The sequence below is a fragment of the Anoplolepis gracilipes genome, chromosome 1, assembly GCF_047496725.1.
Source record: "Anoplolepis gracilipes chromosome 1, ASM4749672v1, whole genome shotgun sequence".
Taxonomy (NCBI): Eukaryota; Metazoa; Arthropoda; class Insecta; order Hymenoptera; family Formicidae; genus Anoplolepis; species Anoplolepis gracilipes.
The window spans coordinates 21480701-21724493 of NC_132970.1; the positions used below are offsets into that span (position 1 = coordinate 21480701).

The 243793-nt window shown below is 31.4% G+C and overlaps 2 protein-coding genes and 1 pseudogene across 8 annotated transcripts; 2 read left to right on the forward strand and 1 right to left on the reverse strand.

Annotated features, from left to right (window-relative positions):
* The first annotated feature begins 24518 nt into the window (after nt 1–24518).
* Nucleotides 24519–242748, forward strand: LOC140671816 (protein amalgam). Of its 4 annotated transcripts, none has more exons than XM_072903441.1 (8): nt 24519–27893; nt 47588–47709; nt 118911–119062; nt 227140–227350; nt 228761–228820; nt 230638–230788; nt 231577–231737; nt 237352–242748. In XM_072903441.1, exons 2-8 carry the CDS (start codon nt 47613–47615, stop codon nt 237450–237452), a joined length of 933 nt encoding a protein of 310 aa, XP_072759542.1. In that variant the 5' UTR covers nt 24519–27893; nt 47588–47612; the 3' UTR covers nt 237453–242748. The 4 variants fall into 4 exon arrangements, with proteins under 4 accessions (XP_072759542.1, XP_072759552.1, XP_072759562.1 ...); XM_072903451.1 differs by having other exon boundaries at nt 231589–231737; nt 237352–242747; XM_072903461.1 differs by lacking the exon at nt 228761–228820.
* Nucleotides 69409–77528, reverse strand: LOC140666503 (uncharacterized). 4 transcript variants are annotated; one of them, XM_072893763.1, is made up of 7 exons: nt 74925–75272; nt 74201–74286; nt 73491–73747; nt 72827–73096; nt 71352–71482; nt 70894–71059; nt 69409–70097 (listed from the first exon to the last, which is right to left on the reverse strand). In XM_072893763.1, the coding sequence occupies exons 2-7, from the start codon at nt 74223–74225 to the stop codon at nt 69699–69701; spliced, it is 1248 nt and encodes a 415-aa protein (XP_072749864.1). In that variant the 5' UTR covers nt 74226–74286; nt 74925–75272; the 3' UTR covers nt 69409–69698. The 4 variants fall into 4 exon arrangements, with proteins under 4 accessions (XP_072749864.1, XP_072749872.1, XP_072749887.1 ...); XM_072893771.1 differs by lacking the exon at nt 74925–75272 and having other exon boundaries at nt 74201–74291; XM_072893786.1 differs by lacking the exons at nt 74201–74286; nt 74925–75272 and adding an exon at nt 77180–77528 and having other exon boundaries at nt 69410–70097.
* Nucleotides 194523–198610, forward strand: LOC140668452 (uncharacterized; annotated as a pseudogene).
* Nucleotides 242749–243793: the final 1045 nt, after the last annotated feature.

A 243793-nucleotide genomic window follows, 5' to 3' on the forward strand; every position in this document is an offset into this window, starting at 1 on the left:
TATCTCTTCTTATGAGATTCCAAAAGCAGCTGTGTGAATGAACCAATCGTTAATTTACAATATGACAAGTAGTTTATACATTGCTGTAGAAATTTGCTAATTAATTAAATACCATACATGTTTTTTTAATACAAGCCTTAATTTTGTATAGATAACTACAATTTTTTATTATCTAACATATTAAATCAAATAACATATTAAAATGCAGATTTTTACTGTTTTTATTTTATATTTCAAATATTTGCTACAAATTTATCGTCTAAGCTTAAGATTTATAAGAATATTAGTGTCCTTTTTTCTTTAGATTTATAAAGAACTTGTTAACTTACTTTTAATTAAATAAAATTTTACATTTAAAAATATAAAAAATTGTTTTTATTAATACACGCAAGTTTGCCGTCACACATGACATTTTATAATACTTTTTTATAAATACATTTTAAATATCACATTGAGAAAGATACTATTGATTATTCTCTCTGATATTAAAGTCCTTAAAAATAAATATATATACTACCCTTTGCCCTTTTCATAACATAAAACTAATGGGTTACTTAATATGCGTGAAGATTACTTGCTATGTTGTAATCCAAGGATATTTTTATAGTGTGGTATTTGTTAACACGATATATTGTGACATATAATCTTAGCATCATGTATTAATATCATATACTTTACAATCTTGTTACTTCAACTTGTTCACGTTGCAGTAAAATTAATATTTCGAGATAAGTTTTATTATAAAACAAAGATATATTACGTAATAACGAGCTTTATATATTTTTTAACAAAGTTAATTTATAGGAATATTTATCCAAGAAATAAAAAAGGATCAACAAATAATAAAATATTGTATTGAGAATTCTTAATATTTCTACAGTTGATTTTTCAAAATTAACTATACTATGTAACTTACAAATGTAACAAGTTATTTTTTTCTAATGTATATATGAAATAACTTTTCGCGTAATAATGTATTTGTCCAAGTGTGCATTCAACGTATAGATTACAAATAGCAATTAATTGACAATTACAAAAATTTGAAACACATAGCACATTACGACTGAGATATTGCAAATTGCTTTATGAAACTAACATATTTAAGGATGTTTAGCACCTACAATCGGAGCAAAAAATAGTCGAAATTGACGAATACATACTTTTCTCATATATCTTAATATATGATTATTATAAAGATTGCATAAAATCTTATTATTTATTCATAATTAGAGTGTAGAAATGTATTTTCAAACTTCTGTTGCTTTTTTTCGGAGAATTTTCGTGTTTCTTAAATTATAATGAGAACCTTTTATCATTGATGGTATCTCGATTTCAACATTACAGCACAAAATTTGAATTATAAAAATAAAAGAATTTACTCGTACAGAGTAATTTAAAATGTCAGAATAAAAATTATAATAGTAAATAATGACAAAATATAGAAGATTTTTAACTATTTTTTTGATAAATTTAATAATTTGTCATTTCTCCGAGAAAAAAAAATGTAGCAACATGGTAATTTTTCATAATTTGGTCAAATTGCAAATTGACATATGAGGCCTAGTCACTTTTCGCTTACACGTTTGTATATAGAGGCTTCTTCAGATGAAAAGATTATTTAAAATGTCAAAAGAAGGCTCAACTGAATACTATGTTGCTACGTTTTCACAATAAACAATATGTCATCTCGGATAATAGAACGAAATTGAGAAAATTATATTCAATATCTTTTGAACTAGTCAGTACTTGATCAAAATTATGTGATCAAATATTTCCTCTATATTTAAACTATACTTTTGCAAATTTTGAATAAATTCCTATTATTATTTCTATCTATTTTAGCTCTTAAATCAACACAATCATAGATTTTTTATAAGATAGAAAATCTGTAATCGCATCAATTTAAGGGTTAAAAAGGACAGAAATAATTATATTTATACTTATTTATATATATAATTATATTTATAATTATATTAATACTTTTACTTATAATTAGATCCATAAAATAATTATATTTATAATAATATCGACGAGTAAATTCATTGCAAATTAAAATCCTTATAACTTTTGATTGCTTCAGTGAATCAACTCTAGGTTTTTTATAAGTCTCTGAACATGTATCAGAACAATCTGTGCAAATTTTATAAAATTCCTATATTTTTAAAAATAGGTACTAAACATCCTTAAATAATGAGAAATATAGATTATTCGACGAGAAAATATATAGGTTACAATGTTCTGCGATATCAACAGATAAAAACTCGAGATGTTGCACCGTGAACTTTCACGTAGTTCTGGTATAAACAAACAATTTGACAAGACAGACATGCTTTTAACCCGGGTTTCAATTTCACATTTGTGCCATAGTATCGTAGTAGATAGCGCAGAAATAAAAATTGAGCAGAACCGTTTTAAATCGAGAATACTTGTCACATTTGTGCGCGGCATAACAACATTTTTCACACTTTTCACGTTTGAGTGGAGACACATATTTGTCTCGCGTTTCTAAAAAATTTTTTGTATGCCACTTTTGTATTGGCGTGATAAAGAATAATATGTGTCGAAATGGTTATCAAATAAACTCAGCGCGATATTGACCCGCAGATGAGGGCGCATGCCCAGTCGTACCTGTAACATAAATCACATTTTCGATAAAGCGTTCTACTGTCGCCCATGATCGATTTAGAGTAAGAATCTTCATCGGTTCGTTGATGTGTCTGTGTATCCGCCAAGAGCTTATCGTAGACAACGATATTGTCGCTCTTTCCCGGTTATCGATCCACGACGAAGTCCAACACAGGCGCGAACGACCGTCTTTTATGCTTTGGAAAGTGTCGTCCAATCAGGAACTCCTCCAGGACGTCGTTCCTGATAAAAAGCGTGTATCTTTACGTTCGTATAAAGTAACGAGAAGCCGGTGGAGTCATGGAGCCGCGGACTCGTTTACGTCGGAAACTCGTTTGGGGACCGCCTGACAAAGATTATATCGAATAAAGATTCATCTGTGTTAAAAAAATCGTACCATTATGACTGTTGTCTCTTAAGCTGTTACTTTCTTCAAGTTATTTTCTCTTAAAGTTTTAAAAAATAAGTTGTCATCTTATACACACGTAATAGATGTTATCCCTTAAATTTTATAAAGCTGAATAAATTATTGATAAATATAACGGATAAAAATTTTACGTGTCAATTAAATTATGAAGCCAAAACAATAACTTTTTATTTTCGTATTTCTATATATACATAAAAAAAAAGGTATATGGTATTTTTTTATCATTTTCATCGAGCTTATTTTTGGTCTCCGTTCACGAATTTGGAGTTGCGCGTATCAAAATCTGTGGGAATTTATCATAGAAGAAGAAGAACGTGCGATATCTCAAGCGATTCGGATGCGCCGTTTACGGCACAGTCGAACGAATTTATCACGCGACGAGAGATCTGCGAGAAACGAGACTTTTCCCGTAATCCGCGTTAAAGAGAAAGAGGTATCCGCGCGCATGAGGATGCGCATAGATAGGGGAAGGGACGCGATGGAGGGAGACAGAATGAAGGACGCGAACTCGGGGGATGAGGGAGGATTCGAGAGAAATTCGGTCGCGGGTGCGTAAAGTATTGACAAAGGGAAACGGCGATATTTACAGGGAACGCGCCAGATACAAAGGCGGGACTCTTGTATATGGTAATGGTTTTGGGTTTACGAGAGATTATGTGCCTTCTCTCTTGCATTCGTGGACGTTACGTGACATTTAATGGACGACGCGAACTTCGGACAATCTCGACGCGAATGCAATATAAACATTGTGCAGATATTGTGTAATATCGATTTTGTTATAAATCATTCTCAAATACGTCTTTACTGCGATATCTATCTCTTTGTGAAATTGAATTCTAGTTTAATAATATTAAAAATCATTTTATATTTTTATCAAATAGATTTCTTTTATCAAATTTTATCAAACATATTTAATTAAATATAATATTAATGTTGTTAATAATATTAAATATCTAACATGATATATAATATTAATATATTAAACTAATTATATATATAACTGACCGTAAAATAACTAACCGGTATAAAAAATAAAATTTCTTTTCTTTATTTATTAAATTAGTCAATTTATACTAAAAATGGGATGAGAAAAAAAACAAAGTCATATTCATTTTTATTAGCTCTACATTAAAAAAAAAATAATATACAACTCTTTTAATACAAAACAAAATAATTAATTTAGTAAACAAGTTTTGCGGGAGAATTTAATAGAAAATCCTTATTTATTGTAGTCAATATATTGAAAAACAAATATAGAATATTATGTCTAGAGTAAGTTGTGAAATTGTGTTTTTTTTTTTTTTTTTTTGACAAAGCAAGTACATAAATATTTTGACCTATTTACTTATACTTGAGCGTTTTTTCTTTTTGTTCTATTTCTGGGACATCTCTTGTCACATTCAGAGTAAGTATGAGAAATTTAATATTTTTTTAAAACCTAAAAGAAATTATATTATATATAAAAATAAGAGTTAAATAGTTTTAAGAGTTTTAAAAATATCATATTTTTTTTATATCAAAATTAATAAGAATTGGCTATTTTATAAGAGAAAATATTTTTGTCGTTTATCAATGTTATCCAATATCTTGTTGGAGAATGATTTTGTTTAAGCAATATGGATGCAACGATTTTCAATAGTTTAGCGTATTATACGGTTTATGTAACTGCGATTTTGCTCATAAACTTGTTATTACATAACTTATTATTATTACATAACTAACTAAATATTACATAACCAACTAGATTGTTAATCAGTTTTGTTGAGCTGCTTATTGTATTATCTTACAAAGTTTTAGCGAAAGAGTGAGCTTTATGTTATGCTTTACCGCATAATCGTTCAAATGAATATAGAAAATTGCAAACTTATACATATTTTACGTATAATAATATGCATGTCAAAAGCATACAAATATTCAATGACATTTGAAAATTACGTTAGTTACGAATACTCGATATCGTTCAACTTATGCCGTAATGTAACACTGTGATCTTTTCCAACGGTCATTTTTCAGAAGGATCAGATGAAAACGAATTTCAAGTAACCCAACCAAGATCCTTCGAAGTGTCCACTTACTCCGATGTCCAAGTACCAGAGGAGCTGTCTTCCCGCTAGGGAAGTAAACTCAATAAGAGCGTAAATCCATGAGGATCTACCGCTGTCGCCAACAGGATCTGATCATTCGCCTTAAGAATATATATATATATATATATATATATATATATATAAATATATATATATAAATATATCCATGGTTGTTTCATTTTAAATAAATAAACGTACACACAAGGGTGAAGTTCTGAGGACCTCTATCAAGAATATCTCACCCTCAGATCGAAAAGGGTGAATGGGACGAGTTTACATTTCCATTTCTCTCTTTGTCGCGTCGTTAGTCGTGATACCGTGACACATGACGAACCCCGACCGAATCATTAATCCTGACTCGGCGACGACTGGAGATCTTTTGTCCCCTTGGACGGTATTCGTAAAAATAGCAGTCACGCTGGCATACGCTTAGACTTTGGCGCAGCATCAGAACGACCTGTCCGCAGAAAACGGTCGAATTTTTATACGGTTGGCATTGAAGAGCGCCGAAGCGGTCGAAACGTATTTCCTGGCTTTCTGGAGAGGCACCATGAGAGAAAATAGTCCTTACGTATTTTTGGGGATATTTTCCCGTAGAATATAGAAGACGAGAAGTTGGTGATAAATCGTTAACCGGGGCCTGCATTCATAGGACTTTTTCTCGAGACAGTCTCAACTTTATCTTCGCTCTGCTGTCGTTGAACTTTGATAAGGATTAAGAGTCAGCCCGGATAATAGGAACTTTATAGTATTTTTTTTTTTTTTTTTATATTGAACGTGAAACGTTTCATTATTTTTTCAGACTACTGCGACCAATGAATAGGCTCCATCGTCCGAGTCTTATTAATTTTACGTTCATTTAACTCGTCGATTGATGTATAAGATATTAACGATAAAACACTTTTTCTCATTTATAATAAAAAAGATTTTTAAAATACATAATAATAAATAATCTTATTTTAAATAATAAGTCATTTTTTACAGAAAAATCTAAGAAATCATTTTTGTTAAAATAATAAATAATCTCATTTTTTTGTAATATTATGTTTTTAAATTAAAGAATTTTTAATATTTAAACGAAAAAATTTGTGTAATAAGTTAAAAAATTAAAAAAAGTAGATACGTTTGATATTAGTAAGATAATATGAGATATTGTATGACAACTGTGTTTATGTTTCGTTTTAATTAATCATTATATTTTATGTTAAACTATTACTTTAACACTTTAGTTATTATTATCGAGAATTGAATCTATTACAATTAAAAAAATTTAATATAAAACTTTTATCGACATAGTTAATATTAAAATTATTAGAAATATTGGAATTATTAAGAAATGTGTTATCGTTAATGTCTCTCTTTATTCATTTATTATTTTCTCACTTTTAAGACTCTTGAGACTGCAAAGTTTCTTAGACACTTTCGACCGAGACTAATTTTCACTTACTCTCACTTGAACGTAGTATTGATTCGTGCTGTGGAGAAAATCGACGTAGTTGCTGTCGTAATAGTAAGTAAATAATTAGCTAGCCCTCTCTTGAACACTACCTGAAGAAATTAATTGATAAGTTAGTTTCTGAAAATGAAGCAGGCGCTTTGTCTGCAAGAAACTGCGAAGTACGAGGCAGCGGAGGCGGGGAATTGCATCTCGATTAAATTGAATTAAAGAGACCGGAAGTTATTAGCAGTACCCTAGATATCGTGAGGTAGCTTCGCGATCTGGGCATCGATAATAAAGGGTCTCTTGCTCTAAAGAAAAATCGGGAGAGGAGCTGAGAACGATACTCCCGAAAAGTTTGTTTCTGTAGTGGCTTATCTGATCTCGACCAACGTGAAAGTCTGAAATGGGTCCGTAACGGAGTGACGTAAACTGCTTTCTCGAAAATCCTCGATCGCTCGACACCTGATTTCTTTCTTGTGATACCGTAGTCTACGTATCGCGTTTCCGATCGTCCGTACTTTAAATCCTCGTATTTCCATGTGAACATCCTCGCCTGCTGGTACATAGATCTTTTGAAAAAGTAATCTGTGCAGCGCGCGTTTAATGCTATCCATTCAATCCACTTTAACAACGTGTCTGTTGTGAAACTAACTGTGTGACTTGATTTTGCATCCGCCAAATATATCTAATTAAAATAGAACAGAAAATTTAATATTAACTAATATTTTAAATTGTATAACATTTATATATATATAAAAAGAAAATACATATTTTTCTTCTTCTCTCTACAATTCTCTATATTTGTATATAGATTATGATGACAATTCAGGCATTAATGTATTAACAAATGATATTTTAATTTCTTATTCCGACTATTATTATCCGACACTTATCGACAAACGAACTTGCTCGCGTTTGCATAATCCGGAAAATCCGGAAGACGCAATCGTCCGTAGACTGATCGACTTCGCGAAGACGATACCCTGAGGGCGCAATTTCCTGGGGTTTATGCCATTCCCGATCGACGCAGGTGCGCGAACGTGTGCGCCGTATATTCATCCACGTGTAAAGATTACTTACGGATATTGGCACGCAACGAATGGAAATTACTGACGAGCGTTGCTGTGTTTTACGTGAGAGTAAAAGTTTAAAAATGCAATTAAATCGAAAACATAAAAAGTTACACAAATATTTTTATACTTACAATTTGTAATTATTATGTTTTTAATCGAGGTTTTATGATATAAAATTTTAAACTTATACTAAATATAAAAATTTCTTGTTAAATTATTATTTAATTGCAATTTTAGAATTAATTATTTTAATATTATATTATGATTTATTAATTAACTAAATAATAAAAATTTTGTTTTATACAAAAACAATTGCTAGGAAGATAGATTAAAGCGTGTGTAATTGTTACTTTCCATATATATTCTCTAAAATCAGCTATATACAAGAGAGAATACGTAATTGCTGGTAATTACGAGGTGTTATCTATTTAACTGTGCTCTTTCAAGATCGTGTATAATCACTCTGTATTTACTAGATTGCAATCTTACAAACAGAATATTCAATTTCTTTTCAAACTATTATGCATTATATCTTTATATGATGTAATGTTTCACAAATAATATTTATTGCGTAATTATACTATCTATAATATTCGTTATATAATTCAACACAGAATTAAAATTTTGTAAACATAATATTTATGATAAACGATTATAAATTTTGTTTCAGATTATGATAAACAATCTAAATTAACAAAAAGATTTTAAAAGAGAGTTTATCAAAATTTAACTTATTGTTAATAGATAACATTAATGTAATTAATATACAATTATTAGAAAGTAAAACCTATATTATATTATATAATAATTTAAGTTATTTATAAAAATTATAGATAAAATTGTGTCTTTTGTCTTTCGAAATAACATCAACTTTTAACATTTCGCACACATTGCCGACTCTAAATTTAACAATAAAATCATCAGTTAAAGCTGACTGATAAAAGTACACTAGAAGAAAAATTAATGAAAAGCCTGACAAATTAAAAGGAATAAAACAAGTAATTGTGTAGGAAGCGTGCTAGTAGTCCCTCTAAAATGACTGCTTCAATTGGTTTGCATCTCCGGGGATGGTCACGGCCCGATGTCACGATTGGCCCCTTTAACCCCCCTCTGGAACGTCCCCTTCGTATGGTAACTACGGGTAGCAGCCGACCGCAATCTGCATTCCGCTACCTAATTGTCGTAACACGACGATGTATGTAGATATATGTACATATACGTATAGTGCATACATCCAGAGCCGCAGGACACCTTCTCGTATACACGGGATATATGGGGTGTATTCTGTATATGTGTAGGTGAACTGAGGCAAGTATTTCTCATAGAATACCAAATGGAGTTTCCTTTTTTTTTCAGAAAATGTTGATCGCGCGTCTATTGTGCGGCAGGTCGATATTTAAGCCCGAGGTTATAGACGGGTTAAAAGCCGTGGTATTTATTACATGAATATCTAAAGAATATGCTACAGAATCTCATAAGCAAAATATTCTTTAAGTTTATGAATCCGTAAATTTAAGAATTTAAATATCTTGGAAGAAGAAAAGTCGATAATTAAAAGCGAAAATAAACAGGTTCGAGAAATTCGTTCGTGGATGCAAGAATTTTATAACACATGTATTACGATATATTTTTTTCCATAAAATTATAAAATTAATTTCAATAAAATTCAAGAGAATTTTACGTTTTTAGAGAAACGTTCAGATATAAATATATATAATACCTTATAACATATCTTTGGCCGAGAGTCTGGAGACTGGAATAATTCAACCGGAAGACGTGACCGTGATTTTTCGCTGCCTGTTGCAACGAATGAATTCCCCGATTGTCGGCAGACAATTAACGAGAATTTTCGTTAATTGCCCTTTTTATTGGCCGTTCGTGCATCACGAAAATGCGATTCTCCGTCCGGAAGTGCAAAGATGCATCACGCAAGTCGCGCGTAATTCGCGCTGGCGCGTGTTGCAAGCTGGCGCCTCTAAATCGTCGAATCCGTCTCTAATACCGTAATGGATTCGAGCAAATTGATAGTTGCCGCTGTACAAATAGCAATATACCCGCGGGTTCTGCGAAACGACGGTGACCAGCGGTCGAAGTGTCCGGATAGGCACGCGGAGAGTTAAAGGGGTTAAATTGATAGCGGGAAGGCGGCGGTGGCGCGGGAATGGTCTCCAATTCAGAGTGGCGATGTTCCACAATATGTACCGAGCCCCGCGCCCTCGTGGCTTGATTGTTGTTTGAACACTTTAGAAGCTCGCGTCCCTGCATCGCCCGCCGTCCGTGCAGTTCACGTAATGAACAGTGAGCCGACCTCGAAACACGCGAGGTAGATCCGTAGTTACTATTTTTGCGCAACAGCGTCTTAACACCCCCTTCGTGCATCGCGGTCTAGATCGAGAATATTTTTATAAGCGTGGGACATTACAAAACTTTTTTTATAGATATTACACAACGATATCTATATCAGTCAACTCGAATCGTAACGTTAGAAGCGAGAAAATATATATACACGAACGATCGATCGCAACTCACTTTCAGATAAATGACTTTTTGTCAGCGAAGTAGCTTTCGTCCCGGGTTTATGAAATGTGTCACAGATTCTGCAGTCGATATATCACATCGAAACACATGGAAACTGTAATCTAGGCTTTCCTAGGATTTGCAACATTTTTTTGTCTACTGCTACCACATTAAATCGTTCATGTCTATGTGATTGATCGCAGAATTTATAGTATATTTTATAAACAACTTTTATCAAATTAAACTTTCAGAAAATTTTGTCGAGATAAATACTTTCAATTTAATATCAGTATTAATAATTTTTTGACAATAAAATAATAAAATTTATTATGCTTTATTATTGCATTTTAGAATACAGAGAATTATCGCGTACCATTTTTTTCAAGTAGATGAATAAGCTCTTATTCTGAACGCTCCCGAGATATTTCTAGGCAAGTACTGCGCAGCGTTCTAAATGTCCTCAGGAAATGATTAAACGCTGCGTTGTAAATTGTGGTAGTAATTTTTTATAGTCAACATGTACAGTCATAATTAATTCGAGATTTGCGGTCTCTAAGCACTACCAAGCAGAGTTTATGTTTTGTACAGTTGCCTGAGTTTCAACTAATTAGATTTTAAATGCCTGAGCCGACTAATTGGTTACTTTGCCTGTTACTGCACGAACGCGAAGTAATCCCCTAGTGTTGCCTCCGCAACTTTATTAGTTTTCGTCGCTCTAACATTTATTAAGAGTTAGCTCTAGAAATTACGCATCTTTTCTGAAAGTTTGTCATCGCCAACATTTGGCAAGAATACATAATATACTTTGCCGGTTTGTTTTAATATTTCCTAATATATTGCTCTCGAATTAAAAATTTAATTTCTTCATTCGTGATAACAAACATTTTGGCCGTGTATAAAACAGCGTTTTATTAATAATTATTGCCTTTTATTAATGTTTTATGCTTAAGAAAGTTCCTGTTTAATGTGCACTTGGAAAAAATGGAAGGGAAAATCTCGTTTTAGAAAAGAAGTCGACTTTAAACATTCGAGATTGCCATGGTACGCTATTACGTCACTCAATTAAGCGACAAATGCGTCGCGAAAGTTACAGTATACTTTTAAAACACTTAAAAAGTTCAACAACATCGATGAAATATTCAAGAATGTTATCTTATACGTAGATACAGCTACTTTCACATAACACTCGAGAACGTGATCGGCGCCAAAACATTGATGGGCATTGCATGGCTCTCGAAAACTCTGCGAACTATTGAGGATCGGTATCGCGTATTCGGGAAGTACGGCGGATAATGAAGCTATTCTTTGAGATCTTCACACGTCGAACATTCATGTTTCATGCACAGAAAAGATGAGCATATTCTGCTTAGGTGAAAGCTGTAAGGAAAAGGTCAAGGGATGCAAGTCGCTGCAGGCGGCCAGGACGGTAGCGCAACATTGGCTTTTACGAGTGAAGCTACCATCATCGTAAAGCGCTGCTGTTCAACTATTCCGCACCCTTCCACCATTTTATCCTCAAATTCTCCTTTATTCCCCTCCACCCACAAAGTTCCTCTGCTTCCCGCCGTCGATGACGATCTCGCGCACTTTGCTGGACCTCACGGACCGATCTGACCTTCCATCCCGATTGCACTCCTTTAAAGTGAATTCCAATACATTGGCATGCGATCAAAATAGCATGGGGACAAGCCGATCAGGCGGAGAGAGATTTGAATGTCATGCTCGATGGGAATTGCAAGGGAATGAAAAGGGGCTTGCAATTGTTGAGACCTTACTAGCCAATGTTGTCCTCAGTTTCTCACTCTCATAACCCATTCTCTTTCGAATCTTGTGTATTTTTTTGTTTTGTTTCGACGAAAAGTATGTAGTATCGAAATTTTTTCTCCATGTTCTACGGACACATTTCAATCTAGCATTTTGCAATTTTTTTTTATCTATAATCTTTCTTTTATTGCATTGTAAACTTTTATCTTTAGTATTGCTAGTAAGAAAAAAAATACAAATTAAAGATAATTTGACTATAAAATTATTATTCGATTTAGAACCTTGAAATATTTTTTTCCATATATATCTAATATAATAATATAATAATATAATAAATATAATTATAAAATTATAAAGCACGTATATATTTAGCATGATATTTTACAGAAATATTAAATATGTACTCTTTAGTATTAAGTAATTAATTCAATATTATTTAGTTAATTAATGCTAATTTTATTTATAATAATATGTACATATGATTAATAATATTCAGCGGTCATATTTTTAAAATTTTTTATTTAGGAAAAGAATATTATACAATCTAAAAAAAAGTCTTATAGATGATAGGATTTTTTCATAAAGCTTTATTCGTTTAATTTTTTTTATAGTCGCATTCAATCTAGGGAGACATGATTTATTATTGTGGTTTTGAAAATTTTAATTTCAAGATTTTGTTATACAGATGGAAACGTTATTCAAATTTATGTATGTCAGAGATACATAAATCATAAGATATAATATATATGTGAAATCAATGTTGCATTTATTTACTTAAATGAAATATGGCATAAGAAATAATTCTAGTTTTGATAAATGGTGATAAATAAACCTTTTCCGCGAGTCTATTGAACATATTTACAATATTTCTCTACTGTGTTTGAATATCTTTATCGCTTCTTGTCCTTGACTCTGCACACGCAGAGCTATCCCAGCATGCGGCTACAGACGGATTTAATATTTTGCGCCAACATAAATCTTTCTCTCCACGCGAAATAGAGAGAAATCCGGAGAAAGAGATTGTGAGAAATCGAATAAATGTCTCATGTTTATTAAATGCACGTTGCACATTGCAATTGTAAACAAAAAAGCTTTCTACATTTATTCCTATAATACATTATTACTACGTTATAACAGGATAAACAAACATTTGAACAAGCGATGCATGTATAAAGAAATAACAAATCGAGTTTATGTTAGAATGAAATTAACAGATTAACATATTAGAAATTACAAACATTAAAAATTACAAATAAATGACGATTAAAAGGTACCGGGATAAAATTTATTCAAAATTATGTATTACGCATTATTATATATGATAGATAAAAATATTACATATGATCAGTTTGATTATAATGCTTTTTTAAATAAGCCGCTTCGCTATTGAAATGCAGCGTTGAAGATAAGTTTTCGGGGAGAAAAGTGCGAGTTCACGCTGAAAATGTATAGAAGAAACTTAGTTCTCGGTTCCTTCGGGTCATATAAAACTTCAACCACGCCCTTGAGTCTTTCGCGAGATATAAATATTGCACGGGAAGGACGCGAAGTTTTGATTGTTCGAAAGTAGTGATTTTGAAACTCTCGCGACACTATATTTTGAGATTCGAGGTATTTCACTTTGTCCGTAATTTTTTCACAAAAGCATTCTTTGAAAGCCGCTCGGTATGTCCTGTATGTTTTATTATGACAAAAGTTCTTTTATTTTTGTGCTCAGCGCTTTTCACTCATATGTATTATAAAATTATTATTTATTTAGTAAATAAGCTTGACACTAAAAAATGTTTAAATACTGACATATATTTATTTTATTTTTCTTACTTTAATATTTGACAAACTGTATTAAATGCGCAATTATTTCATGTTCTTATTCGTCAAAATTTTATTTTATTCTCTCATCAGTTGAACAGTACATTCCGTATCTACTTCCTATCTATGATTTAATAAAAATTTTATCAGTTCGGTAAATAATCTCATCTCTTTCAACTCGGATAAATCTTTTCTTCGTCAAATAGATATATATATATATATATATAATTGACTATTTGACAAGCGATAAGTTTTATATCATTCCGCGTCCTTTTTTTTCTCTTCTTCCCGATACCAAATCTTATAAACCATCTCTTTTATTCCTACCTGTCGTCAGGATGGCAATATCGCGCGCCGTTGAAAAATCCAGCACAGCGAAGATCGAAAGTGTCGCCTTGAGCGAAACTTACTCCCCCGTTACGAGATTTAAGGTATCCAAAGTCCGCTCAAAGTGGGATGAGCCACCGGGCTCAAGGCTACCGAGTTTACCTGTCGGTATAAATCCCGGCACGTTAGGAGACACAGTAACTTCCGGTTCCAGGCTGGCGCTCCCGCAAAGCAATTTGGACCGGTCTACCATGCATAAGTGATCCAACGATCCGCGAGCAGTACACAAACTTGTCACTTATTCTGTAACTACGCTGTCAGGGACCTTGGGTGCGATTCCTCTTCGTGTTGCCGTGCACGCTTCCCTCCGACTCTCTTACCATCCCCCCCCTCCCTTACCCGCGTTTCTCTTTTCACCCCTCTTTCACTCCCCGAAGCGGGAGATGTATCGCGCAGTTACACTGCCGCCTCTAAATCCTTCCGAGTGAGCGGTGCCACCGTGAAGAACATACAGAACCAACTTTGCCCCCGTCCACGATACGGCGCGTTCGCTAAAGGGGATGAAAGCGGTATCTAGGTATATACGTGCAGTCGGCAGCCGACTCTGTCGGTGCAGCTTTCGAGATTTATTTATCGCGTTGCACGGGGTAGAACTCGTGTCCCATTCGACTATTCCTTATGGACCGTCTCACGAGCTCTCCTTCCTTTCGTTGGCTTTTGGAAGACGGAGGGAGAGAGAAATTGCGGAAATACCGGGGTCTGTGACGAATTATCTTAATGATCGCTCTCGAACATCCGATCTTCGTCTAATCTCTGAAGCGTTATTTGATGATCGCACTAGGGCTGAAAGTGGCTGAGACACTCTCGTTTCGCGGTGAGCCGGATTAAAGGAATTGCTCCTTCGTTAGATTTCGAAGGATTAATCCAGAGCGACGGTTTGAAACATCAATTTAGATTTCATCAATTGCTCCAGAGAATGTTAGTGAACATATAAAAACTAAAAAAATATATATATTTATATATACACATAAATAATAATTTTTATTTTTTTTACATTATAAAATATTTTTAAGATTGCATCGATAAATGTTGATATAAAGAAATGATATAATTTATTAATTGTTGTTTATCATTTCGTATATTTCTCTTGTAATATGACGTTATTTATAAAATATTTTTATAAATTATTCGATTCTTGTTTTTTTGTAGTATTCGTCGCTCGAATAATATAATACAATTAAAATATGTAAATTATACTTTCTAAATGTGCTTTTAAAGTCCTAATTACTGTGATATTTAACATTCATTCAATTTTTCGTCGGTTTGACGAAATCGATAAAGCATTTTTTTGATTTCCCAAGAAAACTGTTATAAATTACAAACGGCGTCTGTCTAAAGACGCGAGAAGTAAGATATTTTTCCTTTTTCCCCAAAGCCTCCGAGCGAGAGATCGGAGAGTACAATACGTATGAGCCTTGGTATAATACATCGAATCGGGACGAAATGCCTTTTCACAAGTTCTTTTGAGCTTTCAAAGCTCGGAACAATATCTGACTTGAGATTGGGGTCGCGGGAAGTCCCTTGGGTAAGAAGTGTTATCTACGTTTCCCCAAGCCCGAAACGAGATCCCCACCGACGACCATTCAGACTACCTTCAAACCCTTTTTGCAGACCAAGCACTTACTTCCCATTTTAATCACTACTCCTGATAGCCTCCTCGATTGGATCAGGGACCTCTCGATAAGAGTTGTGCATGTACTATCAATTTTTACTTGGTTTATATTATTAAAATTTAAATCTTTTTTCTTTAAATACTTATAAATCTTCTAAATACAAATTTTATTTTTATGATCCACATGATGTTATTTCATTCTATTATCTCTTTTTAGATATACATGTATCTTTTTAGATACACAAAATAAATTATTATACTTCCATCTATTGATTATGAATGTATGTTATTGTTAGTCAAGTCATTTACGATAACGCAACGTTTATGATATGGGATAAAGAATGGCCTTTAACTCGAAACTTAATTATAGTTACATACTTTAAACAATAGGCTTATTATACAGTTATACAACTGTTATATTTCTCTTTGGTGAGCATTCAGCGCGTAACAGCATAGCAATGCACGCAGTTACAGTAAGACGTTTCTTAGTCTGAGGAACGTTGCTCTCTCTTTCTCTCTCTCTCTCTCTCTCTCTCTCTCTCTCTCTCTCTCTCTGATGTATATTGCTTCATCTATACAGAAGTTAGAACAATGGTACAAGTTGCGAATTGTCTTGATTCTATTATATTATAATTCATTGTTTCGATATAAAAAAAACACTTTGGATAAATAATTATAAAATAATGTGTTAAATAATTATAAAATAAATTTAATAAATTCAAATGACAGAAAATTATATGACACAAAAGTTTTTGCGCCACTTATATCCATATTTCTTTTTTACTTATATAAAAGTATTTTAGAAAACTTTATACAAAGGCAAATGTTATAAACTATGGATAAATAATTTATTGTTAACAGATATTTCAACTGTAGCTGGATATTTATATTTTAGTTTTATGTTTTTCTCAATTATGAAAATTTTATGTTAATATATAATAATATAACCCGAAAAAAATAGCTAACATTTTTACATGATTTACGTAGACATTTTTAACTCCAGCCGGCCATGTCGCATTTACGAGCAAGTTAAACGGCAATTAACAGGATTAAAAGTTTGTCATTTGCGCAAAGGCGCCAAGGGCGCAGCTATCCACGAAAGTGTTCTATAATTCTGCCTCGAGTTGTGAAAAGACCATATTCCCGGCTCGCCATTAAGCCCTCGATCGTTCGAGTCCTAATTATTCGCGCCGGTCTAATTATGCCAATTAAAATCTTCTACGATCGGGGCCTACCCCCGTCGGGAATTCCATCTTACCAATTTTCTTCGCTTTTTTTCTTCTTTTTCTTTCTTCTCGTTTACACATTTTCTGACTATTCACTCTCGTGCGTGGAATGGGTTTTATACATTTACGAATGTAATTACATCCACGTTATCGTATCGCAGTATTTCGGCCTATTTTGCAATTAGTACTAATAATGCATATTCAGTAAATTTAGATAAAGTTGATATAATTTAGGATCGGGAAATTGGATAAAGCTGCATTAATTATGAGTAATTATATATCATTTATAAATAAGAAATATAACATTTCCCCCTAGGAATTTTGCAACGAAAGCTACTACATTATAAATTCGGTAATCAGTTTCCAAACTCATTAAACCATACGGTAAATGAAATCGTATGATGGAATCGAATTTGAAACCGAATATCGATGCGCTTTATAAAGCATAATGATTTACAACACAATTTTTTGCAGATTTTATTTATATAGTTTTATGTTTATTTAAATAGTTTATATTTACTTTTATTAAAAATCAAATTATATATATATATATATATATATATACATATATATGTAATATTATTATATTATTATTATTTATTGTACATATATATATATATATATACAGTTTTTTTCCAAGACAGGAAATAATAGAAATAATTTTTAAATCTAAATTAATGTGAGTTAATTCTTCTTAGTGATCAAATTAATTACATTCATGAAATAAAACAAACAGTAACGTTTTATTATATTCCCGACATCCTATTGCGTTCTTTATCTTGAAACTTTAATCTTGTTTTGACATCCCAAAGTCAAGCTTTGGTTTGCCCGTCTTCGTAGGATGTTACGGGCGCGTGACGAAAATACCCGTGTCCGAGTGAAATAAATGGAAGCCTTTTCGCGTCATTGCCAACGGTGAGATTTGGTCCAATTTCCCAACTTAATCTCAAAGAGAACAAAGAGCCGAAGGTTGTAGGATCTCGGAAAAAAGAATGGGTGCTTCTCTATTATTGTCATTGAAATATGTAGCTGGTGCGTTTGGTGACGATATGGTGCATCTATACGTAGATATATGTACACACATCTGTAGAAGAGAAGAGAGAGAGAGAGAGAGAGAGAGAGAGAGAGAGAGAGAGAGAGGGGCATAGAACGGATATATTGTTTATAACATCCGGTACCACGAGGGAATAGTTGACTAGGGGTCGCTAAAGGATACAAGGTGGTGTACGGTACGGATTTGGTGATGTAGCTGTCTGAGATGTAGCCGCAAGCTATGCATGGAATGCTCCCGTAGGAGACCCGGTGGTTCGGGGTGCGAAAAGGGGTGGTTTGATCTAGGACAGTACTATCTTAATTAATTTGCTCTCAATCCAAAATCGCCCTCTCCTCCTTAAGAGCTTTGATACGATAGGGAGTTGATCACGTTGTATAAATTCGTAATTCTTGTGGTTTGTGTGTGTCATTTATAATCGTAACATCTATTAATAAAACTGTGATTACGATAATAATAAATTATGTAAATTGTACTGTTTATGAAAAATAATATGATAATATATACATAACTTTTTGCTGAAATAATTTAATTTTTTAATTTCTATTGCTATAAAATATAACTTACAAATATATCTATAATATTGGATTTATTAATTATCTTTAGTAATGTTTTATAGTAATAAATAAAAAGTACACAGGAATTATACATATTATTTACTGCAATAGTAGATATTTTATCTTGCCAATTATTTTATTCTTATCAAGTTGTCAAAAGCCTAATTTTTTTTATAATACTAAAACATTGATATTATATTCATCATAGGTATTTTTATATTAAACTTTGATTATGCAGTTTAGAAATTATATTAATTGGAATTAAACAATGGGTATATTGTGAAAAAAATAGATTTACTGTTGTATATATTGCTACATGTTATTTATATACAAAATGTGAAAACCATTTATTGCAGTTTTATCAAGCCGTGTATTATAAACCATGAATAATAAAGGGTAAAATGTTTTTTTTTTTTTTCATTTAAATAAGTATAATACAAACATGTATATTTGTGAAAAGCCAGAATATACATATAATGATTACATGTATAACATTAAGATGACGGAATAAAAATATGAAAAAATTATAATTATACAACATTAATTTCAATTTCTTTTAAATTTAATAAAATTTGAAATGACAAGCTAACAAACTAGACGATTAAAGTTCCATCGCTTTCAGGCTTGTTTGATTTTTTTTTTTTTTTTGCTACGAAAAAGCAAATCGAGCACTTGTTCTAACGATCGCTTTGTACGAAAATGGTCAGATTGCAGCAGTGGTCAAAGCGGACGTCTAGTCAGCCACAGTCCCTTTCAAGTGGGACCGCTGATAGCCAGACTTCCAATAGTCACTGACCAGACGTTCGCTCGGACATGTTATATTTTTCGCCGGAACTGCCTGACCCTGACAATAAGAATTAATCGATGTCTCAGCACTTTCTTGGAATGTTCCTTTTTCACGTTGGTAGAAGAGCGACGGGATAGTAGTAGAGCCTCTCACCGCAGATAATTTCTGTTCGTCCCGGGAACCGTCATAAAGTTTCCTTAGGAGCGTGCCATAACATACAGAAAGTCATAAACTACTGATCGTAGGATAGAGTTTTGATTGCTACTGGAAAAGTCTGCACATCTGTTCGTAAAAAGGAGACGCATTTTACAATTTAACGCATTAGTGTAACTGGACTTTATCCAGATATCTCGGTAACGGACCGAAGGAACTTGATTATTGCCTTGGAAGCTTATAACTTTCGGTTATTCGTGTAAAAATACCGTTACTGTCTTATTACGTTACTATTCAGTTTTGTACGAGAAATGGCGTAGGACCCATAGAAAATTAATCGTTTCTTAAATTATTTTTATTTTTGTAGTAATAATTAAATATGTTAAACATGGTAAATATGTTAAGAAAATTATAAATTAACACAATTATAATTAATAATTAATAATAAAAAATTTATCGTAAATTATGCTTTCTAAAAAGACAGTTATTTCCTATTATATTCTTGTTAAAAAATATTAACATCAAATTTGTTAAACAACTTATAATAGCTGAAAGAAAGTCCACAAAACTTCAGATATGATATACAATGCAGAACTTGTTGCATTTTACCTACTTAAGAACATGAGTTTCAACTGTGTTTTCAAATATTATACATATTTATATTTTTTAACTTTTAGTTTCATACATTTCTCAATTTTACTATGAAATTTTGACAATATATTCCCAATTGTCTTCAATTTATTATTATTAAGAGTTGATTCTTAAAAATATTTTAATAATCAATTTTAATCATACATATGTATATAATCTGTATATAATAATATCTGTATGTGTGAGAGTAAATATTCTTGATAAAGTGTAAATTGCTGAGCAATCAATTCAGACTTTTTTGTGGGGATACGGACAAACGACATGTCGACGTAATAAAAGCTGAAGGCGTGGAAATATGAGAATTAATAACCCTTAACATTATCAGAAGATATAATCCTTTGCTATGAATAAAAAGAGAAAGACGGAGATAAATGGATATCGGTATATGTCGCGGTTATTGTTGGTGAACGTTTTTATCTGAGAGAACGATAACTACACACTATTGTACGGGTGGCATCTGTTTTGTTTCCTCACACAGTTATTTCAGAATTTAGATGCCGATTGTATTCTTTTTTAGTTTATGATTGATATTTACTTCTAACTTTGTGTGCGCGCGCGAGTGTGTGTGTGTGTGTGTGTGTGTGTGTGTATATGTGTGAGTCGATATTTATTATATAATTGATATTCTTTAAATGAAATGTAATAGAGAATAAAATATATAATTAATTTTTTAAGTTAGGCTATGTAATAAAAAAAACGAATTTTAAATAATATTAATTTAAATAAATTTAAATAAAGTTTATATTAGAGTTATATAATTATAGAGTATTACATTATAATATTAATTAATAAGTATATGCATATTGCACAATTTATTCATTATTATTTTATTATCAGTTATTATTGTTCTTATTATAAATTATTTATTACATACATGTTTTGTGTTTTGCATAAATAGAGATGTATTTTTTTGCAAATTAATAATTTAAATAAATATATTTCTAAATTTTTATTACATTGGCAACACTTTTACAGTAATTAAAAAGATGTCTGTTACTTATTTTTATAATACTTTATAAAAAAACCATGACAAATAAATTTTAAATATTAGTAAAATAAACTTTCTTGGTATATCGATTTTATATAAATGCGTATATGCAATAAAAAATCCAGAAAAAAATATATAAATAAAAAATGTAAGCTAAAAATAAAAATAAATTGTACAGGCAATTGTACATACATACGATAGTGTAGAGTGGCGAAATAAGTTTTCCAAAATAAAAGCCTGCGGTGGGCTATTTAGTGCACTGAGTGTAGTGCATGAATTGTTTTTCATAAATATGACTTTTATTTTTCCATGTGAACTACATTTTCATATGTTACATATAAAATTCTGTAGTTCTTGTTATTGTTTTTCTCTCTAAGCTATATATATATATATATATATATATATTTGTATTTGCTGCGTACAGTTGTATTAATACTTTCGATTCATCAGTTACATAAACTTTGCGACAAATTGTTTTGATTTTGTATCTTGTGAGAAAACAAGTAACAGTTCGGAAAACTTCTTAACATTGTAAATTATTTTTAAAACTAAAAATTTATCGCTCTCTTGTATGGAAAAATAAATAAAAAGATTATACTATTATATAATAAAGTATAAGATGTAATTATGTTTCCATTCTGATTTACGATTTTATCGATTTTGTGAAAGCATTTTAATCGCGGATAAAAACTTAAACAAGTTTAATACATTCATTTAATGAATTTATTTGATTAAATATTAAAATTTTAATTTTGAATTGATTTAAAATCGTATGAAAGGTGTCTTACGTTACAAGATTCTTAAGTTCGCTATTTGATCATGAGTTAAGGTCGCGTGGCGAGAAATTAAAGAAGACACGAAAGTTTTAAGAGTATTATGCAAGCGTCGTGTCAAAACTGAGCTCGAAAGTATCATAGTTATTGAAAATGCTAACGCTTAAGCGTTTGCATGTGTGCATGCATAGGTGTGTTGTATGCGTGTGTATGGAAGATGAGACCTATTGAGTTAACTATCCTCGTTCCCGAGATCAGGGAGCAGCACGTTAGGAAGTTATAAGTCTTTAAACTTTAATTTTAACTTGAACTCGACGGCGCTAAAGTTGGTTTAGTTTTACCTTACTTATACTTTTGCGGTCAGGACCTGGAGTCTTAAGAAGCTTCAAGACTCCACGATAAACCCCGAATGCTTTACATTATAAAACGGTAAACTAGGAGAACTTTTGATGCGCATTTCGTTTTTGTCACTTGCAAAATTTGTGCGATAATCTGGTTGATTTTACGTATATTTATTGTAATTGCGTATAAATTGATTTTATGACAAGTAGTTTAACGCTGTATTTGAAGTGAGATTGGAAGCAAGCATTTATTTTCACAACGGCGTTGTTGTTATGCGTTCAAATAATTCCTGCGCTACTGTTTGCATATAATATTATCTATTTATGTTTCAATTTGCCAGAATAATTTTGTATTACTTATTTATATTTTATGTGCTATAAATTTAATTGAGATATTATAAAATACGTAAATAAAAACAAAATATATTAATAGTATTCTAAATTTTAATCCAAAAAAAGTTAAAGTACTTGTAAATTATACATATTTGGTAAGAAAAAATTAATTTTATAATTTAATATTGTATTATATATGTTTTCTTGTCAAAAAAATACAGATTTTATTAATCTAATTTTAATATTATTATATCTCGATATAATTATTAAAAATATTATTGAAACAAACATTGAATTTTTTTACATTTGTATCTTTCAAAAAGTTTACTTATTACATTCTTCTAAAATTTTATTTTGCGAAATCGATCTGATTGAAAATAAATGTTATCGAGAATTTCAGTTCAATTGTGTTTGTAATTAAATTATATTCTTATTGTATAAATGCATATGATATATTAAATTATATTTTACATGATGTATTTTTGCAAAGTAACCATACTTTACATACTAAATACGTCATTTGAATATCTTGAATGTAAATTTTAGTGGCGGTGGCGTCACGCATGAAAAAAAGTGGCCATCATAATTTACTGGAGATGAAAAAAATGGGATTTCATATGACAAGCGTATGCTACGTTTCACGAAAGAAACGGAAGGATGCCGCTCGCTTCCGTTTTAAACATTGTACAGGAAAGACGTGATGCAAAACGATCGTGCTCTTTTTATCTTTTCGTACGCAAGCATTATATCTGTTGCCTGCCATGGCATGAGGTCGATTGAATTCTCCGTTTGTTTCGTGCAATTCGAAAATTCGTCTACCGCAGAATAAGCGGAAGTTCCGGTGGCGTGCGCGTCGCTTCTTTTTTGCCCTCTTTTTTTTTTTTTTTTTTTTTTTTTTTGCGCAAAATCGAGTTTTCCAGTCATTCGCGCATCAGTCAACGTCGGTTGCCGTTTTTGCAAATCGCGGCGCCGCGATATCGAATAGGTAATTTCCGAAATCTCAGCTGCCCGTCGGATGATCTATTGCCGGCGCATCGACCATTCGATACGGTTAACGCATTAGACCGTTCTATGCATTCGACATCACTGAGATCAATAGACACTTCTGACACGTTACATCGCGATGTGTAACAAACGGAGGTGGATCAGGAGTGTACGTTACCATTCATAGTGAGCACTGTATTCCGTGCATTATATCGTATATAAGCATAATTGACATACCACGTCGAGAGTGAGTCATTATGTCGATACAAATATCACAATCGAAACTGGCTCGCTTCATAAACGCTCAATAACAAGTATGACAAAAGATATTCCTGGCGAGATAATTAGAATATGCAAATGATTACAATTGGTTTTGTAGATATCTATTTTTCTTACAAATTTTCACACACACACATTTAATCATTAATATTGTTTTGACTATATTTTCTGGAAATTATACAAAGTACAGTTCTACATTTATGGATATGTTTAATAATATATTATTTAAATGTATTTCATCTTTATCGATATTAGGGTTGTATATTTTATACAATGTAATAAACGTCTTTTCTTTCCTTTTTGGAGAGAAAAAAAGTTCTACTTTATATTTATGTGATATGTCCTTTCAAATGTATTAGTTTTTCCTCATTACAGTCTTCTAGTTGCCTAAAAGAAAAATATTATTGCAGTTAAAGATAAACAGGACTAACAAGCCATGTGACAATCGTATTACAATTTTATTTTTTCAAGAAAGAATCTCCCATTTTCCCACGCGATTCACACTTCAAACTCCGGGCGACTTAGCTTTTCCTCCGCCACTGCTACCACCTTCCTTCTCGGGGGGTGGACGTCGCGGCACGGAGGAGGGTGGTTTTGGTTTGCCCTTCGCTCGTAGCGACGCTAGCGCCACGTCGGAGGCTCCAGTTCGACCTCAGCATCACTCGTGGTGGTTTCGCGCGCGCATCCGCCGCTAAGGTGAGACCACTTTTCGAGGAAAAAAAATCGGGATTATGTTTTATTTTTGACGAAACTCATCGATACCATCCCCATTGTCGCGATAAAACATTCGACCGGCGCGACCGAAAATCTCGAAACTGTGATCCCCGAGGAACGTCGATCGATCAAAGTTCTCGAAGACAATTGTGAGAGTGTCTTAATGAAAAGAAAACAAAGTTATGCACGTGGGAACAAATCATGGGCGAGTGACCTGTCAATCGCGAACATATCGATCGCTGACAGATCCTGCGCTCTCAACGAATAATCTGCGTGTGTAAATAAAATCGGAAAATAAATTTTCTTCAAACTCGCTTTAGATGCAGTCTATTTAACTCAAGACAAGGACAAGACGATTTATTTATCGAGTTTGTGGAGTTTTAGAGAATTTATTTTCTTTCCGCGCGCTTTGTGTGAGTTTCGTGAACCTCGGTGCTTTCCAAAACGGAATGTACTTGCGGGAATGCGGAGATTTTCGACGGAATTGCAGGTGATCTGGTCCACGTACCAGAGAGAAAACGCTTTCCGAAAACTGCAAGTGCATAACAGCGTTTCTCTCAGTGAGAAGACAAAAAAGTCACGCGACTCTCGTAGAAATCGTGGAGAATTTTACATAAAATTTGTTTCACGTGGATAACGTGGATAACGATTTAAAACGTGCCCGAGATGCTTGAATGATTTAAAATAAATCCTGGGATTCTGCGGCAGTGAGATGATACTTGCAGTGAGTGTGTCATAAAACGCGTTCAGTGAAATCCGGATTAAAACGGTCCCGCGCGTTGCAATTCTCTTGTTTGTATATATAAAAAAATAATTATACAAAGTATGATGAGCGCAACATTGTAGTGCCATTTGTATTTACAAAGTTTGATCAAAACTCGAGAGTGAGAATGTATTTGATATATCCGAAGTAATCGAGTGATCCCGCATTTCGAATGTGATAAAACTTACGCGATCTTGCGGACAAATACGTTTTGGATGGCTTGCTGTGTTCGAGAGAGAATCTTAAATTTTAAATTAAATATGGAATCGACAGTGTGACAAGAGCTATGTTCAATGCAACATTCAACAGAAATATTTCTACGGCAGTGCGTAAATGTATCGGCAAAAATTTCTATTAAAGCTTCGGCTTCGGGCTCTTTCTAATAGCCATAAGCTTAACGCGAGCACAAATCTTTTGATTCTAAGCGGCACTTGAATGTAAAGAGTTATCAACAAATTTATCTAAAAAAAAAAGTAGCACGCTGTAACTCTATAGAATTAGATTTTTATTTTTTTGTAGTGATACAGTCGCTTGTCGACAAAATTAAATAAAATTTTATTAAAGTTTTATTAAAAAAAGAAAAAGCTACAAATAAATCGCAATTTTTCTCTCATAAGATTTCAATAATTAGCGGGAGAAAAGAGAAACGTCTATAATTTTTTTATAAAAAAGAAAAAAAAGTAAGATTTGCGAAAGTGACAAAATTTACGTTAGAGAAACATACATAATCAGATAAAATTCGATATTAATGTCAATATTTGTGGTTAACGAGTTACAAATATTTCGGAGTAACCAATCTATTTCCAAAAAAAATGAAAGTCTTTGGACACCGCTATATTATTCCGCGTGCGAATTCTTGAGGACCTTTCGGAGCGGACATAATTCGTCCCACGGAAAGTTATAGGAAAGGGCGCTGGAGCAAAGGGAAATAAGATCGGTTGATAACGTCGTCGGGATGCTAATAATTTACGAGAAAAGAAAAAAAATCATTTTCGAATGACGGGTAATATAAATTGTGGACGCGTGTCGCGCGAATGACTGGGAATAAAATTCGTGAGAGGCGTTTTGTGACGTGCGTAAAAACTTACATGTAAATTACTTGCAAGTATCCTCTTGAAACCTTTTGAAGTGTTTGGAAAACCTTGGGAATAACACTGTTATTTGCAATCGCAAATGCATGGTGAGCCTTATAAAAAGAAGAAACACATGAACTATAAAAACACGATTGCAATAATAGTAACGTCGCGTTCCTTTACGTGACCAGACGAGGCGTGCTCTCGAAAACGATTACGCGAAGTGCCGGCGAAAAGTACGGATAAAGCTCCGACTGACCATTTGATCAGCCTTCCACTGTGTACAACCGCAATTTTCGAGTGGTTAAAGTGTTATGTGAAACGCGAAAAATATTAACAGTAATAGTGTTAATGCTATTATCTTGCTGAAATGTTGTTTAGAGACACGAAATTTTCCCATAAAGTGTATTCGTGATTGCCTGTTGTTCGAAGTACATATTCCATCGAATTTTTATCGCACGTTTTATCAACGTAATTAGAGATCACTTCTTGAGATTGGAATATATCGAGATAAAATTACGTGATATACTTAAATCATTATTATAATGCGAAACGTATATGAGGTACGTCACGGAGTTAGTAATTAGATGAAGAGTATCGAGAATTTAACATTAAAACAGAGATTACGTCGTCCTTATGTAATTAGAGTTGAAGCGCGAGAAAAAAAAATTAAAAAAAAAAAAAATCATAACGAATCGTCCAAAAGACTGAACGAGCACTACGCATCTTGAAATCAAATTGTGCGTGCGATGAATAAGAAAATATTGATAATAAATACATACAATTTTTTTCGCGATCGACAGATAAAATCATAATAAACGATATCCGCGACTAACTGTAACAATATTGACAATATTCTACCGGCAAACGAAACTCTTTTCCTCATCGCAGTTTACACGCCTTTCGGCAATCGCGAAAGAAAAGTGCTGCGGCGGAAAAGTGTTGACGGTGCGTTTTATTAATTTTCCATCGTGGCACAAAGTTTCTCCGCGAGTTGAGATCGAAATTGGATCAACGCGACAGCTGTGCGTCGTAATAGGAGATCGTACGCGACATCGTTGGTGAAAATAAAATATGCATGAGGATAAAAGTACCCGCTGTACGCTCGGCGCAGCGAAATTCCTTTAATAAATCGCTATCGTCTTTGCGAAACGTCGTATCATGTGTTCTTGCGCGAAGAACTGTTAAACATTCTCGAGTGCAGCTTGAGGGTTGTTGCGATTCGAGATCGTAACCGCAGTCTCAAGGATCGATCGCTCTCGTGAGATCTAAGAGTGTCGAGCAAAAGCTGTGCCGAAAGTGGTCGGATATTTCGTAGCAAGTGTTTCAAAAGAGTTTATTTTTTTTTCGTTGCGTTCTCATTCGTCCGACTCACTTGATTTTGTGCCATTCTCTTCCGATCGTTCGGTTCGGTGTTCTACGTGAAAGGCGATTTCCTCAATCTTGTGTACCTCAAAAGAAGGAGCATCACTTGCTTGGACGTAAGTTTTACATTTCTACTAGTTTAATAGTGATTAGCTTTGTAAGAGGAAATGGAAAGGAACATCTTAAACTAAATAAAATAATAAATATTTTTCTAAGAATAGTTTAAGTTTAAGTTTGATTTTTTAGAAAAATATGCACCGACTCACATAAGAATTTAATATAATTCTTCAAAAAATAAAAAACATTGTTATAAAAAGTGTTGAACTAATTGTATACAATTTTTTAAGACGAATAATTCGCAATTAGTAAGCTTTAATTTTAAACTGGAAAAGTTACAAGAAAAGAAAATCGCATTATTAAATCATAAACTAAACTAAACTAAATTAACTATGCTCAAGTTGTAATGAGCATACATGATATTAACATGTGAAATAGGTTACTTAGGTACATAAGTACCTTCAGGCACATACGTTAATAAGGTTGCGAGGTTACATTGCTCTTTAAGGGAATATTATACTTTTCCAAATAATTAATTTCCGATTTCTGCGTAAGATTGCATAGATGCTTATACATATATTAATAAACTGTAAAATATACATATTATCTAACATACTTAAGAATTAATGGAAGTGACAATTTAAAAATTAACAGAGATATTATTTTCGGAATATTATTTTAAAAAATTTTAAATTGTTTGTAACAATTTAATATTTTTTTTTTTTTTTTAATTTATTGTAAAATTTCTTTTAAAGATCAAAAAGTATTATCTTTTGTACATTTTTACTTAATTTTTTATATAATATTTTGTAAGATAAATAAACAATAATATATAAATTTTTATTCTATCTCTTGTCTTATGAATAATATCCAAAGGTACAGAATAGACTTTACACGTAAAAACAATATGTATGTATGTAGCTTATTATTTTTACACAAACAAAATATTGTATAAATATTTTTTATTATCTGCATTACTTGAAACGTGTAAATGTTATATATTAATAAAAATTATTAAAGCTACTAATTTCTCTTATAATCGAGATTTGTCTCGTTTTCTAATGATTTATTGGACCTGCATTGTCAAAGCGCGATAATTAAAAGAGCTGTCGTAGTTTCTGGGCGAGCAGTTAGTTCTCATTTATAAATGAGATTATAATGAATCGCGGGCGCAAACTCAATTTCTTCGAAGTCCCTAATGGATTTGTCACAAAAGAATGTTGGCTCCAGGAATGGGAAGAGTTTGGGGATCTCTTAATCTGTCTTTACTGCTTTCTCATTACGTAGAACTCCTAGAGTGAAGGCTCATTGAAATAAACGTGAGGGCTAAATTAAACGGACGAAAATCTGATATTGCCTATTTACGTGGTAGATTTTTTAATCAACACTAGTCTTCTTGATCCAATTATGTATATAAAATGATCTTACAAATAACAATAAATAGTAATAGGAGTTTCTATTAGTCTATTACGGTGAATAGCAATATTTAAACAAAGAAAAGTAATTATTATTATTAAAAGTTGTGTTACAATTTTTTTTTATTACATTTAATTATTTATTTAAATCCCATAATAAAATAATTATTTTAAAAAGTGAATTTTAACCAATTCCATATTGATTCTTCTGCTTGTTTTTATGTTGTACATGGTCTATTTATTCAGAAATATTTCTATTTGAAATAATAGGAACAAAATTGAAGATATAGGGCTTTACGGTTTTGAATTGCACGTTGTGACAACAATAGTTTTGTTGTGAATAGAGGGATAAAGGAAAATTAAACTCAACTTTATTTTTTAAATAAAACGACAATTTTTTTATAGAATTCTATAGAGGGGCAAATTCTGAAAAAAGTCTAGCTTCAATTTTTTCTATTATTTAAAATAACAAACGTATTTCGGATTGATAAAGTTACGGGACTTGCATATATATAATAATTAATAAATAATGATAAAATAAAGTTGTTTCAATTAAATTTCAGAAGTTAAGCAAGTTTTCGCCTGTTCGAAAATTCATAAAGCGCTATCGCAGACTCCAAATTAAATCTAAAGTTTATTAACCTAATTAATGGCTAAATTATGGGTTTCTTTAACTTTATATGGCCAAGATATTTATAACAGAAATTTGTTGTACATATTTGTTATACGTATGAAAAAATATAGCTATCTAATTGTTAATCTCTAATTTTAGTTATTATCTATAATCTTAGATAGAATATTAATAGTAGGATTATCTTCCTTTCTTTGCGGGAATATCGATGCAATATTTTTTGCAGTTTTCGCGGTCTGGTAAACTACGATGAAATTTTCAACTCTTCGCGGTTAGCGTATATGTGTATCGCCGCTGCGGGCAATCGCGGTTGTAGAAAAAAAGAACACATCATTCCATTTTTCATAATACACCGCTAAAAATAATCTCAGCTGCATTAAATTACAGTAACTTTAATACATTGCCGCCAGCTTCGCGATAGGGCATTGTTTTTTAAATATCAATTTTTTAATGGCCGAAAATGTGTATTTGCTTGTGTATAATTTATTACATTTGACCGTATATTGACAATTATTCTACCGTTTTTTATTTAGCTTGATAATATAGTACGTTGTTTGATAATATAAACTATGTTGCTTTACAATATACCAATGTCGATTTATCGTACATCGTGTTTTGCAATTTTTAATTTGCATAGAGATTAATTGTATTTTCATTTCGTAAAAATATTCCGCAATGCATACTTCCGTTATACATGCAGTTTCACGTAATAAAAACATTGCAAAGCATAAATTATGAAAACAAAAAACTTTCTCGTGTTATTTTAAATGATACAAGTTGAAGATATTGAACGTTCGATTTCGCGAAATAGTGGAAAAGATTTGACTGAACGGAAGGTGCAAGCAGTGAAAGAAGACGGAGGAAAGGGATTCGCATAATGGGCGAATCTTGCGCAAAACTGAAATGATTGATGGAAACGCGGGCGGAGGTTGCCCCGGGAGCGGAAATACCCAGGAAACAAAAGAAGGGGAGGAAATAGTTAAGCTTGCGACTAGGTCGACACCTAGAATGCTCGAATGCAGTTAACTCGAATGCTCTCGATAATAATGATACTATAGAGACTCGCTAACCACCAGGCCCATTTAATGAGTTTTCCAACCCTTTCTCGAGAACTGACATTTGTCATCGTTCGACTTTGACGGAGCAATTTCTATTTGTTTTCTTCATTGTTCTATGAATAAAAGTCAGGCTCGGTTAGAACTAGAACTATCGACGGCTTTTATCAAACATATTAAGATTAATTTACTTTAAACTACAAAAAAACTGATATTTTAACTTTGTATTTTAAATTTCTAATTTGTTTTAATCATTTTGGAATATGTAGATATTGATGATATTTTGATTTCAAACAAATCTATATGTAAAAGTTTTTGTTAGCAATTTTTTTAAAAATATAATTATTAATATCCTTATAAACACCAAATAAATCTAATAAAACAATTGTGAATTAAAAGAAAATGTTACTTGCAATCTAATTTAAAAAGAAAGTGTTCAATTGATTATCAATTATAATGAATTAATATGTTTAGTGAATAAATTTCTATTATTACTAAATTTAATTCTAAACGAAATTTACATAGAAATTCGATCTAATGTTTTTCCATTGTCTCCATGTATCTAATGTTTTTCCATTAAATACATGCATTCATTGTAAATAAATACATTCATTAAATAAATTAACACACAGTCGTATTTAACACAGAAATATGTGCGTGAAAACTTAAGAAAATCATTGCACAATTTTTTTTTATTAATTTTTTCTGATTTTGTAGACATAAAAAATCAATATAATGTACTATGAAAATATTGAAAGATAAGTATTAAAATATTAAAGATAAATATTAAAATATTATTTACACTTACGCAAATATGGTTAGGTAATTTATTAATAAAAGTTTTATTTTATTTTGGAAGTATAACTAAATGCGTAACTAAATATAACTTGTAACTAAAATGGTGTAATTACATAAAAAGTATAAAAATTAGCATTAATAAGATCACATGACATAGATTAGTTTATTATATATCAGACAGTTTATAAGATAAAAACAATGTATAAAAAAACTAATAATGAGAAACAAAAGAAGCTAAAATAAATTTTAAATTTTAAAAAGAAATAATATAGAAAATATCTCTTAATAATGGTAATAAAACTAATAGAATGCATGAAATATTTTTTTAAATTTTAATAATCTCTTATTTTTATTAGGATTAATAAAAATTTTAATTTTTCTCACAATAAGATAAACAGAAAAAAGGGAATGAATTTTTACATAATATTTTCCGAATCATATATGTGGTAAAAGATATATGTATTTAAAAGAGATATCTAACTAGAAATAATCTAAAGTGTGAGCTTGCTCTCTAAAATATTTATCAGATGTAATTGATTTTACTCTTCATGTTTTTATAGAATAAAAATATTACATTTTTATATATTTATTTAACAATTCAAAGCCTACACACACGCGGGTACATTTAATAAATGTGCGAATATTTCGAAAATAAATCGCCCTCGAAATTTTTCCGTATTCTTGAAGCCTAGTTTTAAAAACTTTTTCAAAAGCTACTTTGGCGCCACGGCACATTACCTCGTTTGATTTAAGCCAAAGGATTTTACTATTCTCTCATACCTCGGATTTTACGATCGGTGTTCCCATATCGCAATCTCGTCGGATAAACTTATCTGTTCTCCCAATGTTTCTCCCCTCCCCTCCCCCACTTCCTCTTCAACAGTGATTTAGTGGACCAATAATATCGGTGTCGCAATAATTTTCTCGGTGTGACAAATATGTACTAAAATGTATCCGCGGCAATTTGTATCAATAACCATATTTCATTATACGTATCAGAGCGTTGCCGGTCTTGATGCGATTTCGATTTCATATTGGTGCAGTAACGTTACCTAATCACGTTCGCATCTCGCTTGTGCGGACTGATATGAACGTATACCAATCTTCCGCAAGAAACAGGGTTATGCGCAAATAATGCTCGTATGAAGAAAAATAGCATTTTATAAGAGCACGGAGATTCTGATAAATTTTTAACATCACGTAAGATAGATTAACATAAAAAGAGAGTGGAGAGGGACAGAAAGAGAGATTAAAAAAATGCGAAAATCTATGGAACTGACTAGGATGTAGAAAATATTTTATGCACAAATAATAAAACAAAATTAGGAAAGTTGGAGAAAAATATCTACTTTCGCGTTTTGCATTGTTTATAACATTGATTTAAACCGGACGATTAAACAAAAAACTTGTTTCTTCACATCTTACAAGTTTTTCAAACTTTTTTTTATCAAGAGAGAAAAATAGCAATTCATATATTTCATGTTTTGTTTTTTACTTTTCAATTAAAGCGTAACGCATGGAACATGTATGAAAATCCGAACTTTAACCAAGTTCTTACTTTTCCTCATCACTGTAAAATGACGGTAACGTTTATGGAATATGTAATCGGTCTTTCGTTCAATATTCATCGAAACGGTGCCATCGTCGGGTCAAAGTAATCACTCATAGCTTTGCGCGGGCATAACGATTCTGTACTGAAGGCCGATTAGTGCATTTGTCATGCAGCCGGGGTATCTGGGGTCTTGCATACCCCCATTAGTGACGTACGGGCCTCAAGCCAGACAATGCCTCTGTGCGAAGACGGCGAATCTGAATTCTACTAAGTGAACGCTGGCTGATCAATGGAAATGCTATATTTCGAGGAAACGGTTCGTCATCCTGTGAAACTCTGCGCGTGACATCAGTCCTTCTATTTCGAAGAAGATTAATGTACGACTCATATGAGTGATATACTATCGCGCTCGCAACAAGCTAGATATCTCTTTTGAAGTGCGCGATTATACAAATTTATATTACTACTTTATATCTAATAAAAGTCAGATTAATAAAATTAAAATTTTTAACGTTGCATGACTTTTCTCTGTTAATATTTCAGCTTTTGTGTTAATTAAAGCCAACAATTGGTTTTTTGCGTGAATAAAATATAATACAATTCCAATTTTAAATTTTTAATGATATCTTAATAATATTGTATACATAATAATGTAAATTTGGTAACTTAATGGAAAAATATCTCCTCATATAAATAATTAAAATTTTATATGGAATTATATAAAAATTGATTAAAACAAAAAACGTATTATCATGCGAATAAAAAGGAAAAACTGAAAATATTTCCTGCAGATAAATAAGCAAAAAATATAAAAGTTTTACAAGAAATGAGATCACTTATTTATGATAAATAATGCATTGTTTAACGTCGTGTCTTTTTTTAAATATATACTTTAATATTTATAATTATTAACATTACTCTAAAATTTCTAAAGAAGCGTTTTCGTAAAAAAGATTTTAAATCGCATACGCTTTACAATTTTAATAATAAATTGATTGAACGTCATGATAGTCAATAAAGATAGTTAAGAAATGCCGCACAATAGAAAAAAATAAAGTACAAATCTATATAAAATATATTTTGGAAAAAGAAAACGTTGAATAATTGGTGTATACACGTCTCAGAATCCTTTCTGGGACGTAACACGTAGATGGATTGTACCGGATGAGTCTTGTGCACGAGAGTCAGTTTTAACCAGGATTTATTCACGCATGCCTCGTTAAAGATGTACAAACACGTACTCCGTAGCATTCATTAAAATAACAGATACTTGGTGCCATACGGATAAATGTCGGCAACCAAGTCTGCGGGTCTCCCTGTCCGCCACTATTCATTTTAAACGAGCACGAGATGATGATTCGTGTTGACTATCACGCTTGATACTCTACAAAGACTGACTTTAATTGAGTATCACGGAAACTTTAAATGATATACAGCGCGATGTATAATAATATACTGCGCGTATCCCCTCCCCCCCCCCCCCCCGATGGAGATGTTGTTGTAAGAAAATAGAGTGGAAAGATGTTTTGAGATGCTTTGAGATGTGAAACAAACCAGTATAATATGGGCGTGTCCTTTGCTCAAGAAAAGACTTTGCTCTAGGTCAGATCTGATCGATTTATATGCTTTTAAAATATAAATTATTCCTTCGACAAGAGTTGCGTATGCTCGTATAATTAAAAATACTTAAGCAGCTGTGTTCCACAAGACGATAATAAATATAACACTTTTACCCTTATATACGTGAAAAATAGTTTCTAATCTAATTTAGATTTAATTATTTTTAACACATATTGCGAATATAAAAAGAAAATATTTCTATCGCAGAGGGTTTATCATCACGTATATACTATTATTCGGAAAGAAAAGTGGGGCGAATAATTCTTTCTTAACTCTTTGAATCACGAATTTTTCTAATTGTCAGTATTTTATAAAATTTGGTATATAAGGGTTTTTGGGATCGCTGATTACGAATCCGTTGTCAGATTTTCAAAATTCAAAATGGCGGATCCAATATGGCAGACGAGATTTTCAAAATTTTACTTCCGCCATATTGCATCCCTATATTAAATTTTGGAAATTAAATTTTTTTTTCCTTTAGATTCAGATTCTGCGATTTAAAAAAACCTTCAGAGAAAAAATTGAAAAAAGAATATAACTGTTACTTTCAATTTAAAACAGAAAATATTTGTTAAATCTATATTGTTTTTTATATATTTTTTTGTCAATAAAGGAGGATTTAACAAAAACAACTCGGTGGAAAATTCTAAAAAAATTCTGAAAAATACTTTAGAGTATACTAAGATTATAAAAAAATTATCGTATTTATTGTCATAATAGATTAGTAGAAAATGCATTTTTTCGTAAAAAAGTACTAATTTTGACTGTTTGTTTATATATGATATTTTTGCAATTAACAATTAATGACTGTTCATATTTCTTTACACTTATTGATGTTCTAGAGACTCTGTAGAAACAAAAATTCCGGTATTTGTTGATAAAAAAAGTAGTTAAAACAATAAAAAACCTATGAAAAAAAGGTGGGTCTCTGGGTGACCCGCCGTGACTCAAAGGGTTAATGGCAATATCATGTTGCGAGCATTATTTTATGCGAACGTGACATGGGCATGAGAGAGTGAACAGACTGACAGCTCATTGTCCGGTCAACAACACTTTACAACTGCGCGCGTAATCATACAGGATGGTAGACAAGCAACCGACAACAGATAGATGGATACGCGTGGACGAAACGGCGCATCGTGCTAGCAGTGTTGATTTTCACTCGTGCATCGCGAATCAGTGTGTTTGTTCGACCGCAAGCATGGATGCACGTATCATCGAGTGCTGCAGTATCCTTTACGTACATTTGCTCTGGGTTTTACATCTACGACACAAAGCGAGAAAGCAAATAAGGTTGTTAGTATAATTTCGCAGTAAAATAATACATTAAAATAATAAAATAATATGTTGACAATAAAATAATATGTTATAATTACGAAATACTCTTATTATATGAAAATTTATCACTGACTTAGTGATTAATTACTTATTTTGAGTACTTAAATTACTAATATATATCAATAATTTATCAAATAAATATTTATGCAAAGCTGAAAATTTAATTACTGAGATAAAACACTGACATTAATATTTCAATATTTAATTTCTACGTCAAATGCTTGAGGTTATAGCTTATTCGTTTATCGCTACGCGACGCGCTATTTATACTAGTATTCAAGTTTTCGTCATTAGCGTTTAAAACCTGCAAAATGCGATTAATCAGATTATAATAACTATTTTCATCAGTTTAATACAACGCGCTATTCACTAGCTATACTCGTATTCAAGTTTTGTCACGAGCTTACTATGAAGCCTGCAAATGCAGCTAATAAGATTGTAATAACTATTTCCATCAGTTTAATGCGACACGCTATTCGCTACATTCATATTCAAGTTTTTGTTATGAGCGACTATAAAGCCTGCAAAATGCGGCTAATAAGATTGTAATCGAGACGTTACGACGATCTTTAGACGCCTTTAGGTGTTGGAATTCGTTCGCGCGCTTCAACGCGAAGCTGCAAAGGCTAATAAAAAATAGTCTTAAATTTCTGATTTTAGCGCTAGCCAAAACCACGACGAGGACGATAATGGTTCTGGATTTTTTACTTACTTATTTTAATTTTTTTATTTTCTATATTTTAAGTTTTCGTACATATTTTTTATTTATTTTTGTATTTTGTGTAATACTATCAAGGGTATTAATATATTTTATATCTTATATGTTTTGCTTTATAGTCACTGAAGAAGGCTCAAAAAGGAGTCCGAAACATATGGATTTGAATAAATAATTAATTTAATCATCGGTTGGAAAGAAATTTTTTTCTCACGCTTTACATCCGCGTTGGCTCTTCATGGCTTTATTATTTTAATTTTATTACTTTATAACTTATTTTTTAATAAAATACATTTTTAAAGATGAAATAAAAAAGGCAATTTAGAAATTGTTATAAATAATTATTAAATCGAGTCAGTGGAACGAGTTATCCCACGGATCAAGCGGTCAATTTTCATATTTTTGGACACTTAAAAATTATTGGCACCTATCAAAAAATTTTGCGCTTTACGCTGAAACGTATATTGAGTTACTATATTCCAACGTCTCCGATTGTAAAACTATTCCTACCTATATTTAGTTTAATTTCTAATTCTCATAAAAGGAAATTCAGATACTGAATTGATTTTTGATAAATTGACCGAGAACTGTTCAAGAGGAATTCAAATCAATAATTTTCAGTATTTGATTAACACCAGTAATTTTATAAGGTACTTTCAGTGGTTGCACTAAGCACTAGTCAAAAAATTACTGAAATATTGCTAGTATTTAATTACTATATTTTTCTCAATGATTTGCAGTATTAAATTTCGTAAGGATATGGCATTAATTTTATGATAAGAGTGATCACAACTTGTTTTCGGGTTTTTGTTTTAAACTTGATTGTATTAAAATGCAATATTTTTGTAAATTTTATTAAGGCATTATTATATTTAAAATTATTGAATTCAAGGTAAAAAATCTCTCAAACTATAGTTCGGTTATCAAGCACAAGCACAAATTTGCAGCTATTAGAACAATTATGCGTTGATCAAATTTTTCTTTTTTATAATATAAGATAAAAAGAGTTGGAAGATGCAAACATAAAAAAATTGAGGCCATTGTTGCTAAAAGATTTTAAATGACATTTGGTTTATTCTACTTGTATTTAATACAAGTAGAATAAAAAAATTGAGGCCATTGTTGCTAAAAGATTTTAAATGACATTTGGTTTATTCTACTTGTATTTAATACAAGTAGAATAAACCAAATGACATTTAAAATCTTTTAGCAACAATGGCCTCAATTTTTTTATGTTTGCATCTTCCATTCTTCTTGTATTTAATACAAGTATTATAGAATAAACCAAATGACACTTAAAATCTTTTAGCGTAATAAAACGTATAGGTTTTTTCTACTGAAATGCAAAATATATAAAAAAATATACTAAATGTTTTTAGTTAATTGGATTGAATATACGTTATACATACATACATTTCTCGTTGGAGATAGAAAATAAAGGAAAATAGAAAAATAAAATATAATTAGATACCAAATACAATAAAGTATTTATTTGTTCTGTGTAACAAACATAATGAATGCAGCTAAGCTACAATACATACTATGTAAGTAATAAATAAAATAATAGCTATTTTATTAAATTCTGTTATGTATTTTAATTTGAAGAATTTTAAAAAAGAATAATTCAAATATTCATTTATTTTAAAACAACGTTTCATATTTTCTTTAATGGAGATACATTAATATTTGAAAACAAGTAGAATGTTACCGAATGAAAATCAGAAAAAAAGAAAAGAAAATATTACAAGTGTAGATATAGAATGATTTCTCCTTTATCTCCACATTAAATAAACATATAATAGATTGTTTTCTTATTATTAAAAATGTTGATATTTTGATAAGAAAGTTTCGATACCTATTGAATATTTGTGTGCAGTAAATCGATTTCCAGCAAAAAAAGATAAAAAGGGTTCGTAAAAAAGCAAGTAAATCGGACAACACGATCAATTTATAAGATTAAATAATCTTTATAAATTGCATAATTCTTGCGATCATCGCACATCACATTCTTTTTTTCATGTATCGTTTCGTGAGTAATGCGAACGGTTGCTGTGATTCTCTTTTACATAATAATGAGCGCTTGTATTTGTAAATAACAAGAACTAAAGTTCGAGTAGCATAAATTTGCGCTCGTATAATTAAAAAAACGATCCGACATATATATATTCTCGGCGAATCTTCACCGTATATCACCTTCATTTAACGCGCTTATGCACGAAAATGAAGTTAATTGCAGGGAGACGCGGTCAACTTTACGAGAAACAAGCCGTCCGAGCCATTCTTCCTCTCCGGGGCGTGCTCTTGATTCTTTTATTCGTCCGACAACGATCCCTGCAGCAGTTTACTATCGCGTTTTAACGTCATAGGTGACGCGAGAGGTTCCAGGATGTCTGGCGCGCCAGGGGTCTGGAGAAGGATTTTGTCTCCGATCTCCCGTTCCTCTGCGCGCCAGCAGTCTTGAAGCTACCAGCGGTCGGTCCTGCTGTCAGGTGACACCGAGAACCTGTCCCGTTACCTTCTTGATTTTCGTTATACGCGAATGTCGTAATACGAGGATGGTTATGGCGCGCATAGAATATTTTACAAAAATGCATATTTCGAAAGATTCCGCGGCATTTCTTATTCATGACTCGAATTGCACAGCGTGTGCACACGCTATGTGCATGTACCTATATACCGCTCATATCAACCACAATCCCACCACTATTGTGCCGCCACAAGTATACACAGTATATACAGTAGTACAACTCTTTGTCGGAACCTTTGATGTTAGACAAAAATAAACTGCACATGCGCTTGGTAGGTAACTAATTACAGCAGTAATCCTGCTCGGTCTCATTTTTACTTTCTTTTTTTATAATTCTCTCTCTTTCTAACATATACACGCTATACAGGATAAAGCATTTCACATCGGAACATACACTGTGCAGGTGACGCATCTGAAATATCTCTGTTATTTTTGAGAATAAAACAAAATTTCTAAAAGGAACTGTTTGCTCAAAATGGATAAATAATACAATAATAAACTTTTTTTCTAGGATATTTAGTTTATTTTAATTAAATTATAATTCTATTGTATAATAATTTTTCAGAGATTATCTGAAATTATCTGAAGATGAATACATATAATAAAACGACTGAATTTCTTCTTTTGACATCTATAATTTTATAATAACAATAATATATGATTTTATTTAAAAAACACTGATAATCTTGGTATTTTAGGCAATATATAAATATGATCTTAAGAAAAAAATATTATAAAATATGTTATTGTTATTTATCCGTTTAAAGCAGACTTTTTTTATAGAAATGTTTTGCATTCTCAAAAGTAACAAACATACTTTAAATTCTAATATTAGATATCTCACTCTATACATAACTTATAAAAAAATATAAGTAAAAAAAAATGAAAATAAAATTAAGTAAAATTATAGAAAAGTTGGATGATAAAAATTGAACAATAATTTCTGAAACGAAAACATCAACAATAACAAATCATTAATAGCAATAAATTATAATAAAAAAAGACATACAATGAGAAGCACACACAAAATTATATAAAAATTAATGAAGTAATATGTATACACACATATTATATGCAAATATTTTGGAAAAAATAATGGAATATAAAACAATAGAAAAAAGTAAAAAATAACAAATTTATAATATATAATATTTAATATGTCTAAAAGACTTAAAAAAATTTTTTTAATTTAAAAGAAAAATAAAAAAATATATAATATAATAAAAATTTTTTTTAAATATTAAAACCTCTACAACGATCACAACTTTAACGCGGTGTCTTAAGAGGCTTAAGTCTGTACGCAACTAATAAGTGATCACCTATTTGTTATTTTTGAAATATTAATATTTAATTCTACAAAAAATTGTTTTTTGAAAATCCTGTGAATATAGAAAAACGCTCTTACTGACCTTTCTCTTTTATCAGGTTGGTCAGAAAGTCTTTTCATATTTTGAGTCGCTCTTTTTGCATAAAATACGAAAACACTTTCTGACCAACCTAATAATTTTCTCAGAAACTAATGCTTGGTTATCCGGTTATCCTCGCGCACACGTTGGGTTAGGAGAGACCACTCTACAATATATATATATATATGTGTGTGTGTGTGTGTATGCATATATAAAATTCATATAATATTCATTCTTAACAGGTCTGATGATTCTCTTGTGAATGCACTATTGATATACATTGTGGTTTCGTCGTCCGGAGTATGTTATGTTCGCATGGTTCGTTTGGGACGGGTGGGTGTCAGCACGACTGAAAAAAAGTGATTGGCGGTGATTTCGCGCGGATTAAACAGAGTGGAAAGTGAATATTGTTTAGGACGAGGGACTGACGCGTGAAATTGTTGGTCGCCGTGCGTTTTAATGTTTTTAACACAGAACAAAATCTGCATGATTGAATGTGTGCTCTGTCAAGTATTAATCAAATGTTTTGCTAATTTACTATTTTCAATTTTTTTGTAAACATATATTGTTTTCTTTATACATAAAAATATATAATTATATGAATAGAATTGTAAAAAAATTATTAGTACTTTTGACATAATTTTAACCCACAACCTCTGTTCTAAGCCAGTCTAATCTTAATCTAAAACAATCTGACCCTAACCGGGTTAGTGTTAGGGACGGTTTATCCGAACCTTAATCTAAACTGCAAAGTAAAACTTTGCAGTGAATGAACAGTCTAGAGCAGTTTTCCTGTTCGCAGTATCATTTTTGTAATATTTATTTTTAATTTAAATTTTAAAATAGTGAATTTTATAAAAATTTTAGCACAATATAATTATTAAATAATTAGTTGAATTATTTTTTTAGACTTCTCGTCTTTCCAATCTCGTAAATTCACTTTCTGAAAGTTGCACAGAAAACGAGATTGAAGATAAAGTTCACTTTAGACACTTGGATGTGTCCGAAAATATTAAATTTAAAGTTCGATTTGTAAGAAGAGAGCAACGAATCTACTCCCTAGTTATCCGACACTTTCGTATACACTACCACTCACCATCGATCAAGTAACTTGTAAATGAAGATCGATAAGTATAACCTATACGAAACAAAAGAAATTTTCCTCTAAAACACTGATAAAGTTTCCGGACTTTCGGAACCACCAGAAACTTTTTCTCGATATAAACCGATAACATAGTACTTGGCAAAAGCTGGACCGACTTGTCTGCCGTTGGCACGGTTAAACGTTGCTCAGAACTTTCGGCTCAAAATTAAATAAACTAGAACACAAAGATTGTGTTAAATGCTGCCTGAGATTCAGTTTATGTATTGCGTTATGAATTCCACGCATGAATGCCAAAAAGTTAGAGTCGCTACATCTTATAGTATGCCTTAAGATATTTTGCCAAATCTCGGAAACCTTATAATATATGTTAGAAAGCGGGAAAAATAATAAATGAAATTTTAATAACATAAAGAGACAGAAAAAGTATTTAAGAAATGAAAAATTATTTAAATAAATGTATGTAAGTTTTATAAGATCGCTGTTACGTAACTTGATTGAAAAGCAATCATTATTTACGCATTAGCATAATGCAATACGGTAATAACTAATAAGACAATATTCTTTAGCCACAGTATTGAAATGTTTTCGCTTTTGCGAGGTAAGTAGGGAGAAAATGCAAATTTCTCTGTTCAGAGGTGCTCTTCTTTCTAGTAAAACGAAAGTACTTTACCGCATAATTTTTTACCCATCTTGTTGATTTATAGTCTCGGGACGACTTTATTGCTCGACGATCTTCCTCCAGGCCGGTACATACATAAATGAAGCCCGGTTATACCCATTACTCACAAACCTTTCATCGTCAATCGACTTTTATCATCTTTAATGTTACAATCGAGATAATAATAAGAAAAGTTGAAGAATTATATATTACAAAAGAATACATCGTACATTTATATATCTACTAAATAATTTTGCATTAGATATGATTATTCCGATAAGTTTTTTACATAATTAAATAAAAAAAGAATATTTATAACTATAATCTTTTATATATCATAAATCTTGGATGTGTATTAGTTCTCTTTCACTTAGCGCTTAGTATGTATATTTATTGCATCTCCAAACACACCTCTTTAGAAATAGTTAATTCGTATTCCAGATGCGAACAATAATAGCAAACACAATCAACAATTTGGAGCTAATATACCAAAAAGATCTTTGATATGCGACCGGGGTTTCGATGACGAGTGAGTGATAACGCTCGAAGTGATTTCGTGCACTCCTCTATTTACTGCAGGTGTATTCGCTTTCCTACGACAGCACTCCCACACCACAAACACACACACACACACACACACACACATATACACATACATACAATGGTACGTGTGTGAATGCGATAAATCGCCGACACTCGTTCGTCAGCCGTGTGTGAAACTCTGCTCGGATTGCTCGTCGAGTAGATCCGTCACGAATGCAAGCGCCCACAGCGATGCACCCGAAGTGCATCGCGCGGTGCCGGTTGCACTCGTATTTTACAAAGTTCACCGGTGCTTCGTCTACGTCATTTTTTTCTCGGGGTTTCGGTGCACCGGAAGAGTGGGAAATCGTCTCTTTGCGGAATGAGTTCCTGATACGGCCGAGCGGTCGGTAGATTTAGATGATCCTGCGATTTCTAAAAGACAGGAAAAGATAAAAGGCAAGGTTTGACGGTGGTTATTTATTGATTTTTTACTATTCGGTATGACGCGGCATATGTAGCCATTAAAGGTTCAATTTTCTTATTAAGATAATGAAATTTGAATGCAATAGCTCGTCCAAGTAATAAATCATTCCGCTAATGGAGGATATCGCGTGAATAATCGATCAGCGAATTAATCGCGAATATATAACTTTATGGCGTTAATACTCATTTTTAGCGAATTAATACCCGATTTCGTGTGAAAGAATTTCATCATGCATATATGTGCTAGAACGTAATATTACTCATCGATATTCCCGTAACTGAAGAATAATGTATTGTAAAATCTGCATAACTTTTTGAAATATTATACAATTGAGCTGCCAAGTACATTACATATACTGCGAAAAATTTCTAAATCAAATTATTATTTAAAAATACGCCTAGTTATATATCAAAATACACACACATTCATATATATATATTAAAATATTTATACTTATTTCTCTCTCAACGATATTTTTCTTATTTCTAAAATCGTAATCAAGTTCTTACATCTAATATTTACATCTAATAGATTTTATTGTGTTTTATTCTTGATTGCTTATTATTAATTGTAATTGTCATGCAAGTGACATCTTAATTTTTTAAAAAGTTTATTTTTAATATTTTTGATTGAGTAATTTTTATATTTGATATTCTAACAATGATAAAAAAACAATACGCCAAAAATGGATTTAATCACCGTGGTCTCCCAACATTTGAAAAAACTGACAAAAAAAATAATCTCTACAATAATAATATTTCAATATATTGCCGCAAATTTGAGATATTTATATATTACAGAGCGTTTTTCAAGAACAATAGTATTATATTTTTATTGAACGAATAAATTAAATGTACATATATAGATATACATATAATATATATATATATATATATATATATATATATATATATATATATATTTATATTTAGAACATATATGTTAAAAAACAAACCAAAAACCTGCGATAAAGATGTTTTTCAATAAACTTGACAATTTTATTGAAAGGCAGCTTTACCGCAGCCGTGCGATTCGTTTTCTAACACACCCGATATGCGAGACCACATTTCCTAGCACATTAATTCACGCTCGAAGTCGCACTACTCGACTTCTGTCGTTTTAAGCCGGGTCGGGCCGACGTTACTGAACTGAGAGAAACAAGATCGCTACTTATCTGCGATCTATCCATTCTGTGGATCAGCTCGTGCGGATCCAAAAGTCGATAGTAGTCGGCGTTGTATGTCAGTGATTGCGGGATATACAATGCTCGATCTCCCACCGGTCCTTGGTAAGAAGATCCATCCAGCCACCCTTGCTGCGAGTTTCTGGCTCCATCCTCTTAACGGCGACCATCAATGTGCCTTAGTCGCTTTTGTACGGCCCATCCCACAAACTCGTCGTTATCTTAACGGTGATAAGCCCCGCAGTAGAACAGACGATGACGACGAGTATTTTTTCGCCCGAGCAAATCTATTTTAAATTCTCTTCCTATCCTCCTCCCGCGCATTCCATAAACGACGCGAAGGTATTTCTCGCCCCATGCTTCGTAGCATATTAATTTCCGATAAATCTTAGCGCGCTCACGCGTTTCATACTCGTTTTCGCGTTTACTGCTCGATTCACATCCTTATTACGCTCCCGCAGCGACAACACGTAGCGATCGAATTGCGGTATCAGAATCTCATTTCACGATGGGACGATGCTATCGTTGTTTCACTTTTTTCCCCCTTGTAGTGATGTCGTATCCAAAAAAAAAAAAAAAAAAACAAACGATACGTGATACGCGATGGTATTTTCATTTGGTACTAAACGTTATAATGAAATCGATTTATCTCGGATGGATTGCATCATTACGAATAAATAAGTATATGATTATCTATTTTTGGCTATAAGAATAATTAAAAAGATATTTTTAAAAATACATAGAATGTAATATAAAAGTATATCTTCTAAAAAAAATACTCTACAGTCAATTACACGAAAATTATTATTGCTTTTTTTGTGATAAATTAATTGAATTATATGTAATATTATATTAATATTTTAACATGCTTTATTTCGTTTAGGTAAGAATCTATTATTAAGTGAAAATCACATAATTTTAGTTTGATCAAGATATTGAAGAAATTAATAGTTATGAGAAAACATGAAAGGCATGTAGAGCCAAGCGCCAGATGAAGGAGGGCAAATAAAAAACAACGTTTTGTAGTAAAACAATCAAACTTTATTTTCAAACGTTTCGATTCATTGTTGGATCATCTTCAGTGATAAAAAAAAAGAAAAATTATTTTAGATTATTACAAAGGCGCCCATGCTTTCGCAATAACATCGAATTATAACGCTGAGTCCCTCCAATGGTTCACACTATATAATTAAAAGTAATGGTGTCTGCTCAAATGAACTCTCAAAATTAATGCCATAATGGCGAGAACAAAGAAAAAGAAAAAAAGAAGAAAAAACCAAAAGAAGACTCATCACAAACTGAGCAACGCGAGACAAAACGCCCTCGACCGTCTCACACCGTGTCAGACGCACAAGTAAACGTACAATGATCCGAGAACTGTTCATCAGTCGTCAATAATGACTCAACCCTCAAAGAAGAAACTCAATAACAAATGAATGAAGGTCTAGATTCTAAAGTTGAGGCATCTGTTCTAAAATAGATATGTATGCTGGTTCAAAAACTCCGTATCTTCTTGTCGATTCAAACCATTTCTTTGACGTCTAATAAACAGCATCTCTGATACAAGTATCTTTTTCAGATAGGGCTCCTCATCCAAGATTTCAACGTTAGCCCAATGAAATTCATGGTTATTCAGTCTGTGATTCGTAATAACAGATTTTTGCGTGGTATTTCTATTAATGTGGTTTTTATGCTCTTTAATTCGCGTTCTTGTTTGACTCACGTATTAATAGTTTATGAATACATATATGTAATATCAATTTGATTCGTTCAATGTAAGTTTAATATTATTGCTCTTGAAAAACACTGTAATACATAAATTTCTAAAATTTGCAACAAAATATTGAAAAATTGTTATTGCAGAGATTATATATTTTGACAGTTTTTTCAATGTTGGGAGACCGCAGTGGTTAAGTCCATTCAGGACGTATTGCTTTTACCGTTGTTGAAATATCAATCATGAAAATTTTTTGCAATCAAAAGTATTAAAAATAAATTTTTTTTAAAATTAAGATGCCACTTGCATAAAAATTAAAATTGATAACAAGCAATCAAAGATAAAATATAATAAAATTTATTAAAGACATAGATAAGAATAAAGGTTTCTCTTATAAAGGTTTAATGATTAAGAAAAATATTACAGAATATTACATTTTATATATTTATTTGAAGATTTAAAAATTATATTAAAAAATATTTATATAAATAATTGTTATAATAAATCTTTTAATATATTTATTATATTTATGTATATAAATATAATAATAATAACAATAAAAGTAATTAAGATTTAAAATAACAAAAACTGTTAAAATAAATGATTCGTGTTATGTGCTAATAATAGAGAGCTAATTATAAAAATATATAAATTAAAACAAAACAAATACATGAAAAAATAAAATAAAATAGTTTAATTAAATGACATTATTTTATTTTTTATTTATATAATTACTTATATTATATAATTACTAATAGAGACTTAAATTGTATCGCAAATATTTTTATAAAAATAATTCTTATATTTTATAATTATATAAGCATTGAATAGATATATGTAATCTTATTTTCAACCAAATTACAATAATTATAAGAGATAAATAGATAACTAAATTATTTATTAATACATCATTCTTTAATCCATCAATATTCATCTTTTTTAATTATAACAATACATTTTTCTTTTTTATTATTTATTAATTAAGCATGACAATTATAAAAAGTTATTACTTTGTGCATTTCAGGATTTTGATGAAATAGCCACTCACGATGACCAGTATGAAGTTTTTTCGCGTCATTCTGGCGCTCTTAGGGAGCACGCATGCCCTGTGTGCACAACCATCGGCGTCTCCAACTGTGAAGACCGGTGAGCAACTATCTTGACAATGTAGTTGATTATTATTGGGTTGCATACATTTATTAATCATAATGTAGAGATATTTTCTGCTGTTGCGATTGAGCATATCATTATCCTTTTGTCACGTACTGATTCAATGAATGTACCCATTTATGCTTTCATACCTATTATCGGTGATTTTTTGTAACAAGATATCATGTGAGAACAAAATATTACAAATTTTGTTGAAAATATTATTGCGCTGAAAATGACGTTGTTAAAACTAACCACACATATAGTATACTGTATCGGAAATTAAATCTTTTTCATCGAATTGTTGTATGTGACGTTCGTATATTTCCTCGCTATTTTACATGATTATTAATGGATCCAACTCATGCAATGTTACGCGCCTCAGCCTTTATCAATTAAAGTTGCTACATTCAACATCCATGAAATTAATAAACAATTTAACAAACTGTAACAGCAATCTCGATATTTTCAAGGTTTTTCGTAAATAACAAATGTGTGAAACAATCTGCATATCAAATACACGTTTCAACTATTCTGTTATATCGTAAAACTATAAATTTTTAAAATTTAATAATATTGTTTACGTTTAACAAATGTTGCATTTTATTAAAAAAAATATAATACGAAAGATATAATGCAAAGTAAATTATCTATAATACTTATGATTTATAACCGTATCTCAAATCGAAATGTTTTTAATTGTAACGCACAAAGATTACATAACTTCATAAACAATCTTAGTTCTTTTATAAAGATATTAAAGTATTTTTCGCATCAGTTTAGTTTAACATTTCAATAATTATCTTAGAAATATATATGTATAATATAGAAATATATAATTATATTAGAAAGAAATAATCAAGCAAATAAAATAAGTATATAGTATAATAGTATTCCAGTAAATAATGTTTTATCTCGATTTCTCGTCTCTGTGATGTCGAGAAATAGCGATAATGAAATATTCTCGAAGGCAGCAAATAGACGAATCAGACAACGAGTGAATGAATCTGTCGAAGAAAACGACGAGTAACGCGTATGCATCGTTTCGAAAGATGGGACGTCCATCTCGTTCGTGCGATTTTTCTCATTGACACGTTAGATTACTTTTCCGATCGACATGGCACAGGAAAGAGAGAGAGAGAGAGAGAGAGAGAGAAAATTACAAGTGTTCGTAAGAAATAGAGTAAATAATTAAAAATACTCTGCGACGCTATAAATATCAGGCTCCTTTTTTCTAGTTTAATTTTAACTACTTAACTACATCTGTTTTAATTATAGATGCGTTTAACTAAATGCAATTAATGGAGAAAATTAGGGTACGTTGGTTAACTAAAACTTCTTTTATTTACATCAAAATTACGAAACTAGTTTTTATAGATTAAATCTGCCATTTCAATGTATAATAATAATAATAATAATAATAATAATAATAATAATAATAATAATAATAATAATAATAACAACGAGAAAATAGCTTTCGTCCCATTTCCTCTCAACCTAGACAGCTTTCCCAATTATTTTCAATTTATTGTTTTAATTATTTGATACAATTTACGCAAACGCTATTTGTAATTGTATGCAATTAATCGGGATTTCGAAATACATGATGATATAAATGATTTAACTTTTCATTAAATTTTATATGTTCATAAAACTAAGCTAAGAGCGATTAATTTACGGATAACTCTCACACAGAATTTAATTCGACTATCAAATCCGCAATACGATGCTCTCATATTTTTCCAGATAGTCCGGGGAACGAGAATCGGTGTGCGTTTAAGCGTAATTTTCATTCATTACTTACGAAACCATTAATTCCACATTGAAAATGGTGTGAATATTCGTTTTATGTGCGTATGTGCATGCGCGCGCGTGCATTTCATTTAAAGCCACGTTTTTATCTCGCTGATATTTATATAGCTGTGTCATACAACATTGTTCAACGTTGCATTCTTTAACCACATATCAATGTGCTCTGGTTGATAAGCGGAGCATTTGTGTTCCTTGATTTCTATCATGCACGCTTCAATTTGTGCTCGCAAACTGTGCGTAATCCGATTGATTCATTACCGCGGGAATCTGCGTACTTTATTTTTCTGAGCGACGTCCGCGCGTATCGGTTTCAATGTGAATGACTTTGCCGTTGAATTCTTTTTTTTTCATACTGACAATGAGAGTTTAATGAAACGATCGATTCTCATTTGTCGTTTCCCAGCGGAGCAATTTTCATGAAGGAGTTGGCCCAGATTTCGCCTGAACTGTTTAGCGTAACTTAGTAACTATGACAAGAGGATTTCTCTTTCTCTCTCTCTCTCTAACATTATTCTGATAATATATTATAATATTCTAGAATTTATGCTTATATCGATTACTTTAGATATTGCTGTTGATAAATTTGATGATTAAAAATGCCTTTATAAAGAATAAAACAATTTCAACAAAAAAGTAGAACTGAAATTTTATAAAACTATAGATTTTGCAAATTGCATTATTAATATTAGCACTAGGAATGTTTTAAAAAATTGCATTATTAATAGTAGTAAAAGGAATGTTTTAAAAAATTGCATTATTAACAGTAGTAAAAGGAATATTTATAAAAAATATGGAATTAATAATAAATTATTTTAAATTAAATTAATTTAAAATAAATTATTTTAAATTAAACATATTGCAATTTTGAATAATGAAAGAAGGTAAAGATATAAAAAAGATTTATAGGATATTTCTGGAAATAAATTATCTTCATTTTTTTATTAATGTGAAATATTTAGTTGCAGAATAAAAAGCGACAGTATCTAATATTGGAAATAAAAGCGTCATATCGATTTATTTGATATATATGATTCGACTTTCCTTGAAATTGTTAGTCCTTATCAGGAAATTTATGGAAAATCTTTGAACATTAGATGTGTTTTAATGACACCTCGATACGTAAGTTTGTCACAGTGTGCATAAATTTCGCGTCATTATGAGACTATTTGCGATAATTACGTCGCATCGCGACCGACACGACTTAAAAGGTCTTTCGGAGTAATTAATTATTACTGGGGTAAAGGGCGAGGAAGGTGATAAATATAGCGTCTGTAGTTCACTAACTAACAGACACGTGAACACTAAGGCTCCAGATATTGTTCTCGGAGAAATTGAAGGGAGTCCTGATGAGAATCGGTAGATCACATGCTACGTTGTTGAATTTGCAGAGTCGTAGCAACGTCGTTATGTGCCGTCAATGCATCGCTGTTCTATTTTGCAATGTAGAAATTTTTTCGATTCAGTAACATTTTGTTATATACCATCCTTCCTAGATTATTAATTAAAACAGTGAATCGCGGTTGTCGATTGATGTGGTCAGTCGATGCAATCCAATTTTTTTTATGGCTTCTCTGTTATCACTTGGGCAAACTATATTTTTCCAATATTTTTTATTCTACAGAATATCAATGTGATATTTGCACGCTGAACTTGTAACACAAATATAGCTACTGTTTTAATATTTCAGAAAATTAATGTTTGCTGTTTAAATAGATAATATGAATAATTCGACAGATAATTGCCATTATTCACGTCAATTATAATTTTTTAACAATATTTAAAAATAATTTTTTAGAATTTATAGCACAAAAACGATATTATATTATACATTAAAATTTTTATGATGAATAGATTTAGTGTAACAAATTTTCACATCATTATTTACGTCTTATTTAGATACGTATATTAAACGATTGATGGTGACGGGTCAAAATAATGTCTCTCTTTTGTCGATTCACACGCGCGTTCTTACTTTTCTTGAGATTACACGTGATGGTGTATATAATGCAGGTCGTCTCACAGTCTGACCTCGATATCCATTTGTGGGATGTACATACATACAATCCACACCTCCACCAATCTCGAGAAGCAATAAAAACTAAGATTGCTATGCAATGTAATCAGCGGCGTACCCGATGTTCTTTCAGATTAAAAAAAACACAGTCCGGGATTACCGGCCGAAACTATTGTTTTGCCAAGAGCAAACTTTGCGACCGAGATTGTGCCCTCGGTTACCGGCTACAAAAACGTGCAGCGACGTTTGAAAATCGAGATTGACTGAGGAAAATCTGTGGCTCTCTCGACTTTCTGTCGCGTGTACTTCAACCGTATCTTCACGCTTGCAAGCTCGTATGCGCGCCACGTATTCTTTTGAGTATCAAAAATTCGACGTATACCGAAAACAGAAGTTTCTTCTGTTTTTTTTTTTTCATTTGTTTTGTCAGCACAAAAGATCTTAAATAAAATTGAAAGAGTAAAATCAAATAAACCCATTAGATCTGATCAGTCAAAATTTATTTTGTATAAATTTGCGTGCAGTATTTATCATTCTATACCTATTCTACATCTATCTTCATCTCAATATCTGTCTATATACAGCCTAAAACTACCGTATAATCTTTTAAAAGCGGATTCTCTAGAAAATTTGGAAATGATTTTTTCCTGAGCGAAAATGTCGAAAGAGGTCATTATTTTTTGCCATTATTATTTTTATAATTAAGCTTTAAATTAAAATTTTATAAAAGTAAACTGCATCTAAAATTAACTAAAGAATGTAATTGTGTTAATCTTTTTTAGCTTCACAAAAAAGTCTAGTTTTTTTTTAAATTCTTCTTTCTCAATCGCGTCTAACTAAAAACTTATTGATGTCTAACATTTTTGTTGAGGATAATTGCCTCCAAAATTAACCAGAAAATCTGCTTTTAAAATATTATACGGTGTGTGATTTCAAAGCACTCTGTACACACACACACACATATCATATGTATATATAATATTGAAATATAAACAAATATTTTTAGTTATATAGATTCTTTTAGTGAAAAATCTACAAAATAGTGTGTATATGGTGTGTGTGTGTGTGTGTGTGTGTGTGTGTGTGTGTATGTGTGTGTAAATATGTATGTATACCTTAAAGGTAATATATATTATTTACCGAAATATGTATTTCCTTGATTTTGCCTCAGGTGTTTGTGGTTTTGCGTTTGTATAGTAGAACATTACAAACAGTTCAATGCAAGTTTAACAACTATTGCGTTTGTTCAAGATTGAATAATGTTAAAATAAAGGGGTCACACATTTTCAATATGAACAAACAATATTTATGTATGGTTGAATAAAATCTATATAGCTTGTTTGTGTAATTTTAAGGTAGACTGAAAAAAGTTTATATAGGTTAGGATTGGTTTAATTTAAAGCTTAATTATAAAAATAATAATGGCAAAAAATAATGACTTCTTTCGACATTTTCGCTCAGGAAAAAATCATCTCCAAATTTCCTAGAGAATCCGCTTTTAAAAGATTATACGGTAGTTTAGGCTGTATATAGACAGATATTGAGATGAAGATAGATGTAGAATAGGTATAGAATGATAAATACTGCACGCAAATTTATACAAAATAAATTTTGACTGATCATATATTGTTTTGTAAAACTTTATTTCAATACTTTTAATTACCGACATTTCAACTCCATCTTAATAAATAAATTTTTAATGTAGATATAAATATTAAATTAATTACTTAGATTACATAAAAATATATTTAAAAGAATTTCAACGTGAATAAGTAGAAATTGATAAGATTTTGGTATCTTTGTATTCAGTAATATATAAGCTGTTAAAATCTACGTTTCTTATTATAAATTATTGTAATTACATTTATTTGTTAAAAATTTTTTTTACAAAAAAGTGTGGTGCTATACATATTTTAAAATAATATAATATCCATTTTATAAATAGTTTGGTTTACTCAGAGATCGGTGTTACGTTTTTAATTTTTTAAAATCATTTTTAGAGCTTTATTAGATATAATTATCCTATTGTTTAATGTGAATATGCTGTATATTTAAACAAACATGAGCAGTATAAAATGAATTAAAATGCGTTCCATGGAATAAGTTTACTTATATGCATTGTAATGGACGATGCATTCGAAAGCAGCTGATATCAAAATATTAAACACAACACAGTGGATGTATGCAAAAACCGAAATACGCATACAATTATGTAAATGTGTGCGGTTCATAACAATGTATGATTAAAAAACAATAGGGTTATATAATTGCGAAAGTACATAATAATTTGATGAAGCAATTCTAGATTTTATTCCTCTCACGATCTTGATATGAATTTTCGGATAAATAAGGAAGCCCAGGCTGTACATAAAAATTAAAGACGGCGTACGTATAAAACAAATTAACATGCTAAAAACAATGTAATATGCTAAAAACTCAACAGTTTAATAAACAGAGTCTACAAAGCAAGGAAAGTAAAAAATTTGCTAATCTAAAAATATACGTTGTATTCGTGTAAGTTTATTTACATATTTTAAGCAGACAATGTTATTATAAAGAAGTAATTACATCTTTTAATAAAAATAAAAATAGAATATATAATATTTTAAGTTTATATAATGAAAGAGAGCTTTTTTCACTTTTTGTTTATATATAAAATTATATAAAGGTAACATTTTTTATATATTTTTTCTCTTAATAAAGTCTTTGAAAAAATTAGAGGAATACCTAATTTTTCTTAAAAAAATAGGCAAAACTTAGTCAGCTGCAACTTATTTAAAAATAAACAAAATTTAAATCCAAAGAAAAAGAATTTTAAAGCTTAAAATTTTTATTTTCGAAAAATCACTATTATTTTTACGTTTCTGTAAGTTAGATAATTTACATATATAGAGAATTATGAGCTAAACAAAATGAGAAATTTTATTAGTTTGTAAGCCTATCAAAAAGTAATTTGCGAGAATTTTTGACTTACTAATGTAAAAAATTAAAGTTTTCTTAATAAAATGACTGTCTTTAAATTGATGAAAATAATTGTTTCTAAGATTTTTTTATTGAGTTATCGAGGATTAAAAATGAATATTTGGACTTTGATTGCTTATAATTCTATTAAAAATTATCGTATTGTAAATAAAGAAACAGATTCTTAAAACTAAAACTATGCGTTATTGAATAATGTATTTGTCAAATTTTTTTAGAAAACATGTAAACATGATGCAAATGCATAAAAATAACATAAAAATGAGTGATTTATAGCCTTTTTTTACATTTCTTTTTTATTTTGACTTAGAAAACAATTGTATACAACAACAAAAGAATTTATTTTTTACGTTTTTGTTTATATTTTTAAGTTCCCTGAATTCGAAAAAAATTTACCGAATAGCTATGAGATTTTTTTCATGATGATTATGGTTTTATGGAACAAAACAACAAGAAATTATAAAATAGCTTAATTTAATAAAAAAAATAAAAGATAAAATTTAATTAATTAAAAAATTAATTTTTAGTACACTGTCAGTCATCATTGACTTTTACTAATTGTAAATGTCATCAAGAATAAAAAAAAATTTTTAATTTTTAATTTTGTTTTATCAAAATTTGAGAAAATATGTAATTCGTAAATCCAACCATGTGACTTTCTCTTTACTTCAATTTGTTGTTGTTTTTTTTAGATAAAAATATAGTGATCATCATGAAAAAATTTCATAATTATTCGACAATTTTTTTCAAATTCAAGATACTTAGAAGTATAAAGAATATAAAGACTAAATTTTTTTATTGTTCTACATTATTTTCTAAGTCAAAAAAAAAAAAATTGTTATTTTTTTCGTTATTTTCATTTCTTTACATACATGTATACATATTTTTTAAAAATATTTTTAAAAAAGTTTAGCAACTACACTATTTGATAGAACTCCTCGATAGTCAATAGTCAGTATGTAATCATTCGCTGTTTGTCACCATTCGATAAAGCAAAATTTTAACTTTAAGAATCTGCATTTTTTAATTGCGGGTCAATTATTTTTAACAAAGTTGTTTGAGCAATTAAAGTCAAAATGCTTTTTTTTTATTTATCCACGATAACTTATTAAAGATATTAGAAATATTTTTAAAAAACAATTTTGTAAAGAAAAGTTTGTTTTTTTTTTTGAATGACAAACTCAAAGTAAAACGAAAATTTTCCATTTTGTTTGTGTCATTCTCTATATGTAAAAATTACGAACCTACAGAAACGCAAAAAGCGTAGTGACTTTCAAAAGAAGGTTTAAACTTTAAAACTCTGTTTTTTTTTTATTTAAATTTTGTTTATTTTTAACAAAATTACAAAAACTTGACTTTTTTTTTTAAAGAAAAATTAAGTATTTTTTAAATTTTACGGAGAAGTTTATTTGTTCGAAAATTATATAGAATATAAATCTTTCCTTCATGAATATGATTAAATTACTTATTACATTTATTTTATATTTTTACTATGTGTCGAATATTTTGTTTGACCTATTTTAAAAAAAAAAATTAGGTATTCTTTTAATTTTTATGGAGGAGTTTATTTATTCGAGAATTACATACAATTTAAATCTTTCTTTCATAAATATGATTAAATTACTTATTACATTTATTTTATATTTTGACTGTTTGTCGAACATTTTATTATTACATTTTCAATATAATTGCACTGTGAGAATAAAGGTATCTTGTTGCAAATTTTATACGGCAGGCTATAGATTCGCGAAAATTAATGGTTATTTTATTCATACAATCTCTCGCTTAGAGATTCCTTTAGTTCCATGGTGCATTTTATATTTGAATTGTCTAGGACAGACCTTCGCCATTAATCATCATACCATACGAACTATTGGAACTTCGATTTAAACCGGTGATAGAGGCACGATCACATTTCCTATCCGTCTATCGCCACACTGCTGCCGAATCGAGGAAGCTGAGCCGGTTTAACGAGGGATTGCTCTTACGAAGCATGTTAGATGTAATCTGTGTAGCAGCATTATAGCGATTTAGACAAAGCCGACTTAGTAAACTCTGAGAAAACTTCATCTCGTACATTTTATATTTCGCATTATGCGTTATTATATCAGTTCTTGGTACATAAAACCACCCTGCTAACTTTCTTACTCGAAGCAACTCTAAAAAATTGTCTAAATTTAAGTAATAATAACAAGATAATCCTGATACAAATTAGAACAAAGTGCCACGTTTATAATTTAATGGAAATTCCGCGTACGCGGGAACAATTAGGTGAGAAAGTTTGATGACGCGGAATGTGGGGAAAAGGCAGAATCAACTCAATGGCCAGATCGAGAGGTTAGGCAGGCAGGCTACAGGCTAATGCATAAACAATGCGCCGTTTATCCGCGTTGGGGATGCAACCTCAATGAATAATAAACTACCCTACGTAGATAGATAGAACCCGGTCTGCTACGGAGAACAGTGAATGTGGATGGAGGATTATCGACGAGAAAGTACAACCGTAGTCGTCGTTCGTGCACGATGGGTCAGGCGAGGTGTGAATATTATTGCTTCCGGGATTCTTTAACGCAAGAATTTAAGGCCAAATGGTTGTGATGACACGTATGCAAATAGTACGACAAGTGTCTTTTTATTAATTCAATAAAGATTTAAGATTTCCTTCTTCAACTTGTTCCTTAAACAGTTAAGCGGATATTCTAATGTAACATTAAAAGAATTATTTTATTTGAAATTATGAATGTTACAATATTGGAGAAGAAGGAAAAATCAATTACGATTAGTATTTTCTAATTGCAATATTGTTTTAATCATATTTTAATAAATTTAGCACGTGGATTAGGTATACTATAATATAGACCAATAATAAAACTACTATAATATTTAATTGGTCTATATTATAACATATTATAATATAGAGCAATAAAAATATAGTAGTTTTTTTTTCATTTAACTCAATGTTATAAGTAAAATATCTTTATCTTATAATATTTATATACCTAATCCACGTACAAAATTTATTAAAACATGATTAAAACAATATTGCAATCAGAAAATACTAATCGTTATTGACTAATTTAATTCACAATAATTAATATTAAGATATGTATTTAGTAAATGTTGTAATAAATATAAAAATAAATTAAATATAGGGGAACGTGGGGTAGAACGGCCAACGTAAGCATTGAGTAAGTTTTCAACATATTAAAAAAAAATAAATCGATTTTTTTTTTACTAAAAATACTCCTTGGAATATCCACTATAAGAAAAAACACAAGTTTATTATAAAATAATAGTTTAAATAGACGAGATTATTGATTTAGTAAAAGCCTAGATTTCCATGATATGCTTTTCGTGCGGGGTATAATGGACTACCTCCAAAACTTGTTTATTTCATTAACATTGATGTCTAAAACTTCTTAAAAGTTGTATATTATAATATGATATATAGAACATAAGAATATAAATTTGTATTTTTAAATGATAATTATAAATTAATAAATAAAAACAATTCTCTTGTTATAATAAATATTTTTCTCTTTAAAACAAATCCTTTAATGTAATAATTTTGAAAGACAGCATCTATGTATACTCTCTTTCTTTCTCTAATATAAAAATAAAAAGTACAACATTTCGTGGGCTAATATTTCATTAAGCCTCAAAACGTATTTATTTACTTTTGATCATATAAAAAATTATAATTAATCAATATTTACATAGACATAGTACGAAATTAATAAGAAAAGATCATTTTAAAACATAAATGTATTTACGGTAATAAAAAATAGAATTTTATCATTGTTTACCTTATGTAAATATATCGAAGAATTACAACTCACAATCAGTCGCGGAGAGCACAGCAAGTGCATTAAATAATTTATAACAACTTTCAACTAAAAATATTGCGACCACTAATAACAGCACGCAGAAAGAGACACCTAATAGCAATAATTGCAACATATTTCATGACATGGTAGCATCTCTGTAAAAAGATATCGGACTCTGCACCATTGTACCCCGCGGTGCCGTTCTACCCCACGTTCCCCTATAATAAAAATATATAATGTTAAATATATTTAAGTTAAGCTTTTATAATCCAAAATAAATGTTAAAATAAAATCAGATTCACAATTGTGCGCCCGTTTCTTCGTTCATCCGACGACTCTTACGAGAAATCGATATGTCGAACGAATTTGAAGATAAATTTATTCAGGCTCCGTTCATTCAAATCTCGGTATCGGCTTATCTGTATTTGTTTATGCGACAGATGGATCTACTGCAACCCCGATTTGTATCCGTCTTGGTATAATACTTCATCCATTGTCACGTTTCTCCACTAAGAGATGATCATGATATAATACTCTTTCAGTTACGTAATGTTACAGATAATTCCGTGAAATATTGAGTATTACGTTGCAAGCGAGCGAGTTATTTTATTTCGTTTCTTTATTCAATGCTACGGATGCATCATTATTTTTATTCGCGGTGTAGTTTCGATCCAACTCTAGATGCGCGCCTCAAAAGAAATTATTCACCATCGCGAATAAACGCCGCCGCAAAGCATTCCTGGAAAAGCCTCTCATTTCCCGCGTCTTACGAAAAGCAACGCTATTTGTGAACTTGTATGGAACTTTAATCCCGCGAAATTGCTTCGTATCCATGTCAGCGAGAAGTTTAATATCATAATTGAGTATGGCGGCGGAGTGGGCAATAGTGCGCAATGAAAGAAGTTTCATCGAAGACTGGCTCCTCCGTAACTTGCGCGCTGAAAATGTTATAAACTCTTAAACGATTGAATTTAACTAGACATTCATTAGGATGAGATTACGGATTATTCTTCTCTCTCTCTCTCTCTCTCTTTCTCTCTCGCTCTCTTTTTTTTCTCTTGCTAAAGAATAATGGCGAATGCATGAATCCCTCTTTTACAGAGACAATTTGTCTCGTGAGCCAGAAGAATATACGATGAATGTAAATTCTGCCTACTCTACATCCAGTACTTCTCGTTAATCCTCGGAATATCTTTTACAATATTGTGTAACCTAACCTTGGCGTTATTTTTTATCTGAAAAACTCCCTTGGGATTTCTCTACAAATTTCATTAATGCAACGAAGACCACAGGTATCAAAATTTTAGATGAAAGCGCCAGTTTAGCAAAACCTCGTCGTTTACAAATTGGAGCGACGCAAGTAGTTGAAGATATTTCTTCTGAATTGTCTATTATCACACGTGAGCGCGCATGCTATAAACGATGGTTGACCAGAATTATTCAGAGAGTAAGCGAGTTTTCACGCGACAAAGTGATAATCACCTGTTTCGCATAACTTTCTTCCTCCCTCCCTCTCTCTCTCTCTCTCTCTCTCTTCTATTTTTTGTTGTACTCTGGTGATAGTACTCTCAACTTAATCGCAACTGTACTGATGGAGTGTGCATTACGTGTGCATCCGATGCACGTACACCGGTTACGCCCGCGGTTGCGACGAAAACGCCAACGGTAAACGAGATAGCAAAGTGCAAAGTGAAATTAAGTGTATATGATTTCTCTGTCTTTCTATTTATGATGCTAGCTCGTTTCTCGATGCGAATTAAAAATTATCATATACTTATATTTACGAATTTAATGAGTAAGACAAATTTTATAATTTGTGGAAGAAAAAAAATTTTCTGCCTTTGTATAAAAATATAAGATAATATAATGTTATTATGTCAGAAATATATATATGGAATATTGTTATTTGTTACGCGCTAAAATATAATACGTACATACGCAATGAATGATTGCGTGAGAAATAAAGATCGGAAGTAGTTGGGAATCAGGTCGCACAAGAGAGAGCGAATGAAGCCGAGCGTGCTCTGATCAGGAGCAGAGAGAAATTAATGATTTCGCAGGCGGACGCGTGCGCGCGCGCCAATACAAGAGAGAGAGAGAGAGAGAGAGAGAGAGAGAGAGAGAGAGAGAGAGAGAGAGAGAGAGAGAGAGAGAGATAGAGAGAGAGAGAGAGAGAGAGAGGGGAAATGGAAGGTTTTCCTTTTAACGCGATAAAATGTGATCCCCGCTTTATCAAGTTAAGGTAATCCACTTATTTTCAACCGGTAGCGAGGGTGAGGAAAAGAAAGGAAGTGTGGATCGGCAATGGAAGTATGCGACGAGATTATGCAGGTGCAAAGCCCGCGGCAGGAAATACTGTCTTTTAAATTAATTATTTTGGAGAAAGCTTACGCTCGATCCGCTAGTGAAATCGAGTTGTTTGCGCTAGTCTCGCGCGCGCGTAATGCATCCCCCTTCTCCATTACCGCGTTCTCAACCCCCTACATCACCCTATGCCATTGGACCAGTTCCAATCGCGAATTGAACCGTTCGTAACTGTTGAACGTGAATTATGGGGTTTATTTATTTTAGCCTGTTCCCTGCGCGTCAGCTTCCACTTCCGTTCACGCGCGGCCCATCGGTCCATATATCTGCTCTCTCAAAATCAACACTCGACCGGTTTGTCTAAGTTAACATAACGGTAATGACTTTCCCTGATTACAAATGATTGAATCAGAAAAGAACAGAGCACGTACAATTGTAAACAAACATTTTATAATATAAGAGATATAGGCTTTTATATATGTATAATATATATACACAATAAATTTATCTTTTCTCGGGTACTTATCTTAATAAATAAATAAATAATTAAATAAATAAATATATATATATATATATATACAGTACCGGCCAAAAATATATCACCTTTAGGATTTTTGAGCATAAGTTTAATTTAATTTACTCACTTATAAAATTAATTTTTTATATTATTAAAATTAAGTTTTTATATTATTTTATGAAAAATATTTTATTCGCTAAGTTGTATTTACTATCAAAACATATATTATGATGTTATAAATATCCATGCACTTTGAATAAAATTATACTCAAAAATGATATATTTACTAAAAAGTGATATATTTTTGGCCGGTACTGTATTATATTTATTAAGATAAGAACCCGCTAGAAAAGATATATTTATTATGATTATATATAATTCAATCCAAAATTTAGCGCGATCTGACCATATGTAATATAATTTGTCCGTATATAATTAAATCTAAAATTTGACGCGATATGATTTGATCATATATAATATCCGAAATTTGGCGTCATATGACCTTATCTTTATACATATAATCATATTTGGTTAGATCTGTTTTCATATACAATCAGATTTAAGCAAATATAATTGAATAAAAATAAAAATTTTAAATATTATTATATATATGATCATATAAAATTACATATGTTATCAAATCTCTTTATAATTATTCTAATTGTGTATATTTACATATGATTATATTATACTCATTTTTTTCTCGGCTATCTAATAATCTCATATTATGAATTTGCCATTTAACTTATTTTATAGATAATTTTTAAATTTATTGTTGACTTTTTGACTTCTGATCCTTCCTAGCATTATCTCTCTTAACGTTACACATTGTCTGCTTTGATATGTTTAACACTCAACTTAATCTGCAATATTATTCATTAGATTACTTTTCTTACATATTAATTTTTTTAGGAAAAGATATGTTTTTGATCTTCTTATGAGACACATTACAGTTTTTAAATATCTAAACAATAAAATCTTATATTTCATGAAGTGCTATTTCATGCTCTGTTATACAGATGAATTCTCACAAACAGTATAGCGGAGAAGAGAGAGAGAGAGAGAGAGAGAAATCCTTTTATATACATATATAGAATCGTAGTACAGGTCAGATTCGTGATCTTCATTACTATGCGGTGGCTATTATTTCGTATCAGAGCATCGTCGGTCCGCGACGCAAAGTTTCCGACATTGTCTGAGTAGTTTATGAATACTGCGACGGTGAGATGATTGCGAGGGAAGACTGTTGGGTCGAGGACGGGCGGTTGCAGGGAGAGACGTTTATCAAACCTCTGTCGCCGACACGCGCATATACGCGCAGATATGCATGCAGTCCGCTTCATATTCTCGCGACGCTCTTCCTGTCGCACTTTCTCTCCCATACCCTTTGGTACCCTCTTTCGACCTTACTCTCGAGCGCATTCGCGCGCGCGTTTAACCTACCCAGGCCTTATAATTCAAAGGTGGGGGATCCCTTTGACTGGTGCTCGCATACCAGATATTACTTTTACACATGTGATACTGCATCAGTTTCTGGAGACAAAGGCAGCGAATGTATGACGGTGAGAATGGAGCATCATGTGTGAGTTGGTCGATGAAGTTCACGCTTCAATTTCGCTGGAACCAGCGAGTAATTTTCTGCTTCTTCCTTTCGTGCCTTTCCCTCTTTTTTGTTAATCTGCCGGCTGGCTAGCTCCAGTGGCTAGCTAGCTCTCTATTGTGAATAAGGTTAAATGTGATGAATCGCTATCGGCTTTATCAAGTCCACGTTCCGCTTTGTATGCGGTTTTTATATTCAAAGTTCTATTATCTAACTCAATTCTTTTCTATTTTTTTTTATTATTTAGTTACTCTATTTTTCAGAATTGCAAATTTGTATTTTTATTTTAACGTTATTAAGCAAAATTTCATACACTGCATTTATTTAATTAAGTACAAATTAATGACATCCAAAATAGTACGCTTGATAAAATAAAAAGTCGCTTTAGTAGTAAATATAATATTCAATTTTTTAAATTAATAGTTTAAAATGTTATATTACAATATAAAAATACATACTTTTAAATTACTTCAATATTAAATTACATTTTCCAATTATATTTCTTAAATTATAACTTATAAATATTATGAATATTACGATACGTACAAGTTTTAAATAATTATAGTAGTTTAAAAATTTTAAAATAATTAAACCTATTATATATATTTATTTAAATAATTTTCTTAAGAGATTAAAATAAATATGATTATAACAAATTACAATATTGTTTTATTAACTAACGTTTTACTAGTAATTTGCTTACAAAGTCGCATTAAATAGACTCTTCATTGGAGTATTCTATTCTCAAGATACTATAGTTAAATACTATATATAGATTGTATTCAAGATGTGAAATATGAGCGGAAAAGGATGTTTTCCCATCTTAGTTTGGTATCACGATTGGAGACTTTGAGTAATGATATTGATATATTAGCTTATTTGATACTGAAATTGCCTATTACCTTCTACATTGAACAATATGTCGATCATCACGATGCTGTTATTGATGTTTCTAGGAAACTACTTGCTATCTTATCGATTATCGTAGGTATTTGTTCGCGTGAAGAAAATTGAATACATGTCACGATAAAACCGCTAATAAATGTTTGCACCTTGACGGTTTGGAGCACTGAGTTATTCGATTTCTTGAGAGATGCAAATCTCGGCAGAGAAATCTTACAACTAAGGAGAAAAAAAGAAACATTAATTATTCGATAATTATTTTCAAGTTAATAAAGAAAAGAATACTTTGCGAAAGAAATAACATAAATCGCGAAATCTATTTTTAAAGCAAACGTTTAATCCATTTGGTCAAGAATTTAAAAGCTTTTCTGCGATGAATGGTAGGAGGGGAAAAAAAACAATCGGCTCGGAGAACATGAAACGAAACAGACTTTTCCAGATATTCCACTTTACCGAGTTATGAGTGCGCGGTTCGAGAGGATCGAAAGAAGAGAAAATTGCGTTAGGGTAGTACGAAGAGTCGTTTTATTCCGAGCCATATCCTATCCTTGACCCGTACACCACCCAACCTTGCCGTCATATTTCACTCTCTGGTGTTCCTATCGTGTACGTACGTTTGACTTTATTCACTCTGACATAGTCTCTAAGACTGGTTTCTTTGACCCGTGTCTCAATGTCGCTGTGAAAAATTATACAATACTCTTGTAGAAGATGCTCCCGTTATATCTCGTATCTTATTGCATTTATGGTATATGCGAATGCAGAAAAGCAAGAAATGTCGCGACTACTTGCAAAGGATTGTTATGAAATCTCTTGAGCTTTTTTTATTAAAATTTTAATCCACAGCATGATTGAAAATTTTTGTATAATTTTCTAAGAAATAATTTTTAATTTATTTAAGAAAAAAGTGTACTTTTCTCAATTATGTGTAATAATTTTTAAAATAGCTTTAAGAAGCTTGTTTTATATATATTTTTATAACATAAATGTGTGGGTAGGGTATCGGATTCAGCGTGACAGTGTACACATCTGCGTGTGATATTAAGATAAGTTATAGGCTGAAATATACATAGGTTAAATTAGCATAAGTTTGGAACAGTTGTAAATATTTTTATTTGGGAAATATCTAACCCTAAGGGACTCAATAAAATAAATAAAATTTTTATAAGAAGAAATTATTCATTCTACTAAATTGAATTGTGTATATATGTGTGCAAAGCTAAATTGGATTTGTATTTTGCAAAGTAAACAGAAAAACCTTTTTTATTGTAAATGATTGTCTACTTTACTGAATTTTATATCAAAAGTAATTATTGCAAAATGTATAGACAGAACAGCATAGAAATTTTTAGAGATCAAAAAAACTATACAATAAAATCTCTCTTGAAATAACAAACAATGAAATATTGAAGCTAGTTCGTTCTTCAAAGATATACATATGTGATTCTCAAGTAATATAACAAAATATAACAATTTTTTTATATATATTTATATATTATAAAAAAAGATTTAGATAAATATGCAATAAATATCTGTCTATTAATTTATATAGGTATAAATTAATATTTATATATTTATCTATTCCAAAAAAAGTAAAAAAATAATGGAGAATAAATATAATAAATCCTAATATACATATTTCTAATATATAATTATATCTTTAACTTATACACTTTAATTATTTGATGTGAACATCGAAGATCCTATTTTTCAGAGATCATAGCAGATATTATTTGGAAATAGCAAAGACACGATAAAGAAACAAAAATTTGTTGAAACTAAAGATAATATAAAAAATATAAGAATAAAAAATATAATTGAACGAGAACGACAATTAGCAGTGAAATTGCAATATGATACGATAGTTAGCAAAAGTAAAATTACAAAGTAAACGACAATTACCTAGCAGAAGTAAAATTTAAACATAAACAACAAACAATTAAAGAAAAAAATGTGCATCATAAAGAATTGATGACGTTAAATGGTTTTAAAGAAAAGCATTTAAAAGATAATAATAAATTAAAAACAAAGATTAAATTAGCTGAATTTTTATTAGAAGAAATGAAAATATTTAAATAAATTGTATATCTATGCCTTAGAAAAAAGAAAAACAATGTTTACTGTAAACATAAAAAACATTATTAATTTTTACAAAGAAACATATATGAATGATAACAGATTGTAAAAATTAAGTTAAAGGATGTTATTAATAGAATTAAGTAAGAATTAATTTATCTCACACGAGGCATAGGCAAGCAAGGTGTAGGCGAACGAAAGGTGTAAACTCAGATTAATAGGGGTCGATTTCAGTATCGGAGATGGCAAATCGCAGTAATTAATATCGCCATTTGTTCCACGTCACGTGCACGTTTACGCGCATACATATACATCTAGACATACATATATATATTTATATACATATATATATATATATATTATATATATATATATATATATATATTATATATATGGTTGAGCCAGAGTGTGCGACATAGACAACGCACGCGTATGTACATGCTAGGAGGATAGGCACACGTTCAATCTAATTGAAAGGCGAAATACATATCCCCGACTTCCCGAAGATATTAATTAGCTTTCGCGGTTCATCGGGCTGCTCTCCAGGTCCCCGGGAATCGGCGCATTTCACACGCAGCCACGCAATTTCGATGAGCGCGTTATGATTGCTCGCGTTATGGCTCGTTGGGATTAAATTGTCGCATTCGAGAATTTGTATGGTTCATTGACGCGTGCGCTATTTGAAACGAGCACGATGTAAATCCAACATATGTGAATGACTTTGAAAGTGGAAGTTGATATATAACATATAAATAAATTTAGTAAGAGAGAGAGAGAGAAAGAGAAAATACTATCTCGTGAATTAAAAAAGAAGGATTAATTGAATTATTAATGTAAAATGAAGAATTAAAAATGGGAAAGTACTTTCGATTTGCGATGCCTAATTTATGTACTAATCGATAAATATTTATATCACGATTACATTTGATCGGGCTCTTAATTGAATCTGCTATTACATTATAATCTAATAATCTGCTGGTATATTGCTGTTCTTGTGAAATCAAAATCGACGTCTCTTGATGCATAATCCCTATTGGTGCATTGAATCGCTGGACAATACAGTTTGCAAATGCTAATTACCTGTTAGTAACAAATAATCAAATATGATGAGAGAGTTTCTCAAGTTTCAATTTATCTTTTATTTATCTATCCTTTAGCTTTGATTCTTTATTTATTTTTTTACGTTGTATTACTTTCAATGAATAAATACAATAAATTGTGCTTTTTATTAACGAAAAGTTTTTTATTTCATGATACAGACATATTTTAGGGACATTTTTCAATTTTGTAATCTTTTTATAAGATGTAAAAAGATAAGTGTGTGAAATATATTTTGTAATAATTTATTAATACTTATTTATTATTATCTTGCTTTGGCTTATGTGTTGGTTAGATGCTAATTAATAATGTTATAATTTACGCATTATGGATAATAAGATAGTAATTTTGTAGCATGTACATACAAGATATGACAAAAAATATTGAAAATATTTTATAAAATTGTTATTTAAAGCTTTTCTTTGATAAACAATTTATTTAATTTACCAATACTCTTCGTTAAATTTTGATGAAACTATATTTACGCCACGTGAGTAATATGTAACCTCTAAATTCTCGCAATTACACACGCAAAATAATGATTCTGTTTGTTGTTTATTCCATAAAATAGTATAAGTAACTGGAATCATTGTCCAACCACAACAAAGGTTAATTATTTGGTAGTATGCTTAATGCATTCCATGAATTGAAATTACTTGGGGCAACGTGGATGTAATGATCATTTATCTATGTATATCTAAAATCGACGAGAATTATACACGAAGGTTCATTAAACATTGATAAATTGGATAGTTATTCAATTTATTTAATTTATATCAATAAGCAATGTTTATATATTATTAACATTATTTTATAATGTTATAATATTTTAATTTTATTCAAAATTTTATAAAATTTTTAAATAATTAATTGATTCGTAATAATCCTTTTTCTATTTTTAAAATTTTTGTTAGCTTTTTCTTTTGTCAGACGCTTTATCTCAAATAATGCAATTAATCTATAAAATTGACATGCGTCATAGGATTATTATAACAATACAGAAAATTAAATTTTCTTCTCTCTTTTTGCATTTTATTATATGCTTTCGTGAAATGCTCACGCAAAATTGTATTACATAGATTTATTTAAAACGTCAGGATTACTCTGTAAAAGATGTTACGAAAATTCAATTTGAGTTTAAATCTATTCAAAATTTATATGAGACAATAACACAATCAAAAGAGGTAAATTGTAATTAGTATATTGGACATTATATTTTTCTTTAATGTAACTATTATCATTATACTATTAATATTTTTATTTTATAATGCTATTTTTAATATTATTGAAAATATGATATACTTGTGTTATTTTAATTTTATTAATTTTTGAAAACTTTAATAACTTGCATGATTTAAATTATAGTTTTCAAAGCATAAATAAATTTTTGTAGGTGTTCAAAAAAAAATTTATTGATTAATATAGATTATTTAACATATATATATATTATATAATTATATTATTATAAAAATAGTATACTACTTATATTATAAATAAATAATAAATAAATGAGAGAAACATATTATATATAAATAAACAAATCCTACAAATAAGAATAAAATGTCGAATGTATGATTCAAAAAATAAATTTTATTTACAGTTTAAATAGAAATAAAAATTAGGCTAGATGTAAAATTAATAAAAATAGAAAAATTTATGCTATTTTAAAATATAAATGTGTAAAGTTATGTATTAAGATTTTATAATTAAAAATTTTTATATAGAAAAGAAAGAAAGAAAGAGAGAGATACAAACACATAAGAAGCTTCAATAAGTCTATCGAGAATATTAAAATGTAGAATTTTTGGTGTTTTTTAATATGACCTAATTAAAGTAATTCATGTTAATCTAAGTCAACGAGGTCAAGCATATTATATAGTCTCTCTTTTTGCATCGTGAAAGGAATTATTTTGTTAATCCCATACAACGAAGTGAAGAGTAAAAGTTAACTAAGTCATTAAAGAACATAATTACAAATTTTCTTATGTAATGTTACAAAATAAAGATTTGTGTTGATAAATAACAAAAATTATAATTTATATTTATTTTATAAATAAGGTTGCAATTATAAAGATAATTATCTTTTGATTTGCATGGTATTTTTATTGAATTATCGACAGTTTGCTTTGCAGCAAAAAATACAATCTTATTACATTAATAACAATATTTCTCTTTTGCATTTATAAGAAAATAGCTTAAAATAGTTATTATTTAGTTAATATATATACTTAATTCATTAGAATGCCTATTAGTATTATTTTTATTATTATTATTTGTTTTTTTACAATAATAATTTTAATGTACATAAAATTTAAAGATCTGACTACTAATATGAAATAATTCATTAATATATAGAAATATACTAATTGAATTGGCTAATATGTAGAAACATACTGGTCTATAATATTATTTCATGGTTTTCGCTGCTTTCAAATTTTATGTACAATTATGTAATCTAATGAACTATTTTTCTTTTTTATGAAAAAAATTATTAACTTATATACCATTCTTGCATTGATAGTGCATTGAGTAATTCTTTATATCGTTTATTTATATTGTTTTTTGTTAGCTCGTTAGTAATTAAATAATTTATAGTAAGAAGTGTGCATTTATACATATTCTATCTTTAATAAATCGTAATAAATAATATAACATTTGTTATGATTTTTAAAAATAATTAAATTAAAAAAAGTTAAATAATTAAAATTAAAGTAGCAAGAGTTAGAATTAAAATTTTAATTTAGAATTAATTTAGAATTAAAATTTTAGGTTCTCTGCGATTAATTTCATTATTTTTGCAGAGAGTACACAACGCTTTTTTATAATTATCATTTATAATAAAATTCATTTTCATCATTATATATCTAACAAACCCCATTCGTCATATATAGGCATTCTTTCCATTAAAGCTTTTTTATAAATCTCATTTTCATAACCTGGATTTGTATAGCCTTCTTTGTTCATTATCTCATCCAAATCTTTTGCTTCTTTCTTATCGACCAGCGCCAGCGGTAATATCGTAAATGTTGCTATCATTCCGTAGACAGCTCTTCGTTTCATGGCAGCCTTCAATTCCTCCAAAGTAGGCGGCTGCGTTTTACAGCCCAGTTGTTTCATAGTCGTCACTAGAGTATCAATGTACTCGTTACACAATAAATTCTTTTGGTTTTCTATGACATTCAAGGAAGGACTGGTACTGAAGAAATAGAGGAGATCGATTACCGGCGACCCGTAGACGCATAGTTGAAAATCCACCTGCAATATCAAACGAACTTTCTTGAGCGATTGATCTCTAAAAAAATGTCCGGCAATTGAATTGGAAATGAAATCCGTGCACGGGGAAAGAAGTGAGATTCCTGTTTAGAAATTCGCGGCGGTCGAGAGTTTGCGCAAGTGACAGGGACAGACAGGTGGCGGATGTATGTACCTGAATTCGATCAAACTAAATTATTGCATTATTCATGACGTGTTGCATTCTGAAGTATCGCTTATTGTCATCAGCTCTTTATTTTGATCGTTAAAGTCGATATCATGGCTTGTATATGTATGTGCATAATTGAAATATACGCGTTAACGCGTATTAATCGTACTTTTTAGAAAACTTTTCGATTTAAGGTATATACAATTTCTTATATTTTATTTTAAATTTCGTTAAATATTGTTATACTCTTTAAAGTAATTATAATAAAAAGTTAAAAATAAGCAGATAAAATAAAAAAAAGGAGAACACAATAATAATATGAAATTGCAGAATATATATAGAAATGAAATTTTATAATATATGCTTAGATATACATATATTATAACTTATTTTTTTCAATTATAAGAAAATATATGTATATACTTACGGTCAAAGCAAATAGCAAGCTATCAATGTTAAAAAATATATTTTTATTGTATATTTAGTATGTATAGATATAAATTTAATTTCATGAATTAATTTACGCAAATTTAAAGGCCTAACCGCATACAAAGAATTATAATAAATAAAACCAATTAATCTTTTTATGTTTAGAGAAACTATGTGACCTTTGATGATATGTGTACTTACAAAAATATGATCAATAGGTTTGCCATCATTGTCATATCTGAACATCATATTGTTCACCCAGCAATCACCATGATTTATAACATTGAAATCATCCTCGCAATACTTGGCTGCATCTATTCCCATTTGATATATGTTGTCGGCTATTTTAGCAATTTTGTCCGCGTATCTAGCAATGAAAATTATATAAATATGAAATTAACATTATTTCGATATATTTTCTAATTGTGTGTGTGTGTGTGTGTGTGTGTGTGTGTGTGTGTGTGTGTATGTGTGTGTGTGTGTGTGTGTGTGTGAACAGCATTATTTATACTTATACATATGTTATTTTGCGTGCGCGCATTAATGTGTATTTGATTTGCTTAATATTTTCTTTCTTCAAACATTATTTTTAATTTACTACGTTTAATATATTATAAAATATTATATAACAAATGCTATTATTTGCATGCAAACTTTACTTTTTCATTCCTGGCCAATTTGCCATTTCTCTTGCTAGATGTGTAGTACTCAAAATGAAATATCCTGACAATTCTGGCGGATGTCCGTGGCAAAACATTCCTCTCAAATATCTTTGTTTTTGCTTTGGTTCCTAAATGTTAAAACATCTTTTTAAAAAATCTTGATAATTATCCACATTTATGATTATAAAATAAATCCATTAAATTTTTATAACCATAATTTTAATAGTACGCGATTAATATGAATTTAGAGTTAATTTTTTTTTTTAGAAATTATAAAAGAGAGTATAGTTATTGCATCTTGTTAATATATAATAAAATATGAACTCAAATTAGGATTTTTTTTAACGATAGAAACTTTCATAGTTTATTTGTCCACACATATAGCTAATATATTAAGAAAATTTTATTTTTGTTTTTTTTAATTTTAATTTTTCTTTTTTCAATTTTTAATAATTTGACAAGTTTATATTAATGAAAGATATATTGATTGAAGAAATATTGACTTCTGATTAATTGAAAAAAAATATTTAAAAAAATCATTAATTGGAAAAATTGGAATAAAGGTTTTAAAAGGAGAAATTTTAGCAATTGTGAAGTTAATGTTTGTTAAACGCATAATTTTATAATTTCTATTTTGAGTAGATTGTAGTTTTTGTGTTGAAAAGATATGCTCAATTTTTGTTTCTTCTATTTTTCTGTTTTCTTGACTAAGCGCCAAGAGAGACACGTGTCGTAATTCGTAATAAAAGTTATAATTAAAGATATTGAATTTCATCATGCCTGTTCTGCCTATATAAAATTGCTCTAGTTTTTATAATTAAAATTAATATGTAGCGAATTTTTAAAATTCTTGGCGATGCTTATTGTATAAAATATCTGTTTATCACTATACATCTATGCAAGTTGCGATAAAGAGTTCGGTTTATCTATACAAAATTCTTGATAAAACAAAATAATAAAGTGGAATAATATTTTTGTTAGCAATTTTATGTAAATCTTAATTAATTAGTAAATATTTTTATATCATTTCTGCAACAACAAAACGAAATAAATTAAATTACATGATTCTATATATATATATATATATATGTGTGTGTATAAAGTAACAGCTTTATTGTTTGAATTATATCTTTATAAATTTATAATTTATTAAAAATAAATTAATAAATTAATATTTATAAATATATATTTTGTATATATGGATTTTGAATTACATTAATGTTCATTATATAAATTTTTAAATTATTCTACATATATATACATTTATTTGTATACATTAAACCAGAAAGAATTTATAATAGTTTTAGAATATGTGTGATTTATGCAATAAAATGAAAGTAAAGTGATTTTCTGTATATCACTTGCATCGCTTTCTATCACTTGCGGAAATGCTATTAACATGAATTATATTATATGGAAGTAAAGTTTTAATTATTGCAATGAAATGTTATAATTGTTTCGTAGTGATTTACCTTCTCGCATATGGCTACAGAAGTTGCATGAAATCTGGCTAATCCGTGCAAAGCTAATATAGAATGAATCAAATCAAGACCAGATTGACGACAGGCCATGCGATAGCCAATAGGCGCAAGATCTTCTAGCACTAAAAGACGTGGATTGTGCTCTTGCACGTCCAAAACTTTCCCGCCCAAACAATACTTGGAATTTAGCAATTTGTTCATTTTATTCAATGTGTCTGTCATCATTGCTATCTCCGTGTCAAAAAGACGTGCTTGCGTGATCTATAAGAGAGATTTATTTTAATAACAAAAAGTTTTAATATATATTTACACTATTAATCATTATAAAGGCTTGAAAACAAAAAAAGAAAGTTTCATCTATAAAAAAATTTCTCACAAATTAAATGTCCGTGCACCTTCCATACAAATAAATGAAATTTTACTTATCAAATTGAAATTTTATTACTTTGCTTTAAAATGATCGAAGAATGTTTTATTTTAATTTTCAGCGCTTGCACACAAAATATATTTATATAAATATATATTTATATTTTGTGTGCGATATTTTCATAGAAAAATTAATTCTAAACTGAATAAAATCTTTACAATTTAATTTACTTATGTTGAATATTTATACTAAATATATATAAATATGTATAAAATTAAGTAAACTCACAAGAGTCGTACGAACGCCTTCAGTTGTAGGCTCGAATTTGACAATGACAGATATATTTTCCTTGATTTTGCAGCCGTTTTGGTTACGTGAATATTCAACACTAACTCTAAGCATGTCACTAGCGTAGTTGTCACCCTTGTTCGTGGCTGGTTTTATGAATATATCGATCACTTGGATCGAATTGTCTTTTTCCGACTTGTGCAAGATCTTCTCCATGAAGCACAGATTCAGCCATGTTGGTGTCTCTAGGGCCATTTCTGAAATTGGAATTGGAATTGGAGAATTTCCTCGACAAATCATTCCCGGCGAGCTCTTCTCGCCGTGTCACGAAACGCGAAAACGATTCTTTACGATAACTTATTGTTCGCGGCAAGATTTATCACGTTTCCTTTCTTTCTAGCCAACTCGTTCCCTTCCCCCTCTTTCTTTCCTCTCTCATTCCACCCAGTTTCCTTTGCCATCCCATCCTCGTCGCTTTTTGCCCGCTTTACCGTTTCTTTCTTCCGTATCCGTCGATATTCAAGACGGGCATTCCCCCGCGTTTCAGATCGCTGTTTCAATTAAGAGCGTAATGGGACGCCGCTTTTCCCTTTTCCTTTTTGGCGAAGGGCATATGTACGTACCGCGTCGAGATCCCGTCGAACGTGATCGAGTTGCGGTATTTGCGAGAAATTTACGACGCGTCTGGCTCGCCGCGATCGCGTACGTACCTTGCGGCCGAGCGACGTTGGCCATATTTCACCCTGATGAGTTTTCTCAGGTATGTTTTCCGCGGTTACCTCAGGATCAAATCCGTCTACCATTAAAGATACTTGATAGTAGAGCTTATATAAAGGGACCCATTTATATCATTTTAATAGTATATAAATAATTTCCAATGAATTGAAAATAGTAAAAATATACATCTATTACAAATTCAGTTTTAGAGAAACATAAATAAATAATAAGAATTTGAGTTCTATAAAGGTATTCTAGCTTAGAGCATGAGATGGTTTATTTTTGAAAATTTTTGTATAGGTAAGTATATATTTTGTATAAAGAATGATTAGAAAAGAGTTGGAAAATATATATTTATCTACACACACTTAAAGAATTTTTATAAATATTTTTAAAAAATTTAAGAATATTTTAAAAGTAGTTGTTTGACATGACTTTAATAATTTAACTCTAAAATAAAAAGCTCAAGAAAATTCTTATTAATTATAATTTCACTTGTTGTCTAAACCCAATATATAAAATCTTACGCAATATATAAGGTATAAAATAAAAAAATATTAAAAATCTTTTTAATAGTACAATTTTAAAGAGTATTAATCAATTTTGTACTAAACGTTGTGACTTTGACAGTTGTAAAAAAAATAGTTAAGCATAATGCAATAATTTGGTTTCTAGTACAGATATAATATAAAAAATGGAAATTTTTGTGGTTCTTACTTTTAATCAGCAGTTGTTATATAATAAATTCTTTTCCAAAATTTAAAATTTTCTTCTAATCTTCTCTAATTTCTCGTTCTGCTTGATTGTTTGCAATTTGATTAAACAATTTTATTAAACAATAGAGTTAGAGATTTTCGATGTATTCAACGTTTTCTGTTCAAATCAATGCACACAACTCAATGAAAATTTTTACTTGTAGTTTAATTATTACACTCGATTTTTATTTTTCCTTTGCCCGTTGAAACGTTTAGTGTACCATCTTCTATATTGATTTTATCAATTTTATAATAAGTACTCAAGCGTTTCAAAACATGTGTTTGGCACAGCAGTCAAAGTTAAACTAAACGTCCGTGAGACTTTCTCTTTCAAAAGAAGCAATTTCAAACTAGATCATGGCATCTGATGATAATGTAAACATACTGAGTTAGACAACAATTTAAAAAAATGTCTGTTGACGCACATGGTTGATAACTGGTCTGAATGTGCAGAATTTTAATTTATATAATACAGTCTATAAATATCTATACATCTGTTATTTATATTGCATTGATTTTACAAATCTGTTAAAAACTATTATTAAAACTTTTATTAAAAGCTTTATAAAATCCTGAACATTAAAAAAATGCGAGAAAAAAATTTAGATTAAAATGTCTCTCATTTTAAGTGAATTTTAACTATAACTTATTCTCAAATAAATTGTACTCTCTTGCCGATATTAATAATTAATAATTATAAAATAAACTATAGACAAGAAATGTATATATATGATAATATATTACATCAATTTTATATTTTAGAATCTAGAATCATATTTTAATAAATCTGATAATGTGTCATTTTCTTAATGATATTATTCTTGATTTATGTTAAAATTATATAAATATAAATATATGTATAGAACGCCCGTTATTCTAAAGAAAAAACAATCTGTTACGACAAAAATAAATTTTGTTGTTGTAATTACTTGAGCATAATAAAATTATACATAAACGTAACATATAATTATTTATATCACGCTGTTAAAGAAAAGAATAAATAACTTCTTGAGTTATTATATAATGTAACAAGAAAAGTTTTGTTTTAGCATTTATAAATCTTTTCTGATTAAATGTTAAAATATTCTGTTATATGAAAACAAGTTTTTTGTTATCATGTGTTATCATATTACTATTATATTAGCTATTAAGTTATTTAGCTTATTATTATATATTACTATATATAGTATATGTATATATATATATAAAATATAATATATAATATATAATACTAGCTATTAAGAAAAGCATTGTGGAAACTATACTTGTAACTACTCACAAAACTCGCACGTATGATTAGTAAATAAATTCTCTTAAATCAAATCAGGTACATTTAGTTTTGAAGAGCCCGAGAAGTTTTATTACAATGACAAATTTAAACTTTATTTGTTATATTTGTTATATCCTATGATTTAAAAAATAAAAGCGAATAATTATACTTGTATACATACTCGATATTTATATTATTAAATTTTAATGTACAAGATTAAGAAATGAAGAAAATCATTTACGTGACTGTAGATTTGTCCGTAAAATCCACAAGTGTCTCGTAAAAACTTACAGCCGTGCGACATGCAATTTTTACAAGTTAAACTCCTTACAAGAACGCAATTTATACAGATTACTCGGCGTTAGCTGAGCTTGAGATTCTCTGTTGATACATTTTTGTAACAAAACTTTTTTTCAAATTACGCCAATTATATTAAATCATATATCACAAAATATACAAAGTATTTTAGAAAGAAATAATCAATCCATGCTAGTATTCTAAATAGAAAAAATATATATGTATATAAATTTTTATAACTAAAAATGCTTTATTAAAAAAGTATTACAAAAATAAGATTAATTTTTCATTTCAAAATGGATAATAATATTCCGTCGTTCTCTTATTGCAATTTGAATAGTCTATTCACATAATCAAATGCGTGTCAGTATATGTTCTGTTAAAAAATAATCACTTTTAATATATGAAGTAGTATTGATAGTTAACGATATTGATATAAGTTACCGATCAAAATTGGACACATTTTCAATGTGATTTCAAATATTAAGCACACTCATAATAAACAAATTAGATAATAAACATCATCAATTTGCTTTTACGCTGTAATATATCAGCAAAACAGTAATTTTCTTTTAATTTAATATTTTTATGATAACTTTTTAATAAAGCATTTTTAGTCCGATGTATGTATATTTTTTTTTAATTTTTACCTGTAAAATATACTTTGACACAGTTTGTTTAATTCTGTATTTATATAATGACTTTTATTTCAATGCTTTACACGCATATAATTGTATCACTGAATATAAATTTAATTTTACTTCTTTCTTTTTAAAACACACTTTTAATTATCCAAAAGCTTATAATTTGCATAATTGTTTTCTCATAATTTTAATTGACAAGCAACAAACTAAACTCATTATTTTTCTCCGATAGAATCTATTTATAGAAACAATATAACTGTCACTTTTAATTTATAAAATACACTTATAAGTTGTTCACGTGTTTCAATTTATTTCAATTAATAGTCACTGTACTCGTCGCGTCACCAAGTCCAAGCGCGAAATGATATACCCAGAATAGAAGTGACAGGTTTTATACTGGGCAGCAGTGTAATTTATTATACTCTCGCAAGAAATTGCAGATTATAAGTCTACTCACTCAACGCTTCACTTAGCGACGACATCAACCCTGACATGTAATAATCTGTTTCGTATTGACAGATTTTTATTCATTTTCAAGTAGCTAAGTCAACATTGACCCTATGATAATATAATTGTTGACAAAACATAATTGTATCATCAGTTAGTTAACAAATGAAGATAACAGAAAGTGACAGTGTGACTCGTGTGGCTAAAGAGATATACTAGATTTGATTGCTGAGATAAGTTTGGGGATTAATTTTATTAAGAATATAATATAAATATCTTATATATATCACAAATTTTATACATGTTTATACACACATACAGTGCGATTTTATGCCCCAAACAGGAAAAATATGGAAGATATGAAAAAACGTTTCAAATAAAAGGTGATTTGGTTGAAGAGATAGATAAGACGATATCATTGATTTGATCTTAAATTCGTTTGTAGGTCACTTTTAATTTCTTAAATAAAAATTTCTATTTTTTTATTGCATATTCTTATAGTTTACTTCAAGAGTTTTTCAAAATACTAATAAAGTATTTTTAATTAAGTATTTTTTGAATTATAAAATTTGAAAGTTGTAATATTATCAGCATTAGCATTACCCAAGGTGTGCCACGTGGAGATTGTACGGTTGAATTTACATTTCTGTTGTCTTTTGATATATGTGTCTATGTGTGCACAAACTTAATTGAAGTGTAAATTTTACAACCTCCACGTGGTACACCTTGAGTAATGCTAATGCCCAAATAATGACGATACTATGACATTTCACAATCTTATAACTCGAGAACTTAATGAAAAAATATTGTATTATAATGTTTTTTAGAAGCTCTTGGAGTAAACTATAAAAATATGCAATATTATTCAATTTATTCAATTTATTAACTTTATTTATGCGATGAAGATGATCAGAAAAATCTGATCGAAACGTCCGCCAGAATTGTTAATACTATATTATAACATTCAATTCAATAATTTTAATTTTATAAATAGATGCGATGTTACTACAATACTCAATCTTATAACAAGTTACCTCTGTATATTCACATATTATTGCTCTAATGCCAAATATTGTACGTTTATTAAAAAATTGGGATTTACTTACAAAATTTGAAAAAGTAAAAATGACTTTTATATTATTTTCAAACAATTATGTAAGATCGAATCAATAACATCGTTTTATGTCCTTCTTCGAGCCAAACAACTTTTATCTGTAATATTTTTCTCTACCATCCATATTTGTCAAAATATTTGCCTGGGGCAAATATTTAAAATGACACACTGAATAATATTAGGTGTTCAAAACTTATTGCACCATATTTGTTATTACGGATTGATAATTACAGATTTCTGAAGTTATTTAGAAGCAAAAATCTCCTATAATATTAAAATGTCGAGGTTGCAGTAATTTTTGAATAGAAAGCATTTAGAGATGATCAATCGGATTATTGAAATCGCGCGTTCAAGATAGTATCGTTATAAATTCTCAATATACATATATATTTTAATTAGACAATGTTAATAATTTTGATAGCGCACGCGAATTTTCAATAATCCGATTGTCTTTAATATGATAATCTTTAAATACTTCCCACTCAAAAACTATTGCAGCCTCGACATTTTAATATTAAGATTTTTGTTATAAAATAACTTTAAGAATCTGTTATTAGCAAGTGATGCGATAGATTTGAGACAGTGTCTCAAATCTATCGCAAATATATATATATATATATATATATATATATATATATATATATATATATATATATAGGGTGTTTCAAACCGTATCACTTGTTTATGACAGATTCCTAAAATTAATATATACATATCATCACATATGAATTTCATGTCCCTGGATAATGGCATGTGATAGATGATCATGAATAATATTTCGTCATACTTTTATCGTTAAAAAAATTATATATTATTTTAAAAATAATGATATAAATAACGATGAATAATGCAATAATTATTGCGATAATTAACTCAACTCTACAATTGTGCATCTTAAGAATTCAAAAGATTCATGTATGTATATAACGCAATAATTATTGCATTATTCATCGTTATTTATATCATTATTTTTAAAATAATATATAATTTTTTTAACGATAAAAGTATGACGAAATATTATTCATGATCATCTATCACATGCCATTATCCAGGGACATGAAATTCATATGTGATATTTTAGATAAAAAATCTTCTCAGTTTCTGCTTTTTTGCTTAAGTCAACGTATGCATTATTCTTGTTGTTAAGAAGATTGACGAGGCCAGAAAAATAACGCTTTATCAATAGAATAATGCATACTTAATGCATTGAATTATGTTTATATAATTTTAGACTGTTTGTAAGATTTACATATATTTATGCATATTTATATATATATATATATATATATATATATATATATATATATATATATATACAGGGTGGATCATTTTAATCCATCCAGTCGAATATCTTGAAAACCAAGCCAGGGAGAGAAAAATGTTTCAGACAAAAGTTGTATGGTTTCGAGGGGGCCATAAGATGGTATCATTGGTTTGACCTTGAAAAGTCATTTGAAGGTCACGTGAAGGTCACTTCAAGTTTTTTAAATGGAACACCCTATATATTTTTACATATTCTGGTAGCTCATCTCGAGAGTTTTCCAAAACACTTATGACAAAGTATTTTTCATTAAGTATTTTTTCAGTTATAAGGCTTCAAAGTTGCAGTATTTTGACATAAAATACAAGATATCTCGTAAAATATTCATTTTTTGATTATCTTACTCTAATACTTTTATGCATAGAATAATGAGACAAATCAATTGGTGTAAAGAAAACACATAATTATGTTAAAGTAAAAATATGTAACTGTTAGTTGCAAATTCAGATTTTTACTTTAACATAATTATGTGTTTTAATTATGCCAATTGATTCGTCTCGTTATTCTGTGCATAAAAGTATTAAAGTAAGATAATCAAAAAATGAATATTTTATGAAATATCTTGTATTTTATGTCAAAATACTGCAACTTTGAAGCCTTATAACAAATACTTAATGAAAAATACTTTGTCATAAGTGTTTTGGAAAGCTCTCGAGATGAACTACCAGAATATGTAAAAATATATAGGGTGTTCCATTTAAAAAACTTGAAGTGACCTTCAAATGACTTTTCAAGGTCAAACCAATGGTACCATCTTATGGCCCCCTCGAAACCATGCTGAAAATTATTTTCCTGTACATTAAGCTTTAAAAAATTTCAAGATTTTGCTTTGAGATCTAAAGATATCGTAATTTTATGAGAGGTTACGCAATTCAGCAGAAAATATTATATATGTTGAAACATCACGATATAAAAAGGTCATTAAAGTGTTAGCTATTTAGAATTTCCGGTCATTCTCAATATATATATAAACACATGTTATGATAAATCATTTTATATACACTTGTAATATAACTAAATTATATCCGCTTAAAGTATGAAAATTAATTTTTTCTGAACCGATTATTTAAATATAATATAAAACATTTTTTCATATAAAATATTGTGTAGACTTTAATATTGGTATTAAAAGATTACACTAACTGATAGCGATAATAATTTTTAATATTAAATCAAAGAGCACATTTTAGTGTGATAAGATTATTTATCAAGTATTATTTATCGAACATTTTCAACTTGCTCCATTATGTCACAATTTATAACACATGGTGAAAGATAAAAAAGAGAACGATACGATTCGACTAATTATCTACACACAAATGATAAGTAAGCAAGCTGTCTGCTTGATATTTTCTCAATCTCGAGAATTTTTACGCAACGATACTTCGCCAAAACATAATTTGTTCAAGTTATTTTTCTTGGGTCAGAAAATAATGAAGACGATCGTAATCATAAAATAAACACAAGGAAAATGCTATAACATTCATACAAGTCATGACATGACTTAAAATATCTATCGGTTATGCAATTTTCTTTAATGTATTTGCGATTTATTTATTACTATACGTATAGTGATAAGATTTTTTTATTTTTAATGCTACGTCAACATATGTTGATACATATATGTTCTTATCACTATACGATAAATAATTTTTTCCTAACAACTTTCTATTAAAAAATATTCTAGAAAGAATAATATTAAATATAAGTAATATTTTATACTACTATTTGACAATACACTGTTGTTCGTGAAAAACATGGCGCATATTGTTTTATTTTTATTAAAAAGATCTAAGGAGTTGTATTATATATATTTGCATTACATATAGTTTTGAAAATATGTTGAGAATAATTATAATATATACTTTTCTAAGAAAAAACATATGGATTGTTAAATATTAAATATCATCTGCTTTTTTGCGACAGAAGAATGATTAATTTCTTAATATATCGGTATATAATTTAAGGAAATTATATATACATTATATATACATTAGAACTAATTTAGAATTATTACATACATATATTGCACATTTCCTTAATTTATACAATGCTTTTGATAATAAATTTCGCAACATGACACTTTGTCAGCAGCTGTTCCAGTGGAAATTTATCGAGCACTTTATAGTATAATATGCAATTGAACGAAATTCCCAAATGCATTCGTAAGTCGAACGATGGCGATGAATTTTTAACGGTTTAATTAATTCTGGAGGAAAGCCGATAAGTATCGCTATTTGATTGAATCGTTAACGACCACGTGACTAAAATTATATACCCATGTTCAATTCTGAAGTATCGGGGCTGTATTCACAGTCCATATGATTTATTTATATGAGCCGATTAAATGAAATGGTCCGCGCGTCGTTAGTTTTCAATTACATTATTCAGCGATCAGCTTGCATCGAGCGAAACGCATCGGCCAACGCATAGCTATCCAAATTCTAATTGCATGCAATATTGCACACATTTTCGTACGCGCGAGGGTATCATGAGAAAATGAAAACGAATTACTCGCGTGCTTGCAGATTAGAAACTTGCATAATATGCAGCTATATTTACCAAGCATTTTTGTTTAATTTTAAGTGTAAAATAGTATTTTTAAAATAACTATAAATTTAATTATAAATTAATCAATCTTTAGTCGATCAAAATTTTTAACTCGGTAATTATATTACATACAAAACTAAAAATTATATAATAGCATTTAGCTTAAATAATATTTTACATGATTATATAATATGAGAAGATATGTGCTTCTGCAAATTATAGAAAAGAAAAAGAAAAAAAGTATAATATAATATTAAATATTTACATATATTAAAATTTAAGTATTAAGATAAAGATGATTATAAATTTAGAAAACTAATACATAAGCAATAAGTTGAAAGTAATTAAATTAATGTAATTAAATGTTAGTAATTAATATAAAAAATAATAATATAAATTATAACATTTTAATTGTGAAAAAGATATTTAATTATCGTCAATCTAAAAGAGACCATGTTTTATTTTTCTTATTGCACATTCTTTGCACGCATCGCTTATCAGCATCGATTATCAACGATTGACATGTTTTTACATTTTATTTTTACATTGTGTGTTTTACACTCCATTAGACAATATTTACATAATTGTTACATGAGTTGCAATCAAGCATAAAAATTTGTCAGATAGTATGTTATATAACGATGAAAAATAACAATTTTTTAAATTCTTTTTTTCATTGTTAGTTTTGCACGATGATATGCATGACGATTACTTAACAACTAAATGATGATAAAATGATAATATTAACTATCATACCAAGGGGAAATAAAAATTGCCTAGGTCACAGTGAAGGGCAATTGTATAAACGCACAAAAGACAGTCTAACAGTCCAAATGTATAAATCTGTACATTTTTCATTGACAATTAAACTACAACAGCAATTGACGGTATTTTAACAGTTTTATCGTTAACGAGCTCAGTTGATGAAAAATAATTAGTTTATAAGGTTGCGAATTTGTATAGCAATAAATAACAACATCCATTTTGATATAATAATTGGTCCCAGTTATGCAAGAGAATATTAATCTCAAAAACACAATTTTCCTCTTGAAATTATTTTATCGAATGTATGTGCGATACGTTGGTATATTCCGAATCCTAAGTTTCGTTTTAGCAATCCTCTAGCAATTAAAATATTGATAACAACTATAAAATTATGACTTGAGGTAAAGAAGATCTGGTAGAATGGAAATTACACGATTAAACGTAATTGTCAACCACGTGCACATGCGCGATGTAGATAAAAATATATCTATACTAATATATTTTATTTGATATATAATTATTGATAGAGAAGATAAGAATGCATTAATGTATAAACATGTGTTACATCATGAAAAATAAATACTAATATCTATATAATTTTAAAAACCGTGATAGATATAGTATAAGACATGTATGTATAAAAAAATGCAATGATTAGATCGGTTTATGTCGATTACTGCTTTAAAAATTTTATAAATAAATCGATTTACCATCAGATGTATGATTTAGAAAAATTTTTCAAATTGTAATCAATCAAATATCATCTATATATGATAGCAGAAATCAAACATTTGTGTATATATTTGTTATATCTTAATTTGATAGATCTTATTGTTAGATAGAAATTGATACATGATTATTGATTAAGCTTTATAACGATTAGTTTGAAAATTATCTAATCTATTATAATTAAACATACGATTAATAAACGTAATATAATATTTTTTAAATTTTTTATTTAGTAATATAGCTAATTTTTATTATCAGGATCAATTGTCATACTGTGTGAATACTGATATAATATATATCTAAAAATAACTATCTTTAAAGGAAAAAATATTTGCGACGTCAAGTGTATAGAATTAAAGAAATCGTTATATAGAATGATAACATTATCATAAATGAGCCATTGAACAATTAATCGTTATCGATCAATTGCTAGCCACAATTGATCGAAAATTTATGCAGATTTCTAATTCTGATTATTTGATTTAAAAAATTGTTTTGAAAATATTGTAGCACATGATTTTCATTTACATAGTAAAGTTTCACGATGGATTTAATGATTCAATAAAAATTGTTCCGTATAAATCTTTACAGACTCTATGAACAAGTTCTAAATTGCTGCACTAGCTCATTCAAGAGAATGTTGCAATTTGTACGCATTTTATTACGTTCTATTTATTATAACGAGTAACGAGCTTACGCGCTATAAAAAATTTATATTACTATGTGTGGATTTACTTTATCATCACATTACTAATGCATATTCGTTTAATGATATAATTTTTTTCTAATGATATGCAAAACTGTATTATCCGGATTATGTAAAATATTATGATGTAAGACTATTGAATAATAGGGTGATAAATATAACAAATATAAAAATATATTTTTTTTAAGTACTAAAGTAATAATAATTTCGAGTGTAGAATTAATTTTATTTAATTTTAATATTTAATAATTTTTAGACAATATATTTAATGCTGAATATTTAAAAATGAAGAAAATTCTCTGCAGATGCATGAAGTTAAATTTCTACTGAAAGTGTATATATATATATATATATATATATATATATATTCTGATTTATAGTAATTAAAGAAATAAATTAAAGAAGTATAATCTTAATAATATTTTTTATTTAGACAGAAAATGTAATATTTTTTAAGATTTCTTATAAGATTAGACATTTTAATTTAAAAGAGACATTTGTTTATTATCAATCGAGAAGAGTAAAGATCACATTTTATTTATTTTTACTGTTTTACTTATTATTATTTTTGACGGAATAACACGTAAATTTTTACATTATACTCTATCAAACAGTGTTTACGATATCTGTACGTGATTGTCTGTGAAAGCTCAATTTGCAAAATGCCGTCCAGCACGTTCAACATTTAAATATAAGTTTCGTTAAGTCTTTACAAAATACGGATCGTTGCGAGACACTCGAGCTGAATGCAGTCGTTACGTTCCCACCGTGCTCGCTTTATCCATCCCCGATGGTGCGCTCTCTCGCAACCCTTCATGAAATACTTGTTTCACAAGTTCTTCTACCATTCGTTCCTCGTTCAAGACAATTGTATAGCGTAGAAGAAGAGAGAACTCAAAGATAGTCGGACACTAGCCTTCCGTAAAATCCTCCTTTTCGAATATAGCGACAACTTCTAATGTTGCTTGAATACCTGGTCCAGAGAGCGACTCCGAGGCGAATCACAGGATAATCTCGAGCAATGCCTTCAGTATCGGTTCTACAAGCAATGGCACTTCTTCTAATGGACCTCGTGTCTGCAATGAATTTATGTTTACGTGCACGACTGCAGCTACCTCTTAAGTTTATTTCCGCTAAGCGCCGATTGAGAGGGTTGCATGATTAATCTTGCGGCGGATTTTCTAAAGCAAAAGTAACCGTAATTTGACCTAAATTTTTAAATATTTTTAAGTTATCTTGATGACATTAACATTTGCATGGGAGATAATTTTTTACGAATGATGTTTACAACGTAACATGATATAATAATTTTCAGTAAAATTTTGTATAATAAGAATAAAATTTCGTTTTGTTTAGTAAGATAAAAAATCACTAACTAAAGTATAGAATTAATAGAAATATATAATAGCTTCTAATGAAACGTTAACAAAGCAACAAAAAGATTTGAAAATTAAATGCTTAAAGTATAAAACTGCAGAGAATTTTATGGCTGTGTAAAATTTTAAAAAATTTATAATTTATCTGCGATAGACGCGTATTGCTTTTCTTGTGAAACTTTATTTAAAAGAACAGTCTGCGGTTTGTTATCGTTGCCAAGCTTCTCTAGGAAGTTAATCCGATCAACCTACGTCATCCCTGTGAAATTTCTAGTCAGCGCGAGGGAATGGCCAAGACGAAAATGAGCTAGCATCTTTGAAGCTAGTCAATTTCACGACCAGTCCTTGCAATTTCCTTGATCTTCCTTATCTGGAATATGTATCTTCCCGAGATAGTCGTAGCCAAATGATATTCTCGAATCAAAGACGTACTTGTACTACATCAAATAGATGATAAATATATACATAGAATTCCATCAAATAGATGAGGTAATGTATTATTGACACAAATGTCTCTTCATGAGAGAAAATAATGTCAACAGAATGTTTTTGATCTACCAAGTCGGGATAAGCGATTCGATTATATCTCTAATGTTAAAAGTTAAATTAATTGAAAAATAAAATGAATAATTGAGTAGTACATTGAAATATATTAAAACGTATTTCATGCTCTCATTAACTGACATTGAATTAATTATTATTAATGATTCTTATTTCCATTGCATATTTTATCAATTTTTTCCCATAAAAGAACAAAAAGTATATACCGCAGATATGTAATAAAAATACATACATTTATAGATTATTTATATTCTGATAAAGTATAATAACACAGGCCTGTAAAAAAGTGATAAAAGTTGTTTGAGAATTGTAGGTGGTTTCCTGTATGTAATTTTGTGCGCTGAATATGAATATGGCCGCAGAAATTGCCCATCACGTCAGGTTTGAGATAAATGGGATAAAATAGTCCAAAAATAACAAAAAATTCTTCCTCTTTAAAATCAATTTTTATTCGCTAACGTGCGATTTTTTTTTCGCCGAGACATACCAGTTAAAAGTTATGAACTTTTAATTTTTGTCAAAATTTTATGAAATCCTTTATTTCCTCCGACATATTGGAACTGCCATTTATAACTTTGCAAATCTGACTACAGCTCTGAAATCAGTGACTTCAAAAACCTTTATATACAGATTGTAAAAAAATATCTAAAATTTAAATTTAAAATCCGTCATATTGGATTCATATTTTGAATTTCGTAAATCTGACATCAGATTTAAAATCAGTGACCCTCAAAATACGTCGAAATATATTCAGTTAACTTGTGTTAGTGTTTAGTTCCTTCAGCCTGTTAAAGGGCTATACTTCTATGTTTTCAAAAGTTCGTAACTTCTAGTATATCTCGATAAGAAAAAGTCGTTAGCAAATTAAAAATTGATTTTGAAAAAAACAGAATAGTACTACATGAAGCCGTCTAGTCAAATTAGGAAATAATTTGCTTTTCCCGTAATACTTTCACGAATATAGTCAAAATTGTCATTTTGGGAATACCTATTTATCTAAAAAATCTGACGTGATCGGCAATTTTTGCAGATTCATATTCAGCGCACAAAATACGTAGAAAACCACCTATAATACTTAAACAATAAAATCTCACGGATCTATATAATAATAAGATATTTCTTTTTCTCTCATTATAAAGTTAATAAATTTCTTATTATCTTCTTCCTCTTAATTTTTGTCGCATTATTTTGAATTTTATTATGATCGCCAAAATATTTGTCTCACTTGCGTTTAATGCGGCGATGTCACTTGAAAGTTATGCGTATTGCGAACGCAGTGTATTGTCGAGACGTCGTCGATTGGAAAACTTGGCTCAACAAGCATCTGCTGCTCCTAAGAGTCTCGTGAGATCGTGTTTATAATGATTCTGCTGGCTCTAGAAGTTGGCAGTAGATGTGTCCCCTGACCCATCCTGATTATTGGAAGGCGATAATGCAGTGATGCTCATCCAATTATTATCAATGAATGTCGCTCCTAAGAGCTGCCCGCATCAGCTGAGTGATTTTTACGTCCTGCTGGAAACGGTCGTTAGGTTCTAGATAATCACTTGATAGCTGGTGATTAATTTCTCGTTAATGTCAAGCTTCAGAAAGAATTCCATAAAAGCTTTCATCGATATTATGAATTTTTGCACTCTTATCTTTGCAGAAAGTTAAGTTTAATGATTGGGTCAGCTTGCTTTTTTTATGCATTAAGCTAGTTTGTTACAACAATATCTATTGCGACAAATAAATTTCATGTACCAAATTTTATACGCTAAATTTAAAATTTACCCTCTATTTAAGAAAATTTATTTCTAAAATTCAATTGGAAAATTGGAGAGTAAGAGCAAAACGCTGTAGTTAATGCGCAATAATTTATTCTAACAATAAGTCACAATTTAATCTCTTCTCCTAACGAACGTTTTGGTCAAATTTATGACCTTCTTCAACGCAAAAATAGAAAAACAGATGAGAAGTACCGGTTTTTTAACCATATAACTGTATAATAATAGCCTATCATTAAATGACGCCAGTACATCGTCATACGCGAGTTTAAGAAAATTTATTTAATTAATTTATCATAAAGTGTAATTTATGGACTCTATTAAGATGTTATGAAGATGGTAAAGAGAATTAAAATGATAACAAGAATTCTTATTTTCACATTTATATAAAAATATTTATTACAACATAAAAATTTATACGAATAATAATAAGGATTTAGAAAAGAAATCCTATACTCCATGTTCACTTTATGTGCCACCAAATTTATCAAAGGGAACCTAAATAAAGCTGGTCCTTCTATGGAGCTGGGAAGTCATATCACGGTCCGACCCTATGAAATCCCAATTTCCAATTCAGGAAATGGCGTTGTTCCTGGTAGAGTTCGATCTGAAATTAAAGCTTTTTATCGCATGCTCGACAGTAATTCTCATAGCTTCCGGAAATGCATTATTGAAAAGCCTTTAACTGCGTACAACATATTTCCGGACATGGTCAATAACGACTCGATATACTGGGATGAAAATGTGAATAATTCAATAGAAATATTGTAACAGTTAACAACGCGATACGCGCATTAACATAAATTAATCATTATCGAGAAGAACATTGTTTTTTAACACACTCTCTCTAGCTAAATAATTTAAATAATTATTTACTCCGCTTAAAAATCTATGTACGTAAGCAGACATAATACATACATCAATGTAACTTTTGTAAATATTTGTGTGTGTGTGTGTGTGTGTGTGTGTGCTGTTATTAAAAAACCATTATATTTAATTCCATATAAAATTATAAAGTGTATCAACTCGTTATGAAATCATAATCAAAAGGAAACAAAATAGCTTTTACGAGCTAGCGCGGTAAGTAGAGCGCATAGTTTATTATAATCAGTAATAACCAGTAATATACCAACCAGTATAAATAGTAATTTAATAATAACACATATAATGCGCGTATACGACTACATGTAGCGCATTTTACCATTAAGCACAAATAGCCAGATAGCGAGAGAGACATTATATTTATTTATTTGACATGTTTGACATTAATGGATAACAGACGTTTCGATCTTTTTAGACTATCTTCAGCGTTAAAATAAACAAACAGATATAATATAAAGACAAATAAAATACGAAAACAGTATCAAATATACACACAAACAGTATCATATCGGTCATTGACGTTAAAATGAACAAATAAATATAATATAAAGACAGATAAAAAATCGCAGTATATCAAATATCGCTTATCGATAGACTTAAGAATTATTTCAGACGAGATAAAGTGAACGGTCATGAAATTAAAAACGGAAATTAATACAAAATGTCAAATTTTTTTTTTAAGTGTAAAAATTAATGATACGTATTTGATCAATTTTAGTTTTTGTCCATTAGAGATGTGAAGATAAATTTCATATCCTTCTAATCCGCGTCATTTTTTTGCTTGACAGGCCCAGAAACGAAGTATTTGCAGGCTAATAATGAATTAAAATTGAAGCCGAAAGAAAAACGGCAGACGTAATCCACTTGTTACAATATAAAAAAATATATAAATACATCTCAATGACTGTTACAACAAACAGATAATTTGAATGTACATACAATGTATTTTATTAAAACTGTCAAAGATGTTGAATCGAACATTATCGGTAAACGGACTAACGTACCGTCTAACCCCGAGAGAAACATTATATTTATTTATTTGACATGTTTGACGTTCAAATTTTTGTTAGTCTATCACTGTTACAGTTGTATCCTTAAACTTTTTATGTGTAACAGCTCAGAGAAAATTAAACGTTTTTGGATGAGTGGTTTCTTTATCTAAAATTTTAACACCATTCTAATTAAAATCATGAAACGTAAAATGCATTGTAATCTTTGTTAATTTTATACATAACACTGTTGTAAACCATCGCAAGAATAATATTCTTATGAGATTTAATAAACTTGCCTAGTTTATTAAGATTGAAATATGTTAAATTAACTTTGAGGTCTTTTGTAATATTTCTAAATTCATAATATTTCTGTTCTTAACTTTTTTTTCAAATACATATCATTAATATTTAAAAATTTCTTAAGAAACTTTGACATTTTAAATTAATTTCCATATTTTTTACTTCTTGATTGTTATATCATCTCCGAATAATTTTTAAGTTTATCTCCACTGATGAGCGATATTTGTAACGTTCTTTATATTACATCATCTTATATTATTATATCTGAATTGAGGAGAATTGCCTCGCGGGATTATTATGCAAGCCGTACAAAAAAAGAGCCGAACAAATTATATCGTTTTATATATATGTAATTTATACAATTAACATGCGATAAATATGTATAGCGGTTCTGAGGCAGTGATCCTTTTAATCATGCAAATACGATCACGGATTTTATGTTCACACATGTCTTACGCCTTTATTATGCGATGTTTTCTCATTAATTTCGTTTTTATTTATATTTCATTTATTTAATTTATATATTATGCTGAAGAGGATTCAAAACATGAATCGAAACGTTCAAATCTTTATTATAATTACCATCATTCTATAGAATGTTACTAATGTACTTAATGTCAATACAATTGCGACACATCATCTATATATAAAAAACTTATAATTTTATATTCACATCTCCTTGCTCCTATTGCCTCTTTCTTACTTACTTATTTATAATTATTATATCTGTTTATTTTAAAGATGAGGCTATCCCAAAAAAAGAATATTAACGAAACATCCGTTAAATCTATTTAAGCTTAACATTATTATGAATGACATGTAATTATCTACGCGCATTATAAATGTATTATTAAAATATTAAAGTTATAATAAAATACGCTCTCTACTTACCGTGCTCATAAAAGCTATTTTGTTTTGTTTTGTTTTGATTATTATATTTAAATTAAAGATTATTATATTATAAAAGAACCTTGTGCGATTATCTCTTTGTGTCAGCATCTCTTTATATTTTTTACATTTCAAAAATATTTAGTTTTACATTGTTAAATTATTTATTTCAATGTTCTTTTATAAAAAAAAATCTCATGGATATATTTAAATAGAAGGAAGAACAATCTACAAAAATGCAGAACCAAATAGAAACAATTTTTTCACAATAAACTCGAGAGTCTAACACAAGTTCAAATTCCATCATCACACATTACTCGCTAGAATTTTGCACCATTAGCGACTGTGATTCGTCGGTTCGAGCGAGGTAGCGGAGTTAAAAAGCTCTCATGCTGAGGGTAAGTTCCAAACTTTCGCGATGAAGAGCATAAAGTTCTAGGAAGCGGGTAGGAAGCGTCGGTGATACCGGGTTACACGGTAACAATGAAATGCAGTGTAACTAAGCCCTTTTAAACCTCCCCTCCTCCCCATCGTGTCCGGCCATCCCTGCGCCTTTCCGTTTGTCCTATCTACGACAACGACTGATACGGTTGCACTTTCTCGAGCTTTCATTTAGGAAAACAATTGTGAAAGCATTGCGCACACTAAAAGAGCAAAGCGGTACGCGGCTTAAAAAGGGGTGAAACCCCCCTTGCGCTTGCGCGCGCGTTGAATATTCGCGCGGTGTAAATTCGCACTCGTAGATTCGGTTCGTTGTAAAGGATACTATCATCATTGTTTTATTTCGCAGTTGCGAGAACATGCGTTGTGTATGGATTTCCTGCGGCGGATTAAAGTGCCCTTTGTTATAAATTTAAGAACGTGAGACTACGGCAAACCAAGCGAAATACACATCTCTGCGATTTATTATTAAAAAAGAATCCTTGAAGAGCAATCAGTAATTTAAAGGAAATGGAGATAAATAGCGTTAACGGATAAATGTTATCCTGTTGCAATGTTACACATGAGTAGTTTTGTGAAGCTTTGTAAATTTAATATTATTAATATTACATTATGCTACCTAAATAGCAATAAACGGGAAAAATACAATATATTTAGGATAAAAAACTCGGATAAGATGGCTACAGTTTTTTAAAATGCAAAAAACATGCTTTTATTTTTGTTATTTTTTGATAGTGCTTGGCATATTATCTTCACTGAAGCTTAAATTACGTAATATTATCAAAATTAAAAGGAAAATATTTAATAGAAATTTTATATTATCAAAATAGCGCAACATAAGCATTGGCTATCTTACCCAACTTTTAAGAAAAAGATGATCATGATAGTGACGGAAAGATAGCCATAATATTTATAAAAAAATAGTGAAAACGAAAATAAAAATTATAGGTCATATAACAATTTACATATCTATAATATGTCGATTATGATAACTTAACTGTAATTTATTCGACGTTATAACAGTTTTTAGTGGACAAATGAAAAACTTCGCAGGTAGTCAAAAGTAAAAATTTGATATGAGATTCACAATATCGTTATTTCGAATAATGTATGCACATAAACTACTGTAAATATCAATTATCTCTGATAATGACTGAAAAAAAAGCGTACTATGTAGCGATTATTGAAAAAATTACAGCCTATGGCCATCTTTTCCGTATGGCCATCATGCCCTAGTTTATCCTATATACACATATTAATTTATAATATATTTTAAATAAGTTATATATATCTCGTAATTTTCTCTTTTAAATTAAAAATTATTTTATGATAGAACCTTTTAATTTACGTGCTTAGTCTTTAAACGCTCTATATTCACATAATATTCAAAAATCAAAGCTTTCATATTGCTTCGTCATATTGCGCTTTTTACTGCAGAATCGATATTCAGAAGTAATTTGTTCTTGCGCTGCCGTTTCATGAAAATTGCGAAAGGTCATTAGAAATACGCAGCATTTAAGTTTCTAATTAATTTATCTGAATGAGGCAAGTGGTTTTGAATTTGATGATATTTAATACTTTGTAAGAGCGAGACATTTCCCGAGTGGCAAAACGAAGCGTAATCAACTAACTCTGAAGAGAAACGCGAAATGCTCCGGATTTTGCCGGATGTGCTTTACGCCGCTTTCATTTGGAAACAATTGCAAAAATGTCAGAAAAAAGAAAAACAAAAAAATAAACGATATACATTATCCACAAAGAGCAAAACGTTTCTGCGCTGCATAATGAGTACTCGTATACGTGACGTTAATTAGCCTTTGATGAATCGTTTATCGCAGAAATGATATTCGTGTGCGATTTTATTTCAATGTCAGAATAACATTACATGCAGATCTCTCGCAGGAGAATCAAACTGTCTCACAGTTGCGAAGAGATAGAAACGAGACTGAATTTATCCCACCTTGGCAAAAGAAATGTGCACCGAGAGGACATTTCCAAAACGTCGATACTGTTGCTGCGCGACAACAAATGGAACATGCGTACGTTTTCTATGATATTTCCTTCGTGAGAGACGATAATGCATTCGAATGTGTCTTTGTGTGAGTGCTTAGTGCACGGCGAAGTGCAATCGATCCTTGCACATGTGTAACAATTTGTAATATTAAGACTTTGATCAATTTATTTATTTGTACAATTTATGACTTGAGAAATTTTTTCAGAGATGGCATTTTTTATTTTCTAATATTTTCAGTGATTATTAATAAATCGCAAGTAATTAAATACATGCAAGATATAGCTTGATTAGTACGTTAACCTTATGTGTTTCTGTCAATTAACTCGACCTAGAACTTAGTTTTATTCGCTAGATTGGTTAGACATTTGATATTTTTCATGTAAACTATAATTGCGTGCATTTAATAAATTAACAAGAATATTCTCTTGGATTTCTACGAGTCAACGTATTTTCATTACGATCTCTGATTGTTTACATTATTGAAGTTTCATTCGTGTTTGAGATTTAAATTAATCAGCTCTCACATACTTAATTCGGAAGACAAAAAACGAAGAAATAAATTATCATTTTATTGTATAGATAATAAGCTCTTTATGTCTTACGTATAAATAAAGTCTGTCGACATTTCTTGCAGTAGTTAAAGATAATTGGCAGATATGCAATAAACACAAAACGTTGGTTATGATAACAATTGAGGATAACATTATCTTAACTTATATCTTTGTACACATGATTAATTGGATTTAAATGAAATCATCTTCAATTATAACTCTGACTATAAATTATTTAAGTAAACACTTAACTGTGACACACAATAAAATAAACTGGGTTAATTATAATATATAATTATAATAAAACGCAGTTTTGATTATGCAATATAAAATGATTCACGACATCGTAAATAATGTCAAGAACAATTGCTTCTACCCAGATGTTAGCACGTTTTTAACAGTGATAATAATACATGGAATAGTTTGAAATATGTAGAATTTTGCAAACATTTGCATTTGGATGCAAAGTTTCTTATCAAAATATTTTATTTATCATAATTATTTAATTTAAATACTTTGATATATAAATAGGTATACATACACACGTATGCACACGGATGAGCGCGCGCGCGTGTTTATGTGGTATATTTTTTGTTATAAATTTTGTGGCTATATTATTGCTAATCAATTCTATATAATACATTATAACTACGAATTAATTGCTTGATTGTTAAATATTGTTACATATTAATATCACATCCTATAATTTTGCAATTATACATTTTGTTGATTAAAATAATGAAAAACAACTATTTATATGTTGAATATATGTTGAATATTCTCTCTATAATTATAAATATCTTAAATACAATAATAAGTATTTTAAGATAATGAATAAATGTACAATAAAATAATTTTGTAAAAATTGACCTACAAAGTACGAAGAAATTGTTTAAATTATATTTGTATATATCACATTATAGAGAATATAACAAATTTCACAATTTAAACACATTTTAATATAATTAAAAAACCTAATCTAAGCTATATATTTTCAAAGTATATACTTAGATCAATGGCTTATTATTTTATTAATTATGTTATTGCTTTGTTATTACTCTTAATTTGTGTTATATAAAAATATTAAATAATAATAATGTAATAATGAAAAACTGCAATAAAAAGTAATTATAACAATATTTCCAAAAAAATTGCAAGTGCAATATTCGAGTGTAGAAGATTTTAATGAAAATCTGTCAAAGAAGAGAGAATAAATACTTATAATTACAGTCAACTGAAAGTTCAACAAAGCGATACGCTTGTGCCGAAAATCTTAGGAACGCGCTGTATGCGATTCTCCGCAAAGCTGGAATTTAAATTGTGCACTAAGCTTGCAAGAGAGCTTTTCCTCGTTGAATGTAATTTGCATATTTCGTTTAAAGGATGGGAGGCTCGATAGCGCGTTAAACCGAGCAAAGAGATAACATTTGAGTGTACTTGGGTGAAGGGAGAAGAGGACGGAGTGGAGGGGGGGGAGAGGGAAGGAGGAAGCATGGACGAGCTAGGTCTTTTGGGATAATAAGGGGCGTATGGACGAAAACGTCCTTTAAACTATACGACGTTGTCGGGCGTTTATCTAACGGCAGATTTCGGTGCCGATGCGATGTGGATGTCGGTGAACATCCTTTAGCATATCGCTTATGAATTCGGCCATCGAGTCCTCCCGATGACGCCAGCCAGAACTTCGCCAGACCAGGTAATTAAGGGACGCTTGACACGTACCGACGGGGATGAAAATCCCATCGCGTTGTTATTTCGTCGCCTCCTGATATCCGCCTCCGACACTACCGTGGCGCAGCTTAACGCTTTAATCTGTACCGCGTCGCGCAACTTCTCGCCCACGGATTTTCGACGAGGGGACGATTACGGAGGGTTCTAAGCGACTGCGTGTTTGGAATAATAATTATTGTTGTTTAGCGAAGTCGTCGAAACGTGCCGCGGCATATAAAGTCTTTACGCCTACGTTTCAGCACTTTCTTCGCGCGTGGAAAATAGCCGCGACATCTCGAATGGCATTCAAAAGATTCAAAAAGTTATTCCTGAATCTGTAATTTTCTTAATTAGAACGATTTGATGTAAAGCAATTCAAATATACATATTAACATATTGATTACTATATAATAAGCTATTAAATTTTTTATATTTCTTGTTACGATCCTTTATCATCTATTTAATAAATAATACTGCGAGATGCAAAATAGTCTGAAGCAAGTATAATATTTAATGAAAGATGAGACCGTCCTTTGATCGTAAATTTCAGTATAGTTATATTACGTAATCACAATAATAAAAATTTAAGTCACAGTATTTCTTTTTGCGTTTTGTGCTTTTAGAAGTCTGTCAGAATTAATGTGTGCAAATGTTAAATGTCAAATATGTACAATATATAATGACTGTATAAAAAAGTTTACGACAAGCTGACACGCATAATTTTTCAAGAATATTCATACTTAAAAATCTGACAGTTTTAATATGAAACTTTATAAAATATATCTCAAGTAATATATTCTCACTAAAATGGGAATTTTATAAGTTGCATTGTTATGTGTTAAAAAATGTATTATATTATTTGTATATAAATACAAGATTATAAATATTTTTAATAAATAAAGATATTTACTATTAATAATAATGCTATTTAAATATCAAATCTGACATTTTTAAATATACATAAATATAATATGTATATAATGATACAATTTACAGAGAAATAAAATTCTTCTTTCACAACGATAAATTTAAATAAGGAAAGATATATATTTATTTTTATACAACTTTACCATATTCATACATATGTATAATACTAATTATTCTGTGCTATATAATACAATAGTGGTTAGAAGTTAGTTTTTAATATAAAAATGTAATTTAAAGGAACCAAGTATAATAGTGCTACTGACATAGCGAGTGTTCAAATATGTGCGAGTATATTATGCAACATGCACGTGGCTTTCGATTAGCCAGTACCCTACTTATCTAAACTTATATGAAATTCAGTTTGGTTTTTGTTTGTTGTAGCTTTATATAATACCAAATATGACGGTTATCTCAGTTGCTCAACACCTTTTATGTGTGTGATACTACGTGAGTGTGTAATAATAGCACGTGTTCCATTTATCGCGAATCAGTCGTCATTTTGCTGTGTAAAAGGATTTTGCTTACAATTAGTTTTGTTTTGCATAGCTAAATGTACATACTAGTTTGCAAATCCGTTACTCGACGAATGTCAAGCAACACGCTGTTACTTGCGTGCCTTCACGTTCACGCAATGAATAATTTTCGCGTGCATTCTCGCGCGCTATTGCTAGAAAAGCCTTGTCTAATAAATATCATTATGAAATAGTATTCTTCGAGTTGTCATCGTGTCTACGAGAAATCTCTGCAAATTCCATTATGCATTTCAACATTCTCTCACGAAGAATTATATAAATGTTAGCATCTTCCAATAACGATGCCAAAGAACTTAACACAGTTCTCAGCACAGCATTCTATTACAACATCAAACTAATCAGATATTTACACGAAACACAAGTAGAAAAAGTTGGCGCTGCAATCAAAATTAGAAAAAGTTTATCTCGGTCAATAAATAAACTTTTCCAATTAACAATGTTCATATTGAAACGTTGATTGCCGAGATAGCATAACATTTATGATCACCATGAAAAGAGGAAAAATTACAATATCAATCGCGAGGGTAGTTTATGAGTGAGCAAGATTACCTTTATATTGGACAGAAATACAAATCGCATATTTAATTAAAATTATATTCAGGAAGCGTAAAAGCCCTTTGGTGATATCCTATGATCCATTGTGCTTGCGCATCTTAAGTTCTTAACGGTTGGGATTTTAATTCTAAATCTTTAGTCTTCTCTGTAACATATGACATGGCTAAACGACGAGCCGGTTTTGCCCAACGATGCGTATACTACACTGTGGTATTTCACGGAAAGTACAGGACTAGTAGGTAATTTGATGATAACCAGCATCGTGGAAACTATTTGCTGTTCTCTTCATGTACGGCAGACATCAACTATGCGACTGAGAGAAATCAGGCTAAATTAAACTAGATGTGCTTTGATACACATTTCGTAGCGGCATGGCACTCTACATGCTCGTGTTTCAATTGCGTACGAAACTATGTATATGTATTAGCATCCCGGTCCGATTTTACTTCGTAGGATTTTGTCGCAAATGTGTGTATTTGTTAGACTTGGGTCGCATCAGAGTGCGCGATGCTTTGACATTGTGGTCAACCGCGGCCCAGTCGCTTCTTGTCAAATGTGGTCGAATATGCAAAACAATTTCATTAAACATATCACGAATAATATACATAATAAATTAAACTTGAAATATTATTAAGATTAATATTTTCAAATGAAGAATAGTTGTGTAAAATCTGAAGAGAAAAATGATAAATTGACGAGAAAATAAACCAAACGTCCGATCGTCCAGAGATGAAATAATTAATTGCCGCGTGAATGCTTTTCTCTCGGAACGCAAAAATCTCGTTAGTCGAGTTCTCCCTGGAAGACCGAGCTCACCCGTGTCGGTCCTCGAAATTCCAGCGCATCATCCCCATCGTTCTCTTTCCCTCCATTTTGAAAGAGATGCTCTTGTGGATCTATGAGGCGCAGATTACCGTACGCGAGGTTAAGCCTTTAGGCGAGGTGAAATAGCTGAGCATTTTTACGCTCGACGACGACTAAGGCGACGTACCCTTTGAGAAACGCTCGAAAGAAAATGAGTAAATATAAGCGCCGGTACAAGTCTCTCCCTTCGCTTTTTCTTGCCCGTGGTTTCGCATTTGCCTTGTGTGTGAAGAGTAAGCATCTTTAGAAAATACCATCTTCTTCCAAGGCCCTTCCTCTGTGCTTCCATCGCGCCTCTGGCGCTCTCACCCTTTTTATGAACGCATCTTCCTTCTCTCGAAACAGCGCTAAAAAGGGGAATTCGTGGCTAACATCGTTCGCTTGCTTGGTTGAAAACCCGATTGGCGTTGAAATAGGGATCCCTCGATGCTCGTTCAAGCACCCTAACCCTTTGAGAATCATGCGATTTTCCTTTACACGCATCGTAAAGGAGCCGATCTTTGCAGTTTACAAAAAGATCGCGAATGAAATAATTTTAATTTGTCTTGCATGATTTCTTTTAGATACATATAAACTATTTAAGAGAAATATATTGAATGCTAACTTTTGTAAGATGCAGAGCATTTACATTTTTATGATTGATTAATAAATCAGTTTCGAGTTGTAATACGCGCTTGGAAGTAGATACTTATTATTAATTCAGCACTTTTTCTTATATATGTATCTAAAGAATACTATTAATTAATATGTAAATTGAAATATCTATTTTTCAAATATGTCAACACTTTACTCATGATTTTGTCCTTTTTCTCTTTGTTGAGGAATCTATTTCCTTTCATATTTCTAAAAATAGAATTTTTTCGGATCTTATTCTTCAAAGCACGAATCGTCGCTAGCACGAGGCGCTTTTGCGATTCGATGATCTCGACAGTTGAGATAGATACTCTGCTCAAGTACTGGAAAAAGATACACGCTGGGCGTGTTCGACGAAAAAGAAACCGCTGCGAGAGGTAAGCGAACGGTTATCGGAAAGTACGAGGAGAATGTCGCAGATGCGTACGCCAACGATAAATAAGGAATCACAGCTGTAAAGCTGTGTTTACCGAAAGCCGCGGAATTTTTCCGGCTCGTAAATAAGGAAATTCAGCCTTGCGTAATCATCGCACCGCGACGGCGGAATCAGATGACGGTAAATTGTCCTGGTCGTCGTCGTCGTTGCTGCGACTGGAAGAGAAGGAGGGTTGGTTTGAGGGCAACCTGCGTCCGTCGTAAAATAGCAGGGATGGTTTATGCGCAAAGCTCCTTTTTTTTCTTTTCTTTTCCCATCGTGTCGTGAAAAAAAAACAGAGAACGGTTGAAGTTACAAGGACACGCCGCGTGCTTTGGGCGCTCGATACGCTCGCTCGTGTCTCCTGCAGCGAGAGCGAAGAAACGCTTCGCGAAATACGGAACAAAGAATTTTTTAGATTCACGAAATACATTTATGCGACTCTCTTTTAGAGCGCGCAGAGACAACTAACTGATAAAAACTAGCGTAGCAAATAACGTCTTTTGTAACTTTTTGTATATTTAAACGCTATAAGCTTTCAAATGATAAATTTATTATAGCACAAAATAATAAATATATTACTTTTAAAAATTTCTATATAAATATAAATTTTAGTATCAAATATGAACTTTAGTATTTTATAATTTTCCCTCTATAATTCATTCGAATTAATGTCAATTTTATTGCTATTCACAATAGCCATTATATTTTAATACAATTAGCATATAAAGTCAGTATTCGTAGTTTGAGATCTTTAGCAAAATCTTAAGATTTTATTCGGCCACTTCATTAGCGGCTACTTCTAAATGGAATCTTAGACGATCTAACAATAATCAAATCAGACTTAAAATGATCTTAAATAGATGTAAGAACTATGGATACCAGCCATAAGATATGACAAAGTTTAATATAAAATTTAAAACAATTTAAGACGCTTAAAAGAAAATTAAAGGGAAACAAATGAAATACAGATGTTATATAATGATGAAAAAAAAATAAAAAATTACGTTTAATAAATGACGATTTTATGATAATGATACAAAGAAATGAATATAAGCAGACTGAAGTACCATGAGACGTGAATTTATCAAAATTTCTTTTGCATTATCTTGTTGAGAAAGAAAATATCATTTTATTCTCAGTGCTTTTTAGAAACGTCTGAAGGACGAGAATTAGGTCCAGTGGACAGAAGCATGTCGCTCGTGACTGAAAGACAATAAGAGGGCGACGACATGGAAGTGTGAAGTTTCTCGCCTGGAAAGGCAAGAAGATCCATCCAAGTTTCACCCTTCTTAAGGTGTAATGATGTCATAGGAAGTTCGTCAAGCTCTGTTGCGTTTCTTAAGTCGTTTTCTTGGTCAACGTTCCATTTTGTTCGGATCTTTTATTTTTATTCTAAAAATCTTTGACGATAATTCTCTTTATATTTCGTCCATAGTAATAAAAGGAGCGAGCAAAAGCAATAAACATGACTTGTATTTTGTTCAATTCTTTCTATGCAAAAAGTCTGCATTGGAATAAAACAAGAGATTTTAATGTTTTCAAGACATTAGATACTCACTATTGTAAATATTGTACTACTTGTAAATGGATATTCTAAGATATGATAGAAAGAGAGAGAGAGAGAGAGAGAGAGAGAGAGAGAGAGAGAGAGACAGAGAGAAAAAGATCTTGTATAGAAATGATAGACATTAACAAACGTGTAAAAAATTGTTCCTTTTTTACTGGCTGCGATATATTTCGTCAATTCCTTAATAAACGGCTTCTTATTCAAACTTAATGATGAAGAATAGCTATGTTAGAGAGACTTCACGTATAAAATATATTTCACATTAACTTGATAACTGCGAACGTATCTTGAATACATCGAATACATGCTCGACAATATATTTCGATCACGTGCACGTCGGCGCAGATGTTGATAGTTTATTCCTTTGACCAGCAATAGAGAAGCTATGCTAGAATGTTTCTTGTAAATATTTACTACAGTTCTCTCGCGCCTTCTACCTTCCTTTTTTATGATTCTTGAGAGCCGCAATGCATAGGAAATGTAATTTCTTATACTAATTCTGGATCTTTATGATGAATAGATGAATAGCTAATGAAAGAAAGCAAAAGGATAACAATACTTTCCTTTTTTTTCTAAACGCAAAACACGTTATAATTCAAAAAATCGTCAATATTAATAGTAATGACATCATGATATTCCTCAATAGCGCTCTCTGTTGCGGATTTCGCAAATCTTATTTGCGATGTATCAGTGAGAAATGAGCGTTAGGGATGCCCCATCGCCGAGAAGAAGTTAATATGAAGAAGCCCCGCAAAATGTAATGGCGCAATTCACACGGTCTTTGCGCAAACGACGATCATTCTTCTTCCGAAAGGCGCGCCTTTCATGCGCAACGACGTGTCCCGGCGATAAGAACCGGCATTCGCAGGAATTCATGAGCCGCGCTTCACGATGAACGAGCCTCGAATATGGGAAACGCGGGATCGAGGTATCAGGAAGAGCTCCCGCGGAATCGTTTGGTAAAACGCGGTCCGAGAACATTTCTCATTCGGAACGGGAAGCTCTTTCTCTCTCTCTCTCTATCTATCTATCTCTGCTCGAGGCAGTCGATTCTCTCTTCTCCTCGGGGAGGAGAGAAAAAAATTATGCGGCTAATCAAGAAGCGCGAGTGTCGCTCCCCGCTCAATGTATCACGTTGAATCTAGTCGCTAGAAATGGCTTTGTTCGTACATGTAGGATGTTCTCACCCAATGGCGTTACGCCTTCTCAATTCGAACGTCTTTGAAATTTTATTGCTTTCTTATATATTTATCTGGGATAAATTTTTATACAGCGACTTTTTTAAGTTGCTTGCAATTTTCTATGATTTTTAGGTAGAATGTAAAGAAAAGAGGAATATTATTACACACAAGTTAATTTCTCTCTTTGATTTGTGAATAAAAGTTCTATGCAATAAATCTTAAAATTGTCTATTTCTATTCTTTTTGGATAAAATTCGATGATAAAAAAAGAAATATTCAGTTTTGCAAAGAGATTATTATAAGATGTTACCTTCAGCTCGCTTTGTATACTTTGAAAATGTCTCATCCTTGATAAGGAGACAAGAATCGGGTGGGGGGAGGGCGAAATATATTTCGCACAAATTTACGTGTAAAGTTCAATATGCTCTGAAACGTTCTCCAATCGATTAGTCAATGAATATTCAATGCAGTTCCCACGCGGGAATTCGTGCGATTGCAGCTTCGTTCTATCAGTTTATCCTCAGATCTACGATCATCGTGTAACTCCGATAGTTACGCCGATGCGGTGATTTTGGCGGTGCAGAGAGATAGAGAGAGATAGAGATAGATAGAGAGAGAGAGAGAGAGAGAGAGAGAGAGAGAGAAGGCAGGCCGCTTCCGGTTTTCGCATGGAGGTCACACCCGCGCGCTGCATTTACGAGCTGCCCTATAGCTCATAGAATCTTCGCCGTGATCTTTGGGGTTATCCCTTGGATGCCCCGCACGAGCGAGAGAAATGTCGAGGTTTTGGTGAATCGATGAGCTTGCATTAAACATTTCGACCCACAGCACAACCGCAGGCCAACGACTGAGAATGCTCATGCGAATCGTTTTTCGGGGATAGCGGTTGATTTCACAGAATCGTGAGCTCTCATTGTGAATCTGAAGGGTATAATCGAGAATTTATGGTAGCTGCGGACCATCAATGAACCGTAAATAATCCGGAAATTCTTTTCACAATCGCAATGTCAGTCGCGGATGTACGGAATCGATTTACTGACCGATGTCAGTCAATATGATAGACATCGCGATTGTTTGAACTTGCTTCAACTCTCTCTCTCTCTCTCCTCTTCTATTCTTTTCAGTACTGTCTTAGACAATTATGGAATATTCTAGGAGATTTTAAAAATACAACGGCTATGTTAAGATTATTATTATTTTTATTTTTAAATCTCATTTTTTTAATTTACATGTCAAACCTCAAGTAATTTGGTCATTATAATTATTTTCATTTTTATTTTCATAATCATAATACATATAATATACTCTCTATATATTTAATAATAAAAAGAATGAGTTCAAAGTAATAACGATTATTAAGCAACAGAAAGGGCGAATAAAAACCAGAGAGCGATAATTAGTTATAATACAAATTCTTCACAAAGTATGCATTAATTGCATACGTTTTTCCATCTCCAGCAAAAATTATATTGAAATTTAAAAAATGTCATATATTAAGCATGTCATGAGTAAAATTGTAAAAAGTTATAAAATGTTGGCAAATGCTTAGTGGAAATTTGACGAGCGCATTCCCTCTGTACTTCTTTAAAATTCAAGCTAAAAATTGAATAAGATAGATAATAGAAGGAACGACTATTCAAAATCTGCGCAGAGTTCCTTTTTGCTACTCTATATATTTCTTAATAAATAAATTATTATAATGGCAACAGATAATTATAATTAGGAATAAGTAATAGATTTTTCTAATTTATTATAAGAAATCACACAAGTGACTTACTGTATCCAGTATATGTACACAACCCTTAAGTCGGGCACGTGCTGGTTGCATTGTTAATAAATGTATTTTGGGTGCTTATGAAAAGTGACTTCGATTACCGTTAAATTGAGTGACATATTTACATTAAGAGAGCGTGTGTGTATTCTGTTGATTTAATTTAGAGTACTTATATTATATACACGCTGAATTAAATTGACAGTGAATGACAATGATATTTAATTATATCTATTAAATGGAGGAAAGTTAATTTCAATGTATTTGGTATAAATTGCATTTATTGACATTATTAAAACTCACGTTGCTAAACAAGCAATATTTTTCGACGATAATAATTTATAAATTTTTTTAATTTTCAAAAAAAATTTTCTATTATTTTAATCAACTTTTAAGAAAAAATAAATGCTGTTTCAATATATGTATGTATAATTTTATTCCCTACTTCTTTTGGCGTATTAATAATGCAATTACTTTGCTATCACCGTTTTACTTGCCGTTTCTTCGCACGTTTAATAATACTCACTATAATAGGATTTCATTTCGTGTTCATGTCGATGCATAGAAGATGCTGCCATTGCGCTTACTAATGAAAGAAATAACATTCAGTTGTCTCACACAATTACAGAATATTCTAGTATATATAATGCCGATATAGATCTTTTTTGAAATACCGAATCTAATTTATACAATACTTTGATTAATTGGTATTGTAAGATTATGTTAAAAAGTATTTTAAAATAAATGCAAAAAAAGGTTTACAAACTTTCATACTTGAGTGCTAAATAAAATAAAAATTAATAAAATTTCTCAATTTCTTATTTTTTAATGTGTGAAATAATATTTATTTACAATATATTGTTAAAAGTAATACAATGTGTAAATCAAAACTCGAATTTAATTTCGAATCTATCTATTAAGGTACGTATCATTTTAATGAAATACAACTGACAATCAAGCTTTCATATATTATATTACCTATTTAAATTTGATATTGAGAAAAATAATTTTATCTGAAATTAAAAAAATAAGTAGTTAAATAAAACAAAATTAATTATTTCGATAAATTGTATATTCTAAATATAATATATAAAAAATGTGTAATAAAAATTTATAAAAATATTTATATATAAATTTCTATTAAATTTTAATATTCTCTTAATAAAAAAATGTTAAACTTAATAAAATTAAGGATTTTTAATCAAAAGGTTTTTTTTATTATTTTTTATCAACAAAAGAGCTCGATTTCTTTATAAAATTTAACATTTTTTTGTCATTTTGTTATTTTTCTTTTTAAGATATTAATTTTTCCTCTGTACTCTAATAGGCTTCTGAATATTCTTTTTGTCTCAAATGAAACTGTATAATCTAATCATTGTCAACGCCACAGGAACGTAGTGCACAATTTGACACTACGTAAGGAAAGGAGATCGATGAATTTGTCTGAAAATTTTTTCTTACACTTTTAAATATATACATTTTCACTACAATAAATAATCAATTTATTTAATTTGAATGCATTGCTTGTTTAAAAACAAATCTCAAAAATACTTATATTTGTCAGGCGATTACACTGATGTCTCCTCTGAATGTTATAAGTACGTAAAATTTAATTAAACGATATTAACAATTAAACATCAAATAAGCCAGCAATATGATATATGAAAATCAATCATCAAAATAAAATAAAATAGAAATGTCAATCAAATAAAATAGAGATGGTATAACAAAGAGACATATTTGTTACTTTTATAGAAAATTTTTTGTAACAATAGACATAATAATAAAATTATATATTTTTCCACATATTTAAATTAGTTAAATAAGATTATTTTTTTAAATTGTTTTTAAATATACTTCTTTAGTCATAATAAATACTTTTTCAAAAATAATTCACAATTAAAAAACATAGCATATACTGTTTATATAAGTGCAATAATTGTTTCTGCTTTTTTCTGTTGTCTATGCTAAACTTTCGAAATATCATTATAAAATTAATATACATTATAAAATTATGCAAAATATTTATTGGATATAGCAAATCATTGAATAAATAAACACATTTTGTATAAATTATTTATTTTATTACGAAGTTACTATTTTATTATTATATTATACAGTTCTTCATTTTTCAATTACAAGATGTACTTGTACAATTAAAGCGGCAGGCAGATAAAATCTTGATTGAAGAAGCACAAACGTCAAATAATTTAAGAGGAGTTGTCTCAGACCGAGATATTTTTCTTTATCCACAAGCTATTTCTTTCGAAAAAATATTGTCTTAAAGAAAGAATTCTCGTTCAACAAGATACTTTACTAATCAATATAATATAAATATAATATACTCACAATCAGATCTGAAAGTGGCATACCTTGAAATAATGATATCAAAGCAAAGAAACATTATGTCTGATTGATGATGGGCACAATAGTAATGACAAAACCAGACGAGAAAGAGAATACAATAATGAAAATAGATTGGCGGTTATGTAATATTTAACTGATTGTGAGTGGAACTGGAAGTGGATCTCGAAGCAACGCTTATTATTTCCGTCGTGGACTCTTATCAAGATTTGAGTGCAATTACGGAGAAAAATACGCTAAATAATGCAAGTACTGTCGCGAGGTAAGATATCGACGAGGCGACTTTTTTTCCGAGAGGGCCACTACGTGTTCCCTCTATCGAAAAGTAAGCGCAAAGTAAAACGAAAAAGGGGTAAAACGAGGACATCGGTGAGGTGCAAGTCGTGCATAGGACAATAATAATATTAGAAAGGTCGGGCTTATACTGTGGTGAGGTTTTATCGATAGTTCGAACGCGAACTTTCTGCTCAAGTTGCAAAGCTTTAAAGCGAAGGCTTTAACGGGGCTTCGCTCTCGGCGCCAACTCTCCCTCTCTCTCTCTCTCTCTCTCTCTCTCTCTCTCTCTCTCTCTCTCTCTCTCTCTCTCTCTCTCTCTCTCTCTCTCTCTCTCTCTCTCTCTCTCTCTCTCTCTCTCTCTCTCTCTGAGATAGAGTTGCCGCGATGGAGAAGGAAGAAAAAAAATGATCTCTACGAGAAGAATGTCCGTATGGTGCGGTAACTTCAGGACTGAATATACTGCTGACCTCTCACATTTTCTTCTCTCTCTCTTTCTCTCTCTCTCTCTCTCTCTCTCTCTCTTTCGCGCCAATATTCTCACGTTCGAAGTTCATCCCAGCCGACGCGATATGCAGTGTATATTTCGAAGAAAACTTCTATTATTTGTGTACTTTGCTATGAAGAAGAGCAGCTTCACACCATTATCGTCCCTTAATTTTTGCGAAGATTGCATCCCGGATCTCGAAAGCAATTTCAAGAGAGAGAGAGAGAGAGAGAGAGAGAGTCACTTTGGTGTATTTTGAAAGAAATAGATTTTACACAATAACATTGATAATGATGTAGATATATGTATACTCATTTCCGTGATATATGTCACAGCAAGACATCGTATTATATAGCTATTATTATTTCTATAAAATATATTTGACGTATAAGTGGTTGGTAATGATTATATGTAGTCACGTGCATTCATGAATAGAACGGAAATTTCCATAAACAAAAATTTTAATAGACAAAAATGTGAAAAACATCTCTTATAAAAATGTAATAATATCTTTATGTACATATATATCTTTATGGTAGATGATTGACGCATAACATTTGGCATAAATTATTCATCTCCGGTTTATAATGAAACAATCGAACGGAACGATGAGATATTAGTAAGCGAGTAAAGAAATCAGAGCACGGAATGATAAAGCATTGTCGTCATCGTCACAAGTCTCCGTCAGAATTCGTCCAACATTTCTGTCACGTCAAAGTATACGATCAATAAATAACAAATGACCACGTTTGGCGGTTGCCCTCATCCTTCATCGAAGGAATAGCCCGAAGCTGTTCAAACTTTTGCGAAGGGAAGCGAGAAAACGCCAGACGTCGATTCCTCTTACTAGCAGCGTACGCGATCGGAAATGTGCGACACCGTACTATTTTTAAGCCTCAGAAACGTGCAACGATATTGGTCGATGTTCGTTTTCTCATGAGTTACATATTTTTCGCGAACAATTCCCGCGGAGTATAAATTTTACAATTCTCTTCCGGACTAAATCCCCTATTTTTCGCGCGCGAACGAAGGTTCGTACTTTATGGTCAAGGAAAAGAAAACAAATTAATTATATAAATAAAACAAAAGCGTTAAATTTCTGTATTTATAAAAAAAAATGTAAACTTAACCACCATTTGCATTTATTTTGTTACAATTTTATTTAATATAAACTCCCTTTGTGTAATATTAAAGTAATATGAAACTTTTATAGAAGTTTTATTAATTAATTCCGTTTTATGTAAATTTTTTAATGTTAAATTTTTAATACTAAAATTTAAAATATTACAAAAAGCAGAATTAATTTGACAGGCAATAAAAAAAATTATTTATTTCTTGCTTTTTGACTTTGAAAGAGGTTTTACATAAATTTTACAGAGTATAATATTATTGTGCATATAAGTTTTATATCAATGCCTTTTAAATTATTTCTAGATTATCTTTGAATTATTTTATCTTTTTAATAATCTATTTTCTAGATTTTCTTTGGTTTTTCTTTTTCCTTTTCCTTCTTATGAGAAACTTATATATTAAAGCATTTATCAGCACGATCAGATTATAATCGATTGTAACACGTTATATACATAAATACAAAGTTATAATTCTTAAAATAAGAACACGGGTCCCTTTTGTCCCTTTTCGTGAATAGAATATTATAATAAATAAAGCAATCTAATGCATATCTGCTATCGAGTTTTCTCTCGCGCTATTGTCATCTATGCGAAATTACTTCCTTCGTTCAGGGACCAGTTCGCTGGCTGCTGTACACAGTTGAAAGAGATGACAATGCATAGTCGTTCCGCGTGTAATTTGCACATTGCACTTGCGGGAAGAATTATGATACTGCAGATGCGAGATATCTTACTTATGTTCTGCTTCAAAACAGCACGCAAGAATGGAATTTCAAGAAGTTGGGGTTGCATTGCGACGTTGGTCGATGACTTGTTTTCTCTCCACGCAATAAGTTTTGCAATCTTCTCAGTTATGTAACTTTTTGTGAGTGGCAATTTTCTGTAATACAAGCGTTCTTGATTCCTTTCAATTCTTTATGGCACAATTTTAAATTTTTTATAGATCAAAACGATTTTAACGCAAGTTTTCGTATCAATGCGTATCTCAAACTTTTACATTTTTACTAAAATTACTTTCAAAATTGTTTTACATTTCACCTTAATAAATATTTAATAATTCAAACATTTATTATTAACTTTTTGAATTATTAATAGCTATCTAACTTGTTGTAATCTAAAAAGAAAAGAAAAAAACATGGATTAACTTGCGGCAAACCAAATTTTCTACAACAATCTCATATTACGTCTTCGCCCTGTACTTCACTACATTCAAGTTATCCAAGGTGGGTGATATTGGACACCCTTTTCGTATGAGGCTCGCGTTGTGGGTCGTAAGAATATAGTATCGCGACTCCGTTCGGCGCCTCCTTTTCTCCCTATACAATAAGTTTTGTAATCCCCTTCAGTTACGTAACTTTCTGAGTGGCAATTTCCTTGAACCAGGCTGCGCCGTGGTCCTGCGCTATCCCAGCCCAATACCCTTCAACCCCTTCGACCGTCTTCTTTTAACAAGCAAAAAAGCATTTTAGACACACTCTTGTCTTGATTCGTCATTATCTCGGATCATGTATCCAGCTCTTGCAATTTACTTTCTTGTCACTTTTATTCAAATAATACAATTTTTATACCTAGTGCTGTGACATATTTAATGTCATGATTTGTTGTCAATAAATCGTGAAGTAACTAGCGTAAGCTTGTACGGATAGCGAAAATAAGTTGCAAAATAGGTTTTTATGAAAATGATTTAATATGTTATATTATGAATTATGCAGTCAGAGTGAAATAAATTGTTGAAAATCTCAGATATGTTAAAACTGCTAAAATAATTAAGACAATTAATATAATTTGAAATATAAATATGTCAAAAGTGTCTTAAATTAAAGCTAAAAAGCTAGAAAATAGAAGTAGTTGGATAAAAAAGAAATTTAAATTCAAAATATAAAAAGACTGGAAATTATAGAATCTTGGTTAAAATTTTTACGATTTTATCATTTTAATTAATATATTGTAAGATATAAAATATCCTTCAAAAAAGTAACATGGATTTAAACTTACTATTCTTGAAATTATGGAACAAAGCTACCATTATTACCTTAATATTCAGAATCATTTATTGCGCAATAAGTATTATCGTATTTGGATGGAACAGATGTACCAAACAAGATTACGCTTCAATACATCATTCTCGACGCATTAAATCTACAGACATCAAATTTTAAAAGTGTTTTAAATATACTTTTTCCATGTTTCTGAACCAATTTATATCTAACATTGATCAAAAGTCAAGTGTCACTACTTTCTTCGTTAGGGTTAATTCTTTTGATTATTCGCGCTGATTTTTGACGCTCGTATGATCTTAAAGCGCATGTATATGTTAAATGCTTTAGAATTGCGCTCTTAAGGACGTGAAGTTAAACGGTCTCATGAGATTGAATATCTGCAAATTTAACTGCTGACTTTGCCCGATAGAACATTCCCTAGTTACTCACTAATGGGTTTCAGAAGCTTGCTATTGAATACATATGACATTTAAGTAAAATCACATTTTATTGTATCATATTAGATAAATCATGTTAGATTAGAATTGCTTGAATATATTTATCTTGTTAAAGCGCTTTCATATTGGGAAAACGACTCGTTTATAATATTTATTTGAATACTCAGAAAACGTTTTAAATTATAATTTTTTTATTTTGTATGATATATAAAAGAATATATTACAACACAAATAATTAAAAAAATATATTATTTGGGACAATAATTATATCTAATAATATTTTTTTTTCAATTATATTTGATACAGACGTACAAATAAATAAATAATATATTTATAGCAAAATACCATGTTATATTTTTTAATCGGAAATAAAAATTGGGACAAATTAAAATCAAATCTTTTATACTTATAATTAAAGTCAACAGTCAAAAATTGTGTTTTCACATGTATTTTGATAGCATTTTATATTTGAATTTTATAATATTAATATTTTCATATGTCATTTTATTTCATCGACCGATATAACAATAACTCGACATTTTTCAAACGCATATTTTGATCTTTGGAATTCTTTTTGTTGTCGAAGACTAAAGCGCTGCTTGCAAACTTTTCGCGGCTGTTGCTCGGATTCCTATATTGTATTCTTTTTCTACTCGATTGTACAAATAGTCGGAGCAAGCCATTTCGGACTTGAATATGTTTCACATGCGTCCACTATCTTTCCGACACACGCGGCATTATTTATCTCGACGTCTCGTCTTCGCAGCTACGTGCATTTAAATTATCTTTACTCGTGAAACGGAAACACGTGCAACGTTATAGCACACGTTTTGATTTATGAGAGCCCCGTAATAAATCCCGTTCTTAATGGATCGTACTGAAAAGATTTACTTCATACTTTCATATCAACCGATACAGTGCGATAATATAATATTATCTTAAAAAATCGATATGATTTCAAATTTTCACGAAACGAAATGTGTTACTGATAAGATATACATATATTGTATAACCTATATTTTTCATTGTACTTGCACCAACCTGATATGACAATTATCGTCTATAATTACCATAAAGAAAAAGATGAAAGAATATTCTACGATTCAAAGTCATCCACTCCAGTGTCATCAGTGTGACATTGGAGCAAACAAAATTTTTAATATTATTTTATATGATATTAAAACGATGACATCTATGACAAACTATATGCTTGCAATACGCGCGTGTCCCATTATTATTATACGCAAGCGGAAAACACATTATTCAATGAAATAATTAAATCGGCACTGAAATGCATAAAATCCAAGCGCTTTGCGGATATTATTTTTTTTCTCACCAGAACGTAAAGATCTATATACAACATTAATATTCCATTTTACTCTGAGAGCTCCTTTACCCGCTGGCGACAAATCCTTTGGAGAGACGAATAGATACGCGCGGCTTGCTCGTCAGAATTACTCTACCGCTCATTGTCTGACCTGAAACGCTTATTAATGTCGCGGCGTTCTGAAAGTGATAAATTGCTCCGGCGCGTATCACAGCGCGCGCGAACATTTTTCCGGAAAATGCCGGAAGGTCTTTGTGCATCCTCGCCTCTCTTCTGCGTCCTCATTTTTCACGGTTTTCAGTTATGCCAGGCGCTGATGAAATTGCCGAACGGCCGCGCGCGGCAAAGCGCGTCGATGGCTGCGAAGCGCGGAGGGGAGGGAATCTGTTTGCTCAGTTCTATTTACGAGAGGTATGCGCAACCGTATAAACCGTCGTGTTAATAGAATATCGTGCCCCATCCCAAAAGAGGCATATGGGAGCGCGGGATCGCAACCCGTTGCCTCGACATATCGTTTTCGTTATCGACCATGTCGCGCTATCCACGTGGGCGGAAGCTTATCTCCGCTCACGAAACATGCGCGTCCGCAAATTCGATCTCGCGCGATGTCTGCCATGAGATGATGTCTTAATCTTTTATGAAATCCCGCGAGAGAGAGAGAGAGAGAGAGACAGAGATAATCTAGCATTTATTTTTGAATATGGAGTGCCAATTGAATTTTCTGCTCTTTTTGACATTGTTCGATATTGTTCCCCTCGGAAATTACCACTGTTCTCGTTCGAGAAATAGGTAAGCATAAATAAATATTTTTCAATTTTAGTCGAAGTTGTTTGCACACATTTCGGTAATAGATATATTTCAATTTTTTTATTTTTCTACATTTTCATGACAAGGCGCGTTTTAGGAAAAAAAAATATTCTTTGAAACTCTTGCAAGATGTTCTGCAAAATAATGAATTGCTAAAACGTTGATTTTTTTCTCTCTTTTTTTTTTTTTTTTTTTTAATTTAAAACAAAGGTATGTAATTTTCCATGTGGAAAAATAAATTCACTCACATATGTGTTTACATATATTTATTACAATAATCTACGATCTACAAATTGTAGATTTTGCCTTATTTGATTTTGTTTTACAAATACAAGTAAGTTACGGAGCAGAGAATAATAAAAACAAATATCATTCCTCGATCTCGACTCGGGCAATTGCCATCGACATCGTTCGCCAGTCGTCGATTTAGCTGAACGGTAAAATCCAGCTTCTCGAACATAGCTAAAAGGGAATACGCGCTCATATTGCTGCGAGCCGATCGAGCGCATACCGCGACGAATTGCGACGAAGCGAGCAATGGAATAAAACGGCAAGAAAAGAACGGACCTTTCGGCAATGCATTTGATACCGAAATCGACGATACAATCCATTTCGAAATATCGCCTGTGCAGTTTCGGCCCAAGTACCACTGGAATAGAAACCGGTCGGAATACTATAGAGTATCGTAACAATGGGACACTCTGTACAGACATTTGCTCCCCTTTTCGCTATCATAACGGGAAATAAATATTGTTTCAGTGCCGGCCAAGATTCGACGCGTCGGCTTAACGCGATGAAATACAGCAAGATTGTGAGTAAAGCGTGAGCAATGTGCTTTGACATTAACTGCATTATCGCGTTCACTTTTCATGGCGCACGATCATTACTTCACATTAACGAGAGAGAGAGAGAGAGAGAGAGAAGAATTTTCGCTTTTCGCGTAATAATTCTCAAAGGGTAGGAAACACGTCGCGTCCTTTTGTGGCAATATATCCTCGCAAGAGGACTTGTAAGCTGACACGTGGTATGTGTTTTTAATGAGATTGTAAATGTTTTTGCGTACATCTATTCTTTCGAAAACTTTACGATTATATATTTTTAAATATTATTCATCTTAATTTAAATCTTACATTGTAGCGTATTAGCTTGCATATGACTTTTAAAAATTGAGAAATTGTTAGGACAATGCTTAGATACGACAAACAGGCGTACAAGGAATAAAGTCAGAAATCAGAACAGACATTGTTCTCGTTGCGACTAAATTTAAAGGCAAAGTAGAAAATTTCACTAGCGCGTTGTTTTCCACCGAGTTCAAAGCTACAGATCAAACAACTCGAATTACGTGCCCCGACTAGAAGGTACAAAGTTTGGAAAATCATCCGGCGAGTGGGCAGTGCCTGTATTGTTCTCGTGACCGGTGTTTACTTAACCCGTACCATGACTATAACAAGAAGTTATTGTTGCCATGGAGTGCAGAGAATGCAGAACCTTATTGAATTCGTGCAAGGTGCAGTGAGGAGGATAGCCTTTGCGTATTGGGAACGGAGCTCGATAGCTTTCATTTCCCGGTGTTCATCGAAAGTTGTGAGAGAATGCTTTATTGAATGGCGAGCAACTCCGAGGAATGTAAAAGTTTGCATAGAAAATGTAGAAATAAGCTATATAAATATACATAGAACATATATTTGAGATATACGTAATATGTAACACATATGTAAAAATTTTTCAATGTAATAACAAAATTATCATGTTAAAATAAATTTAACGCAATTTGTAGAGACATAAAGCAGCTAAATTTTGAAAATTAGATTTGTCAAAGTATCTCTGTCAAAATAGAATCGCGTGTATAACCGTTATTATATGTATTATATAAGACACTTTACACACATCTGTTTTTTTATCATATTCTATTATAATAAAAATTATCGATGTACATTGAGAATTTTACAAATGTTTATAATTTTATACTGGCTTTGTTTAAAATTTTTCATTTACTTCTATACTTTTCATAAAAGAATAGCGCAAACTGACAATATTTGCAGTGAATTAATTTCAACAGCTCATCGTTTCCAAGATACTGAACTTTTTTTGATCTCGTTACATCTTTGTTATACTCCGAACATCGTCATGCTATTTCCGCAATTTTCGCGTGTACCTCGTAACAATTTCAATTTCTACCTGCACCAAAGTCCCATCTTCTCCAGCATACAATGAAAAATTTTATCGGACGCGTTCTATCTCCCCCTTCTTGCTCGTGCACGGCCGTCTATTGGGATTTCCGATGCCACTTTCGTCCTTCCCCTTTCGACCTGCCCGCGTTCTTTTTCATCATATTCAGTTATTCTTCATTATATAATCCTTTGGGATTATGATAATGAAGATTTTCACACGATTGTCGAAATCTCCGTTAATAGCGAGTTGAGCGATTAAATCAAATAAAATCTGTGCAATGAGATGCATCATATAACAAATAAAATGTCATTAATTCTCTCTCTTTCTCTGTCTTTTTCTTAAAAGTTATTAAGTTAAGTTTATTAATTCTTTTTTAAAATTTTTTCGAGAATAACAAACAAATATATTATAGGTTTTAACAAAATGTTTTATTTCTTATACACATAATATTTTTTAATTATTTTTTTATAATGTAATCATATTACAAAGTTTAAAACTATATCTTTTAATTAAATTTTTTATAATATAATCATATCATAAAGTTTAATACACTTTATATATTTCTTCCTATAAGATATATTTTTTCTTATAAATATATTTTTTTCTATAAAGAATGTTATGTTAAAAATTAATTAAATATTAAAAAATGCAGTTATTAATTGTATTATACAAGCTAATGTTTACAATCTAGTTTATAATAGCAAGATATTAGAATTCTGTTAATTGGACGCTGTAGTAAACGTAGTCAGAAATGTATTAAACATACATTAAATAATATATATAGTACTTGATACGACAAAAGAAAACATGTAAAAAGTAGCGAAAAGACTGGAATTCCTTAATCTTGTCATTTTCAATGCTTGGTTTAAAGTCTTTTTTGCGCCAAATATTTTCAGTACGTTTTCTGAGGTCATATTTTTCATGCAAATTGTATGCTTATAATTTGCAAAGAGGTTATAAAGAAAATTCGTCATTTTGATAAACGTAGATTAAAACTCTAAATCGTTATTTTATGAAAAAATTGTATTTTTTTAAGTAAATAAATAAATCTTTAAATTTATATTTCTTATATTTTCAGATTAATAATAAAATAATTTTCTAAGCTTACTATTTATTGTCTAATTTTTAATTCAGACGAAAACGTAAAGTGTGGTCAGACTTGTGTCAAATATTGTATATTAATCTCCCAAATTAGACAAGATATTAATGCTAATTATTAGAGAGAAAGGCTTTATTTACGAGTTACTTTATTTCAAATAATAAAAAAAGTGATAAAACCTGAAATATAATTGTGATGAGGATTTTGAGGTTTACATTGGTCTACGTTTTCAAATCATTAATATTTAATCACTGAGTAGGTGAACTGAAAAGAGTTTGAAACAAAAATACTAGATTTAGCTACATATGTATGCATATATAATTACATATATATATATATATATATATATATACATATATTTTTAATTTATTTTTTAATATTCTAATATTTAAAAAAAATGCTATCCACGTGTTGTCGCGGATAAGCGCGTGATAACTGATATATGCATGCTGCTTTAATTGATATGGACAGTTTAAGAAATATTAAACACAAAGAGTATTTAAATGAAAATATTACAAATAATATTTTTAAAAAATTAAAATACTACTTAATAAAATTAATATTACAATTGATGATTAAAAATAAAAATATAATAAAAATAAAATAAAATCTAATAAAGATGCTTGTAAGCAAAAACTTGGTGAAAAGAAAGATAAAAGAAGTTTTGCTGAAAAATAGTGTTAGATGTCTTTTTATAATTAAATAAAAATGATTAAAAAGATATCATTTATAAAAATTTATAATAAAACTTTTATAAATTTGTTTATACATATAAATGATAATATCTAATAACATAGATTAATTAAACGATTAAAATGTATAACGCGTTTAGCGTACGTGTGCATTATGTGTTACTAACACATAATGCACAAAATGACAAAAGGAAATATAGATATACGCATTAATATATTTCTTTGTTTGCAAATAATTTACATGAATACAATATCAAAGTAGATAGTATTCTTAGCACGAACACCAGCGTGTCGTGTTTCATAAAAGCTAGATAGGATTGTAAATTGTGAACAACGATGTGGTGCTTTATAATTCTCAAAAGTTTGGGCTTAATCAAGTACTTATTACAATTACCTATGGCATGCGCAACTTTCACTCAGGCTGCTTCTGCTGTTTCTGATATTATAAAGTGAGTTCCGCGTCTAATCTCGTTTGAATGTACGTTACACTGTGTTTCCATATTCATCTAACTTCGACTTTGACTTTAGCATAAGTTATATAGCTCGGTCAATGTTTCGTTAGATAAGATTTGTTCACGGATTTACGTGCTTTGCTAAACTTCCTCGACAAAGGGTTACATTCTTTCGACAATATTTCTTCTGATAATTTTTGATAGAACACGTATAATATCTGCATATATTTAGGTGTTAGATATTTGCAAAAAATGTGAGATGAAATATTTAAATTTTTTTATAATTACTCTTTTACATAAATATTTAAGAAAAAAAAATTTTTATTGCAAAATTTTTTTCCAATAAAAATTAAATAGGTAAATTAGATAGAAGAAAAGTATATATTTAAAACATAAAATGTTATTTAAAATGAAATTATTTTAAAATATGTAGATACAAAAGAAAGATTTTATTTGCATGCAGAAAATTTTAATGCTTTTAAAATGTTTTTAATTGAATTATAAGTTTTATCATGCTTTAAAAATATAAATTTTAATTGTTAATTATTTATGAATTAAATAAATTATTATGTGATTTCCCAGATTACTGTCATTAAAATAGTCTTTATATATAAATTAAGTAAGCCGTAGCTTAACGTTTTGAATTTTATAATAAAAAAAATTCATTTTTGTCATAAAGTAGAGGCCACAACAACTCTTAATTTATTATTGATTATCGTATGGGATTATTTACATATAAGATTAAGATTTACGCCCGCAGGGCAAACGTAAAGTACCTACAAACAATTGTTATGTGATTGTAGGTGATATCTAAAAAAATAATTTCAAAGTTTTATTTTTAAAATTTTTTTTCTTAAATGAAAAGATGTTTTCGCAGAATTGCCTTATATGTATTTTCAACATCACCATCTCAAAGTGGACATATTTTGTTTCAGGTTCAAGTATTGCTAGCGTGGTAACAGGAAGCAAGCCGACAAGATCTTGGGACAAGCCTCAGTTCGACGATATTGCACCGCGAAATGTCACTGCTATCGTCGGCCAGACGGCGGAGCTGAATTGTTATGTCAAGCATCCAGGCGATCGTGTGGTGAGTGATATTTTCATGCTACATTTGTTACATATTTACTGTTTTTTCTCTGGATAGGAATGATAAAAATTCTGGGATGAAATACCAGAAGGAGAAAATTTTCGTGGACAATTTTCTTGATTTTTTGCCTAATAACTATTTGTTATTTACTTAACACAAAAATTATCATAACAATTTTGTAGCATATATAAATTAATGGTTTATATGATATAAAAGCGTAAAGATATTTGATTGTATAAAGTCTAATTAAAATCTCATTTAAAAAAAGTAAAATATGTGACGTTCGCGTACATTATATTTCATTCCGTATTACTTCACACATTATCACGTCGAGCTGCTATTTCGTGTTACCATTGATTTAATCACGTTGATTAATGTTGCGAAATTGCTAGTTTGAAAAACGATAGAGCACAATTTCCGCGGTATAGCTCTCATACAACGTTAAGTTTTCGTGTTACTTCAAAATACCTGAAACAGAGATCCGAGATTATGGTATATGAACTTGTGGCTTTATGTACTTGCGGGAATTGTAGAACCGCACGCTACAGAAAAATCGATTAAAAAGATAAAAATTTTTCTGTCAAAGAGCGCTCCTAATGTAAGTAAATTACACACATGGGTCATATATTTGACAAGCTTATACAACGCAATGTAATTGAACTTTAATCGATATGCGATTCAATTAATTACTTCATCAATGACCATATTTGCCTTCGGACAACGTAATTGGAAACATAAAAATTTCTTTGGAATATACTATTCTATATTTATATTACAATAACAAATAATTGATTTCCCCATCTACAATTAATATCGCGTAATTGCAAAGTCGCGTCGCGATTGCGCGGAAACTTGGCGCGCATCGGTATGGAAATCTCTCTCTCAGAAGAACGTTTATCGTTAGGGGATGCAAATGGGACAGCGGAACTCTCAAAGTCTCGACAAGTGAACAATAACACGGTCCCGAGTTCGCCGCTAACTGCAAACAGTTGCAGAGAACTCGCGCGATCCAACGTGTTGTGCAACAACGGCAGCGTTTTCACGGCAGGTCCGCGTGGAGAGTAACAGCGGAATAAAAACACGCGGAGACATTCTTGCATGGGTTGCATTCACAACGGTCGGCAAGAAACGCAGCGAGGAGGTTCCGGCCTGATTAAATGCAAATCTCGCCATTATTATGGCATCCGCGCGCAGAATGCAACGCAGTCTCTTAACGTCGCTATTCAATCAACAGGCGTAAAAAGATTACATTTCGTTCCTTAATTAAATAAAACTGTTCGTACGTTGATTTCGCACGAATTATATTCTCATTAGATTTCAACGTTTTGATTGATGAGTTTCATGTTTTTCTAACAATAAAATTTAATCTTAATCTTTAGGGTAGTGCTTTCATGATCGCCTGTAAAAAGCATTTATCGACGTCGTTACACTTTATCGATTTGCCGCAAATTGTTTTGAGTATTATCTTCGACAGACATTAACGGATCGTTAAACTTTAACGACCACACTAGTGCACTGCAGATACATGGAAAGTCGAATGTTCAATTCTCACTTCGCGAGAGATTCAAGTTGGAAACACTTGCAACGGAATACCGTCATTTAACTTAGTTGCTTGTTTAAGATTATGTTTATTACAATGTTCTTAATAATTAATATTTCAGCTTAACAGTTTAAATATTTTTATTATTATTGTACAGATCTCCTTACGAGACATTATTAATTGTTTTTGAAAAATTATTATTTTTCATAACTCTATGTTTTTCTTTTTTGTAATATCTATCTAAAATAACATTCCAAGTACATTACGAGAATATCATATAAAATATTTAATTGACCAATTGATTTCTACTTATTTTATTTAATCAAACATTCTTTTGAAAGCATCTGTGCAAGTTAGCTTTCTCTTTTTATAATCTGAAATTTCAAGCATTACTTTTAAAACTTTAGATCGGATTTGTATGCAATTTAAATGTAAATTTTAATTTTGCAATAAATTCAGTAAAGCATTTTAAACAAACATATTAGAACAGTAATTTCAGATGATTTGCGTTTAATTAACTTTTTGTTAAGTTTAACAAGAAATGTTTCTTCCTTTATGACTATTTGCAAATACAAACGAGCAGAGTCGGTTATTGTTTGATCTTGGATACTTTGAATGTTGAATGAACTAGATCGTTTGTGTCGTTTGCATTGTCTAAACCTTGTTGCCTGTTTTGTAAAAGAAAGGGCCCTTTAGGTTCATTAACACTTTACACAGCACTGGCGATATATATATTTCTGATAGAATAATTGTTTTGGGACGTAAATGATGTATAAATGTTTGCATATTTGATCAAAAAAATTTATTGTTCTTTGCTTAATATATATATATATATATATATATATATATATATATATATATATATATATATATATATATATATATATATATATATATTCGTATCGGACAATTTTCGCTCGTGTATATATGAATTTATAAAAACGTACAAATGTGCAAAGTTTAAAATAAACAATTATCTGTTAATTACGCAAAACTCTCAATTCTCAGTTAATCTGCGTCAATTACATTATCTGACTTGTGTCAAACCGCACGGTTTCAGGAATATTCGGTACGTCGGACGGCAAATCGGATTCGATTTATACATAAATGCTCGCATAATTATGAGTGTTTATCCGAGTTAGCATACATATCGGCGCGATATCAATATGCACATTAAATTCATTAAAGTTGCGTAATGAACAATTGAGGTTTAATGTTTATTTTGCACTGCATATTCGCGTATTACTGCACCCTAGAGCGTATAATACGTTCATGTGTATGTATATAGGGGAAGCGCGTTATACATTATTAATATCATTCGTTCAATTTTAATAACGCGCAATCACATTCGCGCTAGTTTTATAATATTTAAATAAAATTGTTAACACTCTACTTATTAGCTGACTCCATTTGCAACAAAACATCTTTTATTAATTAATCGATATACAGGGTGTCTCATAACTAATGAGCCAACGCTCGTGAGTGGGTAGAGTACAGTGAACTAAACAAAAAAGTATTAAATCATTTTGCGATTTTCGCAATAATTATTAAAATATTAATTAAAAACGCTTAGCGAACAATATTATACATATCTACAAGATGTCCGGTAATAATCGTCCCAACTCTCTAGAGCAGATAGAGCAAGTCAAACTGAACATAAAAGTCCTGTATGATTTTGCGATTAGCGCAATAATTATTGAACTATTAATTAAATACGCTCAGGGTATGCTGAGCGCTATATGCGGCGCGCGATCATACGCTGAGCGTTTCTAATTATTTTAATAATTATTGCGAAAATCGCAAAATGATACAGGACTTTTATGTTCAGCTTGATCTGCTCTATCAGCCCTAGAGAAGTGCGACAATTATTACCGGACATCTTGTACATATGTATAATATTGTTTGCTAAGCGTTTTTAATTAATATTTTAATAATTATTGCGAAAATCGCAAAATGATCTAATACTTTTTTGTTCAGTTCACTATACTCTACCTGTTCACGAGCGTTGTTCGTTAGTTATGAAACACCCTGTATAAATTAATAATATGTTCTCCATTTTATTATAATAATACATTGAACATTGTCTTGCGGAATTAATGTTATTTAATCGACATTATATCGTCGATAATATGTTTTGTATGGAAATTATGTTTCTGTAAAGTTTCAAATAACAAAGAAGATATCTAATAAAGGTATAATTAACGGCTTAAAAAGATTCTAAAAGAGAGTTGGTTACAGAGTTTTTATTTTCAGCAAGCTTTGTGTTTAACGAGGGCGATCATTTGTGTTCAACGTTTCTTAGATATACGCAACGTCTGCAATCTCGGTAGGACGGCACACAACATCGTTATCAAAGAGTTTTATTATTTTGAAACGGAACAATCGTCCTCTTACTTTAACGCGTCATTGGGCACACCCGACTGTCGTAACAAGAAAGACGGTCGTTAAACCACTTGTCTTCGCTCGCTCCTGAAATTCTCGAGAGTGCACGCGCCACATTGTAGGTTCATTCATCCGCGTCATGTGTGTATGTGTGCGTATATGTATGGGTGTATATACATGGTGTCCACATTTTGTCTCTCGATGAAGAATAATTGGCAAAAATTCTACAACGGCATTATTTGTAATTAAAATAATTTTATTTGTGTTATTTTTCTTCTAAAATTTGACTCTGATACTTTAAAATATAATATCTTAGAAAGAAATAAAAAATTTACTTAAAGCAAAACAAGAAAAATACAAAACTTTAATTACTTTTTTTTTTTATAAAAATCTTTTCGTACGTTTCTCCTTTAGAATTTTTAAGCGCTTTTTAAGCTTTAGAAGATGACTTTTTGGAAATTGAAGTGAAACACCCGATATATACACCGTATGAAAGTGTGTATGTATTTAATGATCATCTTGGTTGCACAAGGGCTGCCTTTAATTGGTAGACGCAAGATCCTAGGTATACTAGAAGAAGCAAGAATGGGGATTGCGAGGGTGGTTATCCCCGGCTGAGCGTCCTCAGTGCTGGCAAATGAACCGATCAAGCATACCCGGCCAAGTGGTTGCTGAGAGTATCGAGTCAGACCGCCCGCCACTACGTCTATGATATGTCGCGTACAGCATACACGTAACTGGCACAAACCTCTCAAAATACGTATGCACGTTGCTGTTATGTTGGTAAGTGTGGATAGCTGGCGAAGATCAAAGGATAAGTGTCGGAAGACAACTACCAAATTGAATAAAGCGACAAATGTAACTTTAATGCTGTAAACGGTTTGTCTTAGCCGATGTAGTTTGAACGTTAAAGTGAATTTCGACGATTGTCCTATGTGTGCTTTTAGATATTATTATTAATTTTTAAATTATTAAAAAGAAAAATAGAAATATGATATCGTCACGATGGTCGAAAAATTGAATAATTTATTTTTAACTAAATTGCTAAAATATTTTAATAACTATAATGGATGAAATATAATATTGAAAAGGCATCGGTTATTAATGTTTCCAATAACATCATAAAACACGATAGTTAATAGATTTAATATATTTGAAACCAATGTTCTCTCTCTCTCTCTCTCTCCCCGCGCGCGCGCTCGAATATAAAATAATATTGAAAAGTGAGCATGTTTCGTTTAATTAACAACAGTTTTAATCGGCGATTTTATAGCAGAAAGAAAGCTAACCAAAGTATACTGTATTTCTCACCGCAACCAAGCTTGTAAGCGGAACAGCCGGCTTGATTGTAAAATGGATCGGAAGTAATCTGTTTAATCGAGCCCTTCCCATCGCATGTACTATCTGAAATAGTTCGAATGGCTTAGGCTTAATCGTGTATCTACGTATCACTTTGACGATACTGTTGAAGGAATTCCGATACATGCTACAAGGGTTAACATTCGATTGTGCGAATCGGCTTTGCATTTTGATTAGGCATAGCGGAAGGCACCAAGTTCTGTCGTTTCTCATCTCATTATGCGACATTAAATCTCTATTGCTGGTAGAATGAAGAGCGAGTACTTGAAACATATAATACTCTGACGTGATATCGGCGAAAAATTTCATTTTAATCGTTAAAAATACGGGCAACCCAAGCTAACGTTTCATCCACTTAACGGGGGTATTAAATAATAAATCAACAACGGGTAGGCGAGCATCGTAAACCGATCCGTTTTCCATTTAACAATTTGCACGTTTTACGCGATACCATATTCCGCTTCTCCAAATCAATAAAGCAGAAATGAGTCACGACGGATATGTGTAAAATTCAGCGGTATAAACTGTTTGCTATTTACAGAGTGTTCCGCCGATATGCATTGTTTATCTCACTATAAAATGCAACGATCATAGCTGTACAAATTTTATGTTTTGCATTTTTATATTTAAAACGCTGAATGCTACGTATAGTAAACGCTGCACAAAAAACTCAACACCGTTGCGATAAACGTTGAATTTTGCATTAGATTGCTATTATATGAAAAAAGTCTTTCTTTGCAACAAAGCTATATTAGTCCAGTTTTCTATTAACGTTATGTTGAATAATGATAGCTGTTGGAAGCCTGTTTTGTACCTATCATCAAATATCAAGCTTCATAACGTAACATTTATGTTGGCACGTTTTCAGGCTATCAAACAAAATGCAAAATTTATACTCACACGTCAATAACCAGCGATTAATAACCATTTCAATTGTTCTTATTAAACGTCAACAATCTCATATCGCATTTCGTTTGAAAAACGCACTCATTCATGCCGCGTAATCTCCGCCATTATCCGCGACCGTACTCTTTTTTTTTTTTGTCAATCTACCGCGGTCTATTTCGAATGTCCGTCATTCGAAAATAAAAGCACAGCGTACAATATGGGAACCGCCCGAAGGTATTTCCCGGCGACACCCTTTCACATCGCGCCGCTAACTCCGATAATTGATTTAGCGGTGGATCAGGAACGTAATACATATAACTGCTCCGCGCGACGGCACCGACGGAGTGGGGGGGAGGGGTTGGAGGGAAGAGGGTACCGTTTAAACTTAGTTTAATTAAACCGTGGATTTATTGGGCACCGCTTGATACACGCACACGAAGGCACCGGCTATAGTAACAGACGACAAGAGGGTACACGGACGTACCCTCTTGTCGGGAGGAAGGGGGCAAAAGCGGAAGACAAAGTGGAGGGGTGAAGCTCAATGTTGAAGGGGTAGGTCAGGGAGAGAAGGAGCGAGGGAAAATGCTACACGTGTCTACGATCCGTCCGGTTATCGTTGTGTGGGTGCATATATATATATATATATATATATAGGCTATACAGACACGGGGGGTAAAGTCCTCCAAATGTCCCCGGGAGAGATATCGCGCGGTATCAATTGGGATAATGGCACCACTAAAGATTCGCGAAGAAATCGGTTTTGTGCCAGTTTCGTGACGAGGTGCAGGCAGCGAGGGAGATATCTCTCTTCTCGAAAATGTCACGGGATCGGCCGCGATGCATATTCAGCGGAATGAATTGCGCTTTAATGAAGGCTGCCGACGGCTCTCGGGACGGGGCCGACGTGAAATGTACATCGCCGAGGGCGAGCTCGCGATTAATTGGGGTCGAGGAGGGACGAGACGAGAAGCATTCGGACGTTGCTCCTCGGTTTACCCAGAAATGATTGCTCGATTATTTTCGATAGTTAGTTTTTGTCCCGAATTGACGTTGTGTTGAGAAATCAATCACGTCGTGCGCGGTTAACGGATATTCCTTTCCGCCTCACTAGGATTTTTAAGAGCAGTGTTTAAGTCGTTTTTTTCGAAGAACTTTACCGACAGTGTAGCAAAACTTTTAACTACATTTGTCGAAAACTAATGTCTTTTAGACGTCTTCTTAATTCGTCCGCATGATTTTTTAATTTGCTAGTGCAAAATATTGATTTGAATAGCTTTAATCGTTGCAATGTTATTAGTTGTAGGTTTGACAAAATGCCGAAAATATTATTATGCAGAAAGAGACATATATATATATATATATATAATATATATATATCAGTAATGTAACGTTTCTAAAACACTGTACATTGTGAAAGCTCGGCTTTCAGACAGAGTTAAAATCACTAATATACGTATTTAAGGAGTTGAAATACATATGTAATTAAGTTGGTTCCCGTTGAAACGTATTCAATTACTAGCAACTCATTACATGAACTACGAATACTGGTTTCTAATTATTCGATGCTTTTACTTTGCAGATTCAATTAGCATATTTCACTTGCAATCTTTAATAATTGATGCAATAGTCTTATAATAATTAATACTAATTTAGTATCGAAAATGATTTCATAATTGTGGAAGAAAATATCTAATTATTTGAAAAGAATCTAATTAAGCTGACAAATTATATCGCTTTAATTAGATTCATTTGCTTCATTATAAATATATTCTTTATTTTTATAAGACAGCTCTTAATTAATATCCTATGTAAAATAATCATTAATATAAAGCAAGACACATCTAATAATAATATAGCAGAAACTATCTGATATATTTTAAATCTATTATTTTTTAATTAATCGTTATTTATATCTATAAACATTAATTTTGTATTTATAATTTAATTAGAATCGTTTTAATGACTCTGTCATAGCGCTTTAATAATTTTTAGCCTTTATTTGTCTCCTCCCATTTTCTTCTCCCTCTCATCTTCGAGAACGTTCTTTCATTTTATCTCTCGATAAAAGGGATTTGACCCTTTGAGTACTTCTACAAGTACCATTATCTTTCATGGAAAATTTTCTTAAGATTATTACCTTGTAACCTACAAAATTTGACGAATACAGAGACATTTTTGACTTTTAATTTACTGCACCCTTGTTTGTAGTTAATTAATCAGCATGCTTAAGATACTTTCGAGAATGAAGAGAAACTATTATGTTTTTCTTATAGAAGGATTTATTAACACGATTGCGAAAGAGTATTTGTATAATAATGATAATAAAAGGGCTGAGTAGACCTTTATTTTGCATTCTTGAGTGAGCACTGACTTGCATTTTTTATTGATTCACGTTGTATAGAGGCCGCATATGGTTAAAGTGGAAATTTTCACGGACTTCTAGAGCAAGAAAACATACGCAATAAATTTAGATCGGAAGTTTCTACCATATACATGTAGAACTTATTACGATTAGATTACGTGAATTTGAGAAAATGAGTTTACAAGTATAATAAGTGTTTGAAAGAAAAACTAAATTTAGCTATATATTTTGTGTAAATATGACAAGTTGTACTGGAAAAGTCAAAGCGAAACATTTTTACTCGCAAAGCCGTAATAAAAGAATAAAAAAAATATCCAATCGTCGGTGCGGATACGAAACTCACTCTAGTAATCCTCGGCAAGATGGAGTGTTTGTGAACGAGAGCATTCTCTAGGATTTCCGCCAAAAGCGTCTTTCGATTACGAACCTCTGTCCTAAAGTTTGCTCAGTGGACGAAGAGTCCTGTCCATTACCCAACTGAACCTCTACTACTACGCTGCTGATTCCCAATATCTCAAACGAAGTGTCAATCGAACGTAGAACAGAAACTATTGCCGCAGTTTTAACACAGGAGATATAAATAATAACACTGCTATGCTGAATGCAGAAAATAAAGAATATTTGACGAAAATTTATAATAATCACATTAAAGAATAAAAAAAATTATTTATGTAATTACATTTCTCTTTAATAATATAAGGAAGCAAACTAAGAGAAAAAAATCTGCAGTTGTTTCCTTGTTTAATTTTAATCAAAACTAAAAGGGATAAATTTTTTGTGAAGAGACTAGGGGATGTTTTTTATAAAGTGTATTGTAAGTATCTAGTTGTTTTATTTATGTGAATAGAACACGCGCGGAATTAACAATAATGGCTAGCAAGAACAAGTAGAGCGGATTCTTTGTTTTCGATTCAACAGAAAGAAGAACAACAGCTCGTAAAAAACGATTTCATTCAATTACCTTTATCTGTATTTATTGTGACCGACGAAAGGCTAATCGGATATAATTGGCACCCGTTCCTTAGAGATTGTCCTCGAAAGACGCCTCTATAGAATTAGCCTCCTCTTGCGACTGCTTCTAAGTCTTCGTTTGTCGCGGAATTTATCGTGACGTTTGCCCCAAATCCAACGAAACGAAGAAGTTCAAAGTTGGCTAAGCTGTCACGATTTCTTTGCAAGCAGATTAATGACAGTGATCTTTGTTATATTGGTTGGTAGTAATTGGCAATGTGCAGAGAAAAGCAACTTTTGTCATAAAGACATGTTCATCAACCTAGTTTTGTCTTTCACGCTTACTTTCTCAGATGAAAAATACAATACAAATGCATATATAGGCTCTTTATTGATTTAGTTTTTGTACAAAAATCTGGACCTTTTTATAAAATTTCATTTTATAATACAAAGCGTCCCATTTTAATTCCGCGCTTAATAAAAAGGTTGATTTTATGAAAAGCGCAACATATATACATGTTATTGACATTTATGAACATATGTTGAGAATTATTCGAGTACTTTAGAGTTTTAAATTTATAAAAATATATATGTAATGTTTTATATCACACACGTAATAAATACTAATTGTAAGTCTCTAGTAATTAACATTATTTATTAATAAATAATAAAATTGTTAAGAAAACATTTTTAAATATACCTATACCGTACTTACATATACGCGATATTTAGAAATTATCTCTATGTATAATCTCTCTGTATTAATCCCTGTAAATAACCTCTAACATGTGGGAGGGAAGCGTGTCAAAATATACAGAAATATATAAATAGATTTATTCGTTCGAAAATAATTATTGAAAAAGATCGTAACTGTGTATTTTAACGCGCTTATATGTAGTTACGTGTTATTTACGTGTTATTGAAAACTGCATTAATGAATGACGATCAATCACCTGTCATATCCTTTCAAACTATGGCAACCATACCAGCATTGCTGACACATCAAGTTCATTATTCACTGACACATTATTCGCATGTAATCTATCATATTTTCCCAAAATAAAGTAACCTATGAAATAAAAATGCAGAAAAAAGCCAGTAAAAAAATTTCTATTTTCGATAAATAATTTGAATCGAATTTGAAGAGGCGAATCCCTGAGGAACGTGTAATTCGCTCGAATATCGCGGAGTAAATTCGACGCGCAAACAAAACATCAAACGGGTCAGTCAAGGGAACATTCCCAAAGCCAATTCCGAGAGCGGCTATTAACCACAACGGACAGGAACGACGCTTGCTGGTATACAATACGAATGAAACACACGAAGTAAACGGCATTATTGAAAGGCGATGCGCGCCGGTGTAACGCCTGTCTGTACCACTGAGAGGACGACGCCACTCAGAGAATTATTGTCCTTAATTAGCTTTACTTACGCTTACGACGACCAATGCGGAGTGAAGTGCCGGAATAATCCTCACGGCTATCCCGTATCGTTCTATCCGCGCAGCGATGCCAAAAGCTCTTATTCGATCGAATGCACTATACACCATTAAGCAATCTTTCCCTTGACGTTTAGAAAGAATAATATAAGCTTGGTAAAATATTTAACGATAATATTACATTTTAATATTAATACTAAAATATATACATATATATCATGTAGATGCAAATAATTTTTACAATTTCTGTGTAATTGCGCGAAGAGCAAATTTATTTTTATTTTTGGTTAAAAATATAGCAACTTTTTGCTGGGAAAACAACATTTTACTGCTATGGTTTTCATAATATAAAAAATTTATTAAAAAATTAAAATGTGTGATGAATAGCTTGTAAATCTGAAAAAATTAGATCTACCATTTACATTTCAAATCTTTTAAAGCAAGAGACATTTTCACTCTCAGTAGCACTTTGAAAGCTTTACAATACGAAATTATTCTCTTCATCCTTTCATCGCTTACGTGTGTCATTAAAATCTTGTCGAGAATTATCTTGTAGATCAATTCAAGGTATGCGACTTTCGATCTCTTACTTTCTTTCTTTCTTCTTATTTTTCTTTATTAATTATTTCGTGTCGTTGTTATCCCAAGCGAAAAGCTCGATCCGTTGCAATGTAATCTATTAAGTCGAGTGCAACGAGCTGCACTCTTCCCGATATTGGAGAAAAGCTGTAGAAAAAGGCTGGGCCGAGAATAAGGGATCGAAGGAGAAAAATGGAGAACAACGAGGAATGCAAGAGAGAGTAGAGTGCCGATGACGGTCGATGGCAAAAATGCCTCTTAGCCTTTTATCAGCCGGGCGCAGGCATAATTTAAGTGAGAGATTATTAAAAGTAAAGGTGTGTGCGCGAGAAAGATTCCGAAATTATCAAAAGTGAAACGCCATTAACGAAAATAAGGGCTTGGGAGTCAGGTGAAAATTCAATATGCTTATGATATCTTTATTAATCGGATCTCCTACAATTAAAGGCATGGTTATTCATTATGAATAAACAGTTGATTAATTGCATACTTCTTTCATAAATTCCTATCCGATTATTTATCTTTCAATTATTTTTTTTTTTTGACATAATTATATTATGATAATTCGTGAATTATAATAATTTATTTTTGCTTTTTTGGTTATTTAAAATTGATTAATTCAGAATGATTTCTTGGAAGAAACGTTCTTTTAAAGCTCTACATATATTATTGTGAAATATATGTTTATAAAGAACTGATCTTGTTAATAAGAAATTTCGTTAATTTTTCCCGCTGTTTTTATTTTTTCCATGTGTCTGATGCAAAAGGCGTTCGTGCGTGTTCTAATAATTGGATGTAATCCAGCGCATTTGAAAACGCATCGAATATTTAGATGTAACGATATTTTATCGATTTGTAAAAAATGCAATTAAGAATTTACAAAATTTAACGCTCGTATCGACGATCTGATAAATATTTTTATGCTCAACATACGTATAATTTGTGCTCGTCATAAATTCCGAGGAAATGCGGCTCTCACATTGAGAAATCACTAATGTTTGTATTTGTATATCCTATAAAGAAAGAACAATAGACGTGCCATAAAACACGGAAATCGTCGCTAAAAAAAAACAAATCAACATGTGGATATTTAGTAAATATCTGAAAGTTGTAAGTTTGTATTTTATGATTAAAAAAAATATACATATATATTTTTAATATATACAATTTAATATGTATTACTTTATATGTATTTAAATTATTAAAACAAAATTTTCTTTCTCTATATTATAAATTACTAATATAAATAATATTTAAAAAATAAGAAACCTTTTGCATTTTATTTTTTCATAAATATAAATTATTATTATTATTGTAATTATTATTTAGTTATACTAGAGAAACTTTTTTACCTTTTCTCTTTTTCTTATTGTATCGTTCTTTTTTCTAATCTTATCTTGTTTGCATTAATTAATAAAAACAAGATACACGATATATTAGTCACTCAAAGTTCATTGCCAGTCGTGATAAGATACCCAATTATTCTTTAAAGTGAGATTTGGTTATTTTTAGACTCTAGATAAAAAAAGAGATTTACGCTTGATCTCCGCTCAAGAGTTTTCTCATTACCGCTTCCTCCAACCGCTTCGTAAGCTCGCGCGGTTTCTCTTCCGAGGGCCTCTAATGTGTTGTAGCTCTCGTAAAGGGACAGAGAGATGTACCGTTAAACCGGATGCGGAGAATGCCGGCCATTGTTGTGAGCATGCTTGTGCAAAATGTTATGCGATACTGGCTGACGAAGTAAGAAGAGGCGGCATCAACGTACCCAGCCTAATAGTACCCACTATCCGCGTCTTTTGTTGTCCGCGTCTTAGTTTAATGACGTGGCATTATCTGGCATCCTCGGGACTCATCTAGGGTATAGGAATTTATCTCTGATGGAAATTCGATGTGAGAACAAAACGGAAAATCTCGACTAATGCACATGAATGTAATATTCATAAACCAATGCGCAATTTTCTTATGGCTACAACAATATCTTCGATCTAGATACTGATGGATTCAATTCAAATCTCATCTATATTCTATAAACTATATTTTATAAAAGAATTCGTCGGCTGACTTTTGTTTATTCATGTCATATTAAATTTTCTATTACATTTTAAATGATTCTGTTGGAGAATAAAAATTTGCTTTTCATTTATTTGAGTTTGTATGAGATTTAAAAAAAAAACATACATATTTTTACTTGTCATATTGAATTTATTGCAAGATTTTTTATTGCATTTCTTCTGTAGCATTTTTCTAATTAGTGATATCATAAAACTATAGACAAAAAATGCATATTGATATTAACTGCAAAATATTTATGAAATGAATTGCGTACTAAAATTACAGATAAATTGCATACTGAAATTTCTAAAATTATATTTAAATCAAAATCTCTCATACCTAACTGTCTCTTATAAAATATGTCAGTAATCTATAAAAAAATTTCTATACATTTATGCATGAATGTGTTAAACTCATCAATGTGTTAACTGTTTTTGTATTACTGTATGAGAAAGTTATTATATTGCACTTTGTGATGCCATTTATTTAGTAAATCTAAATTTCATTATTATGACATGAATATTAAAAGCAAAATAGGACGGTTTTAAATTCGTTGAAAAAGTTTATCAATAAGCTCAATCCGATTATAAATATGAAATCAAAAATTTAATGAAAGCATTCTGTAATAGACAGACTTTCTAATATATATAGGCTCTGCTTATATTTTGATGTAACGTTCTACCCGCTTTAATGACCGCAATCTTATTACAAGTAGTTTAACATTTTGCTATTATACTATAATTTAATATTACACAACATTACCTAATAATTTTACAAAATTTTGATAATATTCCATTAAAAGCTGCAACATTAATGAAAAATCTCTATTATCTAAATATTTATAATATTTTAATTTATATGAATTTTTTTATTTATATATTTATAATATTTAAATTTATATAAACATTACAAAAAAAAAAAAATAATGTTTTATGATTTTTACCAACTTTGAAAATTTCGCAGAGATATTTAATGAATCTGTGTTCTCCCTCTCTCTCTCTCTCTCTCTCATTATCGAACATATTAAGAGATATTTATGGAATATTCTAAATAGTTTACGTTCTTGAATAAAGAGCAATATTTGGTTTCTAGTCTTCAGTCTGCTTTGCAAGGAAAATAATAATTTATGTCTCGGTAATTTACGAGCACAACACGGTACTCTACAGATTTTCCAGATTAACGGTGGGTCGTCCGGCTATAAATAAAACCTTAAGCTCAGGTTTTCCTGCTTGCCTTTTTCGTTGTAAGGCACCACCGAGGGTCTGTATAATCATCCATTGTGGACATTTCTAAGAGGAAGAAGTGTGCAACGTTCAAAATAAAACGGATCCGCCGTCTCGAGATTTCTAATTGCACCCGCTTATGAAATACTCGGACGCTGTAAACATTTGCTGTGAATTACACGCGACCAAGCCTCGAGAGTACAAAGCTTAGTGCGCGGCGTCTGTATTAGACTACTAACACATCAGGTTGTAATTTATGAAACAATTCTCATCCGCGTGTCTTTTCCGTCTCTTCATGTTCCACGGTTTATTTCACGAGTACAACTTTTTAAGATGTGTCGGTTTTCATTTCAATATATTTCGTGCGTCGAATTTTATTTATATAAATTTGATTACGTGTACGTACTTCTCGAACATGTTCATACATACGAGATAAAATTCCCTAGATTTTTTAAAAAAATATTTATTCACAGGCATTATGTTTTTTTGAGATGTTAAATATCGAGATTAACATAATGTGTCACAATATAATTATAATTAATATAAATATAATTTTTCTAGATGCACGATAAAATGAACGATAGATCCTTGTATATCGCGGACTTAATGACCTTTTTTAATTCCAATTTCTATACTTACACTCGATAAGGCACATTAATCACTAGACACGACTCAATAGACCGGATGCAGCGACAAGTTAAGGTACGATTTACGTGCTATAGCTCATATATTAGAGCCAGCGAATTATGCATTAACGTACATCCATCCACGACACCTACCCGTAGAAGACATTAGCGTCACCCAGGACGGTTTCCTCTTAATCGCGTGTCGCGCCTGCAGCTCGAATCGCGTCCACCGAATATTTGCAGGCCCTGCACGCGATATGAATTAAGACACAACCATCAAATTAAAATCTAATTTACTACAGTTAATATCACATGGTTTACGTCGACAGATTTATAAGCTGCTCAATGCAAGTTCCAACAGAAAGCAAGTAAATGAACACTTTCTTGTAATATTCTGAAATGACGTAGTTATCAACTTTAAACTTCAAAACAATAATCAAGAGTCACGTAATGACATTTACATTGCGCAAGAAGTAATATGCATAAGTTACTTTCCACTCTCATTAATTATATATTAGTAAGTATGCAACATGTCATAAAAATTGTACGCGAAATACGTACTTTGTGTTTTATTCTTGATAAATTAAAAATTATACGCTGCAAGTATAATTTGGTCTCCTACAAATGAGTTATTACAAAATTAATGTTTTACTCTGTTTGATTTTTTAATAGTTCTAGTTACGTTGTTTATAAAGGAAAAAGCATTTCTCTCAGTGTTATATAATTTCGCGTAATTTGTGCGCAAATATAGACGTAACGGCAAGGCAAGGATAAATATTTGAATAAGACGCCCACGTACAAACTCCTGGTGTTATACACTCTAAAAATGTAGTAAGCTTTTTCAAATGACTCACTATCGTTTTCGATTTTCGGTGGCTCCGCCAAACTTAAAAATGCCGACAACGTTTCTCAGTGTTTCGCGCGGCTCATTAATCGACAGTAAATTAATAAGTGATTAGTTTGTTTTATGGTTTCATTTAACTTCAAGTTTCTACGACTCGACAGCGGCACGATAAGAGGAAAGTCGAGACTGCATCCGGTAACATTAGTACTTTTCCACACAGACGAGAGTGGAAAAGTACCACTACAACCCAATCAACGTTCTAAAGCCATAAGCCGGAATGCTTTACTCGCTAATTGGACCAATTTGAAGGTCTCCTCGTTTGTCGGAGTCCGAGTTTGTGTGAAAGCAAGAATATAAGAACCTGGCAAACTTTTGAGACATTACAATTTCTATAATTCCCGTGCTATTCCAGAGGGTCAGTTAATTATACGCACGTAATTTGTTGAAAATTGTTATTTAATTAGATGGTTAAATCGAAATAATTTTATGGGGAAACAGAAAGTTTTTAAAGCCGTTGTTATATATTTACATTATAGCAATAATGTGTTTGAAGAAACTTTTATTTAAATTTAAACCTAGAAATTTCTATATATAATATATGTATATATATGTGTAGAAATTTAAATAATTCTTATTATGTGTGTGTATGTGTATCAAATTACAAAGAATGAGAGTCCATAAATATTAATTATTTTTTATTTTTGTTATTATTTAAAATATAATTTTTTTAGCATTTTCTTTTTTTAATACAAATGCAAATAATAAAGGCGCGATCTGACAATTCAGTCCACTTATAACAAAAATGACTTAATTTTTTTTACTCAATTTGAGAGGAAAATTTTTGATGCGAGTAATACGAATTTTATAAATAAAATTTATTATATTGAGTTTCTTTAACTTTTAGCATGGAAAAGAAAACGCATTCTAGGTAGATTTCTAATTTAATACCAATTTTGTATTATGAATTGTTAGTCGCCATTTCTGCGTCGTGAAACACCGCCTACTTTCAAGCGAACACAGCGTAGCGTTGCCAGGAAGGCAAAATAAATCAGACACACTCGGGGCAGCATGAAATATTGGTTTAGACGACGATCTATGGTTTGTAAATATTAATCTGCGTTACACTAGTGCCATATCAAATATTCGCTTGCCAGGAAAAATAACCGGTAGATTGTCGTTGCATTTCAATCATCGCATATGCTTACTTTATTATTGAATTAAATTTGCATTTATTTAATTTTCAAAAGTTTTGCTCCCTAACTATTTTTAAAGTAACATCATCCTATATTTATCAGTTGAATTAATTTTTATGCCGATTATGTAATAATGTTAGCCTTCTTTTCTTCAATATGTTGTAAAATTAATGTATATTTTTATTGTATGTACGAGTTTTTTCTCAATTTTTTTCTTTTACATTTTTACTTCTATATAAAATGTATTTAAAAAAATTTTAATTCTTAAAAAAGAATTTAATATTTTATTCTTACTTAATTATGAATCGCAAGAAGTAGGTATTATTAGTTCTCTTTATACCTATTGATTGATTCGCTTGAGACGTCAGCACAACCTAAATCTTTTCCTATACCATTTATCTTGAAAGAAATGGTTTTATGTTTCGTTCAAGTGTGTGGGAATTCGCTTATCGAAGAAAGAGCGAGAAATAGTTTTGTTCAGATGTCTCTTGTGCGAGCCAATCATGGCGGAAAGATTAAACATATCTCTCTCTCTCTCTCTCTCTCTCTCTTTTTTATGTTGTCGCTGGCATATAGTTTAGTCTTCGTGAAAGAGAAGAAAAACGGATCAGAAGCCCTGAAGTATCTATTGACCCGCAATCGCCGCCACATTTATCGCCATTCGTCGAATCGTGCGTAAGCTCTTCCGCCGATAGCAGGAAGCATTCTTTCGTCCCGATACCAATACTTCCCGTATATCGGTGTTACGCTTCACCAACGTTTCGGTGAAAATAGAAGAAACGCGCCTGAGACCGGCGGATGCGACTGAAAATTTCAAGTTCTCGCGTATATCCGATTCGGTTGGCCGATGTGCCAGCTGCGGTTATACACAAAGAAGTCCTCGAGTGGACAAATGGTAAGATCGGAGTATAAGCTGCCAACCTTTAACATGCAATGAAGGCATCGAGGGAGCAAACTTTGATATTGACTCTCCCGCTTTCTATCTGTACAATCAAATACACGTTTTTATTGTTTTCTCTTATATTAATTTCCTAAATTTGGCGAGATTTTCTCGCAATATTTTCATTAAAAAAACTGTGTGCGTCTAGCAAAAGTAGGATAAACTTAGAGTATGATGGCCATAGGTTGTAATGTTTTTTCAATAATCGCTACATAGAGCGCTTTTTTAGTCATTATCAAAGATAATCGATATTTACAGTAGTTTATGTGCATACATTGTTCGAAATGACGATATTGTGAATCTTACATCATATTTTTACTTTTGACTACTTGCAAAGTTTTTCATTTCTCCACTAAAAACTGTTGTAACGTCGAATAAATGACAGTTAAGCTATCGTAATCGGCGTTAAATATATTATGAAGATATGTAAATTGTTATATAACTTATAATTTTTATTTTTGTTTTCACTATTTTTTTATAAATATTATATGGTCATCTTTTCCTTAAAAGTTGGGTAAGTTGGCCAATGCTTATGTTGTACTATTTTGATAATATAAAATTTCTATTAGATCTTTTCCTTTGAATTACGATAATATTACGTAATTGAAGCTTCAGTGAAGATAACATGCCAAGCACTATTAAAAAATAACAAAAATAAAAGCATGTTTTTTGCATTTTAAAAAAACTATGGCCATCCTACCCGATTCACTATCAATTTCTGTGCAAAACAACTCTCTTCGTTTCTTCGCAAAAATGTATTAATTACTGAGAAATGAAGTTTTTCCAAGAGCGCTCTTCCGCTATACCATAATAAAGCTCATATCCATCATTCCTTCACCTACACTCGCCCACTTCTCTCAATCTTCCTTGATCCTCGCTTTACTTCCCTGTCCGCCCCTATCTCGTGTCGTTGCATCGACGTCGCTTCCACCGCACCGTCGCGGTGGCAAAGGGAAGAAGAAGAGACCATTGCAACCGAGGGAAAATCGGGCGACAAGAGAGGGAGAGGGGGAAAAAGCACACCGAACGCAATCTCACACGCTGTGGAGAAGCGATACTCTCGCGCGTCAGACTTGCCAGGAAATCTCCTCCGGGAATCTTCGCCGCGGGACACCTGCGCGCGCGAGAATCTCTTCCCCTGGGATCGGGAAAACTGGAAACGTTGCCGCTCTGTATGTATATGTATGTATATATGTGCAAACACCATGTGTTCGTTACCTGTATGTGTGAGACACGTCAAGGGATACGGGGATAGGGAGGGATACTTCAGCGTCGGTATTAGCGAAGGAAGCGAGGGAGATCCCGGGGATCGATTGATCGCCCGGACGATCGTCGGGGCGGATCAGCGAGCGAGAGCATCACGGGCGAAAATGCGAGCCATATTCGATATCCGCGGTACGTTTATCGCGGCACTTTTATCGCGCGCGCGGAGCCGAGACGTGTGTTATTGACAAGCGTGTACATTTGTTATCGAGATTGATTAAATTTGGAACACCGGTGGGAGGATGGCTTAAGCGAAACACTAGGAAGAGCGATCGGTCGGATCGACGAGGATAGAAGAGAGATTTCGCTCTAGTTATATCGATTGTTTATGGATCGCTGCGCTTGGAGGCTCAATAATTTTCTCAATAAATGACATTCTTGAAAAAAGAGTTCTTTTTATCTTTTTATGGAAATAACACTTGCAGATGGAACCACATAAAATATGTGCACAATAAATAAACAATAATTACGGCGAAAGAGAACGAGAGAAAGGAAAAGAGAGAGAATATAGGGAGTTTATTACGCGTGAAATATTTTCTCTTAGTTATTATATAAATTATAATATAGCGTGTTATAATTAAAGACTTTAAATTATCTTCATTACGATATAAATCGATATTGTACACGATATCACATATTCGCAATTTGACTTAAATTTACTTTCACGAATTTTCATAATTATCGTATTTTGTTACTCATTAAATGAAATTGAGAGGAAAATGTAATAATATATATTTTACTCTTTTTGCATTCTTAATTAACTAATTAAATCAATTAATATGATCATATGACAAATTATTAACAACAATTATAACATACTTAATATAACACCATTCTGTGAGCTAAATTATTCTGAGAGCTATTTTTCGTGGTCGTAATTTAACTTTAAACTCACATAGTTATGAATTTTGTCTTTCGGGAGAAAAAGTACGCGTTTTGCGAGTCATATACTACTAGACATTATCCCATTACCAGACTTTAATTCGATATTCAATTTTAAAAGTCGAATATCGAATGAGAAGCCAACAGACATATTCGATCGAGGACAATGAGTTTGTACGCGCGAGATTCTGGCGAATATTGAAGATATTATTTCACTTTGCATATGAGTGTTGGATACGTTCCAACATCCTAGAAATGCAAATTTTATCCCGCGTCTCGAATTCTCGTGAAATTCGTTTACGTTTACGTTTCGAAATTCGTATGCATTTGATTGATTCGATCATCATTCTCGTTTTTCGATTCTCGACTCTTGTCAGCGTTAATAATTCTATAGATAATTCGTCGAATACCTATAGGTGATACGCGGACCAAACTGTCGATTGATTACGAAAGTGGTTCATTGAATGGAATAATTGAAAAAAAAAAAATTTATGTTCCTGCAATTTATAAATATTGACTACAAAATAGTTATTTAAAATTTTATGCCAGTAATTTATCAGAGTATACTACAAGATCGAAATCGAAAAGAAAATCTCTTTTTTTTACACATATTAAAAATTCTTATAAATTAAAACCATTTATACAGAGACTTTATATATTCTTCGAATTTTTAAATAAACTCGTGAAAAAAAATATTTTGTCGTCGGGAATAAAAAAATATTGAGAAACTGCGATTTTTCTGAATTTGAGTATAACCTTGTTTATTTTTTATAAGTTGAATTTCTCTACAAAAATAACGAAATATATAGCTACACACATACATATATATTAATTAGATTTTGTCATTTTATTCTAATACATATATATACATATATGTTTATTATTAAATGTATAAAATTCCACATTAAAAGAAATAGAGAAAGTGATTTAATTTATAAGTTTGTCTTTTATAATATATAAAGGAAAATTATAATTTCTATTAGCTTTTTTAAAGATATTTTATGATAAAACGATGATTTAGAAAACGGTATATTGACATTCTCTTTTTACTTTTATACTAATGTTGCTAAAGAAAAATCGCTGTTCAGAATCGAAACATTGATACATCGATTCTATATGGATCAAGGTGCACTAAGGGAATATTCGTTGCATTCTTTTTATGTCGTATTTTTCTGAATTGAAGAAATAAAAAAATATCTTACTTTTTCTTCGACATATCACGAAAATGAGAAAAAGCTGGACCGTCATAAATCGCTTTTTTCCCGAAGGACCGAAAAGAATAGTAGATATCCGGAAGTTTTCCGATAGCTTCATACGTTTTGCTCCTGGCATCCAATTGCCGTAAGTTCACGCCTTCCCTAACCTTTAACTTTGACTGTACCAATCTACTCGCATTTCAACGAAATCGTTATCCGCGAAGCATCGAAAATTCGCGTACCAAAAGTTACCTAGCATTAAACTTTCAAATAATTTTCTCTCTAATTAAAATCACGCTCACGGTAATAAGGGCTCCATAGCAGCACTCGTTATTCGATCGCACCTTCTTTCTCTGTCTTATAAACAGGAATTGTTTTTATTGCCTCATTAAAACTGCAGATTATTTTGTACTACAAAATCAAATTGTTTTTATTTTTTACGACTGCCGTCTAGCAAGTTTCGTTAAAAGTTCATTATATACAGGAGCAATTGAGTTTGTCGTAACAAATTAAATGTAAAATTTTCTCATTTCAATCTTTTTACAATATAATAAAGTATTTGGAGAAGAATCAAAAGAAAATTATTTATATAAATATTTCGTTACTAATTAAATGTAAATTTCTCACTTTAATCTTTTTACAATATAATAAAGTATTTGGATAAGAATCAAATTATTTAGATAAATATTTCGTTACATAATCCTTAGATAATGTATCTCTCTAAAAATTTTACAGCAATATGAAATAACGTAGAAATTATTTAGAAAAGCGAAAGAATATAAAGAAAATTTATGATTCTGCTCTTCGATGTATGGTTACCGTCTAAGAAACAATAAACATGTAATAGCCATGACCGGGATTGTTTCGCCGGAAATATAAGTTTCACGAGTAACGTTTTATCTTGCGAGACACGAACGCATTCGAAGTTTGCAAATTGATTCCACCGTGGGATATACCGTTGCACACCGGTTTCGTTCCCGCCGTGGATCCATAGGGAGAACCATAGGGTAAAAGAGCGGGAGTAAGGGAAATGCGCGGAATGCCAAGAGAAGGAATATATCAACGTAGAAAATATTTCGCACACGGGTCACGAAACGTAAGGTCAGCCCTAAACTACTTGCGCTTTAAAGACGCCAATGCGGGCAGCGGTCTCTCGAATAGAAGATAAAGCGAATAAGTGCCGCAGCATTATGGTGATTCCCGAAACCCAAATTCAGCTTACAATGCAAGATGCACTTTATATTTGTCTTAAGCTTTCGAAAAGCCGAACGCATACGAAGCACGCAGAAAGTATATAGTCTGCCAGCCAATGACCCTGTCTATATATTGCAAAAGACAGATGAAGGAATAGTTTCTTTTTCTCCGAGCAATCGCGTACAAAAGAAGATTTCAACCACAGACTTTAGTATATTAAATCGCAGTCTTGTTAAAAGTAAAGCCAGGCAGATATTTAGAATTGAGCAGAATATAATTACCGCATTAATTAATGGATTAAATATTCATTAATACTTGTACTCTATGAAAATATAGTTTATATTTTAATAACTCCCGGCAAATTGAAATATGACACAGAGTGTTTATTAACTCAACCTATATTTTTTGGTCAATTTTAAATGGCTTCGATGTTAATGATCACATATAATTATATAGAAGTATGATTTAGACAGATTAATTGACGATTTAAAAAAAAATTATTTCCGTAATTTTGCAGACTATTTAATTAATCAACGTTAATTAATTATATTTAGCCATAATATCGACAAGTTAGTACAGCAATGTTTACAAACCCTATTCAATTTGCTCATTTTAATGACTAATATCATTAATGTGACAAAATATATACCTAAGTAATGAAAATCTAAAAAATAAAACCAAAATTTGATTTAAAGAATTCCCGAAATCATCGATTCAAATATATTTACGTATTGAGTATATTTACACCTATTTAATTAGTTTAAAAATATTTAAAATCTTGAGCGCGCGCGCGCCCGTGCGCATACAAATTGGCATTTTTGAAATTGACAGAATTGGGTGTCGACATTTGACAAATCAAAATTTATGATTTTTACGCGACAAACGTAAGGGACCATGAAGAGGGCTAGTGAATTCCGGAAGGAAGCAGAGTTTGAAGAATCTAGTAAAGCTTGGAACTATCGGGAGGAGGAAGCGGAATAGATAGATTGTCAAGGGAGAGGGGGTAAATTCATTGAAGTGGATAACTGCATTGTGCCAGAAACACTGCAGGAACACATCCGATTATTGGGAAGACGGGATTTCGGCATTTCTTTACCGCCTGGCCGGCTGCCAAGGGATGTTGTTTCCTGTCGTCGGAGGCCGCTGGCTTGGAAGAATCGGTTCGGTTATTGAAATAATGCACTTTTATCGCTCCTCTAGGGCTTTCTTCGCGTATTGTTGTCCTGCTGAGTCTGGTAGCGGCAGGTGCTGTCACAAGAGATGGTTTGCTAGTCATTAAAATATATTTTTATTGTTGGAAATGCTTGCTCTTCCAACATGCATGCGTCCAACATTTAATTATAATATGCAGAAGATCTGTGTATATTTTTTCTTTTGTGTGCGTAGGATTTTCATAAAAGGATAGTTGCATAATCGCATATATAATTTATGACTCCTCCAGCCATGATACAACGCATTAATGCTTTTGAAGAGTATTTAATAACAAGTACTTGTTAAGAAATGGCTCGAGGCTGTAAGGTCCGTATTTTAGTATTGAAATTCTCGCGAATGCTTGAGAAATCGTTCGTAAGGAAAGAAGATGAAGAGGAAGGCGGAACGACAGCAGTGGAACGAAAAATCTAAGGAGATAAAGTTGAGCGTACGTAATCCGTCCTCTCAAGCTTCGATAGAACCACCTTGTAGTGTTATTCTTCATCTTTTATTCGATCATCTTCAAGACTATGCTTCGAAGCTACTTTCTACTATATGTTCTAGTGCTAGATATGAATAGTTTGCGCGAAGAGCAAATGTATGTATCGATGAAAGCTTGAATGTACATATTTTAGAAACATTTCACTTTTTGGAATGAAAAATAATCATGTTTTTCATGCGTGACATGTTGAAATGTATATTGATTGTACAGAAAATATAAGTGATTAGTAAAAAAATTTTTTAAATACAGATACCAATGAAAAAGAAAAATATTACCTTTAAAAATGTAAATTTTTTGTAAGAAAATTATTTGTAGACAATTTTTTTAAGATTGATTGATATAAATATAAATATAAATTATTTAAATGTAAGGTATTTTAATTTTTTTAGGTACTATTAATTTCTATATTTATATGCAACATTTATATTCTGTCGTTTTTTGTAATTTCTAGGTATCTTCCACGGTTTTACGTTGCTTTCATATAATAACGAATAAGCTCAAAGGAAAAACGAATTAGCTACACTTAACTTTATTTCCAGAGTTTTTCTTTTCGCTGCTCTTAACTTTATTCTTATCTTCTTTCTGACACTGACTAGCTTCCACTTTCCATTTTCTGTTGTTTCAGGATGCAATTTCCATTTCTTTAACATACTTCTATTTTTATTCTCTTCCTTACAATTTTCTTAACATATTATACAATTAAAAAAGTTTAAAAGGTATATTTGTATGCAAATTGTTGCATGATTGTAATTTATATGCAATGTTAAATTCATTATAAATACATACTGCCTCTCTATTCTCTCTATCCCATTATTTTGTTTACTTCTGACCTGTTTGCATTGCACTTTTTTTTGTCTTTAACGTCTCTTTTAATAGAGAACGGATTAACTGCGTTCAACTTTATCGCCCCGGGTGTCGCAGCGAGCCTTTCTTTACCCTCACATTTCCTGTTACTCTCTTATACATTGAGGGTTGCACAAGAATCTCATTTCCAAGACTGTAGTTTCCGGGAAACGTGCAATACCCTGTAGTCATCTTCTTTACATACATACATATATACACATATATATGTGCAATGTGCATAATACTATGAAGTTACATTTGAAAGAGAGAGGGCTTGGGGGATGAAAGCGTTGCGTGCGATTATTGGCGCGATCGACCATGAAGACCCAGCGTGAAAATGTAGCTGGCGGAAATGATGAAGAGACCGCGGAATTCTCATGTCCATTTGATGGTGCAGCGCATCCTAATTAATGATTAATTTCGAAATTCGTCGATTGCATTCGCAATGCTGGGAAATTAGGTCGCTGCTCATGTTTAATCTAATCTTTGTATGCCGATGGTTTGCCAGTTAAGTATATTAATTTTGTTAATTAATTTTATCAATTGTATTGTATATTTTAGTTGATTGTTGATTTTTTGAAAAGGATGCTAGGTAATAAAAGATACAAAATCTAATTAATTTCTTTTTTATTTACAAGTAAATAATTTGATTTATTGTATAAAATCATATTATATATATTGCCGCGAGGGAACACTAACAAGTATTATCGATATGTGCACAGTCATCACTTTCTATTCCATTTTGTCAAATAAATGATTGCTCGTTTCAGGGGCGACAGAGCGCGCGTGGTGTCGGATGCTAACTTAATTTAGAAACGGGAAATCGACGTAAAAGGGAATATTGCAAGGATCGCAATAGCCGGTACGCTGGTCATCGCTGACGCAATATCTCGCGCACGTAGATTACACGAACAATGTGGGCTTTGCATTTGGTCGAACGGATTAAAGAGAAATTAATGAGTAGCCGCCGCGCGAAAACGAGTAATAATGGATGTATGAATAATCAAGGCAACGAACGACCATCGGCCCTGGTCTCGTACCGCGAATATATTCGCAATATCGTGATTTCATGCTGTAACAACTTGAGGTTTTTTTTTTTTTTTTTTACCTCTGCCGTGTATTTTATATAAATAATGCAGCCTTGTAGCGGGGAACTTTTTTAATTAGGAGTTTGAGAGACAATGAACAAAGATAACGCGAATTTTTCACAGCTGCCGTAGTAAAACGTCTCGTTTTATCGCGGATAATAACGGTCGTAAGTAACTATAGTGGCGGACGTTTGAAGTATTTTACTTCTTCCTTCGTTAACGACTTCCTCGGCGACGGCTTTTTGTTAAATCACATTAAGCAGATTAAATGTCGTCTCCCGTATACCTTGTTAATGTTACTGCTAAGGAAGCTGCGGCTTCTTTCCACTACAGAGGAGTCTTTACATTACTACAAGTTCTTATTTGATATTAACTCGCTAATCGTTGTCCAAAATCGTCTATGCTTTTAGCTTCTTTTATAATACATGCATTCAAAGATATATATATATTTTACATTCATTTTGAAAGAAAAAAAGAAAGCTTTAAAATTAAAAATCTTTATTTTCTACTCCATAAATATGCCTATGATATATATGATCAATCGTTTTACTGTGATGAAATTCGGGTTGAATATTTCTAACGCTTTCGAAAGTCGATACCCAGTCATGTTGTTTTTTTTCGGCTTGACGATGCCCAATCAGAAATCAGAGCAATGCCAGCTCGTACATGAATCTTTCTCAGCATTCCGCCTATTCATGAAAATCGTGACAGGTACGCTCTTTTTTTTTCGGTCGACTGTCCCATGCGCTGCGAAACATCACGGATGAGCTCTTCGCGTTCGTCGTCGGCTCGTTCGCGTTGCGACGATACGTAACTACGAAAGAGGAAAAGCATTTCACACTGGCAATAAATAATAACCAGTCCGTTCGGTCAATGTGCCTCGTGACCGATATTCCCCATTTTCCTCTTTTCATTTTTCTCACTTTTTTCTCTCTCTTCTTCTCGTATTTGTTTGTATCCAGCTAGAAGCAGTGATCGATGTTGAACGTGGATAAATTTACGAAATATCAAGCGTGCAATTGCTATTGAAAAAAAAATTGTCGGTTATAATTCTTTTTTAATACAGTAAATACAGATCGATAATAAAATTTAACAATACTTGAATATACACAATCTTTTTGTTACAAACATTGTTTTCAACAAATTATTATTAATCGCGCATATTTAAGAGGATATTATTCGTGATTAGCGTTTTTCAATCAATACAATGTAATATAATGTATAATTGAATGTTGTTTCTTAATTTAATGATTACATTTTTATAGGCATATGATGGATTTTATATTTTTTCGTTTTAATCTTGGAAAAAGCACAATAACAGTGGCGCGCATGAATATTGCCTGGCAACAAACCATTTTCGCAGGAATGATTTTTTAAATCTCTTCCAAGCTCATCTAAAACTCTTTCTATGACATGCAGCAACGAGAAAGTGTTATAAATAATAACGAGTTGCAGTAGTAAAATAAATAATAATGGATTTACTCGCTCGATATACTCTGTGACCTATTTTCTTTCTCTTTAGTTATCTATTTTCTCGCAGCAACGAATCATAAAATGCTCAGGATCAATACTAAATAGTCCGTACCAATTTTCCCACTGTTAGTATATATTCCATCTAAAATCCTAAAATATACATAATATTGAATATTATAATTAGAAATATTTTTAATAATTTTGCATTATATTATAATAAATATCTTACACAGTTTTCCATATATATATATATATATATATATATATACATATTTTTCATCTATAAAAAAATAAACTACTTGATATTTATGTCAAACATTTTCTCACTGTTAACATACATTTCACGTACATAAAATAATGTTGAACATATTAGATATTTAAAAGAGTTTTGCCGTTTACATTATAATAAATATCTAACATTTTTCAATACATATATTTTCCCTCTATGAAAGAACAAAGTACCGGTTCAACTACTAAAAGCTCTTAAGTATGCTTCTAAAAACTTTTCTCTGCGAGTTTCGAGAAATTTTAGAGGAAGTCGTAACGATCACAACGAATTTTGTCAAAAACGCTCGCAACACGTCGCCTATATTTTCTCGAGATGAGAAGGAGAGAGAAAGAAAAAGAGAGAGAGAGAGAGAGAGAGCTCGCGTTTCGTGCCAGCAATAAATAATAACGCATCCAGCTCCACCAGTCCGATATTCCCCGCGCCCACCGTCATTTTCTTCGCTTCCATAGACATTTCTCTCTTCCTCTTTGAAGCACCATTACATGCAACCAGCGGAACGCAACAACAGCTCCAACCCCTGCACTCTAGAGTAAACGAATTCACGGCGCAATTAGCTATTATTCGAACGAAAATGATACATGGCTCCTATTCTGAGTGCAACAAAGGACGCCGGAGAATGGACGCGAGCACTCGCTCGTACGCGCATGAATCTTCCTCAGCGCTTTTTCGCTGAAATGATTTCGCGTTCGCGATGTACCGCTCGTGTTCTCCTGATTCCATAATAGTGTCAGGATCTATGTAGGACGTAACGCAACGTATAATATATGGAAACATAACATTTAACAAATATATGCTCTTAAATTGAAAAGTGCCTCTGATTAAAGCAATCATAAAGATTTCACTCACTTACTCTTTTACTCCATCATCTTACGTTTTACTGACATGACATATGATAAGATTTCTGAAAAGATGAGATTTTACTCTGTTATTTATAACTGAAATCATTTAATGTATATATGATAATATAATACATTGATAATATATTTTAAACTAATTCTTCAAATAACACATATGTTAAGTTAGTTTTATATTATTTGTTGCAGAATAATAAATTTGACTTATGTAAGCCATCACGATAATGTCATTAGTGTTTTTTAATTATTTGCAGATTTTTAGGATCACTTGATAGATATGAAAATATATTTGATACGAATCGTTAACGATATCTTGTCGATGGCAAAGGAAATGTAAAAGACAAGGGAACGATCAATGAAGGTAACTGCGACGACTTTTACGAGAATTGCAGGTTTTACATCAAAGGAATATCGCATTCGCGCCTTAGTGTAAATTGCCCAAGCGTGAAGAAATTTTCATCTTCAATAAGAAGAAATAAGGAAATGGTGGAATTTTCTGCCATTCTTGCACAGTACAAGCCGCGCGTAGTCGGTGTCTTTCCGGTATTAAAAAAAAAAAAGTATAAGGAAAAAAATGTGAATACAGTAAGCATTCTTTAAAATTGAATTTTATTTTATAAAAATATTATAGTTAAAACAATTTCAATTTTATTGACGAAAATTAATTTTCATATTTAATCTTAAATTATGAACCAATTAGAATGATATAAACGAAAGAGCGCTAAACTACTTGAAAGAATTAATGATTCTTTCTCTCTCTCTCTCTCTCTCTCTCTCTCTCTCTCTCTCTCTCGTACTCAACCTAGTCACAATAAAACTACACATAGTTAAATATTAAATAGTTAGATATTAAAGGAATTTATGGTAATCAAGCACTTAAACTTTTACTTTATTGTTTGAATTTTTGTTACCAATTTCAAGGCAAATAATAAATTAATTAAAAGCGCGGAAACTTCCGCAGGGTACTGCAAAGATATTACTAAAGAGGGTAGATCGTTCCTGCTCTTCTGAGAATAAAAATTTTGCAATAAAGTCAAAACGGTAAAACCATAAAAATCGTAACTCTGTGGTAACGGAAAGTTTAAAATTCAGCACCATTCTGCTTTTTAACTTTTTATCTGACACAAGGTTGAACTAAAAACGCCACATCCGAGGAACTCCTCCTCTCGCAATAACATTTTTTTGTAAGGAGAGCTCGTTCGCTTTTCCCGAACGTTTCCCGCTGTCGTATCCGTTCATGCAACAGTATAACAAAATGACGAGAAAGGAAAAGCACTTCTTGCTAACAATAAATAATAATGGATCTCGCCAGTCAATACGCCTCGTAAACGGGACTGCCATCCCCCGTCTTTTGTAGTTTTCTCTTTACGTGAAACAGCTAAGTATTATCGTCAGCAGAACGTAATGGGCTCTGAACTTTATACTCACATCGTTTTTTCTATCTTCTTTTAATGTAGTGACCCTTCAACTTTAATTAAGCTTGTAATCTTCTCACTGCAAATCCACAGCAAATATATAAAAGGTGCTAGTAACTTTTGTACATACGTATGTAACTTGAATATGTTTTCGAATATTTTTAACGAAAGCGTGTATGTTATTTTTTTTCTATGTATGTATACTTGAGTCTACTTCAAATGGAAACATTTTATTTGATTATTGTTTTCCATTTCTCTTGTTGATTTATATCGACAGACAAAGGTTCATCGAGAAATTCAAAGCAGGTGTAGATTTAATTCGAACGACGAAATGCTTCAGCGATGCTTTTGTTAATAGAAACTGATGCAGAGATGAGAATTAGTACGACTATCGTATTTTGTAAACAATATCGAATTTTCAAAGAAAATGTCTCGTTTTCACTGATTGTTTCTGTTCTCTTGACATACTTGACGATACAATACGAATCAGACAAGAAATTTCTTTAACACCGTTAAATTATAATTTGTTTCATAAATATTTACAGAGAGAAAGAGAGAGAATCAACCTTATCGATTTTCAAAAAAAAACAGACACAGATATGTATTATGTAATTACACATAACAAATTTTTTATATATAACACATTTATATACATATATATAAAATAACATTTTTATATAAAATATAATTTCAATAAATTAATACAAATTGACCGGTTTTTCGATTTTTCTATACAAATCCTATGTAAATTTATGTTACAACAAGAGTAATGCAATCTCTTCATTAAGCTTTAGAAAAACTTTACGATATTATTTCCATCTAAGTCTTGACAAAAATGTTAGAGCATATTTTCCGCGTATCTTTATCCGCGTTAAATCGATGATGCCGGAGAGCATTTTTTTTCCGAATGCAATAAATTCCTGTCTGTCCTTCTTTTTCTCATTATCTCGTTCTGTCGTTGGCTAGTGCACTCGTCGATCAGATAAGGGGATACGTGTCCACTCTTGATCGGAAAATTCGAATCGCGCGACCTCGATCCGCCGTGGATTAAATTTAGAGAGGGGTAACGAGATGCCGTCCATCGCCTCTCATCCGCCTGCTCTTTGGCTCTGCTGCGAAATCCGACGAGGATGTAAATTCGCATCGGTTATGCCGTAAAAGAGATAAAAAAATTTACGTTGGAAAATAATGGTCGTACAATGATATTCTTGTATTTTCAAGATCTATGCTTTTTAATATTAATTTATTTGAACAAAAAATTGCAAGAATCTGATTATATATCACCGCAAAAATAATGCTCGTTATATTATCTTCTCATACAACGTTACAATTTTATTATCTCACATGGAAGAAATTTGTGCAAAAATGTAGAAACATTTACCGACGTATTAATTATAAAATGTTTGCTAAATAAATAAGTATGTGAGAAAATTTTTACGTAACCTATTCTTCTCGCCGTAAATATAAAATACATTAGTTCATATTTAATATACGTTTATTATACGTGGTTTATATATACAAAAACATTTTGAAAATAATTACAATGAATCTAATAACCAAGCGAGCTTTGCAAAATTGTTTTTGGTGTAATTTATCAGTAATAAACTGCAATCATGACAAAGTTTAGAATTTCAAACAGGCTATGACAGTGGAGTTAATAACATTAATGTACTGGCGCGTAAAATCTACGCGTACTTCTCCGCTTATGCGTATTTACCAACAGTAATTAAGCGATAAGCATATTTCGCGTTTCCATGAAGTCACGCCGCAATAGTTGCGACTATTTTCATGCGACACAAACTACGCAATATAGCTTTAGTCGTTTGCTACAATTGAAGATTAAATAAATACAATTGCTTACCCGCGAGAGGACCGCAATAACTCTCACTTTTCGAGAATGTCACATAATAAAATCCCCAAAGTAAATTTTAATTTATTTGCGATATTTCATAATCGAAGAAAAAAATTACAATATTATATGTATAGTAAATAATATAGTTTTATAAAAAATTTATAAAATAATTATTTTCTAAGCATTTACATATAATTACACCGTTTTTTCATTAAATTGAAACGCTATGAATTGATGCATGTAAATACATAGATGTACTTAATATACATATGTATAATTTTTAACGAGAGAGAAGAGAAAAATATTGATAAAATAACATATGTATTTTCCTTACATTCTGTAAATTTTAATTCAAATATATATTTTTTATATTCTATAATTTTTTTTGTATAATATTTAAATATTGACTTTTTGATGCGCGTAATTTATTCTCAAAATACAATGAAAAAATATCATGAAACATATGTAAAACAGCACGAAATTGTATACTTTGCACGAATTGCTTGTCTTTTTAATAATTATCGAAAAATATACATATAAATTTTGTATAATTTTCATTATCATTACGTGATTAATTTGAAGAATATCGAATAGAGAGAGATATTGCGTTTTTAAAGATTGTTTGATTATGCCTTGGATTTTATAAGAAACTCGACATTTTTTAAATATCGTAGAATATTAAGGAATATTGATATACATCTAAATATTATTGATCCGGACAGATTTAATTAGCAACAATTAATTAAAATAAAGAGTACTACGGCTACAAAAAATTTCACAAATATGTTGAGTTAAGAGAAAACGATACAGAAAAATCTGAGAGATTGAGAAAGACAGAATTAAAGACATATCGCGCGTAAATAAATGTTCAAGATACAGGTTATGTTATTAATTAAGAAACTCGAGCCTGTTAGTGCAGATGAATACTTGATTGGAGAGAAGTTCATTCTAGCTCTTTCCGTTCCTTTTCCGTTAGTGAAGAATGTTAAAAAAGTTCATAAATTTGCGTGATCTTTCATAAGAAAGTATCCACTTTTGGAATAAGAAATCTTATACATATATCTTTGCCGTAAAACCGTAGGAATAGATTAAAAGTTTCGTATTTATTATTTCCTTGAGAGCGTTCACGGAAGATTTATAACTCTAAGTAATATATTTAAGCTAAATAAATGTAAATATAAATATATATGTATATACATATATATTATACACTTTATATAAATATATAATATTAAAATTTTTAACTAACATAATTAATATTTTGTCAAGAAGACTATTCAAGAATGTCCATTCGTCTAATTTGTTATAATTATGTTTGCAATAACATTATCGTCTGAAAATATATTTCTATTGTGGAAGACGCAGATATAGCAAAGCTTTAGAAAAGCACGAAGAGAGAAATTATACGAAACTGTTTCCTTCGCTAAGGTCCTGCTTTATTAAAGGTGAAACTTTCAGGAACTTCGAGATTATTTAATTAAGTATTCGTAATGGAAAAGCAGTCATCCGTGAAGCACGGGATATTAGACCTGCTCTCGCATTGTATAAGAATTATTATTATAGCTGTAACAGATATTCTTAAATACATAGCTCACTTTAATTCAATTCCTGCGAAACCACCAAACCGCTTTTGACGTAATTTATTTTCAAAAGATATTGCCAGGTTTTAAGCTCATGAAATTTATTCGCATTTGCATTGAATATGAAACCTTGCAAATTTATTTGAAATTTATTAACAGTTAATTTCTCATTTGCCTATATTCAGTTGATATAACACAAATTTGCACAATAATATTTTCGAATCCTTTATATTGTTGATAGATTTTTTAATATCCAATCGAATGTCATATATTGCTCTACAAATTATTTAAATTCATCCATGTAAAATCACAGTATAATATTATTACTACTACAGAATATTACCTTTGATCCTTGACCGCATCTTATTTCATCATCGTAAACATCATGCGGAAATATTACGTCTAACGATAATGCAATTATATATCCTACAAAAATGTAATTATTTAGAATCAGCATAAAAAATCATATGTTTTCAAGATACATGCACTGCGCGCGCTCTTTCATTACTTACGATTACTTATTACACCCGTCACGATGAACAATATAATGAATTAGAAATAATAGTGCCATACCGTAAACATTCAGCATCACGGTGCCGCTGCGAAAGGATGCATCATAAATGCCCGCGCAAAAGGGGCTTGGAAGAGGGTTGCATAAAATCGCATTATCTCGAAGGCGTTATTCTGTTTCCCGCGGGGTTATACTCGGTTTCACGAATTTTTCCGCGTCCGTGCCTCCGTGCCAGTTTTCGAAGCTCTCTTCCCAAATCGCAAAATATTCAGGGAGTTATGTGTGTCTTTCGCCTGGTTGGGTAGACCGGCTATGAAATCCCACCCCGGCAGGAATTCCCTTAACACGTTTCGAGGGTGAAAACGAGGCGCTTTGGGAAGGAGAGATGGTTGGGTAGAGGAAGGAAACTTACAGAGCGCGCCGTGGAAGCTGCTGCGGCGAGGAGCAATAAACGCCGACACTATCTAGCGTCCCTGGAATGTTATATAAAAGCTCATAAATAAAATTCCCATACGCTCTAAGAGGTAGCGCGGTGGCGCGCGCCCGGGATATCGGCCGCGTTTTTTTCTTAATTGTCTCTACTCTTCTATATATATCGTCCTTTATACGGCGCCAGAAATCGACGTCGTGGAAGCTCCGAAATTCACGCAAGGCGCCTTCCGCACGTGAGATTCGTAAGATTTAAATTTGACATAACGTGTGTCACACATACGCACACACACGCGCGTTGCGTATGTGTGAGATACTTTTGCCGTTATACTACGAGAGAACCGAATGCGTGCGTAATATCTTTGCGGCAAGCGCAACTAACATAACACGCCAAGATAACTTTGTCGTTTAATTTATGAGGCAATTTTTTTTAGGCGTATTTGACGGAATTTTGCAGCCGCGGGGAATATATTGTACGTTTTGCGACGATATTGCCACGAAAAAGAGCAGTTTTGCGCTTCTCACGGTTATAGTATGCGTAATCTACGATGTGATTCTCCATATGTGCAAAGTCACAGTGCAAAATATTTCTTAGCACACATACACACATTTTCTCTTTTACAACAATTTAAGAAAAAAATAGTTGATTCCTTGTTTTGGTTATAATAAATTTTTACTAAATCGTGACTCTAGAAAGTACTTTCTGGTACTTTCTTCTTTGAAAACGTAAAATTTTTTATATAATAATATATGGATAAAATAGATAAAAATGAAGAAAACTGTGAAATTGAGAAAATAATTTATGATTAATCACATATTCTTTAAATACAAATTGATGGAAAATTGAAAAAAATTGATTATTTTATTTTGTAAACATAAAATGTAATATAATTATATATATATATATTTTTTTCAATTATATTATAATCTAGTTTTTAAATATATATTAAATTTCGACAATATTTAATTTTTATGTACATTATTAATAATGTTACAGAATAAATAACTAATATCGACTAATGATCGACATTGATAGCTTTATCAACTGTATTTTAATTTCAAGCAATACTAAACTTATTTGATAAATAGGCGGTAATTAATATGTTGACTACCGTAAGGAATACGAAATTGCAAATGAAAAAAGATAAGGGTCTCGCGTGACTCACCGTTATTTTCCTTTTCTTTATAATATCTTAATGACTGACATTTTTGCACGAAGTCGAGTTTATGTGAGTTCCATTCCGCTCACATATGCGGCGATAGTCGCGCAATACTAAATACTCAGGCAAAAAATTATTTCTTCTCTACAAATTGCGCGTTACATTACGTCTTGCTATACGAATTTTCTCACTCGTAATCGTTCTCATTACAAAGCATGATACACGAACATTTTTGCATTACTTTGCACACGCTAACGCCTTCCTCGGAATACATAATGCTCGCAACCTGTTCGTTTTGCCTCGCAAGAACAGCCTGGTTAGAAATGTCTCTAGTTATATACGTGCATTTTGTGTAAAAATCAATTTAGTACAAACGATGGTTTTACACTTTTCTTACATTTTTATGAACGCATTCCATTGCAAGTTTGCGGAGCATTTGTCGTTAAATATCCCATCGGCGGAAAATTGTATTGTCATATATCGATCGCTTCCCCTCCCCCCCCCCCTCCAGCGAAGGGTCATCCGTTATTCGGTCCCATTTGTGATCTTCCGTTCGTATAAAAAAAGGAGACTCGAAAATAAGCGTACGAAAGTAGAGAAAGAAAGAGAGTGTCGCGGGCTACTCACTAAACGGCGTCTAAAGCTCTGTCCGCAAGCTAAGTAACGAGCTTTCGGCCAAACTTTTTTCCTGAACGACTGCCAAGTGGCCGAAGGGTGTTTGCAAGGGTAGGCGTTGGTGACGAGTAAAAAGGACGAAAGCAGAAAAAAGAAGAATCCACCTCTCTTTCGCGAGCATTTTCACCCTCCGGCCAGCTTTTCTGTTCCTAACTTTTTTGTCCGTGACAAGCTCTCATTAAGCTCATTTGCCGTTCAATACTAAGTTTCTCTCCTTAAGGACGCGTCTCAAGGGGCAAGATAAATACAATTTTAACGTACAAATGTATTAACGACATATTCCATAAGATTTCTAATTTTTTTTTGTACATTCTGGAAAAATTTATATTGTACCGCCAGTCCTTTAAGAGAGATTGAATTTTGTTTTTATAAGTAATTAAAAAACAGCGTTTTATAATTAAATGAAGTGGAATAGATAAATGTAATTAAGACGAATAATGAAATGAAAGTGTAATTGAAAAAGATAAATTCTTTAATTCAATACACAGGATGTATGTACACAAATATTAAAACAAATTATTATTTATTATTAACATAACAATTAATTACAATTTTAAAGAAAAAAATATGTCTAATAATGTTGAGTTGAAAATAGAAAGAAAGAAAGAGAACCGAACGGAGTCTTCTAAATTAAATTTCAACTTTTAAAAATAATAGTAGTTTAATTACCATCTGTACTATAAAATTAAATTTTAATATATATATATATATATATATATATATATATATATATGCATATATAATGCTAAAGAGACATTTACACGTGTGATACAATGTGATACAAAATAATTGATTTAAAATTGCATGGAGATTGTGATAAAGGAATTTAATTAAAAATGTAATAAATTGATGAACTTATAAATTAACACGCGACAAATTAATAATATAACACGCTTTCTTGCGTTTAAAATTAACAAAATTACAACAAAGCTAAAGATCTTTTTTTATAAATTAATTTATAACCTGGTATGTTATATATATTTTGGAAGAAATATTTTACTTCTATATTCATTACATTTTAATACGTTCTAATAATTCTAGGCTATATTCATTAACCAGTGTACTTAGGGATGGTCATGCACCAGCAATTTCTGAGCGTATTGCTAATAAAGGGTTAAGTGCTGGAGCATATGCTGATAACTATAACATCGTAGCTCTAGCTTCGCTTAGAGCATTTCGGAGTATTGCACCGATAGACCGTTGCATTGGACTGCGCATCGATGTACCAGCTCTGTGCCCGTTTGGTACGCATGATTGGTTGGTTTTCGAATCAGCATGGATATACGCAAACCGTGTGCAGCCAGTGTGCGCGATGCATCATTGAACTGCATCGACGGAATATTCGGAAAATACATCGCAAAAGTACGCAACTGTAAAAATATCAAACGGATATATAATGAATGGAATGGCATTTCTTTCAACGAAAAGATTACGCGCGATTTCGTTTTGCAATATGACTTAATATTCAACACATTCAGCATTTTATCTAACGTTTTCGGATAAGCTTTAATTAAATATAAAAAATAAATAATTTGTTATATATATATATATATATTATATATATATATATATATATATATATATATTTACATCATGCGAAAAATAATAAAATTGCAGCTTTTTGGCAATTTTTCTCCCATTTAAATCGCATCCGACTATAACTATTATCCAATTTAGATTACGAGAAAATTGCAACAGACGACGCGCATGAAAGTGCAATTGTAAGCAATATACAGGATGCAAAGCAGCTTTTCATCGGACGTCGCGTAGAACGACGTGTATTACGTGTCGGTGTAACGAGGCAATAGTCGAATTTTGGTGATATTACCAAGGTAAGTGACGACTAACGAGACACATTCATCAGCGAAGATACAAGGAACGAGTTTCGTCCTCCGGTAGGGTGCTCCAATTCACCCAGAATAACGCACTTCAGTCCCGCCGGGCAAGCATGTACACGTTCACATGCACAGCCGTACAATTTATACGACATATACCTGCGTCTAAGGGGTGCCCATAAAGTCCCTACCTACTTCGTCGAAATTATGCGGAAACGTGCCTTCGCACAGCACCTGAGAGTCTAATCTTCGAACACGAGCATGTCGCTAGCGAACATACGTCGCTACTTCAACTAAATACTTTATATAATGATTGCGTTACATTTTTACTTTAAACTCGTACTATAAGTATTATTACTTTGTGTCTTTCCTATGTTTCTATGATAAGTAATGTATTATATATGGCTCATAATAATTACTTGATAATAATTTTTATGAAAGATATTAGGAAGAATAAAAATTGATTAAATTATGAATAATAGTGCGCTAGAGAGATTACTAGGAGGTTTGATCAAAAAATTTTAAATAATTTTTAATTTTCTAACGATTTACATAAATGTAATTTTAGTAATTTTTACGTACAATTGGTTTTTACAATATCTTAATGATATTGATAGAAATTCTGCAGAAAACAACATACTCGAACTCGTGCAGCTGGCAACAGCGGATACGATGGCGCGTCGTTTCGCCGATCGTATCTGTGTCCATTTTCTCCCTTATTGTTAGCGCTCAATCTCCAGTACTGAGTTTTCCAGTGGCTTTTATGTCCGTTCGGAAATACACCAGCACGTGTTTGGGTTATTACCAGCCATTATTATTCATTCGATTCATAAACCCGCTGACGTTCGCCCGTTGTGCGAACAATTTAGTCGGCCAAATAAAAGATCGTCGCAACTTTCGATTAGTACGTGTTTGATGACAGATGATTTTGGAAGATATTATGCAGAAGCGATGGTTTGTACAATTTAATAGATATTAAATTGACTACTATGTTTCATGCTTTAATAGATAAATTAACAAATCTATCCTTTGTAACTCAAAGTGGAGTACGTTTGAGTTAATTAATGTGTGAAATAGGCTTGTAATTTCAGTTTTCTCATGAAAGCACAAGGCTTCAATATAGCGAATATAATTATTAATGTAATGTAAATACATGTCAGAACAGATATTGTAGGCTCCATAATCTATATACATATATTGTGTTATTATTGATAACATTGTTTTGCCTATTAATGCTTGTATTAATTTTTTTTTTAAATTGAATTGGTAAATGTTTTTAATTAAAACACTGACAAGATTTCACTGATTTTAGTAAAAACACTACCACTTTACTTCTTTATCTATATTTTATTAATTATGGCACCGCTATTTTATGTAATTAAAATTTGAATTTAAAATTATATGTATATTGCGCTTTTTTATTTTTAAGATATGATAAAGCCACGATAAATAAATAACATTCTTGATCAAACTCTGGTATATCTTAACTAAATATATTGCTATTAATTTTATCTCATATAATAATAATGTATAATAATATAATATTAAATGTACTTTAACTAAATATATTTTGAAATATATTTTATATTATAATATAATATAAAATGTGTTTTAAAATATCAATAATTGAAACAACTCTGTCATTAATTAATTCTTCTTCAGTGAAATTTCACTGTTTGCAAGCTATACTTATATATAACTGATAATGAAACCAAACCACTGTTTATTAGTAATAATATACTGATTCTATTTAAGAGAGAATATTATTGCGCGAGAAATTATTATTGCGATGCTCTTTGCTAAAAGATATTTATCATTTCCCATTTTGTTTTTTCATATTACATTAAATACAGGTTTTTTTTTTACCAAGTTAAGTTAGTATACTTTACAAATAGAAATAAGAAAACAATTTTATATAAAAATAGGTTTAAATGTTTTATTAAAACGTTATAACAAAAATAAAATGAAAACAGACGCAGATGAAAATCATATCTGTGTATTCTTCATAAATAATAATAAACACGAAAACAACCATGAGAAACATGTTGACACAAAGTGGAACAACTTACTGATAAGTATCAATACTAATAATAACAGAAAATACAATGCTTTTTGACATAGTCAAATAATAAACGCAACGATAACCTTTATCTAATCTGTTTACACTTTACCCTCTGTGTTTATTATTTATATGGTAAATATAGTACCGTATTAATTATTAATAATAAGAACAAATCCGTTATCATTTTATTTCATTTTTGTTATATAACTTTTTTATAAAACATTTGTAAGCTTACATAAAATTTATATAATATTTATTATTATATAAATGTATGTTTATATAACATTTATATTGTATAATAGTTTTTTCTTATTTCAACTTGTGTGTGTAATACATATTGGTACAGTTTGACAGGAAAACTCTGCAACACCCTGTATATTGTTTCAAACGATTTACACAATGAGACATACATATTATGCTAATATTCGCCAATTATCCCTGCACAGCTACGCATCACATAACATTGTTAATATGCACCCTCTCGACTTACATATAAAGCTGTGACGCAATACAATAGCTATATAACAGTTTAACTCTTATGTACAGTTTACTGGCTATATAACAGATTCTCTCGTATGTAGTAATTATTTCCTCGTCGTAGCGAGCATCTAAATCGAGCAGTGAGTATCTTGCAGATTAAAGGCATGTCGCTCGCTGCAAAATCCTCGCGTCGCCAAAAGCTTATAAGTTTGCGAACATAACTGGTGAGAATAAAAAAAGTTGCGTTTGAGTCTAAACTTTATTTGATTATACAACATTGTATACATTTTCATGCTTTTGTCACACAAACTCGTGCAAAAGTTATTAAATTTTTTTATTAATAATTTCTTTTAATCTTTTTGTTTTTTTCATGTAAATCAGCAGATTTATCAATAATAGTGTTAATAATAATTTTTTAATTAATTTTTTCGATTACATCTCTGAGTATAATACAAGTTAAAAATTATACATGTATTCTCTTTTTAAGAGACAAAAATTATTTCAAAGTATATTGATTTTTAATTATCTTTGGGCGTACTTATAAACAAAAACATCTATTATAAAGCACATATAAAATACAACATTAAAATGCAAGTTACTTTCCAAAATTAGAAAACGCAATGCATGATAAGTTTAATCCCACTAAAAAGTAATTATTTTCTTGCTATTTCGTCCCTGGCACATTGTGTAGAGATTTCCGTGCAATTTCCATAGAAATACAATCTAACTTATGCAGATACTGCTACAGATATTACTATCTTCTTATATCGACAGTCCCTGGACTTATTAAACACGGCCACGTCGCTCGCTAAAAATCAGAGGTACACTCACTTCACCGCGGACCCAATTACATTATGCCGGTCTCGTTCTCCTCTGCTGTCATAAAAAAAAGTATCGCGCAACCACCTGCTACGTGGTACCCACAGCACGCAACCTGGTCCTTTTTAACTCGTAAAAAGCACTCATCCCCTCGCGTTATGTACTGGCATAGCGGTGATTTAACGCGACCATGTTCCGCGTCTCGATAGGCAGGTGCGTTTCGCCCTCGCAAATTACACGTCTACCTCTATTCAGAAATCTGTGACAATTCTAGGATGGCTGTGCGAACTACCGCCTCGCGAAAACGTGAGTGACGGCGACGGCGATGGGTGGAGGGCAACCCGAAAATCAATGTAACCGTACGTATGCCCTTCCATGGTACCGCCATTGTGGATTATTACGCAATTGTTACGCGAAAAAAAAGCGGTTTAACGCCTACCATAATTGTAAAATATAAATAGTTTATTAAATTACAAATTAGTTTTACCTATTTTATTGTGCCGTTTATTCAAGAATTTTATTTTCGACCAATACCTTCCATTCAATTATATAAAATGACTGACTATAAATATAAGATAATGTGTGTGTCTGTCTCTCTGTGTGTGTGTGTGTGTGTGTGTGTGTGTGTGTGTGTGTGTGTGTGTGTGAAACTGATATAGGAGTAATTAATTACACTGCATTAAAATTTAATGACGATATATTTTTAAATGTGTGCTATTCATTGTGTTCTTACAATAGTGATCCAAGAAAATTATTATTCATATTAAAAAGTAACATATTAATTGTATTAAGAAAAAGACTTTGGAATAAAAAATACAACGACCTCTTTATTTCCATCTTAGAATACACAATGTAGTTTGCAAAATAATATTTAGGACGCGGCAATTCCCGCAACATCTACTCTTTGTCCATAGCGTTTTATCGTTAATTGGCCAATTAACGATAAAATTGCATCGACAAATTAGTAATTCCATTATTAGTACGGGCGCGCCGGCAGGTACGCTTAATTATTCACAAAGTTCTTAGAACGGACGAGGTGTGACGGGTGGGTCCCTGCGGCACGCTCTATTTTGTCGATAATTAAGCGCTTGCCGGTTGGCGTCTGCGATCTGTGTTAATTCCAAATTAATTCGCGACGGATAACGCAGGATGTGGCTGGCGGATAAAAGCCACCCGGTTTTCCTCGAGTATTTCTTCGACGGGCTGAGCCGCGTAAGTCGCGGCGCAGTTATAGCGCCATCCAAGAGATTTCAAGAAAATGGATATTGGTACGTAAAACGTGTGTAACTTTGGGCTCAAGCGCGTAAGCTCTGTATCTTGATTGCCGGGCTGGCTTTTAAAGTTAAATCCCACGAGAAGAGGCGAAGGAGGTAATGCAATGCGAGACTTACTATATACGCGCCTCTTCCTTGAATATAACCGGAGCCAAAGTATTGAGTCTGTAATTTATTAATTGTAATTGATTATGATATTATTAAAGTATTGAATTTATAACATCAGTAAAATAATTCTTTAAGCATTAAGTATCCTCTTGTAGGATAAACTTGGGTAAGATGGCCATAGTTTTTTAAAATACAAAAAAACATACTTTTATTTTTGTTATTTTTTAATAATGTTTGGCATATTATCTTCACTGAAACTTCAATTACGTAATATTATTGTAAATATCGATTATCTTTGATAATGACTAAAAAAGCGCCCTACGTAGCGATTATTGAAAAAATTACAGCTTATGGCCATCATACCCTAATTTACCCTATATTGAAGTATCGTGGAAAACTTGAATTATAACAAAATCATTCGAGATGCATATCAAATTTTCACTTTCCATTTCATCATACCCGCCTTGAAATAGCGTGAAGCGCAAGATACGATAGAAACGTCATTCATTGATTTTTGTCGGTACCGATATGCCTGGCTTATATCCATTACGAAGGCGACGTAGAGATGGAATTAAATTCACGACGGAGAGTAGAAACGGATCTCTCCCGAAGATCCATTAGATGTCAATTAGACGCAATATCGGAACGATGCCCGACAATTCTCCGACTGTCGTCGGTTCCTACGTTTTCGATAATCCGCTTAATATTGCGGGCCCTCCAATGGAAAGAGCGGACATTAAACCGATGAGAATTGAATTATTCGATTTCCTACCGTTCCACGCGAATCCGTCGAAACTTGCACGAGTGCAGTTACGCATAACTATGACCACGTGAAATTGCGATGCGCTATCCACGCAAAATACACACACACACACACGTCCTCCACTCGGATATTCCATTGTTCAGAAATCGGTCGATAATAACTTAGTCGTCTGTTGTGAAAATTATAGTAGACAATAAACCTGATTTTCTACCGTGTAATTTTATGCTGCGCAATAAACATAATCTTTTACTACTTAAATGATTGAATCAATTATATGGAATCAAAATTTTCCATAAATTTTATACACCAATTAAATGTATAATGATTGTTATATCGCTTTGTATTGCTTTTATAATTGTTTGATTATTTGACGAAGTAGATGATCTCTTTTTAATCATAATAATAAAAATTATAAAATCGTTCTACACATTGTTTTTTACACGAATGGTGTTTAATGTGTTTATTTACAATTTATATACATGTTTTTAACAAAATGTAATTTGTTAAAAACACGTTTCGTTATTTATTGTTTCTGATGCGCACAGCAAAATCAGTTTATAATACTAAAGTTAAAACAAATAACTAAATTACCACTAAACTACTTTACGTATTAATCAAATATGATCGATATTGTTTATTATTATAGATGATAATCGCTGCATTTCCTTTGGACGTTTACGCGCTGAAAGCATCATTTTATATTTGTTGTTTATTATACATCAAAGAAAAATAAAATGACGCATTTAGCACGTGAACATCTAAAGGGAACGCAGTCATATAAACACACTTTATATACGCATATATATATAATGCAAACATATAACTCAAAAAGTTTAAATCCTACTTACAAATTAAAATTCTTAACCACCCATCGCGTATAAAATTTTGTTTTTAATATTTAAAAAATATTTTAAGATACAAGTAGTAGTATTATTAGATATTTTTGCAAAATATATACAAGTTAGGTCCAAAAGATTTTACACATGTGTCAGATTGATTAATATAATTATAATTTAATAAAAAAATTTCTTCCAATTAATTAATCCAACATTACAAATTCTAAAATTGTTATCAATGCTGTGCCTGAAAGCTTATTATATCGTGACAATTTTTGAAAAGGAAAATATTAGTTCTTTTTCATGACGTTGATTAACTTAGATATACATACATACATCAACTGTTGTGTTGTGAAGTGCAGGACTATTGTCAAAGAACACGTATAGCTGTGTAGCAGTTGGTGCACACGCGAGAGAACGCTCAGTTACATCGAAAAAATCTTTTTCCGAGATATTCCCTGACTATGCCGCGCATTCGACCGGAAGTGCACGACGGCGTTTCGGAATCAGTTTTTCGCAGCCGCGGGAATTATTATCGCGAAAAATATTTTTGAATCGATCGCCACGAGATCCCAAAGTGGGTCGGCAGCTCGCGCTGAAAGGAAACTGCGCTGTGAAGCGAGCATGATGAAGATATACGTGACAAAATGCAGGAAGCAAGTGCGAGCGCGGATATTCCGCTTGGATGTCTGCCGCGGATGCAAGGTAAAATGCAATTACTTTCACGCCGAATTGTGGACTGACATTTATGCAACAATCCTATAAAAACTATCTCGATTGTTTTGTTGAATTAAAATAAACTCTTATTTAATTAAAAAGTCATTTACACTTTACACTAGAACCTTATCAGGTGAGATATTAATGCAATATAATATATGTATAATATCACTTCAAAAATATATAAATCGGGTGAAATAATGACTGATATAAGATAAAAAAAAATGATAAATAATTAATTTTTTGCACAGTGCACGAAATTTTAATCACTTAAAATTTTCGAGCACTAATATCATTATTTAATATGGATCAGAATATTTAAAAAAATTAAATAATTTAACATAGCTAACGTAAAATTAATTAAATGTAAAATAATCTAAAGAACAAGAAAAATTCTTTTTCGTGATAAAATATTCCCAAGGCATTTATAGAATTTCACATTATTTTAATATAACTTTGCTTTATAACTAATATAAAACGAATTATCAATCAAAATAAATAAATGTTTATAAAAAATTATAAAATTACATTATACATATATATAAAAAAAAACAAATACGATATACCTAATTATATAATATAATTTACACAATTAAATAATTATAAACGCATTTTTTATCAATTAAATTAGATCAAATAAACTAAATAAATTGATGTACTAAAAAATGCTCCCTGTCCTTTTTTAGAATAAAATTTTTTAAAATATTTGAACGTAATTTTTTTGTTTTAACCCGTCCAAGGCAACGGATCTATCTATAGTCTATATCTACAATATTTTTATTACAAATCCATTCTCTGAAAAATTCTACAAATCCATTACCGCAAAATAAAAGAAAAAAATTTGTCACTCACCAAACGATGTGTAACAGTGAAGTTGATGGTTGTTGAAGCTACCGTTGATCTGTAACATACAAGTATGTAAAAAAAATCTAAATTTTAGTAGTTTAAAACATAATTAATATTTCAAAAGATTATTATTATACACATTTAAAATTTAACTTTATATTTGATGCATTCAATAATAAGCAATATAATAAAATAATTTTATAAATTGTTTTTTTTTCTAAAAAGACTATATTTTTAAAAAATAAAAACATATACATATATATATATATATATATATATATACATATACATATGGAATGTGTAGGATGTTTAGGATTTAATTAAAAAAAATATTTGTAAAAATAAATAAGTTAAAATTGAAACAAGAGGCTCTAACATAATAATATTCACAAAAAAATAGACGATTAAGAACCGTAACGCAGATTTCAGAGCGTGTGGAAAATAGAAATAAGTAAATAAATTGATAAATTCCACGAACAGAAATTTATTCAGACGTTTTGATCCTTCCTTGGGATCTTCTTCAGTAAAGAAAAGAAAGAAAGATTCGTAGTAAAAGAAACTGACAAGTAAAATTTCTGGAATGACAAGGCGTGCGAAGATATACAAATCTCCCATCGGTTCCAACCGTTGAGGATCACAAAATTGAAATGTTATTTGGCCATGTTGGTCATAAGCTGAACATAGAAATTTTTTTAACGAAAGATATTTAATAGTTATTAATTACTATCATACTTAAAATAACACGTAAACAAGTCAATGTCATATACAAAAATTACAATAATAAAACGAAAATAGAAATCAAAAATGACAAAAATAAATCTCTATTTAAATAGTCGGCATATTCTCTAATATCGATTTGTAAGTTAGATCAAGGCATTCTGTATCTTCTTGTTTATTGAGACTGTTTCTTTGTCTCCTAATAAATAACATTTCTGATATGAGTGTTTTCTGCAAGAAGGGCTTTTCATCCAAAATGTCCACCTTATCCCAATCAAATCCATGGCCATTTAGACGGTGTTCAGTAATGACCGATATCTGACTAGTATTACTCTTAATATGGTTCTTATGTTCTTTTATGCGAGTGATTAGTTGTCTTCTCGTTTGTCCAACGTAAGACGCGTCGCAAACTAACTACGAATCTTTCTTTCTTTTCTTTACTGAAGAAGATCCCAAGGAAGGATCGAAACGTCTGAATAAATTTCTGTTCGTGGAATCTATCAATTTATTTACTTATTTCTATTTTCCACACGCTCTGAAATCTGCGCTACGGCTCTTAATCGCCTATTTTGTTGTGAATATTATTGGTAAAAAATATTTCTTTATAATTTTCTCTTATTTAAATTGTTCAAATAAACAAACCAAAATTAATACGATTTATAAGACCCAATATATACATAATAAATATTTATTTCAGAGTTACTTCGCTGGTATCTGATATCCAAATCGATTATTATTGACAATGCAAGATTATATTCGGATACGAGAAATGTATATACAAATTGTTAAGGAAATCACTATTGTTCGTAAATATGTTGCAACGGAATGATAATTTATAATTCTCAACCTTTATTGCTTCGACTTATATTTTGAAGGAAAAAATTGCGAGTAATATTTGGTTTGATAAATAGTCATAGAATAATCACACACATAGAATTAATAGTATTAAACTTTTAGCTATCATATTTAATAAAAATAAAAAGGTTTTTATTTGTATATAAAATAATTATTTAAATTTTGATAACCGTCTATCGATGACCCAATTGTAAGTCACTTATAATCCTTTTGTCCCAATTGCAATACGAAACAACATACCTCTTGTTTTGCAGAGAAATCTAAACTTACTTCATTTACGAAATATGTAGTCTTTCTTACTATTGACATTTACATTGTAGATTAAACAAAAACATCGCCAGTTAAAAATTCTTTTTTTAATTTTTTTGCAATATTATAGTTAAGTTAAAAATGTGATATTTTACTAATAGATGGCATGATAATGTTTCTTTTTAAATATGTTTACTAATTAATTATAATAAATATGTTAAATAATTAATTGTTTAATAAAATGAATTAAAAAGCAAAAGTGACTTAATATTGGGACATGACTTAAAACTAGGACAATTACTTTACATGTGTTTTCATCGTCCTATACATATTAGAGACATAGACAAATAGGAATAGACTGGTTCTTACCATAAGAGACAGCGTTGAAAGATATAAAGGACAGAAATAGCAGTAGAGTGTCTCTCTCTTTGTCTTTTGATCGCGTGGTGAGGACTGATAGGGATGGGTGAAGACGAAGCGAGTATACATCCACGCATTTTTCGTCTTTACTCACCCCTATCAGTCCTCACCACGCAATTGAAAGACAAAGAGAGATATATGTACTATACCGCTATTTCTGTCTTTTATATCTTTCAACGCTGTCTCTTATGGTAGGAACCAGTCTATTCCTATTTGTCTATGATTAGAGATTGTCATATGCTCACCATGTTTGTAAAACTATATAGTAACGTTAACATGTTTCAAAAATATATTGTGACTTAAATCAGTTTGATTAATATAATAAATATGACCCATATATTAATTTCATTATTTGATTTATTTAAAAACTGATCGTTCATCTACAGTTTGGCTCGTAATAGGCTATTGGATATATTGGATATAACTTCTTTAATTTGTAAATTAAATCTTGTATTAAATTTTATCAGACATAAAGACCTTTAATAATTGAAGAGACACTTTGATAATTAAAGGTCTTTTTAAATCTATAATTCGTGACCAAATTTAATATAGAATTTTATTTATGTATCACACATTTTATGTGTCACATGTTTTAATGTTACATACACATGTATACATATATTACATATATTATTATGTAAAATTATATAACATAAATATTGAATGTTTTATAATGCATAATTTTTGCATTTTTGCATTACAATGTATTATAATTTTTATTATCAAAAATTAAGTTAAACAGAATCGTGTAAATATTTTATAAATAAATTAATATATATGTGTAATATTATTTTATCAATATTATTTTACAACTAATTCGAATGCCAAGCTTGAGTAGCTAATAATTTTATCTTAAAAATGTTTATTAACCGGAAAAATTATACGCCAGAAAGAAGGTATGTTTCTTCAATATCGCAAACTAATGTCACTAAATAGTTTACTCGATAATCGGCTGTGAGATACCTTCCAGTCGCATCCGCCACGGGTGTAAAGCGTAAAGCTGTTGACATAAGCTAGTCGTAGGAAGAGACTACCCTATTATACGTGCAATCTGCTTAGTATCATGAGGCTCAGCAGCCACCATAATGGCAACCTGACTCCCCTAGAAATTTGTACGCTACTTCGCACTGCATATAGCCACCCTCAACCGGTAATAAATTATTATGCTCCATTATTGTTTCCCCTCACTTGTCTCTTTTCCCTTCTCTTTATTTTCTAAAACTATCTAATTATAAAACATCTATTCTAAGACCATCTGCTTTATTTATGAATTCAATAATTATAAATCATTCTAATAGTAGTATTAAATTTCTTTACATTTAAATTTTTCTCAAATCTTTTGGAAACTTGTGCGTTTATAATGTACCTGGATTGTAATCACGAAGATCAAGTTATTAACTGGCTAACAAGTAAGAAAGTAAGAATATATGTCTAAAAGACAGAGAGACAGATATCCGATTTCTTAGTTACAAGAAATATAACTCAGCAACGGGGCAAAGCCCGAGTACAAAAGCTGCCTTCTCCAGACGATGGCGACGACGAAGACAGAGGTCGAGAAACGAGGAAAGAGAAGTAGAAAGGGATAGAGGGGCGAGGCGAGAGACGGCCGAGTTGAAACCGGGCACTAACTAGAATCGTCTCTCTAGTGTCCTGACGTGTCTCAACGCATATATATATATATATATATATATATATATATATATATACACCCATCTCGAGGTACCCCCAATGTTAGCTTTGCCTAAGGCAACTTGACACGTTTGCCTGCGACGAGGGCTCGGTGCCACCGGGCCTCGGAGATCCAGAGAACAGTCTCCTTCTCCGGGGTCCTCTCCTCTCGCCCATCCTCTAGTTTGTGTATGCGCATGTATAACGTTTATGTGTCCTAGCCACGCATTGCCGCTCACCTTATGAAGGAGGACCGAGGGGCATTAGCCACAGTAACGCTGCTGGTGTAATTGAAGTCATCCCGAATTATGCTCTTTTTCAGAGAAGTCTGGTGCGAAAATTCGGATGTTTCGCGGATAATTAATTTATTGTGCTCCGAAAGAGAGCAACCTTGCATAGCAAAGTTCAGCCAAAGAATCCGTTTGAAGGAAAAAGCAAGGTGACTATATTTGTTATCAAGCACGGGACCCTAAAATCGGAATCTTGTAACGAACGAATAAGGCGGAATCGTTAAGTTCGTAGTTCGGTTAGCGTTAATTAAATGGAAACTCCGACGCCGCTATGCGCGCGCGTGCTCCTCTCTCCTCAAACTTTCCCGTTGTAAATTTATACGAGTAATTTAACATAGGGAAGGCGAATTACAATTTATTCACGAGTTTATATTTTAATCCGCTCAATACGTCGGAGCTAGGAGTTTCTAGCTTCAGATAGGAGAGCAGCGGCGTTTCTGTGAGCGCGGCTGACTAATGAGGGGCGGCGTGACGCGTCGGAGCGTGCATGCACGACGCGACTCGGCGCGTACATACGCGTGTGATGTTTAACTCATTTACCACCGTCGTCGGCTCCTTCATCGGATAAGCGATAATGCGCCACCGAGGCCGTACATGCGCAGCATTTGCGATAATTGTGCCCCCACGTGCATTCTTACTTCATAATTTTGACATTTATCTATTCACATGACGTTACATCTCTCCAATGTCTTTTTTCGAGTTTATTTTTATGTGTACGCAGAATTTAGAAGCTTAACTTCTAGTTTACTTATTTAGGTCTCTCTTTATTAGTCCTCTCGTTATAGATAAGAAGCTAATTGTAAGTGAAACATTTATTTATAAATATGTATATGGTAAACTTATGGTACAGGAAAGGATTACAAAAAATACTCATTAACCCTTTGAGTCAGGAATTTTTCTAATTATCAGTATTTTATAAAATTTGGTATATAAGGATTTTTGGGGTCGCTGATTACGAATCCGTTGTCAGATTTTCAAAATTCAATATGGCAGACGAAGTTTTACTTTCGTCATATTGGATCCCTATATTAAATTTTGGAAATTAAATTTTTTTTCCTTTAGATTCAGATTCTGCGATCTAATAAAACCTTCAGAGAAAAAATTTAAAAAAGAATACAACTGTTACTTTCAATTTAGAACAGAAAATATTGTTTTTTTATATATTTTTTATCAAAAAAAGGAGGATTTAACAAAAACAAAATACTTTAGAGTGTACTCAGATTATAAAAAAATTGCCGTATTTATTGTCATAATAGATTAGTAGAAAATGCATTTTTTCGTAAAAAAGTATTAATTTTGACTGTTTGTTTATATATGGTATTTTTGCAATTAACAATTAATGACTTTTTATATTTTTTTTACACTTTATTGATGTTCTAGAGACTCTGTAGAAACAAAAAATCCGATATTTGTTGATAAAAAAGTAGTTAAAACAATAAAAAACTACGAAAAAAAAGGCGGGTCTCTGGGTGACCCGCTGTGACTCAAACATATATAACAGAAAATAAATTTAATGAGATCTAACTAGAGCAAATATTGATATTTAAAATATGATCTCTGTGCTCCACATGTATTTTTATGTCTCTTCTTATTTATATTCTCAAGAGATACTTAAATGATCTGGCTAAAAACCATCACCAGGTTAGGTAGCTCGAATATCTCGTGAGTTCACTACAGCTCGTATTCACTAGTATGAGCTTCTGAAAGGTAAAGCGCTTCAATTAATATTATTTCGATAAACGTTATATTATTTATTTGACACCTGTGTAATCCTGATTAAAATTCAGCTTTATTAACTTTCGTACAATCCACTCTAAGCTCATATAAGATCCTTGGCAGCTCGATTTATCTAAATAACTAAATAATCTCGCTTTAGACTTTCATAACACTTGTGGTTCGTAACTGCGCATAGGAGATTACGAGGATTAATATTGTAGATAGTCTAGGCACAGAGAGTATCCAAACAAAAACTTCGACAGAAATTGCAGAACAATGTCGCAGCGGGAGAATATCTTGGAAACTTCAATTCCGACGCACGATCATAATGTAATAATAGTTAATAATCGAGGAGCACGACCGCTTTGTATAATTTACTCGATACGCGCGTCTCTCCTCTGACGTTCTTGCGCCTTCCGGAATACCTCGAACGCGACGCCGGAACGTAATTTCGTGACTAACAACGAGAGAGTTGTCATCGACAGCTGCGGTTTAACACGGCGCGGCGCCGGCGTGTATATGGCACGAGTTACATTATACGCGCAATGTAACGTGAATTACATAGGTACGTCTACACGTGAATGAGCTCGTATCTTTAGGACGGAGGCGCATATATTGACGCCCACGCAAAGTGTGAACGGTCCATGACTGTTTGCATAGTCATCCGAATAGTGGATGATGCTATTCATCTTGAACCGCGGATTTGCATTGCAGATTGTAATGTATAAACCATATTTTGATTGGCCCTACATCTGATTGTTTCAGCTGCTTTAAACAAACCTCGTCCGCAATCATCATTTCTTTTAAACAATCAATCAAAATATAATTATTATATTTTGTGCATAACTATTTTATTATTAAAAATACATAAAATTATGATAATAATTTGTTTTAGGCAAAGAATTAAAATGTGCCTATAGCCGCTACGAAGCGGCTATGGTAGCCATATAATGGAGTTATGGACCCTAAATGTAAACAGGTATACGTAGAAGACGTAGCATTTTTTAAAATATTAATTACGTTATATTCTTAATTATTATTATTATTCCAACTCTCGCTTTAAAAAAATATAAGGGAGTATTTATAATAATAATTTTGGATAAAATGTTTGACATGCATCGTAGACTCATTGAATTATCGTGATTATTTTCACATAAGTACAAAGTTGTCGAATACAGAATATCTTTTCAACAGAAAAACTCTCGCGATGTGTTCGCTTTCATCGAGTTGTCGAGCATTCTTATCTTTCATCGAGTTGTCGAGGAACCGGCATCCTCTGTAGTCAAGCGTAATTTGCACAAGAGTCTCTTCAGATATGCAACGTATACAAAGGATCAAAGTATGGAACGTGTAGCGCCTATAGCCGTGTAATCGAAGCTGCATCCAGTATTCCTGTACACATATACACCAACATAAACCTGTCCTTATCTAGTGCCATAACCCGGGCACGTTAAATTGCTGCTTTCGATTACATCGACACCTCTCGAGATTACGCTTCGCAATTTCGGTATATTGTAGGAACTTAGGATTTTGCGCTCGAGGCAGGGACAATGTTAATTACTCATTTACCTAAATGCTAAAGTGCTTGAAACAACTTTTGTCCATTGCTCCTTGTGCGTTTTGATCTTAATGTAATCTCTTTATAATTAAAAAATACCACTATTATAAGATAACAAACGTTTTCAGAAATATATGTATATATATATATATATATATATATATATATATATATATATATATATATTTAATTTGTATAATATAGCGAGAATTTTAAATCGAATTTGTATATGTATATATAAAAGATCTTTAGATTACGTAAAAAGAATAGACAAAGAGAGCAAAGAACTCTTTTATTATTGTTATAATTTTATTTATTATGTATAAAATGTTACTTATTATTTGAATACGAAAAAACTACCAAGATTTTTTATTAATCAAAAGAAAGAAAATAGATAAATTAATTAGAATGGAAAATTATGGAATTTTTAAGTACATCATTTTCCTGTTTTTTTATTATGACAGGAATTTTGCGTTAGATACAACAACATATGTTGAATAAATGAATAAATGTATTAATCATTTACATATATGAAGGGAAACAAATACGTAGGTGTATGTGTAGTCACAAAAAAAAAAAAAAAAAAAAAAAAGATTAACCAAAGACAAAAAAAGTGAGTATAAAAGAATCGCGAAGAGACACTGATCGAATCTGTCAAGTTGTGAAAAAAATATTAGTATTCAGATAACGAAAAATGAATGCGTAGGAACAATGAGTACCGCCTGTTGTTTTTTTTTCTAGAATGACACCTAATTTTCCGCACTTCAACCTTAATCTAACCGATTCTTCTACTGTCCTCTTCAGATATCTATAGACTTTTGCAACTTTTTTACAACGCTTTCTCTTATTCTCTTAAAAATATAATCTTTGATGTATTATTAATAATTATTAATGATTAAGGCACACAATTTTTTACATACATTTCAATTTTTTACTTAATTTTTACTTACAGTCAACTTTGGGATTTATGTATATATTTATAATAAAAAAATATTTGATAAGAAAAATTGGCCTCTATCATTGCATTATATTTAATAATATAATTTTCTATATCATTAATAGCTATTAATATTATTAATGCTATTTCTATATCATTAATAGCTATTAATATTATTAATGCTATGTCATATTTTATTATTAGTATACATTAAGGTATAAAATAAATAGATTAATTCACATATTATAATATTTTACAATTATTTTAAAAATACAAAACAAATATATATATATATATATATATTCTTATTAGAACTGACTTACTTTCTCTCACTCTCCCTCTCTCTCTCTCTTTCTCTTTCTCTCTCTCTTTGTCTCTATTTAAAAGGACGCGTCAATCTTTCGTGGCTTTTGGCGAGAGGCGACAAGGAATCCGCACTCGACTCTCGTGAAATTATTCAACGTGCGCACATGTCGAATGCACATTCTTCTTTCGTCTTCGGCAAAAGCCTTGAGTTCCGATTGGTAGCACGACTCAATTTCCCGCACCTCAGTAGCCGCAACGCTTCGAGTGGCTAAAGTCTAGAGAGGGGACTTGAAATTTCCAGGAACCAATTTGTCAGAGCTCAAGGCAGTTTTCCGCCTTCTCCTACTCTCTCTTCGTTTCTCTTTCTTCTTCCTCTATTTCTTCTTTTTTTTTTTTTTTCTTTTTATTTACGACTCGCATAAATCGACATGGATTGCCGGTGATTCGCGAAACTTTCACGATACGGCTGTAGACGGCGGGTTTTACTAACCCTCTACTGGCCATCGCACCTCAGTAGTCTCTTGAGAGAGAAAGGGATGTAGGTAGATAAATAGAAAGACGTATAGAGAGAAAGAGGAAGAGAGAAAAGGATGGGGAATGGAGAAAGCGAAAACCCTCGATAAATCATCATGGGGCTCTAATTCTCGCCACAGTTTATATGTTATTGCATTTATCACGAGTACGTGACTCGAGTTCGAGTCGAGCGAGTTCGCGCGGACACGCGTTGCACATACGCGAGATGTGTTATGTGGTACGTGAGGACATATATTACGCCCGGAATACATGTGTGCGCGAGAGCCGCGCAACGCGACGTCCATGAAAACCTATAATGAAATATCTCTGACGTGTCGTAAATTTTCGCCCAACACAGGCCGACTATTTGCAAATTGTCCCACCGACGCGACGGCGACGCGACACTTCGCGTCGCGCGGATTCGACGGTAACCCGCGCGGATTGTCTTCGACGCGTTCGCGTCTAATCTCAGCTTTTCTTTCGTCCCACCCACCCGATGCCCTGCGAAACGACCGTAAAATATGACTGCAACTGGTGCACATCGGTGTTGGATCTCTCAACAGGCCAAACCGTTGTTTGTAGAGATTGGCTTGAATTATAGCGCAGATCGCGCATCTCTGCGTGCTTTTCGCTCCGGGATGTCCAATTTTCTTTTGCTCGCGCATACCGAAATTTGTCTTCCTTGTTTCGTGCCACGGTGTGAACATATTTTAGACTTACAGCGTGAATTACGCAACTGTATTTTGGTTTCAGTTTTTTTTTTTTTTTTTTTTTTTTTACGACTTGAACGAACGTTGATGTCCGTGAGAATTACGAACTACGTTCCAGACAGTTTTATTGCGAGAAGTATAATTGCTTATATTTGCGTATGCACGTAAAACTATAAAATATGTGTCTTTGTAAATTGTAATTATAATTTAAGTTATCTTATTGTATTTATTTTGACTTGTTTCTTTCGTAAATGCTTTGCTATAATTACTCTTTATCGATTAGATCTCTCATATCTTCTCAGCGTGTAATTTATAACTATGATTTATGGAAAAATATAAAATATAAAAATAAGATATATAAGATAAGTATAAAAATAATTTTGATCATGGATTCTAATAAAATATTAGTTACGCTTAATAAGAATTTTTCGCACGATTTATAACTAATAAATTCATCTCTCGTTTCTGCAAACTAAATTGCGGGAACGAGAGCGCAAAAAGATTCTACCATTCAAGAGCTTCATTCTGAGCCATTCGGGAGATTCGTTTGGAATGACGAAGTAGCACCGTAAGTGCTTTCAAAGAATGCTCGAATTCAGGTCTGAAATTTACTTAAATTGCCTCCCTAAAGAGACATTTGAACTTTCCGTTATGACATTTTATATTACAAAATATTTTTACCGCATAAAAAGTACTTATTGACATTTTAACTTACTTTTATGCATTTTTTTTATATGTCAAATAAATTATACTCATTCAATAAAATATTGTTATATTTATAAATATAATTGCGTTCGCGTAAAGCATACAAAGCTTGGCAAAATAATATTTCTTTCTTATTAATTGCATCACACAATGTTGTTTGTTATTATTACACATTTTTCAGAATTTCTACAGATATACTACAGCTGAGTGCATTTTGTTCGAAACGTTTCGTGCAATCTATTGTGAAAGTTTGTAAGAAATGCATTTTTTCAGATTTACACGCGAATTTCACCGGTGAATTTATCCCTTGTAGTTCGCGAATCGAAATAAATTGTGGGAATACCGAGAGGCACGCGGGAATTCTTTCCACCATCCGGTTTTTGCTTAAAGTTTCTGGCACAGAATAAATAATTTATCCAACTGGCCGCAATGAATAGCTCGCAATGTTAGAGGAAGCGAAAACTTCTGTCGCTTATTATTCGCTGTAGCACGGCATAATCATCAGCCCGGTCGCGAGTGAATCAAAAGCGAAAAGAGAGAAAGAAGCTTGGTATTTTCTGCCGAGTACTTTTCCGATTCTTTAATTCCACCTCTGCCCGCACGACTCAGTGGATCAACGTATAATTACAACGATTCGAAACTCGGGAAATGAAAATTAAGATTTTAAATGAATGCAAGAAATAAATTGCGCTCCTGTGAATTTCGTAGATATTACGGCGAAAACTCGGCCAGAGGCGATGGTAAGACATTATTTCAATTAGGGAACATCAATTAGAAGGCACTGGCATTAGTTCACTTTCTCGTTGCATGCTTGAAGTCACTTTGCTGAAGTTACGCCCGCTTATAGTATAGGACCGTCTTTGGAGTTTAAGAGTGTGTGAATTAATGCTGTAGCTCTTTGCGCATCCTTTGGAAGCACAGTAAGATAAGAAACGAATAAACATTCTTTGACTCCGTAAATTAGAAATGCGTAATAATAATATTAAATATTTTACGCATTCTACAAATAAATAATTGAAAGAAAGACAATTGAAACTACATGACCCATTTATTAATTGAAGAAATTATTAGTACGAGTATTTTATTTCCAAAAAATTGTTTAAGAAAAATTATACTTAAAAAAATATTTTTCTTGATAATTTTTCTTAATGAATAGAAACAAAACTTTTTAGTTTACTTTATTAGATTATATTTATATTTTTAAAAAAAGCTTTTATACTTTCTTTATCATTGATAATAATAAAACATTTCAAAATTTAACATGAATCGATTATAATATAACATATAAAAAAGAAATCAACCTTATCTACAATAAAATATTCTGACAGTTGCGAAGTGAAAGGACGAGCGAAATTGAAATTGTAATAAATTATTGAAATCCAATAGAGTTTGCAGACACGGTTGAATGAATATCTAACAATCGATACTAACCAATTTCAGGCATTTATGTTTGATATCAATTTCCCTTGGCCAATATTTTCAAAGTAACACGAGGTTATTTTAATTCCTAGTTTCGTCCTTTATCGTTGACTGTCACAGAATTGCTCGATTATTTTGTATCCTACCTCACTTTTGTCTCTTTATTTGATTTTAATTACCTCGACGAATCGATATATTATAAGAAAGAGTTAATGCAAGGGATTGTCGAGTAATTTACATTTCCAATTTCTTTTCAAAGATCCTTGTCTCTCAATAATATATTTTGCGTGAATAAATTTTCTTTAAAGATATTTGTAAATTTGAAACAAAAGAAAGTCTGCGAAATTGACAAATGTATTTCTCGAGTTATCTGTACTTACCGTTGTAAAGTTTAATTAGTACGACTGTAATTTCCTTGCAATCACATGGCTGTTCCAGCGATGTTTAAAATAAAAAAATATTTGATGAAAGAAATTATTTTGTTACAATTTAAAAATATATTTTAATTATAATTAAAAATATTTTTAAAATAAAAAATGCAAAGTTAATTCTTGCTTAAATATAATATAATATTTTTTATATGTGACCTGTAACTACATTGCATTTAAGAATACAAATGTATCTTACAATTTTCTAGAAATAATCGTACACATGTGTTTTATATTTTCTGATATTTTCGATGTATTTTATTTTATGTTTTTCTTGAACTATGTTTATTTGTATATTGCTAGGAATATTTGCGGTTCTGACGTGTGTAAAGATCTTTGTCAGCTTCATAGAAAACATGTAAACATCAAATATTTCAAGCGAAATCATAAATATGTGTTGTAAAGTACATATGTAGATATTTTTTATTCTAAGTGCTTAGAAACAAAACCTTTATTCTAAGTGATTAGAAACAAAATTAAATTAATTGGAAATTTTTACTGCATCATTTTTAATTAAAAATTTTCATGATATTTATTTATTTAATACAATATATTTAATTTAATATAATTGCATATGTGTATATAATTTAAATATTTGAATATGGATATAAATAATAAATATGTATAGACAAGGGTGTTCTAAAACCACCGTATTTTTAAGGATGGATCCTCTGGTCAATTTGGATTTGGATTCTTAGTAAAAATATCGAAGAAGGTCATCACTTTTTGCAAACTTTCCATTTTTGCCATTATATATCTTTGTAACTAAACTAAATTAAAATTCTATTAAAGGAAATTTCACCTGAAATTAACTGAAAAATGTAATCACATTAACCTTTTAACTCCACAAAATTTAATTTGCAAAAACCCTTTCTTTTCAATCGCTTATGACTTGAAAATTATTGATGCCTCAATATTTTCACTGAGGAAAAATCACTTCTAAATTGATCAGAGAATCTGCCTTTAATAAATTATACGGTAGTTTTAAGAACATTCTGTATAATATATGCTTGAAGCGCTCACTTTATCGTTATTACTTTTCAAATTCTCGATGCGTAAGAATATCGTGTATAAAAAGTATGTAAGGAGAAACTCTGTTGAAACTTCGAGTGTTAGGTGACAAGCACGGAGATTTCCTATACATATATAATATACACGAGATATTTTTCTCTGAAATCTCTCAGAGAAGCTCAGGCGTCCTCATTAAGCCTCCTGGGGATTTCAAACCCCTCGTCAAGGAGAATCTCGCGGAAAAAAAAAGCCTACGGGATTGAAAAATCGCCCGACGTGACGCGGCAAATTGCGTCATCGTCGACGAAATAACTCGCCATAATTATCGCCACCTGAATAATTGCGAACGTCTCGTTATCGTACCCGCGTGACTGCTTGCCAGGACTTGGCGGAAAGCGGAGCCGACCCGTTAAATGGAAATAATTCTCCTAGGACAGCTTTTCCGTGACCCGTTTAATTCTTTCCGCGAATTTTCCAGACAATGTAGAATACGCTAATATCCTGATTCGACCGTGCCTTGCTGAACGTGGGGCTACCGCTATCTTGCTTGGCTTATGTTAATACAAGCCCTACGAAGGAAATTCATGCTATATGGAACGGAATCAGAAGCATAGACGCAAGAGGCGCGTAATAGGAGCGTGGTTGGAGCGCACGAGTTTCATAAAGTTGCATTAGCTGCGCTTAGAAATTTAACTCGAGTTCGATCCGCTTTACTGCTTGATATCAAAATATAGCACGTAGTTCGAATAGTTTCCTTGAGATTGAGGTGCATGCCCTCGCTAACGGTTGTTCCTTAGCTAGAGTTTGTGATAAGATAGAACTTTGTGTACAAAATTTTCAAAAATTCAAGGCAACTCTCAAAATAAATAACATTCTTTGAGAACTTTGATAGATTTGATCAAAATAAAAGTTCTAATAAATATTAAATAATAATTAAAAGATTATACGGTGGTTTTAGGTCACCCTTGTCTCTACATATTTATTATTCATATCCGTATTCAAATATTTAAATTATACACACCTATTCAATTATATTAAATTAAATATATCGTATTAAATAAATAAATATCATGAAAATTTTTGATTAAAAATAATGCAGTAAAAATTTCCAATTAATTTAATTTTGAATTATTAATATATCTTTATCAGTAAGAAAACTTTTATTTTTTTTAAGAAATTTCAAAAACAATGCGATATATGTATGCATTAAATTACATCGTTTATGCGTAATTTTTTAAAATAAAATTATATATTGCTTAACCAATATAAATGCTTTGAATAGAAAAAAAATATTTTTATAAAGAAATCTTTTATATCTCATTGTATCGTTACGCAACATTGCTCTGAAAACGTCTGTCGATGAACAGCTTCCTGCCTCCAAGAGAGGCAAGTGCGATGGAAGATTTTCACGCTCGAAAAAACTCAATAAATGGATGCACGGCTCTTAAGGAACGAGCGTTCAATGGAGATTGAACGTCCACGCGGCACTGAATGGTCTCGGGTGGCAAGTACAAGTGACGATGACCGCAAAAAAATCGACTGTGTACGCATTATGAAAGAAATATCAAATGGAGCGGAAAACACAGGCGATTCTCAGCTTGCGCTTTTCTCATCCCTTTTCTTACGCCCGGTAGAAACGGTCTCATTGTAACTGGACTTCGAAGTTTTGCCACAGCTGTTGGTTCGACACGTTGAGTTAGAGTCACTCCATCAAGTTCGCCGAGGATGGAAAAGTAGAAAGCGCGGCAATTGGTGGCTTTTACCTCTAACTTGCGAAAAATGCGAGAAAATCCTGAAAACTCGCTTCACCAAAATGCGGATGCCGTGGCAAAGAGTACACTCTCGGAACTTTGACTCTTCGATCCGGGAAGAGCTCGCTATGTATTAACAATGGAATCGGAAAAACTGATTTCGTTCTTTCTTTGTGATTGAGTTAGATCTATATTTCAATTAGCAACAATGTTTCTTTTTTGTATCATCTAGTTTTAGAATTCATTTTCAAAGTAAAGAAAGTGTGGGCTAAATAATTTTAATATATTTACAATTTCTAAGTAATGTGTCTTAATACATGTATAACTGAAAGATACATTTTATGCATAATTATAAGATATATAAAATGTATCAAGTTTTTGTGTATGTAAAATTATACGAAAGCAAGTAATGCTGGTATTTTTTGCAGCTCTTCAAGAAAATGTTTTGATATTTAAAACATTTATTTCTTTTATTAAGAACCTTACAGTTTTTTGCTTATCAATATGTATTTATAACATGACTTTTATTTTATTAAATTTATTTAAAGAAAGTATATATATTACATTTGTTCCTTAAAATTTATAAAACAATTTTCTCAGATTTATCCTGCATAAAATGTTGCAAATTTAAGATATGCAATACAAGCTTTATTATTATTATTATTTGATTAATTAATTATAGTATTATAAACATTTTCGAGATACATACAAATATTTATTTAGAGATACAAATTCTATACAGTATTTTTTAACTTCTATTAGGGAGACGTTGCAATGTACAAGAGAAATGATTGAATTAAATCGTTTGAAAAAGTTTGCGGAGCAAAACGTGTTATATTCTATTTTCTATACCAGTCCGAGCGCACTGGTAGAAAGCAGTTCGACGTCCGGAAACGTATGTATAAAATCAGTGATTCGTATCGCCTGGGAGTAACACATTCCATAGTAACGCAAATATGGGATTCAGCATATTGCGTCAGTAAACACCACATTCGTGTGTATTCACATTGAAACGTGGGAACACATAGCGAAGCAATAGAGATGAAGCGCTTGCCTAAATACATACTTATCCGCCTCGTGCATAGAGATGCTGTCGACTTCTTTTTTTATCTAGGATAGGCATAAAATTTTAAGCAATAAAAAAGAATAATCGCAAATTTAGTTGTATATAAATAACTATTCTCAAAATATTGTTAAAAGTTTTAATAAATTTCGAATAATTTGAAATCTCAAAATTAATATTTGATATTATAAAATTTGTTCTTAAAAAAAAAAAAAAAAAAAAACACTAAAAATTCATGAACGGTTTAATATTTTATGTGAGAAATAATTTTCTGGAGGGAAATGCACGGTGTGCCTGTGCAACACGACCTAAACAAATAACTGATGTATTAGTAATAACGCTAACACGCGAGATTGCTTTTTTCGAGTTGGATGAATTGCAGCCGACTAGCCCAAGCGTGATTAATATGAATACTAACAACGCGGAAATTCGTCCCGTCGTGGCGACGGATTTCGCGCGAGCACCGCGGCGGTGGTGCACAACGATTTAATTAGTTCCCAGGTCCGTGATTGCCCCTGTCATCTTATGAATATGCGTTATGGACATTTATTTCAAAGTTCGTTAATTCGAAATTTCTAGCTTAAAATTATAGTAGACTATGTCCCGTAATACTGCACAAAAGATTGCAACTTTTCACGGTAATATCACGTCATCAATATTGTCACATTAATGACAGATAAAAGATTGGACGTAAATAATAACTTTTTTATAAAAAGGTAAAAGAAAAAATTCTAAATTTGCATCAGGAACTATTATACGCATTTAAAAAATAATATGTTATTAATTATAAAAAAAACTACTGTAAAAAACCTTTCAAAGTAATGTTATTTTAAATGTAAAAAATTGTTTTACAAATTATTTGAATATTGTGTAAAAAATATATCCTACAAAACAATCAAAAAATATCATAAACATTATGCTAACTAAAAATTAAAACTTATAATAAATATTTTAACCAAAGAATTGTTTGAAATAATTGTTTTAATTTCCTACAAAAATAATGATAATAAAAATTGCGTCAACTGAATAAAAATTTTTGTTATAAAATATATTTTTCTTTTATTTCCAATATTAAAAAACAGTATATCTAATAAATTGCAATATAACATCTGTTATAAAAAAATCGTTAAAATATGAATAATCGTAGACAATCCAATAACCATATGCATATACCCTGAAAAGTTTAATAAAAAAAAGATACAAAATAAAAATACAAAATTAAAAAATTAGAAATTAATATAAAAAATATTTATACAAAATTAGAAGTAAAATAAAATATAAATAAAAAAATTAGTTAAAAAAAGTATAATTACAGAATCACACAAAAATCTCAGATTCTAATTTTCTCTATAACGATTAATAAACAATCGAGATGTAGAAAATTTTTTAGAAACAATATGATATGTATATACATATATTCACAACTACATAAGTGTGAGATTACTTATTTAAGCATTCTATATGCTAACGTTATAACTGTATAACGTGCAGATATCAGAGGTGATACTCTTTCTAAACGCGTTTTCAAGCTTCTTCGCTCTACTTATTAAAGTTCGTATTTTCGGCACGAAGTTGTAATGAAGCGGTCACACGCGCTACGCGGTACAACGTTTCTAACATTGCGGTCAAACGAAAGCGACTTTTCTCCCGCTGATATCACAGTGACTGCATGTTTCAGCAATGCGGTCGCGCAAACAAGCAGCAAGGGGTAGAATGTTTGTGGCGAGTTCTATAATATGGGCAGAAAGCCGTGGGAAACCTCACCGCGTGGAGTCAGTAGATATACCACCGTATATACGACGCGCACAATGCGGGAGCTTACGAATTTTGCGGAAAACTCATCCATGCGTACGTCGTACGTGACCGTGCATTGCGTTATACAACTCTGGGAGAGTAATTGTGGTCGCTCCGAGTGTGAATAGCGATTACCGAATATAGTTACAGAATTCATGTAACGCGCTCCGTCGCCTCACGCCATAATGTGTACCTCCCTTGAGTAACATACGTTATTGGAAATCTATAGATCTGTTTCGGCAATAAAATACAAATCATTTGCATAATAATAATCGTGGACTAATAAATTTTCTCTGAAATATTAGAATCAACTTAAATTGCTATTCTTATCTTAATTACGGATCTTAACTTAATTAATTTTTCTAATGTTGGACATTTATTTCTCAATTAAAGAAGGGCTCTTGCAGTAATATTCTTTTAATTTTATTCCTTGAAAAAGAACTAATGTAGACTTTTTATAAAATTGTAGCTATTAAGAAAAAAAAAATAAAATAACACGAAAAATTGTATTATCTTTAACTTAAACAATTAAATTATTTTAATAAGCTTTAAATATTTATTTTCCAGATATTACCATAATTAATAGATACTTGAAAAGAAAAATTTCTTTTAATTTTTATTTATATAAATCAATAAACATATTCAACCATATATTCCAGTCATATTTCAACTAATTATATATATATATATATATATATATGTATATGATATAAATTTATCCAAATTGCCTCTAGAATTCTCTGCTTCTCTACAATTGCGGTTAATTACGAAATTCAAAGTACATAGAAGCAATATAACTACTGTATCTTAGTTCGTAGGAAGATAGTCATTGCACCTCTCGATGGACTAATAAATCTTGAGCTGCTGGAGCGCCGTTCAAGTTCCGACCGAAACCGATTCGATCAACGAACTTCTCGAGTTTGTTCCATAACGTGTGGTTTAATCGAGCAAAACCATGCTTGTAGTTGAAAACTTTTCAGCATTATTCGATAATATTCGTTGCAAGTCAAGTGAGATGCGCAGTCATTGCCGTGGGGAAAGTAATTTGAGTCAGTATATACGACGTCGTGACGTGAGATGAAACGATACAGCAAGTCTCAGCAATTAGTTCCAATGTCTGACTTTAACGCCATCGCTACTTCCGGCCAAGTATAACACCATCCGACAGTCCTTTCATCTTCCTTATCCTCCCTTATCCTTCATAGGCCCGTTCCTAAAAGTACAGTCTGCACTGCAATACAAAGTAGGACACGCTAGGATTCAATCCTGAGTGCAAAAATAGAGGTGAGTTTAATCCTGGGGAATTACTAGAAAAAGTAAAAGTAGCGCATCAACTAATGCAAATTATTGCACAGCTTTTTCTTCGTAATATAAATATATGTATTCGATAATTTACGCGAATTTGTATTATTCATTTTATTTCATATCGAGACCAACAAATTCAATCTTGTCGAATGTTATCAGATAAACCGAAATATCGCGATATCGCAGCTGAATCGATTTTTTAATCTGGTTCTTTTCAATCATCAAATGGATATCGCAATATCCATTCTGACCTGTCATTTATTGAATGCGAAATATGTAATGTAATTGTAAACGATCGTTAATGTATCGCGACGTCTCGATCACTCATCGCGGGGAACAAACAGTATCTAATTCAAAGGGAATATTAATTCGAATCGACGTTTGCGCGATGGTATAAACCGGATATGTACAGGTTGTCGGTCCTGACCACTTTGCTTCCGGTTTGCCACATAAGCGCGGCTGCCAACTGTTTGCCCTCGAGTTGTTTACAAACATTGTTTCACATTTGCGTGACCCCCTAACGCACGACTGGGAATTATCGATAGCTTTGCCTACCGCATATAGTTGCGCGCACGCACACACAAAGGTATGTTTTGAATATATCAGGATATCCCTTAAGGACATACATCTTCAATATACAACAGCGTGTACATCCTGAGTGCTGGTAAAATATTGTCGATGCTCTAGAAAGTGCGTTAGCGCGCTGGAAATTTTTTAAAACTACATCGTGAAGACAGTTATTTCCATCATCCCGTTTTCATTTTATCGTGTCGTTTATAGTTTGCCATGTAATTTCAAATATTAAAAATTTTTAACAAATACCGTAAATAGTTTAATACAAAAATGAGAAATGTCTATATTATTTAATTTACAATTTTCGCAGTTGTTTTATATAAACTAATAAAATGACAGTATATTTAAAAAATATTGACTTATTGTAAAAGGTGCACACATATCTATGTAACGGTTGTCTAATTTAATTTAATCGTTAAATCTAATCGTAACGTATTACGTGCACTTTGAATAATATAATGTATAAAGATTTATGCGTGCGTGCGCGCGCTGTTGCGAAGTGCTGATTGACAGCCATGATGCATATTTCGACTCGTGTACATGCTGGTTGAACCATTAACCAAATGTATCCCACAGAACGTATAATGATTTCATGCTCCACGCAATTAATTATGTTTAACGAGGTTAATGACAGAGGCATGGAAGAAGGGATTTCGCGGCGCAAAGGGAATCCGCGTAGTACAATACTCTGTCGATTGTGTGAATTTGAAGCGCGGGTGAGAAAATCGATCGAGTCTCATATTAATCTCGGAACTTGCGAGATTTTAATGTAATGCCCCGAAGGTAATCGGCAACTGAGGTGGAGGAGGATTCGCAGTTGTAATCGCAAACTTTGTAATCTGCGAATTGTCGCGCAATTTGTGGCCTAGTTTTCTGATGAAAATATGGATACCTCGGAAAATAATATGTTCTCTACCTACGTAATTTAAGTTTAGAACTAGATATAAATTATGAAATAAATTGCTGCCTCTTCATTAGCTTAGTGTCGAATTTTGCAAATTAAATCATTAGATTTTCAGCAAGAAATTAAGCTCAGTTTCAAATATTCTGTATCTTCGAGGAGACTTTTAACTTCGGACAAACTTAAATACGAATTGCTTGAAACTTGAATTTATTCCTATCACGGGACATGACGCTTACTAGGAAAAATTGTGAAGAGAAAAGTGGGAAAGATTGGAGAATGGAAAAAAAGAGACATACACACAGAAGCGCCGGACGGTTACTTTGGTTGTCCGGAAATTAAGAGTAAAAAAATTGGACGTTTGCCAGATCGTGTTACGGGAGCAAATCCGGACAACTAATAATGAAACGACCTATATAATATCGCGGTCGGCCGAGCGACTACGGACGTGTCTATAAATTTACGACAATTTACTATAACGGCCAACGGCTATGAGACTTGCACGGCGGTAGCGGAAAAGCTAAATTAAAAATTCGACCCGGCGTATCGGACCGGAACGAAAAAACGGCAACGATTGAAATGACGGCCGAAATTGTAAGCAAAACGAACAATCGCGTGAAAGTTTGCTGTGTATTTGCAGTCGAAGAAGCTTTTTTTTGTAATTGCCGGCGCTGAGATTTTTAAAATCGTTTCACTCTCGTTTTTATGCAATTTCTAGCATCTGTAGCATTCTTTTTTTTTAAATTCAAATTAAACACTTAACATTATAGTAGCTATTATATTTATCTTGCATTTTCAAAAAAAAACTTTAAAGTATATAGTATTAAATATATTAAAAATAAATAGAAATAGGTTGCATAGCATATAGATAATATAAAATAGCAATATTAAAAATTTCCTTTTTTAATCACAAAATATATAAAATCGAAAAAATATTATTTCAGTACAATATAACTCGTAATACAATATAACTCGTAAAAAGGAAAAAAAAACAAAATTTGATTTTTCATAACGTGATAGATTTAATCAATTTTTTTTTGTCATCCCAATGTATAAAAACCAATTTGATCCGATTCGTTTTTCTTGTATAAGTAATTGTTAAAAACTTGACACCATGTCAACAATTTGAAATTGAGCGAAAAAGTATTTATTAACGTTTGTTTCCACAATATATTGAAAAAAATTGTATATAAATTCTATTATTAATTTACGTTACAAATCATTATATTTCTCTTTACATAAGTTCTTTTACTAGGAAATGTTGTAATGTAATATTCTTATTTATTAAAATAAAAATAAATAAAAATTGAAATAAGAATAAAAATTCTATGTAAGGATAATATATGTTACATTTTTTTCTTTTTTATTACATCACATAAATGATCAATAAATCTTATCACTACTTTGAACCGGCCAAGATTCACTCTTATCGCACTGTCAAGCTCAGACTGTCAGACGATCTTAGCAATTGTCAATAGAGATCTTCGGTCTTGTGTGTGTTTTTTTCAGTCGTTCACGAGAAAATGGACGACATTTTTACTTTCTTGTTCCTTTTGAAATTTGAAAAGAAGCGATCGAAATGCTAAAGTTCGGCTTTCGGTCGCTATTGGATACTGCGAAGATGATAAAGAGACGCCCAGCGATATATTGGAAATATCTCGGCGATAGTATAAAGATTCTACAAAGAATAACGCAGAGAGACTTCATAGCTCTTTTATGCATAGTTCCATCGGAATGTGATGCATAGGGAGGTTATGCATAAACTTGTCGACAATGGCGTAGTGAAATTATAAAGGTCTAACGATAAGTTTGTTTATTACAGCTACACTTCTCTATTTGTTCTACTTTAATTTTGTAGTTAAGTGAAAATTTTCATCTACTCAATTTTCCACATTCTACGATATTCTGTTGCAAAATCACAATTCTCTTAATCCTGTAATGAAAGCCCTAACAATAAGTTATCTTCTTTTACGATTCAATAGTTACTATGTTATTCATATGCACGATATGTGAAATTCCATTGTTTTCTAGTCTGCAGTTGTAATGCAATCTTGGCACAACGTTGCAATCATCTTTTTGACAAATGTAAATTCTATTTTAGTTCTAGTAACGAAACCAAAAAATAATTTGTTGTTCACGATATTAAAATCGAAAGAATATATAATTTGTAATTTTACTTTCCCACGTGCTACTTTGTACTATTTTTACACATGACACATTAAATGTAAATTGATTAAATATTCTTTTATCAAAAAGTATAATTTTAAAAATTCCAATTTTTTAGGCCAGGTTAATAAATAAACCATGAATATATTAAAATTAAAGCCTACAAGTCCATAATACACGTTTTGATAAATTGTTTTTCATGTATTAATAAATGACGATGCAAATATTTTCCGATTTGAATGGATTATTTTATATCTTATGTCACTAAATTCATTTCACAACCATCATCTTTAATCATAAAATAAGATATGCACATTTTAGATAATTTTGGAAGCACGTGGAGATCGTTGAGTTTATTCTTCATTTAAAATGTTAGTGAATTTGTAGAAATAAGCTTATTATTAAAAGCATAGTAAAAATATTTCTCAGTTTGAAAAAAATATTTTCCTATTTGCAATTTCAAGCAGGGAAATATTTTTTCAAACAAGGAAATATTTTTTACTAGACTTCTGAACTCATTTCTGCAAGTTTATTAATATTTTTTCATTCCTAATATGGAAGCATCTTATTTCGTTTGTATAAACTGCACAATTTTTATATTAGGCAAATATATTGTAACGTTAAGTTAGATTTTGATCGGTTATGTATGTAGAACAGCTTTAAAATCTTCATAAATAACAAATGAGTGCAAAAACATGTTCACAAGAAGTGACAGTTCTGGCAGCCGTGTTACACTGACAGTAATAATGCTTCATAGTTTCAAGTTCTTCTTCATCAAGGTTTAATAGAATATAGATGAGATATTGTTTACGAGCAATGTGACGAAACCGCATTTTACTCTTACTATATGTCTAATAAGGGTGTCTGCACAAATATATTAAAAACTTGATAATAGGGATGAAATTCTTCATTTATCATCTCGTATTCATAGTCATTGTTAAACAAATAATCTCTTATGTAGGATTTTGTTAATAAAAGTTGATACAATCCATTTAAACTAAAATGAAATCTCGTCACATTGTTCATGGGTGTCAGAACTGTCACTTCTTGTGCACATGTTCTTGTACTTATTTGCTATATATTTATTTTGAAACACAAATATACACACGCAATTTTTGAATTATTACTTTCCATCGAGCATACCTGTTGAAAATAATAAATATGAAGATGATATTGACGAAATATTAAATGAATGTGTGAAAATATCAAACATGTAATGCGTATGCAACGTAAATATTCAAATAAATGTAAATATGTAACTATTATTAAGGTAACTCCACTATGGCAGGTTCTAAGTCCTGAAAAAGATGACGGCTTAGGTAATATTAAGACATAAAAACATAAAGTTTAATAAAATACTATACGACTTCAAAATCACATCCGTAATCTCATAAGATTATAAGAAATATTAATTTTATAAACTCCTTCATTCCGGTCTATTTTATTTCAGATTACATTTACATAGATCTACAATAATAGCCTTCATTAAAATCTTCATTAAAATCTTATTTTTTCTTTACAATTAGTGCAAGTAAAAGCCACGATTTACATTGTTTTAATAAAAAATTAAACCATAATAAGAGGATATTTGTTGAGATAACTCGAAAATCAATCATTGCTTTCTTATATTTAAAATGTGTTTTAAAACTTTTCTCAAATATTACGAACACTATAACTATAATTTTTGAGTACAGCAAGAAAAATTAAATGAAAAAGAAAAATAAATAAAAATAAATTCAATGATTTCCGCTCCCCAAATTGCCTAATGTATACCCTTCTTTATTCTAATGATACAATTTCCTAATAAAATAATTTTTTCTTTAATATATTTGTAGAAGCAGTGTTATAAAAATTACAAGTAGATAATCAAAATTAATATATTATATATATATATATATATATATATATATATTAATAAAACAAAATAATTTTTACAATTGAAGAATAAAGATTATTTTTATTTATTTTAAATGATAATAGGGATGAAATTCTTCATTTATCATCTCGTATTCATAGTCATCGTTAAACAAATAATCTCTTATATAGGATTTTGTTAATGAAAGTTGATCCATTTAAACTAAAATGAAATCTTGTCACATTGTTCATGGGTGTCAGATCCTTCAACTATCAAATGAGATAATAATTTTGATTACATTTTTTCTGGTATTGCCATATTTGTAATTGTTATATTTATAATTTGTTTGAGTAAAATCATATGTGCGTGTATGTGTGGGAGAAAAAATTGAAACCATGTTTATTTTATTCATTGATTCTTCAAAGTATCACGGAAGTTCTGTAAATCTTTTCGTCAAAGACTTGCGAACAAAATGACGCGAATCGACATTGTTTTCGCAAATCCTCACACTCTATGGAGAGCGGTCGCTTTCATCAGTGGGGAAACCATTCATCGAGTACACGCATTCGTTATTTTTACGCTGCCACGTCGCAGTGGCGCGACGTCTTTTTGGCATTCAATTCGTCAGCATTCTAAAAGACGGGGTGAAAGAGAGAAGGCAAGCCAATTCCAACCCTAAAACGAGCGACGCAGTCATAACGAGACGAACAAATGACCACCGAGTGCGAGGAATGCGTAAAAACAAAGTGCTGAAAACAAAAGACAATCGGTGATGATTCGCACCTCCTTTTCATCTTTTATACTCCCTCGCATCCATTTCCCTCCCTTCGTATCTACGCGTATCTCACGACGCCGATGTTGCTGAAAGACGTAAACATTTCTCTCTCTTTTGTCGCGCGCTCAATCTCTCTCTCTCTCTCTCTCTCTCTCTCTCTCTCTCTCTCTCTCTCTCTCTCTCTCTCTCTCTCTCTTTTCCCCCAGATACAACATTTCGTAGCGTTTCTCATGTCTTATCTCTCTCTCAACTTACCCTGCGAAATACGCATTGCTGGTTTTGTTCGAACCTCGCGCTCGTGATTTACGACGATCCTTGTCTCAGTCGGTCTTTGTATCGCGCTGTTTCCGCGCTGATAATGCGCGTTTCTGTCGGGAGATGCTATTTGAAATAATTGCACTCTTCCGTATCTGTGCGTGATCCGCGGTTGTATTTTCGACTGAGAAAAATCCTGCTTGTTCCGTTTTGTGACAGAAATGAAATATGCTTAGCGCGTTTGTAATATATATAATTGCGCGCTGCCAAAGAGCGCCGCTGCTGACGTATGCAACCGTATGTAACGATGGAATTGTTTGTTCGTGTGAAAAATATTTCTCGATATGGACGATTTGCCGATGATGAAAACTTTCGAGTTTGCAAATTTTTCTTTGCGGGCCCGTATATACGTACGTGTATTTGGCATAGGTAATATCCTCTGTCGGAGATTCTCTCTCTCGTGATTTCATCCCTTTTCCAATATTTTCATATCTGCGCGCTCTAATATTTGTTTAATTCGCGGACGACGACAAAGCGTTACAATTTTACGAGGAAAATCGAAATGGCGTTTCGCGCGGCAAATATACCGAATGAACGATGCGAAAATAGCGGCATCCGCATAACAAGCTTTACGCGCGTGCAATTTTCACACGGCGCGTTAAAGTCAACAAAATAATTTAGGCGCGCAAAGCGGGTAGCCCGCGGTCAAGGGATTAAATATTGATTTATTCGGGGAAGTGACACAATATATAGCGGAGAAAAATTTAAATGAAATATCTCGCAGTATTTCGATTTCGCGTCACAAGTTTTTTCGACAATAGGCTGATGGCGAATATCGATTTGCTTTTGACTCTGCCAGCAGTTTCAAAAACAATTTAAAATATAGTACGTATATAAAGTATTAAAACGCCAATAAATCAGGCAGCATTAACTTTTTATATTACAGTATAAAATCACAGGAGTATTTTTTTTTATAAAAGCATTCAATGTTTAAAAAAGCATTCTTAAATACTTTATTCAAATGTGCTCGTTTATCGTGGATGATTTATTTTATGAATTATGCTTACGGTTTTATCATGATAAGCCTCAATCACAAAGTTAAAAAGGTATGAAATATAGCATAATATTATGCTTTGCTTGAGTATAGCTATACTATGCGTTAGGGAATAAAAAAGTTTTATGGCTCAATCGAGTTTCATATAAAGTTATAACTTAGTACATTATTATAAAAGATTATTAGCGATGCTCTTATGCGTTTAACGCATGCATTTAGCGTTGAAACTATCAAACTTTCTAATTATAATCGCGTCTTAATTTATATATTCTGAGTTCATTTATTCAACGTTATTTATTATACACAACGATGGAGGATATATAAATAATATCAAGTTTGTGTGAGTTATTATTGTTGATCGCAAGTAGTGAATATGTATTTTATCATAAATTACCCTCGGTAATATAATGTGAAGCTTATTTAAATCATTATGAATTATTATGTCATTTATAAACGATAAAATAAATTATAGCGCATTTACATTTTTAGTCGCACACGTTACCTTCTAATATGTTCTAATGTAAAAAAAAAATATATATATATATACAATTTTGCAAATAATCTAAATATTATCTTATTGAATAGGATGTAATATCAACTAATATTTAATTAGAACGGATCTTGTAGTAAATGGCAGGCATCATCGAGAAACAATAGCGAGCAAACATTGCAATTACTCTATAACTTCTACGTAACACATTCACTGCCGTTCGAGCCAATAGCGATCGGTCAAAATCTCCGGCGTAACCATAAACGGGAAAGGAACCGGTCGGTCGAGAGGAGAAACTCGAGAATCGCTCGACAGGAAGTCCGAACGGCAACCCGCTCGACCTCGTTTATCCGTCGACGACGAGAGGCGCCCGCCGTCGAACCACGAGAATTTAATAGAGGGACTTCCAGGGAGAGACAATTTTCTTGGTATCTCTCGTGGAGCGGCGGATAACTCGCCGGGAGAGATGGACGGAGGGGTGGTTGTCGGGTGAATCTGGAGGGCATCGTAGATTGGAGCGCTTCAACTTTGATTCTGAAAGTTACTCGTTAGTTTCCGGAAACGATGTCGCGTTTGTTACAGTGCCTGCAATGCTTGTTGTAGAGAGATACCGTACAAATCTGTTACGATCTGTAGAAAAATGACATTGGGATTTTTTTCGGAAAAATCTCTCGTTAAGTGTAAAAATTGTAAATATAAAAAATAATAAAATCGCGCGTGATGTGTTATATCATAGATCAACGGAATTGGAATTAAAAGAAGGGATTACGAAAAGATATAAAAATCTATCCTCATACACATGTAATACTACTGATTAGATGTAATACATACACATAATTTTTAATCAATCCACGCTTATGCTTCTTATTCACAATCCTGTCATAAAATATTTGACGTCAAGTTTATTATATGTATGTATGTTTTGTTAGCCGTTTGTACAGTAATAAAAGCACACTCACATTTCGCACTTTTAACTGTGCAAACGTTACTCTACAAATGGATGGCTTTACGATATTTCAAATTTATTTTAAAACGTTATTTTACGAATGCGATGTGATCACATGATTTTCGTCGTTGGATGGAACGTGTGTAAGAAGCTTGCTGGAGTTCTCGGGCTCGAGTAAAAGGCAAGATGACATCAAGAGCCGCTTTCTCTCTATATATATGTATATGTAGCAATAATTCCTGTGATATGAAGCTTATTGGAGATCCGACTTATGGTTTATGATGTTTCAATTACGCATGCAATTATGCCGATATTACAATTGTTCTAATGCTCGATCTACTATATCTTTCAAATACTCCCATAGTCTCGAGCAGAGAGAAAGAGAGAGCGAAAGGTAAAGAGAGAGAGAGAGAGAGAGAGAGAGAGAGAGAGAGAGAGAGAGAGAGAGAGAGAGAGAGAGAGAGAGAGAGAGAGAGAGAGAGAGAGAGAGAGAGAGAGAGAGAACACCAAGTGCCAATGAGAGATAGTACAAGAGAGAAATGGGGGATCGAGAGGGCGATTTCGGATGAGCTACAGGGTTGTCCCAAACCGCACGTCTCCACCGCTATTGGTACCAATTCGACCACCGTACCCGGAGCGCAGTTCCGCTGGATTCGTCGCTATTGCCGGTGGCATTGTAATTGGCTGCCAAATGAGAACCCAATCTCTCCTAAATCTTCCAAAGTTACGCCATGTGGAATCGGTTACGGCGTCTCCTTGGGTTTGAGAAAACGAAGATGCTCAGGATGTCCTCGGCGAAGAGGAAAATAATTGATAAATGAATCGGGACGCTAATGGTGATAACTAGTGATAATAATGATAAAACTATATACACATACCCCGAAGGCTAATATTATTAAATGCTAACCACCAATATTGATATTCCTCTAATTAATGCTGATATTCTTCTAATCAATGCTAGTGTTCTTATAGTTGTATACATATACACGCATTTCAACGTTTTATTTACTTTCTATAAATTTTTGAAAAGATGCTTTGTGTGTGCAGCAGTAAGAAGTTCATGATTACAAAGGGTTCGTAGCATCCTTTTAGCGGCAGAGAAACCTGTATGGCCAACGAGAGGAATATAATGAAGCGCTTTCAAGAAAAGAGTCTGTCGGGGTTCGACAGAGTTCTGTAGATCATTCTCGGGTCTCGTTTTTCGTTTAATCCAAAACAATGGCTGAGGCAGCACGAAAAAAAAGGATGAAACGAATCTGTAAAGAGTGGAAAATTATTTGCCGGGAGTGAAGCTACAATAAAACTGCGGAGAGAAGACACACAAAATTGATTAAAGACTCCAACTCTTTTCACGCATACACGTGCCTCTGACTTGCACTCATTTTGCAGACAGTCATTAAGAAAGATGATGGTTAGGCAGCACTGTTTGCGACGTAGAAATGATTTCCACGGCACATACATATATGGCAAGATTGCGAGAATATTACGAATTCTGTTTCCTCTCTTTTTTTTCTATCTTACATTCTAATTAATAATATTTTCTATTATTACTTGTAATTGTTGTTACATTTATTTTATATAAAAAGTATTTTATCTTTTTTAAGCATTTATATTTATATGCAATTTTGTATATAAGTATTCCTAAATACGTTTCCTGCAAATTTAAACATACTACTTTACACAACGTTAATATATTTTTGATAATTATCTTTTCTCAATGTTCATTTGCTTCCGTATCTTTCGCTCTTATAATACTTGAAGCAAATATAGTCGGTCGTATATTGCCTCAGGCTTTGTGTATAGACAATATAGAGACAGTCTATTACGGCGAAGAGATTGAAAGCGCGAAGTCTAATATTGATTCATTATCGTCTAAGCAATTGAGAGAATACATTGATCGTTTGCAATTTCTGAGTGAAAAAGGTCTTTAGATTTTATTTATCGATTTGATTATAAAACACACACATGTACACAAAGATGCAATGTATATGTTTTTAAAATTACATAAATGTTTTCTTTCTAATTTTAGTAGTTTTATATTTGCTTTAATTTCTTCTTATATATAATTTTTTTCTATTTTGATTTTTTAGTTAATTTAAATTACAATCTAATTGTACTTTATATATTTCAACAGGTTTTTAATTATTTATTTTATAAAGTAGATAGTTGTGTACATATCTTTATTATAATTTAAAAAACTGCCAATATTAATAAATCAAATATTCTATATTTTAATGTATTTCGAAAAATTTATAATACGAAATCATTTAATATATTTTAAATCAATACAATAAAAAAATAATGGGAAAAAATAATTATTTATTATTATAATATACAGGCAAAAATAATTAGTATAATACATGTAATAATTATTACAATACTTTAATACGTTTATTTTCAATTTTTATTGCGACAATTTACTGTTGCTACCATTTCCATAATTGGAATATAAGCGAAAATTACCAAGAAATTGTGGACCAATCAGAATCTTGCTATCAGTTGGCCAGATTCTTTTTTGAAAGTCTCTAATTTTACCTCTCATTAGGCCCTCTATCTTCATATTGTTTCATTGTGACAAAGCATGAGACTTTTTTGCATTACTTTCATAAATTTTTCCAATAAAGTGATTATTTATAACTAATAGAATGTCAGAACGCAAGAAAAAGAATCGAGATCATGATCATGAGAGGATCATTATTCGAAATATAAAAGTGATGTAAAATTCTATCAACTAGAAAAACAAGTAGTTATCTTAACAAAGGTTGTAGAGATGATAAATATTCAAAAAGAACAGATTTCATCAAATCCATCTTCAAAAGAAATATCAGTTGATACCATAATAACCCAGTAAATGCTAGATATTCCTGAAATATTTGTAAAATGTTCCTAAAATCCAAAATTAACATCCCAAGAATATTCTAAAACATCCCGGAATATTTAAAGAATATACAGAGAATATTCAAAATGTTCTAATTTTTTATCATTTTGTATACTGTTTTATTCTATTTTTTATTTCATTTTTTATGTTCCATACATGTATCAAAATTTACACTTGAATGTTCCTTATTACATACAGGTAATGTTCATAGAATATTCTGAATATTTCACAATTATTTGAACGTTCTATATGAAGATTTCTCTACTATTCCAGGATATACAGAACTTTTGGAATACAAATAGAATATTTCAGGAATATCTAGCGTTTACTGAAAATGAGTAAGTAAAAGCACTAACGTAATTGTAATTACTCAGTAAAAAAAAATCTCATTCTTTTCACACAAAAGTTGGAAGGTAATGCCCACATGGCCTTATCAAAGTACGATTTCCATAGAATATCATTGTGATTGAGTTCAACAAGAACAAAAATATTATAAACTGTACAACAAATAACACACCTAATTCTTTCATTCCTTATTCTTGCTAGATGATGAGAAAAATAAGGAGAATAATCTGAATATGGAAGAGATCTTAGATATTGAAAATGAAGAGAAAAAATTAACAAAAAATCTTTCTAAGCAAAAGATGGGAAAATAGTGCCTTAAAAATACTGAAAATGGATCCCAATGATTGTAAATTCAAAAAAAGAGATCAAATATCACCCGGAGCTAATGAATACATGGCTAAAATGGAAAAATGAAGGCCTTCCAAAAGAGAATAAAAAGGAGATTCTAAAATCATACAACAGGAAAGACGATTTCTACCCCTGATTTTAGTTCCACTACTTTTAGAAATTGCAAAAAAGAAAGATCAACATTTTATGGACACATAGAATTTTGTTGGTACAACCATATTAATAGACCCTCCAGATAGTTTGGACGAGGATATATTTACGGACTATAAAAGTCATGCTAGCCAGATTCTGACTGATGTCTTTCATCAACAGTCAGTAGCGAGGAAATTGTCCATCACACCACAATTAAATAAAAATATTAAACCAGTGGTGGAAACGATGATTTTTAATGAATAGCTTTATGGAGATAAAGCCAAAGATGTTAAAGAAATCCAAAAGAAGATTGTACAAAACATTTCTGAACTCGACCAAGACAAACGACGAACAAGTCATCGTTCAAGAAATAACTCGAGTATAAAATCATTCAGAACGTCATTTTGTAGAAAGATGGAAAAATATTACGATTCAGATAGGTATATTTTAAATTACTTAAATGAATATAGAATTCCATTTATGAAAATACCAATTCAAAAAGTTCCTCCTAAGGAACAAATCTATTCTATAGAAAGAACTGAAAAAATACAATTAAAAATTAATGAACTCCTAAAAGAAGATGCTAGACCTTTGTAAGAAATGCGAAAGACAATTTATTTCTTTCTACTTCCTTGTTCCAAAACCTGATGGTATAAATCATTTTATTTTTAATCTTGAAAAATTAAATAAATTTATTAATTCTCTACATTTCAAATTAGAGAATATTCGATCTGCGCTAAGTTTAGTATTGCGAGGAGATTTTCTGGATTTCTTAGATCTTAAAGATACATTTCTAGTTTCCATCTGCAAAGCCATAGGAAGTTTCTTAGATTTAAGTTCAAAGAAAAAAGTTTTCAGTTTTTGTGTGTTTACCCTTTGATTTATCCACACACAACACACACATACACACACACACACACACACACACACACACACACACACACACACACACACACACACTAGTCTATATGTCTTCATTAAAATAATAAAACATATTATTAATAAATTAAAACTTCAGGAAGTAGTAGGTACTGATATTATGATTAGATAATTTCCTCTTATCCATATTAAGTTAAAAGTCGTATAAGGAAAATATGAAAAAAGCAGTCATTTTTCTAGAACATTTAGAATTTATTTAAACTACGAAAAGAGTTTTCTAATTGCCAAATAAAAATGCAAATATTTAGGTTTTATTATTGACTCAGTTAAATTTGCCTTAAATTTGACGGATAGAAAAAAAAATCAAATAGTAAGAGTGGTAAATAAGTTTAAAATTAAAAAGGTATATAAAATTAGTCATTGTAGGCGATTAGAAAGACAGAAATTTTTAGCATTAAATTTCAATGAAGCAAATATGTTTATAATTGAATCTATGTTAGGTTTTAATTGATGAAAATTAAATGTTGTCATTGGATCAAATTCAATTAGAACTCAAGTTTATACTATTGAAATCTTTTCTGATTCTTTCCTATCAGGTTGGGGTTGCTACTGTAATAGTTCGAAAACTTTTGGGGTTTGGAATAGACAAGAAAGGAAAAAACATATTAGAAAGAAAGGAAGAATCATATTAATTATCTCAACTAGCTGCCTTTTTTGCGATGAAATGTTTCGCATCAAAATTATCTCAATGTAAAATATTTAATATACTAATAATAATATTACTTCTGTTAGACTAGATACTACTGCTATCTCATATATGAATAAAGCTGGTGGTGTACAATTCCCACATCTTGGTGAACTTTCGAGGAAAATTTGGAAATTGTGCAAAGAAAGGAAAATATGGTTAAGAGCATCGTATATTCCTTCGATAGAAAACATAAAGGCCGACGTTAGAGCATTACGTAATATTAATGCATATTCTGAATGAGAACTTTCTTAGACTGCTTTCAAACAAATTGAGAAGCAATTTGGTCTTTTTTCAATAGATCTATTGCATCTAGATAAAATGCAAAATGTAAAAGAAATTTTATTCTGGATTCCTAAATCCAAAAGCTGCTGACGCTTTTACTGTATCATAGAAAAACAAAAATTTCTATGCCTTTCCTCCCTTCGTACTCATTCTGCGAACATTAAGAAAAATAATTAATGATAAAGTAATAGATATTATTGTATAGTACCATTGTGGCTCACTCAACCATGGTACCCTCTTTTTACATCACTCCTCACTGAATCTACATTCAAGCTTGATAGCACCCTATTAACATCTCCTTACAGGGAAAGGACCCATCCACTAGCATCCCACCTTTCATTGGTGACAGACAGGTTATCAGGTGGCAGTCTTGAAAAAAGAATTAACAGAAAAAGTCATGGATGTAACGGTCGGTTCTATTACAAAAACGACGTTGAGACAATATGAATGTCTAAAACATTGGTGGGGGTTTACTTATTTAAAAAAAGTAGATATGTTTAATGCAAAAATAACAGATATTATTAGTTTCTTGAATAATCTTATTTAAAAAAGTGCAAATTATAGTTCATTAAATACTGATCATTCCACAATTTCTTTGATTTCAGTATATGATACTAATAAAATTAATTTCAGTATATGATATTAATAAAAATGGTTTACTTTCACGCTTTTTAAAAGGAATATTTAAGCAAAAACAAATCTATCCAAAATACTCTACAACATGGGATGTTTATTTCGGTATTTAAATATCTTAAATATATTAAGATTACGAAACAAATCAAAACATTAAAGCTCGGAGTTTGTCAACCAGACTTAATATTATCATGTCTTAAAGAGAATTCAGGTCTGTATGTAACAACTGCAGATTATATAGATTACACGGAAGATTTGAGGGATAACGATACAAAGACAAAATGGCAGAGGAGTAGCCACCTGCTACCTTTTCAAAAAATTACTAGGCATTAAACGTTGAAGTTAGGCATGACAAGCATAACTACAATACTATCGTCTTTAAACAAGACATTTCGTATAATTTCGATCAAACGAGCTCGCCGAAGGCGGGAGGGATCGTACAATTATAGTAAATAATTTTCTTTTATTGTGTACAGAGAAGAGAAAATCTCATTTTGATCTTATTTTCTTTTACGTCATAAGTTACTATTTTGTTAATCAATCAAATCCGAGATTGTTGGTCAAACCTTGCTCATTCTATGTTGCAACGTGAAGATCATAAAATAACTTTATCTCCTGCAAAGAAAGAGAAATCGCACATTCGTGACATGCACAAGTGATCAGACCTCAACATTTTTCTGCAATCCTTTATAGAACTGTCATGCTAGTATTGAGTGACTTCTGAAACTAAGTCCTTTCATTGTACGTACATCAAAAGCAAAAGAAAGTTGAGTATTTCGAGAAATCTTGATTACACACAAAAGTGTCAAAAATCTATTAAAGAAACGTAAAGGCACTTATCTTTAGTTATGACATTAAAATCAGTAGATATATTTGTTGCCTGATTTATTTACTATATTAAATTCTTATAAATTCTTATACATAATAATATAAAATAATAATCTTTTGTCTAGAAAAATGGTCAGCGTCGATTTTTTGTTAGCTAATACTAAATCAAATCTGACTTTGATTAATTCATCAATATCTGCATGACCCAATTTTTTTTTTTTTTTACTAATCGATGATCTCCCGGCTGAACATTTCCTGAATATAACTGTCGTAACATACGGCAATACACAGATTGTATCAAGCGCGACATCTAATATTTTCCAATACGCCTCTCTTTTTTCGCTTTGATCTTTGAGAGCCGTCGCAACCGAACACTCGATTCAATCGCTCGAAGAGGAAATGCGAGGAATACGATGTTATAAAAGTCACGATGAAATGTATGTGGATATTATTGACTGGTATTGAATAAACGCTGTATCATACGTGCTATTGCTATTATTTGTCCCGGTATTTATTTGTTTAAGAAGCATGCACACATTATTACTAAGTAGATAAAAGATACATTATATTGTAAAAGCTTAAAGATAATGGTGATGAAAAAAACTCTTTTTCTTTTTGTCACGCATATAATTATCTTTTTTTTTTATTTTAAAATCTCTTTACAAGTTGTGTAGAGTTTTTTAAGCTTTTAACTTCAAGTTTTTCGGACAAGATATAAAATTTAAGATCCTCGGTGTTTATAACGCAAAATTCGATATTGGTTATATAACTGTATGATAAAGAACAGTGTATTTAATAGATTACGTCTTTATCGCGCGAGAAAAGATGAAAGTTTACATACTAAAGTTGTAAATTGGGAAAACATAATTTTCCAGAACGTATACTAAAGGAAAAAATTACGAGTCGAGTTTGCAATAATATTTGCATAATATTTTGAACATGAGACATATGTATAAGCATACGTATATTCTTTCTGTCAAACTACATATGAGAATAATTTCACAGTCTGGCTTTTCACGTGCAGCTTGCCAGTTTTTACATTATTTATAAAAGATAATTATTCTTTTTCAGAACTTTGAATACATGCGTTCTCTCATTCCAACATATATTTCCACGTTTAATTAGAATAGAAATTCCAATATTACATGTTTTATTAATCCCGAGACGAATATTTTAAAAAATAAATTTTTAAATTATTTTTAAGATTATTTTACATAACTTTTATGTTAAGTTTATTTCAATATTACACTATATTTTATATTGGCAATATTGTTACAGAAAAATATTGCAATACATTTTTCATTGAGAGAAGTAAAACGTGAAGCAAGATTGTATGTAGCATACAGAATAGCATAGAAATATTAGTTAAAAATTGTATTAAATAATTTAAGATAAAAGATACAACGGTATTCGCATCATAGATATATTAAATAGAGATCAGGCTTTATTTATCTACTGCGCGTCAAGATAAGTGGGTTAAAGGAGGAAAATTTTCCTCCTTCGCGCATGTGCAATAACGCATTTCTCCCGGCGGCTCATTTTGACAGCGCGAAAATAACCCATTTTAAAAGGTAAATGTCAATTGTTATGTATCATATATCTATCGTTCACTGAGAGAATTATACAAATGCGCATGCGCAAGGGAGGAAAATTTGTTATCTATCGACAGTTATCTTGACGCGCGGGGATCTAAGGCAGAAATGCCGACAAAGCCCGATCTATATCTAATATATCTATGATCCGCATGCATAAATAAAAAATTTACTACAAAAAGTTATAATTATAAATGATAACTTATGATATAAATATAAAATACAAATTTTTGTACTAAAACTCATATAAATTATTCGTCACTTTAATTTTTTCTTTATGTCATGCGATAAACATGATCGATTTCTATGTTCATCATGTCGTGTGTGGTATCTCATAAACTAAAGTAAAAAAGAAGAAAGTGAAATGTGCAAAATTCCAGCGAAAATCATTCCGACTACGTCGCACCCTTCGACATGAGAAACCCTCATGCATAACAATCGTGACGAGCGGTGCGACGCGGCAGTTGTTTTCAATAGGAGCGTCGTAATTGCTGGCAGACAAAAGAAGAAACCATGACGAGAACCCTGCCCTGCGTCTTTCCATAAGCTTTGCGGAATGCGAGACGTCGACTGCGACTTCGACGAATGTATACCTCGTCAGTGGTGGTGTCATCGTCGTCGTCGTCGTCGTCGCCACCGCCGCCGCCGCCGCCGTCGTCGCTGTCGTCGTCTCGGCTGACTGAAAGGGGTTGAAAGCCGCGGCAGGGGTTACCCGTTACATAAAGGGCGCATTCGCACAATAATGCGCGTCATACCGTGTGCGTATCCGTGTGTGCGGTTACGTGCGGAAATTACACGCTCTGGTAGACGTCTACTCTGAGTCGCGCGGTTGGATTATTGAGAAGACGAGTCCGCAAACTACCTTGACTTTAGCTTTTACGCGATCTTGGATGTGGGAACTGGGATTCGTCGTGAATATAAGGAGAGGAAACAAATTAAGAAGCGTAAGGTATTGCAAACTCAGAAATCGCGGAAGATTAATTTGCGTAAAATGTAAAAATTGGGGACATTGATATAATTACGTGAGACATGCTCGGGGCTTACAAAAGTCGGTTCTTACGAATAATCCCTGGCTCTGAGTTCAAAGGGAGGTCTTTGTAGTAACGAAAAGTCGGATTAATTCCAATTTCGCGGTCATTTTTTTACAGTCTCCGCGCGTAAGGGGTTAAATTAATTTCTTTCATCGTCGGCGTTTTCTACCGCCATTCGCCGCTTCTCGACGCGGACATCGTAGAAATTATTCGAATTTTACGGCACGTATCTGTGATTCTTAACCCAGATCGATGCTGATGTCATCAAGGACCAATTAGATTTTTTTGCACGACTATCGTTTCATCCACTGTCCTTGGCTTTCTAGCTCAACAGTCTCAAACAGATTACGCCAGACTAATGGTTTTCTACGAAATTTACAATAACAAGCTAGTAAATTATATTTTTGGAAATTTCAATTAAATATTACCTGAATTATTAATGGTATTTGTTAGAAATTATACTTTTTAAATATTTTGTGATCTATTTAATAAATACAATTTCTGTCAGAGTTTAATTGTATTGTTTTGTAAACAATTTCTATCTTATATGTATTATTTTTTTATAAAAAATATTTCTATATTTATTGCTATCAGTTATACACAGGGTGTTTCAGACCACCCCTTTTATTTTGAAAAGGGATGATGCTAAAGAGGGAAAGATATATTTATCATGAAAACCTATCTCAAGTTTTCGATGGGGGTACTTTCAGTTTTGAAAACCTCTCCCTCCCCCCCCCTCAAAAAAAATACCGGAAACGGAAGACAACTCAAAAATTTTTAAAAATATTATAACACATTTTTCATTGTGAAAAGTAAAACGTGAAACAAGATTGTATTTAGCATACAGAATAGCATAGAAAAATTAGTTAAAAATTGTATTAGGTAGTTTAAGATAAAAGATACAACGGTACCGCATGAACAAATAAAAAATTTACTACAAAAAGTTATAATTATAAATGATAATTTATGATATAAAATAAAAATTTTACCGGGGGGGTCCTCAAAACTGAAAATAGCACTATCAGAAACTTTAGATACGCTTTTACGATAAATATGTCTTTCCCAACTTCTTAGCATCATCCCTTTTCAAAATAAAAGGGATGGTTGGGTGGTCTTGAAATACCCTATATAATTATCTATTGTTAAAAAATAATTTTATTATTATTAAGTTTTACTTATTACCAATCTCTTTCTCCTATTATCATTCTGATATATGTTTAATAAAATACTTTTCATCACATTTTTCTTAGTTATTTTTATTATATTAGTATTTTTTAATAAAAATGATCAAAAAATGCATTATTACATAAGTTTGTTATCATTAATAGCTTTACATATAATCCTGTCGTTACATTTGCAGTGCGTCATAATATCGTTACTAATCTCACTAAAACAGGATCGATGCCTGCAGTGAAATCTTCAACATGATTAGAGGAGTAGCATTAGATCGCTGAAATCCTCATTTCGTCGATTGATTGTCGTGCAGTTCAGGGAAGACGTAGATTCGGGGATTCTAGAAATCCGGAATAAAGGTGACGGAGTACAGAGGATGAAGGATAAATCGAGTTCGCTGTTAGGGCTTTCCAGGATTCCTGCTCGTTCCTGCTCTTGAAGGCCTATTAGTGAATCCCTGTCTTCTGACCATTCGAGCGTAGTACAGCTGGGCACAAAGCTTTTCAAAGTGAAGCTCGAGTAAACGTGCTGACCTGGAACTATTATTATCTGACCGGATAATTATACTCGACCCTCTATTATTACTATAACCATGTTTGGCGACGTTGTTCTCCCATTCATCATAGAACTCTAGGAATATTACAGTTTCAATCGCTTGATTGCATTCACTTTTGGATCAAATTTCAACCAGCGCTTTGCAAATCGCAACAATTGCCGATTATTATTTCTTCTTTCTTTCATTGTATAAAATGAATTTAACAGCAATTGAAATACCAACGAGAAATGAATTTATTATATAAATAATCAAAGAGGATGTTAATAGTTGTATATTTTTTACTTGCAATATTCTCGTACAATTGAAGATACGAATCGATTCCTTGTCAAGAAGATGTCAATCACTGCTGCTTCTTCTGACCTCATTTTCTTGGCGGCCTCACACTCCAAGTTTTTCATTTGTTACTCACAGGTCGATAATCTCCAAAAGAAAACCGCCGCAATAATTATTATAGGCAATCTTAGACTTGCAAAGACGTCATTTCTCCGTTAGGACAAAAAGCATCTCTGTGACTTGTAAGGTTGATGACCGAGATGGTGATGTAGAGAAGTAATTCAAGGGCTGACCAAAGAATGAGAGAAGCCTTATCATTTCTATGGCATCTGTATTTTCGTCGTTCGTTCATTTTTCTCATAACGTACTTTTTATTAGCTTCTCTGATTTTCGATTCGAAGCTATTATACTATCGGCACAATGCTAAGGGAGTAGAAGTGATCGTCGAAATCATTAGTCCCGTTGCAATAGAGAGGAATTATTCCATTCTTGTAATCTTCATACAAAATTTAACGTCAATCTAAAAACTTTTTATAATCTAATTTATAAACAAAATTAGTCATATGGTTCCAACGATGATAGAGATAACCCTACGATATCGTTTTTGTATTACATTTTGTATTCAAAAATACTTGATAATAATTAGTATGATTTTTGTTTTACTCAAATACATCAGGGTGAAAATTTGTGAAAAACTTAAAAAATTTTTAAATTCCAAATTTACGTTTTAAATTTAAGATTTATATTATCATGCAACTGTTCTAAAAACCCTATTTATTAATCAATACATTTTTACTATTTTAACATCATTTAAAAAGTTATTATTATTATACATTATCGATATTATTAATATTGTACTATTAATAGCTTGTGTTCAAGTAACTTTAAAAAAAACATTCAATAGTTTAAATGTTGTTGTTGTTTATCTTAACTTTCATATGAATTATATCGGACGGTGCATTTGCGATGAAATGCATTGTCGGGCATAATTTACATAAAATATCAGCCAGCGGGAGCATAGCTGGCGATGCTATTCGAGACAGAAAAATATAATCAGCGGTTGCTTGGCTCGGCACAGAGACCGGGAGGTAGAGAAATTTTACTGGCGATTGATTTGTTTGGGCCGTAGGGTGATTATAAAAGCCACCGTTTATAATAGACGATTGTTTGTTGGTCAAAGAATTTCTTTCCTGTGATTGTCCAGCGTTCATAAAAGAGATTCAATTTTTATCGAATAATTGCGAATAAGCAAGTTTTCTCATTCTTTTAAAAAGAATTTTCCGTAATGAGTTCTATTGTTCAAAAACATAAGCAATAAAGGAATAGAATTAAGATGTATATACTTGAAAATAGTCTCCGCCTGTTACTAGTTGTAAAGATAATTATGTTCAAGCAAGAAATTTTTTCGAGAAAAAAATACTAAAAATATTAATATTCTATTTTGTTATATATTTATATTATATTTCCTGAGATATCTAATAAATACATTAATGAAAATCAGTATGCAACTAATATAATATCAAAATATTTTGTTTCATGTAAACTCGTTTATATAAAAACAATATGCATGAGGAAGAGGGGAGAGAGAGAGAGAGAGAGAGAGAGAGGAGATAGAGATTTTATATTTATATTAAATTTTTCTACGTTACCTTATACATATAAGTTGATTTTACTTTTGATAAAACAAAATAAACAAAGTAAAATTGCGAAATAATATAGAGAAAAAATCTTTTTCAAATAATATAAAAGAAATAAATAATAGAAAAGAAAAATCTTTCAAAATTTTTAGCAGTTTGTGTTAAAAAGATTTATATAACAAACTTATAATAATTAATCGTTTTGAGAAGAAACAAAGTAGAGTTAATACAATATCTAAGATAGCGTACGTCATAAAATCGTCTCCAACTTATTTGATCAGACGTGGAGGTTTAGGAAGTAATTTCTCAACCAATGAAAGAACAACCTTTCGGTTTTCCAGTTCGAAATTACTTCATTTTAACTTCGCTACGTAAGGAAGAGCGACTTCGAGTAGAGAACGATAGAGAGATTTTCAAGCCGCCGTCGTGAGAAAAGTGAGCGCAACATCCGGTGGTTAGTCGCCGACGACGACATGTTTGCGAACTGGTGTTTATTTTTAGAAGATACTTTTGCGAGACGTACTTTCGCGAAACACCCGCTCGCCCATAGCGGCCGAGTATCATATCATACGACACTCGACCCCGCTGGCTCTGCTGCGTTAACCAAACCCAACATCCCTGAACCAAATCCAACCCCCGGAACCGCCACCTTCTCCGCCACCGGGCAAGGGTATACTTTGTTTGTCTTGTGCCCGACCATTACTAACCCCGCTATATAGCCGAGAACCATGTAACGTACAGTGGCGTACGGATGAGCTACAAGCTACTTCCACCGTTGCTGTGGAGATCGTGTATTTGCTTACTGTATTTCGACCGTTTCCGGTGGCATTATATCCGGAATTCATCCGCGCGGAAGAACGCGGCGTTTGTTCGTACCAAATGCGCATTTCCAAACGTCCGAGAAATACGCAACTCTCTAAATAGTTATCCGCGATTGTAATAATGAAATGTTATCATCTTATTCTAATCAGTTATTTTAATATATATATATACAGTCGGACCTCTTATCCTACGACAAAAAATCCTCTCATGCTACGACCGCGAAAGGGGAATTATACCCCACTCTCAAATTTTTGTCGTAGGATCAGAGATTTAAGGGGAAGATTCCGGACCGAAAATGTCGTAGGATAAGAGGTCCGACTGTATATATATATAACATATTTAAAAAATTATGTGGCTAAAATTTCGAGGATGTAAAATTTTCTATAGGATTGATGTTAATCTTTTCTCCATCTCTCTTCTATCGCTTTTTTTCTCGCTTTCTTTTTCTCTCTATCTCTTTGAAAGGATTACTTTTTAATTCTGTAAAAGCCCATTTTGATATCTGTACTAAAAGATTTATCAACAAAATAAATATATTTTATTAAAATTTATATAAACAGATTTAATTTGTGTTTAAATTAAATTAGTTGACAAAAGTGTGTTTAATTAATATAAATTGATTTATATATTTTATTTTAATAAACAAAAGCTTAAAAAAATATATAGTTAATTGATATAGAATTTAAAAAATAAATAATGTATGTACTTATTTTGTTTCTTTCTGATACCGTAATATAACGTTATATAATCACGTCTTTTTATTATCAATCGTCACAATTTCAAACTGTGGGTGCTCTTATCGCGCCTCTGTTTAAATATTCATAGCACATTACGATTATGAATATTTTCTCTCTTTTGAGATCCCATGAATACGTGAGCCGCTTTTCTATCCCTTATAAAAGAGAACACGGCGATAACATCTGGACATTGCGTCAGAAATGCTCGTTTTATATGAAGTCCAGTCTATTCCTCCAAAAACTCCATAATCTTCTACACTATTAAATATTAATGCACATGTGTGCCTCTATAAAGGTCTTGGAAAATAGACAGGAAGAAGTAGAGAAGAAGATTAGTATATGACTAATTAATTATAAATATTTTCTCTCTCTCTCTCTCTCTTTCTCTCTTCTTCTTTTTCTTTTCTGAAACGCCGTTCATATACGAATATGACGTATTCACTGTAACAAGAGGAAATGTAACAAATATGTTGTCTCGCATAAAATTTTCTTTTTAATACAAATATAAATTTTAATAAGTTAAATAAGGATTTTATATTATAAAAAAATGTAATTGCACAGAAAAATATGTAACCTACATTGCTATATTAAAGAAACATCATATAAATTAATTAATTAATAAAAAAAGTTGTAAAAAAAAAAAATAAAAAATACATGCCAAGAATATAAAAAATATGTACGTATACTTGGTGTTTTTTATCTTCTTTTAAAAAATGCTTTTTTTATATTTTTTATAAAAATATATTTTTTTTTTTGCGATAAGATATTTAAAAGACAAAAAGTCTTAATCATATTGAATTTAATTCAATTTATAATTAGAAATCTAGGAAAAAGATTCTTTCACTGCCAATTGATTGTCATCACCGCCTTATCAGATGATATTTCACTTTTATTTAGAATTGTAAAACATTATGGTCATTTGTTAGAACAATGAGCATGTTGACCAGGTTACAAAATTTATTATTTTTATTATATTTAGATCATAATATTCTAACACATTCATTTTAATCTTCTGCTGACGGACACCACGTCACTCATGATCTGTATTTTAAAACTGTTTTATAAAACTCACGAGATAAAATAAATATTTTATAAAATTAATAGAATTATAGAATTGAAATAAAAATTATTTATTTTAATCTTGAAATTAGTTTTTTATAATTATTATACACACAAGTATATACGTATATAGTATTTTATAGAAAAAAAATTAATTGAAAAATCTAACAAATTATGATATAAAATTTTATTTTTATACAAAAGAAATTTTGTTACAGATTAAAATTGACCTAGAATTCATGAATGCTGTTGTTACGCTATCCAAAAATTAAGATAACGGATCTACGGAAATATTTCTATATATAATATCTTCTTGTTATTATTTGTTTATAATCTGTAATGTGCAAATGTAAAACTCAAATTATAAAAAAAAGTTTAAAACAATATTTCAAAAATTTGTTATTATATGAATTAAATATTTAAAATTTGATGCATATAATAATAAGTAAATTAAATGAAATAGTTATATAATTTTTCAACAAAAATTTTTTAAGCTTTTATAAAATATTATATGTAAATACATTATTCTCTAATTTTATAAATTATGAAGGCAAATAAACCCGCGTGATTAACAAATAACAATATATAATAAATAATTTATCTTAATGCTGTTCCACTGTGATGCCGTAAATGTCGATCCAATATAATGTTTTTTTAATGGTTTCGTTCTCCTCTCAAGTTATTCCTCAGAATTCGTCAGGTACTCACACATTGTGCTCACTCGCAAAAATATTAATAACAATCGTTCACAGCTCACTCTGAAAATCGACGCGCGATACTTTGTACGGTATTCTCGAAATAATTAAAACGAAACAAACGGGGTACTATAAAAGCGAACGCGCGATACTGTGCATGGTATTCCAAAAATTTAAACTAAATTGAGACGCGACAAAGCGTTTGCCTTCGGAAATTGGATGCTCGATTTATTTTCTAACGTACGATTTTAATTAAATTATAGAAATCAAGACTAAACAGATTAATTAGTTTTTGATATTGTGTGATTTTTTGCAACAAAAAAGAATATCAAAGAAGGTAATGCAAGTCTTAAAAAATTGTTACAAAAATTGTTTACGTATTCAGCTTCCCCTTCATAATAAACTTTCTGAATACTATAACCCTCTTATATACAAATACAACCTCTCTCTAACTTTTGAATACTAGCCCTCTCACTATACATACATGTCAAGGTACTTATTTGAACGGTTATGTTTTCTTAATATAATATTTAATTTGTATTTTTATTTATAAATGAGAGATATATGTATGTTATATCTTTTTTTTTTTCCGACAAGAAAAAATGCGATATAGATATGTTAAAAAAAAAATATATATATATATTACACATTGACCAATTCGTGCTTTTTTTTATTATAAAATAATTATAAAATATATATTGTAATATTATGTAATGTAAATGTGTTAAAAATGTTCAATGGATCAAAAATTAATCATTTATTTCGCGATTAATTGTTACTTGCAATGCAAGAATATATTCAACACGAGAAATGTGCATTATAAATCGTTAAGGAAATAATTATTGCTTGTGTAAATATGTTGCAACAAAACAGTAATTTATGATTCTCAAACTCTATTGATTTTCAAACGCTTTGATTTCTACATCGAATGAACAAATCTTGTGAAATATTGAGTTTAGTAATTTACTGCCGCCTTAATACATTATGAATAACATTTTTTTTATATTTGTCGTTTCTTTTGAGACTTATTATGTCGATGAATAATATAATGACACATAAAAAAAACCCACCGACCTTCTCACTCGAGTCATGCCACGTGTCGCACACGCACATGTGAATGAGAACAAGATTACCGCACGCTACATATACGCACATCGTAAACACGAAGGCCAAATACCGTGTGACAATTAATTTGTTATCAAAATATTCAATATTTTATAATAGATTGACTATTTTTTGTACGTTCCATTTTAAATTAATTTTGATTAATAAGTCATTGCATATAACGTTTATTTAAAAAATATGATTTATCTTGTTAAAAATATAAAACAATTGTGTTATAATCTTTTTTATGCTTTAGAGACAAATTTGATATAAAATTAATATCTAACAAATATAAAAACATATAGAATTACTCATTGATAAGCCTTTAAATATTCAATTGTCGAAATATGTAATTTCCACAATGACAATTATTTACATAACCATATTGTTCATTATAAACTATAGGAGAATATATTGCAGTTTAATATTCACGAGTTTTTAATTATAGAATTAAATAATTATATTTGATAATTGTTAACTTTTCGTAAAGAATAATTACATTTCGAGGGACAGAAATGCTTCTCGTATCGAAACATAACAATGGTAACTTTGTATATGTAGTGAGCATTGTATTAATTAATATTAAATATTTACATTTTTAATATAGTTAATGTAAAGTTGTAATATATTGTATATTTATTTCTTATTAATCAATTATATTTTATTCACGTCATTATTATTAACTTTTTGTATAAAAAATAGTGATAAAGAAAGAGATAAAATATATATATATATGTAAATATATTTTTATAGCTTTCTTACTATTTTTCTCTTCTGTATAGTTATAGCATTTTTATGCCTTAAATCGTTTTGCGTAATTCATTAACACTACGCGTGTCAAGTGTCGAAAACAGGAGTACGTTACAGCATTCTCCTCGGCTGTCAATTTCATCCAGCACATTTACTATATATGTTTCTAAATCTTGCGCATATACATATGTATATACTATATACAGCATAATCTTCACGGCCTCTCCGTATGACGCTCGAATATACACCGAGTGTGTCCTCGAGAATTTACAACCGTTCACCTCACGAGGGACTAATATCTATACAACAGCTAGGCGCCTAGAGATCTCGGAAATGGCGGAACTGAAGCAGGAAGTTAGTGTATCTCGAGTAACATTTTCTCGTCCGACGTTCCACACACAGATTCCTTTTATTTCTTTACCCTGTCTCTTTTCGCTCTCGAGCGCACCTCTTACTTCGGCTTGTGAGGCGGATTCATCCTCTTGACTTTACGACCCGCCCTAGATTAGGATTTATTTTAATCCTAAAGGAGCGTCGCCGAGTCTTCATGTCGTTCTTTCTTTCCATGATTCGCTCAGAGATCACACTAACTCTATCTAAAACGTTTGGCCGACCATCATTCTCTACGCACTACCCTAATACGTTTTCTCTTCTCGTAAATCAATTGATACTTTCTCGATACTTGATGAGCGGATAACTGAAGAAAAATCAAGGATATAAAGTTACGATCAAGATTTATAACCATTTTAACAGATCCTGAAAAAAGAAAATTTTTTAAATCAAGTTTATATAAATCAATGAAAATTTTTCTATCAATTTTATTATGTACCGTACATAAAGCAGAATATCCATTTTACAAAACCATGTAAGTTTTATCAAAATAAAATTTTAAAATTAATAGAAAAAAGAAATTTAAATCTAATTGAAATGATTTTATTTGGAAATATTTTGTTATATGAAGATGATCAATTCGTGTAAACAGCTTCTAATTCGTGTCTCAACTACTAGTATATCACGTACTTCTAAATGAGATCGATTATTCTAGACAGTTTAAACCGTAATTAACCGCTTGCCATTATTGAAGCCTACACGTTTACTTATACTATACGACATACTCGAAGTATACGATGTACTACTACTCACCCTTAATCCCACAAGCGTTTGTACACGACCGTATAAGCTGTAGCATTTCTCATCCCTTTCTAGTGTCTCTTTAACTATCTAGATCTAGAGTATCACATATAAGAGGCTATCGTTAAATTTATCTTATTATATACATTTTATATATACATGTACATACATACATATATGTAAATATGACGAAATGTAGGTGCTCCTAAAACAATATGCTTTTATCAGAATTGAAATATCAAGAGCGATACGATTTTTATTCATTCCTCTCGTATATTTCTCGCTGCACCGACCTTTATTTTGACGCAGCGTAAAATTCGCAAATAATGAAATAATCCGATTTCTTTGAACGCATATGCCGTGCTCTCTAGTTTATTCTATCTGGACAATCCGTTCATTAATTACGTTAAACAAATGTGTACGGATCTCCGATGCATGTGTGCGATTAATTTCATTTTACATCCTAGCGTTATGTTTCATATTTGATACGCGGTGCGGAAAGTTCTGATCTATACACATTTACCTATTTCATTAATAGATACGTGCAAATATGCTCAAACAGTTTGACAACGTACAAATAATTTCTATGCGCATAAGTAGGCTAATTATAAGTCAAATAAGCAGTACAATGGATTCATTATCGTATACGAAATTAGAGTATTAATAAAATTATTTAAAGTTTTATTAAAGTAAAAATTGTTGTCTCTTTAAAGTTCAACATTTTAAAATATATGTAAACGTTTACGTCGCAATTTGAAAAATATTCAGACATTTCCTGAACTATTCTAAACTACATATCATGGATAAAACGTGTATTCAATAATTCTTTGTTAAATTAAATAGCTTTTATACAAAAAAAATCTAACGCGACGACCATGAATACGAGACAACCGCAGAGATACCAAAAATTTATATCAAATAGAGAATCGTTGTACAAAGTTACTAACTACTCCATAAATCCGTACAGGTGCATATTTATTTCGACAAACGCTGGGATACACTCGCGGTCAGTCACATAACTTTTCTCTCTACCGTATTTTCACTTTTGTGTCGTAACATAGTGGGCTGATTGATCGAGTATCACCGAAAATACCAGTATGAAAAAGTCACACATGATCGATTTATTAAGAAATACAAATTTTCATAGAAAAATCAAAATGAAAAGGCTAAAAATACACAAATATAATCATATCAATACTTAATTGTTTATGTCAATCATTATTATGTCAAAAGTTTTTTATTTAAAATTGTATTTATACTATATTTATTGCGTAACTTGTAAAAGTATTAATAATAATGATATCTTTAAAATTCTCATATTTTCCCTGAATATTTATAAGTCAGAAGAATTGTTTAAAAAATGATAAAAAAATACACGCTCTATTATATTTTCTTATTCTTTTTATCTTCACTTTTCATCAAAGTCTCGTTATGTCAAGGAGAAAAGTCAAAATTGCATTTGAAATGGTCCACATTTCTCTTTCTATTATAGATATCTTTGTATTCCTTCTACTCTACTTGCATTCTGACTGCACTATCGTTTCGATCATCTTTTAGTGGAAAGTCCTTTAATGGGAAAGAGAGCGATGCCGTCAAGCGAGGACGTATCGTCTTCGAATTTCGATTTAGCTACGATGCGCGCGCAATATAAATTTATAATGTCAAGATTGAGAATGGAATAATAAATCCACCCTCTCGACTGAGCGGAGGATGGCCTATATCTGGCAAGCTTCACCAAGATTTCTCTTGGACAAGTCTCACGATATATTCTTCTTAGCACGAAGAATTTTTCAAGCTACGCTCAGAAGCGTTTATCATGATGATGTGATTCTGTGCACATTAAAATAATTTAAGAGATTGCATTTTCTGCCAGTTTTGCAGGATTTATTAATATGGAATCATATATGTATTCATGTTTCTAGCCGTAATAATTATTTTTAAGTTTTCAAAATAGTAATCTCAGAACCTGTTAATACAGCAGAAAATTTCAATTAACATAAAAATGAGAACAATCGAAAAAAACACAAACTCATTTTTCGTTTTCAATAAAACTAAAGTTTTAGCACATTAGTCTGTCAAATTGCGAGCATGTCGTATACATCTGGCCTAGGAACTTTACCGTGATTTATCAATTTGTGCATGAAAAATTTACAACTTTTCTAAATTGATGTTATTATGTATATAATTTTATGTAAATTGTTGTTTTCTTCTATTTTTGAAACAAATAATTTTCTTAGTCTAAATGAAAAATAAGACGAAATTGTCTGCTTTATTGTAAAATACACTAATAATGTATTTACAATCATTTACGAAAGCAAAGTATTGTCAGCTAAGTAATATCTCGCAATAATAAATGTATTAATAAACATTGGGAGTATCCTATACGTTGTTTAATTCAATGCAATATTTGCATGAAATAAAAAAAGAAATTTTTTTCATTTTTTACACTTAAATTTCCACTAAATTTTTAAAAACTTTCAGTAAATTAAACAGCATCATTGTTTGCTAAATTTATACTTCAAGTACTATTAAAGCACAATTATTGTAAATATATAAAAGAAAACATTAAAGAGAGATATACGTATAAAGAAATGTCAATCTCAAAGGAGAATCTATGCCGCAGCCTATTACTACGCGACGAATAATTCCACGCATGGTCGATCGCGTCTTCGGTTAAAGGGGCCAATAAATAATGCATCACGTATGTTACATAAATCATCGGAGAATGTAGATGTCACGTACAAGGTGGACGTGAAATTCAATGTAATCGGACCGCGGATGAAATCTGGTCCGCATCGCGTTGCTCGAATACGGGGCGCGTTTCGCTCCGCAATTATGTCATGGATTTGATACGTATCTCTGTCGCATGATGTATTAATTTCGATCAATTTAATTCTGCGCAACGCGGAAGAAGAGGAGTTTCTTCGGCGGAGGAGTGCAATTCGTATTTACCGTCGTGCGCTCGAGCGACGAAAAGCCCAACGCGCGTTACTCTTCATCTCCGAGATGAGAAATCGTCCGGTCTTGACTTCCGTTGCGAAATGCACGGAAGAAAGAGCAATTTACGTGAGATCGCAGTCGACTGCCTTGCCTAAGAAGAGCGCTCAGGGAACCTTTTGAATAACCGTATTAGCCAGACACACTCTCCTATTTATATTCCGGTCAACCGGATATTACAAAGGATGGAAGGCGTGTACGTGAAAAATTAAATCGTTAAGTTTTAATATGAAAGAAATATGCGCGTACACACTTTATTGATTCGCAGTGTTTAACTTTTAGAAATGCAGTATGTGAATATTTTATATATATATTTTTTTTGCATATTGTTAAAATATGTGTCAGCATTTAAATATGTAAATCTCAATAGATTTTATTCGCGCATATTGTCGTAAGCAAATAACTGATAATGCATTATTTATACAATATCAATTTAATGTATACGTGGTTTAAATTTTTAAAGATAAATATGTGAGATTTAAACTTAATAAATGTTTGAGAGCTTTGTTTTCTTAACATTTTTTTCTTTCTCTCTCTTTCTCCATCGCAAAATATCCGATATTGAATAAAACATAAATTGATATAAATTGTATAGCATGGCAAATCACAGTTTCAGAAAAGAATAGTAGACTCGTTTACAGAATAAACGCGATCACAGTATACGAACAATACCGGTCAAGTAGACAATTCGATACACTTTGTCAATACGATGTAGTGGGTACGCTTTACGCGAGGTAAACAAATCACGTGAATTACATAGCACGGATATTTCAGTCGTCGATCGTGCTGTACCGCAAGCAACAAACATCGCCGATCGTCGCGAATCACGAGAGATAGCAAATGCACATCAAAAGGCGGGAAGGCAAAAAGGCGTACGCGACATTGCCTGGTTCGTTCAGTTGTCAATATCGAAAATTAGAAATTCGGAGCAGGCAACGAGTTCTCTGGTCCGTTCTCTCTCTCTCTCTCTCTCTCTCTCTGTCTCTCTTTTTCTCTCTCTCTCTCTCGACGCGTATCAGTGTGTCGGTCACATTGACGCAAATTCTTCTCCCCCGTCAACCCCGACTATCGCTTCAGGCTCTGAAAACACTTCATGATCGCACAGTGACCGTCGGCGCTCTTGCTGCACATAAATCAAACAATATCGATCACGTGTTTACTTTGCCGTCTCTCCGCAGCCATCGTTACTATGTCACCGCGTAGCGATATATTCAGAAAGAATGTGTGTATGTGTGCATGTACATATACAGCTATGCACGCTTGTCGTAATGGTCGGGACGATCTCGGGGAAAATTCGTGGGGAATGCACGATTTATAGAGCAACATGTGCGCGTGTCTGTGTATGTGTACGTGTGTGTGCCAACAACCCTCTCTGGCTAGGCGTACGATCTATCGAAGAGACATTGCCGCCGCTTGCGCAGCAGTACCAAATTGAAAAATTAGGTTACTCGAATAACGATGGTGGGAAAGCGTACATTAAATTCACGACAGTTAATTCGATTTCTCCCGTTAAATTACTAAACGGTTTTCAACGTTCCAAAATGTTTGCTCGCGCGGAAACGCCGCAGGTTCGGAAGATCCACTGCCGCCGGCTATCAATCAAATGTGAACGAAATCACTCTATCTTTTTCACTTTAACGTAAGATAATTAATTGATCTCATTAATATAATCTCTGTAAATAACGAATTTTGCATAGCTTGTAGAGAGATATTAATATGCATTTCTCTGTCTTTCTCTTTCTCTCTTTTCATGTTTTCCTGTATTTTGTAAACAATACTCATTTTCATTTTAATTTTTGTGATAAACAGCAAAAAAAAGGATAAACATTACTATGGTATCCGCAACATTAATTACCATGATACTCGATATTCGCGGTTTTTGCCGTGTGCTAATATTTTGATGCAATTTGCATATCCGTGTACGTTCATTGGCTGCATGCCGAGTGCACGCAACTATCTGTTAAATTTATGAAGCGTATGCCGTGTGCGTGCGACTCCGTGAACGCGATTTCGTGGAATTTTGCTCGCGAATATGAAGATGTCGACCGTAGTCGGGCAAGTTTCGCTGCAGATGCCTGCGAGGGTATTTCGCGTATAATAACGCCGCAGTGCATGTTTTTCAGAAACTCCACGGAAAGTTCCCCACATGCTGCGCGCGTTGATTGCTTTGCGAGAGCGAGAAATCGCACGCTGACATACTCATTAAAATGCTCGAGTTTTCGATAAATTCTGCAATTACTTGCCACAATTTTTATAGTAATAGTTAGCAGTGTGGCCAAAAACTTAATCAAATATCATGTTGATACATGATAATCAGCAGTATCTTTGATCATCTCTCATTAATTATACATGTAAAATATTATCAACTGTATAATTACGGTTAAAATCTTGCAGAATTAATTACATATAATTACATTAAATTTTAAATCCTTTTTTTGAATATTTTTAGAGTAACTTGATATCATTAAGTTAATTAATAATAATAACGGTAATAAAATGATTGTATATTATAAATTAAATAGATTAGTAGCATTTATATTCTAATTAATTTATTATTCATTTTTAAACATTCAACAATGCATTCTAATAGTATTTAAAAATATTGCTAGTTTTCTATAAAATATTTCAATTTTTTTGTTCCATTTGTTTGTCATTATTATAAGATTATCACACTATTTTTTACATTGTTCAGAATTTTTTATCCGGAATTTTTTATCGATCTCGTGGCAGCGCAAATATTCGCTCGACTCTCGAAAAGGTGAACGCCATAAAATACGTGAGATGATCTAGTACGGTAAAGGGATAGTGGAAGTGTGCAATGGTGAGAGAATGCGCCAGGTCGGTTGGTAAAAGCCGCGCCTCTCGACAGGATATATAGCCACGAAGGAAAAAGGCGTCGTTACTGGAGGCTCATTAACGAGAACTACCCCCAAGACACCCCTAGCAACACCTTCGGATCTGTCGTGCCATCGGTGGGTGGGCAGCCCTTGCACTGCAAAGAGGCGTACCGAGCTCCAATACTAATTAGCTGCTGTCTCTTTGAGTCGACTGTTCGCCTGTACCACCCTACTTTTCCATCCCTTTTCACTATCCGATATCTCCGTCTGCTCTTTCGGTTTTTTCTACTTTCTCGACTACCGAGATCTGAACCTAGCTTTTTTTCAAGATATTTCGCGATCTTTTTCTCGTTTTACCTTTTTTCTTCTTTCTGTGTACATACAAACATAATTACACAGTGTTTATTTTTTAAATATATTTATGAAATGTATCTAGAAATATGTCAGATTTATAATTGATTTTATATGCTGGTTTTAAATATTAATTAAATATTATATATAACATTACAAATATAACCAAAAAAATTAACTCATTCTTATACATACAATAATAGATTATATATAGAAGAACCCCTATATTTTTGCTTTGTATTTTATTATTAAAAATTTCTATGGCAATCATCTTAGAAAAGACGATAAGTATATACTTTCTCTTAAAAAAAAGATATATTGTTCATATAAAGTTTTTATGCCTTATTTTATATATATATAATTTTAACTACTCTGTTTTATACAACTTAGAATTTGAATTCTTCTTACCGAAAAATTATCTATTTGCTTTTCGTAATCATTCTCTTCATCACTTCTTCGTAATCCACGTGTCAATATTCTTTTTAGTTTAGTGTAATCTATTTTTTAAAATATTCAAACATGATTTTATTTTCTACAGAAACTGTGTCATCTGCTTTCTTTGCTAATTCAATTTGTCCTTATCTCCCGTCTGTTGTTCAAGTTTTACTACGTCTATTCTATATCAAACTCATCTCAACAACCTCGCTCCTTTAAACGCTGCTTCGTTAAACCATTTTTCTCGCTCTTTTCTTCATGTTTTATCAAAATCGCACTTTTTCAACCTCTCATACATCTTCTTTCATGCGATTCTTATCGCGATTCATTTTTCACATCTAGTCAACCAAGATTTCTCCGTTTCAGTTTTCCTTTATTTGCATTTTTTATTTTGGTGTTAATAATCGAACATTGTAATAGATAGTGAGCGAACAATCCTCCCTCTCCCTTTCTCTCTCTCTCTCTCTCTCTCTCTCTCTCTCTCTCTCTCTCTCTCTCTCTCTCTCTCTCTCTCTCTCTTTCTGGAGCCACTTAGTTAAAAGAGAAGCGCCGTTTGTCTCCGCACCGACCATTCTCTGTTTCCTTTTAGTGAGATTTCGTGAGAATTTGGATTCATGCCACACCTAAGTGTCCTCCGACAGTTCTCTAGAAATCCATCCGATTGTCCGGCATTAATCTCGCCTCGTCTTGACAGCTCGCTTAAATGACACATTTTTTATTCGAAATTTTTACTTTACAAAATTTCGCGCTTACCATAATGCTAATATATCATACTAATTAAATTGTGATAACATAATTTTCAAGCTCTTTAATAATTATTTTCCACATGATGAAAGTTTGAGCAGTATTTCTCTTCTCTTCATAATGCCTCTGTTATACTCTATATAATTTATCTCGACTCTCATGTCAAAATAATAACATGACTGAAATTGTCTATCAGCTCATTGACCATGCTTTCACAAAATGTCAATTACAAACCCCTTTTCTAAAATTAACATGCCGTGATGCAGTTTGTTCATCAACCCGCAAAAACATACAGATTCTCTGAAAATTCAACATTAAAATCACTGATAAAATTAGTTACAAAACATTACGCAAACAAGATGTCATAATAATGCATCAATTTATTTGCACATAAAATGTAGTTAATTTATTATCATGAGCGAATATTATTTGCATGCTGCTCTCGTCAGCAAACAAGATAGAAAGAGCAAGAGAACGAGCGAGCGAGCGAGCAAAAGAGAGAGAGAAAGAGAGAGAGAGAGAGAGAGAGAGAGAGAGAGAGAGAGAGAGAGAGAGAGAGAGTTGTCGTGGCAAAATCGGACAGATATGCAAGAGAAAGAGAGCGGATGAAGGGAAATGAGAGAGGAGGCAAGCGGGGGGGTTGAAGCGGCCGATAGGGTATTCAAGTAATGACGACGATAACGACGGCGACGATAATCAACCCATGTCGGACGCATTTCACCGCAGTAACAGCGATGACGAACGATGCCGAGGGGCCATTAAATTGATACCTCTTGCTAATTGGTATCTCCAATTTCTATCGCTCACTGTACCGACTATGGCGCGATAAAATAATCGTGCTGCATGCTTCTCACCGATGTTGCTACGCGTGTGAAATGATTCGCGCGGTGCAGACTGTTTGACAATTTTGCGAGTGCATCATAATGGTGATCAATGCGGCTTTGCAGTTTTGGTCGGATGGATTTTGCTAATGTTCTAGTTCCTCTCAATATGTAGTATTTACTTGCGGTCAACGCACGTTTGCAATTTCTACCTGAGGAACGAACAGATTATATAATGTTAGAAACGGTAGCTCACAATCTACATTATAATGTAATATCAAATATTAATATTATTTATTGTTAGAAGCATTCTTATATTCCATCACAATATGTATAGTACATATATATTTAAAAAATATAATTTAAAAAAGTTATTTAAACAATTTTTATTTAAAAATAAATAAATACATGTATATAAATTATATATTTCTTGTTTTTTTTTTTTTAATAATTTATTAAACAAGTTAAAACAATATTTTATTTTTCTCTCTACCTTTGTTAATGTATATTTTTAGATATAATATGTTAATAATAATATAATATAAATTTTTAAACTATAAAAAATTTAGTGCTACAATATATATATTTAGAAAATTATATATTTAATATTTATTTATTGATATATGTATATGTCATTTAAGCTTAAGTAAATTGAGATTTATATCTGCATAATTTTCTCGATGTTATATCAAATGACATGTACAAAAGCTTTTGACACAACGAAAGTGTCAGCACTGCTATTAAAAATTGACGAGTAAATGGATTGTGTCAGAGCTCTCAAGCAGCTTTTTCTAAATTTTTGTTTTCCACTTTTTTATTTCACTCGCGTCAGTCGATATTGTCTGTTAGTTCACGCTTGAGACAAAACCGACCGGATACAAGCTGTCTTGGCTAAATTGATCGACATGCCTGACTGCGTCCCGAGATTCCACGAAAACTCAAAAAAAAAACCTGGAGGAAAAAGAAACGAGAACTCGAGCTGTGGCACAACATGTCGACTGACTTGTTGTGTAAAAGTGCGACTACTTGTATTATATATCGAGACTCGAGACGTAAATAGAATTTATCTGCAATTCGTACGACACATTCGCATTGAAATTGTCGCACGGCATATCTGCAGAGAACCTTTTATATCATCAGATTACAGTGAATGGTTAAGAAAACTTGTGCTGGCATTGATGGAATTTTTACAGGGTGAAAACGTCAGTATTTATGTAAAAGAGAATAAAAGAAAGCAAAAAAGTCACAAATACGAGAGTTTTTTAAAAACTTTTTTACATAATAATGACAAACGTTATTCATAAATTGCAATCATTTTCCATGTCGTTTTCAGCAAACACCAGTCATTTTATTATTGACGAAGTGGTATTATAAATATCAGCCGTTATTCAAAATTAAAACGCATTGAAGTAATATTTAAAAAAAAAAAAAATCGAATTGATGGCTATCATGCTTCTAGCGCTAAAATCGGAATGTAATTTTCACCCTATGCGCCCTTAGTAGTTATATGTGTTTATAATTCAGTCTAGCTATTTGCCACGAATTAAAGGGAAATAGAGATTGCTGAACGACGCGCATCATCATATAACCGCACAAAGAGGCATGTTTCCAGGCTGCTTTCAGGTTGACCTAAGCAGAAAATAACAAATCTTCGTGCAGGCGGCAAAAGGCCAAAAGCATTGAAAGGTTGCTTACGCCGGTTACCGTCTGGCAAATTGTGCTTAGAAATGTTTTATGTACCATCCGGTTAGTCGTAAACTTGCACACATATACACATACTCTCTCTCTTGTCAGATATTCCTGCAGGATATATACAAGATACGACGAACAAAAAGCCAAGAGAAGAGCATGCGAGAAGGATGCTTTCGTTTCATTCCTTTCACTATTCGTACGTCAGAGACGCGTTGATTTCTAAAAGTGACGCCACATTGCGAGCACTATCCTCTGTTTCCTCGTAATTTCTCGTTACTGGCAGAAAGAGAGGATTTCTTGTGCTTGGAAGCAGTGGAATAAATTTGGTTATCTCGTGACTTATTGCGTTAATTGTTTTTAGAGAAGTGTCACACAAAGATTATAATCCAATCTCGGACAGTTTGATTTCAAAACGCTTAGAAACGAGATGTTTGCTTCAAAGTTGTGTCTTCAGAATAATACAAGTTTTAATCAAGTTATATCAAATGGATACAATACATATCAACATATTTATATCTCCAAAGGCATTTTTTTTTAATTTATCTTAGTTTTATTAAATATTATTATCTTTAAATTAGGTTTATTCAAGAGTTGTTAAGAAGAATAAGTATTTTCAACACTTACTTAGACATCATTACAAACAGCATTATAACGTAAGCAATGCATCAAACGTAACCCATTTATTTATCTTACTATCGCTGTAATAAAGTGACACGATAACGCGTCGAGCACGTAACATTCCTGTTCTCGTAATCTCAGTGGCTAGTTAAGAGTTTGGAACTATAAAATTTTCGTGGCTAAATTATGAAGGTTTCTGACCCAGAGGGCAAAACCTAAAAGCTAAAGGATATTTAATTTTCTCCGGCGAAGGTGCACCATAGATATAAAAGGCGCGAAATGATAATCGTGAAGAAGAAAGATGCTAAACGATAAAAGAAAGGAAGCGAGCGTATTTTTAATTTATATTAAAAAGTCTTCTATTTCTTATTTTGTCTTCTAATCCTTTGGAAAAATTACAGCTTTCACAATTGTTATCAGTTTTACATAATTTTGCCGCATGTAGACTGTTCAAATTTTAAAATGCCAGAATTTAATGTATCAAATAAAGACTAAGCGAGCTGTAGCGTAATTTCTAATTTCATATATTTTTACGGACGGATGTGTACAATTTTTAGACATTCTATTTGTTTGCAAGTGAAAAATTTTAAAAGCATTCCAATGACAATACGGAAGAAGAAAATGGGTTAATATGTACATTCCAGATAGAAAATCAACCGTTATCAGCCGCTAATATCTAGAACTTCGTTTATCCAATGTGTCCCTTCCATATGGAAGGATTATATCCTTCTAGATATGAGGTGGTTACCAGAAGGCTGCGGCAGCGAATAATTAATGAGAGGGATGAGAGTGTCCTCTTCCCGGGAAGAACATACGTTTAACGATCTCCTCGTTGCTAGGGTTAGAAGTACCAGCTCCGATAGCGAGTTGGAAGGGATGCCGAGGATACCTTGTAGGTGTGCTCGTCGGAGGCACGTACTTCTATAATTGTTGGGGTGGCTCGGAGACAAACCTTTAACGGCCATCTCGTACGCTACCCTTATGGACGCGAGGAGACTTAATGCGTTTTTCCAATCCGGTCGTTATACGTGCGCCATCGTCATCGATTAAACAATACTGGTGTCGTAACGGCTCGAGACAATCGAGAAATTCAAGTAATTTGAGAGAATGTTTCATCGCGATCACCTACGAAGGATTTCCCTCGAATAGATGAATTTCTTGTTTTATATCGAATTTATATAAAGCACCTCTAGATAAACATTACGCAATTTGCGATTGAAGAGAATGAAGATTAAAATAGTCCTGTGTAATCTATATGTAATAATTCTCTTCTATTTGATACGAAAAAAGGAAACATCAAAGAAAGACAAATCGTAAGAAGACATTGAGAAGAAGGAAAATTGAGACAAATAGATAAATGAAAAGTTTAGAAGGAATCAAACTTGTAGCAGTTGAAGATAAGTTTACGGCTTCTTGCCAAACTTAATGTACAAAATGGAACATGTGACTCAATTTTGTGAAAGAAACCCAATTTTTATCAAACTTAATGATAGAAAAAGTCTAAATACTAAAATAAACAAGACGTTATTATTTATAAAAATCGTGAAATTAAATCACATGTATATTATACTATTTTTATCGCAACTCTAAAAATCATGAAAATATCTAATAAGATAAAAAATAATTATTGATTTATCATTAAATTTTATTTACATATTTTTATTAAAATTTTTCACTATAATATTAAAATAATTCTAACAAAGTAATGTAGAGTTTTTAGCAGGATATATAAAAAGCACAGAAAACATGTGTCTTTTGATACAACCACAATTATGACGTTAATTGCAAGTTCAGAAAATCAAAAAAGTCATTAAAATTGCTTTGTAGCATACTTGACAGACAAAGCCCTTTACCACGAAAACGTAATTTTGTTTGCAATGCCATACAAACATGTATGTATATACTAAGTGGTGACGATTCCGGATTACAAATTTTGATGTATATCCAAGTGATAATTCACTTATTACAACGACGTACTTATTCGATCAACAATTGATGACGACATCGATGAAACGTAATAATATTTATATGCAACACGAAGTGACAATATTTAACTTTTACGTGACAAAACGTTACACATGTTTGTGCAAAAAGCATTGTAACAATGGCCGGTTGAACTGATCGTCGACGCATTACACACTTACGCGGCCACGGAAATTATTGTTGAATTCGAAATATTTCCGCTAACAATGGAGAATGACAGCTGAAACGACCGAAAGCGAACATTGCTTTTTAAAGCAAATGAGGCGGCAGTATTCGGGGTTAATGACGGCTGACATAATTGATCAAATAAATGGATAGTTGGATACTGATTAACCGGTAGTCGATTAATTGCGCTATCGGCTGATTGCTATCATTTGATGAATTAAGGTCGATCAGATCCGATTGCGCTTGTACAATCGCTGTATTTTGATCTGAAAACATATGTTCCGGAAATATGTAATAGAATAATATTTTGGTTTAAAATTGAATAGCAGCAAAAGCTTGAGGCAACAAAATATTAGATCGCATAGTTTCTATAGGAATAAACAAGTAAATAATACTGTATGTTTATTTTTTTCAATTTTATTTTTCAACAAATATTTTAGTTGGGAGAGAAATCAGCTTAATTAGTGTAAATTAATCTATTTAGGTCAACGGAGCTTAACCCTTCATTGCCAGAACCATATGTTATTGATAAATAAATCAAAATATGACTCAAATTGTCCGTCAACGAAGGATTAACATTTATTTACTTTTTTTATCTTGTAAATATGACTTATAAATATGAATTAATAATATCTCACGCAAATTTTCTTGAATTTTCTTGAAACTTTGAAGTTCTTTACCGATATTAATGTATAATGTATAATTTATTGCAAATGATGTTTTATAGTTTTGCGAATAATATTTTGCGGAAAATAGACGTGCAATATTTAGATAATCGTATCAATTATTCAAATCGGCAAATTGATGGTCGGATTTCGAGCGGATAAAGTCTAATCGGGCATTCACTTTGGTTGCAGGTCTCCTGGATACGTAAGAGGGATTTGCATATTCTGACGTCATCGATCCACGCTTACACAGGAGACGCAAGATTTTCCGTTAAGCACCCTGAAGCATCCGACGAATGGACGCTGAAGATCAATTACGTCCAACCGCGAGACGCCGGGGTTTACGAATGCCAGGTTAACACCGAGCCCAAAATGAACTTAGCCTTCATGTTAAAAGTTGAAGGTAAAATCAAGGTCGTAAAGTTTCTAAGAAGTCTATCAGATAACCCTTTCATGGATTGTTTAATAAAAAAGCAAATATGTAAATATATATAAAATATATTTTCGAATAAGTTTTATGGTGGACAAAATAATACACACACACACACACACACACACACACACACACACACACACACACACCCACACACACACACACACACACACACACCCACACCCACACACATATACACACATTCTTTATCTTTATGAAAAAGACAATCAATTATATTAAAAAATATATGTATAATACTCTCTAAATATAGATTTTAATATGTATTTATAATGAATTAATAAATTATTATAAATATATATATATATATATATATATATATATATATATATATATAATATTATATTAAATTATACACACTTTATAATTGTGAATACAAATTTGAAACTAATTGATTACTGCAACATTCTAAAATATTTTTAATTTCCTTGTTAAATTTCAATTAAATCAATGAAAAACTATGAAAGGGTTAAATTAGATTCCGTGACTTTATGCCGCTGTAAATATTTTGCGTAATTTACAATAGATGAAGGAATACCTGAACGCTTTCGTAAGTGTCCATCACCTGATTGATCAGGAAAGACACTGCTGGATATCCGATTACGCACCAGCATGACCAAAGTGATTAATGCTTTCGCTTGCATGTCTGTTACGTGAAAAATATCTTAAAGTATCGAATAGTTTTGTTGCATCTTTTGCTCTAATCGAGTAATCGCATAACATCGCAGTCACTTTGATTACCAGCGCACCGTATCGATTTCGTCTATCAAACGTAAATACATATATACGCGATATTTGCTTAAATATCTCGATGATTAAAATTTCTGTATTAAAGAACTCATGAACGGGGTTTTCTAATTAAAAATCTATTATACAAATATCTGTGAGCTTAAACAGATATGTACAATACTAGCAATCTGATTTTATTAATTTGGTTATCAATTAAACTCCAGAAGATCTAAACAAGATTAATTAAAATTATAAATAAAATTCTATTTTATTAAGAGAGAGAGAGAGACAGAGAGAGAGAGAGAGAGAGAGAGAGAGAGAGAGAGAGAGAGAGAGAGAGAGAGAGAGAGAGAGAGAGACAAAAATCTTTAATATATTAAACTGGAAATCGGCAAAGCTCCACTATATCGATACGTTCAAAAAAATGCATAATAAAAAACAAAAGAAAACAGAATGCAATAAATGATTTCGTTGACAATGTTTTTTTTTTTTTCTGTTCGAAACTTCGCAGGTATACGCGATCCATATATATATATCGGTAGTGCTTTCGACGTTAGTTCAATTCCCAGCCCCGAAACAATAGATCTCGACGAAATCGATTAACTCGATATCTTTTCTGTCCTCCCATTCCAGAAAGTGCCCCTGTCCCTGCCACCACCACACCGAACGCCATTCACCGGACGTTCAACTCAGGTTAGACTCACGCAAGAGCAGATTCCTTTTCCAAGCTGTTAAATTTGCTAGCAGCTAGAAATTTTATATTTGCAATATTTAGTTGCGTGTAATAACACTCTGCATGGATCTTTTTCTGTATATATAACACAAATGAACGATCGAGCCCAGTAGGTTTCATTCGTCAATGAGTTGAGGTCGTAGCATGAGAAGGGACACATAGACAGCTTTTCGTTTAGACATTGTTACGTGAAATGTTCGAAACTGTCAATAAATACTTTTTTTTTTGAAAATACGGCTGACGTTAACACGTGCTAATTATCTGCAGTAATATTGCAACTCGTAAATATAGCATGCGTTAAATGTTTGGCGAACCGTTCGACAACCAGATGTTGTTTTTAAAACGGTAAAACTTGACGTGAACATAACACGAAAATCTTTCTTCAATTAAGTTTTTATAAAAATTGAATGGCCTCAACTTATTTGGATTTGTAGATAACTGTTAGCGATAGAATTTATCGATGAAGAAATATTTTATCTCTAATAAACAGAGTTGCATTCTTCTATATATATATATATATATATATATATAATTTAGAAAATTTATAATTATTTTTAGAATTTCTAAATTCAGAAATTTGCATGTTATATGTTTTTTTATATTTCCTAAAATAATTGCAGAGAAAAATTCGAGTAGCAAGTAAGTACTGTTAGCCTAATTGAAAACCTGTCTTGACCTAGCAGGTCATTGTTGACATTGACAGATTAATATATTTTACGATTTTGATAATGCACTTTAAAAAATTAATGCTTCTAGAATATTATAATTCTATTATATTGCTATATTAAATTGGTTTATGTGTATATATTTTTATAAATTAATTAGTATATTTTAGTTTCTAGATTATATTAGTTTATTAAAGTTAAAAGAGTTTTAATTTTGCTTTTATTCTAAATTCCTAAGTTTAAATTAACATTGTTATCAATATTTTAAAGAAGCAATTTTTAATATAAGTTAAAAATTTATCATGTAAAAGCGCATCGTTTAAATCGATTCATTTCATCAACAATATTTTCAAACTTTGCAACATATAGTGACCTTGGAAATAAAAATTATATCAGTACATAGCAAAAAAAACTTTATCTAAATGTGACTAAAATTTTGTCGAATTGATGTTAATGCAAAATTACATAATTTTCTTTGCCTCATAACATATATTGAAATAATATGTTATTCATATGTTAATATGTATGTATGTGTTTGTATTCTTCTATTTAATATTTATCTTTATAAAAGAAAATATAAAAAATTAAATTATATGTAAAAATTATATGTATCTATATGTAAATTATATATATTACAAAATAATAATGCATCTCATACACATTTTTTAATAATAATATAGAATTAACAATTAAATTTTCGAAACATATGCATATAACATTGGATTTTTGTATCAAAAATAGAAATCTGCGAGCAAAGAAAGAAAAATTATATTAGAAAAATTTCTAGTCTTTTATATAAAAATATGACACATAATAAATTTTTTTAACAAACTCTATTGATATAAAAAAATATAGTATCAATTTTGTCATCTTTTTAATAGTAGTCTCATTCATATTAAACATGCTATCATAATTACGGTACATTATTTAAACTCTAAGCATATAGTAAAACAAACCGTAAAAATAGTGCTGGTAAAATTGTATTATAAATTTCATTTTAGTAAATGACTTTAATATTGACATGTTCCTAATTCCAATCCATCAATTAGCGCAGATATACGTGGATAGGAATGCGGAATATTTAAGCGTACGGTTTTTAACGTATGTTGCAGCTGCGCAGGCAACAATTCTGGGGCCGGAAGACGTCTACGTAAAGAAGGGTAGCACGATAAGCCTCACGTGTGAAGTTAATGTACGAAGTACACCTCCCAGCAGCGTTTCGTGGCATCACGGAGGTGCCGTGGTGGATTTCGACAGTCCCAGGTACAAGCCGCGAGAATCGAGTTCTCAGTTTCGCTTCCCTGTAACCCTCCTTTTTCTTTACACGCGAGCGCATATACACATACACGTGCACGTTTCTGTTCGCTCGTGAATATTACCGCATTATCACTTAATCAAACGAGATCCTAGTGATATTTCGCGTTTTCTCGCCTCGACAAACAAGAAGGGAAGCTTGAGTTGGTTTTTCAAATCTCTACTCTACTTTACTTGTATCGTCAAACTGAAAGCGTTAGAACATCCCGTCTTTAATCTTTTCAGGCCCGTCAATCCCGAGAAGTATCGTAGAAAATCGAAAAAGCAAACAATCTTTAATCCGGCAATTTTATTCGGATTAGTTTAGAGGGATTGGAGATGACGTTTTTTATGAAATAAAAATTATTCTCTACCATTTTTTTTTCTCTCTGCAGTGATGACGAGATTTGTCACTTGTATTGTCAGAAAGAATTATAATGTCACTTGTTAAAATCGTTACGTGACAGATTTTGTTTTTGCGATACGTTCGCAATTGTCGCGTTTTTAGCGATACATTAATATAGACATCAGTTTTATTGAAAGACATGTGATTTTTTTTCATTCCTACCACGCGCGTGGATCGTCAGATCCGTTGACAAACGTTGAACTGCGCGCGATTACGTTGCCATTTGTGTTACAATCATGCTTGCTATTGACGTTTCTCGCTTAAAGCAACGTCTTCTCTCTGCAGAGAGAACTAATCATAAAGTAGCGATGTGTGTGACGAGAACGACGTCAAAGTATCTGCGATAATTCAGTGTTCACCGCAGGGGCGGTGTTTCCCTGGAGACGGAGAAAACGGATACCGGCACGACGAGCAGACTACTGGTGACACAGGCCAGATTGACCGACAGCGGAAATTACACCTGCATCCCTAGCAACGCGAACCCAGCGAGCGTAATGGTCCACGTGCTGAATGGTAAGCGATTTTTTTATGACGCGGACTTATCCGGCAGTCCATCATCTCTCGCCTCGCAATGTACCCGGCAGTAGGATATCCGGATATTCGGATACTCAGGGCTGCTTAATGACATATCGCGATGAAAACGTCTGAATATTCGCGGTTAAAATATTCAGATAACCCGACACTAGGGAGAACCTACATATATCACGAGTATTATCTACCAAGCCGCTTCCCACACGATGCGATAAGTTGCTAAATTTTCAACAAATGCAAATGCGTTGCATTTATATGACGAATTTTATCATGGCAAATATGACGAATTTAATATTCATGCTTAGGCATATCTCGTGGAGGGTGTTCCTTTTTACTGCTGGTAGATTTATTCATCTATTATTTGACTAGTTACGAAATGAGAAAGAGAGAGAAGGAAAGAGAAAAAGAAAGAAAGAGAGAGGTAGCGAGATAATATGATGCAAATTAAATTACATGTACATTGAATTGCATGACATTTAAACTGAAAGTTTACTGCTTTATAAAGATCAATTAGTTTCTATTCAGCAAACACGATATGCCACTTGCAAACCATTCGAGACTTTCGCTCGATAAACAAAGTCAGAGGCAAGTTCTCGACAATTTACACGCTCCACACTACAATGTAATTCATTTAGCAAGCGAATTATCCAAACAATAGAAATATCAAACTGCAATATTTTATCTAGACATTATTGTCTCGATATTACTAGTAGTATGGCTAGTACTTTGGTAAGCTTCTTTATTGTTGCAGTATCGCAAAATTATTCTATCCTTAATCGACTTTCTGACGTGTAAGTTTAATGTTCGATCTGTAATACCTCAAACCGTCAGCGTCAATCAAGACTTGAAAAAGACCTAAACCAAAGATCGAAACGTCGTCGATGTCAACCTTTTAATAATAAATTTGATTTGGCAGTTTGGTCGCATAAATAAATCATTGTATAATTTTCATTACTGGTGATATAAATTAGTATCAATTATTCTATAATATTTAGTAGAATAAATTTTTTTCATTTTTTTTTTTTTATTGGGGTAAAATATTAGGTGTAAAATCTTTCTTGCGTCATGTGATTCGATATGGTCGAATTTTTTTCTCCTCTTCGTAGCTTTAATTTTTTCTTCCACGACGCGGCGGAGAAGCACGAGAAGCAAGTCGAGCCGAGTCAAGTCGAGTTGCTGCGTCATGTGCACGCTTTTCGATAAACGTCGCGTGCACACGCACACTCAAGAGCCATCGCATGTGAAAAAAGAAAATCTCCAAGCATTTGGCGTATAAACATTTCCATGTCGGCATTCTTGTAATGCCGCATTTTCACGTCCACTATATCACAATTCGATCAGAGCTCGCGGCTAACCGCTTGTTTTCGATTAACTACAACCGGATTTGCATGATATTTGTTTTAGAGGTATCTGGAAAAAATTCGGTGTCTAGTTTCGTGTGAATTTATTCGATTAAATATACAACTACGCATTGACTTTCGTATTTCGTTGATTCCAACAATTTTTTTATTTTAGTAATATTTGTGATTTTTCAAAAATATACAATATTATTTGAAAACATAAAACATCATTAAGAAATTGAAAGTTATTTCATTAGCATATAATCATTCTCTAAAATCTATCTCAATATAAGTTTTGTTTTCATAAATTTCAAAAAGTATTGCAATGCCTTTTTTAAATTGATTTTAAAACATTTCTAAATAATAACACAGATATATTTGTAAATAATTGCATATTTAATTTAATATACACAAAAATATAAACAAAGTTTTCGTTTTTATAGCATGTACATATTTTTTTTATATTTAAATTTAAATTTAATATTTTTAGATCCTAGGTCTATAATCCATAATAACATAAAGAAATTATACATAATATTTATAAAAATATTTAAAAAAATCTATTACATCACATAATAATAAAATTACAACATTTAGTAAAATGCTGTAATATTAGTTTCTGTCTGTCAAGGCTACAATAAAGCTCTACTCCACATAAATCTGCAAGCCATCTCTTTGGCAGATGCAAATTTATATTTCAATGATTTAATAAATTTGCTTGCGTATATTCCATTTTTATATTTTGCAAGCGAAATATTATAAATGGACATTAAAACGGTTGGTAATCCATTTCAACGTCACTATCCATCGCTTAGCTGTACACATATAAAAGTACATATTTGAAATATATTACACTCCTCTTAATTATACTGTAATTATTTGATACATTATTATCGTATGATTACTTAGCTTTTTGCACACACACACACACACATTTATTTATTATATTAATTAATTATTTATTTAGTATAATTAAATTACAGCAAAAGCTAAATTACTTCTCTTTTTCCCCCTCCCTCCCCCCCCCCTCTCTCTCTCTCTCTCTCTCTCTCTCTCTCTCTCTTTCTCTCTGTCTCTCTCGCTTTCTCTGTTTGCGTCCTTAATCTTTCTGTATTTTACTTCTAAATCAAAATTATTTCTACTATTGAAACATAAATATTTATTATTTTTATATCCTAATTCGTAATATTAGGATATTTATGTTATCCAAGACTTTTAAACCTTTTTTATGCATTTAGTTTAGTAACTATATCTCTAAATTTCTTTTTCTTTTTAGCAGTCTACATTCTATTATTTTACGACACAGAATAGAAGTTGAATTTAACAAATTTTAGTTTCTTTTCGTAGACAAAGAATCTAGAAATTCCGCGCATTATCTATTTCATTTTTTTTTAATCTACTGAATAAAAAGTCAGAAGAATAGTCAAATTTTACGGTAGCTTCTAGATTATGTTTGCACGACCGACAAATTTCACATTAATAAACGCTCACGTATTCGCGACACAAGTTTGATGACAGGAAGCTAGGCTCCTGAAATGTGACATTCGAAAGAGATGGGATGCGTTCATTCATCAAGTATCGAAATCCCCCGTCATAAAGTTTGACAGGTTCGTATATTGGAGTCGCAGCAAGTACTCGGCACCGCACGCATATACTCCCGCTTTTGATCTATTGTCAGCCGGCACAGTGCGCTTGCGATAACACATGTAATATCTTGTTCGGCAAGTTCACCAATCCAACCTGTCAATCATTGTGAGCTTGCTGTCCTGGCACGCGCATCTCGTGAAACTCGTTGCAGCTGTTCGAAATTGACAACTTTCGCGCATCCTGCCGTGTACCCAAAGTGAAGAGATTTATATATTATAATAAATATTTATAAATTTTTATAAAATAATTCAATTATTGAGAATTTTTTCATGACTTCAAACTAAAATATACGTAATTGTAAAATACATACCAAGTGTAATATATTAATATATACCAAAATAATGCTTACATTTATGTAATAATATTGGTAGCATAACTAGAATTAATTTTTTCTTAACAAATATAGAAATTTAATATTAACAAGGAATTTTTAAAAGGAAAATAATATCTTGCATAAAATAATTATAGGAATAATTATAATTATTATATAAACATATTGTCATTATTTTATTTATATGATGTCTCTGTTTACATAATATTCAGTGAAAAAAAAAAAAAAAAAAAAAACTGCATCAATATTCGACAACTTTCATTTTGCTCCGTTCGACCATGACGCAGCATGCATCCTGGGCAACAGCGCAATAAATTTACAATACCGCTGGCCTCTCCTCTCAACTCTTGATTAAATTAATGTTTTCGAAGCGCCCCATGCCCCATGTCGGAGTGCTACAAAAATCAACAAACCCCTTCGGTAACTAGGCAACTAGATCTCCCGCCACGTACACCGCGCGTTTGCACGGCAATCGAATTGCAGAACTTAACAAGCTTTCTTCGACGTTTTCACGGTTTCCACGCAGCCCTCGCTCTGTCCGTTTCCCCGCGCTGTCCGACCACGGCGCGCTTTCCTCCCTCGAATCACCCATCGATCGCACCCACTTTCGTCCGGAAACGCCCGGCTGAGCACGCGCCTCACACCGCGGATCGGCCGCTTCCGGTGCCGGATGAAAATTAATGCGGCGCAGTTCGTCTGCATAATTAATTTACGGGGCGCACCCGGTCGCGGTGGTCGGCGCATCGGCCATCGACGTTATTTCAAACACAGCTGATTACTCTGCAAAATTGACCGCAAATTTCAATTATTTCCCGATAAACCCGTACGGGGCGACCCCGGGGCTATCCGTTCCAACACGTACTATCTGCGCATTAACGCAATTACGCATGTCGGCCGCCTATGCCCACCGTCAATCGTTTCGAGTGTCGTGGACCGGTGTCATTTTTCGATAACGGGCCAGATAAACACGATATAATGGTCCTATAACTCCGTCAAATGAGATTTTCAATTTGCTCGTAAATTGCGGCCTTTCCGGCGGGACCGGCAAGCGACCGGTTACCACGATGCGGGACTGCCGTTATGTTCCTACCGCCGGACCAGTGATTATCTTTATTGCCATTGTGTGCGTGTTTGTGTGTGTGTGTACGTATGTGTATGTTTTGTGCGCAACGGCGATATCGCGCACCGTCGTCATGGAGCGAGAAATTGCTGTTTCGCCCCCGAATGCGGTGCTCGCCATAGCTGCAGTTATTGCCGAACAGAGCGATATTTCGTTTGAAACTCGTGCTATGGCACGTTTTACACTCTGCTAGAACGCACATTGCATAAACAGTGCGTCAAACGCATTATTCCTGTCTGAACCTTATAGCGACGTATAAAAGTTGCTCGCTTTTTATACATTTATTGCACGTTGTAACCTACATGTGCGAAAAAATACATATATATAGTAAAACACGTCTTAATTTATAAAGAACATTTATAAAGAATACTTAATTAAAGTATCATCTTATTAAGAAATTTGCAATACTAGGTAACCAACATAATTAAATTATTAACCAATATTAATCAATCAAAGGATTAATCCTTGTTGTAATATATATGTTATTTGTAACCACGTGTGAATACGTTAAATCATTAGATCGTTTTAAAGACGAATTTGTTTTATTGTATTTTATTTTCCCAATTTTCCGCTTATTTCATATAGAACCTAGGTTGCGAGATTGTCATTAGGCTGGAAAGTTCTTACTTAGCGTTTAACGGGTTATACGAACGATTAACCTACATTGTGAATCTAATTAGGGCTGCGCAATTAAACTCTTCCGTTATGTAGCTACCCGAGATAATATTCAATGTAACGAGTCTGTGACGTAGTTTATTTAGAATTAGTTATTGGGATCATAAAATTTGCTTTAACTCTTGCCAACAATTTTCTATATGTGCTGCCTCCGCAATGAACAACTATTAAACTCCCTATTATTACTTGCAGCTAAATGTGACAAATAACTGCATTAGAAAAGTATGCGCAAAAATATTCACATTTATTGTTTCTTCTCTGTTAATTATTATCTTTTAATGTAACGTTTAATAAAACACGTCATCTCAGACAATATTTACGATTAAAAACATTTGAGATTAAAAAAAAAAGAAATACGGTAAAAGTGATAAATATATCACCCTATAACAATACAAATGGCTAAACAAAATAATTAATATACTTACTGTACAAAATTGGAGGCTGAGCTGGACTAAAGATGCGGTTTGCACGTTTCTGTTTTAGGTGAACATCCAGCGGCGATGCAACATGGTGGTAGCTGCGGTGTAGCCCCGACTATTTTGCTCGCTAGCATCACTCTCATAGTCGCGAATCTGCTAAGGTGAGCAGCCATGTTGTGAATCGTACATCTTAAACGGGAGAAAAAGGGAAAGAAGTGTCAAACGCGTCGAGACGGTCGCGACAATATCGAAAGTAAACGCGGAGGCCGACGGTCGCGAAACGAAAAAATCGGGAAACTCGGCGACTGCGATAGATCGCTTTCAACTCACTCGTCGCCATCACGTGCTGCCCGTATCCGTTTATCGAGTGCTCGAAAGTGACGAACGAGAGAACAATACAGACGACGTGCAGCTAACCAGAGTTCTGTGTGAGGGACGCAGTGGCGGACAATCTTTAACACGTACGTTTTTAACACGAAAATCTGTCTTAGACTATATCTTCTTTTGTATGAAATCGTCGTGTTAAATGCGAAAAGTGTGCCCGGACGACCATTCTCGAATTACATATTAGTGGTGCCATGATTGATCGTACGCCAAAAGAACTTTCTCGCACTTGTGCTTTTTATTAAATCGACATGTGTTACATGTGGCTCAACGAATGTGCGTGGATTCTCTTTAGTAATGAAGAAACTGTTCATCTCGTGATTTCGTTGCGAGAGCAATTAGGATTTGTATTTTAATTAAATTAATAAGGGCCTCGTAGAATATTCCACATCGATCAATAAAGTTATAATGTGCTGGGAATAAAAGATCGGTCGCATGATCTATCGTGATTTCCAATGTTTTCAAATCGAGTATCGATGGCTGGATCCGTTCGATAGCTATGAGATAATTATTACATAAATTAAAGTTTATAATCTAATGATTGTCAACTACTTGCGTAATAATTATCAGATAGTTAAAGCTCTCTTGTATATAAAACAATTAACGAACGTATATAGGATTTACCGCGACCTTGTTGTACAGTACAATGCACGTGCGAGAGTTGTCACGTGACTAACCATCATTTTCCGTCGCGCGTCTGATCTGTGTTTGTGGGCATTGTATATATTTTATATTAGTTATAATACATAATGTAAATTTTTTAGAAAATTCTAACTTATGTTTGTATTTTTGGGCATAATTCAATTTGATTCATGCCAGAAATTATATATACTTTCTGATTTACATGTGCTTATGTACTTATGCTCAATTTCGACTTAATTTTATTATTTTTGTTAAACACATATTACCAAAAACACTATTAAGATAGATGTCATAATTTGCAAATATGATGTGCACTGATGTTATTTCTTTAAAGAACCATAAGAGTAATTTATCATGAAAAGATAGGAATTAAATTTAAACCAGATAATATTTATATAAAAAATTGGAAATTTATATAAGAAAATATTTTATTCTTGTGGTATGAAATTTCAATTAATTCAGGCAATTGCGAAATTGTCGTCTTTTCAGAATTTCCAAATATTTAATGTTATTGAAAATTTGACAACCTAATCTTTACTTTAAAATGTATTTAAAAAAAACAAAGAAATAATTTACGAAAGAGTTTTTATCTTAAAGAGAGAAAGAAAAAGAGAGTTAATACGCATGCGTGTTACATTTTAAAACAATTAGTTTCAATATTTTAAATGATTAATTGACTGTGAACTAGTCGAAGACGTAAAAAGACGCGCGTCATCGCGTGCGCAAACAAAAATTAATTCTGAAAAAATTTATAAAACATTATTACAAAGGATTTATAAAGTATGATTGTTGTTAAAATATTGTTTTAATATCAAGAGAATATTTACAGTATACGCGGTTATCTTATAAAAAAATGAGCGAATTACGAAAACTGATCGTCATAGTAATGGTAGTAGATAGGTCTATTCTCGATATGTTTCTGTTTGTTTATTGCAAGCAGAAATGTTAAATACTAAATGACTCGCAAGATCGATGCGATATCTTGCTTTGTCGTTTGATTATCAAAATGCCATACACAAGGGTAATGTTTCTCCTCCAATCATATATTATTTCATTCATTTCCAGAAATTCGTTCGAACTCTGCTCTGAAAATATTAAAATAATTTTTTCGAGAATCAAAATACGCGTCAAAATAAATTCTCCGATCAATCAAAATATAATCAATTAACATCAATCGATCATGGATAATGGACATTTTTAAAGTGTATACAACACGAAGCTCGTTTATAGATAAAAGAGTATGAAAAGATAATACGTACATATATATGTACTTAAATAGATCAATAATAAGCGTTCACATTACGTATCATGATAATATTACGTCGATATACGGAAAGTATAATTCGAGAGATCAAAAAATATAAGTATAAGAGAAATAAAAGTTTTTTTGCAAAACTGATAAAATTTCTAACAAATAAAAATTCTTTTGCAAAATTAATAAAAAGTTGTCTTTATAATAAATCATTTAAATTTTCTAAAATATTATTATATTACTTATGCGGAATTAATTTATTGTATATGTTGTTAAAATCTATTAAAATTATTTACAATAAAAAAATATGAAACTTTAGATGTTTATATAGTTTATTTATATTTTTTCTGTGTAAGCAAATTTAGTAATTTGTTAAATAATCCAAATTTTTCATTTTAAGAAAACTTAGTGACTTACTGGTTATTGCACTTTGTAAGTAAATTAAATAAGTTTATATATAATTGATATAATTCCACGCTTAAAACTTCACTTTTCATTAACTTGATCATAAACTTTGTTCATTAATATTAAATTACAGTGGTCTTCCGACTTTAGTGTCGATCTAATCACATATTTCCATCAAATTCTAAAGATAAATGCTTAATTATTCGACCCTTTGTTTATTTAACTAAATCTATTACATCTCGATTTAAGCTTAACAAAATTTAAATACCTTTTAATGACTTTTTCAATTAATTTCTTCCAATCTAAATCGTCTTCTCCGAGAAAAAAAGAATACAAGAGAGAAAGCAAGACGCTAGATCTGATCATTAAATAATCCATTGTACGTAATATAGGATATAGCGATAAATCAATAGATAATAGATTTATTACGAAATGTAATGTAACACGAGTAAAGAAATATATCATAATAATTAACATGTTAAGATGCGATCTCTTAGGATAGATTTTTTATAACGTCGTAGCTCGGAAAACAATACAAGCTAAGATCTATTAATCGTTGAGGATTGTCCATCATTTCTGAAATTTCAGAAAAAAATCAAAATCGGAGGAGAAATATCGCGGTGTTTATCATTTTATGTATAATTTGTATCATAATTTATATTGATATATATTATTAAATGAACGAATATTTAATTACAAATTTTATATGTACTCTGAAAAATTGCGAATCACACTATGGTACGGAGAGACTGATTTGGAGTGCAATCATACAAAAAGTGATCAAGTGAAAAGTGAAAATTTTAATTTTTTTATGAATTGAAAAGTCAAATTTTATGAATAAAAAAATATCTTTATACATCGAGCAATTTCTGTATATAGAATCCAAATACATATTTAATCAAGTTTAATTCAATAGAAAAAAAATGTATGCGATGTTTTCCATTTCGACTGTTTTTCAAAAGATTCTATTGTAATTTTTTGTAACAAGAAAAAATATGTAGCTCAATTGTGAGATTTAATAATAATATTCCTGTGGGTAAAGAGTGATCAAACAGAAAAATATCGAGAGGGGTATACCTATTTGTGAATTAGATAATCGACATCTGCGATTCGCATACTTACGGAGAATGTTGCACATTATATAGATAAGAAATTAGACTGCATTGTACATACAATTCATAATCGATAATATATTATGTTATAGGAGAACTTAAGCATGAATCAAAAAAAAAAAAAAAAAAACAAGATTAAAAACGCGCGAAAATGCGATATAGAATATTATATTGTAAAAATACCCATCGACGTGGATACTGTTTCAATAAATGTAATAATGATATAAAAAAAAAACAGACTTTTTCTACTTGCTTTTCCTGTCATTTTCTTTATCAAGCGTATATTATATTTTTTACATAACATAAACAACAGTTAAGTTTACAATATTGCTAATTTAAAAAGTTCGATTTTGTACATTTTTCTAATAGTTGATATTTTTAACAATCATATTTAAATTTTTTATCGATTGCGAAAGAGAGAATAAAGACTAGAAAACAATTTAAATTTCGCGTTTGAATAAAGAGAGTAAAGCCCGAAAAATATATATAGTTGAAAATAACAGAGTTGTCAACCACAGATAAATGTTTCTCAAAATTTAATCTTCTTTCGCAGATATTGTGAATTGTAATCTTATATTTATATTAACTTCTATATCTTATTTAAATATTAATTTATATATACATATTAATGTATTATATAATATTGTGTATTTTTTATAATATATAAAAATATTTATATGAAAAGTAAAATACGCCGCTTTTTTTAATTAGATACGGAAACGATTGGTCTTAATTAATACGCGACTCATGTACAGGGTGCTCCATTTTAATTTATCACCTCTTTTATCTTTGCAGAGTAAAATCAAAAATATGTTCAAACAAAAGTTGATACACTCTTATATATACGTTTTACGCAAAATATTATTAAAAAATTAATTTATATAAAAAACTTAAGGTAGGATCCATTAAAAAAAATTAAGTTGATCTCCATATAACTTTAGCATATACACCCAAGATCAAATCAATGGCTCCAACTTATGTCCCTCTTTGAATTAAACAACTTTTATGTAAATATATTTTTGATTCAATCTTACCCTACAAAGATAAAAGAAATAGTAGATTAAAATAAGACACCGTGTATATATTGATTTTTTTATATGTCACATGTGTGCAATGCGCTTCAGTTTTATGAGTGAAAAATAGTAGATGGAAAAATACGCATATACGCAAATGCTATTACCATGAAATATGCGTAGTAAACATCTCTTATCTGTAGCAACATACACTTCAAAATTTGTTAAAAAGGAATTTTTAAAAAATGTGTAAGAATATTTACAATAATGCTGCTCTTAATTTCATTAATGGTGTGTGTAAAGCTTTTCGTAGAAATTCATAAACAATTAAGAATACTGACTTAATTTTAAATAGATCTATAAAAGTTTTCGATAGTTTAAACAAATAGTTATGGCGTTAAAATAAAGAAAAATGTGTCTGGCGAAATTGAAACACCAAAGTACACGAACCGTCACACTTTGTCCTGTGAGTTTTTTCTTCATCATCTCATATTATTTTCTTTATTTTTCAGATCTTCAAAAATTTATTATTTTAGTTCCATGTAAGCGTTAGAAAAAAATTTCTATCTTTTAGAAACTATCGATTAAAATATAATAATTACAAATAAAGGTAAACACATACGAGTATCTAAGTAAAACGTTGTTTTTCAAGAATTCTGCCTTTTATAAAACACATAATTATGTTTCAAAATATATTTTTATTTATACATTTTTTTTAGAAAGTTCCACTCATTAGCAATAATAAAGAGAATCTTCAAAAAATACAATATATACAATATATAATATCAATAATATACTGTTTTAAAATAAATAGAACTCTTTAAAATTGATCAACATTTTGTCTGGGTACATATGGTGATCGATTATTTTATTTTAATTAAATTATGTCAAGAATTATAGAATTATATTAAAAATATAAAAAAAAACCAAAATTTTTAATTATTTAATTATCTATTTTGACGAAATTATCACTTTTACACATGCTTTGATAAATTAATTGCTCAACTCACACACAAATTACGATTCTAATATAACACTACAAAATAATTTAAAAAATTAAAATAAAATAGTAGGCTCTTTATATTAAGTGTCTTCATATTATGTTAAAATATTTAAATAATTTTTGCTGTTCAATGTCATCAATATGGCAATTTGTATAAACGACGAGATATTTTGTATTGTTAGATACATGCACATGTGCATTATAATTCTATTTTAAACTTTTATACAATATATATTAATTTCATTTAAATTAAAAATGAACTATTTTTATTTTAATTACACACACACGCACGCGCATACATACACACACACACACATACACATATATATATATAATTGTTACTATAAAAAATATAAGATTGCGTCATATTAAATGATTGTTATTTTTATCGGATGTGGTTAGAATGCGAAATTGCAAGCATCGAACAGCTATCGAGCGACTTCCGGACGTTGGGTGGCAGTGAATTTGTGTATTGTTCCCACAATTTTTCTTTCCCGACGCACGTGTGCGATGTTTCGTGCTGGATAGTGGCAGGCGAACAGAGCGCGCGGGAAAACTGCAGCACAATTAAACGCGATACGCGCGGTAAGCCCTGGCCATCTACTACGTGTACCCGGCTGTTTCCAACTTCGCCACCGTGACAATTAACGAACGAACGCAACGGATCAGGCGAGCTGTCGCGCAATTCGTGCCGC

Coding starts and splice junctions, on each gene's coding strand:
- LOC140671816 (XM_072903441.1), top strand. CDS start 47,613: ATGACCAGTATGAAGTTTTTTCGCGTCATTCTGGCGCTCTTAGGGAGC. Junction 227,351..228,760: donor CTTCATGTTAAAAGTTGAAG/GTAAAATCAAGG, acceptor CTCCCATTCCAG/AAAGTGCCCCTGTCCCTGCC. Junction 231,738..237,351: donor AATGGTCCACGTGCTGAATG/GTAAGCGATTTT, acceptor TTTCTGTTTTAG/GTGAACATCCAGCGGCGATG.
- LOC140666503 (XM_072893763.1), bottom strand. CDS start 74,225: ATGGCCAACGTCGCTCGGCCGCAAG. Junction 73,097..73,490: donor AAGGCGTTCGTACGACTCTT/GTGAGTTTACTT, acceptor TCTCTCTTATAG/ATCACGCAAGCACGTCTTTT. Junction 71,060..71,351: donor AATTGGCCAGGAATGAAAAA/GTAAAGTTTGCA, acceptor TTTCATTGCTAG/ATACGCGGACAAAATTGCTA.